Below are 288,358 nucleotides of genomic sequence, written 5' to 3' on the forward strand. Positions count from 1 at the left end.
GATGCGGGCTAGGGTGGGGGAGGTCTTTTTAGTGCAGAGAGATGTCAGGATTGTAGAATCTCTGTCATAAATTAGCTTGAGTTCCTCCATGTCAGTTATAATGTTTTATATTGCTTGGCGCCTGGTTGCTCCAGGTCCTGTATCCTTGCTAGCCATAAAAGTGAATAATCTATTTTTGTAACCTTATCACATGTTGTGGCCTCTCGGCTGAGCCTGGGTTTGTTGTCACCTCTTCAAGGCTATGAGAATGTATTTCTGTTTTTCTTACACATGTGTCTTTTCTCTGGCTCCCCTCCCTTGGGAACTGTCAAGTTTTGAGCGGGAGAATTGTATTGATAAGCTGAGGCAAATCTGTACTCTAGTCAGATTTGACTTCTCAGTCCCTAGCGTGTAGTACTTTCCAATAAAGCTTTCTTTAATTAAGAAGCCTGTTGTGAGTTCTCTTCACGTTTGACAATCATGTCTCTGAGTTTATTAAAGTTTGCCCTACGAAAATCCAACATCCGCGTCTGGCTACAAGCTTCCTTGGCTCCCCATCTCAAAAGGAATTCTATGAGGACATGGTCACTTCCCCCTAGGGTCCCCACCTCCTTCACCTGATCCACCAACTCTTGCCTGTTGGTCAGTATTAAGTCCAGTATGGCCGGTTCTGTTCAATATATGTCAAGCAAACACTTTTACACTTTCCCTTTCCCACCCAAAGTTGCACAGTTCCCAGGGAGTAGGAGCCCCCCTTCCACAGGTGACAGTCTTGGCGCCATTCCAACTGTTAGTGAAGCCGTCTTGGCCTTGAGTGTTAGACAGTTCCTCTTCTTCACAGCCTGACAGAAATATGTGCAGAGACTAAATCAAAGCAAAAGCAAAGCAGACATTTCAGGGTTATACAAAGGTTCCAAAAACAGCACACATTGGCAGATAGGAAAATGGCACCGTGCTAGCTCGTCCTGCAATGGGTTCCCAAACCAAGCAGAGGGCCAGGAGCAGAAGCACCTGGCAGACCTGAGCGAGGTACGCAAATCTCACTCGCTGGTCACCCCACGAGCTTGGAACGGCATCCTTTGGGTCCTACAGGTTTGTGGAGACCAAGTTCTCCGGATCATCGCTGTTTGTGTTCGGGGCTTTAATGGTGCCGCTATCGAAAACAACTTTCTAATCCTAAAACAACCAGCTGCATAAAATTCTGCATCTTTCTTTGGCTATCTCTTCCCAGCTTGAATAATTAACAAAAGGAGTGGCAGTCTGCGAATCATCAGCATAAAGACAGTGAGTTCTCTGTTTGCTTTCTTTTTCTGTAAATCCAGGCACTAGCCTCCCTTCCCTCCCCTAACCAATTAGCAAGGTAATGCTCTCTTCGGATGGGAGGCAAGCCAGATAAATACACTCATTAGAATAAACAAAAGAAAGAGCTTACATTTTTATGACAGAGAGCCCAGCGGGAGTTGTTGACAAAACACGGATATTGCTTAACTGATAACTACTGAACTCCTGAACTCTCGCGAGATGCCCTGTCCGTGATCTGTGACTACACAGTGGTGTATGTATGCAGGGGGGTTAATGAATACTGCAATGGAGGAAGGACCCATCTTAGACGTCTAACCTGCGCCTGCCTGATTGGATTCTAATTTGCTGATTTTGCCTTTTTTCTTTTCTCTGTTTCTTCTATGCCCCCACATCTTTTGACATATACCTCTCACTATCGTTTTTAGTATAATATTTCAGGATTTAATTTGTGGGGCATTAAACTTTTTGGGAGGATATTTTAATTATTTTTTTTACACAGTTCTATTTTTATCTCCACCGTTTTGTCTTATTTTTACTCCTTTTTTTTCTGATGAAGTTGCTTTTTGTTTGTGGCTGCTATTTCTATCATATTTTTTTTTAAAAAAAATTTAAATTAATATCTCCTGTCACGTTATTATATGCCTGGTGGATTAATCTATTTTTGGAGCTACAGTCTGTTTTGGAGGGACATATTTTTCTATCCCCCCCTTATCCCCTCCCCCATTCTCTCCTACGCTTTTTTGTTGTTTTGTTCTGTTACCTGCAGGTTCTAAAGAGGGAGCCGGTCCCACCAACCAGAAGTTTGATGAAATCAACGAACTAAGCTCATCTCATTGGTAGAAAAGTTTAGTAGGGTTCACAGATAATAGGTGAACAGAGTGTATGAATGTCTAGGCTGTTATTCTGTTAGAGTATTGATCTTATGATTATAGTAATGTGTTAAAGCAAGTCCTCAAATTTGAAGAAACGATAGCAACATACATTAATCTGTAACTCTGTATTTAAAACTCTGTTTACTGTCGATACTGTGAAAGTGGTTTTAAAGTCAAATTACACAGTGGGTCTTTGAGCAAAATAAAATCTTTGATGACAGACAGACTAAGACCTCGCCCAAAGCAAACCAGATCTCCTAATTCAGAAGCCACTATAACCAATTTTTGGAAGCAGAAAAAGGAGATGGCTGAAGCAAGGAAGGAGGCAAAAGCAGAAAAAAAGAAACAGATTGGGGGAACAGAAGTAGTAGTGAAGGAAGGTGATATCAAAAACCTAACCAATGCACAGATGTACCGCCTATTATGCAAGGGCAATTCAGAGATATTGGAAGCAGTCAAAAAGGTTGAAAAGGAGGTTCAAGACACCAAGAAAGAGCTCTCAGACAGAATCGATGGTTTGAAAAAAGTAGTTGATAAAAAGAGATTCCAACGTCTGGAAGTTAATCAGCAAGAGCGGGAGAGAGTGACAGAAGACAAATTTGAAGTCCTGGAAGTAGAATCCAAAGCTAGGAACGTAAAAATCAAAGGCGTTGCGGAAGAATTTGGGAAAACAGACCTGAGGAAGGAAATCACTGAAAGCTTGGAAGATTATTTAGAGGAGGAAGAGGTCCGGATTGACAAAGTATATAGAGTGTACTCAAAGGCGGCTGCACGCAAGAAACAACCAAGAGACATCTTTGTAAGCTTTGACAGCAAGGTTGTAAGAAAAATTTACTCAAAAAGCATTAGGAGACGCCGCTGAAATTGGCGGATCAAGAAGCACAAATCTTTAAATACTTACCAGCAGACACATTACGGAAAAGAGCATAATTCCATTTTTTGCGACAGATCCTAATTGCCGAAGAGATAAGATAATTTTGGAGAATTCCATTTGCCTTGGAAGTGATATTACCATCGGGAAGAAAAACTATTAGCCCTGGCTGGCATCAGATGTCATCCATCAGGGCGACTAGCGCTGTCTCCACCCCATGTCCAGGCCGAAAGCCCGACTGAAATGGGTCAAGGGCTGAAGTTTCCTCCAGGAATGCTGATATTTGGTCCACAGCAGCCCTTTCAACTAACTTCCCCAGAAACGCTAAGTGTGATAGTTGTCAGGGTCTTGCGCAGCCAGGGATGGTTTCTTGAGTAACGGGCGTACCACTGCCTCTTTTAGACCCTCCGGGAATTCTCCTGTAGAGAGGCAGAGGTTAATTATTTCCCGGAGGGGGGCTCCTATTCTTCTGTCTATTGCTTTTAGGAGCCATGATGGGCATGGGTCTAGTGGGCAAGTGGTTGGCCTCGTTGCTGCTAGCATCCTGTCCACTTCAGTTTGTGAGAGTCGTCTGAAGTGACTCATTGTTCTCTGCAAAGATGGCCAAGGGGGCTCTAGTTCACTTTCTGTGTCTAAAGTTGAAGGAAGGTCACAACGAAGCCTCGAGATTTTGTCTGCGAAATGACTCACAAATGCCTCACAGCTAATGTCCAATTGGCTATTATTTTGGTGCCCTTCATCGAGGGCGGTGAGAGATCGGACTATCCTAAATAATTGTGCCGGGCGTGAGTGCGCAGATGCGATGATAGTTGAGTAAAAGTTGCATTTCACTGACTTCACCGCCATCTCATAGGCTTTTAACTGCATTCTATAAGATGTTCTAGATTCTTCGTCATGAGTCTTCCTCCAAACTCGCTCTAGCCGTCTCAGTTCCCGTTTCTTCTGGCGGAGCTCCTCCGTATACCATGGAGCCCGCTTGAGACGGGGTTGGAGAGGGTGTTTGGGAGCTATCTCATCAATGGCTGTCAGCATTCTGTCATGCCAGTCGCTGACCAGTCCATCTAGAGAAGGCATTGGGTCCCGCAGAGCATTCAGGAATCCAATTGGATCCATAAGTCTCCGCGGGCGAGCTGAAATGTGCTCAGCGCCCAATTGAGGGGGAGATGGCTATCTAAGCCGAGTCTTCAGGGTATAGTGGTCCGACCATGGCACGGCAGTAGTCGTGACTGGATCCATACTCAACCCTGCTCCGAAAATCAAGTCCAGGGTGTGACCTGCTTGATGGGTAGGGCCAACAACAAATTGCGAGAGCCCTAACGTCACCATGGCTGAAACCAGGTCCAGCCCGTTGCGAGAAGACGGCAATTCCGCATGGACATTAAAGTCCCCCAGAATTAATAGTCTGGGGAACTGTAATGTCCAGGCGGTGGCCACCTCTAGCAGGGCAGGCATGGCATCTGGAGGTGTATTGGGCGCACGATACACCAGCTAGATGGCCATGCTCTCGGTTGTGCCCCACCCGAGGCCAACACTCTCAATTCCTGGGATTGTCGGTGCAGGGAGAGCCCTGAAGGAGATGTTATTGTGGATCAGGATTGCCACTCCTCCTCCCCACCCCACGGTCCACGACTGATGGAGGACAGAGAACCCAGCAGGGGCCAGCTCTTTGAGAGTGACTGTTTCACCATTTCTGGACCAAGTTTCCATCACGCATGCCAGGTCTACCCCCTGCTCTGCAAAGTAAGCTTGCAGAGTGGAGGCTTTGTTATTAATTGACCTGGCATTGCACAGCATCAGTGTCGGAGGTGGGCCTCCACCCAAGTGGCTCAAGAGATGGGGCGGTGGTTAGAAGGGGTTCGAGCTTGGTCATTTCTATTGTCCAGCCTCCCCCCACCACTGTCTCTGCCTCTTCCCCTTATTATTGGGATCCCTGCCCCCCTTGGGTCCCCCATTGGTGTTATTTTATCCTTGGTTGAGCTCGGTACTTGGGAGCTATCCATGACTGATGGTTCCTCCCTGAGTTGTCAACTGATTGATTTCTAGGGATTTTTTTTTTGCCCTGGTTCTGATTCTTATTTGGTTGCTTTGGTTCTGTTACCTTTGGCTTTTTCAAGCCAAAGGTGGATTGATTTGATTGTGTGTGTGGTAAAATTCAGGTGGGTTGGGGTTCCAGAGGGATTGCCCTGATCATCTTACTGCATCTCAGGGTTACCCAGTCTGGAGTTGGTTTGATCAGTTGATTGGATGTTAGTACATTTTATTTGCTCCCATTCAGTTTGGGTGGAGGGGGAGGGCACCTTTTTGGTTGGATTTCAATGAATTAAGTAAGTGGTACATGTGGTAATTGGGTGTTTGGGTTGTTAATTGTGATTGGATACCGTGCTTTCTTCTTGTCTCTTTTGTCTCTTTGTTAACTTGGCTTTCTTCCCACCCTCCCTTTTCTTCCCACTTTCCAGATATTTGGGCTTCAACCTGTTGGGGTGATTTTGCCAGCCCGAAAGAGACATTGTGGGAAATCATGGTGGAACTCTTTAATCAATCTAGGTGCCCACATTTCCCCCACTTCCACCCACTCACAGTCCGTCATGGGGAACGACTTCCAATCCACCAGGTATTGTAACTTTCCACGATGTCATGTAGAGTCCAGGATTTTATTTACTTCATAGTGTATATCTTTGTCCACATAAACAGGAATAGGGGCAGCAGAAGAAGGGTGCCAGTCATCAGGAGGCGGGGCCAGTTTCAGCAACTGGAATGAAAAACAGGATGGACATGTCTATAAGTTTTAGGCAGATCAAGTTCAATAGTCACAGGATTAATAAGTTTCTTGATAACAAAGGGGCCCACGGTTGTTGGCAATGGACATTTTTTGTAGACAAATATGCACGGTTGCCCACAGCCTACTCAGGTGCCGCCGACCTCTTCTTGTCAGCTTGTTTTTTGTAATCCTTTTTTGCCTTTTCCAACGTCTCCACTATTGGGGGCCAAGTGGCTGCAATTTGGCTGCCCATTTTTTCAAGTCCTTTGTACACTCCACAGCGGGAACCCACATAGGCACAACAGTAAGTTCCGTACCATAGACAACCTTAAAAGGAGAAACCTCAGTAGAAGAATGTACTCCATTGTTATATGCAAATTCTGCTAGGGGGAGCAGCGTGACCCAATCTGATTGTTGATGGTTTATGAAACATCGTAAGTACTGTTCCAAGGTTTGATTCACCCTCTCAGTCTGGCCATTAGTCTCTGGATGATAACCAGACGTCAGCGCTTGCTCTACCCCCGAGAGACCCAAAAGCTCCCGCCAAAACTTTGCAACATATTGAGAACTATGGTCGGATAATGTTCTCTCTGGGAGCCCATGTAGTCGATATACGTTTTGTACAAATAATGAGGCCTATTTGGGAGTGGATGGCAAGCCTGCACAAGGAATAAAATGGGCTTGCTTTGAAAAAGCGTCTACCACCACCCAATCACTGTTTTCCCATGACTGGGAGCCAAATCAGTTAAAAAGTCTATGGTGATCTTTTTCCATGGAGCAGAGGGGGTGGGCAGAGGCTGCAACAGTCCTTTCTTCCCCCCCCCCCATGGGTTTGCACACCTGACAACCCTGCACATATGATATGATATGATAACATTTATTGTGTATAGCCAAAGGCCATTACAAAACATAATTAAAAACAATATGGTACAAATACGAATAAAACAATATTTCTCCAATATTGCGTACATAAAATTTTAAACAAGGGCTACTGAGTTACAATTTAAAAGAAACACGGTGTATCAAGGTGGGGACACCTGTGAAAAAGCCTTGGCTCGGATCTTCCTGGCGGCCAGAGCAAAAAGTGCCACCCTATATGAAATATAGGGGTCGACATCTGATAACAGATAGGTGTCTTTATCAAAATCAGAAGTGTGGTGTGAGTTTGGTAGTAACTTGACAAGGAATTTGCCAAAACATAGTGGGGCAGGTCCTCCACAGATGAATTTCCACATATACACAGGCGTTGGGCTGTGGGTATTTGGAGATATCGTCCAAAGAGCATGATGGCATCATTTCAAATCCCAAAGATATTAGGGCCATTCTAAGATTACGTGTTGTTATGTTTACTAAATATGATGCTCTAGAGTGTTTTTTAAATTGTTTTATACCATGGGGCTGGTTGTGATAGCAGAACTGAAGAGTGATCAATCAATGAATCAGCTTTGAGCAGTAAGTCGTCTGGTATGGTATAACATGAAAGAATGGAGCTAAAAAAGTCAGAGCGAGTCCTGTCTTTGCTTTATAAGAGCTTAAAACTTTGATGGCTGAAAGAATCTGATTTGGTTGTTGTGTCTTTCTTCCAAGATTTCAGAATAGCTAAGTGGGCACGGGCTTTGAGTGAGGGGAAACCAAGCTCTGCCCTCATCAGGGTTGCAGGAGACCCTTTTGGAAGAGCCAGGATACATCTGAAAAAAAAGTTCTGAATGGGCTCCAAGCTGTTGTTTATTTGTTCTTTCCAGCCCCAGATGTTGATGCCATATAGTAGGTGAGGAATGACCTTGGCTGCAAAGAGCTTTAGAGCTGGGTCAACTAAAAACCCTCCCCTGGTGTAGTAAAATCTCAGAATGGCTCCAATGATTTTTAGACCAGAGGCCTTTATAGTTGCAAGGTGGGCATTCCAGTATAGGGTCTCACTGTAAGTGATTCCAAGATATTTAAATGCACTGCACTGTTCTATAGGAATATTGTGTATACTCCAAAGAAATTTTTTTGGTCTTTTCCTAAAAACCATAACTTTTGTTTTTGCATAGTTGATGGAGAAGGACTCCTTACAATAAGTACGGCTTTTGCTGCGGGTTACCTATGGGTAGGGATTTTCCATTGATGTCATTATTCTTTTCATTTTGCGGGGGTGTCTCGGAGCTGGAATTTGTAGCTTTTTCTTCCAGCTGTGAACCTTCAATAAGCGGGGATATTCCTTTGGAGCCATTTGGTTTTTCATGCCTCGAGGGTTTCTCAGGTGGAATGACTGTCTCTTGTCCTGGAACTCCAGTTATGTTACCATTTTCTGTAGGGGTGGCGTGTGACACTTCCATGCTGATTTCACCATCTGTGGCTTTGAGGAGTTTGTCTTTAAGAGAAGATAGGCGTGCTGTGATTGCATCCTGTTCTGGCCTGGGCAACTTCCCAAATGAGTGCAGAAGCTCTTCCTCTATTGTCCAAATTGATTATCCCCCTTCGCCAGTCTCTGTGAAGCTTTTCAGGTTAGACTGTTTGCTTAAGACCTGTTTAGCACGATTTTGTTCCCGTTTACAATAAGTACCCAAGTTGTTAAGTAGCTGTTTCAGACCAACTCTTGTAAGGGAAACCAGGACCATGTCACCTGGGTTGTTTCAGGGCCTGCAAGTTCTTATGATCAGTCCATACTTCAAACGGCACGGCGGACCCTTCTAACCAATGCTGCCAGGTAGCCAAAGCCAACTTCACAGCCGCCACTTCTTTTTCCCAGATGGCCCAGTTCTTTTCGGGCCCCGAAAACATTTTCGAAATATAAGCAAGCGGATGCAGGCAGCCATCACACCCCTTCTGCAAAATCACAGCCCCCATTACAACGTACGAAGAATCTACTTGGACCGTAGTTTTTTTCTTTGGATCTACATGGGCCAAAATGGGTTCAGTGGTAAACAGTTCCTTGAGAGCCTTAAATGGTTTCTGGCAAGCCTCAGTCCACTGCAGTGAAGCGCTAGATTTGGAAACCTTTGCCCCCTCACCTTTTGTCTTTAACAAGACCGTGAGGGGCAACGCCAACCTTGGCAAAGTTGAGGATAAATGTCCTGTAAAAATTGGTGAACCTCAAAAAACTTTGCAATTGTTTTCTAGTTTTGGGGGGTTCCCAGGCCAACAAATCCTTTACCTTGCCAGGGTCAGTTTTTATACCTTCCGGAGACACACGGTACCCTAGGAAGTCTACACAGGTCTTATGGAACTCACACTTACAAAGCTTCACATACAGGTGGTTCGCCCTCAGTCTTTGCAACACCTCCCGCACCAACTTGACATGGTCGGACAATGGTTTCAGAATATAAAAGTATATTATCCAGGTAAACCAGGGCCCCTTTATATAATAAATCATGCATGATTTAATTAATTAAGTTCATGAACACGCCGGGCACGCCAGCCAATCCTAACAGAATACCAGCATATTCAAACTATTCTAAGGGGGTGTTAAATGCTGTTAAATATTCATGCCCCTTCTTTATCTGCACTCGATAATAGGCATCTCTCAAATCCAATTTGGTGTAAATTTTACCTGTCCCCATATGGCTTAACAGGTCTTTTATTAGCGGGAGGGGTAGGCATTAGATGTTGACACTGCATTCAGACCCCTATAATCTGGGCACAGCCGCAAAGTGCCGTCTTTCTTTTTTCAAACAGGACTGGTGCTGCCAATGGCGAGGTGGTAGGGCGGATGAAGCCCCACGCCAAGTTTTTGTCCAGGAATGTGCGCAACTCCCCCACCTCCCTGGGACTCATGGAATACAGTTTGGCTTTTGGGAGTGCCTCCCCTGGTTTCAATTTAATTGCACAATCAATCTTTTGGTGGGGAGGCAACTGATCACATTCCTTTTCCTCAAAAACCTCCTTCAAATCCCAAGACTATTGGGGCACGCCTGGCACTTCCACCTGGCACAAAGCTGCACACTCTCCACGCCCTTCCATCATACAGTCCGGGGTGGCCTTTTTACAATGATGTTTACACCCAGGGTCATCGAACCGTAGGATCCCGGGATCACCAGTGCATGCTGGGGTCATGCTTATGCAACCAGTCTATTCCCAGCACCAATGGGAAAGCTGCACTGGGCGCCACCACCGGCTGGATCCGTTCCCAGTGCTCCGAAATTTTCAAGTCTAGGGGAAGTGTGTGGGACACAGCCTCCCCCACCCCCCTTTCATGCACTTCCCATCCATTTGGGCAAACCATAGGGGTTTGCGAAGTGGCTCTTCCCCCACCCCCAAGGCTCGCACCAGTGATGAGTTAATTATAGTCCAAGTACATCCACAGTCCAAAATGCCCTGCACCCCCACTCCCCTCCCTGTCCCAGGTACAGGCTTGGATGCATCGCTCTCCTCCTTGTTGCTGCTCCCCATGGACAAAGCAACAGAAGCATCAGAGGAATCCAGAGGCTCCAGCACGGGAGTCAGAAGCACCTTCACTGTTTCCTGCCCCGGCGTTTCTCCCTTCACGGATCCTGCAGCGGTCTTCCCCGTTGCTGCCTTTACCAGGGTCTTCTCATGCCCAAAAGAAGACTTGGACTTCTTGGAAGGACAATTCGCCAGGAAATGCCCCTGGCCCCCGCAGCCCAGGCAAAGCCCCTTCTCTCAGCGCCTAGCCCTTTCGTTGGAATCCGGGGTAGACGACTTTGAGGATGGGCTTTTCTTTGGGGCACTTACCTTCTTGGCACTCTTCAGCTTGTCTCCCTCCAGTTGGGCTGCCAGCATCTTCCTATTCTCCACTTCACCATCCAGGCGTACCCAGCGCATCAACGTCTCTGGGTCGTCCAGGTTCAGGCACTTCTTCACAAGGTCCCTCTGCAGCACCTTCCAGAAGGCTTGGACATGCTGCGCCTTCCCCCTAATTGGGAATCACAGCCACCAGCTTCTTGAACTCCTGGGTGTATTGGGGCACAGCCATGGAACCCTACTTGAGATTTTGCAGATTCTCGACAGCAGTCTCCACCTCGAAGGGGTCCTCGAAATGCTCTCTCATGCAGCATACGAAGCGGTCATAATTCTGGACTTTGGTAGGGTCCTATTCGTAGAGGGTGATGAACCACTTGGCCACTTCACCATCCATACAGTCCCCAGTGAAATGCACCCGGTCAGCGTCATCTCAAAAGTGTGGCCCTGCTCCACCATTTAGCCCTGGAGCTGGATCAGGAACCCATAGAACCCGTAGAACTCGTTCACCACTGAAACGGGTGCAGAAATGCCAGCGCTGTTGGCCATCTTGTCCCTGGGGGGCCCTGGGTGCCGCTAGAGCCACAGGTGGCTGGTTCAGGGCCACCAGTGGTTGATTCAGGGCCACAGGAGCCACCGGGGGCTAGTCCAGAGTCGCCTGCCCCTGGGCGGGAGCCGCAGCTGCTCCGGCCGCCACTGCAGCTCTAGCTGCCACCACTCTCTCTCCCACACCAACATGCATCGCTGCTTCATGGCGTGGCACGGGACAATCCAGCTCCTCCAGGAAGAATCGGGCCTCCATCTGGTCTTCGTCCACGTCTGCATCGTCGGCCACAAACTCCAGCCAGTCTCTCATACGGTCCAGGCAGTCCCGGAGTTCCAGATTCTCCAGGAGGATTGCAGTGTCATGGTCAGGGACCCCTTGTCGCAGTTCATGGCTCCAGCCATCGCTGCACAGGTAATCAATCATACTTGGAGGGTCTCCGCTGGTCGGTGATGTGCCTCTCTGATAGTAGTCTGTACTGGGACCAAAACTCAGGCCACCCCTGACTGGCCATTGGCCAGGTGGGCCTTTCGGGGATGGGCCCCTAGAGTGGTGCCCAACCCGGCTCTGCCATTTGCGGCCGCTCCCACTGTGGCTCCCATCCCGGTACCAGCCCGGGCCCCGGCTGCAACATCCGTCATTTGGGTATCAGGTCTAGTATCCCCCTCTTTGTCCGACATCTCGAATGAGGAGAACGGTTGGGAGAACCGACTAACTGTCAATGGCAGACACACTAACAACTTGCTTCTAGATTAATAGAAAGCTTTATTGATAGCAGTTCAGCACACCTCAATGATAATAGTCAGTTCTGTTCAATACATGTCAAGCAAACACTTTTACACTTTCCCTTTCCCACCCAAAGTTGCACAGTTCCTAGGGAGTAGGAGCCCCCCCTCCCACAGGTGCCAGTCTGGATGCCTTTCCAACCTATAGTGAGGCTGTCTTAGCCATGGGTGTTAGACAGATTCTCTTCTACAGATAACACACCCTGAGAGAAATATGTGCAGAGACTAAATCAAAACAAAAGCAAAGCAGGGTCCTGGGCTATACAAAGGTTCCAAAAACAGCACACATTATTCCAAGATGGAGTCACACAGGTCAAATACAAATCATGGCAGGGGTTAGAGTATCTAAACCTGACACAAACAAATAGAAGAAAACAATACAATATGGAGGACCAGAGATCTCTTCCAAAAATTGGAGATATAAACATTTAATGAAATATGGGTACGATAAAGGACCAAAATGGTAGGGATCTCACAGAAGCAGAAGAGATTTTAAAAAGGTAGCAAAATTATACAGAAGAATTTTTGGCGAGCTTAACATCCCTGATAACCACGAGGGGGTAGTCACTGACCTGGAGCTAGACATCCTGGAATGTGAAGTCAAAAGGGCCTTAGGAAGTCTGAGAAACAATAAAGCTAGTGGAGGTGACAGCATTCCAGTTGAAAATCTTAAAAGACGATGCAGTAAAAGTGCTACACTCAATATGCCAGCAAATTTGAAAAACTCAACAGTGGCCACAAGATTGGAAAAGGTCAGTTTACATTCCAATCCCAAAGAATGTCAACACCAAAGAATGTTCAAACTACCGCACCATTGCATGCATTTCTCGTGCTAGCAAAGTTATGCTCAAAATCCTACAAGCTAGGCTCCAGCAATATGTGGACTGAGAACCTCCAGAAGTACAGGCAGGATTTCGAAGAGGCAGGATTTCGAAGAGGCAGAGGAACTAATTGAGATCAAATTGCCAATAGAGATCAAATTGCCAGCATACACTGGATCATGGAGTTCCAGAAGAACATTTACTTCTGCTTCATTGACTATGCTAAAGCCTTTGATTGTGTGGAGCACAACAAATTGTGGCAATACCAGAGCATCTTATCTGTTTCTTGAGAAACCTATATGCAGGTCAAGAAGCAACAGAGAGAACCGGGCATGGAATTGGTTCAAAATCGAGAAAGGAGTTCGGCAAGGCTGCGGAGCACATCATGAGAAAGGCAGGGTTAGATGAGTCACAAATTGGGATCAAGATTGCAGAGAGAAATATCAACAACCTCAGATATGCAGATGATACCACTCTAATGGCAGAAAGCGAAGAGGAACTAAAGAGCCTTTTGATGCGGGTGAAGTAGCAGAGTGCAAAAGTTGGCTTGAAACTCAACATCACGAAAACGAAGATCATGGCATCCGGCCCTCTCAATTCCTGGCAAATAGATGGGGAAGAAATGGAGGTAGTGACAGATTTTATTTTCCTGGGCTCCAAGATCACTGCAGATGGGGATTGCAGCAAAGAAATTAAAAGACGCTTATTCCTGGGGAGGAAAGCTATTGCAAATTTAGACAGCATCCTAAAAAGCAGAGATATCACCCTGCCCACAAAAGTGCATCTACTCAAGGCTTCCCAGTTGCAATGTATGGCTGTGAAAGTTCCTTAAGGAAGGCCTTGAGGCTTTTGAACTCTGGTGCTGGAGAAGACTCTTGCGAGTCCCTTGGACTGCAAGGCGAACAAACCGGTCAGTCCTAGAGATCAGCCTGGACTGCTCCTTAGAAGGCCAGATCCTGAAGATGAAACTCAAATACTTTGGCCACCTCATGAGAAGGAAGGACTCCCTGGAGAAGAGCCTAATGCTGGGAGCGATCGAGGGCAAAGGAAGAAGGGGACGACAGAGAATGAGGTGGTTGGATGGAATCATTGAAACAGTCGGTGCAAACTTAAATGGAGGTAGGAATGGTAGAGGACAGGAAGGCCTGGAGGATCATTGTCCATGAGGTCGCGATGGGTCGGACATGACAACAACATATATCACCCAGATATTATCTCAATTTCTAGGGATATCTGAAATTGTATCTAGATTCCTTCAATGAATCTGCTCTTAATTTTTGGTCTTGGCTCAGCTGATTAGGATTCAGAATCTTCAATCCTTTTATGAACTGTTTTCATTACCAAAATATGCACTTAACTAAGGCGTAATATCTCAGAGGTATGGATGCTGAGTGACTACTTTAGCTGTGGATGCCCCAGAATATATGTTAAGAAAGAGGCCCTCTTATCTAAAAAGTACTACAATACAACTAAAAGCAAGGCAAAAAACTGGTCAAGGGAATATCAAATGATAACCATGAAGACAAGTCAAAGAAGCATTAAATCATGAGAACAATAAATCTGACAGTATGAAAAGGAGCTTAGAGGTAGAAATATTAAAGTAATGTATGTCCTTGATTTCTAGTTTGAGTTGCAAATTTCATCAGTCTTTGCCTGATGAGAGGCACAGTGTGGTGGGTGGGTGGGGCCAGCTGTGATACAAGGGCACCACTGTGCATTGTGGATGCTACATCAATGCTCAGAAACGCGTTGGCATTCAAGTTTTAAAAAAGATCCAACCTCATGCATCTTCTTCACACTCTGAGGTGCCCTGTCAATTCAAGGTGACCCTTGTCAGCTCAAGGTGGCTCAACTCAGCTCAACTCAGCAGTGAAGCAGCCGGATTTGAAACCAGGTCACTGGCACTGAGATGGTTTAGAAAGCACTTCTGGTGTTGTCTCCCATACTCCATTGCATTAAATAAAGTAGAAGACATAAATTAAAGGGGAACTTCAATAAAGAAGTGGTGACATACAATGGATATGTATACCATTTGGCAGAGTATTCCTTTTCAGCCAGGGGGCAGTAGAATATAGATTGTGCCATGTTTTGCCTATATAAGAAATCGGATGTTAGTTGACAGTGCATGTTAAAATGCTAATTTCTACATTGAAATAATTGAAGCAAAATGAACCTTAAATAACTTTAAAGAGATGTTTCCCTCCCTCCCTCCCTCCCTAAAATGACTTGATGTGCAATCACTAATGGCAGCATGAACCAGGAATGCATTGGACTCTCTGGAGACTTGTACCGTATTAATGCGCATCTCCACATGGTACATTCTGAGCCTGTGTTCCTGCAATTCTATCAGGGGCAATAGGATACAGGTGAAACCACAGAGTGCAAGGGAGACAGGACAGGAGCTGCCCTCCGCATGTTAGTACAAAACTCTTTGTAAAGCCCGGTTTAAGGATTCGCACAGCCTTTAGCATCAGAACCAGTTTAAGGATTTGAGACTGAGCACAACTGGTACTGTTATTCATGCTACACAAACAACAATGGCCTTCCCTCACAGAGATCGCTGCACCTTTTGAAGTAACCAACAGCTTGTCAGGGCTCTCTCCAGTGATTCACCCCAGATCCATAACCCATGTGGAGCAGCAGGGCTACGAGATGAAGAGAACCCCAAAGGTTCCCTGATTAGGGACACCCAAGGACCTGACACACCTTCACTTTGCTGAGAACATTTATCATACTTCAATATCTAAGTTTAATGTACTGATACTTACCTTTCAGGCCATCTGTGGTGTGGGTCCAGCTTACCTCTCTGCCTATGTCCCGTGTAGAGTGCTGTGCTCTGCAAATACCTACTGGGCCCTGGTCCCAAGAAAGAACATCTGGCCTCAACTTGACGTTATCAGTCCTGGCCCCTGCTTGTGGAATGAACTCTTGGGGCCGTTCCGCATTCGTCCAAAATAGCACAATGGTTACTAATTGAAATCGCTACAGTTTTGCCGTTATGCACAACGTCGTTGACAATCTGCAACACTCCTGAAACTGATCCGCAAAAAGCGCTTCGTTGTAGCACTTTCAGGGAAATCCCAAAAAGTGGATTCACCCTCCGGAAAGCGCTACACTCCTGCAACCAATCTGCAACACTAGCGGGAAAGTTCTCTGTGTTACCATTGTTGCGGTTTCTGCAAAGTCCCTCCCCCTGGCTCTCTCCTCTGATCTTCCGGTGAAGCGATCGCCATTTTTTTTTCTCCAAGCGAGCGGAGATCAACGCACCGGCAAGCCTTCGTTTACCCAGTGAGGCTTCCCCAGCTGCAGTCCCTCTGTTTAAAGTCACCAAGCACAAGCATCGCAGAGGCCCGTTTGCTGGTTTATTTTCACTTTATTTTTCACACTGTTTTCGGCCGAAAATCGTGCCCGTGAGGGGGGGGGATTTTTTTTCACTCGGGGGGGGGGAGCGTGGCAATGATGAAACTGCAGCTCAAACATCACCTGCTAGCTGGATGGGGCTGTTTGGGAGCATGATAACGGCTGCCCATTGGCTGCTTGACGTCCAGGGGCGGGACACAGCTCAGCAATAGCGCTTCCTTTCTAGCGATTTTTGCCAAGACCAGAACCCTATGGGAAACAATAGAAACGCAATTGGATTCCACTACAAAGGCAGGTATGCATAATGACGAATTCCACTATTTAAAATGGCGATTTTTCGTTCCACAAACAATTTACAACAAGGATCCCGGTGCGGAATGGCCCCTGCAGAAGCCCAGAGCCCTGAGGGAAGTGGTGCGGTACCAGAGGACTTGCAAGACAGAGCTATTCTGCCAAGCTTTTGGATGGAGTCAGTGATCCTAGGATCTCTAATGGGCCCCCCTTTAAAAAAACACCCCCCATGTCAACAATTTAATCTGGTGATAGACTTATTCAAAGGGACAGCACTAGAAATAATAGCTGTAATTGATGCTGTTAGTGATAGATACAGTTTAAAATGGTTTAAATATGTTATTATTGTAATGATACTATTTCTCTTGTAATGATACAAAAGAAGAAGGGGACGACAGAGAATGAGGTGGCTGGATGGAGTCACTGAAGCAGTAGGTGCAAACTTAAATGGACTCCGGGGAATGGTAGAAGACAGGAAGGCCTGGAGGATCATTGTCCAGGGGGTCGCGATGGGTCGGACACAACTTCGCACCTAACAACAACTATTTCTCTACTTGATGTTGTACACTGCCCTCATCTGGCCTATATAAATTGAATGAATGAATGAATGAATGAATGAATAGACAGAAGACAGACAGACAGACAGACAGACAGGGGGATAAGGCACTCCAATATCTAGGGAGACCTTCACACTTATGTGGCTTGTGGTCTGCATGCTTGCTCAATGAGTGATGCACATACTCAGTTACTAATAGAGCATAGAGAGGACAGGAACCTCAGGGGAATAATAAAGCCATGCAGTCCACCCTCAAAGGTTCTGTTTTCATCAGGGGAACTGATCTCTGGTAATCCACAATCAGATAGTGATATCAACATCCAAGTAAAAAAAAATAACTGGAAAAAACTAGGATTTCTTAACTCATCCTTTCAGGCCTGAAAACAACCAGCTCTTCCTCCTGATGGATGGCCATCCTGTTTCAGTGACGGGATGGCTCAAGTAGAGTTGTCTGAAGCAGAACCCTTCAGATATGGCTGGGTAGAACAAGCAAGGAAGTGCGTTTGCCCATCCTGAATGGGGTGCAACTATCAGCGACCCACTCTGCCAGGAACTTGGGTGTGATCCTGGACACCTTCCTCTCCATGAAGACATAGATCATGAGAGTAGTGCGGCTGGTGTTCTACCATCTGTTCCAAGCCAAACTACTAGTGCCATACTTGGCCCCAGAACACCTAGCTACAGTGATCCATGTGATGGTCACCTCCAGACTGGATTTCTGCCACTCGCTCTATGCTGGCCTGCCCTTATCCCTGACATGGAAACTACAGCTGGTCCAGAATGCAGAGTCCAGGGTCCTTACAAGAATACCATGGAGATCCCACATCGGGCCTGTGCTGAAACAGCTGCACTGGTTACCAGTTGAATCCTGGATCAGGCTTAAGGTCCTGGTACTCACTTTTAAGGACTTGTACAGGCTGGGCTCAGTGTACCTGAGGGACCACCTCTCAGTATATACCCCACAAAGAGCTCTACATTCTGCTACCTCCAACCAGCTGGTGATCCCTGGCCCCAAGGAAACATGTTTGACCTCAACCAGGGCCAAAGATTTCTCCATCCTGGCCCCCACCTGGTGGAGCGAGCTCCCAGAAGATGTCCAGGCCTTGTCAGAGGTACCACAGTTCCAGGGGGCCTGCAAGATGGAGCCCTGCCACCAGCTATTAGGTTGAGATGCAACAACATCCACTGGCCCCCCAGAACCCTTCCCCTCACACAGATGTGCCCTTGGAGCAAACAAAAGGGCAACCTTGGACTGGCCAACCTATGGCATTCAGTTAACTGTTAATGAAGAATTATTATCACCAAATGTTACTGTTACTACAGCTGTTCTTCTACTGTTATTATTAAGCCATGGGGGATCACTTGGGTGTGAAATTGGGGTCCTCTTGGGTAAACATGGAGTTGTGAATCCTTGCCTTGTGCAGGGGATTGCACTAGATGACCCTGGAGCTCCCTTCCAATTCTATGATTCTATGTTTTTACCTGTATTATGATTTCCAAGTTTTCTGTAAACTACTCTGAGCCACAAGGGTGGACAATATATCTTTAACATTTTGCTCTATTATATATTTGTGAAAGTTCCTCCTGGGCGGAGACTGTCCAGGTCCTTTTGCCCCCCTGCCCAGGTCCTGCACGCGTCCAGATTGGCCCGGCCCCACTGGCACCTGCCCGCAACAGCCCAACCAGCCCAATCAGGCTGCATCTCCCGCCCAATCAGGCTGCGTCTCCCACCCCAACTGTCACGTCCAACAACTTCCCTCACTTTGCCTCAGACCACTGAGAGAGCTGGCAGGTGGCTGATGAGTGTTCTCCCTCCCCCCTCCCCTCAGGCCTGCTGTGAAGGAGCCTCTAACAGCCCCTGACTGAGGGGAGGGAGGCGTTTCCGAGAGCAATGCAGGGGAATCTGTAGCCATGGGGATGCTTTATTTTGGAGGGGGGAAAGCTTTCCCCTTCTGCCTAACCATTGGCTAAGATGGAGGCCATAGAAAATCCCCTTATCAAAATACTGCTCTGGCCAGCCTCGCTGCTGGAGGGAAGAGGCAGCCAAGCAACTCTCTGTAGATTTGATGCTTACCACACAGGGTTGTTGTGAAAGTGAAACTGGATGCAGTTACGGAGGTTCTTTTTCATCTGCACAACAAACCTGTGCAGTAGGCCTCAGATCTGCAGAGAGTTGCAGAGAAGAAATATACATGGCTTGGCTGTTTCTTCCCTCCAGCAGTGAGGCTGTCCAGAGCAGTATTTTAAGTGAGAAGGGGCTAATAATAATAATAATAATAATAATAATAATAATAACAACAACAACAACAACAACAATAATAATAATAATAATAATAATTAGACTTTCAGCGCGCCACTCCCATAAGGCTTGTGGCGGGTTACATTCAATAAAAATCCTAATAAAATACAACAATATCCAGACAGAAACCAACATCCAAGACATATACTCCTGAGGTGGCATGGAAAATGATCTCAGCTGCCCATAGAATAGTCCAGAGGCAGGTCCAGATCTTCCTGGTGGGCTGGGCTCAACCATAAACCTGGTGGAAGAGCTACGTCTTGTCAGCCCCCCTTCAAAAGGAAAGCACAAGTGTCCCCACAGAATCTCCTGCGTTGCTCTCAGAAGGAAACGCCTCCCTCCCCTCAGCCAGGGGCTGTTAGAGGCTCCTGCACAGCAGGCCTGGAGGGAGGGGGGAGCATACTCACCAGCCACCTGCCAGCTCTGTCAGTGGTCTGAGGCAAAGTGAGGAAAGTTGTTGGATGTGATAGTTAGTCCTGTGCAGCCCTTTCTGCCTGGGGAGCTGATCTTTATGCTCTGCAGATGAGCTGTAATTCCAGGAGCTCTCCAGAACCTACCTGGAGGTTGGCTACCCCTGGAAATATTCCTGGAGGTTTGGAGGTGGGACTTCAAAACGGTACAATACTTCAGAATCCAGCCTTCAAAGGAGCAATTTTTGCCTGCAGAGCTGATCATTATAATTATAATCTAGATCAGTGGTCCCCAACCTGCGGCCCGCGGCCCGGTGCCTTGCCGCGAAGGCCATGGCGCCGGGCCGCGGCTCCCTCTCCCCGCCCCCCCTGCAGTAAAAAACTTCCCAGGCCGCAAGCTTGCGGCCCGGGAAGCTTCTTACTGCTGGAGGGCGGGGAGAGGGAATCAGGGCCGGGCCTTGCATTTGCGCAAGCACGGCCCACGGGCGCGGCCCGATGCGGGGCGTGGCCCGCGCGGGCATGGCCCATGCGCGGGCGTGGTCTGTGAGCGCAGGCGTGGTCTGTGAGTGTGGCCCTGTGCGCCCGGGCATGGTCCGCGCGGGCGCGGCCCGATGCCCTGCCGGTCCCCAGCCTCAGAAAGGTTGGGGACCACTGATCTAGATCAGTGATTCTCAACCTTCCTAATGCTGTGACCTTTTAATACCAGTTCCTCATGTTGAGGTGACCCCCAACCATAAAATTATTTTTATTACCATAGTCCTTTTGTCTGGTTTTGCATGGAGAATATGGCTGCTTTTTCAGATGCCAGTCTCGAGGTGGAGCCTGGAGATCCCCTGGAATTCCTGCTCCCCTCCAGGCAACAGAGAGCAGTTCCCCTGGGGGAAATGGCTGCTTTCTCAGGATGCCAGCCTCCGGGTGGGGCCGAGGGATCCCCTGGAATCACAGCTCCTCTGCAGACCACAGAGAGCAATCCTGCTGGAGAAAGCAGCTGCTTCGAAGGGAAGAGGGACTGCATCGCATCGCATCCCTCTGAACCCTCCGAGCCCCAAATCCCCAAGAGTTCCCCCACCTGGTTCTGCCTCCCCCCACCTGGCGCCCTGCCTCCCCCCAAGCCCTCTGCACAAGTTCAGAGGCACCTGCCCATCTGCAGCAGCTCCAGGACCTTGAAAACGCATTTGGCAGGCCTCCAGCTGGCCAGCAGCGCCTCCAGGCAGGCACCCAGCGTGGCGGCCTTGGTGGCCATGGATCCCTCTCGCCCATGTGCGTGGAGGGAAAGAGGAAGGGTGCCCGGCTCACTCCACCTTCCCTTCTCCACTGCGCTGCCTCCAGCCCTTGCATAAGTGGCCCGGAATTTCAAGTGGACTTGGCTTTAGAAGAAAGTAGACAGTGAGACTTTGGGGGGAACTTGGTGATCCACTTTTATTAGGCAATGACTTGGCCTTGCAGACAACAACAGGGACTGCAGTTGCCAGCAGTAAGTCTGAGGCTTCAGAAGGGCAGACATCACCAGCCAAGCAACCAAGTGGATTCCTTTTGAAGGGATGCATGTGAGGGGAGAGAGCTTTCCCTTCAGCCTAACTACCTAGATATGAGCTGTACTCCCAGGGGATTCTCAGGCCCCACCTGGAGGCTGGCATCCCTAAACCTCAGTGGGATACAATGCTACAGAGTCACCCCTCCAAAGCAGCCATTTTTGCCTGGAGAGCAAAAATGGCTGCTGATCTTTATAGTCCCGAGATGAGCAGCAATTCCAGGAGATAGAATCATAGAATCATAGAGTTGGAAGGGGCCATACAGGCCATCTAGTCCAACCCCCTGCTCAACGCAGGATTAGCCCTAAGCATCCTAAAGCATCCAAGAAAAGTGTGTATCCAACCTTTGCTTGAAGACTGCCAATGAGGGGTATCTCACCACCTCCTTAGGCAGCCTATTCCACTGCTGAACTACTCTGACTAGGAATTTTTTTTCCTGATATCTAGCCTATATCGTTGTACTTGAAGTTTAAACCCATTACTGCGTGTCCTCTCCTCTGCAGCCAGCAAAAACAGCATCCTGCCCTCCTCCAAGTGACAACCTTTCAAATACTTAAAGAGGGCTATCATGTCCCCTCTCAACCTCCTTTTCTCCAGGCTGAACATTCCCAAGTCCCTCAACCTATCTTCATAGGGCTTGGTCCCTTGGCCCCGGATCATCTTCGTCGCTCTCCTCTGTACCCTTTCAATTTTATCTACATCCTTCTTGAAGTGAGGCCTCCAGAACTGCACACAGTACTCCAGGTGTGGTCTGACCAGTGCCGTATACAATGGGACTATGACATCTTGTGATTTTGATGTGATGCCTCTGTTGATACAGCCCAAAATGGCATTTGCCTTTTTTACCGCTGCATCACACTGCCTGCTCATGTTTAGTTTACAATCCACAAGTACCCCAAGGTCTCGTTCACACACAGTGCTACCTAGAAGCGTATCCCCCATCCAGTAGGCATGCTTTTCATTTTTCTGACCCAGATGCAGAACTTTACACTTATCTTTATTAAATTGCATCTTGTTCTCATTTACCCATTTTTCCATTGTGTTCAGGTCTCATTGAACTCTGTCTCTATCTTCCGGAGTATTTGCCAGCCCTCCCAATTTGGTGTCATCTGCAAACTTGATGAGTAGTCCCTCCACCCCTTCATCTAGATCATTAATAAATATGTTAAAAAGTACCGGGCCAAGCACCGAGCCCTGTGGTACCCCGCTACTCACCTCTCTCCAGTCTGATGAAACACCATTGACAACAACTCTTTGAGTGCGGTTCTCTAACCAATTCCCTATCCACCTAACTATCTGAAAATCCAGATTGCAGTCCTTCAACTTATCCATCAGAACATCATGGGGAACCTTGTCAAAAGCTTTACTAAAATCCAAGTAAATGACATCAACCGAATTTCCCCGATCCAGCAAACCTGTTACTTGGTCAAAAAAAGAAACTAGGTTGGTCTGGCAGGACCTGTTGGAGACAAATCCATGCTGACTTCCTTGGATCACCAAATTGTCCTCCAGATGTTTGCAGATCGCTCCCTTTAATATCTGCTCCATTATCTTCCCCACAACAGAGGTCAGACTCACTGGTCTGTAGTTTCCTGGGTCATCCTTCCTCCCTTTTTTGAAGATCGGAATAACGTTTGCTCTTTTCCAGTCCTCCGGGACATCTCCAGTCCTTAAAGAGGTTCCGAAGATGATGGACAAGGGCTGTGCAAGTTCTCTGGAAAGTTCTTTGAGTACTCTCGGGTGCATTTCATCTGGACCAGGGGATTTGAACTCATCCAGTGCAGCTAAATGCCTCTCAACAACCTCTCTATCCATGTTAACCTGCTACCCAGACACTATCCTTTGGCTACAGCCATCTCTAGATGTGCCTAAACACTTTGACCTGTGGGAAAAAACTGATGTAAAATAGGCACTAAGCCTTTCTGCTTTCAGAAAGATCGCCAGGCCCCACCTGGAGGTTGGCTGTCCCTGGTCTGAACATATTCCTTGGCCTGGAAGTGGGGCCTCAAAAGTTTGTAATGCCCCCGCAGTCACCTAGCACCCCCTGACCTATTTCAGGTCAGGAAAACATTGCAGAGAGGAGGTAAGGTTGCCAGAGTGGTGTAGGTTCATATTCTGAAATTCCACACTTCCTAGGTGTGCATATTCCTGACTAGGGTCAAGACTGCTGTGCCCAGAGGGACCTCCTCTTAGGGTTGCCATCTTCCAAGTGAGGCACTAACCCTACATCAAACCATGAGCTAGTGCTCTCTACTCCCCAGTTCTTACAGAGTTCTCTCAGCTCCATCTCGCCCACTGGTTGTCTGTTATGGGGAGAGAAAGGGAAGGCAATTGGAAACTGCTTTGAGACACCAGAGGCCTGCTGGGTGACTGCGGCCCATTTCCTAGTTCTTTCTGACCTGCTTTGAGACTGCTTTGGTTAGTAAAGAGCTGGGTTCAAAAATTCACCTCTTCTTCTTCTAAAGGGCAACAGTGAAAAAAGCATTTGGGCACATGACATTATATCAACAGTAAAAAAACGGAGAGAGAAGGAGCGGGTGGACACCTGTGTACTGGGACCACCCTATGTGGATAAGGGCAGGGGACATTTCAGTGTCTGTGGCCTAATTCACACAAGAAGGGAAATGACGCAGAACTGGGGGGAATTGGTTGCCATGTAATCTTCCCCTAAGAAGAGTCTCCAGTCTGATTTCCCCTTCACATATCTGAAGACATGGCTCTGGAAAGCTCATCTGTAACCACTATGCCACAATTCCCAAAGGTCAGTCCTCTCCCACACTCAACAAACATTCCACACCACAGGTTCTTGACACCCATCTCTCCACACCCATGGCCTCATTTGCCACTATGCTTCCACAACCTCCCACACAACACACACATTCAACCCCATGCCCTTACAGACTGGACAACCCCTCCCCTTCCTCTTCCCACTGCAAAGCTCTCTCTATCTTAATCACTCTCTTCCTTTCTACCTCCCTCTTTCTTTGGTATTTTCCCCTCCCCATCACTAGTGCCCATTGTATCAGCTACAACGGGCTTTAATTCTAGTAAATATAATAAATAAATTTTTAGGTCAGACATCCATTCATTTTTATGCATTTACTAGCAGTAAAGGCTGTTGTGGGAGTAATACAACAGGCACTAGCTAATGGTAGTTGAGGGTGGTGTGTTGTGTGTTGTAATGTCTCTTCTGGCCCAAGAACCAACGTCCAGATTGTCTTGTTGAACACAGGTACGTTTATTTGCACAACGATTAAAAGAAAGCTGGAGCAGCAACAAAAAGGCGATAGCGAAAGGAGAACACCACACCAGAAAAACAAGGTTGCTTAAATACATCACAGGTGTGCTAAGAGAATGAACCTCTTAAAGAAACATACATCACATCTCCCTTCACAGATAACAAAGCTTCCATAGAACTGTACAACAAAAACACTTTTATAAAAACATCTTCCTTATAATTGTACAATTTTCATGGTGTATATCTTTCTGGTATGAAAACAGGTCTACCATAAGATGTTACATATCTGGGAGATCTTTCTTCAGTTCGCCTATTCTGTGTTTCACCCATTATACTACAATCATTTCCATCCGGTTTAACTTCCTCCATACTCCCATTCTCCGTGTTACAATGCTGGTTAGACTGCCCTTCAATAGCTATTTCTGGTTCTTGCTCCACATCATTACTTCCAGAACCACAATACCTCAACTTACGTCTATTTCTCCGGTACTTACGTCCATCAGGGGCCATTACCCAATACGTGCGTGGCTGATTACATTTTTCTGTTACCAGGGCGGGAAACCACCCCTTTTTAGCTTCCACCCATACATGATCCCCTTCTTGTAATGGTTTAAGGGATCTTGCTGTTCGATCATAAAAATATTTTTGTCTCTCCTGTATCCTTTGAAGATCAACTTTTACCTCACTCAGTGTTTTGGGGCGCAACAGCTCAGTGGTTACTGGCAGATTACTTCTAAGCATTCTACCCATCAACATCTGAGCTGGAGAATATGCCATTCCTGTGATAGGTGTATTTCGATATTCAAGCAATGCCAAATATGCATCAATTTGCCCCTCTTCTGTCTTTGTAATGAGTTGTTTTATGGAACGTATTGCTCTTTCCACCATCCCATTTGACTGTGGGTATCCTGGACTGCTAAAACACTGCTCAAAACCCCACTCCCGAGCAAATTGCCGAAACTCCAGACTAGCAAATGGCATGTTGTCACTTACAACTCTTTTGGGGATGCCATGCCGAGCGAATATTGCTTTGAGTTTGGCAATCACTGTTCCTGCCGTTTTATCTGGTAGTGAGACTACTTCTGGGTATTTTGAATAGTAGTCAATCACTAGAAGAAATGGAGAGAGGTCATATTCGAATATATCTACTCCTACTTTCTCCCATGGCAAATTAGGAATCTCATGTGGGATAAGTGGTTCTTTTTGATTCCTTGGTGCAAGCTGTGCACATACCGAACACTTTCCAATAAATGCCTCAATGTCATCATTCATGCAAGGCCAATACACTAAATCTCTTGCTCTAGCTTTGGTTCTCTGGATTCCTTGGTGTGACTCATGAAGCTGAGAAAGTATATTCTGCCTTTGAGACACAGGAATGACCACCCTTTCACCCACATAGAGAATACCCTCTTCATAACGGATTGAATCCTTTACTGGCCAAAAAGGTTTCACATATGGAGGAACACTTTTACGGTATTGTGGCCATCCCTGTTTTATAACAGTCACTAATGCTTGGAGCTGGCCATCTTGATTTATTGCTTCCTGCATAGCTGTTACACCTTCTGGACTCATTTCTAGACTATTTATTTCATGTACCACTCTTTCGCCTTCTACCTGCTCCTCATCACTTACGGGAGCACCCACAGTGGCTCTTGATAAGTTATCAGCTAGATACATCTGCTTCCCGGGAGTATACACCACATTAAGTTGGTATCTTTGAAGCTGTAAGAGCATACGTTGTAACCGAGCAGGAGCACTACCAATTGGTTTTTTAAAAATAGCTTCTAATGGCTTATGATCAGTCTGGACCAAAACAACCTTACCAAATACATATTGATGAAACTTCCTCATAGCATATAGCACAGCAAGTAACTCCTTCTCTATTTGAGCATAATTTTGTTCTGATGCTGTAAGAGCCCTAGATGCATAGGATACTGGCTTATCCTCTTGAAGTAAACAGGCTCCCAACCCATCTTTTGATGCATCTGCCTGAACAACCACAGGTCTTTTTAGATCAAAATATTGAAGCAGAGGTGCCTGGCACAATTGCTGCTTAACCATTTCAAAAGCCTCTTGATGTTCAGGCATCCACTGGAATAAGACATCCTTCTTTAACAGATTTCTTAGAGGGGCAGTAAGCTCTGCCTCTTTTGGGATATATTTTGACAAATATTGTACAGACCCCAAAAACCTGAGAACACCTTTTCTATCCTGTGGAGGTGGCATCTCTCTAATGGCCTTTACTTTCTCTTCATCTGGCTTAACACCCTGGGCTGTTACTATATGCCCCATGTACTTAACAGAATCCACTTTGAATTGAATCTTTTCCTTATTAAATTTTATGTTCTTAGCCCTTGCTGTTTCCATTACTTGAACCAAAATCTGATCATGCTCTTCAGAAGTTTTTGCTGCTATAATCATATCATCAGCTATCATGAATACTCCTTTTATATGGCCAAAAACTTCTTGATTTTTCTGTTGAAATACTTCACTAGAGGATTTGAGCCCAAATGGCAAGCGATTAAAACAATATCTTCCCCATGGCGTATTAAATGTACATAAGTGTGATGATGATTCATCCAGTTTCACTTGCCAATAACCATCTTTTTCATCTACAATTGTAAAAACTTTCATTCCAGCCAACTGACTCAGCACATCATCTATCGTAGGGATGGTGTAGTGCTGCCTACGAATTGCTTTATTCAGGTCACGGGGATCTAAACATATACGCAACTTCCCATTTTTTTTTTCTGTGATGACCAAACTATTTACCCACTCTGTAGGCCCATCAACTTTAGATATCACACCTACCCTTTCCATTTGTTCTAATGTCTCCTTAAGTCTGTCCAATATTGCAAAAGGTATCTTTCTACATGCTTGAATCATTGGTGGAACTGTTGGATCAACATGTATATGATGGGAACCTTCAAACTCCCCAAGACCTTCAAAAACATCAGAATACATTGTGAACAAGTGTTCACGTGACAATGATTCAATTGGGTTTACAACATCTATACGACGAACCAAGTCCAAAGTCTCACAAGCAACCCTACCTAACAATGGAAGAGTTGATTTGTCTGTTACGTAAAACAATAATTCAGCTTCCTGTTTTATGGTATGAACTGCAAGGACAATAGTGCCCAAAGGTTTTATCTTTGTTCCACCATAAGCCACTAGAGTTGTATCACTTTTAGTTAATGCTTTCCGAACTGGCAAGTCATTATATACTTTTAATGGGAGAACATTTGCTTCAGCCCCAGTATCTAACTTAAACTTTACTGTATGTCCTCTTATTATTACATCTGCATACCATCCAGGGGCTTGAAATGCATCCGGCTCACCAGCAATATGGGACAACACTCCTATAAATAAACTATGTAAATCCAAATTATGAACATGCTTTTTTTGCTGTCCTTTGCCATGTCCTATTGATGTTACAGTACATAGTCTTGCAAAATGATTTTTTCTTCCACACTTGTGACAAATTTTTCCATATGCTGGACACCTTTGAGTCTTGTGCACCATCCCACACTGGAAACATTCCTTATCCCTTCCATTGTCATGTCTCCACTCAGCACGTGGTCTTCTATTTCCAAGCGTTTGTACTGGAACCTCATCATGTTCCTCCTTTATCACTGTTGCCTCATGCAGTTGTTTAGAAACATTTGCCATAGTTTGCAGTTGACTTGCTGTTGCTTCAGCCACCTGGCATATCTCAATTGCTTTCTCAAGGTTAAGGTTAGGTTCCTTTAACAGCCTCTCTTTCAGTCTCTCGGTTGCACTGAAAACAATTTTATCTCTAACCATCTCATTAAAAGCAGACCCAAATTCACAATTATTAGCTTTTAATCTAAGCTCAGTTACAAAATGCTCCACAGTCTCTCCTTGTCTCCACGAATGATTCCAGAAAGAATAACGTTCAAATATCACATTCTTTCGTGGAGTGCAATATTTCTTAAACTCTTCAAGGACTTCTTCTACATCCTCTGGCTCTCCACCAGAAAAAACAAAAGTATTATAAATTAACAAAGCTTCATCGCCCACACAATTCAACAAAATAGCCACTTGCCGCTTGTTTGAAACATTATCAATTCCAGCTGCAGTCAAATATAGTCGAAAAGTTTGCTCCCAGCGTTTCCAGTTCTCAGCCAAATTACCTTGCAAAACAAGCGGACGTGGGGGTCGAAAAAAATCCATACTTCTGACACCATGTAATGTCTCTTCTGGCCCAAGAACCAACGTCCAGATTGTCTTGTTGAACACAGGTACGTTTATTTGCACAACGATTAAAAGAAAGCTGGAGCAGCAACAAAAAGGCGATAGCGAAAGGAGAACACCACACCAGAAAAACAAGGTTGCTTAAATACATCACAGGTGTGCTAAGAGAATGAACCTCTTAAAGAAACATACATCACATGTGTCGTATGTTGAACAGAAGTGTTAGCAGGATAGCAATCCTCCCAGGGCAAGACTCTGTGGACTCTCATTTGCATGTTGCCCCATTGGGGGGCAGGGGGTTAGCTACATTTGCTTGGTAGGTGTTTTGTTTTGTTTTTTTGCATTGGTGTCAGTTCTTGTTTGTGTTACATGGCCATTGTAGGGTTTTGGTGTGTTGCTTTGTATTAGGCAAGTTGGTTTGTGGAGAGTGGCTTGATTTCAGTTGTGCATTGAAGTTGTGTTTGGGGAGTACAGGTGTCATTGGTATCTCTTTGTATACGATGCTTTTTTTTGTCAGGGTCATTCTGTATTCTGGAGTAGCTGTCCTTGTTCTGATCTGTCTTGAATGTTCCCTCAAAGCATCTTACTCTTGACAATGTCACATACAGAATACTAGTGCTGGAAGGCAGAGTCCTGCTTTGTCTAGTCCTCACAAACACTGCCTGTGTTTTCAATGTGAATGGAAGGTCAGTTTGTTGGTGCCAGTTCTATTTTTGGTCTGAATATGATCTCTACAGATGCTAAGCCTGTTACAACCTCTGCAATTAGTAAATTTGGTTTTAGTTTGGTTTTAGTTATTTGATGATTCCATTGCAGAGTCCTCTTTTGGCGTTTAGGTTAGGTAGCCCTTCCAGGTTAATTCAAAAAGTGTCATTCCTGATGATGTTTGTGCATTTAGGAACAAGTATTCTTCTATGATTTCTTCATTGCTGGAGTCTATGTAGTAAGTTATCACTGTTCCATCCAGTGGTACACATCATCATCATCATCATCATCATCATCATCATCATCATCATCATCATCATCATCATCATCATCATCATCATCATCATCATCATCATTATTATTATTATTATTATTATTATTATTAAATTTATTTCCCACCTCCCCCCGGAGGCTCGAGGCGGGTCATATAAAACCAATCCCCTAAAACAATAAAAGCACAATAAAGCATAATACAATTAATTACAAAAGTTACGACAAGAATGGTGGAAAAATTCAATATAGCTAGCCCAATTCCACAACCCACTAAGAAGGGAAAGGGAGGGGGCAGATGACAGACGCAACCGTCACATTTGTGAGGGGGGCTAGATCTTCTTGCTGCCCGGCCTCAACCAAAAGCCTGGCAGAAGAGCTCCATCTTGCAGGCCCTGCGGAATGATGACAGTTCCTGCAGGGCCTGCAGCTCTTCTGGGAGCTTATTCCACCAGGTCGTGGCCAGGACCGAAAAGGCCCTGGCCCTGGTCGAGGCCAGGCAAGCCTCCTTGGGACGGGGAATGTCCAATAGGTTAGCCCCTGCAGAGCATAAGGCCCTGCGGGGGGTATAGGGTGATAGGCAGTCCCTCATATACACTGGGCCCAGACCACGGATGGCCTTGAAGGTCAAAACCAAAACCTTGAACCTGATCTGGAAGATAACCGGTAGCCAATGCCTCAGCACAGGCTGGATGTGGGCCCTCCAAGATGTAGCAGCTGCATTTTGGACAAGTTGCAGTTTCCGGGTCAAGCCCAGAGGCAGGCTTGTGTCAGGTTCTTGCTATCCCATGAGGCCCCAACAACCATCTGCTTTGTTTTTGTTTGTTTGTTTGTTTATTTACATTTCTATATCACCCATTTCTTTGCAGCTCTGGGCGGTTTTCACTGAACATTATATAACTTACATGGAACATTATACAGACTATAACATCAAAACAACTTTCAATAAAGCATCAAAAGATTTCAAAATCACATTTATAATATAAATAACAATTAACAGAAACATTGCGAGAGTCATGGGTGGGCGTCTGGGGGGACCAGCAGGTGTTCTGAGTCGGTCGGCCTCAAGCGAATGCCTGGTGGAGGAGCTCCCTCTTGCAGGCCCTGCAGAACTGTGGAAGTTCGGGCAGGGCTCTGATCTCCTCAGTGAGCTCGTTCCACCAGGTGGGGGCCAGGACCGAGAAGGCTCTGGCCCTTGTTGAAGTCCGACGCACTTCTCTGGGGCCAGGGATCCGCAGCCAGTTGGTGGTGGCGGAGTGTAGAGCTCTTCTGGGGGTATAGGCAGGAAGGCGGTCTCTCACATACACTGGCCCAAACCGCGTATGGCCTTAAAGGTGATAACCAGAACTTTAAGCTTAATCCAGAATTCAACTGGGAGCCAGCCAAGTTGTTGGAGTGCCGGCCGGATGTGGGATCTCCGTGATGTTTTAGTGAGAATCCTGGCTGCAGCATTCTGTACCAGTTGTAGTTTCCGGATCAAGGATGAGGGTAGGCCTGCATAGAGCGAGTTGCAGAAGTCCAGCCTAGAGGTGACCGTCGCATGGATCACGGTGGCTAGGTGCTCTGGTTCTAGGTAGGGCGCTAGTAGCTTGGCTTGGCGGACGTGGTAGAATGCCAGCTGCGCTACCTTTGTGACCTGGGCTTCCATTGTAAGGGAAGCATCCAGGATCACGCCCAGGTTCCTGGCAGAGTGCGTTGGTGAGAGCTGCACACCGTCCAGGGTGGGCAGACGCGCTTCTTCACATGGGCCCTTCCTACCCAACCACAGGACCTCCATCTTTGTAGGGTTGAGCTTCAGGTGACTCTGCTTGATTCATTTTGTCACTGCTTTCAGACATCTGGCTAAGGGTTCTGGGGGGGGGGGGAGTCAGGAGGAAGAGCTTGGTGTCATCCGCACATTGGTGGCAGCCCAGCCCAAACCTCCACACCAGCTGAGCCAGAGGGTGCATAAAGGTGTTAAAGAAGATAGGAGAGTTGTTGTTGTCAGTCATTCAGTTGTGTCTGACTCTTGGCGATCCCATGGCACAGCCGCTGACATGATCCCTGATCCCACACCGCCTCCATCAGCCGTGATATGTTCTGGCTGGTGTCTATTCCAATTGCATCCAACCCCTGTTGGCCCGGTTTCCTTTTTCCACTGACTCGTCCTAGCATAATTGCCTTCTCCACTGGGTTGGATCGCATGATATGGCCCAAGGAAATGAGCCGGAGTTTTGTGATTTTGCCTAACAGAATATATCAGAATTTATGTGCTATTTAAGATTATTTATTATGTTTCCTTTAAACAGTGGTGAAAGTTGATGCTGAAAGCTGAACAAGGTTCCAGTAAATCTTTGTTTTACAGATATTTCCTCAGCAGCAAAACTAAAAAAATGAGAACTAGGATAATAAACAATTTTTTTAAAGGGATAATGAAAGAGACTTGCCCTATAAAGCACAGAAAACAGTTCTAAGAAGGGCCCAAGGTCAATTAGGCTGTTTTAGCTTTTCTTGGTCTAATTTAAAAAGTGGAGGGAAATAGTATGAGTGGGAGATTAACAAAATAGCATAATTTTATATGTTGCCAATCAGTTTGAGGTACCGCATCCTGTTAGTACATCTGTACTCTGGATTGATTCAAGTGGCTAGCTGAGTTGGTCTGAAGTAGCATAACAAAATTTGAGTCCAACCTTTAAGACCAACAAAGACCAACAAAGATTTATTCAAAGTGTGAGCTTTCAGGTGCATGCACTCTTCCTCACACAATGGAACTGGGATCATGAAAGTATAGATATAAGAAAAAAGTAAATTAGTAGCAAATTAGTAAACTGCATCACAACAGCCAAGATATGCAGTGTGATAATTCCTTGCTAGAAAGCCAATCAGTCCTTTGGGTTCAATTGTTGTTCACAAAACTATTGGGGGAATAAAACTGTTAAGGTTAGTGATGAATGGCAGACATTTTCCCAGTTGTGGAAAGAAGTAATTAAAAGAGACTTGTTGCTAGCCCCTTCTGTCTCCTCCCAAGTATGGAAGCATATCCACAAGTGACAAGCCGTGCTGAGTTTGTTACCCTGTCCTGAGACCAGAGAGTTAGATTCTAAATTGCATTGCATACTTACATCACATTACAGTCACACTGTCCCAAATAAAATAAGAAGAGGGAAGGCCCCCTGGAAGCCTCTGGACAAGAAAACCCTGTTGGTCTGGCTTGTGTGGGTTTTTCCCCCCTCTCAGGAAAACCACCATTTTAGCCTTCTATTTTTCATATTGTTTTATGCGATGTCAGGGGGAAAGCCTGCCTTGGGTTCAATATGACTCATTAGTCCTCTAAAGCAGGGGTAGTCAACATGTGGTCCTCCAGATGTTCATGGACTACAATTCCCATGAGCCCCTGCCAGCAAATGTTGGCAGGGACTCATGGGAATTATAGTCCATGAACATCTAGAGGACCACAGCGTGACTACCCCTGCTCTAAGTAGTTAGTAGTATCTTAGTAGTTTCAGTAGTTAATATTGTTCTTACACTGGGTGTCCAAGGCAGGCTGCAGTTCCTATGGTTGCATTGAGAAAGTATCCAGGGCAGAGTCTGCACTTACTTTCTTTATTCCATTGTCAATCCTATTGAATTCAGATTGCTTTGAACTCGGGTCTTCCTCTCCCCCCCCATTGAAACAGGAAAGTCTTCTGCACGTGGTTAGGGTAGTTCAGAAGGGGGGAGGAAGCCAAGCCTCTTTCTTTCTTTTCTTGGAGGGGAGAGGGAGAGGATCGAAAAAGGCAGAGGGAGGAAAAATCCAGGACCGACAGAAATTGAGAGAAATTAGGGGCTTCTCCTTTAAGGCAAGCGTGTCACATGACCAGGTGTAGCCTATCAGAGGTTCTCTACCATGGAGCTTTCTTTCCGAAATGGATATTGAGGATTAAAAGCACTCTGAGATATCGCACTATAAGGGTAGGGTCACTCCGCATCAATCCTTCTTGCTGCAGAAGGAAAATTTAAATCGCCCCAAATCCAAACGGAAATCGCATTCTGTGTAGAGGGCAGGGACTGAATCGATCTGGGGCTGGAATAAAAGCTCCGTGCAGTTTACACCCAGGAGAGCTGTCAAAAGTGAAAGTGCTGCCTGGGATGAGGCCGACCTGCGAGAGAGTGGAGAATTCTGAAAACTCAGGCTGGTCATCGGGGAGGGGGAATTCATGATTTCTATTCATGATTCTTCTGTTAACGTTACTTGTCAGCTTAGTGCTAATTCTAAGCCACTCTAACAAATTATTTCCAGATTTCCATAGTATTATGGACTAGATTTTAAGCCCATTTTAGTTTTTAATAAAATGGGCGCTAGACTGACCTTGTGGGCGTCGTCCGTGGTTGTTTGTTAGCTCAGGTGCAGTGGGGCGACGATCCTAAAGCTGCAAGGGCGCTGCAGCGGCGGCGAGAAGGCGGGAGGGCCCTGGGCGGCAACGGCAGCCATTTCCAAGCGTCTCCCGGCCATTGCAGCGGGCGGGAGAAGGCGGCGCGGCCCCCCCCCCCCACGGCGATCCATGGAAAGGCTTCTTCCAGCGCGGCGGGGAGAAGGCGGGAGGGCGGTGGCCAGGCACGGCAGCGATCTTCAGCCGCCCCTCGGCCATTGCAGCGACCGGGAGAAGGCGGCGCCCCCCCCCCCACCGCGAGCCATGGAGAGGCTTCTTCCAGCGCGGCGGGGAGAAGGCGGGAGGGCGGCGGCCGCCCATGGCAGCGATCTTGAGGCGGCCCCCGGCCATTGGAAGGGCCGGGAGAAGGCGGCGCGCCCCCCCACCGCAAGCCATGGAGAGGCTTCTTGAGGCGAAAAGGGGGGACAGCGCAGCCTGGCGACAGCAGCAGTCTTCAGGTGGCTCCCGGCCGTCGGAGCAGGTGGGAGAAGGCGGCGCGGCCCCCCCCCACAGCGACCCAGCGGCCGGGAGAACGGACAGTTGGGCGGCTGTGCGGCTGGAAAGGAGCAGGGCCGCCGCGTCTGCGACGCGGCAGCCCTGCTCCTTCCCCCGCATTGACTTGGGCGGCTGTGCGGCTGGAAAGGAGCAGGGCCGCCGCGTCTGCGACGCGGCAGCCCTGCTCCTTCCCCCGCATCGGCTCGGGCGGCTGTGCGGCTGGAAAGGAGCAGGGCCGCCGCGTCTGCGACGCGGCAGCCCTGCTCCTTCCCCCGCATCGACTCGGAGACAATGGCGGCGAAGGAGGCAATGGGGAGGCGCGCTTCGCGCGCCTCCCCATTGCCTCCTTGGTCCAGGATTGACACTCGGAGGAGCGAATCAGGAGCCGCTTCGCGGCTCCTGATTCGCTCCTCCGAGTTTTTATCCCGGACCGAGCCCGCCCTAACTCCTCCCCACTACCCCTTACTCTTTTATTCAGTCCATGGCGCCCGTGGCGCCACGGGCTGTGTACAGATTGCAGCACAAATCCCCCAACCGCATTTATTTCTTACCTGTTGCCATAGCTCTACTGATGGCTGGGACTTTGCCAATTCGTCTCTGCATTACATTTTATCTTCCAAACATACCCGAGTAATGTCAGCACCACTGGGATTGTTCAGAAAGGTTATTCTTGATAGCTTATGGCCCTGACCTTTATTTAAGGCTGAAGTAAACAAGATAGGTCACAGCTATGGAGCCTCAGAGCCCATCCTCCATTCTCTTCTGTGCGGATGCACTGAGGTAACAACTCATGCCAAAGATATGTTCAGGAAGAATTAGCGCAAATTAATTGGATTTTGCCTCCACAGGAACATGTGGTGTGAGAGACTCTTGCCTCCTGCAAACTGGTTAGCCTGTGACATGGCCATCTGCAGGGGGCACGGCCTGATCAGAAACTGTCTGCTTTCCACGTGTGGGAAAGCCTCCATCATTAAAATGAGAACTGTTACCATCCTCCAAGTCTTTGATACTCTTAGGACACAGCCATTCTCCTGGAGGAGCAGGGGGCTTGGGGGAATTAATTGCCTTGATGAATACCAAATAAAAGTTGAGCCAACCAGAATAATAACTGTATTGTCTGGTTGATTTTTTTCCAGGGTTTAAGTGTAGCCCAGTTTTGCAATGTATTGTAGCTGTTTAGATCCAGATGAGTGGCCGTGTTAGCATGTCTGTAGCAGCAGAAAAGAGCAAGAGACCAGGATGCATGGAAAACTCTCAAAAAGACGGACAAAAAAGACATCTTTTTAAAATTCTTTCTTGACACCATTTTCACAGCACAAAACCCATTGAACTATTTTCAGTTTTGCATTGCATATGATCCCCACAGTGTTTTTTTTTTTTTTTTCCAGCTTCAAGAAAGGGAAAAAGGAGGATCCGGGTAATTATCAACCCGTCAGCTTGACATCTGTAGCTGGCAAAATTTTGGAACAAATAATCAAACACTCGGTAGATAGCCATCTGATGGAGAGGCTGATTCTGTGAAGGCAAAGGGGTGGCAAATTATAGTAGATGAATGATTGGGATGTGAGTGTCCTGCATAGTGCAGGGGGTTGGACTAGATGACCCATGAGGTCCCTTCCAACTCTATGATTCTGTGATTCTATGATTGGAGACAACATTTCTGAGGTGAGTGCATTTCTGGCAATGTTATTCATGTCATCGTTGATGCTGTGGGGAGATTAATCTCTTTGGGGAACATGACCATGAGATTATTGTCCTGTTGGACCAGCCTTCCATCTCCCACCTGACATTACACGTGCTGTTGTGCCACAACATAGATCCTGTGACTGGATTTGTGCTAAAGGTTTTTCTTTTTTTTTAAGATCATATGGGGATTTTCAAAATAAGACTTCCCACACTGCATTGGTGCCATCAATGACACTCATATTCCTGTCTGTGTGTCCCATGGGAGAGAAAACCAATATAACAGCAGTTATAATAACAATTTCATCCATCATACTTCAGGCCGTGGTGGACCACTCAGGGTGTTTCTTTAGCGCTGAGTGTGATTGGAGCGGTAGGAACCCTGACGCATCAATCTTTGCTAACTTGGATTTCTGCAGAGCAATGGACAACAGGTGGCTTGTCCCTGGGAACCCAACCCTGCATTTGGGGTCGTCGAGGGCTCCGCATTGATTCTTGGTGATGTGGTGTACCCCAAGAGGAGGTGGCTGATGAAGGCATCTGGGACAATGAATGATAACATTGAGAGAAATTTTGATGTCTCTTTCTAGAGCAATGAATGTGGTGGAGAGGGTATTTGGGAGGCTTAAGGGGTTATGGTGTATTCTTCTGGTGCACCAAGATGCAGATATCGAAAATGTGATCTCTATAGTCATTGAACAGGGAAGAGGAATGCGTCAGGAGAGGAAGATAATGGAGGTGAATCACTGGCTGCGTAGTTGGTGCCGGCAGGAGATATTTGGTTTCTGGGACCATGGGATAGGCTTTCTTGAGGAAGGCCTACTAACACCTGATGGACTGCACTTATCGAAACTGGGGAAGAATGTGTTTGGCAGGAACCTGGGGAGATTCATCAGGAGAGCTTTAAACTAAAGCCACAAGGGAAAGGAGACGATCAACATAGGGAGTGTATGGAAGGAAAATGATCGGGGTCAGCCCAACTGGCAAGGCCAGCTCATAGGGAACCAAAAGTAAAAGGATTCAGATGTCTTTATACTAACGCCCAAAGCATGGGCAATAACAAGGATGAGCTGGAACTTCTCATTCTGATGGAAAGGTATGATCTAATAGGCATCACAGAAACTTGGTGGAATGATTCTCATGATTGGAATGTAATGGTGGATGGATATGAACTGTTCAGAAAAAACAGAATAGATCGAAGAGGTGGAGGAGTGGCACTGTATGTGAGGAAAGGGCTTACCTGTCAGGAAATTCTAGTGAAGGAGAGCATATCTACAGTGGAAAGCATCTGGGTGAAAATAAGTGAGGGGAAAACAAACAGGGTAGTGGTTGGTGTCTGCTACCGACCGCCTGACCAACGAGAAGATGTGGATGCTGCACTTTGTGAGCAGCTTGAGAAAATATCCAAACGGCAGGACCTTGTCATCATGGGTGACTTCAAGTTCCCAGATGTGTGCTGGGAAACAAACTCTACAAAGCGTCCTCAGTCATGCAACTTTCTGACCTGCCTGGCTGACAATTTCATTTATCAAATGGTAGATGAACCCACAAGAGGTTCAGCCATACTGGACTTAATACTGACCAACAGGCAAGAGTTGGTGGATGAGGTGAAGGAGGTGGGGACCCTAGGGGGAAGTGACCATGTCCTCATAGAATTCCTTTTGAGATGGGGAGCCAAGGAAGCTTGTAGCCAGATGTGGATGTTGGATTTTCGTAGGGCAAACTTTAATAAACTCAGAGACATGATGTGTGTCATACCATGGACGGGAATGCTGGAAGGCAAGGGAGCATGTGAAGGGTGGGCGCTACTCAAACAAGAGCTATTGCATGCTCAATCAATGTCTATCCCAGAAAGAAGAAAACACTGCAGGAGCTCTAAGAAGCCTATTTGGATGAACAGAGAACTTCAAGAGGAACTAAGAAAGAAAAGGAAAATGTTCAGGAAATGGAGGGAAGGACAGAGCTCTAAAGAAGAGTACCTATAGGTTACTAGGCACTGTAGATCAATCATCAGAAAGGCCAAAGCTGAGAGTGAGCTAAGATTGGCCAGGGAAGCCCATTGTAACAAGAAAAGATTTTTCAGTTATGTGAGGAGCAAACGTAAAGTAAAGGAGGCAATAGGCCCACTGTTGGGTGCGGATGGACAAACTCTAATGGAGGATGCAGAGAAAGCAGAAAGGCTTAGTGCCTATTTTACATCTGTTTTTTCCCACAGGTCAAAGTGCTTAGGCACATCTAGAGATGGCCATAGCCAAAGGATAGTGTCTGGGTAGCAGGTTAACATGGATAGAGAGGTTGTCGAGAGGCATTTAGCTGCACTGGATGAGTTCAAATCCCCTGGTCCGGATGAAATGCACCCGAGAGTGCTCCAGAGAACTTGCACAGCCCTTGTCCATCATCTTTGGAACCTCTTTAAGGACTGGAGATGTCCCGGAGGACTGGAAGAGAGCAAACGTTATTCCGATCTTCAAATAAGGGAGGAAGGATGACCCGGGAAACTACAGACCAGTGAGTCTGACCTCTGTTATGGGGAAGATAATGGAGCATATATTAAAGGGAGCGATCTACAAACATCTGGAGGACAATTTGGTGATCCAAGGAAGTCAGCATGGATTTGTCTCCAACAGGTCCTGCCAGACCAACCTGGTTTCCTTTTTTGACCAAGTAACAGGTTTGCTGGACCGGGGGAATTCGGTTGATGTCATTTACTTGGATTTTAGTAAAGCTTTTGACAAGGTTCCCCATGATGTTCTGATGGATACGTTGAAGGACTGCAATCTGGGTTTTCAGATAAGTGGATAGGGAATTGGTTAGAGAACCGCACTCAAAGAGTTGTCAATGGTGTTTCATCAGACTGGAGAGAGGTGAGTAGCGGGGTACCTCAGGGCTCGGTGCTCGGCCCGGTACTTTTTAACATATTTATTAATGATCTAGATGAGGGGGTAGAGGGACTACTCATCAAGTTTGCAGATGACACCAAATTGGGAGGACTGGCAAATACTCCGGAAGATAGAGACAGAGTTCAACGAGATCTGAACACAATTGAAAAATGGGCAAATGAGAACAAGATGCAATTTAATAAAGATAAGTGCAAAGTTCTGCATCTGGGTCAGAAAAATAAAAAAAGCATGCCTACTGGATGGGGGATACGCTTCTAGGTAGCACTGTGTGTGAACGAGACCTTGGGGTACTTGTGGATTGTAAACTAAACATGAGCAGGCAGTGTGATGCAGCGGTAAAAAAGGCAAATGCCATTTTGGGCTGTATCAACAGGGGCATCACATCAAAATCACAAGATATAATAGTCCCATTTTATACGGCACTGGTCAGACCACACCTGGAGTACTGTGTGCAGTTCTGGAGGCCTCACTTCAAGAAGGATGTAGATAAAATTGAAAGGGTACAGAGGAGAGTGACGAGGATGATCTGGGGCCAAGGGACCAAGCCCTATGAAGATAGGTTGAGGGACTTGGGAATGTTCAGCCTGGAGAAAAGGAGGTTGAGAGGGGACATGATAGCCCTCTTTAAGTATTTGAAAGGTTGTCACTTGGAGGAGGGCAGGATGCTGTTTCTGTTGGCTGCAGAGGAGAGGACACGCAGTAATGCGTTTAAACTTCAAGTACAACGATATAGGCTAGATATCAGGAAAAAGTTTTTCACAGTCAGAGTAGTTCAGCAGTGGAATAGGCTGCCTAAGGAGGTGGTGAGCTCCCCCTCACTGGCAGTCTTCAAGCAAAGGTTGGATACACACTTTTCTTGGATGCTTTAGGATGCTTAGGGCTAATCCTGCGTTGAGCAGGGGGTTGGACTAGATGGCCTGTATGGCCCCTTCCAACTCTATGATTCTATGATTCTATGATTCTATGATTCTAGACCATCTACCTCTGTTCCTTGGATCTGGGCCTATTAAAAGAGCAATTTGATGTCTGTTCAGCTGGCGAACCTGTGGGCAAATTGGGCCTACAGAGAACTCTTTTGTTGCCTCCTCAACAGCTGTAGAGGGAGATTGTAGATTAGGTCTCAAGTTGTCCAGTTTTGTCTCTATCTCCTGTAAAAAACGGAGAATAGCCTGAAGACTGTCACCCATTAATATACTAAATTCCGCCAGGAGGCTCCAGTTAGTAGCAGGAACTGGGGAGGGTGATATCAGAGACTTCTCTTGACAAGGTGCAACGGGGTGAATGCCAATATCCAGATTCGGCTAATCTTCCTGGCAATAATGTAGAACTCTCCCCGAGTTCTAGAGCCCTCGAGCAAAGCATCAGGCATGGAATTTCTGTGGTCCACAGAAGGAGTGTCAGTTTCTTTCAAAAAGTTCTCAATGCGAGGATGTTTTGCCATAACAGCAGGAGGGCTCGATACTCTAGCTTGCTTCTTTCTCTTCCCCATTTAATTAATATAATTTGAAGACAGAGAAGGCTTACTTGTCAGATAAGCTTGAGAGGCTCCTTCTAATTGCTTACTCAGGTGGGAGTTGCCCGTCCGGGAACGTTAATAGGAGAGCAGGGGTGTAACTCTCTGAGAAAGAAATCTTCCACTTCTCTCTCAGATTTTTATAGATGTGAGGGGTTATATCAGGCAGATGAACACAGTCTTTAAAGAAACTCGCAGGATGCTGGCAGTCAAAACAAGAGAATTTAAAACAGAGCAACTCCACGTCGCCTGCTGCCCGTCGCCATCTTGAAGCCTTCCCTAGAGCTGTTATTGTTGTTGAGGGGGAGCTCACCACCTCCTTAGGCAGCCGCTATTCCACCACTGAATTACTCTGACTGTGAAAATGTTTTTCCTGATATCTAGCCTATATTGCTGTACTTGTAGTTTAAACCCATTACTGTGTGTCCTCTCCTCTGCAGCCAACAGTGTAAACAGGCATTCTTCCTTCCTTCCTTCCTTCCTTCCTTCCTTCCTTCCTTCCTTCCTTCCTTCCTTCCTTCCTTCCTTCCTTCCTTCCTTCCTTCCTTCCTTCCTTCCTTCCTTCCTTCCTTCCTCCCTCTCTTCCATCTGCCTCTTTCTGGCTACCTGTTTCTCTCCCTCTTCTTCTGTCTCTATCTTCCTCCCTTTCTTTCTGTCATTCTCTGTGTCTCTTTCTCCCTTTCCTCCTTCCTTCGCCCCATTCCTCCACCCACCCACCATGCTAGGGCCCGCTGTATTTTGGCCACAGTGGGCTTAATATCTAGTAACAGTATAACAATAACAACAACACACCAACTGGAACAATTAGAACAGCACTTCAACAATAACTTTGACACTCCCTCAGCAGGTTCGATCTCTCAGTCTGGGGGGGGGGGGCTGTAGATGTTATGGGTCAGTCGGCCCCACCAAATGCCTGGTGGAAGAGCTCCTTTTTGCAGGCCCTGAGGAATTGTGGGAGTTCCAGCAGGGCCCTGATCTCTTCGGGGAGCTCATTCCACTAGGTGGGGGCCAGGTCTGAAAAGGCCCTGGCACTTGTTGAGGTCCGACGTGCCTCTTTAGGGCCAGGGATCCGTAGCCAGTTGGAGGTGGCAGAGCGTAGCTCTCTTCCTAATGCCATGACCCTTTAATACAGTGCCTCCTGTAGTGGGACCCCCAACCATAAAATTAAGCAAGTGTTCTTTCACATAAATTAAACCAAAACTGACCAATGGTGTGAAGATCTATGGTTCATGATTGTATATAAACTGTTTTTTTTTTTGGGGGGGGGGCTCCCAGTTCAGTTCTGCCTCTTGTCCCACCATGCCAATCTCACTCTTTTCCGTTGCTCCAGACAGACAGACAGACGCTCTATCTCGATCTACCCCGGCCAAGCTGCTCGCCCTGCCACAACCCCTGCAAAAGGGTCGTTCAATCCCCAAAGGGGTCCTGACCCCCAGGTTGAAAACCACTGCTTTACATGATTCCTTCTGGCTGCTGCTTCAGCCACCCCGGGAATTCCTCCACTTTTTCTCTTATCCAGAATTTTTTCAACTGACATGGAAGTTGAGATTTTAAATCCTTTTTTTGACATGCATCCCTTGTATTGTAGAACCTAGCTTGTGGATAAATACATTTTTTCTATATCACCTGTACACTATGACCTCTGAGCAAAAATAACAGGCATAATTGATTGTTGTAGGCAGCAATGCATGTTCACATCTGTATTGCAGCTTCACACAACTTACATCTTCATTTCTGGAAATCCTCAAGTGGCTTGTCCTTCCAGAAATCCACTTTCAGAAAACAAAGGCCCATGTTAGGTTTGCTTCCTCAGTTCCATTAGCCATGACCATCAGTTTTAGAGGTGATGGTTAATGCCTTTTTACACTCCTGACATTTATCACTGCTACCGCCTCCCTACTCGCAGCTGAAATTTAAAGTCAACATAGCTATTAATGGTTTGCAGAGGTTGCTGCTAGTCATTGGACACAGTTTGAACCCATCGTTTGATAGCAATATAATTGATTTAAAACATGACATGCTTGGGTCAACTTTTTGGTGTTCAGCCTCTCCCTTATCTTTATCTGCCCTGTTTATGAGGTGCGTACTAATTTTTCAGTCACTTTTGGCATTCCAGGAAACTGTCTTAATTGGTTGGAAGGTTTTGCCGCATAGGTTTTGGGGTAACAGCTGTTGCTGTTGGCAACTAAAACTTATGGGAATGAAAATTGATTTTTTCATGAGGGTTAATGAGCATGATGAAAACTCCAATATATATCATTGTTCTACTTGATACTAGGACTATTCCTACCATATAATTTGATTGGGCAGATAATGACAAGGAAGGCTTTGACCTGTGGAACAATTGGGGTAGCAAGCAAGAAGGGTCACTGTGTACCATGACACAAATATGTCCTCACTACTTTCTTGTTAATCCCAATGACATCCTCTCTGGTTAGGTGTGTGATTGTCCTAATTTTTTGTGTTCTAATTACTAAGCGAAGAAGACTTTGGCAGGCAGTCAAAGTGATCTAGGCTGCCATGCAAAGAAAATTCACTGTTTTTCCTGCTGAAATGCAAGCATCGTTAGAACAAATTGAGATGTTTCTTTTGATGGTTAATAGGATGGCAATTTAGTGGGTGGGGAAGGCCAACAGAGGTGCTTCAACACCTCTCCTTTTTCAATTTTATGCATACAAATGTACGGGTGGATTTCACCCAACTGCCATGCAATGAGAAGCATATAAAAGGAAGCCACCATTTAAATCACAGTGGATAAAACATTGGCTGTGAGGTTCTTTGTTTACTCCAAAAAAAGTAACCAATGAAACCCAGCTTCCTTGGAGTCTCCGGTCAGCCAGGCCCCTTTTAATCCTGCCAGCCTTGAAATGACAACGCAGCATTGTTGAAAAAATAAATAATGTTAATAACTTACAACTTAAAATAACAAGAATTATAGAAACAATAAAAGCCATCAAAGAAGTAAAACTCTGATGACAGTTGTTGATAGGCTTGGTGTCCAGGGTCATAGTTTTGGTCATCATCTTTGCTAGGCAATCCCAGGTGCTCCTTCCCTTGGCAGATCACCCAGTCCATTCCATGCATGTTTGGCAATGCAATATGCCTCACTGGGGGGTTAACAGCATGAGAGTACGATGGAAACCACCAACACCAGAGCAATACTGGATCTTTCTGACCATGTTAAGCATCTTAGAGTTTTCTACCTTCTACTGTATTCAGAAAGAGGAATATGAACCCCTCCAACACCAGACTCCCAGATGCCTCATGGAAAACTCTCTGAGGAGTCTGAATTTACATACCAAAGCTGGCCCCTGTCCTGGCCTGGCATGGCCTGGCTGTCTGAACATCCAAATCCTGAGATCCCAAGGGCCAACAGTTGCCAGAGAAGGATGCAAAGGCATAAAAGTTTTCAAGTCAGTACCTTGGTGGGTCTCTGTTTTTTTGGTTGGTGGGTCTTTTGGGGAGAACTGACACATTCTTAAGAGCATAGTGATGTTGATTTCAAAGGGAGAGTGGGTACCCTAGATCAGCGGTCCGCAACCTTTCGGCTGCCACGGACTGCTGCTCCGGAGTGGGGTGAGAGGGCGGCCCAGTGGCCCGCGCACGCGCGGCAGCCCCAGTGCAAATGCGCATGCGCAGATTGCCGCGCAAACGCCCGTGCACAGCAGTCCGCGCATGCGCGTTTGCGCTGCCGCCATGCCGGCGGCCGCGGCTCCCCCTCCCGGCCCCTCCGGGCCGCCAGCAAATCGCCAACCCGCGAAGGCCTTGGCGCCAGGCCGCGGCTCCTTCTTCCCTCCCCCCCAAAGCAAGAAGCTCGCCAGGCCACAAGCAAATCGGCCGCCAAAGCGGCCGATTAGCTTGCGGCTCAGCAAACTTCTCTTCCCCGCTCGGCTCGGCAAACTTCTCTTCCCCCCCTCCCGAAACAAAAAGCTTGCCGGGCCGCAAGCTAATCGGCTGCTTTGGCGGCCGATTTGCTTGCGGCCTGGCGAGCTTCTCGCTTTGGGGGGGAGGGAAGAAGGAGCCGCGGCCCGGCGCCAAGGCCTTCGCGGGTTGGGGACCACTGCCCTAGATGCCACATTAAGGGTTGGGAGAGCTTGAGGCACTTGTAGGGTGAACCGTTCCACTGGCAGTTAGGGTCACGGGGTGACGGCAGTTGAGAACCGCTGGTATAGAGACACCATAATCCTACATACAAGTGCCCCAGGCTTTCAGTTTTTGAGCTTTCCTGTAAGTTAATATTTCCCTGCAATCTTAAGATTCTATCGAACTAACAATTTCTGAGAATCAGAAAACTGGTTAACATTCTTCCATCTGTTGTCCTCTTGTCCATCCTTTGGGTTCTCCTCTTTTTGGTGAGATGCCTTTCCCACCTCTCCTAACTGCCCTCCAAAAAGTGTGCCATTATTTCTTTCACCCTTCTTTTTAGGATAAAGTGTGGATAAAGTCTGGCTTCTGGACCTTCTCCTCCAGAAGCTGTACTAACTTACATATGTGAATGTGTATTTGAAGTTATATGTGTATTTGAAGTTACCCAGAGGTATAAATACAAACATGCCGCAGACCATGTACGTCACAGCCTCAGGTCCATCACCAGCTATGCTGCTTTGTTCCACTGCGGAAAGAACCAGACCCCTTCTGCAAACTCTGGAACACCCACAAGCCAAGAGCCCTTTAGCCTCAGGTGAGCAAGAGCCTTTTATAGCACAAAGGTCCACCCAACAGAGGGTGTGTTACGCCAAATGCATGTCTGTAAATTTAGTTGTGGGGAATCAGTTAGTAGAGCCAGCAAGAGGCAGCGTGGCATAACGTGGGACCTTGTAATGAACAGTTTACTGGGTAATTATGTCACTGAGATAGAACCAAGGCAGACAATGATCTAAACATGGAAGGACTTTATTAACACACACTAATTAGACAAAAGACAACACATGCACACTCTAGCAAAGAAATGTACATTCCTAGCCACTAGCACACAAGGAAAAGGCTTATAGGGGAGGAACCTATACTAAGGGCTGATTGGAAGTGATATCTACCTGTCTTCTGGGTGGAGCAGAGTTCCAGAGGTCCAGGGAAGCAATTTGGGGCGACGGACGAGGGACCAAGACGAACGTCGGACGGAGTTTCTGTAGCCTGGAAACTGACTGCACTTTGTGGCTGTGGGAGCCCAATATTTAAAGGAAATTTGTGGCCTGAGGTTACAGGGGTCTTATCTTACCTTGTCCAGGGCTTGGACAAAGAATTTGATGGCCAATAATGATCGTAACCGGGTCCCAACAAAGAAATGGGTTGTTGAGACAAAGAAACTAGCTGCTGGGAATATGGAGAAATATTTCCTATCTAGAAGGGCGGATGGCCCATTTCTGGCAAATCCTGGATGATTGCTTGTGCCTGGGGATAGTGGTAAGGGGAAAGACAAAGACCAAATCTTGGATTAGATTTGGTGTTGAAAGAGAGTGGCCAGTTCCCTTTACAAGACAATGTGCTTGGCTGGCTGGAGGGGAGTCTTGGGTGGGGTGCCTTTGTCTCTCTGTGCTTGCCAGGTGTGCTGACAAACTCCTCTTTTGTTTGCAAGCAAGTAGGATGGGGGAAACCTAGCTCCAAGTCCTGTTTGAGAGCAAGAAGTGGGTTTTAGTTGCTCTCCCATTATGCTTTGCAAGGCTTGACCTGGCTTTTCTCTCTCTGGTGCCAGGGTCTGCGCAGGAGTGTCAGGAAGGGTTAACACAGGTGTGCCAGCCTTTGATGGAGGGGTGACAGCCCACATAACAGGTGGAGCCAGCAGTCAGCCCCAGGGAAAACTGCCAACAATGCAAATCAGCTAATGCAAATAGCTGCAGTCCCCCACCACCCAGGCAAGGAAGAAACAAACAAACAAAAAGTAGGCCCTGACTGGTTTTAAAGACATGTCTCAGATCGTAGAAGATGCAGTGCACTGGAGGCACAAATGCTTTTATTTATCTAGTAAATTAATCCAATCTAAATGTATCATTTATCCAAGAAATTACAAGATAATTTCCTGACTTTTGGATATAATCTTTAAATAGGACAGGGTCCTATTAAATAAAAGAGTAAGGCGACCTGGGGAGGAGTTAGGGTGGGCCCTGTCCAGGATAAAAACTCAGAGGGCCCAATCAGGAGCTGCAAAGCGGCTCCTGATTGGGCCCTCCGAGTGTCCATCCAGGGCCAAGCAGCCAATGGGGAGGCGCGCAAAGTGCCTTCCTATTGGCCCCTCACCAGGACAGACCAAAATTCCATTCACCCAGCCCAGTCTGGCTGCCAGTCTGCTCCTGACCACCAAAGGGAGAGGAGGTCAGTAGGGCTGCCAAGGGGGATGAGAACAGAGGCTGTGCCAGCCCTTTTCGCCCCAAGGCTGTCCTAACTGTCATGTCCAACTGCAAATTGCCTCAGAACCCTGACAGAGCTGGCAGGAGGCTGCAGAGTGCTGCGAAGGAGCCTCTGACAGGCCCTGACTGAGGGAAGGAGGCCTTTCCAAGAGCAACGCAGGGGAGCCTGAGGGCCTTCTTTTTGACGGCGGGGGGGGGGGACTTTCCCCTTCGGCCAAACAGTTGCCTGACAGGGAGGCCACAGAAAAGCCCCTTCTCGCTTAAAATACTGCTCTGCCCGGAGGTTAGACACAGCCAAGCCATGTGTCTTTCTTCTTTGCAACTCTCTGCAGATTTGAGGCCACTGCACAGCGTTATTCTGCAGAGGAAGCTGGCTTTTTTATCTCCTGTTTCATCTGCACAACAACCCTGTGCAGTAGGCCTCAAGTCTTTCAATTCAACAACAACCTGTGTGGGAAGCCTTAAATGTTTCTTCTCTACCACAACCCTGTCCAAAGTAGCCCTTTCTGCCTGGGGAGCTGATCTTTATACTCTGTAAGTGAGCTGTAAATCCAGGAGCTCTCCAGGCCACACCTGGAGGTTGGCTACCCCTGGGTTAGAAATATTCCTGGAGGTTTGGAGGTGGGACTTCAAAATCATACAATGCCTCAGAGTCCAGCCTTCAAAGGAGCCATTTTTGCCTGCAGTTGGTAGGGAGTGGTGCAGGAGTGTCCCTCCTGGGCTATGGGTTATGGCCAGCCCTTATCAGCAACTGTTTGTATTCTGGGGCGCAGACAGGCAGACCAGCATCAGTCTGGCAAATAACCTTGGCTGGGCAAATAAAAAAACAGTATTAAAAACCTTACTAAGGTCAAGACTGCTGTGCACAGACAGTCTTCCTCTTAGGGTTGCCAGCTTCCCTGTGAGGCTCGCTACCCCACCTCCCTCATGGGGAGTCTGCTATGGGGAGAGAAGGGGAAGACGATTGGAAAATGCTTTGAGACACCTGAGGCCTGCTGGGTCACTGCGGCCCATTCCCAGTTCTCTCAGATCTCTCACAACCCTACATACCTCACAGGTTGACTATTGTGGAGAGACAAATGGAAAAGGTGTTTGTAAACCGCTTTGAGACTCCTTTGGGTAGTAAGCAATAGGGTACAAAAATCCGTAACCATGAAAGAAGCATGGGGGCACATAACATTTTACCAACAGTGAAAATATGGGAGACAGAAGGAACAGGGTGGACACCTGTGTACTGTGACTACCCCATGTGTATTAGGGCAGAGGGGCATTTCGGTGAATGTGGCCTAATTCACACAAGAAGGGAAATGACGCAGAACTGGGGGGAATTGGTTGCCATGTAATCTTCCCCTAAGAGGAGTCTCCAGTCTGATTTTCCCTTCACATATCTCAGGACATGGCTCTGGAAAGCTCATCTGTAACCACTATGCCACAATTCCCAAAGGTCAGTCCTCTCCCACAATCAACGAACATTCCACACCACAGGTTCTTGACACCCATATCTCCACACCCATGGCCTCATTTGCCACCATGCCACCACAACCTCCCACACAACACACATGACAACCCCATGCCCTTACACACTGGACAACTCCTCCCCTTCCTCTTCCCACTGCCAAGCTCTAGCGCCCGTTGTATTCTTGGAGACAACGGGCTTTGCCCCTAGTTCTATATAAATGCTTTCCCATACTTTTCCAGAAAGAAAACACAAACAATAGTTTGATAAGAGTTTGGAATTAACTGTGTTGGTTTGGTGTTCCTCCTTCATAACTCTTGTCTGAATCATCCCTGTTCTGTTTACAACAAAAAGGCTTACAAGGGCACGACTGGAGAATATGCACCTCTACATCAATCAAGACACAAGCAAACTGCCAGGTATCACAAATATCTTGTAGACTGCTTTGTAAGATTCGTACACTGCAGGTGATGAAAACTGCAAGTTGATGAAGGGTCCAGGTTGAGGATGTCATCTTCTGAAGCATGTTCAAAAGAAGAGCACTGACAGCTGAGGTATTTGGGAATGACAATCACACCCCTCCCTCCAGGCCAGTCTAAAATAAGACTGTAGGACAATACAAGCCTAGAGCAAAATTTCCTAAAATGCATCCAAGTAAGTGTGACTTAGGATTGTATGCTATTGTCTTCATATTAAATTCACTAAACTATTATTTGAAATAGGGAAATCAGGGTTAAATTACAATTTTGCTATTCATTACATCTCCCCAAAAAGTGCCCTATTTTGAGCTTTATAGAATCCTAGAATCACAGAATCAGAGAGTTGGAAGGGGCCATACAGGCCATCTAGTCCAACCCCTTGCTCAACGCAGGATCAGCCCAAAGCACCCTAAAGCATCCAAGAAAAGTGTGTATCCAACCTTTGCTTGGACTGCCAGTGTTTATGCCTGAAACAAAGGAAACTTGAGACTGCTTTCTTGTAGCAGCATGATAATATTCTAAACTAAGACATAAATGGAGGGTTTGAATATCGTTAGAAATTATGCTGCCAAAAAAGGGAAAGAATTTTCTACAAATAGTTAAAAATGAAACAGTCTATGAAATAATTCACCAGTAACCAGAAATAATTCATACCCCCTCTCCCCGTTAAGATGCTACAGAACAACATGGGACTCTTTTGCATCTTCACATCCCCTTAACATGACCCATTTGATCCATATATTCTCAGTGATTCTATATTGTTCTGAAAGATGAATGGACCATGTTATGATAGTTCATCTTGAAGTCCTGATTTCAGAAAGTGCTCTATGTTTTGTAGAACTTGACCCCCCTCCCTGAACTTTCCATACTAACCTCACTGATGCTGGCTGAAGCCACTGGTTGATTTATGTTATTACTTTGCAAGATCCAGGGAATGCTGTGGACATAGTTTACCTTGATTTCAGCAAGGCTCCAGGCTCCAGGGATTTGTCGGATGGAATGATGTACCCTTTTAGGGGTCCTTTGATCTTAGCAGATCCAGCCTCAACTGCTGGCAGAACAGCTCAATTTTACAGGCCTTGCAGAACTTTGACAGCTACATCAAGGCCTGCAGCTCTCCCAGGAGCTTATTTCACCAGGTCGGGGCCAGGACTGAAAAAGCTCTGGCCTGAGTCGGGGCTAGGCATGTCTCTCTGGGGCCAGGAAGCACTAAAAGATTAGTACCCTCAGTGTGAAGAGCCCTGTGGGGGGCATAAGCAGACAAGCGGTCCCTGAGATAGGCAGGGCCCAAGCCACAGATGGCCATGAAGGTCAAAACTAGAAACTTGAACCTGATCATAGAATCATAGAATCATAGAATCATAGAGTTGGAAGGGGCCATGCAGGCCATCTAGTCCAACCTCCTGCTCAACGCAGGATCAGCCCTAAGCATCCTAAAGCATCCAAGAAAAGTGTGTATCCAACCTTTGCTTGAAGACTTCCAGTGAGGGGGCGCTCACCACCTCCTTAGGCAGCCTATTCCACTGCTGAACTACTCTGACTGTAAAAAACTTTTTCCTGATATCTAGCCTATATCGTTGTACTTGAAGTTTAAACCCATTACTGCGTGTCCTCTCCTCTGCAGCCAGCAGAAACAGCATCCTGCCCTCCTCCAAGTGACAACCTTTCAAATACTTAAAGAGGGCTATCATGTCCCCTCTCAACCTCCTTTTCTCCAGACCGAACATTCCCAAGTCCCTCAACCTATCTTCATAGGGCTTGGTCCCTTGGCCCCAGATCATCTTCGTCGCTCTCCTCTGCACCCTTTCAATTTTGATCTGGGCCATGACTGGTAACCAATGCTCAGCACAGGCTGGATATGGGTCCTCCAAGATGAACCACTAAGAACCCTAACAGCTGCATTCTGCACCAGCTGGAGTTTCTGGGTCAGGGACAAGGGAAGGCCGGCATAAAAAATATAATCTTTGCATGTCCAGTAATATTACAATGTACTGACATTGTAAAAATAAAAATGAAGGGTTGCTTTGCAGTGTAGAAAGGTTTACATCCCTCACCCCATCAAAGGAACTGTGTTTTCATTAGGCTAAGCAGCTTTCTTTCTTTCTTTCTTTCTTTCTTTCTTTCTTTCTTTCTTTCTTTCTTTCTTTCTTTCTTTCTTTCTTTCTTTCTTTCTTTCTTTCTTTCTTGTAAACAGTCACACAACACAAATCACACAAGCAACTCATTAGCTAAGAATCACCAGTTTCCCCATCTTTCATCCTCCCCAAGAATCTCTAGCTGTGTTTGTTGGTGTGTGTTTGTCTCTGTGTTTGATTCATTAAAAAACACCCTTTGCTTTGTAATGGGGGAAAGCAGCCCACTGCTTGTGGAGAGGGTTCAGCAGAGGGGAAGGACTGGAAAGAGTCTCTGAAGTCTCTAGTTTCTCAGAGCTTTGAGTCTAAAGCTTAGATCTCTGAGAATGGGAAGCAGTGAAGGGGGAAAGAGGAGGAGGAGGAGGAGGAGAGCACCGCCAGGTAATGGAGCAGCGGTGCTGCTGCTACATAGAAATACAGTCAAGGATTTGCTAAAAAGACCAGGGCCTCTTCTGCATGATGGATAAACTGATGAAAACTCACTAAATACATCATTGTTTTTCTGATCTCTGCACAGAAGAGTCAATTTATTCCGCAAAACAGATTTTGCTCCGCATGGTGAACTGCCTCTTCAGTACTTAAAGCATCTTTTAAGCGTTGTTTCTGAAAGATGCTTTCACCAATTCATTTCTCTCCTGCCTGCCTGAGATGAGGCTATTAGCCATGCAGAGAAGCTCTTTAGTTATGCAGATTGGTGACTGCATTAGAGGACAAAGCAGAGTTGTCCAAACTACAGGGGACAGGGCTATGAATTGTTTCATGTAGAGAGCATTGCAACGTAGTTTTTCAACAGACTATATTCAATGCAAAACAATGATTGTAATATAATAAAGCGGTCTAAACTGGTTGTTTTTTAAACTGTTTTATTTGGCCCCATGCAGAATACCTCCAGGCAAATGTCTCTGGAGCACCTTCATTGGGGGTGGGAGGGTCAATAACTACAGACAAAATGGTGGTGCAGCAGGAAAGGCAATTTGAATTTGGGACTTCCTCACAGGAAAAATAGAGTCAAGATTTGAAGAGAAAACTTTTTGTAAGAGAGCATTTGGAAACCATAAGGAAAGCAGACTTGAGATTCTGATCTACTCATGTGAAGGCAGATTTTTATGTAGAACTTTTTGCATTCTGTGGATCCTTAAGAATGCCAGGTAGGGGTTTGCAGTATGGAAATCATGGCACTATAGAGTTGTAAGGCACCTTCAGGGTCATCTAGTCCAATCCCCTGCAAAAACTACCTGCCCACCCGCAGTGACCCAGTTTCATGCCCAGACCCAAACCAGAATCACTGGCCACTCTGGCCTGGAAGAAATTCACCTCCCAACTTCAAAGTAGCAATTGGCATTTCCCTAGATATGCAAGAAAGGGATACGAGCCAAGCACTGACACAACCCCTTCTCCCCACCCACTTACAATCTGTGTAAATTCACAGAATCAACATCCCTGTCAGATGAATTCTACCCTGTGCTTAAAAAGTTCCAAGGAAGGAAAACCCACCACCTCCTGTTCCCCTGAGGAACCCCTCTAACTGGCAGGAAATTCTTCCAGATGTTTAGCCAAAAATTGGTTCTGGAGTGACACTCCGAGGCAACAGAAATCAATTCTGTCCCATCCCTTCAAGTATTTAGAATCATAGAATCATCGAATCACAGAGTTGGAAGGGACCTCCTGGGTCATCTAGTCCAACCCACTGCACTATGCAGGACACTCACAACCCTCTCGCTCACCCACTGTCACCTGCCACCCCCTTGACCCTTCACAGAATCAGCCTGTCAGATGGCTCTCCAGCCTCTGTTTAAAAATTTCCGAAGATGGAGTACCCACTACTTCCCGAGGAAGCCTGTTCCACTGAGAAACCGCTCTGACTGTCAGGAACTTCTTCCGGATGTTTAGAAGGAATTTCTTTTGAATTAATTTCATCCCATCGTTGTGCCTCTGCAATAGTCTAGTCTCACCCCATTGGTTCTGGTCCATCCCTCTGGGGCAAGAGAGAACAATTCTGCTCCATCCTCCATATGGCACCTCGAGAGGTGGTAGGTTCTCCATCTTTGGCAATTTTTAAAAAGAGGCTAGATGGAGAGGCTGATTCTGTGAAGGCTCAAGGGGGTGGCAGGTTACAGTAGATGAGCAATTTGGATGTGAGTATCCTGCATAGTGCAGTGGGTTGGACTAGATGACCCATGAGGTCCCTTCTAACTCTATTATTGTATGATTCTATGTTTTATACCTGTGTTCCTCTCCTGCCCTCCCTCCCCTCCTTCTTTCAGCCATCAGCTACTTCCCCTCCTCTCCCCTCTGTAGCTGGCCTGCGTTTGTAGCCTTCCTGGCTGAAGACGTGGCTCCAATCATCTTGGTCAGTCACTGCTTGCAGGCCCCACCTTGGCTGTATCGGGGAGAGGGGGGGTGTAATTTGGGATTATGTAATACAGCTTGTAGGGTCAAGCTGTGCTTGAGGTCTTCAAATGCCTGATTCCGTTCTGGGGTCCGCTGGATCTTGTTGGGTTATTTCTTTTGTAAGGTATTGGTTAAGGGCACCTCTCGAGAAATGTGGGATGAAGCACTGATAATACCCTATGAACCCCAAGAATTTTGGCACCAAACATTTGGTCTGGGGTGGTTGGTGTACTTCTAAACATACAACCTTCTTGGGTACTGACAAAAGCTGAAACCCAGCTCTATTTCATCATGGACAGCTATCTGGACTTCACCCTATAGTCATTTGCCAGATGTTTGGAAGAAGTGGCTGGATGTTTGGAGAAGAGTCACCTGAAATGGAACCCCTCTAAGTAAGAGGTCCTGTGGCTGGGTGGGAAAAATGCAGATCAGGAAGTGTGTCTGCCCACCTTGGCTGGGGTGCAACTTAACATCGCACCCTCAGCAAGGAACTTGGGAGTGATTCTGGACCCCTCCTTGTCCCAGGTCACAGGGGTAGCTCACTCAGGATTTTTCCATGTCTGCCAGGCTACTGGTGTTCTACCTGTCCTCAGACCACTTGGCCACGATGATTCATACAACAGGCACCCCCAGACTGGATTTCTGTAACTCACTCTACGCAGGCCTACCCTTGTCCTTGACCCAGAAATTACAGCTGGTGAAGAATGCTGCTGCTTGGGTCTTTACTGGTACATCTTGGAAGGCCCACATTCAGCCTGTGCTGACACAGCTGCTTTGGTTGCCATTTTCATCCTGGATCAGTTTCAAGGTCTTGGTATTCACCTTCAAAGCCATCCACAGCCAGGGTCCCACTTATCTGAGGGACTATTTATTGCTTATGCTCCCCATAGAGCACTTAGCTCTGCGGGTACCAACTTACTGGAGATCCTTGGCACGAGGGAAGTTCACCTGGGTTCAACTTGGACCACAGCCTTTTCAGTTCTTGCCCCGACCTGGTGGAATGAGCTCCTGGGAGAGCTAAAGGCTCTGAAGGAGCTCTCAAAATTCCACATGGCCTGTAAAATGGAGATCTTCCGCCAGGTCTATGGCTGAGGCCAGGGCTTTTACAATCTGGGCTTCTCCCCTCTTTACCAAGTAGATCTGGCTACCCCCAATTAACCTCTTGAGACGTTTTTATATTATTTATGTTATCTGTGAGTGAGGTTGGAGTTGGGCCTTTAATCTGCTGCAAATCTTTCTGATTTTCTGGTTTTATTGTTACTGACTGTTGGGTTTTTGTTCTTTTACGGGGATTTTATTGTGGGGCTTAGTCACAAATAGAGATGGGCACAAACCTGGAAAAGGGATGTTCATTAGTTACCTCCCTCCCTCTTGCCAACCAGACTAGTTGACCAACTCTTCCTCTTTGTAGTTTTTTTTTCAAATATTATGGGGCTTGCCCATTTCCATACCTCTCATATCTGCCTTGAAAGACCTGCAGTTGAATCTTATTGAGGTTTAGTTAGTCCAGATCCAACACAGCATGTTGAACCATTACACTCTGAACTAACTGTCATGGAGAGAACTAGAGCGTAATGAATGGCACATGCCTTTAGAAGAGAGATTAGAATGGATATGCTTCTATCGGACTTCTGTATTGGGAAATAACTTACAAAACAGCTCTGGAAAGAGATCAACTCACGTTAAATCACTCAAACACTCTCAGACCAATTTAGGAATATACAGACACAAAGCCTGTACCAAGTCTCAATCAATACAGTCACTACCCAGCTATGTAAACAAGTCCAGCATTTACATTTCCACTGGAGCCTCCTTGCCAATACTTCACCTTAGAATAATCCTTTTCTAGAACAAAGGGACTGTACACACACACACAGGCATACAGAGAGCTCTTAAGAAATAATAAAGCCTGTAGCTAGGTTGGCAAACAACAGCAGCCCAGCATGGCATTCTAGGTCTTCCCTTGCAAAGTGCTAACATTGCAAGATGCCACTTGGAAGGGGAAGTGATCAATTCCACTAATTGAACACATTAATAAGGTTTGATTTAGAATAAAAATAAAAGCCAAGGCTTGATGACTAACAATATCAGACTGTAATAAATGTCAGCAGAAAAGGAACCAAATTATTGCATGCCGTAAATCAAAGCAACATAATTGTATATGAAATGTACAGGCGTCTTCTAGGGATTCATAAACTGCTTTGCTAAATAAAAATATTACCCTGGTGTACTGGGGGAAAATTCAATTCTGTCCATTAGAACTATTGAAGAAGTTTTGTTCCAAGACACAATTAAGGAAATTAAGCAAAAATAAAAGTCAGTTGTTCTCCAGGACATCTCAGTGCCACCAGTGTTATAATGGAAGAACATTATAGTCCTTTCCTCTGCAGCCAACGGGAACAGCATCCTGCCCTCCTCCAAGTGACAACCTTTCAAATACTTAAAGAGGGCTATTATGTCCCCTCTCAACCTCCTTTTCTCCAGGCTGAACATTCCGAAGTCCCTCAACCTATCTTCATAGGGCTCGGTCCCTTGGCCCCAGATCATCCTTGTCGCTCTCCTCTGTACCCTTTCAATTTTATCTACGTCCTTCTTGAAGTGAGGCCTCCAGAACTGCACACAGTACTCCAGGTGTGGTCTGACCAGTGCTGTATACAATGGGACTATGACATCTTGTGATTTTGATGTGATGCCCCTGTTGATACAGCACAAAATGGCATTTGCCTTTTTTTACCGCTGCATCACACTCATTTGCCCATTTTTCCATTGTGTTCAGATCTCGTTGAACTCTGTCTCTATCTTCCGGAGTATTTGCCAGTCCTCCCAATTTGGTGTCATCTGCAAACTTGATGAGTAGTCCCTCCACCACCTCATCTAGATCATTAATAAATATGTTTAAAAGTACCGGACCGAGCACCGTATCTTGAGGTACCCCGCTACTCATCTCCCTTCAGTCTGATGAAACACCATTGACAACAACTCATTGAGTGCGGTTCTCTAACCAATTCCCTATCCACCTAACTATCTGAAAATCCAGATTGCAGTCCTTCAATTTATCCATCAGAACATCATGGGGAATCTTATCAAAAGCTTAACTAAAATCTAAGTAAACAACATCAACCGAATTTCCACGATCCAGCAAACCTGTCACTTGGTCAAAAAAGGAAACCAGGGTGTAAACTGCACGGAGCTTTTATTCCAACCCCAGGTCGATTCAGTCCCTGCCTTCTACACAGAATGCGATTTCCGTTTGCATTTGGGGCGATTTAAATTTTCCTTCTGCAGCAAGAAGGATTGATCCGGAGTGACCCTACCTTTATTGTACAATATCTTCGAGTGCTTTTAATCCTGAATATATTATAAAATCGCATTGTTTTGAATCTGGGCTCTCCTCCGTGGTAGAGGACCCGTGATTGGCTACAGGTGGTCATGTGACAAGGAGAAGCCTTAAAGGAGAAGCCCCTAATTTCTCTCAACTGTCGGCCTTGGACTTTTTTTTTTTTGTGCCTTCTTCGTCCCCCCCCCACCTTCAAAAAAAGAAAGGATTTTTTCCCTCCCTCGTCTGACTTCTTGAATCCCCCCTTCAAGAAAACAAAGAAAAAGTCTCCGTTTGCCCCCCCCTCTTCTGAGCCTCCCTAACCACGTGCAGAAGACTTTCCTGTTTCAATGGGGAGGGGGGGAAGAGGAAGACTCAAGTTCAAAGCGATCTGAATTCAACAGGATTGACAATGGAATAAACAAAGTAAGTGCAGACTCTGCCCAGGTTGGTCTGACAGGACTTGTTGGAGACAAATCCATGCTGACTTCCTTGGATCACCAAATTGTCCTCCAGATATTTGCAGATCGCTCCCTTTGATATCTGCTCCATTATCTTCCCCACAACAGAGGTCAGACTCACTGGTCTGTAGTTTCCTGGGTCCTCCCTTTTTTGAAGATCGGAATAACGTTTGCAGTCCTCTGGGACATCTCCAGTCCTTAAAGAGGTCCCAAAGATGATAGACAAGGGTTGTACAAGTTCTCTGGAAAGTTCTTCGAGCACTTTCGGGTGCATTTCATCCGTCCCAGGAGATTTGAACTCATCAAGTGCAGCTAAATGCCTCTCGACAACCTCACTGTCCATGTCAACCTACCACCCGGACACTATCTCTTGGCTACTGCCATCTCTAGATGTGCCTAATCCCTTTGACCTGTGGGGAAAAACAGGTGTAAAATAGGCGCTGAGCCTTTCTGCTTTCTCTGCATCCTCTGTTAGAGCTTGTCCATCCGCACCCAACAGTGGGCCTATTGCCTCCTTTACTTTACGTTTGCTCCTCACATAACTGAAAAATCTTTTCTTGTTACAGTGGGCTTCCCTGGCCATTCTTACCTCACTCTCAGCTTTGGCCTTTCTGATGATTGATCTACAGTGCCTAGTAACCTGTAGGTACTCTTCTTTAGAGCTCTGTCCTTCCCTCCATTTCCTGAATATTTCCCTTTTCTTTCTTAGTTCCTCTTGAAGTTCTCTGTTCATCCAAATAGGCTTCTTAGAGCTCCTGCAGTGTTTTCGTCTTTCTGGGATAGTCATTGATTGAGCATGCAATAGCTCTTGTTTGAGTAGCGCCCACCCTTCACATGCTCCCTTCCCTTCCAGCATTCCCGTCCATGGTATGACACTCATCATGTCTCTGAGTTTATTAAATTTTGCCCTACGAAAATCCAACATCCACTTCTGGCTACAAGCTTCCTTGGCTCCCCATCTCAAAAGGAATTCTATGAGGACATGGTCACTTCCCCCTATGGTCCCCACCTCCTTCACCTCCTTCACCTCATCCACCAACTCTTGCCTATTGGTCAGTATTAAGTCCAGTATGGCTGAACCTCTTGTGGGTTCATCTACCATTTGATAAATGAAACTGTCAGCCAGGCAGGTCAGAAAGTTGCATGACTGAGGACGCTTTGCTGAGTTTGTTTCCCAGCACACATCTGGGAACTTGAAGTCACCCATGATGACAAGGTCCTGACGCTTGGATATTTTCTCAAGCTGTTCGCAAAGTGCAGCATCCACATCCTCTTGTTGGTCAGGTGGTTGGTAGCAGACACCAACCACAGCACTGTTTGTTTTCCCCTTGCTTATTTTCACCCAGATGCTTTCCACTGTAGATATACTTTCCTTCACTAGAATTTCCTGACAGATAAGCCTTTTCCTCACATACAGTGCCACTCCTCCACCTCTTCGTTCTATTCTGTTTTTTCTGAACAGTTCATATCCATCCACCATTACATTCCAGTCATGAGAATCATTCCACCAAGTTTCTGTGATGCCTACTAGATCATACCTTTCCATCAGAATGAGAAGTTCCAGCTCTTCCATCTTATTGCCCATGCTTCGGGCGTTAGTATAAAGGCATCTGAGTCTTTTTACTTTTGGTTCCCTATGTGCTGGCCTTCCTGGTTGGGCTGCCCCCAATTGGTCTCCTTCCTTACACTCCCTATGTTGATCGTCTCCTTCCCCTTGTGGCTTCAGTTTAAAGCTCTCCTGATGAATCTCCCCAGGTTCCTGCCAAACACATTCTTCCCCAGTTTCGATAAGTGCAGTCCATCAGGTGCTAGTAGGCCTTCCTCAAGAAAGCCTATCCCATGGTCCCAGAAACCAAATCTCTCCTGCCGGCACCAACTACGCAGCCACTGATTCACCTCCATTATCTTCCTCTCCCGACGCATTCCTCTTCCCTTGACAGGCAAGATTGAAGAGAATACCACTTGTGCCCCCATTTGCTTGAGCTTCCTCCCCAGATCTTGATAGTCTTTTTTAATAGGAGTGATGGTATTCACGGACATGTCATTCGTACCCACATGGACTATCACAAATAGGTAGCGTTCCGTAGATTTGGCTTCTAACACCCAAGTCCAAGATGGCCTGGCTATCATTTGGTTTCAACCCATTGGCTTTGCTCCGACCCTCTGAGGCAACAGAAAACAACTCTGAACCATTTTCTACAAGACAGCCCTTCAAGTATTTGAAGATGCTCATCATTTCACCTCTTAGATGTCTTCTCTCCCATTATAGCCAATATCACCTCCAGAAAATACTGAGGCCCATTCCGCACAAGGACCAATGTTGCCAATTGGTTCCTCAAAGCGGAAACGCTATTTTTAAAAGTGCTATTTGGTGTTATGCATACCTGCCTTTGTAGTGGAATCTAGTAGCGTTTCAATCATTTCCCACAGGTTTCCGGTCTCGCCAAAAATCGCTAGAAAGGAAGCGATTTTTTCTGTGCTTTGTCCCGCCCCTGGCTGTCAATCAAATGAACAGCCAATGGGTGGCCGTTATCATGCTCCCAAAAAGCCCCTTTACTTTAAGCACAGGTTTTTTTTAAAAAAGAAAACATGTTGCAACGAATATGCCTTGATTCCTTGATTCCTCCTAACGTAGAGACCCATCTAGCTGACCCATCCTATTACAAGGAAGGCCCATTTAATACTTACTTGCCCCCTCCATGTAAATCAAACTTCTTCAGATCTCCTCCTTGGTATTAAGCGTAGAAAAAGATATAACTGGGTTTGGCAAGACAGGGCAGAGGATACTCAGGGCCCCCATCACAATTTACACTTGGGTTGGTGAATGAGGTTGACATCCCGAAGCTCTAGCCCACAACACGAATCTTTCCCATTTAGAAGCATAAGACTTCCTGGTGGAAGGTTTCCTAGCAGCTTCCAATATCTCATTTAATTTAGAGTTCACCAAACCCCGACTTTCCATGCCGTGAGGTGGAGAAACTGGGGATTGGGGTGTAAAAAGTCCCCCCATGACAGGAGGTCGGGCTGATCTGGAAGGTGAATAAATCGACTTTGTGACAGATGGAAAAGGGATGGAAACCATGTATTTTGTGTCCAAAAGGGAGTCACACAATTGCACTGTTGTCCAGGATTAATTTCGATACCACACGACATATCAAACCGAAGGGTGGGAACACATAAAAAAGGGATCCCTTCCAACAGTCCCCTAGGGACCTGGGATCCATGCCTCCCCGAGAGTAGAAGCAGCGACATTTTGTGTTCTGTTCTGTGGCGAACAAGTCTATTGTTGGACATCCCCATTGGGAGAAAATTGGCTCCAGATAAAGGGGGTTGAGGGACCATTCGGTGACCTGATTGACGTCCCTGCTGAGGGCGTCTGCCCATGTATTTAATTCCCCTGCAATATGAATTGCTGACAATTTTGTGTGATTTTGAATGGCCCAATTCCAGAGCTTTATCGTTTCTTGGCACAGTACTGTGGACTTGGTGCCTCCTTGTTTTCTGATGTGATAAACTGCCGCTATATTGTCGGAAGCCACGAGTACATGCTTTCCTTTGCATAAATCTGAAAGGGAAACAAGAGCAAGTCTTACTGCCCGTAATTCTAATAGACTGATGTGTAGTTTTGCTTCCCTTATGCCCCAACGACCACTAACAGAATGGTGAAGGCAATGTGCACCCCAACCCTCAAGGGATGCATCTGTGTATAAAACTAAATCCTCCTGAGAAATACCCAAGGGAAGACCTTGCGATAAGTTCGCTGGGGAAGTCCACCACTGTAGGGAGCGAGCAACCCAATGTGGAATGGAATAACGCTTCCAGCTCCTGGCAATGTGAGGTTTGCATACCGACAAAAACCAGAGCTGCAGAGGCCTCATCCGGAGTCTCGCATAAGGCGTAACCGCTGAAGTAGAAGCCATGTGCCCCAATAGAACCTGAATTTGATGAACGGACCGGGACCTGAATGACTGTGTCCGTAAAGCTAAGGCTGACAATCTGGAAACGCGAGAAGGTGGCAAATAAGCCATTCCGTGTTCCCCATCTAAAAGTGCTCCAATAAATTCCAAGGAACGAGCAGGCACCAGATGGGATTTTTTGTAATTAATGTTAAATCCCAAAGAATTTAATAGTGCGACTGACAATGAAATTGAAGATGAAAGTTCTTGTGCAGAACGGCCCAGCAGGAGCCAGTCATCCAAATGCCCTGCCTCCTAAGATGAGACACCACCACGTTAGTAACTTTGGTGAAAATCCTGGGGGCAGATGCCAACCCAAAAGGGAGTGCAGTAAACTCATAGTGGACTCCCCCCGCACAAAAACGCAAAAACCTCATGAAATTGGTATTGATGGTAATATGAAAATAAGCGTCCTTAAAGTCCACCTTGGCGAACCATGAGCCCTTTGACAATAGAGGGATCAACTCTGTAAGGGAAAGCATACGAAAACGCTTAGTTTCAATGTACTCATTAAGAGAGCGCAAATCCAAAATAGGTCTCTTCCCCCCATCTTTCTTGTCAACCAGGAAATATCTGGAATAGAAACCAGGGGTAGAAGGTGAAGGTCCCAAGCATTTCACTGCACCTTTACATAACAATTCAGAAACTTCCAATAAAATATCAGGATCCCTCAAATCCCAACTCTCCATGGGAACATTAAACCGAGGAACTTCTTGGAATTCTAAAACATAACCGTTTTTTATTATTTATGTGACCCAAGTACTGTTAGTAACAGAGCACCAAACATTTAAATGGCCATACAATATGCCCCCGTCATTAGGATGGGCGGCCAGTCATTGCGACTGGGTCTGTCTGGATTGCAAGTCCCTGCCTGGGAAACTTTGCTGATTACAGCCACTTCCCCTTCTCCTATTCTGCTGCTGGAAGCGAGGAGTTGCTGCAATATCAGCTGATCTAGAATCAAATTGTTTAAATGGTCTAAAAGCCTGAGAGTGGAAAGTTGGGCGCCCCCAACGTTTGGGACGCGATTGAGTAGAGGAGGAAGAACCAATTCCCAGGGACTTAGCCTGCAATTTCTACTTCCTCATTTTTTCAAGGATGTCATCTGTTTGCGTACTAAACAGATCCCCTCCTTCAAAAGGTAAGTCTTCCAATGCAGCACGAATATCTGCAGTTGGTAGAAGACCGCAGCCAAGAATACCTCCTCATAACTACGGAAGTACCCATTATTCTGCCCAGACAATCAACAGAATGCCTGGCCGCTTTCACCTGCTGTTTAGCTAGGTCTTTGCCCTCTGAAAGTAGGGCTTGTACAAAGGCCTTCTGATCTTCGGGCACATTAACCAAAAAGGGCTCCAATTTGTCCCACAAGATGGCTTGGTAGCGACTCATAAGAGTCTGCAAATTGGCCACCCTAATGCCCATGGCGGAGGATGTATATAATTTACGACACATGCCATCCAGTCTTCTGCCCTCCTTGTCTAGTGGGGCAGAATGCTGATCCAACTTGCCTTTACCCGGCAGGATGGCAGAGAAAATGGATGTCACCTTCGGGTGATTAAAGAGGAAGGAGCAACCCTCCTCCTGCACTTTATAGAGGTGGTCTATTTTCTTGGCCGAAGGCGGTGCAGAAGCAGGGGTTGACCAAACCCTATCTAGAACCTCCATAACCCCCCTTATTAAGGGAAGGGTTACAGGGCCACCCTCAGGTGAATATAGGAATTCCATCAATGGGTCCTCTGACTTTTCAGAGCTGACCCTGTGCTGTAGACCCAGAGCATTAGCTATACGGACCATTTGTTGGGCATAAGGGCGATTTTCATCAGTTGGGTACCAATTGACAGAATCTTCAACTACTCCAGAAGGAGATGGAGCAACAAACTCATCCCTATCAGTCTCATACTCTGAATGAGAGTCCAGATTCAATGGTTGATCATGACAACGGTGTCGACGTCGATCATCTCGACGTTGATCGTCGTTGGACTCTTGGGACCTTGACGGCGAAACTGCCCTCGACGCCGAAGCATGACTGTGGTAAGGAGAGTCAGCAGCAGGGTCCCCGACCGCTTCAGAACAACGACGTTGACGACTGCCATCTCAATGGCGATCGTAGTCAGAGTCCTAGGACCTCGACGGTGAAGGAAGTCTCGACGTCGAAGGATGACAGCCAGCAGAAGACTTGATGACCGAGGAGTTTCGTGCTGGCGCTGGCAAATCCTTGCCCCATCGGCACCATGACGCCAGTACTAGCATCGGGACCCACAACTCAGATGACGAGTGAGAAGAGGATCGACACCGACACCTCTTAGAACTCAGTCGAATGCCCCGATCAGACGACGACGGAGATCGTTGACGATGGAGAGCCGGCGGCGATGTACGGCGACGACCCGGCAACAAATGCTGACGACGAGAGGCCGTAGGTGAAAGTGAAGCCTGGCGCCGACCAGCAGAAGGCAAAGCCAGAAGAGGTGGTTCCGTCTGAGCAGAACGCTCAGGAATCAACTCAGCGCCTTGATCCCCCACCGACGTCGACGTCATAGGGTCGCGCAGTGGTGAGGCGCTGGAAAGATGAGTCACCGTCGTCGGCAAAGCCTCGCGGCCTCGAGATCTTCCCCTCGACGCCGAGTGTGTCGGCGATGGAGAGGGGGAAAGGGGCCTAGATGGCCTTTTCGAGGTAGCCGAGATCGAAGAACGACCCCTCGACACAGCCACTGACCTCTTCTTCTTTTTCTTAGGAGGCTCAGAGGCAGCTCTCTTCTCCACAGCCATCCCTTCAGCTGGAAGAACCCCCGAGGTAGAGGGAACTGAAGTATCCACAGGGTGAAGGGATCTCTCCCACAAAGCCACTTTGAGGCGTCTAGCCCTGTCATCCCTTGTTTTAGGGGTAAGTTTTCTACAGGAAGGGCAATTAGTAGTGGAATGCCCTACCCCAAGACATAAAAGGAACTTAGTGTGGTTATCTGACTGGGCCATCTTAGCCCCACAGTCAGAACACTTTTTAAAGAGTGCCATAACAGCTAAATCTGTAAAGTTGAAATTATTTTTTCCTCACAGAAATCTCCTCAGAAGATGATCTCGCAGAGTCAACAAGCTAGTGTCCTTCTCCTGCAGTGGCAAAAAGAGGACTGAGGGGAGAGTGTTGGCTCCTCCCACATCACATGACTTTGGGCGGGAAAGTCACTCTGTGAGGGGAGGGGCCAGCACTCTTGGGAGCTTTTTTAGCTTTCAGCTAGCTAGTAATTTCTCCGTGGCAGGCCTGCAATTCCGCAGAACCCATGTGAGACTGCACAGAAACCACAAAGATAAACTCTTCCCCCACCGCAACCCTCTGGGTCCGGTCTTGGAGGAAGGAGCGTATCCAGCGCAAGGCTGTGACTTCTATCCCTGTGCCGGCAAGGCGGTGAACCAAGATCTCATGGTCCACGATGTCAAAGGCCGCTGACAGGTCCAATAGGACCAGCACGGCCAACACACCTCAATCCAGCTGGCGACGGAGGTCATCCAGCAGGGCGACGAGTACCATCTCCACCCCGTGGCCAGGACGGAAGCCAGACTGATATGGATCGAGTGCCAAAGTTTCTTCCAAGAAGGCCAGGAGCTGGTCCTCTGCGGCCCTTTCCACAACATTACCCAGGAATGCTAGGTGTGATACTGGGCCTTAGTTGGCAGGGTCCCGTGGGTCCAGCGTTGTTTTTTTCAGGAGAGGACAAACCACTGCCTCCTTTAGCCTCTCTGTCATGGCCCCGTCTCCAGAGGGTGCCACTGCACCACGGCCTGAGCTCATTCTGCCAGCTCCCTCGGAGGAAGAAGTGGAGGAGCTGGAGCAAAGCAGCAGGGTGCTGCTTAGAGAGGTAAGTCCCGATAGGGAGTCACAACCAGGTCCCAGCCGGACAAGCACCATGCCCTCTGCACCAGCATTGCCTCAGCCTGCAGCAACACCCCTGGACAGCCCAGACTCATCTCCAGAGCGCAGGAGGGGATGCAGGAGGACAACGTTGGCAACATGCAGGCAAAGTGTTCAGCTTAGACCAGTGGTCCCCAACCTGTGGGCCGCGGCCCGGTGCCGGGCCGCAAAGGCCATGGCGCCGGGCCGCGGCTCCCTCTCCCCGCCCCCCCCACCGCAGTAAAAAACTTCCCAGGCCGCAAGCTTGCAGCCCGGGAAGCTTCTTACTGCGGGGAGGGCGGGGAGAGGGAATCAGGGCCAGGCCGCGCCCGCGCGGCCTGATCCGTGGGCGTGGCCCGCGGGTGCGGCCCGATCCGCGGGTGTGGCTCGCGGGCGTGGCCCGATCCGCGGGCGTGGCTCGATGCGTGGGCGTGGCCCGCGCGGGCCCGTTCCCCGTGGGCGCGGCCCAATGCCCTGCCGGTCCCCAGTCTAATAAAGGTTGGGGACCACTGGCTTAGACTACAGCAACAGGCCAGGTTGGGCTCAGGTGGGGCTCATTCATTGGAGGAAGGCTGAGTGCCAGCTGCAGCCACTTGGTGTGACAGCTCAGCTTGTTCTTAAGCATAGCCGAAGTGCTTTCCAGTGTGGCTGCAACTTTGTGCACATGTCCACCTGTTGCCTTGACTGGTTTCCTGCTCCCCGACACTTCGGTGAAGCTCTGCTTGACTGACTCCCGGCTTGATCCTGCTTCACCCGACTAGACTACGCTTTGATTGAAGGCTCCACATATTCCTGGCTTGACCTTGGTAAAGATAAACGACAACTCTTTCGGTTCTCCACTAGCAATTCCTGATAAGACCCGGACTGGACTTTTGACTACTCTCTGGTATGCACTTTGAACTTGCTTGACTTTGTAACCGTGCTTGCCCTTGCACTAACCCTGTGTGTGCCAGGCTAGGGCAGCACACTGTCAGGGAACTCCCCGGAACTCAGGGAGCAGTTGATAATGTCCCTGAGTTGGCCTCCTATCCCCTGGCAACCACCTTTGAGGAGCCAAGAGGGACAGGGGTCCAGGGGGCAAGTGGTCGCCCTGACCAACCCCAGCAACTTGTCCACTTCGGAGGAAGCGAGTCGCCTGAAGCCATCAAACCTCACAACAGGCCTCCAGTTCCTTTACTGTATTAATTGTGGCCGGAAGGGCACGGCGGAGCGACAAGACCTTATCCGCAAAATAGCTCGGAAAGGCCTCACAGCCGAGATCCAATTGGCTAGTATTTTGGCGCCCCTCAAGGGCAGTAAGAGATCAAACTACCCTAAATACTTGGGCCGGGTGAGAGCTTGCGGACACAATTTCCGTGGCAAAAAACTCTCATTTCGCCACTTTCACCACCATCTCATACGCCCTCATAAGCGTGTGATGAGATGTTCTTGTAGCCTCATCACGGGTCTTCCGCCACACTCATTCTAGCCATCTCAATTCCCTCTTCTTCTTCTGGAGTGCCCCCCGTATGTTTGAGTCGAGGGCAGAGAAGACGTTTAGGGGCGATCTCATCTATGGCGGCCGTTAGACGAGACTGCCAGTCCTCCACTAGGGCCGCTAATGAATCGCCAGGAGGCATCGAGTCCCGCAGAGCATTCTGGAAAACAATTGGATCCATGAGTCTCCACAGGCGGGCAAAAATATGCCCGCCGCCCAACTGGGGAAGGGTTGGTACCCTGAGCCGGGCCCGCAGGGCATAGTGGTCTGACCACAGCACAGCCAAAGCTGTATCCAGATCTACCTCTACCCCAGCGCCGAAAATCAAGTCGAGTGTGTGGCCGGCATGATGGGTGGGCCCAGCAACAAATTGCGAAAGCCCCAGTGTGGCCATGGATGACACCAGGTCCCCAACCTAAACCTGAAGAGGGCACATCCGCGTGGACATTGAAGTCATCCAAGATTAAAAGCCTGGGAAACTGCAAAGCCCAGGCGGCCGTCGCCTCCAGGAGGCGGGGCAAGGCGTCTGGTGGCACGTTGGGCGGACGATATACCAACCAGACAGCCAAGCTCTCGACCTAGTCCCACTCAATACTGACACACTCCACTCCACCAATTTCCGGCACCGGGAGAGCCCTGTAGAAGAAAGTCTCCCGGACCAGAATTGCCATCCCCCTCCCCTTTTGTGGGTCCGGGATTGGTGGAGGATGGAATAACCTGCTGGGGCCAGTTCTCTCAAGGCCACCTCCTCTCCATCTCTCAGCCAGGTTTCCATCACGCAAGCAAGGTCAGCCCTCGACTCTGCAAAAAAATGCTGCAAAGTCGTGGCCTTGTTCTTAATCGACCTTGCATTGCACAAGACCAATGTTGGACCCTTTCCCTTAGCCTCCACCCTCACATCCCTGGGGATGGGATGAAGGTTAGAAGGGAATCGAGCACACCCAGGCCGCCGGCCATGTTTCCACGGCCGGGCCCTACACGGGACATCAGTGCTCCCAACCCTTCTCTTGTCAAACCTCCTCCCCCGGCCATAGTGCCCCGACCCAAGATCATTGAAATCCCGGTCCCTTTGTTTGCCTCCCCATCGGGTTGATCCCCCCCTCTCCATATCCCCCCCTGCCCCCCAAGAGAGGACGCCATTTCCTAACCCCTCCTAAGCTAGATCCTCTCCCTCTCCCAGCTGCGCTACCCCCCCTAACCCTCCCTATCCTGCTATCCTTGTCACCTCCCGACCCCCCCCCCGACCCTCACCCAACCTATCCTAGTAGCTGGTGAGGTGGGTCAGGCCACACGGTTGAGATCCCACCTGCTTCCATGAGTTCTCTCTACCATCTCTGGGTCGACTCCCCCACTTCAGCTGGACCTAGCCCTAAAACACCCTTCCTCTCTTGGTGATGGAACACTCCCAATACACCCCTTCAACACCGACCTCAGAAAAAGAAGAAAAAAGGTGATAATCCGACAGCTGCCACTAGATGAAGCCCAGGCTAACATCCAAGACAGAAATTAAACTCTGGCAGTTCTTCCGGTCACCACTGGGTGGCAGTCTCAGGACTTCGCTCTCCAACCTCTCCAGACTCCATTCTGATCTTAAAGGGGAAGCACAGCAAGCTTCCCTCTCCACCAGGCTCCTCTTCAACCGGGAGGGAGCTGCCCCAAGGGCCTCACAGGCGTGTCGTGAGTAGGGAGCCGGCCAAGGGTCTCTCTCTGCCGACCAGATGGAAAATGACAATGCCCCATGAGTCTGAGGCGCCGCTCAACACTCCCACGTCGGCTCCGAGTCTCGTCCGCAGCTCATTTCGCTGGTGCGCCGCTACGGCAGCCAGAACCAGCCCGGTCCACGGAGCCCGTGGGGGATAGCCTCCTCGCCATGCCACCGACTCCCAGCTGGTAAGGTCCGATCTTCTGTCTCTCCCCGGTACCGTCCAGTCGTGGGGGAGACACCCTGGGGAGCGCCAAGCCTCGGGTGGGAGCGCTATCAGCCCAGAAGTTGGTAAAGGTCTTCTGCAGTGTCCCCGTCCCCCGGGCCCTCTGTATGGCCTTTTCCAAGAGCGTCCTGCGGCTCACGCTGGTCCCCTTACCCCAGCTATAGAAGTTCTCCCTGGGGAGGCCTCCAACGCGAGCTCGCTGCTGGAATCAACGCCCCAGGCCTCTCTCTTGTACTGCACTGCACTGCTCTGCTCTTCTCCCGTTCTGCCACAGGTGCCCACCAGTCCACATATGTGGAACAGAGGGAGGAGCAAAACTAATCCCTGGCCCCCCAAAAAACTGTCTGGGGGGTGCGCCCTGGAGCCCAGGGGCACTCATTTTCACCTGGCCGGGCGGCGCTCTAAGCTCCGGCGTCCAGCATGGCTGCCATGTTTCCACTTCAAGCCATTTCCTGGTTAAACTAATATGGCTCTGACTTTAGCATCCTGTTAGCATCCTCTCTCTCTCTCTCTCTCTCTCTCTCTCTCTCTCTCTCTCTCTCTCTCTCTAGCCTTGAATGAAAGTGAACCCAGTATCAAAAGCAACTGATTGTATTCACAATGCTTCCTGAATTGCAATGCTTTCTTTTTCAGCAAGTGAGTACGAAAGCAGTGCCTCTGCTTGCATTGTAAGTACCAACTGGGGCAACAAGCAGAGGTGCAAATGAATTCAGGTGATCTTAGCTCTTCTGAACACAGAACATCACATATAACATAGTACCACTGATATAGCTCGTGGTTCCAAGCATCTTCTCTTATGCTTCAGTAGGATACTAGTAAATGGTTCAGCATCCTCTTGGAGAAGAGTGACAAGTGGAGTTCCTAAGGGATCTGTCCTGGTGTCTGTGTTGTTCAACATATTTATAAATGATTTGGATGAGGGATTACATTTGCAAACAATACTAAACTGGGAGAGGTAGCAAACACAACATAAGAACTGGGCTAAATAAAATGGCAGGTTACAGTGGATGAGTGATAGGTTTGTGGGTGTCCTGCATGGGTTGGACTAGATCACCCATGAGGTCCCGACTCTATGATTCTATGACAGACCAGTCTGAAGATGCTCAGAACTCTTAACACAGTTTCATCGATAGTTATGATCTATAGACGAGACCATCCTCCAGTGTCAGCAAATAGTCAAGTTGGGGAGAAAGGTATGATAACTGATCTCTTTAATTTTTATAGCAGTCAAAAAGTGCAAGAGTCCAGGAGCAACTTCAAGACTAACAACTTTTGTGGTGGAAGAGAATCTATTGTGAGTCATGGTTCACTTCTTCAGAAGAAGGAAGCCGTGACTCATGAACAGACATTCTGCGAAACTGAAGGCCACATGACAGAAGATAGTTAAATCCCAGAAATTTATAGAACAAGGATTATTATGTTCTCTATAATTTATGGCTGGGGGAAAGCAAAGCATGTAAAACGAAAATGCAACATCTAAACTGGGTCAGATTACCCAGAGGGGAGGCCTGACTGGTGGGGCTACAGTTGCTTAACTGAGCTAAAAATAAAAACACAGAGAGAGTCAAGAGAACTTCTACAGGGCAAATAGTGATGAAAACTGTTTATTGTTCAGTACTAAATCATCACAGAGTGCACAGCGGTGCGGAACAGAAATGAGTTAAGGAGCTAGAAGGAGGGAGCTGTGTGCACAAGGCGAATGCAGGAGGGACCAAGGGACTCGGCAACACTTCTATGCTCAAGTCATTGCCTAGCGTAATAATCATTCCAAAAGGGAGGCTGTTGTTGTTGTAGCAAATTGAAACAAGTAAAAGGACAATGTGCACTTGATTTCTGTTTTACTTTATTGCCTAATATAAATGCAAAGATTTTAATAATTCAAAATGATGTTTCTCCCAACAGCTAAACATTGTGTACAATGACTTCCCATGTCTGCTTGTGACTCCTTGGCAAAAGGGGGATCAGCTGATACCCACACTTGGCAAAGGATGCTTGTCACCAGCTGAAACCATCCACCAATATGGATCCACCAAACCCACAAAGAGATGCTGAATGATTTTACTATTCATTTTGTACTGTTTTAATTGTTACGAACCACCTTGAGCCTATAGGGATGGCTCAGTAAAAAATATAAGCAGAGGTGGCAGATTGGGTAATTGACCTCTATGACATGGATTTTCCAGAGTTTGTGAACTTTGATAATTTCATGCAGGGTTTGTGAGAACAGTTCAAGGACTTTCTTCCAGGGGACCAGGTCTAAACCACAGCTGTAACACTTGAAGGAGGGTGTAGATTAAGGTGACCAGTTTGTCCCACTTTTGGAGGGACATCTGGGGTACCTGGGAAATTGTACTTATGTTGAAATTAAAAGATATATATTACAATACTATTTTTGCGTTCTATGCATTCTATTAAACTTTTTGTTGCTCCATATAAACCAAATTTTTAATCAAGAACCCCCCAGTCAATGGTGTCCCGCTTTACCAATGTTAAAATCTGGTCACCTTAGTGTAGATACTAGTCCATGGTGCACTATATCAGAGAGTTCTGCTGCCTGGCCAGCAAGGCCCATGATTGGACTGAAGCTGCAGCACTTCCAGGGGGTCTAAACCCCAAGATCCTGCAATGGTCCCTGATGTAAGACAACTGTTCTTATTGACAAGTTGGTAAAATGCGGAAGGGATCCTATTACTCTTAGGTAGATCAAGAACTGGTTAACAGATCACAACCAAAGGGTGCTTGTAAATGGTTCATCTTCTTGGAGAAAAGTGACAAGGGGAGTTCCCCAAGGATCTGTCCTGGGCCTTGTGTTGTTCAACATATTCATAAATGATTTGGATGAATGAATAGAGTGGGTGCTTATTAAATATGCAAATGATACTAAACTGGGAGGGGAAACAAATACACCAAAAGAGAAAATCAGAATACAGAATGATCTTGACAGTCTAGAAAACTGGGCTAAAATGAATTTCAATGGTGATAAATGTAAAGTCATTTAGGTAGGAAAAACCACTATATGATGTGTGAGACTTGTCTTGGCTGTAGTACGTGTGAAAAGGATCTGGGGGTCTTACTAGACCAGATACTGAACATGGGACAGCAGTGTGACTTGGTGGCTAAAAAGGCAAAATGGATTTTGGGCTGTATTAAAAGAAGTATAGTGTCAAGATCATGTGATGTTAACACTTTTCTCTACTCTGGTAAAACCTCACTTAGAGTACTGTTTTCAGTTTTGGGCACCACCACTGAAGAAATATGTAGAGAAATTGTAGCATGTCTAGAGGAGGGCTACAAAGATGGTGAGAGGTTTGGAGAACAAGTAATAGGAGGGAAGAAGAAGAAGAAGAAGAAGAAGAAGAAGAAGAAGAAGAAGAAGAAGAAGAAGAAGAAGAAGAAGAAGAGTTGGTTCTTATATGCCACTTTTCTCTACCCGAAGGAGGCTCAAAGTGGCTTACAGTCGCCTTCCCCTTCCTCTGCCCACAACAGACACCCTGTGAGGGAGGTGAGGCTGAGAGAGCCCTGATATCACTGCTCAGTCAGAACAACTTTATTAGCCCCGTGGTGAGCCCAAGATCACCCAGCTGGCTGCATGTGGGGGAGCGCAGAATTGAACCCGGCATGCCAGATTAGATGTCTGCATTCCTAATCACTACACCAAACAAGGTTAGGGGAGCTTGGTCTATTTAGCCTGGAGAGTAGATGACTTGAAGGGTTGTCGTAGAGAAGACAGAACAGCTCCCCAGGCAAAAATGACTGCTTTGGATGGGTGACTCTATAGCATTATATCCCACTGAGTTTTAGGGATGCCAGCCTCCAGGTGGGGTCTGAGAATCCCGTGGAAGTAAAGCTCATCTCCAGGCAGTTAGGCTGAAGAGACATTTCTCCCCTCTCACATACACCCCTCTCATATACACCCCTTCAAAAGAAATGCACATGGCCCCAGACAACCCTTGGTGGTTTGGCTGGTGATGTCTGCCCTTCTGAAGCCTGAGGCCTATTGCTAGCAACTGCAGTCCCTGTTGTTGTCTGCAAGGCCAAGTCGTTGCCTAATAAAAGTGGATCATAGAATCATAGAATCATAGAGTTGGAAGGGGCCATACAGGCCATCTAGACCAACCCCCTGCTCAACGCAGGATCAGCCCAGAGCATCCTAAAGCATGACCTGGTTCTGCCCAAAGCCTCACTGTCTACTTTCCTGTAAAGCCAACTCCACTTGAAATTCTGGGCCACTTATGCCTTTGATTTCACAATTACTTCCTTCCTGGCAATTACTGATTTTTATTTACCTGACCAAGCTTGAGAAAAGTCATTTCAGTTTCTATGTCTCTCCAGCCATTAACTTGCTCACCATTTACAGTTTCAGGTTGTAAATATTCTTTATTTAGATCTTCTCTAGATCTCCTGCACTTCTCTAGATTTATTTAGAACTCCTGCACTTTCCAGACTCACAGGACCCATGCTGTTCTGTCTGTCTGCCTGTTTGTCTGCACCCCAAAATACAAAGAGTTGCTGGTAAGGGCTAGCCATAGCCCATGAGGTGCCCACCCACACCACTCCATGGCAACCACAGTCTGCAAGCCTCTACCATCATCTCTAGATCACTGCCCATCTCTAGATAATAGCTATGCAGGCAAACATGGCTATTGGAGGGCCGCAGTTTGACTACCCCTGGTCAAGACAAACCAAATAGTTCAAGTACATTAATAGAAACAGTTGTAAAATGTACAGCTTGCAGAATGTCTTCTGTATTCTTCTCAGGTTGAGCACTGCATTGTGCCTATAGCAGTGACTTGTTGTTGTTGTTAGGTGCGAAGTCATGTACGACCCATCGCGACCCCATGGACAATGATCCACCAGGCCTTCCTGTCCTCTACCATTCCCCTGAGTCCATTTAAACTCACACCGCTTCAGTGACTCCATCCAGCCACCGGTGTGTTCGCCTTGCAGTCCAAGGGACTCGCAAGATTCTTCTCCAGCACCAGAGTTCAAAAGCCTCAATTCTTTGACGCTCAGCCTTCCTTATGGTCCAACTTTCGCAGCCATACATTGCAACTGGGAATACAATAGCCTTGACTAAACGCACTTTTGTTGGCAGGGTGATGTCTCTGCTTTTTAGGATGCTGTCTAGATTTGCCATAGCTTTCCTTCCCAGGAGTAAGCATCTTTTAATTTCTTTGCTGCAGTCCCCATCTGCAGTGATCTTGGAGCCCAGGAAAATAAAATCTGTCAGTATCTCCATTTCTTCCCCATCTATTTGCCAGGAATGGAGAGGGCCAGATGCCATGATCTTTGTTTTCTTGATGTTGAGTTTCAAGCCAACTTTTGCACTCTCCTCCTTCACCTGCATCAACAGGCTCTTTAGTTCCTCTTCACTTTCTGCCAGTAGAGTAGTATCATCTGCATATCTGAGGTTGTTGATATTTCTCCCTGCAATCTTGATCCCAATTTGTGACTCCTCTAATTCCGCCTTTCTCATGATGTGCTCCGCATACAAGTTAAATAGGCAAGGCGACAGTATACAGCCTTGCCGAACTCCTTTCTCAATTTTGAACCAATCAGTGATTCCATGCCTGGTTTTCACTGTTGCTTCTTGACCTGCTGCTTGTTGACCTGCATATAAGTTTCTCAAGAGACAAATAAGATGCTCTGGTATTCCCATCTCTTTAAGAACTTGCCACAGTTTGTGGTGCTCCATGCAATCAAAGGCTTTAGCATAGTCAATGAAGCAGAAGTAGATGTTCTTCTGGAACTCCCTAGCTTTCTCCATGATCCAGCATATGTTGGCAATTTGATCTCTAGTTCCTCTGCCTCTTCGAAATTCTGCCTGTACTTCTGGAAGTTCTCAGTCCACATATTGCTGGAGCCTAGCTTGTAGGATTTTGAGCATAACTTTGCTAGCATGAGAAATGAGTGCAATTAGCAGTGACTACACTTAGGATAAGTGTAAACAAACAGAGCTTTTAGAAGGGAAGATTAAGGGTCTGGAGGAGAGGAATGAAACCATGCATAAAATCAAGGAGGGAGAGCATTTCATTGACAGGAGCTGTGCAAACCTGCATTGGGATGATGAGACCAGTTCAAAGGATAATGGGAGGACTGACTTCATAGAATCATAGAGTTGGAAGGGGACCTACAGGGTCATCCAGTCAAACCCCCAGCACAATGCAGGAACTCACAAATACCTGGCCACCCATAGTAACCCCAATTTCATGCCCAAGTGATCTCCCACCACCACAAATCTCCAGAATCCAGACTGATCTGGAAGAAATTCACCTACTATGCCACAGCGGAGATCAGCACTGGCACATCCCTTCCTGCCCAACCACCCACTCACAATCTGCCTAAACTCATAAAATCAGCATGTCAGATGACTATCTAGCCTCTGCTAAAAAAAACTTCCAAAGAAGGAAAACTCACCACCTCCCGAGGAAGCCTGTTCCACTGAGAAACTGCTCTTTCGGGAACTTCCTCTGGATGTTTACCCAAAAATTCTTTTGAATTAATTTCAACCCATTGGTTCTGGCCCAACCCTCTGGGACAACAGAAAACAGCTCTGCTCCATCTTCTATATGACAGCCCTTCATGTACTTGAAGATGGTTATCATAGCACTTCTTAGTTATATTCTCTCCAGGCTAAACAGACCAAGCTCCCCCAACCTTTCCTCATACGACTTGGTCTCCAAACCCCTCACCATCTTTGTAGCCCTCCTCTGGACACAATCCAGTTTCTCTACATCTTTCTTCAGTGGTGGTGCCCAAAACTGAACACAGGACTCCAAGTGAGGTCTTACCAGAACTGAGTAAAGCGGTAACATCACCTCTCATGATCTGGACACTATACCTCTTTTAATATGGTCCAAAATCCCATTTGGTTTTTTAGCTATTGAGTCACACTGCTGACTCATGAAATCAGAGTCCAGCAGGGGCACCTTTAAGACCAACAAAAATGTATTCAAGGCATGAGCTTTCAAGTACAAGCACCCTTCCTCAGACTATGAACTGACCATCATGATAGTGAGAATGTATAAACAAAAGTTAATCCTGTTACATTAGTAAACACTACATCCAAATACAGCCATATGTTATTTATTTATTTATTTGGATTTTTATACGGTCCATTCTTTACTGCTCTGGGCGGTTTACATGGAGCATTATGAAATTTTACATGGAACATTATAATAAATTATAATAAACATAACAACCAAGTAAAAATTTATAACACAACATATTGTGTTGTACCTTCAAGATGGCAGCTGGAGCAGTCATGAAATCAGACTGCTCCTGAAACTAAACGGGCCCAGCCCAAAAATAGCCGCCAAAAAGCACCCAAAATTGATCACTCTAAAAAAGAAACAAAAACAAAAAGAACCCCACCAATTTAACTACAGATGCCTGAAGAAACGCAAAAGAATCGAAATAACAAAACCACTACAAATAGAAACAAGAACAAATAAGAAGAATCAAGGAAGGAAAAAACAGAAACGGTAAGCAAACCAACCAAAATAAAACAAAAGAAAACAACAAGGGCTGTCTAACAACAAAGCCCTCCGGGATTGCCATCGAGGACTGTGCTAGGGCTGCCCACTGACCATCTACCGAGCCTGAACTGCCCCATGGCCGGAGGAACCTGGAGCTCGCTGGGAACAGCCAGGGAGAACCGACCAGCAGATCCACCGGAACGGCCTGTCAGCGTCGGTGCGGGAAGCAGCCCGCTGCAGAGGGACCCTTCTGCAGCCACCTGAGCGGAGCCGGACTTCAGCCACAGCTGACCGCTGCTACTGTGCCATGCCCACCATCAGCACCGTGGCCACCACGTGAGCGGGGCCGGACCCTCTGCTGCGGCTGTCCCACCGCTGATGGTCGTCAGGATGGCATTACCACGCCGCGCCTTCCACTCGCGCCCACAGCTGCCGCCCGATTAGAGCCAGGTCCCCGCGGGAACGGAGCCTGGACTTCTACTGATTCCACCTCACCATAGCTGCGCCACGTCCACCACCCGTGCCCAACCGCCGTCAAACAGAGCCTGACCCTCTGCTGCTGCTACCTGCCAATCGCCGACCCTGCACTACAGCCGAGCGACAAGGAAAAGAAGCAAACGGAAAAGAAAGAAGAAGGAAAGAAAAAGGAACACTCACCTACAGAACAATAAAGAAAGAGAAGTACCAAATCCTAGGGGGGGGGACGGGACTTGCCACAAATATCCTATCTGTAGGGGGGAGGGAAGAAGGCACAAACGGACATTTATTCTCAGAAGGGGGAAGGGAATTCTAACGGACTAATCAAGCTGAGTAAGATTGATACCTATTTCAAAGGGGAGGGAGGAGGGCATACCCAGAAAGAAAAAAGAACGCCAAACAAACCACTAGAAATTAAGCGGGGAAAATTTAGGCGGGAAGAAATCAAGCGGGAAAAAACTGTACACACAGAAAACGGAGGGGAGGGGGAGAGAGAGTGAGGTGAAGAGAGAGAGAATAAGAGGAAAACTTCAAACAAACTAAGAGAAGAATCAAGTGGAACATGGTGATGTGCACAGAGAAAGGGGAGGGGAAAAAGCGGAGGGGGTGGGGGGAATAGAAAAAGGAGAACAATTTAAATAGGGGGGGAAGAGGGAAAGAGACAACAATCTATGCACAAGAATTTTTTAAAAATGGAGAAGGATTAACCCCCAATCCTCAACCAAACGACAACCCATCTGACCATTGACTGACCCCAAATTAAATTTAACACCTTACCCATCTACCCATCCGAAACAATTATCATCAACTGATCTACCACAACCCCCACCATCAATTTAACTACCCCAAACCCACCCAAAACAATTAATTCCACCAATTAATCAACCAAATCCTAACAATTGAACTACCCAAACCCACCCCAAAACAATCAATTCTACCAAACAATCAATTCTATCAACTAATTGAACCACCCAACTATCGCCTGAACTTCCCAAACCCACCCCAAATCAATCAACTCCACCAACCAATTGAACTACCCAACTACCAACTGAACCACCCAAACCCACCCCAATCAACCAATTCTAACAACTAATTAATTCAGACTATAGCTAAGAACCCACCCTCCACTTGCCAAATAACGCTAACTGTCCATCCCAATTCCACCCAACCCGCAAACATCCAGTCCCAAACCACAACATGAAATAACACAGAGGCCACACATACACCACACTCACCACACACGCTGGACCTGGCAACCCTGAGGTACCACAATAGGCGATCGGGGCTACCCCTCCAGATACACACAACAATACACATCCTACACATAGCACATAACTGTCACAATTGGAACTGGGAAGTCCTGAGATGCTATAAATAACGATCGGGACCAACCTTCCACAGATACACAAAACCCCCCACACACATTAGAAACCAACAATAATCACAGAACCAGGGCTGGCAACAACCCTAGCTAAACCGCAAAACTAAGAACTAAAACCAACAGTGTCCATGGAGCCCATCATATTTGAAAGAACGGAGGAAGGAGAGAAAGTGGGGGCCCTGAAAGGGTCATGGATCCCAATAATAAGGGGCAGAGGCAGAGACAGCGGATGGCGGAAACCAAGGGGCCTGGAAATCAACCATACACAGGCCCCCTCCAGACTCCGCCCCATCCCTCACGACACTAGGGTGGAGGCAAAGGTAAATAACCCGCCTCTGACACTGGGGCTGTGCAACGCCAGGTCAATAAACAACAAAACCTCTACCCTGCAAAACTATTTTGCAGAGCAAAGAATGGACCTGGCGTTCGTGACAGAAACCTGGACCAGGAAAGGTGAAACAGTTGCCCTCAAAGTCCTAGCCCCTGCCAGGTTCTCTGTCCTCCACCAGTCTCAGACAGCGGGGTGGGGAGGAGGGGTGGCAATCCTGACCCGAGAGGCTTTCTCCTTCAGGGCCCTTCCTGCGCCATCAATACCAGGCATTGAATGTGTCGGCCTCGGATGGGGATCAACCGAGAGCGTGGCCATCTGGTTAGTGTACCGCACGCCCAATACACCACCAGATGCCCTGCCTGCCCTGCTGGAGGCAGTGGCGGCCTGGATGCTACAGTTTCCCAGTCTATTAGTCCTGGGGAACTTTAACGTCCATGCTGAGCTGCTGTCCTCTAGAACTGGGCAGGACCTAGTGTCAACCATGGTGACCCTAGGGCTCTCGCAGTTTGTTGTTGGCCCCACCCACCAAGCAGGATCTTATTTTCGGCGTAGGTCTGAATGTGGATCTGGTCACGGCAACTGACATGCCATGGTCAGACCACTATGCCCTGAAGGCTCGGCCATGGCTAACACTCCCACCTCAGTTGGGCGCCGAGCAAATTTTAGCGCGCCTGCGGAGACTTATGGATCCAATTGAATTCCTGAATGCTCTGCAGGAGCCAGTGCCTCCTGGCACTTCTCTCAATGGCCTGGTCAGCGACTGGCATGACAGACTGCTGACTGCCATTGATGAGATAGCTCCCCGATGCCCACTCTGGCCCCGTCTCAAGCGGGCCCCTTGGTACACCGAGGAGCTTCGCAACAAGAAATGGGAACTGAGATGGCTAGAGCGAGTCTGGAGGAAGACTCGTGACGAAGCCTCGAGAACATCTTATAGAATGCAGAAGGCCTATGAGATGGCGGTGAAGTCAGTAAAACACAATTTTTACTCGGCTACCATCGCATCTGCAGACTCACGCCCGGCTCAATTGTTTAAGGTAGTTCGGTCTCTTACTGCCCTGGCTGAAGGGCAATAAAACAGTAACAAATTGGATATCAGCTGTGAGGCATTCGCGAGTCATTTTGCAGATAAAATCTCGACACTCCGCCATGACCTCCCTCCAACCTTAGATACAGAAAGTGAACTAGAGGCTCCTTGGCCGTCTTTGGAGAAAACCCTGAGTAACTTCAGATGACTCACGCTGACCGAAGTGGACAGGATACTAGCAACAGCGAGGCCAACCACATGCCCACTAGACCCTTGCCCATCCTGGCTCCTAAGAACAGCGGACATAAGGATAAAGGGCCCCCACCGGGAGATAATCAATCTATCTCTCACAACAGGAGAATTCCCGGAGGGACTGAAAGAGGCTGTGGTACGCCCACTGCTGAAAAAAACATCATTAGACCCGCGAGAGCCCAACAATTATCGGCCCGTCTCGCATTTACCATTTCTGGGGAAGATGATAGAAAGGGCTTTCGCAAACCAACTAACAGAGTGCCTGGAAGAAGCTTCGGTCCTAGACCCATCCCAGTCAGGCTTCCGGCCTGGCCATGGGGTAGAGACAGTGCTAGTCGCCCTGACGGACGACCTCCGTCGCCAGTTGGACCGAGGCGGGTCGGCACTGCTGATATTACTAGACCTCTCAGCAGCGTTCGACACAGTCGATCATGAGCTTCTAGCTCGCCACCTCATCGATGCCGGAATACCAGGGACAGCCCTTCAATGGCTGATCTCCTTCCTCTGGGGTGGTGGACAGAGGGTTGCAATAGGAGACAAAACATCAGACGTCGTCAACTTACTTGTGGAGTCCTCTCTCCTATCCTATTCAACATCTTTATGCGCCCTCTTGCACAACTGGCACGGAGGTTTGGGCTAGGTTGTCATCAATATGCTGATGACACCCAGCTCTTCCTCCTGATGGATGGCCGCCCTGACTCTCCCCCAGAAGCATTAGCCAGCTGCCTGGAAGCAGTGACGAGATGGCTGAAGCAGAGTCGTCTGAAGCTCAATCCTTCAAAGACAGAGGTCCTGTGGCTGGGTAGGAAGGTCTCATGTGAGGAAGCACGCCTGCCTGCCCTGGATGGAGTACAGCTCTCTATGGCTGACTCTGCCAGGAACCTAGGCATGATTCTGGATGCTTCCCTTACAATGGAAGCCCAGATCACAAAGGTAGCGCGGCTGGCATTTTACCATCTCCGCCAAGCCAAACTACTAGCGCCCTACCTGGCCCCAGAACACCTAGCCACAGTGATCCATGCGACGGTCACCTCTAGACTGGACTTCTTTAACTCGCTGTACACAGGCCTGCCCTTAGCCTTGACCCGGAAACTACAGCTGGTCTAAAACGCAGCAACACCGTGGAGGTCCCATATCTGGCCCATTCTCCACCAACTGCAGTCGTTGCCAGTTGAATTCCGGATCAGACTAAAGGTCCTGGTAATTACCTTCAAGACCATTTGCGGTCAGGGCCCAGTGTACCTGAGGGACCGCCTCCCTGCTTATGCCCCCAAAAGAGCTCTGCGCTCCACCGCCACCAACCGGCTAATGGTCCCTGGCCCTAAAGAAGTCCGCCTGGTCTCGACCAGGGCCAGAGCATTCTCTGTCCTGGCCCCTACCTGGTGGAACGAGCTCCCGGAGGAGATCAGGGCCCTGACGGAGCTTAAACAGTTCCGCAGGGCCTGCAAAAAGGAGCTCTTCTGCCAGGCATTTGGTTGAGACCAGGCACAACCAACAGCAAATGAAGGGCCCCCGCTCCCCCCACTCCCTCCCTTCCTCCCAGAACTCCACCAGAGTGCTCTGGACCTGTTGTGGTATTGCAATGTTGCATCGTTATACTATTTATTATATTGTTATACTGTTATACTGTTATATTGTTATACTGTTATACTGTTATTAATTACTGTATGTTTTTAATGAAGACTGTTTCATGTATTGTTGATTAGTTTAATGTAAACCGCCCTGAGCCTTCGGGGAGGGCGGTATATAAATCAAATAAATAAATAAATAAATAAATAAATAAATAAATAAATAAATAAATAAATAAATAAATAAATAAATAAATAAATAAATAAATAAATAAATAAATAAATAAATATAACAACAACACTGGGGAGATCAAATTTGTTCAGTCATGGAAGGGCATCTGAGGGGGGCCCAGCAGATGTTCTCAGAATGATAATTCTTTGCTAAACCAGACAATCAGGCCCCTCAAACCCATTTGTAGTTCACAAATACATATGTGAAATAAAACTGTCAATGCCAGGGATCAACGGCTTCCACCCCACCATTTACTGCTGGCCCCATCTGTCTCCATACCAGTGTGAAACATTCCTACAAGTGGAAGCTGAGTTGGCAGCTATCTTGTCCTGGGAATAGAGAGTTGAATTCAAAATTACATTATATATTAGTAACAGTCACATAATCCCAATTAAAATAAATTGTGAGGAATCTGGATAGACAAGTTAAACAAGGTTAGCATGCATAGTGAGATAAAAAACCTTTGTCCTTGTTGAGTCCAGGGTATGTCATAGTATTGAGTGTTGTAATAACTTGCATTTCTGCGATCTCCCTTTCTAGCCTGTTCTTGAAGTTCCTTTGCCATAAAACAGCTACTTTGAGGTCCCTTATTGAATGTCCTGGAAGGTTGAAGTGTTCCCCTACAGGTTTTTCAATTTTGTGGTTCTTGATGTCAGACTTGTGCCCATTAATCCTTTGGCATAGGGTTTGACCTGTTTGCCCTAAGTAGAGAACAGAGGGGCATTGTTGGCACTTGATGGCATATACTGTTGGAAGATGAGTAGGTAGATATTAAAAATTAAATTTGTGATAGATCCAAAATGTTATTAAATATGTTACCAAATAATACTAAAATGTATAGCAAATGTTAAATTTATGTTAACAGCTGCTATGATTCTCTTCATCGATGGAGAAAAAAAGCATCAACACTGTAACAAATTACAGATTTGTTAAGTAAATGGATGGACTATGGAACAATGTCCAGATTTACATATTTGATATACTATAAATCAACTGGAAATCATAAGAAAATGGAGTCCAACAATAGAGTATATTGAACAGTAGAAAATAAACAAGCAGTCTCCAGTCTGTTCCTCTCCTGTCAGCTACCCTTGATGAAATTGCTCCTAAGTGCCCTCTCTGCCTTCACCTCAAACAGGCTCCCTGGTTCTCCCTGGACCTTTGGGAAAGGAAGTGTCAAACGTACAGGAAACTCACAACAAACTTCTTAATAATAAAGAGTTTTATTGATTAGTACTATACGCAAGAGACTGAGAAGTCAAATCTGACCCGAGGCCAGATTTGCCCCAGCTTATCAATACATTTCTCCCGCCCAAAACTTGACAGTTCCCAAGGGAGGGGGCAGAAGAGAAAAGACATATGTGTAACATAAACAGGATTTCGTTCACACAACCTTGAGGAGGTGACAACAACCCTGTGAGCCCACAACAAGATAAGGTTAGCATAACATCACTATTCATTTTTATAGCTAGAAAAACTACAAGGCCTGGGGCAAGCAGGCGCCAGGTCCAATAAAGCAATATAACTGACATGGAGGAACTCAGGCTAATTTATGACAGAGATTCTACAATCCTGACATCCCTCCGCACTAAAACAAACTTCCCTCCCCTTCCTAGCCTGCATCGACAGGGCGAGGACAGTCGGGGAAAGCTCGATGGAAAGCCCGGAGAAGGCGGGGCGCCTTCACGTTGACAGCTTCCACCCACTCTTTGTCTCCCGAGGGGAAATCCTTCCAATCAACCAAGTATTGGAGACGGCCCTTGTGCACACGAGAGTCCAGAATCTGGTTGACCTCATAGTGGGTGTCTTTATCGATGTAAATTGGCACCGGTGTAGCTGGAGGGGGGTGCCACCCATCCGGGGTAGGGGCTTTCCGCAGCAGGCTGGAATGAAAAACCGGATGCACATTCCTGTAAGTTTTTGGCAAGGCTAGTTCCACAGTTACAGCATTAATCAGTTTCACAACCTTGAAGGGCCCCACATATTTGGGACCAAGTTTCTTTGATTTTTGTTGGCAACGCAAGTTCTTTGTGGACAAATAGGCCAAGTCACCCACTTTCCATACGGGCGCAGGTGCCCGTTTCTTGTCTGCCTGGGTTTTATAAGCCTGTTTCGCATCTTCGAGGCTTGTAACTATTGCTGGCCACCCTGCACTAATAGTCTCTGCCCACTTATTGACTTCAGGAGCTTCGGAGGAATTCAGCTCCCAGGTGGGAGCAGCCACTAAATCAGTACCATACACTACCTTAAAGGGGGACACACCCGTGGAGGCATGGGCCCCATTATTGTAGGCAAACTCAGCCAGTGGCAACAGGGCAACCCAGTCATCTTGCTGGTGGTTGATAAAACAGCGCAAGTATTGTTCAAGGATTTGATTCACCCTTTCAGTCTGGCCATTTGACTCCGGGTGATAGCCCGAAGTGAGGGCTTGCTCCACACCCAACAGTCTCAAGAGCTCCCGCCAGAACTTGGCAACGAACTGGGGGCCCCGATCCGTCAGCAGACGTCCCGGGATCCCATGTAGACGTATTATGTGGGTCACGAACATCGAGGCCAATTTGGCCGCTGAAGGCAAGCCTGCGCAAGGGATGAAATGGGCTTGCTTGGAAAAAGCGTCTACTACCACCCAAATGACGGTTTTCCCCTGGCTGGGAGGCAGGTCTGTGATAAAGTCCATTGTGACATCAGTCCACGGACGGGAGGGGGTGGGCTGGGGCTGCAACAATCCCTTTTTCTTCCCACCAGCTGGTTTAGAGACGATGCAAGTGGGGCACCCCTGCACGTATTTTTCCACGTCCTTACGCAGAGTTGGCCACCAGTAATGTCTCCTGATCAGGTGCAGAGTTTTCACAAACCCAAAATGTCCAGCGGTTTTCGCATCGTGGCAGAGTTTCAAAACGTCCCCGCGCGCCGCTGCTGGGACAAAAAGCCGCTCGCCTTTGAAAAACAACCCCCCTTTCTCAGTTAGGTCTGGGCGGAGGGAGTGGAATTCGGAGTCCTGTGACACCTCCTTCTGAACCAAGCCCCCCGGGATGGACGCTCCAGGCTTTGTTTGGCTGCGCGTCACCGCGGCCATCCCCAGCTGGGCGGGGGTAAAAACTGTATCCACCAATGGGTCGCGCTTGCTGTTGTACTGGGGCAAGCGCGACAGGGCGTCCGCCAAAAAGTTCATTTTGCCCGGCAGATGCTTGAGAGAGAAGTTGAACCGAGCGAAAAACTCCGCCCACCTCATCTGCTTCGCTGAGAGCGAGCGGGGCTGCTTGAGCGCCTGGAGGTTTTTATGGTCCGTCCATACTACAAAGGGGGCTGCGGACCCTTCCAACCAATGCCTCCAGGTGGATAAAGCTAACTTTACTGCCGCCGCCTCTTTTTCCCAAATCGCCCAGTTTCTTTCAGCCCCGGAAAATTTCTTAGACAAATAGGCCAGCGGGTGTAACCTCCCATCCTCCCCCTCTTGTAGGATCACGGCCCCCATTGCCACATCCGAAGAATCTACTTGCACGGTGAATTGCTTAGTGAATTGCCGGCATGGGCCAGCACCGGTTCAGAGGTAAACAACAGTTTCAGCCTCTCAAAAGTGTCCTGACATTGGGAGGTCCACTGGAGCGGCGCACCAGGGCGGCTTGCCGCCTTCCCCCCCTGTTTTGTCTTTAACAAGTCAGTGAGAGGTAATGCCACCTTGGCGAAACTGGGGATGAACGTTCTGTAAAAGTTTGCAAATCCTAAGAAACTTTGCAATTGTCTCCTTGTGCGAGGAGGTTCCCAAGCCAACAAATCCCGCACTTTGCCTGGGTCCATCTCAATCCCAGCTTGGGAAACCCGGAAGCCCAGAAACTCCACCGCATCTCGGTGGAACTCACACTTTGAAAGTTTGGCAAACAATTGGTGCTTCCGCAGACGGCGGAGCACTTCGCGGACCAAATCAGCATGACTCTCAACATTCTCAGAATACACCAAAATATCATCAATGTACACCAACACCCCCTGATACAATAAATCGTGCATAATTTCATTGATCATATTCATGAACACGCCCGGAGCGCCGGCGAGGCCGAACGGCATTACAGTGTATTCAAATTGCCCCAGGGGGGTGTTAAAAGCAGTCAAATATTCATGTCCTTTTTTTATCCGGACCCGGTAGTAGGCCTCCCTCAAGTCAAGTTTCGTGAAAATCCGCGCCTTCCCCAAGTGACCAAGCAAGTCCTTTATCAAAGGCAGCGGGTAGGCATTACACGTAGAAACAGCATTCAGACCACGGTAGTCCGTACAGAGGCGTAACGACCCGTCTTTCTTTTTCACGAAAAGAACCGGGGCCGCCAGGGGTGATGTAGCGGGTCTGATGAAACCCCTGGCAAGGTTTTTATCCAAGAACTCCCTGAGTTCAGCCATCTCCCTCGGGCTCATTGAATAAAGCTTGGCTTTTGGGAGAGACTCCCCTTTCTTTAATTCGATGGCACAGTCAGTCTTACGGTGAGGGGGAAGCTGGTTGCACTCAGATTCCGCAAACACGTCTGCAAAGTCCCGGTACTCCGGAGGGAGAGTCCCATCCCCCACGGATCCCAACGCTGCCACTACCCCCTTGTCCAGGGGGAGCTGAGGCCGAGCGTGTTGCTTGCAACCAGGGGAGGTGAATTCCACGGTCCCCTCTTTCCACTTTACCGTGGGATCATGCTCCCTCAACCAATCCAGCCCCAAAACACATGGGAATGCAGAGTGGGGTGCTACCAGGGGTTGGATCTGCTCCCAATGTTTCTTAACGTCCAAGTCCATAGGGCGTGTCTTCACTGTGGCTTCCCCCCCGGGAGCACACTTCCCATCTAGTTCGGTGATCGGTAGGGGTTCCCCCAAAGGCACCTTGCCCACCCCCAGAGTCTCGGCCAGTGCTGGGCTTACTAAAGATTGGGTGCACCCTGAGTCCACAATGCACCGGACCCCCACCATCTTCCCGGATTTGGGATTGGAGAGGGTGGCAGGCAGTAGTATCAAGGGGGAATCACTCACCGCGCGTTTGCCCCTGTTGGCGGCCTGCTGGCGGGGCGCCTTTACAGCAGACCGTCTTCGTTTCCCGACTGCTCCTCTGCTTGATCCTCGCCATCTTGGCCGCTGCCCTCCTCCGAGTCTTCCACGGCAGTCGCTGCGCCCGCCGGCACCAGCAGAGACTTGGCACTTTTCTTCGGGACGGTTTTCTTGGCGGGTTGAGCTTTCGCCGGGGGGCTGCCAGTGGCTCTCGCCCCGGTCACCGTCTTTGAGGGGCATTGCGCGAGGAAGTGACCAGCTTGGCCACATCCCAAGCACAGCCCCTTCTCCATGCGCCAAGTGCGCTCAGTCGGCTCCAACTTTGCTTTCGGCTTGACTTTCACGGGTGTAGAGGTTTTCGCTCCTGCCTTCCCTGCAAGACCCTGGAACACTGCGGCCCTCTCCAGACGATTCTCCATCTCTCCGGCCAGCTGGATCCATCCGTCGACCGTGAGAGGGTCGTCTAAAAGGAGGCATTTGCTGGACAAGTCCCCTGAGAGACCCCCCACGAACGCGAGCACGCGTTGGGGCTCGGTCCAGTCCGGCACCGAGGAGGAAAGCTCTTTGAATTCTCTGGCGTACTCGACCACCGACAATTTTCCTTGCCTCAGAGCTTTGAGCTTTTTCTCCGCTGTCTCCCTCTCAAACGGTTCCACGTACATCTGGCGCATGGAGCGCAGAAAATGGTTATAATTGCGGATGGCTCGTGGGTTGTAACGGTACAAGTCCAGGAACCACTTTGCTGCCTTGCCCTCCAGGGCTTCCCCCACAAACCGCACGCGCTCGGCGTCATCATGAAAAGTGAACCCCATGTCCATCATGTAGGCTTGGAGATGCACCAGAAACGAGGGAAAGGTTGCGGGGTCCCCCAAAAACTTAGCCTTGAATTTGTAGGTGCTCCGCATTTCCACTCCCCGGAGGTGAGGAGGCAGGCGTCCCTGGCCCCAATCCGCCGGGGCCGGGATTCTCGCTCCACGGCCGATGCCTCGCCCCAATCCTGCCGCCGCTCTCGCCTCCACTGCAGCCCTTGCTGCTTCCGCAGCTCGCGCGGCCGCCGCCGCCGCCTCTCGTGCCGCCGCCGCCGCCGCTGCTTCGGCTCCCGCAACGTCCGCTGCCGCCGCCGCTGCTCCGTCCGCTGCTCCCGCGCCGTCAGCCGCCCCGGCTCCTTCCGCCGCTCCGCCGCCCCCGGCGCCCTCGCGATCCTCGCCTTCGCCCTCTCTCTGCGCCCTTGCCAGAGCCGCCGCCTCGGCCTCCGCAGCCGCTTGCATCGCTGCTGCCTCACGTTCCCGCAGGGTGGGCAGACCTCCCGATCTCCGTCCACTGGGTTCGCGCGCACCTCCACCATGCACCTCTCGCAGCAGGCGTTGTGTCTGGCGTTGCTCCTCCGGATCTAACCGACCCGAGAGGTCCTGCAGCCAATTGGTCACTCTGTTCAGCTTGTACTGCAGGTCCTGCGTCTCACCGGCGGGCTCCAGCCCGTAGCTAGGCATTCCAAGATGATCCGGCCACTGCTCGTCCCCTGTTGGTCGGTCATACTTCGATAAACGCCTGCGTTCGGTGACGTGCCTTTCCAAAAAGTCTTCAGGCCCAGGAGTTGCTCCCTCCACGGCCCTGAGCATGCCCGAGCTGTACGGCCCCACACCGGCACCGTCGCCCTGGGAGAGGTCCCAATCCAGGCCCTCTCCTTGTTCTGTGAAAGTATTTCCTTCGCCCTGCATGTTGGCAGGTGAAAGGAGTTGTGAGATTTGACTTAATGTCAAACGTACAGGAAACTCACAACAAACTTCTTAATAATAAAGAGTTTTATTGATTAGTACTATACGCAAGAGACTGAGAAGTCAAATCTGACCCGAGGCCAGATTTGCCCCAGCTTATCAATACATTTCTCCCGCCCAAAACTTGACAGTTCCCAAGGGAGGGGGCAGAAGAGAAAAGACATATGTGTAACATAAACAGGATTTCGTTCACACAACCTTGAGGAGGTGACAACAACCCCGTGAGCCCACAACAAGATAAGGTTAGCATAACATCACTATTCATTTTTATAGCTAGAAAAACTACAAGGCCTGGGGCAAGCAGGCGCCAGGTCCAATAAAGCAATATAACTGACATGGAGGAACTCAGGCTAATTTATGACAGAGATTCTACAATCCTGACAGGAAGAGGGAAGTGAGATGGCTAGAGTGGGTGTGGAGGAAGACTCGAGAAGACTCGAGACAGCTAGGACATCTCATCCCATGCTTATGAAGGTACATGAGAATGCGGTGAAAGAGGTGAAAAAGAATTCTATGCCACGAAAATTGTGTACGCAAGCTCTTGCCCAGCACAATTGTTTAGGGTAATTAGGTTTCTCACTGCCCTCAAGAAGCGACACTAAAAGCCAAGGGAATTGGATTTGAGCTGTGCGGCTTTATCAAGCTCCGCCAGGACCTTCCTGCCACGATTTATATAGTTAGTGAACTGGGAGCTCCATGGTTGTCATGGGGGTTAGTGTTTGATGGCTTCAGATGGCTCTCAATAACCGAAGTGGACAAGTTGCTGGGCTCAGTGAGGACAACCACTTGCCCTTCAGATCCTTGCCCGTCCTGACTGCTCAAGTTGTCTCCAGTTGGCCCCTTGAGGGAATCTGTAGACCTCTTCCTTACATCAGGAGTGTTCCCAGATGGGCTTAAAGGGGCAGTGGTTCACCCTTTACTGAAAAAGCCATTACTGGATCAATGGGACCCTGCCAGCTATCACCCAGTCTTGCATCTAGCGTTTCTGGGGAAGGTAGTGGAGCAGGTCATGCCATACCAGCTCCTGGCATTCTTGGAGGAAACTTTGGACCTAGACCCATACCAGTTGGGCATCCGTCCCGGCCATAGGGTGGAGACCATGCTGGTCAGCTTGATGCATGACATCCGGTGCCAGCTGGATCGGGGACGTTTGGCCATCTTCATACTTCTAGATCTGTTGGCCGCATTTGATGTGGTTGATCATGAGTTGTTGGGCCACCACCTCGCCGGAGCTGAGATTAGGGGGACTGTGCTGTAATGGCTGGTCTCCTTTCTCCAGAAACAGTCGCAGAGGGTCGCTGAGGGGATGAGTTATCGGGCCCTCTGGGGCTCCCTTGTGGAGTACCACAAGGAACGATTCTCTACCCTACATTGTTCAGCATCTGTTGGCCGCCTTTGGATGGGTTTTTGATGGCTTCAGACGGCTCTATATATCCGAATTGGGCAGGTTGCTAGGCCGGGTGCGGGCGACCACATCCCTGCCCTTCTTGGCTCCTCAATGAAGAGGGGCCTAGGGTAGGAGAGCAGCTCCGTGATATTGTTAACTACTCCCTCCAGTCGGGGGAGTTTCCGGACCGGCTTAAGGAGGCGGTAGTCTACCCACTCCTGAAAAAAACATTGCTGGATCCGGGGGACCCGGCCAACTACCGCCCGGTTGCACACTTAGCGTTCCTGGGAAAGGTGGTTGAAAGGGCCACAGCGGACCAGCTCCTGGCGTTCCTGGAAGAAACTTCAGCGCTCGATCCATACCAAACAAACACTCAGTCCTTGAGCAGCTGGAACTGAGAGCTGTGATTTCTAAGACTCAGTACAGGTTTCGCAAGAACAAGTCATGTCAGACCAACCTTATCTCTTTTTTTTTGACAATGTAACTAGCTTGCTGGATCAGGGGAATGCCATGGACATAGTTTATCTGGATTTCAGTAAAGCTTTTGATAAGGTTCCACATTATATTCTTGTTCACAAGTTGGTAAAATGCGGTATGGATCCTAATTCTGTCAGGTGGATCAATAACTCATTGACAAATCGTACCCAGAGGGTTCTTGTTAATGGTTCAGCATCTTCTTGGAAAAGAGTGACAAGATGATACTAAACTGGGAGGGCCCCCTTTGTCTAAACTGTTGTGCCCCCTTTGTCTTCGCCAGTTCCCAATCAGGAAGAAAGGCAACGTCTCAAAAGAAAAAACAGCATAGTTTATTGGGCCAAGAACTATGTGGACGGGTTCCGTCTTTGCCAAGGGCTCAGATGGAATGCCGTGAAGACCATTTACCATGAGTTGTATTTATACAGAAAGTCCACCCATTGTTAATTAATCATAAACCATAGCATACTTAAAACATGGCTAAACATAAACCATGACATATACCAGGCCTCTTACTACTTTTCCATTAATGGGTTTTCATTATCTATATTCCATTGACACCTGTATCTATCTTCTACTGAGACATGCAATTACCTCATCTTATATACCCTTTTAATATAACACATGGCATCATTAGCCTTCTTATAACAACACCTTTTCCTATTCCATACAGCAGTGGTCCCCAACCCCCAGTCCGGAGACCGGTAGCGGTCCGTAGATCAGTCGGTACCGGGCCGCAGCTCCTCCTCGTCCTCCTCCCTGGCAACTGCCTCGGGGGCTGCCCTGCCACTCTATTTCTGGCTCACCTTTGGGGCTCTCCGGCGGCCGCCATGGCTGGGCCCCCCCTCAGCATGGCACGGTGCAGCTGGTGCTGGCAGCGCCCCTCAGTGGGTGGCAGGAAGTCAGGGGTGCTGGCGAGTAAGCAAGTGGAGCAGGGGCTCAGGCGGTGGTGGCGACGTCCCTCGGCAAAAGACTACCCCCCTGGGCCTCAGTAAAATTGTCAAGCATTAACTGGTCCCCGGAGATAAAAAGGTTGGGGACCACTGCCATACAGTATCATCAATCTACCTGCATTCTATTCTGACATTCTGGGGGTCTTCTGTTTCTTGTAAGGCTGGCATCTCCTGCTTTTAGTAAAAAGGTATATTTGTCTCTAGTAAGCTTATCTGTCCATTAGCTTATCTGTGAAGTCTTGCAGGTCTGAGGTTCATGTTTACATTGAGCCACTCACTAAGATAGTGACCTTGTGTTCACCTGAAGCCTTCTGTCTTAGATAGAGAAGAGGCCCCCTGAGCTAAAAGCTGAATAATATTCTAACATAGCAAAAGCCTGCTAACAAAGCATCTATTCCTACTAACAAAGCATCTGTAACTGGTGTTTGCAAAGACTACTATTTTAATATGCATATAAGAGAATTACAGAATGATTTCTATTGGCAGTACATATCACAGTATTACAAAATGTCCCCTATCAGCATCACAAATATCTATTGTTTTCAAAAGCATTTGTTTGATTCAATTCTTTCATTTTTAGACCCTTCAGTAGCAAACACTAAGCAAGCACCTAGAGAACCCAGTGCTCTGTGTTGTGGTGGTGGCAGGGAGCGGAGTAGGGGGCATGCAGGCCTCACCGCACATTGGCAGGAAAGTGGCATGCTGCTCTCCCACCAGCGTTGGTTTGGGAGAATGCCCTGTCCAACTCTATGGCTCCGCAAGGCTGACAAGGGCACTTGGTGTCCCTTTAGGAACACTGTGGGGCCGGGGAGGAGGCTGGCCTGGCAGAGCTGCAAACAGAATGCGGGAGTTTCCGTGTTTGTATACCACAGGCCATCTGGGGCGGTGTGGTGGGCCAGGGTCCAGATGGTACAGCATCATGCATATCGGGGATTAGCCCTGCTGCCGCTGCCACCCCAGATTACCCGCCACATGCATCATTGGTCCTTGGGGTGCTGTTGTTCTTCTTACATTTTAAAGTTTTAATCTGTTCTTCTGAGAGTTGTTCTTATGGTGATGGGAGTAGCCCACTTTGGGGGCTGCTGTTTCCTGGGTGGGAGGCCCACTACTCTGCTCTAGTTTGCTGCTGTTGTTGCTTGCTGCTGTTGCGGCCTGGGGGGAACTGCTTGGTTCTTCTTGGGGTGCTCCATTAGGTCTCCCCCCCCTAAATAGGCTCCTAACAAGAGTCATTTCAGTAAATATCTTAGTCCTACTAATATTGTACGATAGACCTTCAGTTCCTTCCCTAGTTAGCCAGCTCAGGATTGGAATTATAAGAAAAAAGGCAAGTAGGACATCTACAGCAGCGGACCGCAAGCTTGCACCCGCTGCGGACCGCTGCTCTGGAGTCCGGGGAGAGGGCGGCCTGGGGGCCCGCGCACGCGCGGCAGCCCCAGCGCAAGCGCTCATGCGCGGACTGCCACAAATGTGCGTTTGCGCCCGGCAGGGGTGCAAACGTGCATGTGCAGCAGTCCGCGCATGCGCGTTTGTGCCGCCGCCATGCCGGCGGCTGCGGCTCCCCCTCCCGGCCCCTCCGGGCCGCAAGCAAATTGGCCGCTAAAGCTTCTCTTCCCTCCCCCCCCGAAGCGAGAAGCTTGCCGGGCCGCGAGCTAATCGGCTGCTTTGGCGGCCGATTTGCTCGCGGCCTGGCGAGGTTCTCGCTTCGGGGGGGGGAGAAGGAGCCGCGGCCCGGCGCCAAGGCCTTTGCGGCCCGCGGGTTGGGGACCACTGATCTACAGGACAGTTAAATAGGTAGAAACCACCTGCAGGGGCTGTGCCTTTTCTCCATTGAAGGCCAGCTTTTCAGCAAGAGAGGGGACTTCAAGGTAAGTCCACCAGTTTCTTGGGTTCTTCGTGGCAGAGGTGGCAGTCTGCTGCTGCACCTCTTTGTGGCCTTCCTCATAGACTTGTTAGTCTGCTGTCAGTTAGTTTTTTTAAATCTTACCCTAACTTTCTTTTAAAAGTTAGAAATTGATTGTTTCCTGCTCAAGTTCAGCTAGGGTCATTTAAAGCTAACCAGGTTTAGTATTAGGTTTAAAAACCCCAACAGAAGAAGAGAGGAGCAAAAATCTCCTTAGAAGTCTTGTCAGGTTAGGCTTTTCTACACAAGGAAAAAAGTAGCTGGGCTGAGGTGTCATAAGTTTTCAGGGTTCCTTTAGACACAGGTGTCAGTGGAGTTCAGGGCCTCAATTGTTGTGGTACATTAAGACCAAGGGTTAGCTATGAGTAGCAAGCAGGAAGGTCAGAGGGGCCCTGGAGGCAAGGCCATGAGGAAGACTAGAGGGGGGGAGGAGAGGGGGCTGGCTGTGTCTTCCCTCCACCCGCCTTTGCATCGCCTCCCACCACTCCGACCGCTGGCCAGAATAGTGCAATAAATAGCAAGCGAAAAAGTCTCTTCAGAGGTTTGGGCAGGTGCTGGCACTGCTGTGGAGCCTGCTGGTCAGACAGCACTTCCTGTGGCTCTCGTTGCTACAGAGGCATGTTGGCTGCAGGAAGAGCTGCCTGATCTGTCCCTTGGGCTGAGCTTCAAGGCCCTGAGCTGCCTGTCCCTGATCTTATATACCCTTTTAATATAACACATGGCATCATTAGCCATCTTATAACAACACCTTTTCCTATTCCATACAGGGACACTGAGAGCCCAGGAGGAGTGTAGGGATAGATCAGCCTCAACACCTGAAGGAAGAGCTACATTTTGCAGGCCCTGCAGAACCTAGATGGCTCCAACAGGGCCCTCAGCTCTTCTGGGAGCTAATTCCACCAGGTTGAGGCCAGGTCAGGCGAATGTCCTGGGGCCACAGGACAACCAGTAAATTCATACCTACAGAGTAAAGAGGCCTGCAGGGAGCATAAGCAGACAAGCGGTCCCTCAGATAGGTAGGACCCAGGCCGCATATACCCTTAAAGGTCAAAATCAATGTTGTGTATGTGAGACAGCCGAGGGCTGAACTTGAGGTCTGAGGCAGGTTCCAAGCAGTCCCGAGTAACAGCCAATGAGCTGCCGGGTTCCACCCACGGGAGCCACTTAGTTTAAACTAAGAAAGTACCCGATGCAGCGGGGAAACAGGCAGTGTTCCTGAGTTCGTGTGGGGCTGTCACCTACGACCTGGCCCAAGATCTCTTTGTGCCCGATGACATGGACACTGCAGACCTGGAGGAAATACTTCACTGCCTCCGGGAGCACTACAACCCACAACTGGGGGAGATAGCTTGTCGTCCTGCTTTCTACCAAAGAGGGCAGTGGGAAGGAGAATCGATTGCGGACTTCACGGCCATGCTCCGCCACCTCGCCCAAGACTGCCATTTCTCCAGTCTCAAGGAGGCACTCTGGGATTGTTTTGTATGCGGTCTCAGGGACGAGACCACGCAGTGCTGGCTTTTCGGGCAGATGGGACTGACCTCCAAGGATGCGCTGGAAGACACCACCAATGCCAAAGCCGCCAACCACAGCTCCAGGGACGTCCGGGGCCACGAGACATCAGGGCACCCATGAGTGGCGCAGCCCATGACTACCGTCTACCAGGAGGACCTGAGTGAGGACACCGGGGAAGATGAGGTCGAGGTAGACCACAACGAGGTTCAGCTATGCCGCCATCCAACGCCCCCAGATGAGGCCGTGCGCTGGTTGTGCAGGCCCAAACGCACACAGCGCATGCCATTTCCGCGATGCAATCTGCTGAGCCTGCGACAAGAAGGGGCACATCGCCCAGGTGTGCCGCTCCCAGCAGGCAAGCGAGAACACATACCACTAACTGTGGGCCCATCAAGGCGACAAGGGGCAGCGGAGGCAGCCAGCCGCAAACATCGCCTCGAGACAAACAGCACTTGCTGCATTTGTAAAAATTGGCACCCTGAGATAAAAAGTCAAACATTCCGCCACTTCATGCCACTTTGATTCATCTGAACTGCTCCACAAACAGTCCAAAACTTCACTGAAACTTTCGGCTTGATCCTCAGGCGAAAAGCCAACACCTAAGAGTGCTTTAGCTCTTACTCTTGGCTCCTTACACAGTATTATGGTTTAATCCAGACCTCAAGAGTCTTTTGGGTTTTGTTAGTATTGTGCACATCAAAGGCATGCGCCTCTGGCAAGCAAAAGTCTTTTATAGCACAAAGGCCCTCTCAGCAGAGGGAGGAGATAGCAGTCAGCTCCTGAGTCAGCTCCTGAGGTAATGTTCTGTTCTCCCAGGTCCTCCAAAGACTGATTATGCTGTACTTATCCCTATGTTCTATGTAAACCATCATGAGCTGCAAGGGAGGGTAGTATATAAATATAATAAATAAATAAATTTAGAAAAGAAAGGGGAGGCATGGTTATGGCCTGGGCTCTAGACGAAATGGAAGAATTATATTTAAAACGTTACTTTTCATTGCTAGAGCTGAATCCATCTCAGTGATTCATAGAATCATAGAATCATAGAATCATAGAGTTGGAAGGGGCCATACAGGCCATCTAGTCCAACCTCCTGCTCAACGCAGGATCAGCCCTAAGCATCCTAAAGCATCCAAGAAAAGTGTGTATCCAACCTTTGCTTGAAGACTTCCAGTGAGGGGGAGCTCACCACCTCCTTAGGCAGCCTATTCCACTGCTGAACTACTCTGACTGTGAAAAACTTTTTCCTGATATCTAGCCTATATCGTTGTACTTGAAGTTTAAACCCATTACTGCGTGTCCTCTCCTCTGCAGCCAGCAAAAACAGCATCCTGCCCTCCTCCAAGTGACAACCTTTCAAATACTTAAAGAGGGCTATCATGTCCCCTCTCAACCTCCTTTTCTCCAGGCTGAACATTCCCAAGTCCCTCAACCTATCTTCATAGGGCTTGGTCCCTTGGCCCCGGATCATCTTCGTCGCTCTTCTCTGTACCCTTTCAATTTTATCGACGTCCTTCTTGAAGTGAGGCCTCCAGAACTGCACACAGTACTCCAGGTGTGGTCTGACCAGTGCCGTATACAATGGGACTATGACATCTTGTGATTTTGATGTGATGCCTCTGTTGATACAGCCCAAAATGGCATTTGCCTTTTTTACCGCTGCATCACACTGCCTGCTCATGTTTAGTTTACAATCCACAAGTACCCCAAGGTCTCGTTCATACACAGTGCTACCTAGAAGCGTATCCCCCATCCAGTAGGCATGCTTTTCATTTTTCTGACCCAGATGCAGAACTTTACACTTATCTTTATTAAATTGCATCTTGTTCTCATTTGCCCATTTTTCCATTGTGTTCAGATCTCGTTGAACTCTGTCTCTATCTTCCGGAGTATTTGCCAGTCCTCCCAATTTGGTGTCATCTGCAAACTTGATGAGTAGTCCCTCCACCCCCTCATCTAGATCATTAATAAATATGTTAAAAACTACCGGGCCGAGCACCGAGCCCTGAGGTACCCCGCTACTCACCTCTCTCCAGTCTGATGAAACACCATTGACAACAACTCTTTGAGTGCGGTTCTCTAACCAATTCCCTATCCACCTAACTATCTGAAAATCCAGATTGCAGTCCTTCAACTTATCCATCAGAACATCATGGGAAACCTTGTCAAAAGCTTTACTAAAATCCAAGTAAATGACATCAACCGAATTTCCCCGATCCAGCAAACCTGTTACTTGGTCAAAAAAAGAAACTAGGTTGGTCTGGCAGGACCTGTTGGAGACAAATCCATGCTGACTTCCTTGGATCACCAAATTGTCCTCCAGATGTTTGCAGATTTCCCTTTAATATCTGCTCCATTATCTTCCCCACAACAGAGGTCAGACTCACTGGTCTGTAGTTTCCTGGGTCATCCTTCCTCCCTTTTTTGAAGATCGGAATAACGTTTGCTCTTTTCCAGTCCTCCGGGACATCTCCAGTCCTTAAAGAGGTTCCGAAGATGATGGACAAGGGCTGTGCAAGTTCTCTGGAAAGTTCTTTGAGTACTCTCGGGTGCATTTCATCTGGACCAGGGGATTTGAACTCATCCAGTGCAGCTAAATGCCTCTCGACAACCTCTCTATCCATGTTAACCTGCCACCCAGACACTATCCTTTGGCTACAGCCATCTCTAGATGTGCCTAAACACTTTGACCTGTGGGAAAAAACTGATGTAAAATAGGCACTAAGCCTTTCTGCTTTCTCTGCATCTTTCGTTAGAGTTTGTCCATCCGCACCCAACAGTGGGCCTATTGCCTCCTTGACTTTACGTTTGCTCCTCACGTAACTGAAAAATCTTTTCTTGTTACAATGGGCTTCCCTGGCCAATCTTAACTCACTCTCAGCTTTGGCCTTTTTGATGCTCACTCTCAGCTCACTCTTAGCTCACTCTCAGCTTTGGCCTTCCTGAGAACATAAAACAGATACCCTGGCAAGGAAGTAACAACATCTTAATAACTATGGGTGAGAAAACAATGGTAATAAGGTAGAGCAAAAGGATCTGGGAGAGGGTAAGGATGTAGGAACATTAGGGCATCTGGCATGCTTGGGAAACCAAGAAGGGAATTTGTTGTTGGGTGTTAACTGGGCCTGGATTTAGCAAGGTAATACATCTGAACAGGACTACAGACTACTAAATCATGGCAGAAATACATGTGATATTTTGACATTCTACTCCCCCAAGGGCTCTCCCACATCACCCCTCACCACCACTGAGGCAGACAATGTAGGCTTCTGTGGATGAGCTGTGTGAAACTCTTGCATCAATTTAGGGGCTCTACCGTGGTCAGCTGTCACCCACTCTTTGTCACTCATAAGGAATTCCTTCCAATCCACAAGGTACTGTAACTTTTCCCTGGTGCCATCTAGAGTCAAGGATTTGATGCACTTCATAGTGAGTGTATTCATCCAAAAACATGGGGATGGAAGCCTTCTGGGTGGGGTGCCACAAGTCAGGTTCAGGAGCTAATCACAACAAGCTGGAATGAAAAACAGGGTGCACATTTTTGTAAGTCTGGCCAAGTCTAGCTCTACAGCCACTACATTGACAAACCTGGAGGTGCAAAATGTCCCACAAACCATGGGCTTAATTTCCTAGAAGGTTGTTGACAACGAAGGAGTTTGGTGGAGAGATAAACCCCTATCTCCCACTTTCCATTCTGGAACATTACCTGCTTTCTAACATTTCAGGTTGATGTCAGGAAAACTTCCTAAGTTGACGATATCACCTAAGAAAAGCTCATTGCAGATTTGCCTTTTGGAGAGGAAGAAGGCAATGGCAATGGCCATGTTGATCAAGATTAAAAGGGATAATGACAAAGATGATAAGGACGAAGAGATTGAATTAGAAACTGAGGATTCTGAGGAAGATACCTTGGATATGATACAGATAGCCCACCTCTTAGAAAAGCAAAGTTAAAAGTTAAAGGTATTTACTGAAAGGCTGCATAAGCAGCAGGTTAAAGAAATCTTGAAGAAAATTCTAGACTGTAATAAAGAGCTTTTGGATAGGATTGATGGGTTGAAAGCTGTGGTAGAGAATAATATTAAACAACTGGGAGAACAAAAGAGTAAAATTGAACGGGTAGAGTTGGACTTGCTGGATTTGAACACTACAGCAGAAGAGAAGCTTGAAGTTTTGGAAACTGAGGCCAGAGCCAAAAACATGAGGACCAAAGGGATCTCGGAGAACTACGGAAAACAAGACCTATAGAAAGAACTTAGCACTTTACTTCAAGACTACCTTCCAGATGAGGATATCAGTATTGATAAAGACTACAAAGTTTATGGATACTAAACCTGCTAAAGCAGTGGTTCTTAACCGCCTTACACCAGCAACCCCAACTGCGGCGGTGGCGGCTTACACACACACGGGGGCAGCATGCACAGGTGCACAGAAGCAAAAGGGGCAGGCACACAGGCACCAAACAATTGAGGCAGCATGGAGGCGACCAGTGCCCTGGCTTCACCACTGCTGGCCGCCGCCAGCTGCCACCACCACCACCCAATGCCCCACTGCCGCCTGATGCCCGATATCGCTACCCACCACCCCACAGAATCACAGAATCATAGAGTTGGAAGGGGCCATACAGGCCATCTAGTCCAACCCCCTGCTCAACGCAGGACCAGCCCTAAGCATCCTAAAGCATCCAAGAAAAGTGTGTATCCAACCTTTGCTTGAAGGCTGCCAGTGAGGGGGTTCTTAGTGGAACAGGTGGGGGTCTGCTGTGCATCTCTGTTGCCTTCTTGTTGTTTGTCCTCACAGTTAGCTTTTACAAAAGTTACATTTTCTTAAAAGGTTCTTCCTCATTCTTTCTTGCTTTAGGTTAGCGAGGGTCATTTAAAGTTTGCCAGGCTGAGCATCAGGTGCCTGCAGTTGTTTAAAATCTCCAGGAGAAAACAGGAGCAGAAAACCTCCATAGAAGGCAGGTCAGCTTACCAAAAACGCACACATGTCCAAAACACGTGTATATCTATATAGTAAGGAATAGCTTGCGAGAGGTTGGTAATTTAGCAAATGGATTGTTTGCCAATGTTTACAAGGCAATTTTGAACTCAAGGAAGAAAACAAATAGTAATAGTTAAAAAATGAGTAATCTTTATGAGAAAATAATAACTAGAAATAGAAAAAAACATATATCAGGTAAACTAACAGTCAATCAGATAGGAATTCAAAGAGGGGGAAAATGCTGCAGTTGGTATATTTACTAGTCCTGGAGAGTGGAGAGGCAGAGGTATGACACAGCCAGCCAGCATCGTGAAGGGTGATCTGAATAGGTCCCAGATCAGAAGTACACTTTGGCTTGGCAAACCGAGAGTTTTTATATCTTTTTGAGAGGAGGGGTCATGCTTGGCACATGGTTGAGGCATGGTAGAGGCATTATGGAATTTTCCAAACATAAGGAAATAGCCTGGCTGGGTCTGGAGATGGGCGCTGATGGGTTTAAAGAAAGGAAACCATAATGTCTCAATAGGTTTAGCTTTGGGGAAGGGGAGTGATTTCCCCTGCCAGATTGGTTTAGGATGAGTCATATGTGAAAAGACAAAGGACATCGCCAAGAAGCCTCTTCCAGCCACTTGAACAGCAATACAATGATTGGGGGGGGGGGAGGAAGGCAGGACGTGTCTTAGGCAGCAGCTGTCATATTGGATCTGTGGCTTAGAACAAGATGAAGAGAAGATAGAGTCTGGTCCAAATGGGTCTTCATGGACTATGAACACAGAGTCTGGCTTTGCCATAAACCTAGACTGTTGAAGATTGCTACTGGTTCTTGGTATGCCAGTCTATTGAGCTGATTCCAGGCATATATAACATAACCACCCAGGCAAGGAACAAGCAAAAATAAAATAAAATAATACAGCACACACCCTTCCTGCAACCTAGATATCCTCACACACTGAAAGAAAGTAACACTCACCAGTAGCTCTGGAGCTGGCCCTTTCTCCTTCTCCCTGCTCAGTTGCTTGTGCTGCTCCATGAAAGATGAGAAGAATCTATGGGGGGGGGGAATTTCCAAAGGAGCTGTGTAAGGCTTAAAAATCAACTTGAGAAAGCGGCATTGCTTGCAAGAATTCAGAAGTTCCCTCTTTGGATAAATGCCTCTGATGGAGACATGGCTGCTGTGTCAGTCCCACAGGGTCACATAAAGTGGGCAAAGAGTGACCATAGGGCAAGCCTGGCTGAGAGTGTGCCACCTTACATGTTGGGGGGAGAGTGTTCTAAGTAGGGGAACTGTAAGTGCCTGTGGAAAACACAACAAGAAGAGAGATTTCTGAGGGAAATAAGAATATCAGAAGAATTGTTGGAATATGCATTTGTTCAGAAATTTAAAAATGTTATTGTTGTTTGTTTGCTTATGTAGAAACAAGGAAAAAAGCCCATTGTATAAAAAATACAATGGGCGCTAGAAGGCGGGGGTAGAGGGAGGGACAGGCGAGGGCAGCGCACCTGAAAGCGGAGGCATAGTTGAGGGTGGGCGGCGGCAGCAGCGGCGGGGCATCCTTGTTTCGGCGGCGGCCCGGGAAAGGAGTGGAGAAGGGAGGCCGTGGCTTCGGGCGGTGGCTCCCAGGCGGTCTGGCGGCGTGTGCAGCGGCGGCTCCTCGGCGGGTTCCTGTTGTCGGCGGCCATGTTGGATTGCGGCCGGGCCAGTGCGGGGCTCCGTTTGCGCTAGGCAAGGGAGTCCCCGGCAGCTGGGCGCAGCGTGGCTGGCGGGTGCTCCCTGCCTGTTGGCCTGACGCGGCTTTGCGCCTCTCGCCGCGTCAGGCCGCCGGGCAGGGAGCCCCCGCCAGCCGCGCTGCACCCGGCTGCCAGGGACTCCCTTGCTGGCGGCCTGACGTGGCGGGAGGCGCTTTGCGCCTCCCAATGCGTCAGGCCACTGGCAAAGGAGCAACTTCGAGCCACGCTGAGCGCAGCTCGCAGTTGCTCCGGCAGGGAATCAGAGGGACCAATCGGCAGGCGCGAAGCGGCGCCGCGGGCTGTGTTAAGATGTGTTAAACAAGAGCCCTGCTGGAACAAACCAGTGGTCCATCTAATCCAGCATCCCATTTTACACAATGGCCAACTAGTTTCCTTGAAAGGTCAACCACAGTGCATAGAAGCCAAGATTTTCCTCTGATGTTGCTTCCTGGAACTGGTATTTAGAAGATTAATGCCTCTGAATGTGGAGGTACACATCAAATTCCAGGAGATTTCAAAGCAGAAGCTGAAGGTTTATGCTGCCAAATGATTGGATGTTTGCTTTAGTTTTTAGTAGTCGATTATAAATTGTTTCATTGGGGTCTTTAATGCATGGGTTTTTTATTGTAAGCCGCCATGAGTCCTTGCGGGAGTGGCAGGATATAAATAGAATGAATGAATGAATGAATGAATGAATGAATGAATGAATGAAACTTCTTTAGATTGGTAAGTATATGTGTCCATAATGTTTTATAATTATATTGATATTTCCTGGTAATGTTTTTGCCAATTGCAATGCCTAGGTATTAACAATTCTTTGCACTAATGGAATTTTCAGGCTATGAGAAGCCCCTGGTTGGATTTTTGGACTAATATTATTACAGAGGAGGTTAGGCTTTGAAAAGTTAACCTCCAATCCTGAAACCAATCCGAATATTTCAAGCGGATCTTTTAATGGGTTTATAACATTTTGTCTGCATATATTGTTAATAGATTCCCACATTTTATCCCTCTAATCTCCGGATTCTTTCTTAGCTAGAGGTTCTGACATTAACATGAAGAACATTGAGGAGAATGGAAAGCCTTGTTTAGTGCCACAACTAATTATTACTTTACCTTCCACTGCTTTATTAATGGAAATATTTGCAGAGGCCATAGAATACCTTACATGGACTGCATTTTTAAATCTGTCTCCGAACTAGGGATGTGCAAAGCAGTCCTGATTCGGAGCACTTTGGCTTTGGCCGAGGCTGTCTCAGACCACCTCAGCTTCGGCTGAGGCTGCTTCGGACTGCTTCAGACTCAGGCTAAGCACTTTGGCGCCAATGAAAGTCAATGGCACCTTTGACTTTCCTTGGAATCTCTGCTTCCCTGCCTTTCCCGGGGGCTGGGGGCATACCTCTAGGGTAGCTCAGGGAGCGTCTTCGCTGACTCCCCTCCAGGTTTCAAGAAGACTGGACATCCCACCAATGCACAGGCAGCAACATGTATGCATCATGTCCATATGTCCAACATGAAGTGTACGGTCCCAGAAGCTCGGGACATCTCTGTCTCCACATGGCATTTGCTGTCCGATAAAGAGAGGGCAACACTGTCCTGCTAATCGTGGTATGACCAGGAGGCGTATACCAGGTGGATATGTGATGGCATATGCAGTGGAAGGGGGTACCTTCCAGTGCCATGAGTGCAGCCAGGTCATGGTTAGTGGCCCTGAAGCCTGCCTCAAAACCTCCTTTTGGCATGCCTCAAGGAAGCTCGCCTCGCCTCGACCAGGGCCAGGGCCTTTTTGGTCCTGGCCCGGACCTGGTGGAATGAGCTCCCGGAAGAGCTGCGGGCCCTGCGGGAACTTTCAATGTTCTGCAGGGCCTGCAAGACGGAGCTCTTCCACCAGGCTTTTGGTTGAAGCCGGGCAGCAAGGGAGATCCGCCCCCCCCCTCACAAATGTGGTGGTTGTGTGTGCCATCACCCCCCCTTTTTTCCTTTTTTTTAGTGGGGTTATGGAAATTGGGTTAGTTGCATGAACTTGGCTGCCATTCTTGTCTTGCCTGATTGTGATTAATGTACTATGTTTTATTGTTATTATTAGGAATTAAGCCCATTTTAATTGTAAATAAAATGGGCGCTAGCGAGCAGTCCATGGGGAAGGCTTCGCAGGGCGAAGGCTTCCCGGGGATCTGGGCCACGACCAGGGCTGTTCTCCTGGTTGCGTGCTGGGCTGGGGCGGCCGGGAGAAGTGGGGGAGGCGGCCCCGGATGCCGGGGCGTCTTCGGTCCTACCAGCGTTCGCTAGAGGGGGCTTGGGGCGTGGAGGAGAAGGCGGAGAGTGAACTGTTGATGGCTGGGCGCGGCTGCGGCTTCCCCCGGCCGCAGGAGTGGGCTCAGGGGATGGGCAGGACGGCAAGGCCGGGCCAGCGGCGGGGAGAAGGCAGGGACTCACCTCCGCAAGCTGGAGCATGGCTGCCTGAGTTAGCGGCGGGCGGCGGCTCGGCGGCGCCCTTGCAGTGGCGTCCAGCAGCAGGAGGAGGACGTGAGAAGGCAGTCCATGGGCCGTTGGGGCGGCTCGGCGCCAGCATCCTCCTGTCAGCGGCCATGTTGCAGCGCGGGCAGCGGCTGGTGTTGGTCCTCGTCGTGTCGGCAGCCATGTTTGGGTGAGGGCGGCGGCGGCGGCGGCAGCAGCAAGCATGTGTGAGAGGGCAAGGAGGTAAGCGGGCTTCGAAGGTTGGGCCATGGGCGCAGCGGCGGCGGGGAAGCTCAGGGACAGGCGGGGAGGAGGTAAAGCGGGCGTGGGAGGTCCGGGCGTGGGCGCGTCGGCGGCAGGGAACGTCAGGGACAGACAGGGAGGCGTTGAGGCGCAAGTTGGGTGGGGTGGGGTTGGGGGGACAGTTAGCGGGCGATGGCGGCGGTTTCAGGACGTCGTGGATCGGGGTGGCGAGCAGGGAGGGGCGGGCTGCGTGTGGGAAGGGTGCGTTCGTTGGCGAGCGGGCAGGCAGAGGAGGAGTAAGTGCCGTAGGTGTAGAAGGGCATTCTCTGGGCAGAGGGGAAGCGATTTCCCCTGAGGCCAGGGAAGTGGGGTGAGGCTCGTCCCTGGCGGCCATCCGTGCAGGATGGCGGCTCGGGCGGAGTAGAGTCTGTGGCACGGTGTCTGGGAAACACTTGGCCCTGGATTGGCACTCAAAGGAGCGAATCAGGAGCCACTTCGCGGCTCCTGATTCGCTCCTCCGAGTTTTTATCCCGGACACAGCCTGCCCTAACTCCTCCCCACCAGCCCTTACTCTTTTATTCAGTCCGTGGCGCCGGCGGGTTTAAAGATTGTTTTTAGGGGATTGATTTTATGTGACTCGCTTCGAGCCTCTGGGGGGAGGTGGGATATAATAATAATAATAATAATAATAATAATAATAATAATAATAATAATAATAATAATAATAATAATAATAATAATAATAATAATAATTCCAGACTTTGGAGCCTTTGGACAACGCAGGCTGGCTTGCAGCCTGGGAAGTCCCCTGAGCTGCCTCCTGTGAGGAGCTCGGGCCGGACACAACATGTCCTGAGATGGGGACAGAATCATAGAATCATAGAGTTGGATTTAAATCCATTACTGCACGTCCCTTCCTCTGCAGCCAACGGAAACAGCATCCTGGCCTCCTCCAAGTGACACCATTGCAAAAACTTAAAGAGGCTATCATGTCCCCTCTCAACCTCCTTTTCTCCAGGCTGAACATTCCCAAGTCCCTCAACCTATCTTCATAGGGCTTGGTCCCTTGGCCCCAGATCATCCTCGTCGCTCTCCTCTGTACCCTTTCAATTTTATCTACGTCCTTCTTGAAGTGAGGCCTCCAGAACTGCACACAGTACTCCAGGTGTGGTCTGACCAGTGCCGTATACAATGGGACTATGACGTGATTTTGATGTGATGCCTCTGTTGATACAGCCCAAAATGGCATTTGCCTTTTTTACCGCTGCATCACACTGCCTGCTCATGTTTAGTTTACAATCCACAAGTACCCCAAGGTCTCGTTCACACACAGTGCTACCTAGAAGCATATCCCCCATCCAGTAGGCATGCTTTTCATTTTTCTGACCCAGATGCAGAACTTTACACTTATCTTTATTAAATTGCATCTTGTTCTCATTTGCCCATTTTTCCATTGTGTTCAGATCTCATTGAACTCTTTCTCTATCTTCAAGAGTATTTGCCAGTCCTCCCAATTTGGTGTCATCTGCAAACTTGATGAGTAGTCCCTCCACCCCCTCATCTAGATCATTAATAAATATGTTTAAAATTACCGGGCCGAGCACCGAGCCCAGAAGGAGGTGAGAGAGGTGGATGGGGTCGAAATGGCAGGCCAGGGGGTGTCACCTCCATCTCTTCCTCTTGCACCATTTCCTCTTGCACCATCTCTCTGCTCCTCCTTCCCCCCCTCCCCAACTCAGACCTGCTGGATCCTGAAGGAGAAAGGGGAGTGGACTGGCGGCCCTCTCCCATCTCCTCCAGGACTCTCTGAACCCCCATGATGAGGCTCAGGGACATAAAGGACAAGCCACTCAGGTCCCCATAGCTCACCTTGAGGGAAAGATCAGGCAATCCCTCCCAATGGCACCTTGCCTTGCTAGCAATGGCAGCAACGGGAGGGGGTGCTGGATCAGCAGGCCCCGCAGCAATGCCAGCAATTCCCCCTACCTGCTGCACCTTTAAAGGGGGCGCCCCTACAGCCGCCTCCATAAAGAGACACTTTTGGACCTCTTTATTACGCCACTCTGGCCAGAGGTCGGAGTGGTGGAAGGACAACCCAGGACAGGCCTGTACACAGGTGGGGGGAAGGACGCTTCCATCCCCCTCTCACTCCCCTCCGCCCCTCTAGTCTTCTCGGTGGCCTTGCCTCCAGGGCCCCTATCTGAACCTTCCTTCCTGCCACTCATCTCTGCCACCCTTGGCCAAGCTCTATGTCTACCTTTAGAAACAGGGAAATTAACTGCCCTGACCCCTGTTTCTAAGGAAACCTGTGCAGGAAACCTGTCTGGAAACTTATTAACCCCCCCCCCCCCAGCTGTCAGGATTGCTGTTGTATCCTGCCATGAATTAGCTTAAGTCTCTCCATGAATATTTGTTTAACCTTTTTCTTTGCTTTGTACTTTAGGCCCCAGGCCCATATATTATGCTTGCATGCTTGCTTGAAACGGATACTATGTTGTGCGCCCTGTTATCTCAGAGAGCTGTGAATTATTTGTCTTTTGAACCTCTTGCCGGGTCTGCCTTTTGTAACCATAACATCTTATCTTGTCTCTGGAGAAGACCAAGGACGTGCGAATTGTAACACTGTGTTTTATGGCATCTGTTGACTCCTTCCCCCCTCCCTTGGGAACTTTCAAGTTTTCGGCGGGAGAACCGCCTTGATAAGGGAAGGCAAATCTGTCCTCAGGCAGATTTGACTTTTCCAGTTTAGGTGTATGAAGTAACTTCTCAATAAAAAGCTTTCTTTATTAAAGAAGCTTGTTGTGAGTTCTTGCAACGCTTGACACCAGCTCCCTTTTTGCTTTCTTAGACATACCCTGAGCTGACCTGCCTTCTATGGAGGTTTTCTGCTCCTTTTTTCTCCTGGGGATGTTAAACGACTGCAGGCACCTGTCTGATTCTAAGCTTGGCTAACTTTAAATGACCCTCGCTAACCTAAAGCAAGAAAGAATGAGGAAGAACATTTTTAGAAAATGTAAGTTTTGTGAAATCTAACTGTGAGGACAAGCAACAAGAAGGCAACAGAGATGCACAGCAGACCCCTACCTGTTCCACCAAGAACCCCTGAACCTGGTGGCCTTTAAATCAAGTCCTGTCTCTACCAGGAAAGCTGGCCTTCAGTGGAGAAGAGGCACAGCCCCTGCAGGTGGTTTTAAACTATTAAGCTATTATTAAGAGTTCCCACTTGCCTTTTCTCTTATGAATCCAATCCTGAGTTGGCTAATTACAAAAAGAACTGAAGGTCTATCCTAAAATATTAGTAGGACTTTAAAATATTTCCTGAAGCACACTCTTTTACTGCCTATGTAGAGGGGGAATCCTAATTGTGCACCCCAAGAAGAACCAAACAGTCCTCCCAGGACATAATCAGAAAATCACAAAGCCAGCCACCTAGGGAACTGGCCCCAAAGGTGGCAGCAAACAAAACCAAGAACAGCAAAGAACTCCTAAACCCTAGACTAGTAGCCAAAAAATCACTGCACCCCTAAACCACAAGACAGGCCTAGAATAATAAATATGGACTGCACTTTTAAGAACCCCAGAACCCCCCCCCCCCCCAATTACACAAACAAACTGCCCTGCCCCCACAAAAATCACAGAAATGCAAACTTACAAGGAAGGGAAAAACAGCAGAAACAATCTTCCTTTAACCAGCACCTCCCAAAAACTAGGCACTCATCACGCCCCTACACCCAAAAAACAGCAACAACAATAACAACAGCAATTCCACTCCAACAATTTCAATAGCCAACAATAAATTAGCCAGAACAATAAAAATAACAGTCCACATTAATCCCAGAAACAACCCCATAACTAGGCAAACACCCCCCAAAAAACAGCAAAAGCAACAAATGAACCCCAAAAGAAACTCCACTCCCAAACGCACCCCACCCCACCCACAGAAACCCAAAGACAAAAAAACTTTTTTTTTGGAAAACAAGAAGGCAGAAGAGGGAGAAGGAGAAAAACAGAGAAATATAGAGGTTAGAGAAGTCCCTCAGTCAAACTTTGAGATGGCTTCTCCAGTGATGATCCTCCAGAGTTCAGCGCAGGAAGGCAGACAAGCCAACCACCAATGACCAGCAGCCAGGAAGTCAAACCCAAAGAATCTGTCTCTACCAGAGTGCTGGACCAGGTCAGCTGAGCAGCAAGCTAGGAACAGAACAGAGCTGGTAAGAGACCCCCTAGCCTTAAGGAGTCTCATGGCCACAAAGAAAAGATTTTCAATAATGAAAAACCTTCTCTGAGTGGCCAAGAGATGCCCCCCCCCAAATAAATGGCCCCTTATTGGCTAACGTCCTACCCAAGCATCCCCCCCGCCCCATCTACCTTTCTGGGGTTTTTTTAGGAAGCAGCTGCAAGATTAACTATTGCAGATGCATTCGGTTTTGCAAATGCATTGTAATGATTGGTCCAGGGTGATTTCCTTCCCCTCCTCCCCTTTGCCCTGCACAGAGCCAGGCAAAGGGTGGGAAGAGCCAGATAAGGCTGGACGCAAGGTAAACTTCCCAACTGATGCCTCAGAAGAGCCAAAGCAGCCTCCAAAATGCCAAAGCGGCTTAAACAGGCCACTTCGGATCTGTTGCTTGCATTGGGAGGCTGATTCGGACCGCCCTGAAGTGATTCGGCCCTAACTGCACAACTAACTGCACAACTGCACAATTTGGCAATATTACATGTGAAAAGGATCTAGTCGTCCTAGTAGACCAGACACTAAACCTGAGTGAGCAGCATGACTTGCTATCTAGAAAGGCAAATGGGATTTTGGGATGTATTAAAAGTTGTAAATTGTCCAGTTGTATATTGTCCAGATCACAGAAGGTGATATTACCACTTTACTCCACTCTGGTTAGACCTCCACCACAACTGAAGAAAGTTAGAGAGAAACTGGAACATGTCCAGAGGATGTCTACTGCGATCATGAGAGTTTTGGAGACCAAGTCAAATAAGGAAATGTTGTGGGAGCTTGGTCTGTTTAATCTGGAGAATAGGCAACTAAGAGGGGACATAATTATTACCTTCAACTACTTGAGGGGCTGTTATATAGAAGATGGAGCAGATTTTTTTTCTGTTGTCCCATAGGGTTAGACAAGAACCAATGGATTTAAGTTAATTCAAAAGAATTTTGGCTAATCTTCTAGAAGTTCCTGACAGTTGGTGGTTCCTCCATGGATCAGGCTTCCACAGGAGGGGGTGGGTTTTCTCCTTCTTGGGAACTACTTAAGCAGAGGCTAGATAGTTATCTGACAGAATAGGCTGCCTAAGGAGGTGGTGAACTCCCCCTCACTGGCAGTCTTCAAGCAAAGGTTGGATACACACTTTTCTTGGATGCTTTAGGATGCTTAGGGCTAATCCTGCGTGGAGCAGGGGGTTGGACTAGATAGCCTGTATGGCCCCTTCCAACTCTATAATTCTATGATTCTATGACAGAAATGCTGATTTTATGAACTTGAACAGATTGTGAGTGGGTGGGCAGGAAGGATATGCCAGTGTTTGTCTCTTTGTCTCCTTGCATACCCAGGAAATTGGTAGATGATTCCTCCAGGCCAGGATGGATTTCTGGAGATCTTTGATAGGAGGGGATCACTTGGGAATGAAATTGGCATCACCGTGTGTAGGTAGGTAGTTCTGAATTCCTCCACTGTGCAGCGGTTTGGACTAGATGGCCCTGGAGGTCCCTTCCAGCTCTATGATTCTATGATTACGAGTGTTGATACCCTAAAAGTCCTCTTGTATTGGAACTGTGAACAGAGAGGGATTCTATTATTTTCTCTAGATAGACTTTCATTACTGTTTCTTTTTTCTTTTGGTTCCAAAGCCTGTCTGCCTAATCTAGCTTCTCCTCTATGATTGCCCGTATTGAGTGTCAATGCGTGTTGCTCGGGGTGGGGGTGTATTGATTTGTAGCATGCAGATCTTCCTTTTATTTTTCATCTTTATTGCCTGACTTAGTCTCTGGAGATGAGCTTACTGTTACCACGGCGATCTGGCTTATAAAGGACTCTTTTACAACAATTATGATGAAATGCTTAGCTTAGGAGAAATTGAAGCTGTCTTGACAGCTGGAAACATGAAAGATTCATTTATTTAAAAAAAACAGCTGCTATTTGCTACTAGTAGAAATGCCTGTATAAATGTACATCACATAGGAGATGGACAGGATTTTTTAAAATATATAATTCAGTTTATAGACCGCCACTCTGTCAAAAGCAGACAGTTTCACAACTAGGCTTCTGGATTAATAGAAAGCTTTATTGGAAGTAGATCTGAACACTCCGACGTCTGTAGTCAAATCTAATCGTTATATGTCAAGCAAGCAATTATCAATGCATCCTTCCCGTTCCCAGGGTTGAATTACCCCAGGGTTGAATTATCCCAGGTGCCATCCTGGGCTTCCTGCCAGGCCATCTCTGGCCTGGGCATCCTTGGGGAACTGGCACCCTCCTTCACAGATAGCAAAGAACAGAGCAACATTTGCAAGAAAGTGTCACAGCATGAAAAGGTACACAAGGCAGTGTGAAATAGCTCAGGGTTATAAAAAAGGTTACAAAAGGTTCTTCAAATAACACACATCAAACCAACATGGAGTTTCTCTGGTCAACCACAAATCATGGCAGAGATCAGAGGGGCTGATCCTGACATTCAGCCCTTCCATAAAGACCCCCTCCCTTCACCCCCCATCTACCGGTCTTGGACATTGAGGAACTTTACGATGAAATTCCCGCACCAACTTGGGGGCCCGTACATTCCCAGCCTCCACCCATTTGTGGTCCCCCATGGGGAACTCTTTCCAGTCCACAAGATATTGAACCTTCCCGTGATGCCAGAGAGAGTCCAAAAGCTGGTTCACTTCATTGCGTGTGTCTTTATCCAGAAAGACGGGAATGGGTGCTGTGGGGGCAGGGTGCTAAACATCTGAAGGTGGGGCCTTTTTCAGCAAACTGGAATGAAAAACGGGATGAACATGCCTGTAAGTCTTTGGCAGGTCTAATTCAACAGTCACAGAGTTTATAAGACGCTTGATCGCAAAAGGACCCACAAACCTGGGTCTGAGTTTGCGGGAGGGCTGTTGGCTGCGTAAATTCTTAGTGGACAAGTAAGCCAGGTCCCCAGCCGCCCATGATGGGGCTGCACTTCTCTTTTTGTCAGCCTGCTCCTTATAGTCCTGTTTTGCTTTCTCCAAACATTTCACGATCTGGGGCCAAGCAGAAGCAACCCCGGCAGCACAGTTTTGTACATCCATGGAACCGGTGGCCGCCGACTCCCAGGTGGGCACAGCCATCAGGTCCGTGCTGTAAACCACTTTGAAGGGAGAGACCCCTGTAGACGAGTGGACCCCATTGTTGCACGCGAACTCAGCTAATGGGAGCAGTGACACCCAGTCTGTTTGTTGATGATTAATAAAACAACGGAGGTGCTCTTCTAGAATTTGATTCACCCGTTCAGTTTGTCCATTAGTCTCTGGGTGGTACCCTGAGGTGAGAGCCTGCTCCACCCCCAGCAACCCCAAAAGCTCCCGCCAGAACTTGGCAAGGAACTGGGTCCCTCTATCTGTTAAAATTCGCCCCAGAATTCTGTGCAGTTTACATACATTTTCCACAAATAGAGAGGCTAATGTAGAAGCAGAGGGCAATTCTGCACACAGAGTAAAACGAGCTTGCTTAGAGAACGCATCCACCACCACCCAGATGACCGTTTTCCCGTGACTGGGCGGTAGGTTTGTTATAAAGTCCATGGTGATCTCCTTCCAAGAGGCTGAGGGGGTGGGCTGTGGCTGCAGCAGCCCCTTTTTCTTCCCTCCTGCTGGCTTTGCAGTGAGACACACAGGGCACCCCTGAACATACAACTCCACATCCTTGCGGAGAGTTGGCCACCAATAATGCCAACGCATTAGGTGCAAAGTTTTTACAAAGCCAAAATGTCCAGCGGCCTTGGGATCGTGGTACAATTTTAAAACGTCTCTTTGCGCTCCCTCGGGCACGTACAACCTGCTTCCCCGGCAAAACAACCCCTCCTTCTCCTGAAGCTCTGGCTGGAGGCGGGCAAAGGCTGGGTTGCTGGGAGGTCCTTCTGAACCCACCCCCCAGGGAGGGAGCCACAACCGCCCCCTGGCTCCTTGTCACCACAGCCAAGCCCAACTGGGCAGGTGTGAAACTTGTATCCACCAATGTCTCTCGTTTGCACTCATACTGGGGGAGGCACGACAGTGCGTTGGCCAGAAAGTTCATTTTGCTCAGCAGCTGTTTTAAAGTAAAGTTGAAATGGGAGAAAAACTCAGCCCACTGCATTTGCTTTGCCGACAACGAGTGGGTCTGTTTAAGCGCTTGCAGATTTTTATGGTCAGTCCAAACGACAAAGGGGAGGGCGGGCCCTTATAGCCAGTTCAGCCATGTAGCCAACGCAAGCTTCACGGCTGCTGCCTCTTTCCCCCAAATCGCCCAGTTCTTCTCCGGTCAGGCAAATGTTTTGGAGACGTAGGCAAGGGGGTGTAGACACCCATCCTCGCCCTCCTGTAGGATCACTGCCCCCATGGCCACATCCGAGGAATCTCCTCGTACTGTGAAAGCCTTGTTCGGATCGGCGTGGCCTAACACCGGCTCCATGGTAAAAAGCGTTTCCAAGGCAGTCTGACAGTTCTCTGACCAAGAAAGCAGGGCGCTGGCTTTGGAGGCTTTCCTTCCCCCCCCCCCCCCCGCTTTTTTGTTTTTAGCAAGTCTGTCAGTGGCAGTGCCACTCTGGCGAAATTGGGGATGAAGGAACAGTCGAAGTTGGCAAACCCCAGGGAACTTTGCAGCTGCTTGCCAGCAATTTAAATGCCTGCATGCAACACCCGGTAGCCCAGGAAGTCTACACAGTCCTTGTGGAACTCGCACTTGGACAGTTTTGCATACAAGTGGTTCTCACTCAATTGCCGCAAGACTTCTCGTATCAACTGCACATGCTCAGAGGGATTTTCTGAGTATAAAAGAGGCAATGTTTGATGGCTTCAGGCGGATCTCTCTATCTGAAGTGGATGGGTTGCTAGGGAGGATGAGGGCGACCACTTGCCCCCTCGATCCCTGTTCGCCTTGGCTCCTTAAGGGGAGTGATGGACGGATAGGTGATCAGCTCAGGGACATCATCAACTGCTGCCTCCAGTCGGGGGAGTTCCCTGAGGCGTTGAGGGAGGCGGTGGTGTGCCCTCTCCTCAAGAAACCATCTCTGGACCTGCATGACCCCGCAAGCTACTGCCCAGTAGCAAACAGTGTTTCTGGGTAAGGTGGTAGAAAGGGCTGTGGCAGACCAGCTCCTGGCGTTCCTGGAAGATACTTCGGTGCTCAATCCATACCAGTCTGACTTGTGTCCTGGTCATGGGGTTGAGACGGTGTTGGTCTCCTTGTTGGATGACCTCAGTCACCAGCTTGACTGAGGCGGCTCTGCTGTGCTAGTTCTTTTTGATCTGTCGGCCGTGTTTGACATGGTCGATCACGAGCTGCTAGCGAGCCGTCTCGCTGGTACGGCGATAAGGGGTACAGCCTTGGGCTGGATACGCTCCTTCCTCCAAAACCGGACACAAAGGGTAGCTGTGGGAGAGGAATTATTGGGTCCTTACCGGCTCCCTTGTGGAGTCCCACAGGGCTCGGTGCTCTCTCCCACATTATTCAAGATCTTTATGCGCCCTCTGGCTCAACTGCTGCGGAGTTATGGGCTGGGCTGCCATCAGTATGCTGATGACACTCAGCTCTTTCTCCTCATGGATGGCCGCCCGGACTCTCCCCTGGAACCATTCACCAGATGTTTGGAAGCAGTGGCTGGACGGCTCGAGCAGAGTTGCCTGAAACTCAACCCCTCCAAGACGGAGGTCCTGTGGTTGGGCCGTAGGGGAGCAGTGCTGGAAGCGCGCTTGCCCTCTCTGGCCAGGACGCAACTTAAGATCACGTCTCAGGCCAGAAACCTGGGGGTGACCATGGATGCCTCACTAACACTTGAGGCACAGGTCAAACAGGTAGCTGGCCAGGCATTTTTCCATCTCCGCCAGGCCCGGCTACTTGTGCCCTATCTGTCCTCTGAACACTTGGCCATAGTGATCCATGCAACGGTCACCTCCAGATTAGATTTCTGTAACTCGCTCTACACTGGCCAGCCTTTGGGCTTGATCTGGAAACTGCAACTGGTCCAGAATGCAGCTGCTAGGGTCCTCACGGCTACACCTTGGAGGGCACATATCCAGCCATTGCTGAGGCAGCTGCATTGGCTACTGGTTATTTTCCGGATCAGGTTCAAGGTTTTGGTTTTGACCTTCAACGCCATCCGTGGTTTGGGCCCAGTGTATATGAGGGACCACCTATCGCCCTACACCCCCTGCAGGGCCTTACGCTCCGTGGGGGCTAACCTATTGGTCATTCCTGGTCCCAAGGAAGCTCGCCTGGCCTCGACCAGGGCCAGGGCCAGTGCCTTTTCAGTCCTGGCCCTGACCTGGTGGAATGAGCTCCCAGAAGAGCTGCGTGCCCTGTGGAAATGTCATCATTCCGCAGGGCCTGCAAGACAGAGCTCTTCCACCAGGCTTTTGGTTGAGGCCGGGCAGCAAGAAGATCTAGCCCCCCTCATAAATGTGACGGTTGCATCTGTCATCTGCCCCTCCCGTTCCCTTCTTAGAGGGTGTGGAATTCGGTTAGTTATATTGAATTTTGCCGCCATTCTTGTCTTAACTTTTGTATTAATTGTATTATGTTTTATTGTGCTTTTATTGTTTTAGGGGATTGGTTTTTATGTGACCCGCCTCGAGCCTCCGGGGGCAGGCAGGATATAAATGTAATAATAATAATAATAATAATAATAATAATAATAATAATAATAATAATAATAATAATAATAATAATAATAATATCATCCAGTCAGAGGCTCCTTCCCAGCAGGCCTGAAGGGAGGGGAGAGGGAGGGAGTCCACTCACCAGCCTCCTGCCAGCTCTGTCAGTGGTCTGAGGCAGGCGAAGGGAGGGAAGTTACAGTTGGACGTGACAGTTAGGACAGCCTTGGGGCGAAAAGGGCTGGCGCAGCCTATCCTAACCTCTGTTCTCATCCCCCTTGGCAGCCCTACTGATCTCCTCTCCCTGCGGTGGTCAGGGGCAGACTGGCAGTGATGTCTCCAGATTGCCTCTGGGTGGGCTTTGTCCCAATGATTGGGCCTCCTAACTGGCTTTGCGCCTCCTGACTGGTTACTGGCCCTGCCCACTCTCCGCCGACTTAGTCCTTAACATCACCAGGAGAGGAATGAGGAGATAGGGTTGGTCCCAGCTGAGTTGGGGAGGGAACGGACTGGAGTGGCAGAGAGAACCCCTGTAATCTCGCCCTGCCGCCTGACCTCACCTCACCAGTTGCTAGAATAGATTGGGTGGGGGGAAGGGGGGCCAGGAGGTTATAGTAACTGAGGGGCTGGGAGGGTTAGGGTGGGTTAATACAGATGTGTGTGGGGGAGATATTAGTACAGGTGGGAGTTAGTGTCATCTCTTGGAAGGCAGTGTGATATGGAGGGAGAGGTTGGGCCAAGCGGGGAGGCACATAAAGGCGCCGGGATCACAACGATCATGGGTCAAGGGCGCATGGGAACAAGGCCGCGACCCTGTAGCATTTCTTTGCAGGGTCGAAGGCTGACCTTGCTTGTGTAATGGAGGCCTGGCTGAGAGATGGGGAGGAGGTGGACCCACAGGAAGGGAGAGGGGGTGGCAATCCTGGTCTGGGAGGCTTTCGCCTATAGCAGTGGTACCTAACCTTTTTCAGGCTAGGGACCGGCGGTAGAAGGGAGGGCAATTGCCCGGCTGCGTATTCCGCGCATGGTGCATGTGTACATGCGCGTGCCGGCCACGCATGCAAATTGCATGTGCGCGGCCCTGCTTCCCTCTCCCCCCCTCCCTCAGTAAAAAGCTTGCCGGGCCGCAAGCTTGCAGCCTGGGAAGTTTCTTACTGCGGGGGGGGGGGCGGGGAGGGGGAGCCGCGGCCTGGTGCCAGGGCCTTCACGGCCTGCCACCGGGATGCAGCCTGGTGGTTGGGGACAACCGGCCTATAGGGCTCTACTGGTGCTAGAAATCAGTGGAGTGGAGTGTGTTGGTATTGGGTGGGACTCGGTCGAGAGCTTGGCCGTCTGGCTGGTACCAGACGCCCTCCCCCACCTCCTGGAGGCGGCGACCCCCTGGGCGTTGCAGTTTCCCAGGCTTCTAATACTGGGTGACTTCAATGTCAATGCAGACACGGCCTCTTCGTGCTTAGTTGGGGACCTGGTGTCATCCATGGCGACACTGGGGCTTTCGCAATTTGTTGCTGGGCCCACCCATCATGCCGGCCACACACTCGACTTGATTTTTGGTGCTGGGGTAGAGGTGGATCTGGATGCAGCTCTGGCTGTGCTGTGGTCAGACCACTATGCCCTGCGGGCCCGGCTCAGGATACCACCCCTCCCCCAGTTGGGCGGCGGGTGTATTTATGCCCACCCGTGGAGACTTATGGATCCACTTGGTTTCCAGAATGCTCTGCGGGACCCAACTCTGTTGGAATGAGTTCCTGGGTGAGCTGTGGGCCATGCGGGATTTGTCAGCTTTCCACAGGGCCTGTAAAACGGAGCTCTTCCGCCAGGTTTATGGTTGATGGTGGGGTCTGCGAGGTAGAGCGTTGCCCCCCCCAGGAGGTCTGAAGTATACATCGCCTCCCCCATTCTCTATCGCCTTGGTAGGTGGGAGTAGATTGTGATTGGCTGCTGCCATGTTATGTTATAATTTTAATGTCTTTTAATGGGGTTTTAATTGGGGTTTTTAAGACAACTGTCACCCGCCACGAGCCTACTCAGGGAGTGGCAGGAAATAAATAAATTAGAAAAAAAAATACGTATACCGCTCCTTGAGCTGTCTATCTGAGGAACTGCTAGTCTGCTTCTGCCCCTTGCAGCTCCCTTCACTCTGCAGGCACTAATCTGTTGGTGGTCCCTGGCCCCAGAGGGGTACACTTGGCCTCGACCCGGGCCAGGGCCTTTTCAGTACTGGCTCCGACCTGGTGGAATGAGCTCCCAGGAGAGCTGGAGCCCCTGATGGACCTATCAAAGTTCTGCAGGGCCTGTAAGAGCCCTTCTGCTAGGTCTTTGATCAATGCGCTCCCAGGAAGCATTGGCCCAGGAAACGGATGGGGGAAGGACCTCTGAATGGGGGGAGGACCTGGCCCAGGGTTGGGTGAATGGGCAGAATAACTCACCATTTTGCGTAGGAGACTCAAAATGTCCAGACACAGGCAACTGGGCAGGGCAACTGGATGACACAACTTACAAGGCCAGAGAGCGCCAGAGAGGCTGCTGCCAAGACATTGCCTTTTCAGGATTTTTCATGGTAACCAAAAGGGCCAGTCTTCCCCTGCTAGAAATGTGGACACCATAGTGGTTTGGGTTATATGTGATCCATCCTTCAGCTTGATATTGTGGCTGCTAAAAATCTACATCCTGTTAGTTTGCATCTTATTTGGAGTTGGATTTCAGCAGGTTAGGTGTGCAGGATTACAGCTAGTTGTGTCTGTGGCTAGTTGTGTCTGGAGCACCACAAGCAGTAACAGTACCAAGAGAGCCAAGGCTGCCCAAGGTCAGACCAGCAGTAAGTTTGTCTCCGTATGATTTGGGGACCATCAAAATTCCAATTCTGCTCTTCACAAAAAGGCAAATACCTTGTTAAAGGCAATGGCAATTGAATACCCATGCACTCAGGCTTTCATAAATGATGATATATGTGAATGTAGTTTCTATTGAGTAATCCAGATTTTCTAATTCTGTTAAATCTGTAAGTATTTTATGGCTTCCAAATGGCCAGAACTGAAGGTTAAATTCTAAGTGAATGAAGTAACACATGAGGCAGAGCTGAGCAGGTGGGAGAAGGAAAGAAGCACATGGAGAGTTGCTGGCAAGTTGAGGGATTTTTCCTTTTTTTCTGTCCTCTGAGCTGTGTCTGTGTGGGTGTGTGAGAGAGGGAGGGCAGTATTTGTAGTTGAGTGGGTGTTTTGTTGCCTGCTAGAGTGTGTTTTCTGGTAGGTATTAGTGAGTGCTTTTGTTTGTGGCTGATTGGGGAAGTGTGTGCTTGGAGTGCTGTGCAAGGGAGGGATGACAAGCCCTGCCAGTGACAGCTGGGCTGGGACCTTGTGAGCTTAAAGACTCCTCCTCTTCGGCATATTCTGTTTTTTTGGAAAAACTTATATCGATCAACTACTGCATTCCAGTCATGGGAACTATTCCACCAAGTCTCTTCAATGCCTACGAAATCATCTTTCTCTCTCTGTGTGAGAAGGCTGAGCACTTCCTTTTTATTGCCCACTAGTAGTAGAGCCCGCTGAAACCAAAATTCAGCGGGCGCTAGGGGCCTGAGGAGCTTTTTTCTCCCCCCCCCGATCTTGCAAAAAGCTCCCCAGGCCCCGGGGAAGGCACTCCGCAGCTCTGTGAGCCGCGGATCGCCTTCCCTGGGGCCTGGGGAGCTTTTTTCTTTCCCCCCTGATCTGGGGAGCCGTTGCCGGTTAGAAGGCGGGGGCCAGAGAGCATACCTTCGCTCTCGGCGGCCAGCAGAGCAATGGCTGCTGGAGCGAAGGTAAGCTCTGGTGGGGGGTAGGGAGGGTTGGGAGGCGCTTCGTGCCTCCCAATTGGTTGTAGTCTGGGAAAACAGCCAATCAGCAGCCGCGCTTTGCACGGCTGCTGATTGGCAGTTTGGGGCTGGACTGACAAGCAGAGGGCCCAATCGGGAGGCGCTTCGTGCCTCCCGATTGGGCCCTCTGCTTGTCAGTCCAGGGGAAGGGGCCTATCGGCACCCTTCCTCATCCCGGACAGGGCCTGCCCTCGGGGCCCTTACTGTTTTATTTCTTCCGCTCCACCAGGAGCGGTTAAAGATGCTTCAGATGTTGGTATATAAGCACCTGAAGCCTCTTACTCCTAGTTACATTTGACCAATCTGACCTACAACCCTTCTGGGTTCATTTTTTGAGCTTGTGGTTGGGTGTTCTGAAACTCAACCCTTTGAAGATGGAGATCCTGTGGCTAGGGAGGAAAGGCCCAGAACAGGAAGTGCATCTCCCACACCTGGAAAGAGTGCAACTAACAAAAGCACACATAGCCAGGAATTTGGGGGGAAATTGCGATACCTCCTTGTTTATGTAAGGAGAGTAGCACTATATGTAAAGAATGTCTATACTTGTGAGGAAATACATGTGTCCAAGCATGAAAGTTCAGCTGAGAATCTTTGGGTAAAAATTAAATGATTAGGAAATAATAGTGATATTATGGTGGGGATCACCAGGCCAGACCAAGGACTTGGTTGAGATGTTCCTAAACCAGACTGCAAAATTCTCAGAGAGACGGGAATTAATAGTCATGGGAGAGTTCAATTACCCAGATATCTGTTGGAAGATCAGGTCTGCTAAAAATGAAAAGTCCAATAAATTCTTGACTAGTCTTGCTGACTGCATTTCCCAGAAAGGGCCCACATGTTTTCTTGGAGGGCTCATTAACCCTGAGATGTATGGTGGAGACATATATCAAATCCCGCTGCCCCAAATTAGAAGGCACTTCTTGTCAATCTGCTCCCTATAAGTGTTCTTTGCAGCGATCAGGGCGGCAATCCATTTTGGGCAGGACTGTTGGTTCTGTGTGGCTCAGGCTTTCAGGTCAGTGGGGCTGTCCACTGGTGCCTCCCAGGAGGGGAGGGGTGTGCTCCCACGCCATACACCACCTCAAAGTGACATTCCAGTCCTATCATAGGCAGCATTATTGTATGTAAAAAGTACCAAAATGGTCCAGTAATTCTGCTGGAAGGAAATGTAGCAGCACAAATACTGTTGAAGGATGTGGTTCACCTGTTTGGATTGATAGTTAGTTTTGGTGTGATAGTCAGAGGACAACCCTTGCTCCACCCCCAAAAGCTTCAGGAGCTCCCATTAGAAGTTAGCAATGAACTGAGGGCCCAGATTTGAAATGACCTTGGTGGGTAACCCAGGTAGCCTGAAGATATACTGCACAAACACCATGGCCAAGTGATGTGCTACTGGAAGGGAAGCACAAGGGACAAATTGTGCTTGCTTCGAAAACAAATCCACCATTACACCCAAAAAACATTTCCCTGTGGCTAAGTGGTAAGTCACAGAATCACAGAATCATAGGTTTGGAAGGAGCCATACAGGCCAATCTAGTCCAACCCCCTGCTCAACGCAGGATCAGCCCAAAGCATCCTAAAGGGGATTAGGGGATTAGGGGATTAGAAAACAGAATTATTACTCTGACCCAAAGTAAGAAAGGGGAGGAGTTCATAGACCAGAGCCCTGCAACTCGGAATAAAGAGAATACAGCCAGTCCTGAAGAGGATAAGGAGATTGACCACACTAGGGAGCCTCTGCAGACAGTTCGGAAAAAGACTCAACGGCGAAGAGCGAGACAGTTCTCGGGGCCTTTGGAGCTCCAGAATAGATTTCAGGCCCTTGCAGAGGAGGTGCAAGGGTCAACAAGGGAAGAGGTCCCAAAACAAAGTCCAAGACAAAGGGAAGAGGCCACGGGGACAGAAGGAAATGGAGTTGAGAAGAAAAAAAAAAGGAGAGTACTGGTAATTGGAGACTCCCTGCTAAGGGGAATGGATCGCCATGTGGCTGGGCCCGACCCCCTAACCCGAGAGATGGGTTGCTTGCCAGGGGCGAAAATTAAAGATGTTCCAGAACGGCTGCCCAAACTCCTCAAATCTATGGATCACTACCCATTTGTGATGGTCCATGTGGGAACGAATGACATGTCCCAGAATACCATCGCTCCTATTAAAAAAGACTATCAAGATCTGGGGAGGAAGCTCAAGCAAATGGGGGCACAAGTGGTATTCTCTTCAATCTTGCCTGTCAAGGGAAGAGGAATGCGTCGGGAGAGGAAGATAATGGAGGTGAATCACTGGCTGCGTAGTTGGTGCCAGCAGGAGAGATTTGGTTTCTGGGACCATGGGATAGGCTTTCTTGAGAAAGGCCTACTAGCACCTGATGGACTGCACTTATCGAAGCTGGGGAAGAATGTGTTTGGCAGGAACCTGGGGAGATTCATCAGGAGAGCTTTAAACTAAAGCCACAAGGGGAAGGAGACGATCAACATAGGGAGTGTAAGGAAGGAAAACTATCGGGGGGCAGCCCAACTGGCAAGGCCAGCTCATAGGGAACCAAAAGTAAAAGGATTCAGATGTCTTTATACTAACGGCTGAAGCATGAGCAATAAAAAGGAAGAGCTGGAACTTCTCATGCTGATGGAAAGGTATGATCTAGTAAGCATCACAGAAACTTGGTGGAATGATTCTCATGACTGGAATGTAATGGTGGATGGATATGAACTGTTCAGAAAAAACAGAATAGATCGAAGAGGTGGAGGAGTGGCACTGTATGTGAGGAAAGGGCTTACCTGTCAGGAAATTCTAGTGAAGGAGAGTATATCTACAGTGGAAAGCATCTGGGTGAAAATAAGCGAGGGGAAAACAAACAGTGTGGTGGTTGGTGTCTGCTACTGACCGCCTGACCAACGAGAGGATGTGGATGCTGCACTTTGTGAGCAGCTTGAGAAAATATCCAAGCGGCAGGACCTTGTCATCATGGGTGAATTCAATTTTCCAGATGTGTGCTGGGAAACAAACTCTGCGAAGTGTCCTCAGTCATGCAAGTTTCTGACCTGCCTGGCTGACAATTTCATTTATCAAATGGTAGATGAACCCACAAGAGGTTCAGCCATACTGGACTTAATACTGACCAACAGGCAAGAGTTGGTGGATGAGGTGAAGGAGGTGAAGGAGGTGGGGACCCTAGGTGGAAGTGACCATGTCCTCATAGAATTCCTTTTGAGATGGGAAGGCAATGAAGCTTGTAGCCAGACGCGGATGTTGGATTTTCGTAGAGCAAACTTTAATAAACTCAGAGACATGATGAGTGTCATACCATGGACGAGAATGCTGGAAGGGAAGGGAGCATGTGAAGGGTGGGAGCTACTCAAACAAGAGCTATTGCATGCTCAATCAATGACTATCCCAGAAAGACGAAAACACTGCAGGAGCTCTAAGAAGCCTATTTGGATGAACAGAGAACTTCAAGAGGAACTAAGAAAGAAAAGGGAAATGTTCAGGAAATGGAGGGAAGGACAGAGCTCTAAAGAAGAGTACCTACAGGTTACTAGGCACTGTAGATCAATCATCAGAATGGCCAAAGCTGAGAGTGAGCTAAGATTGGCCAGGGAAGCCCATTGTAACAAGAAAAGATTTTTCAGTTATGTGAAGAGCAAACGTAAAGTAAAGGAGGCAATAGGCCCACTGTTGGGTGCGGATGGACAAACTCTAACGGAAGATGCAGAGACAGCAGAAAGGCTTAGTGCCTATTTTACATCTGTTTTTTCCCACAGGTCAAAGTGTTTAGGCACATCTAGAGATGGCCATAGCCAAAGGATAGTGTCTGGGTGGCAGGTTAACATGGATAGAGAGGTTGTCGAGAGGCATTTAGCTGCACTGGATGAGTTCAAATCCCCTGGTCCAGATGAAATGCACCCGAGAGTACTCAAAGAACTTTCCAGAGAACTTACACAGCCCTTGTCCATTATCTTCGGAACCTCTTTAAGGACTGGAGATGTCCCGGAGGACTGGAAGAGAGCAAATGTTATTCCGATCTTCAAAAAAGGGAGGAAGGATGACCCGGGAAACTACAGACCAGTGAGTCTGACCTCTGTTGTGGGGAAGATAATGGAGCAGATATTAAAGGGAGTGATCTGCAAACATCTGGAGGACAATTTGGTGATCCAAAGAAGTCAGCATGGATTTGTCTCCAACAGGTCCTGCCAGACCAACCTGGTTTCCTTTTTTGACCAAGTAACAGGTTTGCTGGATCGGGGAAATTCGGTTGATGTCATTTAATTGGATTTTAGTAAAGCTTCTGACAAGGTTCCCCATGATGTTCTGATGGATAAGTTGATGGACTGCAATCTGGATTTTCAGATAGTTGGATAAACACTTTTCTTGGATGCTTTAGGATGCTTAGGGCTGATCTTGCATTGAGCAGGGGGTTGGACTAGATGGCCTGTATGGCCCCTTCCAACTCTATGATTCTATGATTCTATGATTCTATTAAAGCATCCAAGAAAAGTGTGTGTCTAACCTTTGCTTGAAGACTGCCAGTGAGGGGGAGCTCACCACCTCCTTAGGCAGCCTATTCCACTGCTGAACTACTCTGACTGTGAAAAACTTTTTCCTGATATCTAGCCTATATCGTTGTAGTTTAAACCCATTACTGCGTGTCCTTTCCTCTGCAGCCAATGGGAACAGCATCCTGCCCTCCTCCAAATGACAACCTTTCAAATACTTAAAGAGGGCTATCATGCCCCCTCTCAACCTCCTTTTCTCCTGGCTGAACCTCCTCAACCTATCTTCATAGAGCTTGGTCCCTTGGCCCCAGATCATCCTCGTCGCTCTCCTCTGTACCCAACGGGGGCTCACCACTACTTTCCTGCACCTGTTCCCAGTGTTGCCCCCCTCCCCCAAATCCAGGGGCTCTGTCCTGTAGGTAGCAGCCCTGCCACCCACTGGTCTGCCATCCATTTGGCTAGAATTTTCAAATTTCAATGTGTCCTCTCTGGTCTCATGCCATGCACACCCAAGCAGGGGCTGAGATGATGGATATTCTGAATTAATGGCACTTTTCACAACCAAGGATGAGAACTAGCTCTATGAAAATATAATTGTTGTCTCAGAACCCAGACAAATCTCCCACATCAGGAAACAAGCCCCCAGACTGCTTCTCCATTCCTCCAATCATGAGAAAGGAAGGGGGTGTGTGTGTGCCTTTGTGGGAAAGGCCTGCAAGAGGTGTGAGGAACTGCTAAGATCCTCCCAGCCTTTCTCTTCCATCTCCAGGCTAGACATAAATGTCACTGGTGTCCCTTAATGGCCTTGATATTCTCAGGCTCACGGAGACCTAACTGACAAAGGCACTTGTGGGAAGGCCAAGAGGTTCCAGTTTTGGTTTTTCAGTCTAATGTGCACATCCAAGGCATGTCCAGCACGGACTCAAATGCTTGAACAGCTTGAAAAATAGGGTTTCTGGAGTATGAGAATGTTTCTATGTCTATGCTCACTTGGCACTGTGAACACACAATCCCTCTGAGCACGCCTCTCACCTTCCAGCTTCAGTGAGAAGAGAAACTTACAATTGGATTGAAAAACTCTTGTGAGACGGCCAGAAAAACATACAACATAGATTGTGGAGGCTGTAGTGATGTAGAAGAGTGGCAAGTTCTAATCTGCTGAGCCGGGATTGATTCCCTGGTACTCCAAGTGCAACCAGTCACAGCTCAGATAGCCCAGTCCTGCCAGAGCTCTCTCAGCCTCCCCTCCCTCACAGGGGTCTGTTGTGGGGAGAGGAAGGGTTGCTTTGAGACTCCTTCAGTCAGTGACATGCAGGGTATAAAAACCATCTCTTCTTCTATTCAATTCATTTATTTACAGTCCTTTAAGATCAAGTGTATTATGCTAATGATAAGGGCTTTAACTACTGAGAAGTAGCAAGGTACTTGGGGAAACTGACCAAATTCTTAGCAAAATTCTTTATCTTTAAACCGCCCGTGGCGCCACGGGCACCACGGACTATATAAAGCGTTAAGGGGTCCTAAGGCGGGATGTGTCCGTGATGAGGAAGGGTCCGGATAGGACCCTTCCTCAGGACAGACAATCGGAGGGACCAATTGGCAGGCGCGCAGCGCCTGCCAATTGGTCCCTCCGATTCCCAGCCCCAGCAACTGCGAGCCGCGCACAGCGCGGCTCGCAGTTGCTCCGACACGTCCGGCTGGCCGCAAGGGAGTCCCCGGCAGCCGCGCTCCGCGCGGGTGCCAGGGGCTCCCTGCCTGGCGGCCTGACGCAGCCGGCAGTACCCCGTTGTTGCCGAGTATCCCGACGCAGCTGCCCGCGTGGCCCATGGCCTCCGTCCGCCTGCTTCCAAAATGGCCGCCGCGCCTGCGCCCTCGCCTTGACGCGGAGCCGCTCTGCCCTCTGCCTCTATGGCGCGTCAGCCCGCCAGGCGCATCAGGCCGCCAGGCGCGTCACGCCGCGTCACGCCACCAGGAAGGGAGCTCCCGGCAGTTGCGCCGAGCACGGCTGCCGGGGACTCCCTGCCCGCCAAATGACCGCCGCCCGGGAGAGGCCCCGCCGCCCGACGGGCCTCCTACGATCTGGTACGTGCCTAGAGCCCGCTGTATTACTCATACAGTGGGCTTGATTACTAGTATATCTATAAATGGGAAGTAATGAGGCTTTAAAATCCAGAGAGCAGATGCTCAAACCATCCAATTTCCATTCCTGTTCTTCTCTGTGTCTTCAAGCACAGTTTGTAACTAGAAAAGTAAAATCATATTTCTCTGTGGGTAGCCAAAAGGTGCCAGTTGAATGGAGAAATGTGCTCAGCAGGCAAGACAGCTCATAATGAAAGAGACAGGCCAGCCAGGCAGAAAGAGCCTCCGAAAGAGAAAAGCATGCGGCTCCAGGCCAAGGCTTGAGGACCATGTGCTCCTTCCTCCATGTGCTTGTTTAGCAGCTGTTTCAAGCAAAAAGGTATCAGCAAGTCTTGCCCTGCCAGATGCACAGTCCCTTCTGAATAGTAGTTGGCAGTCTTAAAGGTCAACAGATGGACAGGTGATGGTGAAACTGCTAAGCCGAGAGTCCTGAGGTTGCATCCTGAGATGACTGCAGAAGACGCTGCAGAGGAGCCAGGCTGAAGTTTACTTAATGCCCAGGACACACAGCTGACAGTGCTCATTAGTACATGTCCAACGGAACAGACTGTGAATTGTTATTAGCTGAACTCACTGACTGCAAGAGCTGCAGCTGTAGATAATTTAGCCAAGATTACTGTCTGAGGCTGTAGCTCCAACTACTCTCACCGAGGTCTTGCTGCACAGCAGTGATTGCACATGCCTGTCACCCACAGGATGTATTGATGTGAAAATATCTCATACAGCTCCCATAGGGAAAAATGCAATGGAAGTCAGGGGTGACTTCACCAGAGTGGCTGCCAAGCAGGGGACAGACATTCCTGCCTTTCGGGGGCAGTGATTGAGGCACATGGGCCATGTTGGACCCATTCACTGGGAGACACCCCCCCCCCCACACACACACACAAACACACACTGATCCACACCGATGCTGGGCACTCCCGCAGGCTGGTGGAGGCATCTGCCCAGTGTGGCTGGCCTGGAAATCAGCCTGCAGCAGGACGGCAAATGCTTGTGGGGAGAAGCAGCCTGGTTCTGCCTGGAACTGCAAGCCACTCTGCTCCAGCTCCACAAGCTCCACCCTTGACATGCGGCCCACATGACCCAACATCTGCTGCATAAGTGGTTTTCACGTACATCTTATGCAACAATATGATTCCCACAATTTTTTTAAACAGTCTCTAGCATTAAAAAAATGCATCAAGGCTATTTAGGGGTACAACCATCTTTAACCGCTCCGAGGGGAGCGGATTAAATAAAGCAGTAAGGGCCCTGAGGGCGGGCCCTCTCCTGGATGAGGAAGGGTGCCGATAGGCCCCTTCCCACAGACTAACAATCGAAGGGGCCAATCGGCAGGCGCAAAGCGCCTGTCGATTGGGTCCTTCGATTGTCAGTCCGGTGGCAAGGTACCAATTGCGTCCCTTGCCATCGCAATTGGTCCCTTGCCGCCGGACTGACGAATCGAGAGGCACAAAGCGCCTCCCGATCCGTCCCTTTCCACTCTCCGTGCATTTGCCCGCGCACCGCCATAACCTCTCTCGCTTTCTTGACGGTGGCGGCGGAGACAGAACCGGCGGAGACGGCACCAGTGGCGGGAGAGCCGGCAGAGATGGCGGGAGAGCCGCCAGAGACGGCAGAGAGAACCGACAGCCATGGTGCCGGAGCCGCCGGAGACGGCAGTGGCGGCGAAGGAGCTGGCAGTGAAGGCGGCAGAGGCGGCATAGCCGGTGGCCACGGAGCCGGCCACTCCATCTCACCTGCAGGAGCCAGCAGCGGCAGGCTTGGAGCAGGTGGCAACGGCTGCGGCCGCACTGCTGGCGGCGCCAGAGGCAGCGCAGCTTCTGGTAAAGCAGCCAGCGCAACTGGCACAGCCGGCGCCGCAAGTAGGGTCGGCAGAGCTGCCACCAGAAGAGCAGCAGCCACCGGTGACGGGAACGGGTAGGCCGCGCCGCGGGGGGGGGGCGGCAAACAGCTAGTGCCCGCTGTATCTAGAGTACAGTGGGCTTATTTTCTAGTAGAATCATAAAATCATAGAATCATAGAGTTGGAAGGGGCCATACAGGCCATCTAGTCCAACCCCCTGCTCAACGCAGGATCAGCCCTAAGCATCCTAAAGCATCCAGGAAAAGTGTGTATCCAACCTTTGCTTGAAGACTGCCAGTGAGGGAGAGCTCACCACCTCCTTAGGCAGCCTATTCCACTGCTGAACTACTCTGACGGTGAAAAACTTTTTCCTGATATCTAGCCTATATCGTTGTACTTGAAGTTTAAACCCATTACTGCGTGTCCTCTCCTCTGCAGCCAACAGAAACAGCATCCTGCCCTCCTCCAAGTGACAACCTTTCAAATACTTAAAGAGGGCTATCATGTCCCCTCTCAGCCTCCTTTTCTCCAGGCTGAACATTCCCAAGTCCCTCAACCTATCTTCATAGGGTTTGGTCCCTTGGCCCCAGATCATCCTCGTTGCTGTCCTCTGCACCCTTTCAATTTTATCTATGTCCTTCTTGAAGTGAGGCCTCCAGAACTGCACACAGTACTCCAGGTGTCATCTAATCAGTGCCATATACCCGTGGTCTCTAACCTTTTTATCACCAGGGACCACTCAACGCCTTTTACTGAGGCCCGGTGGGGGGGGGGGTAGTTTATTCCTCTACTCTCAACCCTAGTGCTCTCTGATAGTTATGGTAATGTTTATGGTAACGTTTAGACATCCCTTCAAAATAAGATACAGACATGCCACAACAATGAAGTGTGTTGTAAAGGGCTGGGGGGATGAAGTAAAGGGCCGGGGGGGGGGAGAAGGCGTCCTTCGGGGCCCACCTCCAATTAGTCGAAGGACCACATGTGGTCCACGGCCCACAGGTTGGGGATCGCTACCGTATACAATGGGACTATGACATCTTGTGATTTTGATGTGATGCCTCTGTTGATACAGCTCAAAATGGCATTTGCCTTTTTTACCGCTGCATCACACTGCCTGCTCATGTTTAGTTTACAATCCACAAGTCCCCCAAGGTCTCGTTCACACACAGTGCTACCTAGAAGTGTATCCTCCATCCAGTAGGCATGCTTTTCATTTTTCTGACCCAGATGCAGAACTTTACACTTATCTTTATTAAATTGCATCTTGTTCTCATTTGCCCATTTTTCCATTGTGTTCAGATCTCGTTGAACTCAGTCTCTATCTTCTGGAGTATTTGCCAGTCCTCCCAATTTGGTGTCATCTGCAAACTTGATGAGTAGTCCCTCCATCCCCTCATCTAGATCATTAATAAATATGTTAAAAAGTACTGGACCAAGCACCGAGCCCTGAGGTACCCCGCTACTTGCCTCCCTCCAGTCTGATGAAACACCATTGACAACAACTCTTTGAGTGCGGTTCTCTAACCAATTCCCTATCCACCTAACTATCTGAAAATCCAGATTGCAGTCCATCAACTTATCCATCAGAACATCATGGGGAACCTTATCAAAAGCTTTACTAAAATCCAAGTAAACGACAACAATCAAATTTCCACAATCCAGCAAACCTGTTACTTGGTCAAAAAAGGAAACCAGGTAGGTCTGACAAAACCTGTTGGGAGACAAATCCATGCTGACTTCCTTGGATCACCAAATTGTCCTCCAGATGTTTGCAGATTGCTCCCTTTAATATCTGCTGCATTATCTTCCCCACAACCGAGGTCACACTCACTGGTCTGTAGTTTCTCCGGTCATCCTTCCTCCCTTTTTTGAAGATCGGAATAACGTTTGCTGTCTTCCAGTCCTCCGGGACATCTCCAGTCCTTAAAGAAGTCCCGAAGATGATGGACAAGGGTTGTGCAAGGTCTCTGGAACGTTCTTTGAGCACTCTCGGGTACATTTCATCCAGCCCAGGGGATTTGAACTCATCCAGTGCAGCTAAATGCCTCTCAGCAACCTCTCTGTCCATGTCAACCGGCCTCCCAGACACTAACCCTTAGCTACTGTCATCTCTAGATGTGCCTAAACCCTTTGACCTGTGGGGGAAAAACAGATGTAAAATAGGCGCTGAGGCTTTCTGCTTTCTCTGCATCCTCCGTTAGAGTTTGTCCATCCGCACCCAACAGTGGGCCTATTGCCTCCTTTACTTTACATTTGCTCCTCACATATATGAAAAATCTTTTCTTGTTACAATGGGCATCCCTGGCCAATCCCTGGCCCCAATGGGCTTCCCTAGCTCACTCTCAGCTTTGGCCTTAGTTCCTCTTGAAGTTCTCTGTTCAACCAAATAGGCTTCTTTCGTCTTTCTGGGATAGTCATGGATTGAGCATAGAATCATAGAATCATAGAATTGGAAGGGGCCATACAGGCCATCTAGTCCAACCCCCTGCTCAACGCAGGATTAGCCCTAAGCATCCTAAAGCATCCAAGAAAAGTGTGTATCCAACCTTTGCTTGAAGACTGCCAGTGAGGGGGAGCTCACCACCTCCTTAGGCAGCGTATTCCACTGCTGAACTACTCTGACTGTGAAAATTTTTTTCCTGATATCTAGCCTATATCGTTGTACTTGAAGTTTAAACCCATTACTGTGTGTCCTCTCCTCTGCATCCAACAGAAACAGCATCCTGCCCTCCTCCAAGTGACAACCTTTCAAATACTTAAAGAGGGCTATCATGTCCCCTCTCAACCTCCTTTTCTCCAGGCTGAACATTCCCAAGTCCCTCAACCTATCTTCATTGGGCTTGGTCCCTTGGCCCCAGATCATCTTCGTCGCTCTCCTCTGTACCCTTTCAATTTTATCTACGTCCTTCTTGAAGTGAGGCCTTCAGAACTGCACACAGTACTCCAGGTGTGGTCTGACCAATGCCGTATACAATGGGACTATGACATCTTGTGATTTTGAATACTCGGATCATCCTTCCTCTCTTTTTTGAAGATCAGAATAATGTTTGCTCTTTTCCATCTGGGAATTTGAAGTCACCCATGATGACAAGGTCCTGCCGCTTGGATATTTTCTCAAGCTGCTCACAAAGTGCAGCATCCACATCCTCTCGTTGGTCAGGCGGTCGGTAGCAGACACCAACCACCACACTATTTGTTTTCCCCTCGTTTATTTTCACCCAGATGCTTTCCACTGTAGATATGCTCTCCTTCACTAGAATTTCCTGACAGGTAAGCCCTTACCTCACATACAGTGCCACTCCTCCACCTCTTCGATCTATTCTGTTTTTCTGAACAGTTCATATCCATCCACCATTACATTCCAGTCATGAGAATCATTCCACCAAGTTTCTGTGATGCCTACTAGATCATACCTTTCCAGCATGCAATAGCTCTTATTTGAGTAGCATCCACCCTTCACATGCTCCCTTCCCTAACCAGCATTCTCGTCCATGGCACGACACTCATCATGTCTCTGAGTTTATTAAAGTTTGCCCTACGAAAATCCAACATCCGCATCTGGCTACAAGCTCCCTTGCCACCCCATCTCAAAAGGAATTCTATGAGGACATGGTCACTTCCCCCTAGGGTCCCCCCCTCCTTCACCTCATCCACCAACTCTTGCCTGTTGGTCAGTATTAAGTCCAGTATGGCTGAACCTCTTGTGAGTTCATCTACCAAAACAGTTTAAAACATTCCTCCTCTGCCAGTGATATTTACGGGAATGCCTGTCATTCTGGGCCTGGCCAATGACTCGCTGAGGCTGTGGGTTAGCCAATCAGTCCAAGTCCCGTAAATGGTCAGTCAATTCTTAGGGTGAGATCATTCAAGGCACTGGCCCACTGGCCCTTCTTTTATGGCACCCAGAGCAATCCAGATGGATCTAGGAGCATGTGAGGTTGCCTTCTACGGAGTTGGTGTAGTGTAGAGTGTGGTGTAGTGGTTAGGAGTGCAGACTTCTAATCTGGCATGCTGGGTCTGATTCTGCACTCCCCCACATGCAGCCAGCTGGGTGACCTTGGGTTCGCCACAGCACTGAGAAAGCTGTTCTGACCAAGCAGTGATATCAGGGCTCTCTCAGCCTCACCCACCTCACAGGGTTTCTGTTGTGGGGAGAAAAAAGGGACGGCGACTGTAAGCCCCTTTGAGCCTCCTTCAGGAAGAGAAAAGCGGCATATAAGAACCAACTCTTCTTCTTCTTCTGCTTCTTCTTGTCTATCATGGACCATTCCCACTGAGCAAGGGATGACCTGTTCCAACTCTATGATTCAATCTGATTGGTGTCAGAACTTGTAAAGGTCTTAGACTCACAGAATCATAGGGTTGGAATCTTAATTTGATCCTTCCAGCTGAAGAGGCAGGGCTAGACCCAGTGATGTTTAGATGAAAAACAGATGCTCTCTACATGACCATGTTCCCTGTCCACTGCTGCGTACATATTTTTCCAGAGGCCGCCAGACTAGAGGTTTCTTCCCGCACCAGTCACATTCCCTTGGACAGCAGTGATGATGAGGCTCCTGCTGCCTGGTTCTCAGGCTGACAAGGCGGAGGGAGAGGGAGAGGGAGAGCAAATGCCATGGGCTGGTGAAAAGGGCAAAGAAAGAGGGAAGGGTCCGAGCAAGGCCACAATGACTTTTTGGAAAAACAGGTTTCTAAATTTGAAATATTCAAGTAAGTTATGGTTTTTAGGAAAAGACCTAAAAATTTTATCTGGAGTATAAACAATATTCCTATAGAACAGTGTAGCACATTTAAATATCTTGGAACCACTTACAGTGAGACCCTAAACTGGAATGCCCACCTTGCAACTATAAAGGCCTCCGGTCTAAAAATCATTGGAGCCATTCTGAGATTTTATTACACCAGGGGAGGGTTTCTAGTTGACCCAGCTCTAAAGCTCTTTGCAGCCAAGGTCATTCCTCACCTACTATATGGCATTGACATCTGGGGCTGGAAAGAACAAACAATCAATAGCTTGGAGCCCATTCAGAACTTTTTCTTCAGACGTATCTTGGCTCTCCCAAAAGGGTCGCCTGCAGCCCTGATGAGGGCAGAGCTTGGTTTCCCCTCACTCAAAGCCCGTGCCCACTTAGCTATTCTGAAATCTTGGAAGAAAGACATCACAACCAAATTAGATTCTTTAAGACATCAAAGTTTTAAGCTCTTATTGAGAAAAGACAGGACTCGGTCTGATTTTTTTAGCTCCATTCTTTCACGCTATACCATACCAGATGACTTACTGCATACATCAGCCAATACTTCTGATTTACGTGATTGGGTGTTCAAAGCTGACTCACTGATTGACCACTCTTCAATACAGCTATCACAAGCAGCCCCATGGTATAAAGCAATTAAAAAGACCATTCTAGAGCATCATATTTAGTAAATATAACAACACGTAATCTTAGAATGGCCCTAACATCTTTGCGGTTTGAAATGATGCCATCAGCCATGCTCTCTGGGCGATATCTCCGAATACCCACAGCCCAACCCCTGTGCATATGTGGACATCCATCTGTGGAGGACCTGCCCCACTATGTTTTGGCTTGTCCCCTGTACTCCGAACCCAGGGGCAAATTCCTTGCCAAGCTATTACCAAACTCTCACCTTATTTCTGATTTTAACAAAGTCACCTATCTGTTATCAGATGTCGACCCCTATATCTCTTATAGGGTGGCACTTTTTGCCCTGGCTGCCAGGAAGATTCGAGCTAATGCATTTTTACAGGAGCCTCCACCTTGATACACCATTTTATCCCTTTTATTGTAACTTAGTTGTCCATGTTTACATTTTTAGGTACACAATATTGGAGAAATATTGTTTTATTCGTATTTGTGCCGTATTGTTTTAATTGTGTTTTGTAATGGCCTTTGGCTACATACAATAAATGTTATCGTATCGTATCAAGTAAGGCCCTCTCAGATTTCTGCCTTGAGTTTTGAAACTCTAACACTGTGAAGTGTATTTTTAAAAGACAGGTGGTGTTTGCTGTGGGATTTTGCAGTGCAAAAGTATTCACACACGGTGCTTCCAAAAGAATGTTTATGGCTACTCTTGTTTAGATGTACTTTGTGTTTTGCTAATGTTTTTAAAAGAGTAACCAAGGAACTCTGCAAACCCATCACATAGAAGAGCTGCAAGGGAGACTGGACAATCCATCTCAAATGCCATTCTGAAAAGACATTTCATTTCCTTGTGTAAAGCATTGAGAATCAGCCCAGTGAATATCTGCTGGAAGCAATTGCTGCATTCAAGATGCCATGTAATGAAATCCTCTGCCCTGGGCGGCTGGAAATCAATGCTTTTCTTATTCAATGGCTTATATAACAAAACAGAGATTATACAGATCTCGATAGAAATAAATAGCTAAGCAGGTGCTATGAAGGATTTTTGACTTTGCATGCAGTAGACTCCTGACATTACCTGTTCACAGCTTGTGGCCGGATGATCTACATTAGGAAGGGAAACAGGAGATTTGCTCAGCATGGGTAGCAATGATTCACTTTTTGAACTTAGGAAAATATATATACATATTTATATTTTGAGTCATCAAGCCTACAAGGGGGTTTCTTTGGGAAGATATGTTAAGAGTATCCCAAGTTTAATGACTCTTTTACCATAACTGAATATTAACTGAACTTGTCCCACAGACTTTGTTAGGATGAGAGCCAGCTTGGTGTCATGATTAAGAGTGGTGGCTTCTAATCTGGTGAGCCAGGTTCATTTCCATGCGACTCCACATGCATCCAGCTGGGTGACCTGATAGTGCTGTTCTGACTGAGCAGCAATATCAGGGCTCTCTCAGCCTCCCCTCCCTCACAGGGTGTCTGTTGTAGGAAGAGGAAGCGAAGGCGATTGTAAGCCGCTTTGAGACTCCTTTGAGTAGAGAAAAGCGGCATATAAGAACCAACTCTTCTTCTTCTTCTTCTTCTTCAGTAATATCAGAGCTCTCTCAGCCTCACCTCCCTCACAGGGTGTCTGTTGTGGGGAGAGGAAGGGAAGGTGATTGAAAAACGCTTGGGGAAAGCGGGGTATAAAAACTAGCTCTTCTTCTTAATGGCTGGTTGAATGTGTCTGTCCTAGGATGTTCCTTACATCAGTGGTCCCCAACCCGCGGGCCGCAGCCCGGTGCCGGGCCGTGAAGGCCTTGGCGCCGGGCCGTGGCTCCCTCTCCCCGCCCCCTCCTGCAGTAAAAAACTTCCCGGGCCGCAAGCTTGCGGCCCGGGAAGCTCCTTACTGCGGGAGGGGGGAGAGGGAATCAGGGCCACACCCGCGCATTGCGCGGCATGCGCGGGCGGGCAGTTGCCCTGCTGGTCCCCAGCCTCAAAAAGGTTGGGGACCACTGCCTTACATTGCCATACACAGAGATTATCTGTGCCCTTTATAGCTGGTTCTAATTCCTCCACTTGAGTAATAGAACAAAAATAACCAAACAGGAAATAGCAGTTCAAAGGATCCTTTGGGACTGCCAGCACTGGCAGATCAGAGGTCTTCCATGTTTTGATCGAGCTCTGCCATGTAGAGAGCAGTTTTGATCTCTAGGCCTTGTACCCAGCAGTGGCGTAATGTTCACAGCTCTATCTCACAGTCTGTCAATGTCTGCTGAGGGCACCATTGCCTTCGCCTGGTGGGCCTCAGGCACTTGGCCTCCAGTCAGTAGATCCATGGTGGTCCTCTCTTCCTCCTTTGTGGCTGGGGTTACAGAAAGGGGTTAGGAAACCCTCAATGGCTGCCAGCAAAGAGTAGACGATGACATGGCATACCATGGCTCAGTCATAGTAGATAATTCCAGTTTGAGGATGCATAGAAGGGAAATTGTGAACTTTGTCAAAATGTCGGGTTCCCACTGCCCCTCATCAAAACGACTCATTAACATCTCTGCTACTCATAGCAATCTGAGGTTTACTGAAATGTAGAATAAAAAACAGGATTACTGATGACAGGCTGATGAAGATAATTGAACATAAACATACATGAGTTGATATAGGGCAGTGGTCCCCAACCTTTTTATCACCGGGGACCACTCAACGCTGGGGACCACTCACCGGGGACCACTCAATGCCTTTTACTGAGGCCCGGTGGGGGGGGTAGTTTACTCCTCTACTCTCAACCACTGCCCTAACGCTGTCTGATCGCTATGGTAATGTTTAAACATCCCTTCAAAATAAGATACAGACACGCCACAACAATGAATATAAGGATCATTTTATTTTCATGGAAATTTTAACTCATGACAATGACAAATCAGTGGGAACCCTGAGCTTGTTTCTCTGCAACGAGATAGTCCCATCTGGGAGTGATGGGAGACAATGACACCCGAAGTGTATTGTAAAGGGCCAGGGGGGGGGGAGAAGGCATCCTTCGGGGCCCACCTCCAATTAGTCGAAGGACTACATGTGGTCCGCGGCCCACACGTTGGGGATCGCTAATATAGGGGACAAACTCTGTCCATACATAATATCAATTGACAGTTACATACATCACAGATAGCTCACAGGTACCTCAATAAATGGTAATCTCCTTTCTCTGGGGTCGCAGACAGAGGGCAGCCATTGCACAGAGTATAGGAAACAAGCAGGAGGAATCGGACACAAAGGGTGCAGTGGGGGAAAAGCTATCAGGCCCTTGCCGGCTCCCTTGTGGGGTCCCACAGGGCTCGGTGCTCTCCCCCACATTATTTAAAATCTTTATGTGCCCTCTGGCTCAACTGGTGCAGAGTTATGGGCTGGGTTGCCATCAGTATGTTGATGACACCCAGCTCTTTCTCCTCATGGATGGCCACCCAGACTCTCCTCCGGAACCATTTGCCAGATATTTGGAAGCCGTGGCTGGAAGGCTTGAGCAGAGTCGCCTGAAACTCAACCCCTCTAAGACGGAGGTCCTATGGTTGGGCCATAGGGGAGCAGACCAGGAAGCGCATTTACCCTCTCTGGCTGGGACACAACTTCAGATTATGTCTCAGGCCAGAAATTTGGGGTCGACCATTCATAACTCATTAACACTTGAGGCACAGGTCAAGCAGGTAGCTGGCCAGGCATTTTTCTACCTTCGCCAGGCTCGGCTACTAACGCCCTATCTGTCCTCTGAACACCTGGCCACAGTGATCCATGCGACGGTCACCTCCAGAATAGATTTCTGTAACTCGCTCTACACTGGCCTGCCTTTGGGCTTGACCCGGAAACTGCAACTGGTCAAAAATAAGGCTGCTAGGGTCCTCACAGCTACACCTTGGAGGGCCCACGTCCAGCCAGTGCTGAGGCAGCTGCACTGGTTGCCGGTTATATTCTGGATCAGGTTCAAGGTTTTGGTACTGACCTTCAAGGCCATTCGTGGTCTGGGCCCATTGTATATGAGGGCCCGCATTTTGCCCTATACCCCCCGCAGGGCTCTACGCTCTGCAGGGGCTAATCTATTGGACATTCCCGGTCCCAAGGAAGCTCGCCTGGCTTCAACCAGGGCCAAGGCCTTTTCGGTCCTGGCTCTGACCTGGTAGAATGAGCTCCGGGAAGAGCTGCAGGCCCTACGGGAACTTCCAACATTCCGCATGGCCTGCAAGACGGCCTGCCAGGCTTTTGATTGAGGCCAGGCAGCAAGGAAGATCTGCCCCCCCCTCACAAATGCGGCGGTTGCGTGTGTCATCAGCTCCCCTCCACCTCCCCTTTTTTAGCGGGGTTGCAGACACTAGGTTAGTCTACAATGAACCTTGCCGCCATTCTTGTCTTGTCCTAATTAATTTGTTAAGGACTGGTTTCCGTGGGGTACCAGGTTTTTATTGTTTTTATTGTACTGGTTCTAGGGGATTGGTTTTATGTGACCCGCCTCAAGCCTACGGGGGGAGGCGGGATATAAATAAGATGATGATGATGATAACAAAAACAACAAAAAAAGATGATACTAAACTGGCAGGGGTAACAAACAACTGAAAACAGCAACAGAATACAGGATGATCTCGATAGGCTCGAGAAATGGGCTAAACTGCATGAAATGAAGTTCAATAGGGACAAATGTAAAGTTCTGCATTTAGGGAGGAAAAAACAAATACACCAGTATAAGATGGGGGAGACTTGTCTTGGCAGTAGCATGTGCAAAAAGGATCTAGGAGACCATACATTGAACATGAGTCAGCAGTGTGACTCAATGGCTAAAAAGGCAAATGGGATTTGGGGCTGTATCAAACGGAGTATCGTGTCCAGATCACGGTAGGTGATGGTACTGCTTTACTCTGGTTCAGCCTCAGATTCAGATTCAGAGTACCTTTATTGGCATGAAATTGCAAAGCATAAAATGAAAATTTCAAACAGTTTCAGATGTAAAATCTATCATAAAAGATTTTCATTTAAAATTGCCAGTAAAAACTTTGCTACTTTTATAATAGTCGCTGAGTCCCTCACATTTAGTATCATTTTAATCCAGTGTTTCTCATTAACACAGCTGAATTTCAATTTCTTCCGATAATTAGCTAATGGGCAACGAAATACTTCAAACTTAGGACACACCAGAAGTATATTGTACAACGTGTCAGGAACACTACATCCATGTAAACAGTATCTCTCCTGAGGAAGGATCTTCAAAAATCTACCTCGGGTGACATTTAAGGGAAAGATGTTTAAGCGAGCTACTAGGAATGCTCTTCTTAACTGGTGTGTCTCTAAAATTTGGAGATACATGGGAATGAATTTGTAAGATAAGGGAATATCCCAGAAGAGGTGAGAACATACACTGTTGTTAGAGGAGCCCAGAATCTGTGATATTAGCTTTAGTATCGTACTTTGCTCTGGTTCAGCCTCACTTGGAGTGTTCAGTTTTGGGCACCCTAGTTGAAGAGGGATGTTGACAAACTGGAACGTATCCAGAGGAGGGCAACAAAGATGGTGAGGGGTTTGGAGACCAAGACATATGAAGAAAGGCTGGGGGAGCTTGGTCTGTTCAGCCTAGAGAGGAGACTACTGAGAGGGGATCTGATAACCATCTTCAAATACACCAATATAAGATGGGGGAGATTTGTCTTGGCAGTAGCATGTGTGAAAAGGATCTAGGAGTCTTAGTAGACCATACATTGAATATGAGTCAGCAGTGTGACTCAGTGACTAAAAAGGCAAATGGGATTTTGGGCAGGAATCAAATGGAGTATCGTGTCCAGATTACAGGAGGTGATGGTACCGCTGTACTCTGCTCTGGTTCGGCCTCACTTGGAGTCCTGTGTTCAGTTTTGGGCACCCCAGTTGAAGAGGGATGATGACAAACTGGAACATTTCAAGAGGAGGGCAACAAAGATGGTGAGGGGTTTGGAGACCAAGACATATAAAGAAAGGTTGGAGGAGCTTGATCTGTTCAGCCTACTGAGAGGGGATCTGATAACCATTTTCAAGTATTTAAAAGGGTGCCATGTGGAAGATGGAGCAGAATTGTTCTCTCTTGCCCCGGAGGGACAGACCAGAACCAATGGGATGAAATTAATTCAAAAGAAATTCTATCTAAACATCCAGAAGAAGTTCCGGACAGAGCGGCTTCTCAGTGGAACAGGTTTCCTCGGGAGGTGGTGGGTTCTCCATCTTTGGACATTTTTAAACAGAGGCTAGATAGCCATCTGATGGAGAGGCTGATTCTGTGAAGGCAAAGGGGTGGCAGGTTACAGTAGAGGAGCAATAGGGATGTGAGTGTCCTGCATAGTACAGGGGGTTGGACTAGATGACCCATGAAGTCCCTTCCAACTCTATGATTCTATGATTCTATGATTCTAAGGGGACCATGATCTCATAAGTGTTACAGAAACCTGGTGAGATCTCTCTCACAACTGGAATAATAGGATTGAGGTATACAACTTATTTTAAAGGGATAGACAAAAAATAAAGGAGGAAGAGTAGCACCATATGTTACAAATATATATACTAGTGAGAAATATATGGATTTGAGCATGAGAATTCAGCTGAGAGTTTTTAGGTAAAAATAAAAGTTGTAGGAAATAGTAGTGGCATTATGGTGGGTGTCTGCCATAGATCGCTAGGCCAGGCAGAGGATATGGATGAGATTCGCCTAGACAGAGAGTTCTCAGAGAGAGAGGACCTATCTGCTACAAAAAGTCCAATACATTCTTGCCTAGTCTTGCTGACAACTTCATTTCCCAGAAAGTGGAAGGGTCAACCAGGGGGTCTGCTAATTTACACTTGATTCTTACCAATAGGGATGAACTGGTGGACGAAGTAAAAGTTGTCGACACACTTGGTAGTCATGACTATGTGATTTTGGACTTTATGATCTTGGGGAAGAGAAAAGCTGTACGTAGTTACAAATACAGGCTGGAACTATAGAGAGCAAATTTTAACAAACTTAAAGTTATGTTGAGTAGAATCCCTGGGTCAGAAAAAATTATGGAGGCAGTAGTCCAAAAAGGTTGGGAGTTTCTACCACTCCAGCACTCATTCCAAACCCTTTATAATGTTACTCCAGACCAAGCTCAACTCTCCCTCCCGGAAAACACTGTGTTCCTTAATAGAATTAGATGGTCACCTAAAGTTGGCAGTGAACTCACTCTATTCCTTAACTCTGCTCAGATGACTAACCTAAAACAGAATATTACTAGAACTGGCTCCCCCTCTGAGATTCTAAGAACATTTGACCAAATTGCTTTGGCCTGCAGAACTAAGGCCCTACCCCTAAGATCTATTACAACTCGACCCTCCTCTTGGTTTGATAATGATTGCCTTGGTGCAAAGGCTGCCCTGAGGAAGTCATTCCATGAAGCTCGTCTGTCCAAAGACCCCACTTTGTTAGAAAACTCTACACTCCAAAAAAGACAATATGAATCTCTAATAAACACTAAGAAGCGCTCTTACTATCAGGCAAAATGGGACCATCTTTTAGCAGCATTTAAATATAACAACAGCAGCGCTTTTTGGAAAATGATCGCAAACTACTTAGGTGAAAGCAACAGGCCATTTAAATCTTCTATCCCTTCCCAAACATGGCACAATTATTTTTCTACACTTTTTGCTCCCTTCCCAATCCAAAATAATCATCTCAGCTTACCCTCTGCTGATTCTCTTCCTAGCTGGCCACCTGTCATTCTGGATGAAATTGAAATCCTTATCCAAGAACTAAAACTAGGCAAATCTCCAGGGCCTGATGGTCTACCAGCTGAACTATTTAAACTAAACTCTAACTGGTGGAAACAACTCCTGGCTGTCCTTTTTACAGCTATCGACCAATCGGGAGTATTCCCTGAATCCTGGCTCAACTCAATCATTGTGCCTATCTATAAAAAAGGTGGTGCCAGCTCTCCAGAAATCTACCGTCCTATTAGCCTTCTATCCATCGCCAGCAAAATGTATGCCAAACATCTAGAACTTACTCCTAGATTGGGTAACTTCAAATGACCTAATAGGTCCTGAACAAATTGGCTTCACTAAAAACTGTTCCACTATAGACCACTGCTTAACCCTCTACTCTCTTGCAGACAAATATCTTCATACAGGTAGGAGGAAACTCTATGTAGCTTTTATTGACCTCAAGGGTACATTCGATTCTATCTCCAGGTGTTTACTATGGAGAAAATTGCAAGATCTTAATATTGATTCGCGCCTATTACTACTTCTAATGAACCTCCATTCCAACAATACCTGTCAGGTTAAATTTACTGAAAAGGGTCATTTAACAAATCAAATCCCCATCCTGAGAGGAGTTAAACAAGGCTGTGTCCCTGCTCCTCACTTATTCAACCTCTTTTTACATGATCTTCCAAAAACCCTAAGACTCACAAATGGTCATCCACCCAAACTAGATAAATTGCCAATCCCACTTCTTCTATATGCTGATGACACCGTCTTGCTTTCCCATTCCAGAATTGGTCTGATTAGATACCTGAATGCTTTCCATAAATATTGCCAACTCAATGACCTATCGATAAACTTCAAAAAAACCAAAGTGATGGTCTTTGCACAGAAGTGGTCTCCCTCAAACTGGCGCATTGGTGGTCATAAAATCGAGCAGGTCAAATGTTTCAAATACTTAGGAATCACCTTCCAACATAATTTGCATTGGACCAAACATAGAAATAGGATTACTTTGCAGGCTAACTGTTCCATTACACATCTAAACCAGTTTTTATTTCTTAAAGGCATTCAGTTTGTCCCAGCTGTCTGTCGTGTGTTTGACTCTAAAATTATCCCCCAAATTTTATATGGCATCCTTCTGTGGATCTCAGGTTTTAACAAAAACATGGAGAGGTTACAGTCTGCCTTTTCCGGCAGATTTTGAAAACTCCAAATTGCGTCCCTTACTCCTCTTTATGTCTTGAAACTGGACATAAACTTCTTGAAACTAAGGCCTGGATTTTCACCTTTAAATATTGGCTAAAACTGCATTTTAGGGTTCGATCTTCAAAAAAGGGAGGAAGGATGACCCAGGAAACTACAGACCAGTGAGTCTGACCTCTGTTGTGGGGAAGATAATGGAGCAGATATTAAAGGGAGCGATCTGCAAACATCTGGGGGACAATTTGGTGATCCAAGGAAGTCAGCATGGATTTGTCTCCAACAGGTCCTGCCAGACCAACCTAGTTTCCTTTTTTGACCAAGTAACAGGTTTGCTGGATCGGGGAAATTCGGTTGATGTCATTTACTTGGATTTTAGTAAAGCTTTTGACAAGGTTCCCCATGATGTTCTGATGGATAAGTTGAAGGACTGCAATCTGGATTTTCAGATAGTTAGGTGGATAGGGAATTGGTTAGAGAACCGCACTCAAAGAGTTGTTGTCAATGGTGTTTCATCAGACTGGAGAGAGGTGAGTAGCGGGGTACCTCAGGGCTCGGTGCTCGGCCCAGTACTTTTTAACATATTTATTAATGATCTAGATGAGGGGGTGGAGGGACTACTCATCAAGTTTGCAGATGACACCAAATTGGGAGGACTGGCAAATACTTCGGAAGATAGAGACAGAGTTCAACGAGATCTGAACACAATGGAAAAATGGGCCAATGAGAACAAGATGCAATTTAATAAAGATAAGTGTAAAATTCTGCATCTGGGTCAGAAAAATGAAACACACTTTTCTTGGATGCTTTAGGATGCTTAGGGCTAATCCTGCGTTGAGCAGGGGGTTGGACTAGATGGCCTGTATGGCCCCTTCCAACTCTATGATTCTATGATTCTATTCTATGATCAGATAGCCTATTGGCCTGTTTACTGAGAGACTCTTTTAAATTTAAATAGTTCTCTACCATCCTGACTACACTCCAACAAATTGGCATTGACTACGATTACATCCTATCTCTGAATGAACCTTCCGTTATGTGCCAAATCAAACAAAGGCTACTTGATCACGAATTCCAAAAAATCCATCCCACTGTACCAGCAATCTGCTCTCCCTGTGCGCTTGGTCTCCAAGTGAAGCACAGGATAATGCCGGCTTATTTCCATAACTTGACAAATCCCCTTCATCGCAGAGCGTTTTCGCTTGCTCGGCTTAACGCCTTTCCATCCAAAGTATTACAAGGGAGATTTGCCAAGATCCCCTTCGAAAATAGACTATGCACCTGTGAATCAAGTTCTCCTGACACCATCCAACATATCATACTGGATTGCCCCTTGTTCACTCAACAGAGAAGGCATATCATACCTCTTATACCAAAATGGAGAAACCATTCAAGAAACTTGGTTTGCCAATTTTTACTAAGGATGCCGACGTCACTTTTATTATGGCTAAATTTCTGTCCTCAGTTTTTAAACTTAAACTGTCCGATGTATCTTGACTATCTTTGTATAGCCTCCTAATCTGCTTTATGCCAATAAAGGTATTGTATTGTATTGTAAAAAGTGAAATAGTGAAGTCACATTTGCAAACAATTCCCTTGAAAAGGAAAACTGGGAGGAACTTAAAGCAACCACGATATGCACAACAAGCGCTTGTGTGCCCAGGTGGAAAAAGCTAACCAGCTTCAGACCATCCAAGAGCAAGAGACTCAGCTCAAGGCCACCAAGCTTAGAGCTGAGGCAGCTGAGGCCCACATTGTCAAGCTTGAGGTGAGCAAGTAAAGATCAGAGGAGTCGCACAGTTCTTAGTTGAGAACAAGATGGCTGAACACATGCAGGTCAGCCACAACACATGCCAGAAGAAAATCATGGCATTAGAACAAAGATTAGAGGTTCAAACTGCCCTAATCTCAGCTGTGCACCCTCATGGGATCCCCAAGATGCCAAATTTGATCAGCTTTGATCCAATACCCGCAAAGGCCATGAGCTGTCCACCAGCCAATCCTGACTGGGTCAATCCAGCCCCCATAAACCCAGTTCAGATGGAGTCAGTTCAGCAAACCACCCAGGGTGGTCATAAAGAGTGGTCAGCGGTCCAATGAACTCTGGCCTGGCAACCACATGAGGCCAAAGCCTTGGTTGATGGACTCAGACCCCTCAATAAGGACACAGGATTGCAGTGGCTCTCGGCAGTCTATCACCAGTATACCATCACAGCTGCGGAGGACTTGTGCCAACTAGCTCAGCTCTGTACCTCAGGAGCCGACCTAGATGCTCTGAATTCTGCCAGTGTGTCCAGAGGCTTGGATGTGGTAGAAAGGTTGGAGTGGATCCAGGAGATAGCCAAGGTCATCTGGCCAAGTCAGTCTCTCACTGGCTTACTCCACATGAACAAGCAAGGAAAAGATGAAAGCCTGGAGGTCTACATCTCTAGGAAACAGTTCCTAGCATTGCTAGCAAACTTTGTGCGAATAGTCAGCAATGGTGTGCCTCTATATAATACCATTCCCAGATGTGTGATGGGAAACAAACTCTGCAAAGCGTCCTCAGTCATGCAACTTTCTGACAGAGCTCTAAAGAAGAGTACCTACAGGTTACTAGGCACTGTAGATCAATCATCAGAAAGGCCAAAGCTGAGAGTGAGTTAAGATTGGCCAGGGAAGCCCATTGTAACAAGAAAAGATTTTTCAGTTATGTGAGGAGCAAACGTAAAATAAAGGAGGCAATAGGCCCACTGTTGGGTGCGGATAGACAAACTCTAACAGAAGATGCAGAGAAAGCAGAAAGGCTTAGTGCCTATTTTACATCTGTTTTTTCCCACAGGTCAAAGTGTTTAGGCACATCTAGAGATGGCCGTAGCCAAAGGATAGTGTCTGGGTGGCAGGTTAACATGGATAGAGAGGTTGTCGAGAGGCATTTAGCTGCACTGGATGAGTTCAAATCCCCTGGTCCAGATGAAATGCACCCGAGAGTAATAAATAAATCATAGAATCATAGAATTGGAAGGGGCCATACAGGCCATCTAGTCCAACCCCCTGCTCAACGCAGGATTAGCCCTAAGCATCCTAAAGCATCCAAGAAAAGTGTGTATCCAACCTTTGCTTGAAGACTGCCAGTGAGGGGGAGCTCACCACCTCCTTAGGCAGCCTATTCCACTGCTGGACTACTCTGACTGTGAAAAATGTTTTCCTGATATCTAGCCTATATCGTTGTACTTGAACTTTAAACCCATTACTGCCTGTCCTCTCCTCTGCAGCCAACAGAAACAGCAGCCTGCCCTCCTCCAAGTGACAACCTTTCAAATACTTAAAGAGGGCTATCATGTCCCCTCTCAACCTCCTTTTCTCCAGGCTGAACATTCCCAAGTCCCTCAACCTATCTTCATAGGGCTTGGTCCCTTGGCCCCAGATCATCCTCGTCGCTCTCCTCTGTACCCTTTCAATTTTATCTACGTCCTTCTTGAAGTGAGGCCTCCAGAACTGCACACAGTACTCCAGGTGTGGTCTGACCAGTGCCGTATACAATGGGACTATGACATCTTGTGATTTTGATGTGATGCCTCTGTTGATACAGCCCAAAATGGCATTTGCCTTTTTTACCGCTGCATCACACTGCCTGCTCATGTTTACTTTACAATCCACAAGTACCCCAAGGTCTCGTTCACACACAGTGTTACCTAGAAGCATATCCCCCATCCAGTAGGCATGCTTTTCATTTTTCTGACCCAGATGCAGAACTTTACACTTATCTTTATTAAATTGCATCTTGTTCTCATTTGCCCATTTTTCCATTGTGTTCAGATCTCGTTGAACTCTATCTTCCGGAGTTTTTGCCAGTCCTCCCAATTTGGTGTCATCTGCAAACTTGTTGAGTAGTCCCTCCACCCCCTCATTTAGATCATTAATAAATATGATAAAAAGTACCGGGCCAAGCACCGAGCCCTGAGGTACCCCGTTACTCACCTCTCTCCAGTCTGATGAAACACTATTGACAACAACTCTTTGAGTGCGGTTCTCTAACCAATTCCCTATCCACCTGACTATCTGAAAATCCAGATTGCAGTCCTTCAATTTATCCATCAGAACATCATGGGAAACCTTGTCAAAAGCTTTACTAAAATCCAAGTAAATGATATCAACCGAATTTCCCCGATCCAGCAAACCTGTTACTTGGTCAAAAAAGGAAACCAGGTTGGTCTGGCAGGACCTGTTGGAGACAAATCCATGCTGACTGGATATGCAGCATCCACATCCTCTCGTTGGTCAGGCGGTCGGTAGCAGACACCAACCACCACACTGTTTGTTTTCCCCTCGCTTATTTTCACCCAGATGCTTTCCACTGTAGATATGCTCTCCTTCACTAGAATTTCCTGACAGGTAAGCCCTTTCCTCACATACAGTGCCACTCCTCCACCTCTTCGATCTATTCTGTTTTTTCTGAACAGTTCATATCCATCCACCATTACATTCCAGTCATGAGAATCATTCCACCGAGTTTCTGTGATGCCTACTAGATCATACCTTTCTATCTGCATGAGAAGTTCCAGCTCTTCCTTTTATTGCCCATGCTTCAGGCGTTAGTATAAAGACATCTGAATCCTTTTACTTTTGGTTTCCTATGAGCTGGCCTTGCCGGTTGGGCTGCCTCCGATCGTTTTCCTTCCATACACTCCCTATGTTGATCGTCTCCTTCCCCTAGTGGCTTTAGTTTAAAGCTCTCCTGATGAATCTCCCCAGGTTCCTGCCAAACACATTCTTCCCCAGTTTCGATAAGTGCAGTCCATCAGGTCTTCCTCAAGAAAGGCCTTCCTCAAGAAAGCCTATCCCATGGGCCCAGAAACCAAATCTCTCCTGCCGGCACCAACTACGCAGCCAGTGATTCACCTCCATTATCTTCCTCTCCCGACACATTCCTCTTCCCTTGACAGGCAAGACTGAAGAGAATACCACTTGTGCCCCCATTTGCTTGAGCTTCCTCCCCAGATCTTGATAGTCTTTTTTAATAGGAGCGATGGTATTCAGGGACATGTCATTCGTTCCCACATGGAGCATCACAAATGGGTAGTGATCCGTAGATTTGAGGAGTTTGGGCAGCCATTCTGAAACATGTTTAATTTTCGCCCCTGGCAAGCAACACACCTCTCGGGTTAGGGGGTCGGGCCCAGCCACATGGCGATCCATTCCTGAAATCTATTCTGGAGCTCCAAAGGCCCCGAGAACTGTCTCGCTCTTCGCCGTTGAGTCTTTTTCTGAACTGTCTGCAGAGGCTCCCTATTGTGGTCAATCTCTTTATCCTCTTCAGGACTAGTTGTATTGTCTTTATTCCGAATTTCAGGGCTATGGTCTATGAACTCCTCCCCTTCCTTCTCAAAGAACTCAAAGAACTTTCCAGAGAACTTGCACAGCCCTTGTCCATCATCTTCGGAACCTCTTTAAGGACTGGAGAGTAGTCAGAGTAGTTCAGCAGTGGAATAGGCTGCCTAAGGAAGTGGTGAGCTCCCCCTCACTGGCAGTCTTCAAGCAAAGGTTGGATACATACTTTTCTTGGATGCTTTAGGATGCTTAGGGCTGATCCTGCGTTGAGCAGGGGGTTGGACTAGATGGCCTGTATGGCCCCTTCCAACTCTATGATTCTATGATTCTATGATTCTAAAGGACGCTGTCCTAGAGGGACTCAACATGTTTTGAATCATGTTAGGCCAACATGTCGAACTGGCCAACATGAAAGCGGACATATTTGCTAACAAGCTCAGACAGTGTCTAAGGTCTTAAGGAGAGTGGGCTTTATGCTCCCCACTGTAGGGAGGAAGAAACAGGGAGTGCAGAAGCCAGTGAAGGCGGTCACTTATGCCAACAATGGCCCCCGTTCCCAACCTAGAGGAAATGGAACCGGTGACCAACTGTGGGCTCAATATGAAAAGGGTCCCAAGGTAAATGGGAGAAGCAATAATTTCCATACAGGGAATAATCCCTCCATTCAAGGGACCAAGTCTTCCCATGGCACCCAAGCTGTTGCTCCTCCCCGCCTCCCGGGAACCTTCAACAGGCAGTGCCATCAACCCCAACCCAGCCACAGAACCCAGAGACTTCCTTGTGGAAGTACTTGTGGACCAGACTCAAAGAGGTTAGACTGGACATGAACCAGTTCAATAAGCAGCCTCTAGGCAAGCTGGACCTAGCCCACAGGAGGCTCGCTGTCAGCCAGGCTGAGCTCCCACAAAATCCCCCTTCTACCCAACCTTTAGTGCCCGTAGAAAACCAGTGTAAATTGGTGCTCTTTTCTGATCCAGAATGTGAGAGCTTGATCTAGGGGTGCCAGAGGTCCACACCTCTTCCTCATGAAATCGTGGCTAAGCTTAAGCCTGACTTCTGGGGGAGGCTGATAGTGAAGGTGGACATCGGGACTTCCTGGGCAAGCTCTTCTGCAGTCTTCCTGGTGGACACCGGAATGTTGTTTCACTTCCTCCACCCAAAATTAGTACCATACAGACTCCTAACTCTAGAAGCCAGAGTTCTTGCCGGCTTGGGAGGAAGGACTCATTGGGCTAACGTTTGGAAGGAGGGGCTGATCTTCAAAGACATGCTGGAGGAAGTTGCCAACGCTGAAGCCGCAGCCCACAACACTATGACAATCAGAAGCCACTTGCTGCCCTAGCATTCACAAGCAGCTCAACCTACCACGGCAGTCCACCACAAAGACATTGAGGACTCTGAGGAAGATAAGGCTAAAGTGGACCACACTGCTTTCTGTCCACATTGTCTTTCAGGGGCCATATCAAGGCCATGTGCCAGCTGTGGGGCCCAGCATGCATGGAGCATATGCAAGTTCGACAACACTACTTGCCGGGCCTGCAGCAAGAAAGGGTATATTGCCCAAGTGTGCCATTGGCAGCCTTCTTCTGCATCCTTGCCACAACTGACAGAGAACACACCCCACCAAGGGGGTCAACAATGACCACTCCATAGTAAAAAAAACTGAACAGTGTGAGCCTGCTTACCACCAATATTATTTAGAGACCAACAGAACCTGCATGGTCTTTGACCACTCCATGCTGAACAGCCCCATGAAGAAGATTCAGCTATCAGTGAGCATAGAAGGGGGTACCCTGCTGCATGAAATTGGACACTGGGTTGTCATTCTCAATTCTACAGACAGAGGTCCCCCCCACAAGTCTTTGGACTACATAGCTAAGGAATATTGGGAGGGCCTTGTCCTGATAAGGGACGTGGGTGAGTTTTTTGTTTGCTTTAAGAATTTTGGGGGCCATTTTCGAGGGTAAGCGCACAAGCTTCCTCGTCCTTGACTGGGTTGAGCCACTTGTGATCACCATCAGTGGGATCCATTGGCTCCAGGCCACTTCCTTGGAGGAGGTTTTGAGGTGAGTCTCCAGCCATTTTTGATCATTTGTTCAGCTCCTACACTGGTCTCCTGGTTTCCCTGGCTCTTGACCCCCCAGGTGATGCCCACCTGCCTCAAGGCCAGGAGGTTTCCCTTCGTGTTAAAACCCTGCATCAACTTGGAGTTTGACAAGCTTCTGGCACATGGCATCCTTGAGTCAGTGACAAACACATGTTGAGAGATCCCAATCGACTTTGACTTTACCACCCCCTTCTAAGGACACACATTCTTGGTCATTGTGGATTCTTTCTCCAAATGGCTGGAGGTTGTTCCCGTATTATCGATAATATGTGCTGCAGTCCTCAGAGTCCTGATAATGGGCTGCAGTTTACCTCAGCTGAATTCAGGGCATTCCAGGAGGAGTGCCTGATCTGCCAGGTCACCTTGGCACCACTCAGCCCTTCCATGAACAGACTTGGTCCAAATGACCAAGGATGCAGTGTGCACGCCGGTGCAGGAAGACTGGCAGCAGTGCATAAATAATTTCCTGGCCTGCCGGCACGTGACCCCATCTTCTGCAATGGGGAAGAGTCCGGCAGAACTGTTAATGAGACAGAGACTCCATGATGCAATGTGGTCAGAGCGACAAGAGGTTCAACTGGATCCCAGCTACCATCACGCAGACCACTGGAACCATAGTCTACAGCATCCAAGCCTCTGACAGCTGACACCTCTGCCGGAATGTGGACCAGGTCCACCACTGTGAATCTGGACCATCCACTCCAGAGGCATCACTGAGCCTGACAGCCAGAGTCGCTGCCAATGGACAGATCATTCTACCTGTCACCACACCAGATGGAACTACACCGAAGCCAGCTGAGCTGGGGCTCATCATTCCAGAGGCTCCAGTTACTCCGCAAGGCATTGCCCAGCTGGCTTCCGTTCCAGAGCTAGACCAGTCGACATGGGTTCACACGGCATCCTGGTATCTGCAGGACTTTGTCCACCACTTCTTAAGTAACTACCTAAGGGGGGAGGGGTGTTGTGTATGTGGATCTGCTGAGGGCTGAGCTTGAGGTCGGAGGCAGGCTCCAAACAGATGTGAAATCAGCCAATGGGCTGCAAGGCTTTTCGCTGCAGGAGCTAATCCATTTAAATCAATCAGGTGCAGCTGAGCCAATTGGGCTCACCACCGGAGATCCTTTTGTGTTCATATATTGTATATAATTTGGCACAAGTGTGCATGCGTGGCAGCTCCACAGACACAGAGCTGACACACCTGCGCATTTGCGTCCGCCAGCATGTTGGCAGCTGCACCTGCCTCCCCCCCCCCCCCCGCAGCAATAAACTAGCCGGGCCACGAGCGAAGTGGACGCTTTGGTGGCCGCTTCGCTCTCGGCCTGGTGAGCTTCTCACTGAGGAGGGGGGAAGAGGCAGGTGCAGCCGGCGGCGGCCCAGTACTGAGGCCTTCACGGTCTGGTACTGGGCCGCAGACTCCAGGAGGTCCCTCCAGCTCTATGATTCTATGATTCTAAGAAGAATATCCTATGGGGGAATCAGAGGAAATATCTAGTGTCATGTTTAGAATAGGAACTTTCTGACATTTTTCAAATAATCTCTTGCTGATTGGCTCAACTGGAGATGTTGTACTCCTTTGAGGGTACTTCCTGCCTTTTCCGCTTCAGAACATTAGTCAAGTGGACAGTTAGAACTATCTCTCACAAAGTTATTTCTCTTCTTAATAAAACAATTGTATTCTTTAAACAGCTGATGCCTTGTTTCTTTGCATATTTAAACCCTGCCAACACAAAAAGCAAAGAGTACAAAGAGTACACCCAACAAAATGAGTTGGTACCAACAATGACAAAGGTGTAGAAAGGCAAACCGGAACTGGGAGTCTTAAATCCCACCCTGGCCCACTACTATTAGACAAGCAAGAACTCATTGGTAACTCACTCTTTAAAGTCTTGAAGAAAAAGAACTCATCAAACTTGTCTGGGACTTGTCTGCAATTTGGCAGAAGCCAGGGCAGCAAGGTAAGGCAGAGCGGTGGAAACCTTTGACAAGGAGAGATGCCTGAGACTAATAAGTGTTCTCTGATGGACAGCATCTGCCTCTTTTGTACACAAACCTTTTGATCTTATGCACCCAATGCCAAAGCAATGAAAAATTAAGCCGTGTCCAGACTTCTTCCCATGGCTGGCGGAAAGGAGGGAGGGCTTTTTCTGCCTGGAACTTGGCAGAAAGATCAGGGAAACAAATTGCTGCAACATGACATACGGCACCCTCCTTGAGAGGACCAACACTGTCCTCCACTTCCCAGCATGCTGACCGGCATAATGTCACGCAAGGGGGTAGGGGAGGGGTGTCCCAATCTCACTGGGACTACAGTTGAGGCCAGGCAGCGAGGAAAATCGTGCCCCCCCCCTGGAGTGGCAATAGCAAATATCATCGGCACCCTCACTGGCCCTTCCCTGCTGGAATTCGTTGAGAGTTTTGGGTCTGGGAAGGGTTTTTATGCCGCTGCTTCTTGTTGTAGGGGCTTGATGTTTTATTGTGTGTTTTATATTGGTTTGACTAAGCGACTGGGCCAAAGCCGAAAGGACGCTCAGTTGTGGAAGTAACTGGTGGCAAAAAGACAGTCCGATGCTGTAAAGATTTTTATTCCATAGGAACCTGGAACGTCAGATCCATGAATCAAGGCAAGCTGGACGTGGTCAAACAAGAAATGACAAGACTGAACATCGACATTTTAGGAATCAGTGAACTAAAATGGACAGGAATGGGTGAATTTAATTCAGATGACCATCAGGTATACTACTGTGGACAAGAATCTCGCAGAAGAAATGGAGTAGCCTTCATAATCAATAAGAGAGTAGGAAAAGCAGTCTTGGGATACAATCCCCAAAATGACAGAATGATCTCAATTCGAATCCAAGGCAAACCATTCAACATCACAGTGATCCAGGTCTACGCCCCAACCACTGCTGCTGAAGAGGATGAAGTTGATCAGTTCTATGAAGCCCTACAACACCTTCTAGAAGCAACGCCAAAAAATGATGTGCTTATCATCATGGGGGATTGGAATGCTAAAGTAGGAAGCCAAAAGATAACCAGGATAACAGGCAAGTTTGGCCTTGGAGTACAAAATGAAGCAGGGCACAGGCTGGTAGAATTTTGTCAAGAGAATACAATGGTCATAGCAAACACTCTTTTCCAACAACCCAAGAGACGACTCTACACATGGACATCACCAGACGGTCAACACAGAAATCAGATTGACTATGTGCTCTGCAGCCAAAGATGGAAAAGTTCTATCCAGTCAATAAAAACAAGACCAGGAGCTGATTGTGGTTCAGATCATGAGCTTCTTGTTGCAAAATTTAGGCTTAAATTGAAGAAAGTAGGGAAAAGCACTAGGCCACTCAGGTATGAACTAAATCATATCCCCGACGAATACACAGTAGAGGTGACAAATAGATTTAAGGAATTAGATCTGATAGACAGAGTGCCTGAAGAACTATGGACGGAGGTTCGCAACATTGTACAAGAGGTAGCAACTAAAACCATCCCAAAGAAAAAGAAGTGCAAGAAATCAAAATGGCTGTCTGAGGAAGCTTTACAAATAGCTAAGGAGAGAAGGGAAGTGAAAAGCAAGGGAGAAAGAGAAAGATACACCCAATTGAATGCAGAATTCCAGAGAAAAGCTAGAAGAGATAAGAATGCCTTCTTAAATGAACAGTGCAAACAAATAGAAGAAAGCAATAAAATGGGGAGGACCAGAGATCTTTTCAAGAAAATTGGAGATATGAAGAGAACGTTTCATGCAAAGTTGGGTATGATAAGGGACCAAAATGGTAGAGACCTCACAGAAGCAGAAGAGATTAAACAAAGGTGGCAAAATTATACAGAACAACTATACAAGAGCGAGCTTAACATCCCTGATGACCACGGTGGGGTAGTTACTGACCTGGAGCCAGACATCCTGGAATGTGAAGTCAAATGGGCCTTAGGAAGTCTGAGCAACAATAAAGCTAGTGGTGGTGACAGCATTCCAGTTGAACTATTCAAAATCTTAAAGGACGATGCAGTAAAAGTGCTACACTCAATATGCCAGCAAATTTGGAAAACTCAACAATGGCCACAGGATTGGAAAAGGTCAGTTTACATTCCAATCCCAAAGAAGGGCAATGCCAAAGAATGTTCAAACTACCGCACCATTGCACTAATTTCTCATGCTAGCAAAGTTATGCTCAAAATCCTACAAGCTAGGCTCCAGCAATATGTGGACCGAGAACTTCCAGAAGTACAGGCAGGATTTCGAAGAGGCAGAGGAACTAGAGATCAAATTGCCAACATACGCTGGATCATGGAGAAAGCTAGGGAGTACCAGAAGAACGTCTACTTCTGCTTCATTGACTATGCTAAAGCCTTTGATTGTGTGGAGCACAACAAATTGTGGCAAGTTCTTAAAGAGATGGGAATACCAGAGCATCTTATTTGTCTCTTGTGAAATTTATATGCAGGCCAAGAAGCAACAGTGAGAACTGAACATGGAATCACTGACTGGTTCAAAATTGAGAAAGGAGTTCGGCAAGGCTGTATACTGTCGCCTTGCCTATTTAACTTATATGCAGAGCACATCATGAGAAATGCGGGATTAGAGGAGTCACAAATTGGGATCAAGATTGCAGGGAGAAATATCAACAACCTCAGATATGCAGATGATACCACTCTAATGGCAGAAAGTGAAGAGGAACTAAAGAGCCTGTTGATGCGGGTGAAGGAGGAGAGTGCAAAAGTTGGCTTGAAACTCAACATCAAGAAAACAAAGATCATGGCATTCGGCCCTCTCAATTCCTGGCAAATAGATGGGGAAGAAATGGAGATAGTGACAGATTTTATTTTCCTGGGCTCCAAGATCACTGCAGATGGAGACTGCAGCAAAGAAATTAAAAGACGCTTGCTCCTGGGGAGGAAAGCTATGGCAAATCTAGACAGCATCCTAAAAAGCAGAGACATCACCCTGCCAACAAAAGTGCGTTTAGTCAAGGCTATGGTATTCCCAGTTGCAATGTATGGCTGCGAAAGTTGGACCATAAGGAAGGCCGAGCGTCAAAGAACTGAGGCTTTTGAACTCTGGTGCTGGAGAAGACTCTTGCGAGTCCCTTGGACTGCAAGGCGAACAAACCGGTCAGTCCTAGAAGAGATCAACCCTGACTGCTCTTTAGAAGGCCAGATCCTGAAGATGAAACTCAAATACTTTGGCCACCTCATGAGAAGGAAGGACTCCTTGGAGAAGAGCCTAATGCTGGGATCGATCGAGGGCAAAAGAAGAAGGGGACGACAGAGAATGAGGTGGCTGGATGGAGTCACTGAAGCAGTAGGTGCAAACTTAAATGGACTCCGGGGAATGGTAGAGGACAGGAAGGCCTGGAGGATCATTGTCCATGGGGTCGCGATGGGTCAGACACGACTTCGCACATAACAACAACAACAATATTGGTTTAAATGTTGTTGGGGTTTTTATATATGCTGCAACTCGCCTCAAGCCTTCGGGCGGAGGTGGGTAAGAAATTTAATAATAATTATTATTATTATTTATTAAGAAGAAGAAGAAGAGTTGGTTCTTATATGCCGATTTTCCCTACCCAAAGGAGGCTCAAAGAGGCTTACATTTGCCTTCCCTTTCCTCCCCCCACAACAGACACCCTGTGGGGTGGGTGAGGCTGAGAGAGCCCTAATATCACTGCCCGGTCAGAACAGTTTTATCAGTGCCGTGGCGAGCCCAAGGTCACCAAGCTGGCTGCATGTGGGGGAGCGCAGAATCAAACCTGGCTTGCCAGATTAGAAGTCCGCTCTCCTAACCACTATGCCAAACTGGCTCTCCAGTTAACCCAAGCTTCCTCCCCCCAAGGGATCTCCACACTAAAAGGAAACAATGGGCTGGGAAAATAATTAAGTGATCTCTATTCTTCTTCAGATTCCATCGCTGTAATTACTTGCAGTGACTAATTGGTCAATCAACACTTTGATGACAATCTGCTGTAATTTATGCAGTTTGAGACAAGAACTGGAAGATGTTGGCCAGTAAATTGATTGCTCAATTCTGAAAACAGGCAGAGATCCTTACAACAATACTATTTATTGTTTTGTTGACTCCTGGGAATTGTTAGCAGGGCAGTAAGATGGCTTTTCCCGTGTCCTGGTGCTGAAAGGTGCATGGTTCTTCTGGCTGTTCTGATGATTCCTTTGGCAAGAAACAAATAGGAAGAAGAGAAACCCATTAAAGAAAAAGCAGCATGGAAAGACACTGAACAAGGCGACTCTATCAATCTGTAACCATTTCCATGAGGTAACCTGCTTCTCTAAGGATGTGTGGCTGGTTAATTCATGTCACTGTAGTCCCCATCATTATCATTATCATTATCATTATCATTATCATTATCATTATCATTATCATTATCATTATCATTATCATTATTTCTATTTATTTCCCGCCACTCCCAAATGGCTCGTGGCGGGTTACAGTGTCTTAAAACCCCATTAAAACTCCCATTAAAAGACTTTAAAATGTCACACCATGGCGGCACAATAATAAGATCCCCTTCCTACCCCCCTTCCTAAAAAAAGGGGGGTAGGAATTGTTGGCGTTGCTGTGAAGCGGAAGCCGTTGTAGTGGTTTGTCACTTTGATGTGACAGAAGAACACAAGCAACACAGGTTTGTAGGTTTCTTAACCTTTTTATGTACAGAATATTTACATGTTATCCAGCAGAGTGCTGCGCGCACAATGGCATTTCAGAGAGAGAAGAACAGCTTTCCCATCATTCCTTATATACACAACCTATGTACATGCAACCTTCTCTAATGTTGCATCAGCTTTCTATCCAGCCAATAGAAGCATTTGTGCTGTGTCATTCCTGTCCACCTGACACTTCTCACATGATCAGTACCTGTCAGTTAGATCAGTTTGATCACCTTCACGCTGTTAGCTGTCACTTGGTTCATTATACCAACACCCCTCCTCAGATAACAGAGTGAAGTCCTAACATGTTACTAAACAGTTCATGTTTGTTTATACATACAGGCTTTGTGAATACATCAGATACATTCTCATCAGTTCTGCAATTTTTGTGAAAAACCTCTTGCCACAAGCCTAGCTTTTGCCTGTGAAGAACCGTCTGCCTTTTGCTTCAGACGATAAACCCATTTACAAGATATAGGCTTTTTCCTTCAGGCAATTCTGCCTCTGTGAATACCTCGTTGTTTATCAGTGAGTCAAATTCCGCCTGCATGGCTCCTAGCCAGGCGCCCCTTTCTGGTTCTGCAAAACTCAGAATTTCCTTGAAACTCTCTGGCTCCTGTGTGCCAACAAAGTTTATCACTGGAGTTCCCAGACTCTCATACTGCAAGCGATTTGGTGGAACCCCTGCAGTCTTTCTAAGAGTTGTTCTGACACTTGGCTTAGTTTCTGAGCTTGCCTGCATCTGCTGAGATGGAACAGGCATTTGACCTTCCTGGTCATTGTGATTTGTTTCACCAGCATCTGGAGTGACTGGCAGCATAGCCATTTCAGGACTCTGTATGTGAGACCAGTTATTCTGCTCATTGAATGAAGCAGAACGGCTGAACCTCACTCCAGTTTGTCCCTCTTGAAAACGATATGCCTTCATTCCAGACTGATAGCCAATGAATTTCAGAAACTTTGACCGTGGCCCTGCCTTAGTTCTCTTTGCTTTGGGAATGGACACCCAAGCCCCAGACCCAAACACTCGCAAGTGATTCAACTTAGGCAGTTTTCCATACAATAGGAAGTATGGAATGTGATTAATAGAACTTGACCACACACGGTTACATACATAACAGGCCGCACTGACAGCCTCTGCCCACAGACACGTAGACGACCTTGTGTCTTTTAACATACACCACATGACTGTCTGCAGTCTGCCTATATGTCTTTCAGCCACTCCATTTTCACTGGGACACCCAGGATTTGCTATCCTATGGCTGATGCCATTTTTCTCCAGCCACTGCTCAAAATCATGAGAAATAAACTCACCCCCAAAATCTGTTTGTATGGAGGACAGTTGACACCTCAACTGCTTTTGTGTTTTAAGACACCAGGTTTTAAATAGCTTGAATGTGTCTGACTTGTGCTTCATAGTTAGTGTCCAGCAGAACCTGCTATAATCGTCCACTATACAAAGCATGTACTGCCGTCCTGAGACACTAGATGGCATCTTTCCCATAAGATCCATGTGTATTAGCTCAAGAGGTCTATGTGTTACTCTTGTGCTTCTTTTAGCCACTGGATACGCCTTGGCTTTTACTTCCTTACACACCTGGCAATCCAAATAATTTGTACACTCCGAGATGTCACCAACCCCAAGAATATCTAAGGTTTTTTTCAATGCTGAGTATCCTATATGCCCAGTCCTTCGGTGCAATAAATGTATACAATTATTGTGAATGGGAGTGTTATCAACAACCTGTGCACTTTCTGAAGTCTCCTTTAACAGATACACACCATCAGACAAACACCCCTGCACCAACTCCTTTCCTTCTTTCCAAATTGAACACCCCTTATTAGTGAATATGACATTAAACATTTCCCTTGTTAAGACAGACACACTTAGGAGATTGGAACGAAGTGAGGGAACACACATTACATTCTTAAAAGTACAATTAAGGTGTGGGAGATATAGTGAACCCATACAGACAACTTCTCTTGTTTGTCCATCAGCCAGCCGCACTTCCTTTAGCTGGGATGTCTGAATGTCTGTCAGCAGCCTCTGGTCATTGCAGAAGATTCCTGTAGCTCCGCTGTCGATTACCCAGTCCCCTCCTGAGGGTAATGCTGTGTTCACGAGCTTGATCGTAGCAGTACCCATTATCCTCTGGGCACTATTTGTAACATCCTTCACCGATTGGGAATTAGCTTTTGAACAGAAACGAGCAATGTGTCCCGTTGACTGACAAATCCAGCACTTTCTCACTCTCCCAGACACCTTCTCCTGCTTTTGGAAGTTGCTCGCATAGACAGCAGCCACCTGGGAGCCGGAATACTCTTTTCCTTTGGCCATATGCCCAGACACAGATAAGACACCCTTGGCAACTTGCCTGGACTCAAAATCTTGTAGTCGCCCAGTGACTTGGCTCCATTCCAAATCACGTGCTTCATAGCCTTCCAGGCTGGAAACGACTGGTTCAAACTCAGGTAACAGAGATGAAAGCAGAATGAAAATGCGATCCAATTTCGAGGTATCTTTTCCTCTAAGCTCCAAATTATGAAAGCACTCACCCAGAGCATCAATATGTGATCTCACAGACTGACCTGGCAGCATCTGAGTTCTGTACAACCTCCTTGACAGAGATATCAGCGTACCGGCCGAGTCCTGGAGATAAACATTGCTCAGAGCAGTCCATGCCTCGCTCGCAGAGTCAGCATTGTAGATATGCAGCAATTGTTGATCATCCACAGCTAACACAATTGTAGCAAGAGCCCTCTTATCAGCCACCTCTTCCTGTGAACTCGGTTTGGGAGGGGGATTCTCCACATACCTCCAGAGCCCTTCTCTGGTTAGATAATGCTTCATCCGCAGCGCCCACACATTGTAGTTTTCCGAGTTGAGCTTCTCCACGGGGATAGCAGCTGTGCTCATCATCGCAGCTGGAGAACTCATCAACACGTCTCTCTTCCCGCCTGCCTCCGTACCTTCAGTACCGGCAGACAACTGCTTCTCCGCAGCAGACATCCAAGCACTCAGGATAACACCACTGCCACAAACTCACCACTGCAACCACTGCAACCTCTGGAACCTCTGGAACCTCTGGGTCCATAGCCCTGTTGGCGTTGCTGTGAAGCGGAAGCCGTTGTAGTGGTTTGTCACTTTGATGTGACAGAAGAACACAAGCAACACAGGTTTGTAGGTTTCTTAACCTTTTTATGTACAGAATATTTACATGTTATCCAGCAGAGTGCTGCGCGCACAATGGCATTTCAGAGAGAGAAGAACAGCTTTCCCATCATTCCTTATATACACAACCTATGTACATGCAACCTTCTCTAATGTTGCATCAGCTTTCTATCCAGCCAATAGAAGCATTTGTGCTGTGTCATTCCTGTCCACCTGACACTTCTCACATGATCAGTACCTGTCAGTTAGATCAGTTTGATCACCTTCACGCTGTTAGCTGTCACTTGGTACATTATACCAACAGGAATTAATATGTATGGGTGTGAAAGCTAGACAAGTAACATGAGGAAAGGTTGAGGGAGTTTGTTCTGTTTAGCCTGGAGAGAAGGCGACTAAGAGGTGATATACTTGAGGGGATGTGATATAGAAGATGGAACAGAGTTGTTCTCTCTTGCCCCAGAGGGTCAGACCAGAACCAATGGCTTGAAACATCCAGAAGTTCCTGGCAGTGGAACAGGCTTCCATAGGAGGTGATGGGTTCTCTTTCTTTGGAAGTTTTTAAGCAGAGGCTAGATAGTCATCTAACCCAGTGGTCCCCAACCTTTCTGAGGCTGGGGACCGGCAGGGCATCGGGCCGCGCCCGCGCGGACCACGTCCACGCATTGGGCCACACCCGCTCAGACCACACCCGCACATCGGGCCGCGCCCACACGGACCGCGCATGCGCGATGCGCGGCCCGGCCCTGATTCCCTCTCCTCGCCCTCCCACAGTAAGAAGCTTCCCGGGCCACAAGCTTGCAGCCTGGGAAGTTTTTTACTGTGGGGGGGGCGTGGAGAGGGAGCCGCGGCCCGGCGCCATGGCCTTCGCGGCCTGGCACAGGGCCGCGGCCCGCAGGTTGGGGACCACTGATCTAACCGAAGGGCTGATTCTATGAACTTAGGGGCTGACGGTGAGTGGGGGGGGGGCAGGAAGGGATGTGCCAGTGTTTGTCTCTTGTGGCCCTTCCTTGCATCCCCAGGGAATTGCTAATTGCCACTGTGGGGTGGGAGATTAATTTCCTCCAGGACAGGCTGAATTCTGGAGATATTTGGTGGAGGGATCTCTTGGGCGTGAAACTGGGGTCACTGTCAGTGGGCAGGTAGTTGTCTGTTCCTGAATTGTGCATGGAATTGAACTAGATGGCCCTGGAGGTACCTTTAGACTCTGATTCTATGAAAAAAGCTGGTAGGAAGATAGTTGATACCTTTGAAATGTGATGCTGGAGGAGAGTTTTTCAGATACCGGGGATTGCCAAAAAGACAAATCGGTGGGTTCTGGAACAAATCAAGCCTGAATAAATCAAGACCTTGTCCACGTGTTCAGTGGTTACCTGTTCTTACGGTCCTGTCATGGGTTGTTCCCTTGACAAGTTTGTGTCCTGTGTTAATTGTGGTGCAGGGCTTTTTTTATAGCTTTAAAACTCGGGACCTCTTTCTCACAGATCTCCTAGGAGTATTATATTGCTTTGAGTTTGTTATACATGGTGCACACTGGACACCAGTTGATTATACCCTCAGCCAGGTAGCCAAAACCTAATTGAGAGACAAGCTCAGAGTCCAAATCCAGCCCAAATGGTCTAAAGCCAAGAGAGCCAGTTTGGTGTAGTGGTTAGGAGTGTGGACTTATAATCTGGCAAGCCGGGTTCGATTCTGCACTCCCCCACATGCAACCAGCTGGGTGACTTTGGGCTCGCCACGACACTGATAAAACTGTTCTGACCGAGCATTGATATCAGCGCTCTCTCAGCCTCACCCACCCCACAGGATGTCTGTTGTGGGGAGATGAATGGGAAGGGGACTGTAGGCCGCTTTGAGCCTCCTTTGGGTAGGGAAAAGCGGCATATAAGAACCAACTCTTCTTCTTCTACTTCTTGAGTCAGTTTACCACAGAAGGCATGGCAGGGAGCAGATTCAAAGCCAGGTGTGGGTCATTTGCTAGAGAGAGTTCCAGAGCCATACTGTGGTCAAGTAGCCAGGAAGGAGAGCCGAAAGCTGGACTGAAGTCAAGCCAAGGATGGAGTCAAGAGCTAAAGCTGCAGTCAAGAAACAGGAATCAACTGAGCAGTGCTTCGCTTTAGCGAACCACAATACCGAGTGTCTAGATTGACAGGCATGAAAAACACATGTTGGACCCTTGGAGAAGCTTGCCTCAAGCCTCTACGAAAGTACACCAAGGCTGGGTGGAGGAGCCTTCAGGCAGAGAATTTGCAGCTGGGTCTAGTCCTCATCTGAAGAAGGAGCTTCAGCTGTGCTGCATTGGAACTGACAGCTTGCTAATAGCTGATCTGATCTTCTGACAGTGGTCATTTTTGTACATCGTCATCATCAATGCCACTATGTTATATTCTATGTCACCATCACTGCCACTATGTTATATATCCAGCTCATAGGGAACCAAAAGTCAAAGGATTCAGATGCCTTTATACAAACGCCCGAAGCATGGGCAATAAGAAGGAAGAGCTGGAACTTCTCATGATCTAGTAGGCATCACAGAAACTTGGTGGAATGATTCCCATGACTGGAATGTAATGGTGGATGGGTATGAACTGTTCGGAAAAAACAGAATAGATTGAAGAGGTGGAGGATAGAATCATAGAATCATAGAGTTGGAAGGGGCCATACAGGCCATCTAGTCCAACCCCCTGCTCAACGCAGGATCAGCCCTAAGCATCCTAAAGGAGTGGCACTGTATGTCAGGAAAGGGCTTACCTGTCAGGATATTCTAGTGAAGGAGAGTATATCTACAATGGAAAGCACCTGGGTGAAAATAAGCGAGGGGAAAACAAACAGGGTGGTGGTTGGTGTCTGCTACCGACCGCCTGACCAACGAGAGGATGTGGATGCTGCACTTTGTGAGCAGCTTGAGAAAATATCCAAGCAGCAAGACCTTGTAATCATGGGTGACTTCAATTTTCCAGATTTGTGCTGGGAAACAAACTCTGCAAAGCGTCCTCAGTCATGCAAGTTTCTGACCTGCCCGGCTGACAATTTCATTCATCAAATGGTAGATGAACCCACAAGAGGTTCAGCCATACTGGACTTAATACTGACCAACAGGCAAGAGTTGGTGGATGAGGTGAAGGAGGTGGGGACCCTAGGGGGAAGTGACCATGTCCTCATAGAATTCCTTTTGAGATGGGGAGCCAAGGAAGCTTGTAGCCAGACACAGATATTGGATTTTCGTAGGGCAAACTTTAATAAACTCAGAGACATGATGAGTGTCATACCATGGACGAGAATGCTGGAAGGGAAGGGAGCATGTGAAGGGTGGGCGCTACTCAAACAAGAGCTATTGCATGCTCAATCAATGACTATCCCAGAAAGACAAAAACTTTTTTTGGATGCTTTAGGAAGCTTTGGGCTGATCTTGCGTTGAGCAGGGATTTGGACTAGATGGCCTGTATGGCCCCTTCCAACTCTATGATTCTAGGATTGATATTTATTTTGATTTATTTATTATTACATTTATATTCCACCATTCTCAGCACCGCTGGTGGATAACAACAATAATAAAACAACAATCTAAAAACTCCCTTCCACACTCTCCAATCCCCCCCAATCCCCCACCTCACACATTGTTCCACCATATAACCCCCCACTACTCCTCACCCCGCCAACCATATGCCTGGGGAGATGAAAAAATGGCATACCAGCCTCCTGGCCTCAACCCAAGGCCTGGCAGAGAAGCTCTGCATTGCAGGCCCAGCAGACTCTTGCCAACTCCTGCAGGCCCTCAGATGTTCCAGGAGCTGGTTCTACCAGGCTGGGGCCAAGGCCAAAAAGGCCCTGACCCTGGTTGAGGCCAGGCAGCCTTTGGGGCCCAGGGACCTCTAGTCTATTCACCGTTGCAGAATGTAACAACCTAGGTGGGGCATAGTTAGTTAGACGGTCCCTCAGGTAGACAAGGCCTTGACTGCATATGGCCTGAAAGGTACCTTGCGCCTGATCCAGTACTGAACTGGCAACCAATGCAGCTGCTTCAGCACAGGCTGGATATGCCCCCCCCCCTATGGTGAGGACGCCAGCAGCTGCATTTGAACCAATTACAATTTCTGGAGGAGGGACAAGGGGAGACTCGTGTAGAGTGAGTTACAGAAATCCAGCCTGGAGATGATTGTTGCATGGATCCCTGTGGCCGTGGTGATTCTGGGACAGATAGGGAACTAGGAGCCTCATGTGACATAGATGGTAAAATGCCAGCTGGGCTATTTTTATGACCTGGGCCACCACAGAAAGGGAGGACTCCAGAATCATGCCCAAATTCCTGGCAGCATGCGAGATCTTTAACTGCACAACATCCAGGCTGGACAAGCACTCTACCTGATCTGGCCATTTACTACCATACCACAGGACCTCTACCTTGTCAGACCATCACCTCTTCCAGACATCTGGTGAATGACTCTGGAGAGAGTCGGCACAGCTGTCCATCAAGAGATACAGCTGGGTTTCAGCGTGCTAATGATAATCCAGCCCAAAGGTACACCAGTTTGGTGTAGTGGTTAGGAGTGCAACCCACATGCAACCAGCTGGGTGACCTTGGGCTAGTCACAGCACTGATAAAACTGTTCTGACCGAGCAGTGATATCAGCGCTCTCTCAGCCTCACCCACCCCACAGGGTGTCTGTTGTGGGGAGAGGAATGGGAAGGCGACTGTAAGCCGCTTTGAGCCTCCTTCGGGTAGGGAAAAGCTGTCAGGATTGTAGAATCTCTGTCATAAATTAGCCTGAGTTCCTCCATGTCAGTTATACTGCTTAATTGAACCTGGCGCCTGCTAGCCCCGGCCTTGTAGTTTGTAGCAATAAAATAGAATAGTGATGTTATTCTAACCTTATCTTGTTATGGGCACACAGGGTTGTTGTCAATTCTCTCAAGGATGGGAGTTTGGAATCCTGTTGTTGTTTCACATATGTCTTTTCTCACTAACCCCCCTCCTTGGGAACTGTCAAGTTTTGGGCGGGAGAAATGTATTGATAAGCTGAGGCAAATCTGGCTTCGAGTCAGATTTGACTTTCAGTCCAATGCGTATAGTGCTAATCAATAAAACTATTTTCTTTTGAATAAGTTTTGTTGTGAGTTTCCTGTGCGTCTGACATCAAGTCAAATCTCACAACTCCTTTCACCTGCAAAATGCAGGGCGAGGGACATACTTTTTCTGAGCAGGGAGAGGGCCTGGATTGGGACCTCTCCCAGGGCGACGGCGCGAGTGCCGGCCCGCACAGCTCGGGCATGATGCGGGCAATCTCGGGGACAACCCCGGGGCCCGAGGAATTTTTGGAACGACACGTCACCCAGCGCAGGCGATTGTCAAAATACGACCGCCCTACTGGGGATGAGAGGTGGCCGGAGCACCTGGGACTGCCTAGCTACGCGCTGGAGCCTGTGGGTGAGACACAGGACTTGCAGTACAAGCTGGACAGGGTGACTAACTGGCTGCAGGATCTTTCGGGTCGGTTGGATCCGGAGGAGAAGCGCCGAACGCAACGCCTGCTGAAGGAAGTGCGTGGTGGTGGTGCGCACGATACCAGCCTGCGACGAGTGAGTGGTGGGCTTGCACTGCGGGAGCACGGCATGGCGGACACGCAAGCGGCAGCGGATGCTGAGGCGTTGGCCAGGGCCAGGGCGCAGCTGGAAATCGAGGCGGAGGCAGAGGCTCGAGCGAGAGAGCAACGCGAACAAGAAGGCGAGGGCGAGGAGCGAGAGGACGAAGGCGGCGCGGGCGGCGATGGAGCCGGAGGAGACGGCGCGGACGGAGGCGAGGACGCAGCGGCGGCGGCAGCAGCGGCGGCGGCGGCGGACGTTGCGGGAGCCGAGGCGGCGGCGGCGGCAGCGGCGCGCGAAGCGGCGCGAGCGGCAGCGCGAGCAGCGGAGGCAGCCCGGGTGGCGGAACGAGCAAGAGTGGCGGCGGGGAGAGGACGAGGCATCGGCCGCGGTGCAAGACCCCCAGCACCGGCCCCGGCACCGGCGGATTGGGGCCCGGGGCGCCTACCAGCCCACCTCCGGGGTGTGGAGATGCGGAGCACCTATAAATTCAAGGCTAAGTTTTCCGGAGACCCCTCCGATTTTCCTACGTTTCTGGTGCACCTCCAGGCCTACATGATGGAAATGGGGTTCACTTTCCAGGATGATGCTGAGAAAGTGCGTTTCGTGGGCCAAGCCCTAGAAGGCAAAGCAGCCAAGTGGTTTGTGGACTTGTACCGCTATCACCCCCAAGCCATTCGTGACTACAACCATTTCATGAGAGCCCTGCGCCAGATGTACGTGGAACCGTTCGAGCGAGAGACCGCGGAGAAGAAACTCAGGGCTCACCGACAAGGGAAGTTGTCAGTGGTCGAGTACGCCAGGGAGTTTAAAGAGCTGGCTTCCTCGGTGCCGGACTGGACGGAGCCCCAACGTGTGCTGTCGTTTGTGGGGGGCCTCAATCCTACTCTGGCAGACAAATGCCTCCTCCTGGAAGACCCGCTTACAGTCGAAGGTTGGGTCCAATTGGCTGGGGAGATGGAAAATCGATTGGAGCGAGCTTCGATGGTGCAAGTCCTGGCAGGCAAAACCGTGGCGAAAACTTCCACCCCGGCGAAAACCAAGCCCCGAGCCAAGTTGGAGCCGTCTGAGCGCACCCGGCGCATGGAAAAAGGGCTGTGCTTGGGTTGTGGCCAAGCGGGGCACTTTCTCGCAAACTGCCCCTCAAAAGCAACAGCGACCCCGAGGGCCGTGAGCAGCGCCCCACCGAAAGCCCAGCCTGCCAAGAAAACCACTCCCAAGAAAAGTGCCAAGTCTCTCCTGGTGCCAGTGGCTGCCGTGCCAGCAGTGGACGACTCGGAGGAGGGAAGCGGGCTGGAGGACGAGGATCAAGCCGAGGAGCAGTCGGGAAACGAGGACGGTCTGCTGTAAAGGCGCCCCGCCAGCAGGCCGCCAACAGGGGCAAACGCGTGGTGAGTGATTCCCCCTTACTACTCCTACCTGCCAAGCTCTCCAACCCCAAGTCGGGGAAAACAGTGGGAGTCCGGTGTATCGTGGACTCAGGGTGCACCCAATCCCTAGTGAGCCCGGCACTGGCCGAGACTTTGGGGGTGGGAAAGGTGCCGCTGAGGGAACCCTTGCCCATCACCCAATTGGATGGGAAATGTGCTCCCGGAGGGGAGGCCACGGCGAAAACGCGCCCAATGGACTTGGACATAAAAAAACATTGGGAGCAAATCCAGCCTTTGGTAGCCCCTCATTCTGCCTTCCCTTGTGTGTTAGGGTTGGATTGGCTGAAGGAACATGACCCCCTAGTGAAGTGGAAAGAAGGGACCGTGGACTTTACCTCTCCCGCCTGCGAGCAGCACGCTCGACCGCGGGATTCCCCACTGACGGGGGTTGTGGCCGCTTTGGGATCGGGGGGGACAGCGCTCCCTCCTGAGTATCGAGACTTTGCTGATGTGTTCGCGGAGGTAGAGTGCAACCAACTGCCCCCCCACCGTAAAACTGACTGTGCCATTGAATTAAAGAAAGGGGAACCACTCCCCAAAGCCAAACTTTATTCCATGAGCCCCCGGGAAATGGCGGAGCTTAGGGAATTTTTGGATAAGAACTTGGCGAGGGGTTTTATTAGACCGGCCACATCTTCATTGGCGGCCCCGGTCCTTTTTGTAAAAAAGAAGGACGGTTCGCTACGTTTGTGTACTGACTACCGTGGGTTGAATGCGGTCTCCACCTGCAATGCCTACCCGCTCCCCCTGATAAAAGACTTGTTGGGCCACTTGGGGAAGGCACGAATTTTTACGAAATTGGATTTGAGGGAAGCCTATTACCGAGTTCGGATCCAGAAGGGGCACGAATATCTAACGGCTTTTAACACCCCCCTGGGGCAATTTGAGTACACCGTAATGCCGTTCGGCCTCGCCGGCGCTCCGGGCGTGTTCATGAATATGATTAATGAAATTATGCATGATTTATTGTACCAAGGGGTGTTGGTTTACATTGATGATATTCTTGTGTATTCTGAGAATGTTGAGAGTCATGCTGATCTGGTACGCGAAGTGCTCAACCGCTTGCGAAAGCACCAATTGTTTGCTAAACTGTCTAAATGTGAGTTCCACCGCGATGCGGTGGAGTTTCTGGGGTTCCGTGTCTCCCAAGCGGGGATTGAGATGGACCCTGGCAAGGTGCGTGACTTGCTGGCTTGGGAACCTCCCCGCACCAGGAGGCAACTGCAAAGCTTCCTAGGGTTCGCTAATTTTTACAGGACTTTCATCCCCAATTTTGCCAAAGTGGCGCTGCCCCTCACTGACTTGTTGAAAACCAAACAAGGGGGAAAAACGGCGAGCCGCCCGGGGACGCCCCTTCTGTGGACTCCCCCCTGTCAAAACGCATTCGACAAACTAAAGTTGTTGTTTACGTCCGAACCCGTACTGGCCCATGCTGACCCTTCTAAGCAATTTACTGTACAAGTAGACTCCTCGGACGTAGCAATGGGGGCCGTGATCCTCCAAGAGGGGGAGGACGGAAAGTTGCACCCGCTGGCCTATCTGTCAAAGAAATTCTCGGGGGCAGAGCGAAATTGGGCAATTTGGGAAAAAGAGGCGGCTGCAGTGAAATTGGCCCTTTCCACCTGGAGGCATTGGCTAGAAGGATCCGCGATCCCATTTGTAGTCTGGACGGATCATAAAAACCTTCAGGCACTTAAGCAGCCCCGATCGCTTTCCGCCAAGCAAATGAGATGGGCAGAGTTTTTCGCCCGTTTCAACTTCTCCCTAAAGCATCTGCCGGGTAAAATGAACTTTTTGGCAGATGCATTATCACGCCTGCCCCAGTACAACAGCAAACGAGACCCATTGGTGGACACCGTTTTCACCCCCGCCCAACTAGGGATGGCCGCCGTGACGCGCAGCCACGTAAAGACTGATACGCCCATCCCAGGGGGCTGGGTCCAGAAGGAGATGTCACAAGATCCGGAGTTTTGCTCCCTCCGCCCTGATCTGTCTGAGAAGGGGGGGCTCTTTTTTAAGGGCGAGAGACTCTTTGTTCCTGTTGCGGCCAGGGGAAAAGTTTTGAAACTTTGCCACGACGCAAAAACTGCCGGACACTTTGGTTTTGTAAAAACTCTGCACCTAGTCAGGAGACAATATTGGTGGCCGTCCCTGCGCAAAGATGTGGAGAAATATGTGCAGGGATGCCCTATTTGTATTGCCTCAAAACCGGTTGGAGGCAAGAAAAAGGGGCTATTGCAACCACAGCCCACCCCCTCTCGTCCATGGACAGATGTCACTATGGACTTTATTACGGACCTCCCTCCCAGCCATGGGAACACCGTTATATGGGTGGTAGTGGATGCTTTTTCCAAACAGGCTCACTTCATTCCCTGCACGGGGGTGCCTTCAGCACCAAAATTGGCTTCTCTTTTCATTGAACACGTGGTACGTCTGCACGGGATCCCGACACGTGTCCTGACGGATCGGGGCCCCCAGTTCGTTTCTAAGTTTTGGAGGGAACTCCTGAGACTTTTGGGGGTGGAGCAAGCCCTCACTTCAGGCTATCACCCTGAATCAAATGGCCAGACCGAAAGGGTAAACCAAATCCTGGAACAGTACTTACGTTGTTTCATCAATCACCAGCAGGACAATTGGGTCTCTTTATTACCGATGGCTGAATTTGCCTACAACAATGGGGTTCACGCCTCAACTGGGGTATCACCTTTCAAAGTAGTGTATGGGACTGATTTAGCAACAGCCCCCACCTGGGAGCTCCACTCCACTGAGGCTCCTGACATAAATAAATGGGCAGCCACCATCAGTACAGGTTGGCCAGAAATTGTAGCTAGCCTCAAGGAGGCAAAACAAGCCTATAAAGCTCAAGCGGATAAGAAAAGAGTACCTGCACCTGACTGGAAAGTGGGAGACCTGGCCTATTTGTCTACTAAGAACCTGAGGTGCCAACAGAAGTCAAAGAAACTTGGCCCTAAATACGTGGGGCCATTTAAAGTGATAAAACTGATTAATACTGTGACTGTTGAGCTAGCTTTACCAAAGACTTATAGGAATGTGCATCCGGTTTTTCATTCCAGCCTGCTGCGGAGAGCTCCGGTCCCTGACGAGTGGCACCCTCCTCCAGACCAGCCTGTGCCAATTTTCATCGATAAAGACACCCACTATGAAGTCAACCAAATTTTAGACTCTCGTTTGCACAAGGGTCGCCTTCAATATCTGGTCGATTGGAAAGATTTCCCCTCGGGGGACAAAGAGTGGGTGGAGGCAAGGAATGTGAAGGCACCCCGCCTCCTCCGGGCTTTCCATCGAGCATTCCCGGATTGTCCTCGCCCGGTAGATGCCGGCTAGATGGAGGAGTGAAGTTAGTTTTAATGCGGAGGGATGTCAGGATTGTAGAATCTCTGTCATAAATTAGCCTGAGTTCCTCCATGTCAGTTATACTGCTTAATTGAACCTGGCGCCTGCTAGCCCCGGCCTTGTAGTTTGTAGCAATAAAATAGAATAGTGATGTTATTCTAACCTTATCTTGTTATGGGCACACAGGGTTGTTGTCAATTCTCTCAAGGATGGGAGTTTGGAATCCTGTTGTTGTTTCACATATGTCTTTTCTCACTAACCCCCCTCCTTGGGAACTGTCAAGTTTTGGGCGGGAGAAATGTATTGATAAGCTGAGGCAAATCTGGCTTCGAGTCAGATTTGACTTTCAGTCCAATGCGTATAGTGCTAATCAATAAAACTATTTTCTTTTGAATAAGTTTTGTTGTGAGTTTCCTGTGCGTCTGACAAAAGCGGCATATAAGAACCAACTCTTCTTCTTCTTCTTCTTCTTCTTCTTCTTCTACACCAGCTGGCCCAGAGGGTGGACAAAGATGTTGAACAAAGTGTGTGGGGGGGGGGACTGCACCCTGCAGAAACCCGCAGGTAAGTTGGTAGCAATGTGATCCTCCCCCACCTCCGCTGTCTGTGTTTGGTTTTGGAGAATGGAGCACAGCAACTGAAGTGCTGTCCCCCGAATCCTGGGCCCGGAGAGGCGATGGGCCGGCAGCTGATGGTTGACAACATCAAACACTGCCAACAAATCAAGCATCACAAGCTGAGCTGACCCGCCTTGGTCCAGCTGGCGATCCATCCGGGATAGTTGGGTAGTGTGATGTTACCCAAGGACATGCCAGACCTTTTAATGCATTTCTATTTTAGCTGCAGCAAAAAGAAAAAGTCTTTTCTAAGCCTCCAAAGCTCCTGTGCCAAAGATAGAGGGTTATGTAGGGTTTTTTACATCTACCGTCAAAACCTTGTGGTCTTTGCCATGTCTAATGTGATTTGATTTTGATTTGATTCCTCGCCTATGCAACGGGTACTACGTGGCTGTGTTTGTTGCATTGCTCCCTTTTCTTTAAAGTAAATGAGCAGTCCTTCCATCCTGGACATCTGGTACAAGAGGCACATGCAAACTAACTTAACACAAAATTGTCTAGATGCGAATTCCACCAGAAACAGACTTTCTTGGAAATCGCATCTCCCACATGGGTTGGAGATGCGACCCTGAAAAAGTATTTGATGTGTGGAGGTGGGTCCCCCTGTAAATGTCTGTGATGTGTTGGGGTGCCCCCCCCCAACTGCATCACCAGCTGCAAAGCTTCTTAGACTTTGCTAATTTCTATTGCGACTTCATAGCAAACTTTGCTCAGATCTTCCTACCCCTGACGGACTTACTGAAAACCAGGAATGGGTAGAAGGGGCAGGCAAACCGGGGGCAAAACTGGATTGGACTAAGGAATGCCAAAGGGCATCTGACAACCTGAAATGCCTGTTTACTTCTGAACCTGTGTTGGGGCACGCCAAGCCTGAAGAGTAATTTGTGGTACAAGTAGACTCAAACAATGTGGCAAAGGAGACTATGTTGTTGCAGTGGGGGAAAGATAGGAACCTCCATCCTGTGGCATACTTCTTCCACAAGTTTAATGCTGTAGAGTGCAACTGTGCGATTTGGGAGAAGGAAGCTGTGGCCATTAAGGTGGCCCTGTCAATCTAGCAACACTGGCTCATGGGAGGGCCTGTCTTGTTTGTGGGGTGGACTGGCCATTAAAACATACAAGCCCTAAAGCAGCTGCCCAAACTCAATGCCAAAGAGTTTACGTTAGGAGTTTTTCTCCCGGTTCTACTTTGAACTCAAACATCTGCCTGGAGAACAAAACTTTCTGGCAGATGCCTTGTCCCATCTTCCACCACACGAGAATTCAATAGATCTGGTGGTTGACAAGGTCCTTTCCCTGAAGCAGCTGGGACTGGCAGTGGTGATCCGCAGCCAGACTCATCAGCAGTGAGTGGGGGACCCAACAAGGTGGGGAACATGGGGACTGAGGACGAGGAGTGGGACTTGTTGAAGGATAGACTGGTGAATCACGAGGATAATCTTTTCATGGGGGAGCAGGAGTACATTTTTGCTCCAAGGAGGTGGCAGGTTCTACAGCTATGCCATGACAGCAGCGTAGTGGGCCATTTTGGATTCCTGAAAACCTTCCACCTCCTGAGAAGGTAGTACTGGTGTAGTGGTTAGGAGCACCAACTTCTAATCTGGCGAGTTGGGTTTGTCTCCCCACTCCTCTCCCATATGCAACCAGCTCCCCCACATGCCACAGCACTGATACATCTGTTCTGACTGAGCAGTAATATCATGGAATATCATGTCCGTGATGGGGTCCTGTACCAGGATGAGTGAATAGTCATGCCCATGGTGAACAAGTAGTCACAGCCGAGCTCTGGGACCATGCCCTTCGTGCCTCCCATGCTGATCCAGTGGCAGGGCACTCTGGGCAATTCAAGACCCTGGCCCTAGTGGCCCAGGGTGAAGGCCAATATTGCCTGCTATGCGGTGTCATGTTCAAGCTGCTGCAGGTTCAAGAATGTGCCTGGCAAACCTGCCAGTCTCCTGCAGCCTCTGCCAACTCCTGCTGGTCCATGGGAGGAGATCTTCCTGGACGAAGAAGAAGAAGAAGAAGAAGAAGAAGAAGAAGAAGAAGAAGAAGAAGAAGAAGAAGAAGAAGAAGAAGAAGAAGGAGTTGGTTCTTAAATGCCGCTTTTCCCTACCCGAAGGAGGCTCAAAGCGCCTTCCCATTCATCTCCCCACAACAGACACACTGTGAGGTGGGCGAGGCTGAGAGAGCCCTGAGAGAACTGCTCGATCAGAACAGTTTTATCAGTGTCGTGGCGAGCCCAAGGTCACCCAGCTGGTTGCATGTGGGGAAGTGTAGAATCGAACCTGGCATGCCAGATTAGAAGTCCGCACTCCTAACCACTACACCAAACTGGCTTATTTAACAAGTTGCCCCACATCCAGTGGTTTTGGTACAGCCTTGGGAACACAGCTTGACCTGTCCACTGCACATCATCCCCAAATGGATGGCCAGACAGAGCAGTTAACTCCATCATAGAAAAATACCTCAAGGTAGTTAGCAGCAGATGGGGCTGATGGGGGAACTATGTGATCCAGGAAGAACAGAGGGTAGAAGCGATAGTTTTAATGAAAAGGCGTGGTCTGGATAGAATCATAGAAACATAGAGTTGGAAGTGCCATAGAGGCCATCTAGTCCAACCCCCTGCTCAACGCAGGATCAGCCCTAAGCATCCTAAAGCATCCAAGAAAAGTGTGTATCCAACCTTTGCTTGAAGACTGCCAGTGAGGGGGAGCTCACCACCTCCTTAGGCAGCCTATTCCACTGCTGAACTACTCTGACTGTGAAAATGTTTTTCATGATATCTAGCCTATATTGTTGTACTTGTAGTTTAAACCCATTACTGTGTGTCCTTTTCTCTGCAGCCAATGGGAACAGGATCCTGCCCTCCTCCAAATGACAAACTTTCAAATACTTAAAGAGGGCTATCAAGTCCCCACTCAACCTCCTTTTCTCCAGGCTGAACATTCCCAAGTCTCTCAACCTATCTTCAAAGGGCTTAGTCCCTTGGCCCCAGATCATCCTCGTTGTTCTCCTCTGTACCCTTTCAATTGTATCTACGTCCTTCTTGAAGTGAAGCCTCCAGAACTGCACGCAGTACTCCAGGTGTGGTCTAACCAGTGCCGTATACAATGGGACTATGATTTTGTGATTTTGATGTGATGCCCCAGTTGATACAGCCCAAAATGGCATTCGCCTTTTTTACCGCTGCATCACACTGCCTGCTCATGTTTAGTTTACATTCCACAAGTACCCCAAGGTCTCGTTCACACACAGTGTTACCTAGAAGCATATCCCCCATCCAGTAGGCATGATTTTCATTTTTCTGACCCAGATGCAGAACTTTACACTTATCTTTATTAAATTGCATCTTGTTTTCATTTGCCCATTTTTCCATTGTGTTCAGATCTCGTTGAACTCTGTCTCTATCTTCCGGAGTATTTGCCAGTCCTCTCAATTTGGTGTCATCTGCAAACTTGATGAGTAGTCCCTCCACCCCCTGCACCCCCTCATTTAGATCATTAATAGCCCTGAGGTACCCCGCTACTCACCTCCCTCCAGTCTGATGAAACACCATTGATAACAATTCTTTGAGTGCGGTTCTCTAACCAATTCCCTATCCACCTAACTATTTGAAAATCCAGATTGCACTCCTTCAGCTAAATGCTTCTCGACAACTTCTCTGTCCATTTCAACCTGCCACCCAGACTATCTCTTGGCTACTGCCATCTCTAGATGTCCCTAAACCATTTGACCTGTTGGAAAAAAAAACATGTAAAATAGGCGCTAAGCCTTTCTGCTTTCTCTGCATCCTCCATTAGAGTTTGTCCATCTGCACCGAACAGTGGGCCTATTGCCTCCTTTACTTTACATTTGTTCCTCAAATAAGTGAAAAATCTTTTCTTGTTACAGTGGGCTTCCCTGGCCAATCTTAGCTTACTCTCAGCTTTGGCCTTTCTGATGATTGATCTACAGTGCCTAGAAACCTGTAGGTACTCTTCTTTAGAGCTCTGTCCTTCCCTCCATTTCCTGAACATTTCCCTTTTCTTTCTTAGCTCCTCTTGAAGTTCTCTGTTCATCCAAATAGGCTTCTTAGAGCTCCTGCAGTGTTTTCGTCTTTCTGGGATAGTCATTGATTGAGCATGCAATAGCTCTTGTTTGAGTAACGCCCACCCTTCACTTGCTCCCTTCCCTTCCAGCATTCTCGTCCATGGTATGACACTCATCATGTCTCTGAGTTTATTAAAGTTTGCCCTACGAAAATCCAATATCCGTGTCTGGCTACAAGCTTCCTTGGCTCCCCATCTAAAAAGGAATTCTATGAGGACATGGTCACTTCCCCCTAGGGTCCCCACCTCCTTCATCTCATCCACCAACTCTTGCCTGTTGGTCAGTATTAAGTCCAGTATGGCTGAACCTCTTGTGGGTTCATCTACCATTTGATGAATGAAATTGTCAGCCAGGCAGGTCACAAAGTTGCATGATTGAGGACGCTTCGCAGAGTTTGTTTCCCAGCACACATCTTGGAAATTGAAGTCACCCATGATTACAAGGTCTTGCTGCTTGGATATTTTCCCAAGCTGCTCACAAAGTACAGCATCCGCATCCTCTTTTTGGTCAGGCGGTCGGTAGCAGACACCAACCACCCCACTGTTTGTTTTCCCCTCACTTATTTTCACCCAGATGATTTCCACTGTAGATATTCTCTCCTTCACTAGAATTTCCTGACAGCCCTTATAGTGCCACTCCTCCACCTCTTCGATCTATTCTGTTTTTTCTGAACAGTTCATATCCATCCACCATTACATTCCAGTCATGAGAATCATTCCACCAAGTTTCTGTGATGCCCACTAGATCATACCTTTCCATCAGCATGAGAAGTTCCAGCTCTTCCTTCTTATTGCCCATGCTTCGGGCGTTAGTATAAAGGCATCTGAATCCTTTGACTTTTGGTTCCCTATGAGCTGGCCTTCCTGGTTGGGCTGCCCCCGATCGGTCTCCTCTAATGTGATTTATGCCATCATGTGTCAACAGTTCCTTTTCGCCCTCTATGATGGACAAACAAGCATGTCCCTCGAACAAGGAGTTAGTGGGCATAAGTCTGACATCAGAAACCACAACATTCAAACAACAGTGGGGGAACATTCTCCCATCTTGCAGGGCATTCAGTTGTTGACCTAACAATAGTAGTTATCTTACAAACAATATCAAAGGGAATCCACTGCATTGTGTGAGGGTTTGGACTAGATGACCTTGGAGGTCCCTTCCAACAGTATGATTCTAAAGAGAGACTGCTGAATTTGCAACTGAAAATGAAGCAAGACTATGGATGTCCACTAACAGGAAAATCCGGACCACTTCAGGTTCGGAAGAACCAGCCTCAGACCAGTATAAGGTTGGCTGCAGCAGCTTCTGTCGCCATAGTGTTTCAGCCATCTCCAAAGCACTTCACCCATTAAAGTCTGTCACCCCTTCCCACTCTGCCAGGCAGGCCGAAGCTGTGCTGTCATGGTGGATGAGGAACTTGCTTCGGGGGGCAGGAAAAGCAAGGGCCTCCCTCCCCCTCCTTCAAACCCGTCTTCACTGGCTCCAGGACAAGCAAGCTGGTGGAGCTGCCTTTCCAGGCTGGTGCAGCTCCTGCCTGTGCTCAACCTAAGTCCGACAGAAAGATGATGCACCTCATGCCCGGTAGGATTCTCCCCTTTGCGGAACACTTACTCTTCGGTGCTCAAGGAGTTGGCAGCCATGGAAAGTGCTGCTTGCGTCACCCCTCCAGTGGGCGGGTGGAGACCTGGGAACGCTTCCCTTCGGATAGGGGTCAAGGGACCAGCCGCAGGTGAGTGAGTGAGTTAGTGGGAGTGGTGGCCCGAGCAGGGAGCAGGCCAGGGTGGAGCTCTCTCTCTCCTCTCTTCAGGGAAGGCATCATAGAGGAACATCACTCCACATGGGTGGGCGGGAACCAAGGCAAGCTGAAGCCCACCAAAGTGTGCCCCTGCAGGATTTTACACTCCGGACTATATTCATTCGATTGTCTCCAAGGCAACCCTGCTTCACAGATTTTCAACCAAGGCAGTCCAAAGCGCACATCCCTACTCAAGACAATGCATCCTCCTGGACTGAATTGAGACTTAGGCTTCCTGTCTCATTACCAGTGCTGATTTCTCCACTCCTACTACCCCTATGGATATTGCATCTAGAATCATAGAATAATAGAGTTGGAAGGGACTTCATTGGTCATTTAGTCCAACCTCCTGCACTATGCAGGACACTCATATCCCCATTGCTCATCTTACTGTAACCTGCCACCCCTTTGCCTTCACAGAATCAGCCTCTCCGTCAGATAGCTATCTAGCCTCTGTTAAAAAATTTCCAAAGATGGAGAACCCACCACCTCCTGAGGAAGCCTGTTCCACTGAGAAACCGCTCCAACTGTCAGTAACTTCTTCTGGATGTTTAGATTTCTTTTGAATTAATTTCATCCCATTCGTTCTGGTCTGTCCCTCCGGGGCAAGAGAGAACAACTCTGCTCCATCCTCTATATGGCACCCTTTTAAATACTTGAAGATGGTTATCAGATCCCCTCTCAGTAGTCTCCTCTCTGGGCTGAACAGATCAAGCTCCTCCAACATTTCTTTATATGTCTTGGTCTCCAAACCCCTCACCATCTTTGTTGCCCTCCTCTTGAAATGTTCCAGTTTGTCATCATCCCTCTTCAACTGGGGTGCCCAAAACTGAACACAGGACTCCAAGTGAGGCCGAACCAGAGCAGAGTACAGCGGTACCATCACCTCCCGTGATCTGGACACGATACTCCATTTGATACAGCCCAAAATCCCATTTTCCTTTTTAGCCAGTGAGTCACACTGCTGACTCATGTTCAATGTATGGTCTACTAAGACTCCTAGATCCTTTTCGCACACGCTACTGCCAAGACAAATCTCCCCCATCTTATATTGGTGTATTTGGTTTTTCCTACCTAAATGCAGAACTTTACATTTGTCCCTAATGAACTTCATTTTATTCAGTGTAGCCCACTTCTCGAGCCGATCAAGATCATACTGTATTCTGTTGCTGTCTTCGGTTATGTTTGCTACCCCTCCCAGTTTAGTATCCTCTGCAAATTTATTAAGTATCTCCCCTCATCCAAATCATTTATAAATATAAAAAACTACCCAGGCCCCAGGACAGATCCTTGGGATACTCGACTTGTTACTCTTTTCCTAGAAGATGCTGAACCATTAACAAGTACCCTCTGGGTACAATTTGTCAACCAGTTATTGATCCACCTGACAGAATTAGGATCCATACCACATTTTACCAAATTGTGAACAAGAATATCATGTGGAGCCTTATCAAAAGCTTTACGGAAATCCAGATAAACTATGTCCATCGCATTCCCCTGATTCAGCGAGGTAGTCACTTTCGAGAAAAAAGAGATAAGGTTGGTCTGACATGACTTGGGGCCATTTCGCACGGCTTCAAAATAGCACAATGGTTGCTAATTGGAAACGCTACTAATTTTCCATAACCCACGACGTCGTAGACAATCTGCAACAATCCTGAAACCGACCCGCAAAAAGCGCTTCGTTGTAGCGCTTTCAGGGGAATCCAGAAAAGTGGATTCACCCTCCGGATAGCGATACACTCCTGCAACCAATCTGCAACAGTAGCGCTAAAACCCTGTGCGTTACCATTGTTGCTGGTTCTTCAAAGTCCCTCCCCCTGGCTCTCTCCTCCAAACTTCCGGCGAAGCGATCGCCATTTTTTTTCTCCGAGCGAGCGGTGATAAACGCACCAGCGAGCCTCTTTCTGTTTAGAGGCTTCCCTGGCTTCAGTCCTTCACCTTTAGTCACTAAGCACAAACCACATAAAAGCCCGTTTGCTGAAATAAAGTCCCTTTATTTTTTACACATAAATTCAGCCGAAAATCGGGCCCGTGAGAGGGGGGGGGATTTTTTTTTTATCACTCGAGGCAGCGTGCCAACGATCATACAATCAAACGACAGCTCACATTAGGCAGCTGGATGGGTCTCTCCGTAGCAACGAATCTACCTAGATTCGTTGCTATGGGTCGGTTTTTTTTTTTAAAAACCTTTCTTAAAGGGAAAGGGGCTGTTTGGGAGCATGCTAACGGCTGCCCATTGGCTGCTTGACGGCCAGGGGCGGGACGAGCTTGGCAATAGCGCTTCCTTTCTAGCGATTTCTGCCGAGACCGGAAGCCTGTGGGAAACGCTAAAAAACGCAACTGATTCCACTACAAAGGCAGGTATGCATAACGACGAATTCCACTATTTTAAATGGCGATTTTTCATTCCGCAAACAATTTGCAACAAAGATCCCCGTGCGAAAAGGCCCTTGTTCTTGTGAAACCCGTTTTGAGTCTTAGAAATCACAGCTCTCTGATCCAGCTTCTAAAGGACCGAGTGTTTGATTATTTGTTCCTAAATTTTTCCAGCTACAGATGTCAGTTGGTACAAGCAGAGACAACCCGTCAGCCGAAGCTGAATAAACAGAAAGAAATTTCCAAGCTGCCTGTCATGGCCCTGTTACCAGAGGGTACCTCTGCACCAATGCCAGAGCCTGTCCTGCCAGATCCCTCGGAGGAAGAAGATGAGGAGCTGGGGCAAAGCAGCAGGATGCCAGTTACAAAGGCAAGCCCCGATAGGGATACACAACCAGGTCCTAGGCGGGCAGTCTTCATGCCCTCTGCGCCAGCAGCACCACAGCCTGCAGCTACACCCCTTCGCAGTCCAGACTGCAGGAGGGAATGCAGACGAACAGCGTTGACAGCACCCACTATCTTGACCCGGTTCCGGTTTACCTACACCTCAACGAAGCTTTGCCTGACTGATTCCCGGCTTGACGACCCTTGGTGCGACGACTGACTACGAATAGGTATTGTGGACTTGATTTATGCTTGAATGATTCTCCAGCTTTCGACCTTGGTTTGCCAAATGACTCTCCCTTCGGTATTCCTTTGAACATTGGCTGTCAAGGCTTCGGATAAGACCCGGACTGGACTTTTGACTACTCTCTGGTATGCACTCTGAACTTGGGTGACTCTGAAAGCGTGCATTCCTTTGGACTAACTCTGTGTGTGCCTGGCTAGGACAGCACATTTTGCACCCACCAATTCCCATCCTTGCGGCTAGAACTCAGAGCCAGCAGCTCCAGCCAGGATGGACCGAGCCACAGTAACTAAGTTGGCTTCCCGCAACCAGCTGCTGAAACAGCAGATGGCTGGTTTGAATGTGCAGAACCAAGCTCTGGAAACCCGAGTGCAGCAGCTCACCACTGCCGCCCAAGGTGCTCTGCCCTCCTGCCCTCTCAAGGCTCCAGAAAAATATGAGGGATGCAGGGAGGACTTTACCACGTTCCTTGACCAGGTAAAAATGTATATCAGCGCACGGCCCCGGGAATTCCCCACAGAGCAGGCCAAGGTCAGCTTTACTATCAGCCTGCTTAAAGGGCCAGCTGCCTGGTGGGCTACGCCACTGTTGATTGCAGATGCCCCCGAGCTGACCAACTTCCAGGCTTTTGTTGCCAAAATGGATGAAACATTTGGGGATGCTAAGAAGATGATCCAGACCAGCCGGTGTCTGCAACAGCTACACTAAGGGACTCAATCCGTGAGGGACTATGCTGCAGAGTTCCAGATCGGGGCACAAGACCTGGACTGGAATGAGGCTGCTTTAGTGGATCAGTTTGTGGCAGGGCTATCAGATTAGGTCCTGGATGAGCTGGTTCATGTAGACCGGCCCCGTCGTATGAACGACGGGGTGCAGTTGTACTACCTCATTGACAAACGCCTAGAGGAGTGGCTCCTCGCCCGTTCCGGAACCCAGCTACGAAACCAGGGAGAGCCATCTCCACCCTGTTTCACTGATCCCAAGGCAGCGGTTCCCCTGGATTTAGGAGAACCAATGCAACTCGGCAGTGTGCAGCCTCGATTGGACCCCAGAGAAAAACAGCAGTGCCGCACACAGAACCTCTGTCTGTACTGCTGGGGTGCAGGTCACTACACGGGCCAGTGCCCCGAAAAAACCAAGCTGGCGGGAAACGCCCGCTCCCAGCCAACTCCGGCCCTGGTCACCTGGGAGGAACTGTTGGAGCAGCTCCAGGGTTAATGCACCTACTACTGCCTGTGTGCCTGCAACTACCCTGGGGGTAGGGGCAGTGGCTCCTGGTCCCTGCCCTGTTCGACTCCGGAGCCACCTGGTCATACATTGACATCTCCTTCCAGCACCAGAACGTGGTCCCCATCACCAAGAAGCAGGTTCCAGCGAAAGTGGAAGCCATAGACAGGCGACTAATCGAGGCCAGGTGGGTGAAATGGGAGACCCAGCCCGTGTTCCTCCAGGTGCAACAACACACCGAGACCATGGTATTCAACATCACACACATGCCTCGGTTCCCATTGGTGCTTGGAATGGACTGGATTGCCAAGCACAACCCGCGCATCGATTGGGTGAAACTGGATTTACGCTTTGCCTGGGACTGTCTACATGCCACTCATACCTCCACCCCGCCTGACCTCGACGGGCTTCCGCCTGAGTAACAGGACTATGCCGATGTGTTCGAGGAGAAAGGAGCGGATCGTCTTCCCCCCCATAGAGACTATGACTGTGGAATCGACCTCAAACCAGGGGCTGCTTTACCGGTCAAGAGGCTGTATGCCTTTTCGGAACCCGAATGGCAGGCGCTTCAGGAGTTCCTGGAAAAGAACCTCCAGCGAGGCTTCATCTGTCTGTCTACCGCCCAGACCTCAGCCCCAGTTCTGTTTGTCAAAAACAAATGTGGGGAGCTGAGGATGTGCCACGACTACCGGGACCTGAGCCAGATCATGATCAAGGATTGCTACTCCTTACCCCTCATCACTGAGCTTCTGGAACAGGTGCAGGGGCCCAACTGTTTACCAAGCTGGACCTGCGGGGGGCTTATAACTTGATTCGCATACATACGTCAGGGGGATGAGTGGAAAACAGCATTTGGTACCTGTTACGGCCAGTTTGAGTACATTGTCATGCCCTTTGGCCTCTGCAATACTCCCGTTGTGTTCCAGCGGTTCATTAACGATGTTTTCCGGGACCTGTTGGATCGGTTTGTTATCATTTAACTTTATGATATCTTGGTGTACTCCCGCTCTCGCCAGCACGCAGGCCATGTACGGCAAGTCCTCCAATGGCTCCGGGACCATGGGCTTTATGCTAAGCTGTCCAAGTGCTCTTTTTCCCAGTGTTCCATGGACTTCCTCGGGCACCGTCTTACCGCCCAGAGGGTGCAGATGCATCCAGCCAAAGTACAAGCTATACTCCAGTGGGAGGAGCCCCAGAACCGAAAAGAGCTGCAACGGTTTCTGGGGTTCGCCAACTACTATAGAACCTTCCTCCCTGACTATGCAGACTTGGCTCACCCTTTAACGCAAGTTCTGAGGACCAAGTGCCCCTTCCAGTGGGGACCAGCTGCAGCACAGGCCTTCCAGAAGCTCAAGGAGTGCTTTGTCTCTGAACCCTGTCAAGGGTACCCTGACCCAGAGAAGCCTTTCCTGGTAGAGGCAGATGCCTCGAGCTCTGCCCTGGGGGCCATTCTCCTACAACCCCATTCAGGAGTTGGTCCACCCAGGCCTTGCGCTTACTGCTCCTGGCAATTCACCCCCATGGAAGAAACCACACTATCTGGGAACGGGAGCTGCTGGCTTTTAGGCAGCTTTTGAGACCTGGCGCCACCATCTAGAAGGAGCTACACTGACCACCGGAACCTGGAGTACCTCCAGTCTGCCCACTGCCTGAACCAACACCAGATCCAGTGGGCCCTCTTCTTTGCCAGCTTCAATATTCGGATCGAGTACATTCCCAGAAGCTAGAATAAGAAAGCGGATGCTCTCTCCAGACAACCCCAGTATCATTTGGACACAGAGGCCACACCGGCTCCCCGCTACTACCTGCCTCGGTTTTTGCTGCCCTGCCAGACCAGCTCGAGCTGCAACAACAGGTCCGGGATCGACAGGCCGAAGATCCATGGATTCAGGAGTGGATCCAGTGGCTTCAGGAACAAACCCGGGGAACGGTCAGAGTATCACATCCAACAGGGTATCTTACACAATCGGGATTGTGTAATACTCCCGACTGCTGACCTCCGCAGCAGTCCTGAATTCAACCCACGATGACCCAGTGGCCGGACACTTTGGCCAGTACAGGACCCTGCAACTGGTCATCCAATATTTCTGGTGGCCCCAAGTATGGGCAGATGTGGAAAAATATGTGGCCTCCTGTCCAACGTAGACAGGCCAAATATGCACCCGGTAGACCCGCAGGACTATTACAACCACTGCCTCCACCCTCTGGCCCCTGGCAGGAACTCACCATGGACTTTGTGACCGACCTGCCTGCCTCAAAGGGATTCCCCACCATCCTGGTAGTGGTGGACCGCTTTTTGGAGATGGGGCACCTCATCCCTTGCCAGGGGTTGCCCAAGGCTCGGGAGACAGCTTGTCTGTTCATGGCTCACATTTTCAAGTTCCATGGCCTCCCTGATCACATAGTCACGGATCGTGGCGTACAGTTCTCCTCCCGCTTCTGGCGTGAGCTGCATGCTGCCCTTGGAATCAAGACCAGCCTCTCAAGTGCACATCACCCCCAGACAGACAGCCAAACGGAGAGAGTCAATGGGAACATTGAGCAGTACCTTCGGTGTTATGTATGCTACAAGCAGGATGACTGGTTGCGATGGCTCCCTTTGGCTGAATTCACGTATAACAACACTACCCATACGTCTACCCAGATGACCCCATTCCAAGCCATATATGGATATCATCCCCGGTTCCTGCTGGACACCATTTGGCCACCAACAGTTCCCCAGGCAGCCACCGATCTGGAAGAGTTGCAAGTGCAACACCAGGTGTTGAAAGACACGCTCCAGGAGGCACAAGACCGTTACAAGGCTCAAGCAGATGTCCACCGGACTACAGGGGCGCCTATTGTTGTCGGTGACAAGGTTTGGCTTTCAACCCGGCACATCAAGACCAGTCTAACATCCAAGAAGCTGGATGCCCGCTTCATCGGGCCCTTCGAAGTGATTGAACAGGTCAACCCCGTGGCGTTCCGGCTACGCCTGCTCTGCTCCTATTGCGTGCACCCCATGTTCCACCACTCACTACTGCAACTCGCCTCGCCAGATAGCTCCCAGCCAGCCGCGTCAAACCCTCCAGCTCCTATGTTGGTTGAGGGAGAAGTAAGAGGTCTGGCAAATCTTAGACTCCCGGCTACATCGTGGTGCCCTCTAGTGTCTGATGAACTGGGAGGGGTATGGACCTGGAGAACACACCTGGGAACCCGCCGACAGTGTTCACGCTCCAGAGACTTCCATCACCATTACCCTGCCAAGCCAGGACCGGGCCCTGGGGGGGGGGAATGGTGTCATGGTCCTGTTACCAGAGGGTGCCTGTCCTGCCAGATCCCTCGAAGGAGGAAGATGAGGAGCTGGGGCAAAGCAGCAGGATGCTGGTTACAGAGGCAAGCCCCAATAAGGACACACAACCAGGTCCCAGCCAGGCAGTCTTCATGCCCTCTGTGCCAGCAGCACCAAGCCTGCAGCAACACACCTTCACAGTCCAGACTCCTCTCCAGAGCGCAGGAAGGAATGCAGATGAACGGCTTTGACAACACACTGTCAAAGTGCTTGGCTGAGAGCAAGGGAGGAAGCTAGATGGGGCCCAGGTGGGGCTGATTCAACGGATGGAGACTGAATACAGGTGCAACCACTTAGCCTGTCAGCTCAGCCTGCATTTAAGCATGGCAAGAGTGCTTCTCAGTGTGGGTGCAACTTTTGCACAAGCCCACCCGCTACCTTGACCCGGTTCCGGTTTACCTATGCCTCAACGAAGCTTTGCCTGACTGATTCCTGGCTTGACGACCCTTGGTACGACGACTGACTACGAATAGGTATTGTGGACTTGATTTATGTTTGAATGACTCTCCAGCTTTTGACCTTGGTTTGCCAAATGACTCTCCCTTCGGTATTCCTTTGAACATTGGCTGTCAAGGCTTCGGATAAGACCCGGACTGGACTTTTGACTACTCTCTGGTATGCACTCTGAACTTGGGTGAAAGCGTGCATTCCTTTGGACTAACTCTGTGTATGCCCAGCTAGGGCAGCACACTGGCGATTGCAAAAAGCTCGTTTTCGTATTTTACTTTCTCAGTAAACTTATTTCTGAATTGGTTTTTTTTTCAGGGATACAAACAAAGTCTTCAACCCACTACCTAATTCTTATATTTTAAGTCATATAATTTGGGTCTATTAGTATCAAAGGTCCATAAAGGTAACTATCTTATAAATGACTTATAAATAGTTACCTTTATGGACCTTTGATACTAATAGACCCAAATTATATTATATGACTTAAAATATAAAATATAAGGTATATAAAATATAAGAATTAGGTAGTGGGTTGAAGACTTTGTTTGTATCCTGGAAAAAAAACCAATTCAGAAATAAGTTTACTGAGGAAGTAAAATATGAAAACAAGGTTTTATACCTAGGAACTCGTACTGAATAAAGCTTTTTTGCCATCGCCAGCTTGGAAATTTCTTTCAGTTTATATAGCTACAGATGTCAAGCTGATGGGTCAATAATTACCCGGATCCTCCTTTTTCCCTTTCTTGAAGATGGGGACAATATTTGCCCGCCTCCAATCATCTGGCACCCCACCTGTTCTCTAAGAAGTGTCAAAAATAATAGACAGAGGTTCAGAGATGTCATCTGCAAGTTCTTTTAGTACCCTTGGATGCAGTTCATCTGGCCCAGAAGACTTTGTTTCATTTAAAAAAAACTAGGTGTTTGTGGACTGCTCCAATAGTGATCCTAGGCCACCATTCCCATCCCCCATGTTGTGTTACGTTTTTGCCACATTGATCACTATTTCCCTCACAAGAGAAGAGTGAGGAGAAATAGGAGTTAAGCAGTTCAGCCCTCTCTTCATCATCTGTTATAATTTCACTTTCTTGTCCTCGCGGTGGTCCCTATTCTTTTTCTTACTTGAAATATAACTAAAGAAGACTTTTTTGTTGTTGTTGTTGTTGTTGTTATCATCTTCATCATGTGAATAAATAAATAACTAATAAATAATAAATAGAATATAAGACAGATGGACTCACATTCTAGCTGTATCTGAAGAAGTGAGCAGTGATTCACAAATGATCCTTCAATGCCACAAACAAATTTAGTTAGTCTTAAGGTGCTCCTGGACTCTTGCTCTTTTGGGCCAGTCTCTCTCTCGCTCTCAACCTAACCTCACAAGGTTGCTGTGAGAATAAAATGGAATAAGGGAGAATGGTTGGAACTCCATGGAGGAATGGCAGGTTAGAAATGTATGAAACAGACAAGCATACTAGCAAACTAGCAACAACAAAGAAAAAAGGGTTGGGGAAGAGAGATTTTGCTTTCTCCTTCTGAATGTTAAGCAGCAGGGTGGACTCTGGACACCCCTTAAAGGCAGGCCCTATTTGCTAGTGGGTGCTCAGGCCAGGGCAAGCGGATTTTCAGGCTGCTGCTGCACCTGCCTACCCTCACTCCCTCTCCCTACCCCCAAACATGTACCCTTAATCTGGAAGGGGGCTACTGACCTGGAGGTCTATAAAACTACCTCTTCAGATACCACACCTTCTTTCTCTTCCCCTGGCCTTTTTGGGAAACAAACCTTGAAAGAAAAAGATGGGGTGGAAGCCATGCTCAGTGTGCCCATACTGCAATGTGCACATGATTAGTGACATGTATGCACTTTGGCTGAATACTGCATGTCTCAGTAAGAGGTTCTTCAAGTCCCCTGGTCCCAAGCTATAAAAGACCTTCTAGGCTAAAACCATGACCTTGCACTGGGACCAGCTAGCAATCTTGCGGCTGCATTTTGGACTAACTGAAGTGTGCATAACTTTGTGGTTCTTGAAGGTGCTACGGGACTCAAAATTTGTTCTGAAGTGTCCAAACCATTTCCAAAGCAGTCCCACACAGGGAATATGAGAGTCATCTGGTGAGGCAGTTGCCAGAGCATGGACCACCCTAGATGGGTCCCCAGTCTTGTAGTAGGGCTGCCACTGGCTCATCAGCTAAGGTCATGGTGCACCAGAGAAATTCTGCACACCCAGTTACAGACCAGAATGACACAACATTCCCAAACTGCAAACTTGCTTGTTCAGGGGGAATAGCAGCCTATCTAAAGTAAGCTTTCTTCTATGTAGAAAGGAGTTATTGTCAACGATGTGGTCCAAAAGCAGAACCCAACATAGGAATCCAGTTCTGGTTGTTCAGATTTCCCACTTCTGTGGTCAGCTTTAGACTAAACCAGCAGTCTCATCTGGGACTACATAAGGAATAATAGAAAGCCACAGAGTTGGCACAGCACATAGAACTCGGAAGACTGTGCAACGGGTGATCCCCCTCCCATTCAAAGGTGAAATTCAATTGTGCTGCCATCAAGTGACATTTGGCTTCTAGTAAATTGGCCCTGTTGGCAACAGCTGCTCAAGAAAAATCAATGCCAAATTCAATTTTTATCTGCATTTATTGAAAATATTTGTGCAATTCAACAGCCAATATGTAACATCGTGTCTGCGGGTGGGAATATGGTTTCCCAAAGGGGAAACTTGCCAAACATTTTTCACAAATAATGAAAAACTGGAAAACATTTAATTTCAAATTGATCTGGAAACAAATAAATGGCTTCCATCTTTCAGATTTCTAATATATTATGCTATACTTTCATTTACAGACAAATCCAGATAGCTGAACTGACTGTCAGATATGTAGTAATATGGATAATTGGTTCTAAACCAATTATAATTGTAATATAATTGTAATATAATTGTAATTATAAAAGATAATTGCTTTAGGATGCTTAGGGCTAGTCCTGCGTTGAGCAGGGGGTTGGACTAGATGGCCTGTATGGCCCCTTCCAAATCTATGATTCTATGATTCTATGATTCTATTCTTACCTTTGCTAAAAAGTAAAAAAACCTGAAATGTAGAAATTAACTGCCTGTGATCATTAAATGTTTGGTTGGTAGGATTTAACTTTGAGACCACATGGCTGTGACCCAAAAAGACCTAAAAGATGGACACTGTGCACGGCGGCTCTCTCTCTCTCTCTCTCTCTCTGTATCAAAATGTATTGCCTCTTGGCTCTGAAGGAAGGAACGTCTGGAAAGAAGCGGGTTTTTCTAAGGGCTGCTCAGAAACCAGTGCTGGATGCTGCTGGTCAGAAAGGGGGCAGGAACTAAGCCTTTGATGCTCAGGCAGAAGCCAGAAATCTTTGGGCCATTTCGCACGGCTTCAAAGTAGCAGAATGGTTGCCAATTGGAAACGCTACTAATTTGCCATAACCCACGACGTCGTAGACAATCTGCAACAGTCCTGCAACCGACCCGCAAAAAGCGCTTCGTTGTAGCGCTTTCAGGGGAATCCAGAAAAGTGGATTCACCCTCCGGATAGCGATACACTCCTGCAACCAATCTGCGACAATAGCGCCAAAGACTTGTGCGTTACCATTGTTGCGGGTTCTTCAAAGTCCCTCCTCCCGAGCCTTTCCTCCAAACTTCCGGCGAACTGTCCGCCATTTTTTTTCTCCGAGTGAGCGGGGATCTACGAGGCAACGAGACAGCGACTGGCTTTCAAGCACGATCACTTTCGGAAATTCTGCCCGGACACCACAAGAGTATTTCAAAAGCACAGTGGCACACACCGTCACGTTCCAAACATTTGCCCAAAGCTTAAAACCCCGTCTACCTTCGGCCAGTACTAGCGGAGTCAACGTACAGGGAGCATTTTAAAAAACTTTCCGCTGAGCGTGCCAACGAACGTTCGCCGCTCGCAGTCTCCTGTTTAGCTTAGAGGGGTTCAATAGAAATGATTCGAGGTGATATCATGAGGGGCGGTTTATGTGTAGGGGGTCTTTGTGTAGTTCCGGGTGCGTGGTTGTGCTTGGGTGCGGACAACCCCTTCCATCGGCGGCTAGACCTCCGGCAAGCGGAGTCGCCGTCCACCGTTCATTTTAAAAAACTTTCTGCTGAGCGTGCCAACGAACGTTCGCCAGTAACATGTCATTGATTTATGCTTTGGTTGGTGAATATTATTGGGGAACTGTCGCGTACCGCTGCACTTGCTCTCGGTTTTACACCGGCATGCGTTTTTGTAATGGCGGACATTTCAGTAAAATGGCTCCCGCTGCATGTTCAAACTGCTCTTCTCGCGTGTGGACGAATCAGCGCATGCGAGAAGTCAAACAACAAGGGCGCTAATCTGGCCATTAGGAGCAGATCCTGTTCCCGCGCGAGGAGTTTTGAACGTGACATGTGACCTCATGTGGCCAATGTGCGTGTCCCCTACTGCCCTCCACCAATCAGGAGCCGGCTAGTCCCTTTGTCTTTGTGTGCGGGAAGGTATATGATCCGTTGCACCCTGCACCTCGCACCACCTCCATTTTGCTCAGCTACTTGCGAAGGCACCATGGAATCTTCTTCGCAAGCGTCGTCCGTCCCGGCAACCGGCCGTGGGCCAACATGGAGGGACGCGGAGATCAGGGACCTGATCGCGATTTTCTCAGAAGAGAAAATCCAGGACGCCTTCCAGTCCTCATACAGGAATCGGGAGGTCTTTGAACAAGTGGCCATCAAGATGCGTGCCCTGGGCCACAACAGGACCGGCCTTGAATGCCGGTCAAAAACTAAAACAATGCGGGCGGAGTACATGCGGGCCGTGAACCACAACAAGGGTTCCGGCAACGAGAAGGTGACCTGCCCGTACTTTGAGGAGCAGCACCTGCTGTACGGCGACGGGGAAGGAGCCGGCAGGCCGAAGCGCGTCGGGAGGAGCCTCAAGGTGGTTCGGAAGCCGGCTGCCCCTTGCTGTGTGGTTCAGGTTGTATGCTTGCTCCTTTTTCACTATTTTCTGCTCTTGTCCACAGAGACACAGATGCCTGGGACGGTGGTCCTCGAGTCCCCAGCAGCGGTGGCCGAGGACAGTGATTCCGGGGCGTCAACAAATGTTGGTGAGTATCAGTTGCAATAAGGGGGGGGGGTTTAACTGCTTTGTGCTTTTCTGTTTGTGCAGGGCAGCAGCACTGCTAAGAGACAGAAGAGAGTCCCTCTACGTTGCTGCTTTAGGGTTTGAAGCTTGCTTTGCCACACTTTGGTCCTAAATCATGTTTTTTTTTCCTTTTTGCAGATTTCATACCCGGGACCCAGGAGGAGGAGGAGCGTGGGGTGGCTGGACCTCCTGCCCAGCGCAGGCGGATACAGATCCAAGATGGTGAGCGTGCATGAACTGTTCCTTTCGAGCCATGGCTGCAGGACAATGTCGCAAGCCACTAACCATGTGCTCCCTTTTCATTGTTGTGAGTCTTGCTGTGAAAGTAGGCAAAGGAAAAAGGCCACCATGGGCAAACAAACAGTAACTATGTGCTCCCCTGGCATTGTTTTGAGGCTTGGTTTACCAATATGTAACCAAGAAAGGCCACCATGGGCAAACAAACAATAACTATGTGCTCCCCTGGCATTGTTTTGAGGCTTGGTTTACCAATATGTAACCAAGAAAGGCCACCATGGGCAAACAAACAATAACTATGTGCTCCCCTGGCATTGTTTTGAGGCTTGGTTTAACAATATGTAACCAAGAAAGGCCACCATGGGCAAACAAACAATAACTATGTGCTCCCCTGGCATTGTTTTGAGTCTTGGTTTAACAATATGTAACCAAAAAAGGCCACCATGTGCACCAGGGTGGGTTTTGACTGTCTCGATGGTACTAACAGTTCTGTTTCTCATTTTTTGCCAACAGAGGTCCTTTCAGAAGACGATGAGCCAGCCGGCTCACCACCTAGAGGTGCTCTCCAAGCAGAGGAGAGGCTGGCGAGGGAACGCGGCAGGCTGCGGCGCGTCTCCGTCCTAACAAGTGTTGGAGAAAGGATCCTCGAGCACTGCCAGGAGGAGTCCAGGCGTGCCGCTGCCGCAGACCAGGCGATGCTCTCCCTTGTGGCCCAGGAGGGAAAAAAATTGCGGGCAATCCTTAGGGAGTCGAACCAATCCCTACGCGAAAGCGTGGAGGAGGTGAGACTGATAAGGAGGCTGATGGAGAGGGCGGTCGCGGTTATGGAGACGGCCAACCCTCCTCAGATTACCGTGCACGTCCCCCCCCCCACACCTACACCACCACCTCCAGCACCCACCCCACCGACCCCGTCTCAGAATGCCTCGACCCAAACAAGAAGGAGGACTGTTCTCGGGAAGAGAATAGTTAAACCCGCTGACAAGTTCTCCCCCTCCTAGTTTGGGCCAGTTTGTCTATTTAACGTTATCTGTGTTTGCTGTTGTTTGTTAAATAAAGTTTATATTTTTGACTCTGTCTCTGTGTACCCTCTCTAGTGATTGTGTCTATTCTGGTACCGTTGTGTGGGTTGGAGGTTGGAGGGTGTTTTAAAGGTTAAAGGTGTTTTAGGAGTTTGGGGTGAAAGGTGTGCTAGTGTAAGGAGTCACACTGGAGTCTTTTTCAGGAAATTTGCAACAACATTTTATTTTAATAAACAGTTTAACAGGGATAGAAAAATGGGCAATGTAACTAGGAACCCCCCCAACACCCCCCACCCCAAAACACAAACAGAAAACAAAACTCAGGTCCCACTGCTCCCCTCCCCAGCCCCTTCCATCTCCCTCACTCTCCTGCACAACCGTCCCATGGTTCCCCCCAAAGTCCCATGGACTTTGCGGCGGAAGAGGTCTTCGTCCTCCTTCTTCTTAACTGTGTGGGGAGGGAGAAAAAGTACACATTAGTGCCAAACATATTTTCCAACCTGGAGTTTACATGGATACACTTTTTAGTGGCCTTAGCCACAGTGTGAGAAGAGTTGGGCAGTGGGGAACATAACCTACGTTCTTCCGCCTCCCTCTGCTGCCTTTGCCGCTCCATCTCCCCTTTTAGGTCTGCCACTTCAGCCTCTAGGGAAGTCACCCTGGCCTCCATGGCACGCAGCCTTGCCTCCATAGTTTCTGCTATAGAAATCAAATAAAGAATTCAATCACACTTCAAATGGAAGCATCACAGCAGGCTCCCATATGGCACCATGGGGGTACACACACATGGGTCTCCCTCAAAGACATAAAACTCTCACCTGCAGCCTGTCCTGAGGTGGAAGGTCCCTCTTCCTCCCCTTCCTCCCGCTCAGGTGCTTTTGCTAGCTTGGATGGTGATTGTGTAGCTGGGCAAAGAAAAAGAGAAATCATAAGTAAAAGCAAACAAACCAGAGATGAAACACAGCTGATGGCCACACCACAATCAGAGTCAAAGCGCATAACCAAAGTGGTTCTACAGTACTGGCGGGCTAAGTCAGAGGGGGTTGACAGCATCTTAATACTTTCTCGAATTTCATTGGGGACAGTAGGGGAAAGAGGCAGCTAGTCATTCCATGCATGTTTAAGGGTAAAACACAACGAGGGCAGCACTCACCCATATGCCTCCTCATTTCCAGGGGGGGCTTCCCAGCCTTCTCCCATATCTTTACCATCTGGTCGTGGAAGACCGTTCTCCCACTTGGCTGCGGGACCCCCCCCCCCCCCACTGTTCTAGACTGTTCAGGAAGTCCAGCTTCACCCTCTTAAATTTTGTCCGGACCTGCTCCCAGGTCCGGACGTAGCCCCTCTCCCTCAGCTTTGATGCCAACACCAGGTAAGCACCCTTGGTGTGGCAGTGGGTGCTGGCCATAAGGCGGCCAACACTTTTTGATTGGAGAACAAGCTCCAGAAGTGCCTCAGCCTCGGCGCGCTGCCAGAAGGAGCCCTTCCGTGGCTTCGGCATCTTCGGAATGACGGTTAGGGAACGAACATGCGTTGCTCCGATCGACCACCCCTATTTTAAATGTATCAAAGCTGCCCACCAATGAAATAATTCCTTGGAACATAAGTGGATTGATCCTCCAGTTTGACAGGGGTCGCCAATACTTCCTGGCTACCCGCCTCCCCAAACTTTCCCCGTTCAGCGCTTCCATATTGTGTTTGTCAATTTCAGCGGGGAGTTAGTATTTAGGGCTGTCAAAGTGCTTTTGGACCAGAGAATCCCCGTTTTTTTGCTGGCTAAGTAGACAAACCGCACAAGACAAGGTCAAACAAAGAACATAAAACTTTATTCAACACCAGAGTAGGAAAAACAATCAAACACGCCTCCTGTTTCTGTAGATGTGGGTGGCTATAGCGTCCCGAACCTTGCACCCCTCCGCATAGATCCTTTTTTCCCTTGCTTCAGGGATGTCTTGTGTGTCCTCGAGGACTACAGGATCAGGTTCATCCACAGGGAAGGGGATGTTATGTCCCTTGTCCTCGCAGATGTTGTGCAAAATGACACACGCGATGATCAGCGGAGTCACATTGTCTATATGCACATGGAGTCGTGACATCAAGCAACGGAACCGGGACTTCAAACGTCCAAAGGCACGCTCCACTACATTCCTTGCCCGGGAGTGACTGAGGTTGTAGTGGCTCTGCACGTCTGTCCTTGGCCGCTTATAGGGAGTCATGAGCCAGCGGCGTAATGGGTAGGCTCCGTCCCCGAGCACCAACGCCGGCACACGCACGCCCTCAATGGTGGCGGTGGGGTTTCCTGGAACAAAGACCCCTTCGTCCATGGCTTTCCTGAGGTTCGATTCCCTGAAAACAAGGGCATCATGCCTCCTGCCACTCCACCCCACCTCGGCATCGATAAACCGTCCGGAGAAGTCCACAGTTCCTTGCAGGAGAACAGAACAAAAGTCCTTCCTGTTCCCGTACTCCTTTATGCTTCCCCCGGGTGCACGGATAGGGATGTGGCTTCCATCGATGGCCGCAAAACAATGCGGGAATCCAAGCCTGGCAAACCCGTCCATACTCTGGAATAAGGGAAAGAAAAGAATATAAGCCATGGCATGTCAGCGTGGGGTGCATCGCGTCTTCGTTGCTGACCTGTCAAACAAGAAAAAAAATTTAAAGGGCAAAGGGGATAGAATGACACTCACCGCTCCAAGCCGGTCTCCGAGGCACACGACTTTGCTGAACAATTCCGCCTCCATGGCGAGGCAGAACTCCTTAAGGATATCGCCAACCGTTGTGACTCCGAGTCCGAATTGCTGGGCTACTGTCCAGAAGTACTGAGGGGTGGCCAAGTACCACAATGCGGCTGCCACCCTTTTTTCCACTGGCACGGGGCGCCGCATGCCTGTGACTTGCCTCTCCATGCGTCCACGTAGAGCCTCCACGAGTTCAAAAAATGTTCCCCTAGACATTCTAAAGTTGGCAATCCAGTGGTCATCATCCCAGCGAGCCCACACAAAATTTTCCCACCAGTCAGAGGATCTTTCGTCCACCCAGAACCGGGTGGGGAACCGGACCTCTGCCAGAGCTTGCCAGTGCTTCTTAGCCGCCATGGTTGCCCGTAGAGAACGTCTTGTACTGGTGGTCATCGCTCCGGCAATACGTTCTCGGTATTTCTCGATAGCATCCCTCCTACGCCGCACGGTGGTATGGATACGCTGGACCACCGCAAGCATCTGAGCCAACAATTGAAAAATAATCCTCTCCATTGCAACGTTAACCTGTGCTGCGGGCAGTAGGCTACGCAAACAAAGAGTGAGGCTGACCGCGTGTCTGCCCAGGTGCATATAAGCAGGTAACCTGTGGGCATGTACTGTGGGCGGGGATTAACCAATCAAACATATCAATGCATCAACCTCTGGATCATAGAAAACAATAGAAAACACGTTCCAAGGGCGCCAATGATTGGACGATAACGCGTTGCTACGGGGTTTCCTGGGTTTTTTTAAAAAAAAGGGAACCCCGACAAGTCCGGCTTTAGGGTCGAGGTCAAAGGTGTGCCTGCAGTTTGATTGACGGGCACGGGAGGCCAGAAGCGCTAAAAAGGGACCTCCTTTGTAGCGAAAAGACGGAGACCGGAAGCCTGTGGGTTACGAAAGTGACGAGAAGTGAAAGTGCTAAATTCCGCAAAAACCGCAGCTGTGCATTACGGGCACAGCTAGTTACATTTCGCTAGTTGAAGTAGCGATTTCGCTAACAGCAACCAAATAGCAACTTTGAGCTCTGTGCGAAATGGCCCTTTGTATGAGTACAGAACTGGGTGAGACACAAAAGCAGCTGGAAGCGAGCTAGCAAGAAATAGTGACCTTTCTGTCTTCTTCTACAGTCTTTCTGATAGAGATCAAAAGGGAACAAAAACAGAAGTGCAGAGACTTAAATGCTGACTCATATCTGTCTTGCCCTTCCTATGTTATTCATTTTTAAATGCCACCATAACATTAATGCATTTTTTCACTCTGTTAATCCCTTAGAAACTGTTGTGAGGCTCTTTCTGCCATCGTGCATAGAGAGCTTCTGCTGGGGACTTGCAGGGTCCTTGGCTCAGAGCTCAGTTCTACTCATCAGGCCCTAAAGACTGTCTAAGAAAAAGATGGCCCTGAGAGGGGCAACAAGGCTCTTGTCAAGGTAAGAGAAGGTGAAACGGCAATAGGCAGTCTCTAAACAAATCAGGAAAGCAAAATTCTAACTAGGGTATAACGGGTTGAAAATGCAGCTTAGTAAAAAGATCTTCAAGGCCAGAGACAGGACAGAGTTTACTCCTTTGCTGAAGTAGGAATAAAATATAAAAGCACAACATCATCATATCAGTCACCAAGGTCTCTGGTCTGCATATTGTTTTCCCTTCTAACACAGCCATAGAGAGATTAGCTAAAAGGGCACTAACTGGCACTTACACTGCCCACGGCGTTTTAATCCGTAAGAAAAAATGAAAGCGGTCGTTCGCTCCCGACGCAGCCAGCCCTGCGCCACGGTAGGTGGGGAGGCATGGATGTTGGTGTGCTGGCAGGCATCAGTGCACCCGCCGGCATGCCGATGGGCATCGGTGCATCCGCTGGCGTGCCGATGTTCATGCCTCCCCCCCCCCCCCCTGCGGCGCTGGCTGCGTCGGGAACGAACAGCCACTTTGGGCGACAAAGCGCCCAGCCAAGAAGTCTAATAGGAAGTGAGTAGGTGGAAACAAATGGTCCCCCTGTGCAAGACAAGACGGCGCTGTTTCTCTGGCCTCATCAGGGGAGATGTCTGTGTACAAGGCCCTAACAGCCAGAGTCACAAGAACCGATCCGGAAAGAACTTGTAACCACTCTATTCATTGGATAATATACCTGATGTCTGATATGAAAGATGGAATGGTGGAAATAAACATCTTAGCTAAGGGGCCAGAAGCTTCCTTGTAACCTTCCCTTGAATGCCTCAGAGAGAACAAGGGGAAGAAGGTTTTTCCTTGTCTAATAGATGGGCCTAGATAACATGAAGGCACTTGAAATAGCTCAAGAAGTAAACCAAGACTTTGGCTTGTCTTATATAAATAGTAAATGTCTTAGTCACTGAGGAAAGATTCTTGAAAGTAAAATAAAATACGGAGGTTGTTCTGGATGAAGTCCAAAGAAAAGAAAAGGCTTTGAGCTAAACTGGTAACACCTGTGTTTCTTCTTTTCTTGCTTACTGCTGACCTGTGCTGCTTCTTTGTACTTGGGAGCAGACCAGCTTTTAAAGAACCTGCTTTAACCATTTAAGTTGCTCTCAAGAACTAGATTTTAAAGAAACAGCTTGTCTGGGTATGGACGTGGCCAATTGACGCAACAGCCCATACAACACTCATGTCCCCAAACTTTGAGGCGATGACACAGGCGTGGTTCGAGGCCCTGGGCATCACACTTGAAAATATATATATATATATACTTGTGAGGAAATATATGTGTCTAAGGATGAGAGTTCAGCTGAGAGTATTGGGGTAAAAATAAAAGGAATAATATGGATATTATGGTGGGAGTCAGACAGAGGACTTGGATAACATGCTGCTAGACCAGATTACAAAGTTCTCAGAGAGAGAGGATCTAATGGTCACAGAAGATTTCAATTACCCAGATATATGTTGGAAGTTCACCTCTGCTAAAACTGAAAAGTACAATAAATACTTGGCATGTCTTGCTGAAACCTTCATTTCCCAGAAAAAGGAAGGGGGAACCATCTAGTCCAACCCCCTGCACTGTGCAGGACACTCACATCCCTATCACTCATCCACTGTAACCTGCCACCCCTTGAATCATCACAGAATCATCCTCTCCGTCAGATGACTATCAAGCCTCTGTTTAAAAATTTCCAAAGATGGAGCAGAGTTGTTCTTTCTTGCCCTGGAGTAATGGACCAAATCCAATGGGATGAAATTAATTCAAAAGAAATTCTGTCTAAACATCCGGAAGAAGTTCCTGACAGTTAGAGCGGTTTCTCATTGGAGCAGGCTTCCTCGGGAGGTGGTTGGTCCTCCATCTTTGGAAATTTTTAAACAGAGGCTCGATAGCCATCGGACAGAGAGGCTGATTCTGTGAAGGCTTAAGGGGGTGGCAGGTTACAGTGGATGAGTGATAGGGTTGGGAGTGTCCTGCATAGTGCAGGGGGTTGGACTAGATGACGGAGGAGGTCCCTTCCAACTCTATGATTCTATTTTTCTAAATATAAGAAAAAACACCTATATTTTTCTTAAATTGGCTAGCAGGACTGGTAGCTAAGCAAAGGGGGGCTTTCCACCCATCACCATTCTGGTGGATGATGTGAGCACTGTATGTGCCCTGAAGAGAGCTCCACCCCACATCCCTGCATCTCCAGGTGGTCCCTATCCCCACATTTTGCAAGCCCCCACCCAACATAGCACTAGGAGGAGGTAGGCACAGAGGAGGGGGATTCTGATGCATTGTCCATGTGCTTTGTGAGATTCAGGGTGTCAGGGTAACCCCTAATGGACTTTGCGCAGTTCAGGATGTGGCTGGTTGAAAATCTTTCTCAAGTATGGTGAGAGATTGTGGACAGACAGATGATGGCCCAGGAACAACTGGTGCAAGACCTCTGAAGGACATTCAAGGGAATGTAGCCAGGGCCAGGAGCGGCCATGGTAGGAGCTGCCCTGGGACTATTAGGTCAGTATCCTAGCCATCACTGGCCAAGTTAAGCTCCAAGGATGATGTCGAGGCATTCTTGGATGCATTTGAAAGGACTGCAATGGCCGTGAGATGGCCAAAGGATCAGTGGTCATTTATAATTGGTCCATTCCTCACAGGCGAGGCTCAAGCAGCCCTGAGAGAATTAGCCAAAGAGGTTTCAGTTGATTATGACACGTTGAAAAAAACAATATTAGACCAGTTCAAGATTTCACCTGATATCTACAGGCAGAAATTTCTGGCCCTGATCTTCCAAGCTGGGGGCTGCCGGAGGGTGGTAGTCAAGAAGCTCAAGGATGCTTATATTTATTAGTTGAGCCCCATCATGGAAGAAAACAAAATCAGAGTCTAGTAGCACCTTTAATACGAACAAAGATTTATTCAAGGCTTGAGACCAACACGACTACCCACTTGAATCCCATCATGGAAGGTGAGAGACAGTGGAGAAGGTTGTCTTTGAGCAGCTATTCTAAATCCTCCCAGGGTGCACATGTTCTCTCCTCCAAGCTTAAGATTTATTAGAAGCCTATTTGGCTGTCAACCATCGGGAAACAGAAAAGGAAGGAAAGAAATCTAAGCCTACCATACCAGTTGGAAGAGGAGGTAGGATCATTACACCTGGAATGGGATCAAATTGGCAAAGGTCAGAAAGAGCTCGGGTCCCAACGCATCCAACACCAAGACTACTGTTGCCCAGTCGGGGTCAAGGAGGGGAGAACGAACCACCAACTAATCCCAGTCCAGGGAATCCAGTGGGACCACAGCCGTAGGGCAAAATTCAAGATCCCTTGAAGCGAACCCCTTGCTTCACGAGAAGACAGTGAAGACATTTTAAAAGAGAGTGCCCTCTGATGGAGTTTGACATGGGATGGGATGTGGCACTACAAGGCACCCTATGGCCATATTCACATAAACCATGTTTGTTGCCTCTTCAGGTAGAGGGGTGGTAACTAGGGGCCTTGGTCGATAGTGGCAGCTCAATGTTCGTGATAAGGAAGGATCAACTAAGAGCCGACCGCCAGTCCCTATGATGGGTGACAATAACATGCTTCCGTGGACATACCTGGTGGTCGAGGTACAAGATCAATATTTCGGGAAAAGATGGGTGATAGAGATGGCCAGGTGAAAAACATTCCAGATGCTGTCTTTTTGGGGTACAATGCTCCCAGATTCAAGGAAGCCTTGAGGGCAGTTAGTGGATCTTGGAGAGCAGTGGGGAGTCCTGGCAAAGTCCAGAGAACCATAGAGTCCAAGGAGGCAAAGGATCCCAGTGATGAGCTGTGGGAAAACTTGCAGAATGACCCATACTTGTTGGTTTTGCAAGAAGTAGACTCATCCCTCATGGATATGCTTTAGAAGGTGGCCGTGAACAAAGGCATCATGGAGGATGTTGGCTAGACCAGAGGATGGCCACAGGTAATATGGGAAGGTGGCCTTTGGTTCCAGGTTCAAAAGTTAAAGGGGAAACTGGTAAGCCAGCTCTTGGTACCCAAGGGGTATAGATGTAAGGCATTGGAGATGGCACACAACAACAACAACAAAAACAACAAGCCATTAATAGCATATAAAAGTACAATATAAGAAGGGAAAGTGCAAAAGGATCCACTGCTAGTGAGAACAAAGGCAAAGATCATGCTTTAGACATAATACATTCACGATTTCTCATGGCAAGATATAAAAACTTTACAACTGGTTCAATTATATCAAGGTTCTGGGATGTCAAAAGAAACTGAGTATTTCATTCATCCAAATGCAGTTCTCTTTTACACAGCAGTGAGTTAAGAAATTTAGCTCGGATTGAGGAATAAAATGGGCAATGGAAGAAAACGTGTGTAATTGATTCTATACAGCATTGTCCACAGGGGCACAACCTAGCTGAATGCGGGATCTGTTGAAATCTCCCATATAGAACAGCAGAAGATAGAGCATTAGTTCTAGCTAACATGAATGCTCTACGCCAGTGGTCCCCAACCCCCGGTCCGGGGACTGGTACCGGTTCGTAGATCAGTCGGTACTGGGCCGCAGCTCCTCCTCGTCCTCCTTCCTGGCTGCTGCCTCCTTCCTGGCTTCCTTGGGGGCTGCCCTGCCACTCGGCCGCCAGCTCACCTTTGGTGCTCTCCAGCGGCTGCCATGGCTGGGGCTCCCCCTTGGTGTGGCACTGCACAGCTGCGGCTGGCAGCACCTCCCAGCAGGTGGCAGGAAGTCAGGGGCACCGGCGGGAAAGCAAGTGGAGCAGGGGCTCAGGTGGCAGCAAAAACGTCCCTCGGCAAAAGACTAACACCCCCCTGGGGCCTCAGTAAAATTGTCAAGCATTGACCGGTCCCCGGTGATAAAAAGGTTGGGGACCACTGCTCTACGCTGTTGTGGGATGATTAGATGGTAGAAGTACGCAGCTAGGGGCTGAGAGCTTGGTGAGATCCCCAAGCTCAATGGCGAGCAAACGTTTCTAGCTTTACTGCTAAGTTCCTGCAGTTCTATGTCTAACCGTCTGCGTTTAATTGAATCAAATGCAGACTTTTCAGATACCAGATATAAGGAGTCTACAGAGATTCCTGTAGATTTAATTTTTTCCTCAATGTGTCTTATCCAAGTAGATGACTCATGTTCAGATACCATGAGGGAAATTAGACTGTTGGGGTCAGATCTAAAATGAATGCGAAGCCAGAACTTGATTGTTAACAACCATGCTCTGGTTTCCAATAGTCTTTGGCTGGTTTCTAGACATAGGACTGCGTAAGAGACACAGTTCGGGGTCCCAAGGATTTTACGAAGGAAGACAGATTGGAGACTTTCGACTGCTTGGTTAAAAGTGTTGATCCAAATAGGGATGCCATAGAGCAGTTGGGCACTTAGTTTCCCATTGAATACTTTGAGGGCTGCTGGCACATACTGGTTTCCACTGGTGTAGAAGAAACGTTTAATTGCCAGGGTACTCGTTTTTGCAGATGTGATTGCATATTTCCTCTGTGTAGCCCAATTTGCATTATGGTGAAAAAATATTCCCAAGTATTTGAAGTTTTTAACTTGTTCAGTGTTGTTACCTCTTACATTCCATTTAAGAGGCTTCCAAGGCTTTCCAAAAACCACAATTTTTGACTTCTCAAAGTTCAGAGCAAGTTTGTTTACTTCACAGAAGTCCAGGAATTGAACCAGTAAATGTTTTAAGCCAATTTGTGAATGGGACAGCACTACCGCATCATCTGCGTATAAAAGCAGTGGGATGTGAAGAGAACCAATTTTTGGGCTATGGCCAGAATTGGGGGATAGGGATGGAGCAAGGTCATTTATAAAAAGGTTAAATAGGAGGGGAGCCAAAATGCATCCTTATTTTACCCCTTTGTTGATTGGTATTTTAGGAGTAAGACTCCCAAGGGGGGGTGAGTTTGACTTGGCAACAGGTAGAAGAATAGAGTTTTCTTATAAGATATAGGAGCCTTTTATCTATCTTCATCGCTTCTCGGCCTTTTGGCTAAGTTCAAGTATAGTAGAGATGGCACACAAACAGCAGTGGGCTGGACACCAAAGGGACAAGGCAACTCTGTGCCATATATTGAGATGGTTCTTCTGGCCCACCATGACCAAGGAGGTACAAGAACATTGCAGGTTGTGTGAAGTGTGTCAACGTATGGAGGGTAGAATTCCCCCTCATGTGCTCTTACAATTCCTACTGTTTATCGAAGGCCCTTTCAAGCATATAGCTATGGATTTAGTGTGACCATTACTATACAAGACGAAGGTCCTGTAGCTGGATGGAATGCAGCTTACAGCTGTACCTACTGCCAGGAACTTTAAGTGACAAGATGGCGTCCAGATAGAAACACCGGCTATCCCGCTCCGCAAGTTATATTTTATTCTGTTATTTTATTCGGCTAATTGAAGTTTCCTGAAGGTCAGTGACTGTGTGCTCTCTTGTGCTACTCTGAACTGAAGGCATCCCTCAATCTTATTTTGTTAATTATACCAACCAGGAAGAGCAGTTCTTATCAAGGAGTGCCTCCTTGGCAGAGGGCCATAAATCGCATAGGCAGCTTCAGTACAAAAGGGGAGAACTTTTCCCCCCCATTAACTACTGTTTTACAGAACTACAAAGCTACAAAAAAATTGTTTTCGGCTTGGAGCAATTTCCTGCTTGTCTGCTTGCCTGTTCCTTTAACTAATTGCTCAAGTATCTCTGCCGCCACTCATGGGAGTAAAATGCAGGTGTGAAGAGGATTTAAACTTGCCAGCTCAAAAACAGACGAGAATAGGGGATTACTTTGTGACCAGCAATGCCTCAACATTTAGCATCCCCACCAAGAATCGTTTTACTCCTCTGGCAGAAACTGAAGAAAACCTAAACCTAAATTCAAACCATTCACCCCTAGAAGCTGACAGTTAAGGAGGCACAGAAAACCTTGCAGGAGAACTCCTGGAGCTGACTGCAAGAACAGTGGAGAGTATTTTCTGCACATTGAAAAGGAATGGCCATTTACTCGAAAAACTTACCCAGACAGTTTCAAGGCTAGCCACCCTGAGGGAGCCCAAATCAACCTCTAATGGGCTTCTCCCTCAGCCACCTTATTCTCTTTCTGGTTCAACCACAAGGACCTGTGAGAATTCTTACACAAGGCAGTCAGAAGATCAAAGAAAACTCCAACACCTGATTTGACAACCATGCAAGGTTTGCCAGGTTATCTGACAGTACAAGGGGTGGATCTCCCCTTGGAATTCTAAGCACCTGGCTATCAAACCCTAATCACAGAGAGGCACTTCCCGATAGACCTAATTTCAACAGAATTCCTTAATTATGCAAATCAGGCACAGAGAATTATGCTCACCTTCAATAGCCCAAGGATACCTTCTCTACTCCTAAGACAGAAATCTATCCTGGGTCCTAAAGGAGTTTTCCCCATTTGAGTCTTCACTAATACTGCAACAACTGCTTTGCTTTCAAATCCTCCTCACCATAAAACCACTATACCAGCAGAAAAGCTTCCTGAGGAAACATCAAACAACACATTACAACAGGACCCTTCTAGACGGCCTGGCCAACCAGACTGCATACTCTCAAGTTCTGGAGATCTTCACCTTGAAAACTCCTTTGAAGAGGGCCTTATCAACTCCTTTTCGACCCTCCCAACATCAGAACGTCTAGCCATCACAAACAGACTAGAACGTCTCAGGTTGGAACTTTTGAAAATTCACGAAATCTCAGCAGTTCAAAACCTGTCCCCACCAACAAACTGCAACCAAACATCCATATCACCAAGCACTCCAGCTTTCAGTCTTTCAATCTTCCAGCCAATGGAGTGTGACCCTGTGAAAAACAGCCCATCTTCACGGAAACAGTCCTCCTCTACAAAAAATGGATGTCTTCTCAGATTCAAGGGGAGAATTAGATAAAATTTCAAACTCGGACTGACTGTTAAAGATACTATCTTGGAACTTGGGGGGATGGCAGAACAAATTCTATGATCCTGAATTCTCAAAATTTTTAAGTGGTTACGATATTCTTTTTTTACAGGAAACCTGGGTCCAAGATGCAACCTCTGTAGCTCTACAGGGTTTTCAGCCGTTTGCCACACCGGCAATCAAAATCCACTGTAAGGGCCGGGGCAGTGGCGGTCTGGCCATCCTTGTAGCTGTTGACTTAATAGCAGAGGTTCAGACCCTGGAAAGCAGCTGCCCAAATTACATCCAAGCATTACTGATTAAGGGACCACATTTCGGCAACCTCCTGTGCATCAATGTATATGTCCCTCCAAAACTCTCACTGTCACAGGATAAAGGGAGACTTTTGGACCAACTTTCCCACACACTGGAAACCCTTACGTCTCAGTTTCCTAACGCCCAAATAATTATGTGTGGTGATTTTAATGCCAGAATTGGCCCTGGTCACTCTGACTCTAGGGTAGATGTCAACTCTCAAATCGCGGAGCACACATGTCTTTTAGAATGAGTCTCACAAGACCCTATAATTAATAAGCCTGGTCTAAAATTATTGGAGTTGCTATCCTTGTTTAATCTTTATGTCTTACATGGCTCTAAGTTTGACAAGCTCTTACTTAAATATAATAGCAACATTCTTTTACCTCCAATTCCTGAACTCGCTGAAGGTACATTTCCTGGCTATAGGAGGCTGAAATGGTCAGAGCAGGTACAAAACAACATAGCTCAAGCTCTGACTAGTGATGACCTTAAATTCCTGCATTCAGCCCTTTTACAGCCTGGCCATGACACCATAGGACACTATGACAAAATTATTAGCTTGATCAAACCTCTGCTTATCAACAATAAACCTCTAAAGCTGTTATCCTGCCCCAATAATGGCTGGTTTGACCAAGAATGCAAAACCTTCAGGAAAAAGCTAGTCAAATGTATGAGGCTGAGCCGTCGCAGTAGAGAGGATAACAGAATGTTAGAGCTCATCAGATTAAGATCCCAATATAAGAGTCTCCTCAAAAGCAAGAAAGCTGACTATGCTAAACATATGTGGAACAAACTAAATCAGGCAGTAAAGGAGAAAAATGAGTCTCAATTCTGGAACCTTGTTTCTTTCGGGCTTGCAAAATCACCCCAACAGGTTGAAGCCCAAATATCTGGAAACACTTGGTTTACACACTTTTCGAAAACTTTTGGAGCCTGGCCACCTCCCCCACCATGTACAGAATCAAATACCCAGGCTATGTCCATTGACTCTCTAAATTTACCAGCTTGGCCCTCAGTCACAGAGGCTGAAGTCAGAGGCCTCATTACATCCTTAGCTTCCAATAAATCACCTGGAAAAGATCTGATTCCACCTGATTTATTTAAAGCGTTCCCTAACTGGTGGGCCCCAGTCTTAGCTAGGGTCTTCACCCAGATAAATGAATCTGTCATTTTCCCCAATGGCTGGAAGATGAGCATAGTGGTTCCTATCCACAAAAAAGGCAACAAGATCGACCCACAAAACTACCGCCCCATTAGTTTACTAAATATTGCATCTAAACTCTATGGAAAATTCCTCTTACATAAACTAGAGGACTGGGCTGCTGACAACCATATCTTACACCCACACCAAGCAGGATTTAGAAGAGGCCATTCTACTATTGACCACTGTCAAACCCTCCATTACTTAGCCTACTCCAGCATAGAAGGCCCTACGGGAGCCCTATATGCAGCTTTCATTGATTTAGCCACAGCTTTTGACTCCATTGATAGGGACAGACTCTGGTCAAAGCTGAGGGAAACTAACATCGATAAATGCCTACTGTTGCTGATGCATGAACTGCACTCAGGCACCCACACAAAAATTAGGGTAGGTGCTTCAGGCTCTCTAACTAATGAAATTGCAGTAAGGAAAGGGGTAAAGCAGGGGTGTGTACTAGCCCCTCTGCTTTTCAATATTTATATCAACAATATAGTTCAAAGACTATCGGGCCCAGAATTTGTACCCCCTTCTGTTGGTCAGCAAAAGGTCTCTATACTGCTTTATGCAGATGTCCTGGTTTCCCTTACAAGAGTTGGTCTGAAAAAGCTACTTAACAACTTGGGTACTTATTGTAAGGAAGAGTCCCTTTCCATCAACTACACAAAAACAAAAGTTATGGTTTTTAGGAAAAGACCTAAACAAATTATCTGGAGTATAAACAATATTCCTATAGAACAGTGTAGCACATTTAAATATCTTGGAACCACTTACAGTGAGACCCTAAACTGGAATGCCCACCTTGCAACTATAAAGGCCTCCGGTCTAAAAATCATTGGAGCCATTCTGAGATTTTATTACACCAGGGGAGGGTTTCTAGTTGACCCAGCTCTAAAGCTCTTTGCAGCCAAGGTCATTGCTCACCTACTATATGGCATTGACATCTGGGGCTGGAAAGAACAAACAATCAATAGCTTGGAGCCCATTCAGAACTTTTTCTTCAGACGTATCTTGGCTCTCCCAAAAGGGTCGCCTGCAGCCCTGATGAGGGCAGAGCTTGGTTTCCCCTCACTCAAAGCCCGTGCCCACTTAGCTATTCTGAAATCTTGGAAGAAAGACATCACAACCAAATTAGATTCTTTAAGACATCAAAGTTTTAAGCTCTTATTGAGAAAAGACAGGACTCGGTCTGATTTTTTTAGCTCCATTCTTTCACGCTATACCATACCAGATGACTTACTGCATACATCAGCCAATACTTCTGATTTACGTGATTGGGTGTTCAAAGCTGACTCACTGATTGACCACTCTTCAATACAGCTATCACAAGCAGCCCCATGGTATAAAGCAATTAAAAAAGACCATTCTAGAGCATCATATTTAGTAAATATAACAACACGTAATCTTAGAATGGCCCTAACATCTTTGCGGTTTGAAATGATGCCATCAGCCATGCTCTCTGGGCGATATAAAACCGGCCAAGACTTACCTCAGCCGAATGTTGACGCAGCAGAGGGCTTGCTGGGAGAGAGAGGCGATCACCCAGAGGCCCTCCAGTGTGCGTGCTGCTGGAAGGCAGCACGCACAGCGTCAGGGGCAGGGCGGGGCCGTGGTGACTATTTAAGTCACCACGTGCACGGATCTCCCTCTTTGCCTTGAACGCTGCAGGAGCTGCTTGCTCCCTGCAGCGTTCAGAAACTCCACGAGGTGAGCCGGGAGGGCCGTGGGACCAGGGCAGCTCTCTCAGCACCAGCCCAATTTCGGGCGTGTGCTGGAAGGAGGCTGGATCATTCCCGCGGTTCTGGGGCTCGCGGGTGCGTCCCCCCTGCCTGCGGGGCAGGGCTCGTCAGGCTCTGCGCGAAGGGGTCCACAGCCCGCCCGGCTAGCAGGCCCTGAAGGCAAAGCGCATCGTTGGCTGCTTGCCTCAAACCTTTCCAGTCCCTTCCCACTGCTCGTGCTGCGGGCGGGAGACTGAGAGGCTGCCTTATGTTGAGGTGAGCCGGGAGGGCCGTGGGTTCGGTGCAGCTCTCCCAGCGCCAGTCTGTTTCGGGGCAGGGACAGGAGAGCTGCTGAACGGGTTTTGCTGACCTGGAGCGCAAGCACACCGCCACTCTTCCAGCGGGGCCGAGCTCGTCGGGCTCGGAGCTTAGAAGTGAAAGCTCGCCGGGCTCGGAGCTTAGAAGTGAAAGCTCGCCCGTTAAGCCAGGCCCTCGGGGACAGAAGCGGCTTGCAAATGTGCAGCGGTCTAATCCCTTTGCCCTAGGCCGTGGGCTGGGACTGCTTGCATTTCATCGCCTGGGCAGCCGTCGAAGAGGATAGTACGGATCCACCCATCTTCCTTCCATAAGGCAGGTGGGAATTGGGCTGAACTCATGCCAGGCAGAGGGGGGAGAGTGGCCCCCCTGACTCCCCAAATCACATTTGCAGGGGGAGAGACTTTGGGTGGCAGCATCGCAGCCGCTATAGTAACTGCCCCCCATGCAGTTCTCCCACTTGGGATGGAACAGGGCAGTTGGCTCTTAGGAGGAGGGAATGCCTTGGCACATTGGGACCGCCCCCCTTCCTTTTGCAACATGATCCTGGAATAATGGTTAGAAGGGACCACCAGGATCAGCTGGTCCAACCCTCTGCACAATGCAGGAACTCACATTTACCTGTCTACCCATGGTGATCCGGATTCATCCCCTCATGATCCCTCCACCAATATTCTCAAGAATCCAGCCTGGCAGATGCTGAAAAGGGGCTTTGGCTCAGTGGCAGAGCCACTGCAATCAAGGGACAAATCCCACCCCCAGCATCTCCACCTTAAAGGGAACCGGCGGAGGGGGGGGGGGTGAGGCGTAAGATCTCTGCAGGAGAGTTGCCGCCAGCTCGGACTGTTGATTTTACCTGGGTCTGGATCAGAGTTAAGGTGGTTTTCTTAAGCAGTTAAGGTGGTTTTCTTATATTCTGACATCTGCAGGAGAGTTGCCGCCAGCTCGGACTGTTGATTTTACCTGCATCCGGATCAGAGTTAAGGTGGTTTTCTTAAGCAGTTAAGGCGGTTTTCTTATATTCACACTAGGTCTCCCAGGAGCCTAGATGGACCCTGAAGTCACGGCTTACAATCGCTCATTGTTCACGTGTGGGGCAATAAAAAAAAAAAATGACTAAGTGAATCAAGGCAGGGGTGGCCCATGGCAACTTGGGGCAATATCATCAGGCAGTCACCATTTAGAGTCCCTGCAAGCCCCCCCCCCCTCAGCATCTTCAACAGGGGCAGGGGATGTCAGGCTCCCCCACCGACTACAGGTGCCTGGGACAGGAGGTCATCCTGACACATCAGTATTCTGATACGAGTAGGCTTGGCCAGCTGCAGCCAGCTTGGGGCTGGGAACAAGCAGTAATGCCTAACCTGGTTTGCTTGGTTTGTATTCCCACTGTAATACATGCAGCCAGCTGGGGACTCTTATCATAGCAGTGCAAAGATGTTCTGACCAAGCAGTAATATCAGGCTCACCCAGCCTCATCTACCTCACGGGGTCCAGCTTGGTGCAGTAATTTGGAGGGCAGACTTCTAATCTGGTGAGTCGGGCTCGAGTCCCCCCTCCCCCACACGCAGCCGGCTGGGTGACCTCGTGTTATCTATGGCACTGAGGAAGCTGTTCTGACTGAGCAGTAATGTCAGGGCTCTGACATTACCTCCCTCACAGGGTGTCGGCCGTGGGGGGAGGAAACAGAAGGTGATCGTAAGCTGCTTTGAGACTCTTTGTGTGGAGAAAAGTGGCATATAAGACCCAACTCTTTTTCTTCCCAGAGTCCGTTGTGGTCAGAGAAGGGGAAGGGAAATGAATCCACTCTGACACGCTTACTTGGGGACAGTGTCATAAGGCTGCAGTGGGTGAGAGTGACACCTTCAGACCTGGGTTGGGGGACCTTTTCATCCTATGCTGCATGCTCATCCCAGGCAACAAACGGTCCTGGCATGGGGTCAAACATCCCCCTTTGACACCAAGTACAAGCTTTGGCTCTCAAGGAGGGAGTTTCCATGGAGGACTGGGGACAGGACTTGCTTCATGCCTGGGGGAGCCAGCTGGCTTCATGGGGCCACAGATTCCCCCCTCCCATCACACTGGGGCTACTGAGCGATAAGCTTGTAGTGGGGTAGTAGATCATGGCCCTCCTCTGTGGCATACACAGGGCACTTGGATTTGCTGATGCAGCACAAAAACAAAAGGAAACAAAACACGAACATAGGGCCTCTGCCTCAACCCCCGGAGGGCTGTGGCCAACTGGAGCCACCAGATCAGCATTCAGGGCTGAGGAATTCCTGCCTGGGCAACACATCAAGGGGCACCGTTGATGTGGAAGGCAATGCCATGGGGGGGTACCGAGGGGTCAAGGACGCCAACTGGGCCCCTGGCCTCTGCTCCTGGCACGCTGGTTCATAAGGATCTATGGCAGGTGCATTGTTTAACAGGATGCAGGGCAGCTGCCCTTTGTATACACAGGTAGTTTTCTACTGGAACATGGCGACCTTCAGAGCAAGGCCACTCAAGTTCAAGAAAAGCACAGTGCTCCGGAGAGGTGACCATCAATGGTAGGCTGTAAGTACTGGGAGGCACGTGGCGCCTCACCTTCAGGTAGGTCCTCTTGTGGAGATAAGAAGCGTGGCATGCCAGGGAGGGGGGACGGCTCAGCAGGCAGCGTTTGGCCTCATGCCCTGGCCGGTTGAGACGGGCATTATTGTTCATTGCAACTGAGCTGGCTGGTCCTTCATCCAGTGGTGGTTGGCTCAATTGGGGCCAGCAGGTTTTCCACACCCCCTCCCCATTTGGTCAATAGCTACAGCATTGCCAAGCACTCTGCAGCATGGCTGGCAGGAAGGACTCAGGGGAGATATCAAGCAGGAGGCCTCCATGCCCCAACCTTGCTTGCTTCCAGGGGAGGGTGAATCTTCCTGGGGTCGAGCCGAGACCTGGTAAGGGCCAGAACACTAGAGGCCTGGGTGTCGGTTCATACATCAGGGGGCATGGTGGTTTTGGGGCATCTCCTGCCCACCTGCCCATGTGTGGCCTGCAATGGGCGGGCTTAGTGCAGGTCAGAGACTGCTGGCCACCTTGGCGAACGGATAACAGCAATCAGCAGTAGATGTCAGCCTAACAGCAGGACAGTAACAGTTTGCCCAAGGCTCTGAGTGGGATGTGTAGCGGCTCAACCAGTCATGGCATGGTTGGGCATTCCACTTCTGGCCCACCGAGCTGTCATGAGGACATGGTTAGGCTGCACCCCGGCACACAGGTCTTTGGGTGGCACAGGACATCGTGTCTACCCACAAGCTGGAGGTACAGTCACGAACCACATGCCATTATTCACAAGCACGTGCTTATGTCAAGGGTCTTTTCACTTTGACATTTTGGGGGATATTTAAGATTCAGCAGCTTCCTGCACCTGGGCAGATGGAATGCTGCTTGATTTCGTTCCTTTCTCCCCAACCTCATTAGCAGATGGCATCCACAAGACTGAGTCATATGATTGTTGGGTCGTCCCCCCCACATCCCCCAGCAGGCCAAGTGGCATTCACTTGTTATAAAGTATGCATGGGTCTAATCCCGGGATCTACCTTCTGAACTGTTTCAGGTTGGATATCCATGATGTCAGTGCCAGACATGGGGGCAGGGTGTCGTCTGCTGGATGAGCTGGATATGTTGCAAGCTCAGGCTGTATGCCCCCCTTGGGGTCTTGGTCGCCTTCACATCACCTGGTCAGACATCATGGCAAGACATGGCTCGCATCCCAGGACACCATTAGGTGGGAGGCTTCCCATAACAGTGCCCTGTCGATGGTTGAATGGACTTGGCTGCAGATGCTCTCTTGATGGTCCTGATGGCACATGGCAGGGCCTCTTGGGACACAGACAGTGGGCCAAGCTGTTGGACATTATTCATGGTGCAGTGCATGTCATGCAGGACAATGCTGCATGCGGCCAGTGCTGAGCATGCCGCAGGATAGAAAGAGGTCATGTACCTGGGTAGATGAACCCACAAGAGGTTCAGCCATACTGGACTTAATACTGACCAACAGGCAAGAGTTGGTGGATGAGGTGAAGGAGGTGGGGACCCTAGGGGGAAGTGACCATGTCCTCATAGAATTCCTTTTGAGATGGGGAGCCAAGGAAGCTTGTAGCCAGACGCGGATGTTGGATTTTCGTAGGGCAAACTTTAATAAACTCAGAGACATGATGAGTGTCATACCATGGACGAGAATGCTGGAAGGGAAGGGAGCATGTGAAGGGTCGGTGCTACTCAAACAAGAGCTATTGCATGCTCAATCAATGACTATTCCAGAAATACGAAAACACTGCAGGAGCTCTAAGAAGCCTATTTGGATGAACAGAGAACTTCAAGAGGAACTAAGAAAGAAAAGGAAAATGTTCAGGAAATGGAGGGAAGGACAGAGCTCTAAAGAAGAGTACCTACAGGTTACTAGGCACTGTAGATCAATCATCAGAAAGGCCAAATCTGAGAGTGAGCTAAGATTGGCCAGGGAAGCCCACTGTAACAAGAAAAGATTTTTCAGTTACGTGAGGAGCAAACGTAAAGTAAAGGAGGCAATAGGCCCGCTGTTGGGTGCGGATGGACAAACTCTAACGAAAGATGCAGAGAAAGCAGAAAGGCTTAGTGCCTATTTTACATCTGTTTTTTCCCACAGGTCAAAGTGTTTAGGCACATCTAGAGATGGCTGTAGCCAAAGGATAGTGTCTGGGTGGCAGGTTAACATGGATAGAGAGGTTGTCGAGAGGCATTTAGCTGCACTGGATGAGTTCAAATCCCCTGGTCCAGATGAAATGCACCCGAGAGTACTCAAAGAACTTTCCAGAGAACTTGCACAGCCCTTGTCCATCATCTTCGGAACCTCTTTAAGGACTGGAGATGTCCCGGAGGACTGGAAAAGAGCAAACGTTATTCCGATCTTCAAAAAAGGGAGGAAGGATGACCCGGGAAACTACAGACCAGTGAGTCTGACCTCCGTTGTGGGGAAGATAATGGAACAGATATTAAAGGGAGTGATCTGCAAACATCTGGTGGATAATTTGGTGGTCCAAGGAAGTCAGCATGGATTTGTCTCCAACAGGTCCTGCCAGACCAACCTAGTTTCCTTTTTTGACCAAGTAACAGGTTTGCTGGATCGAGGAAATTCGGTTGATGTCATTTACTTGGATTTTAGTAAAGCTTTTGACAAGGTTCCCCATGATGTTCTTATGGATAAATTGAAGGACTGCAATCTGGATTTTCAGATAGTCAGGTGGATAGGGAATTGGTTAGAGAACCGCACTCAAAGAGTTGTTGTCAATGGTGTTTCATCAGACTGGAGAGAGGTGAGTAGCGGGGTACCTCAGGGCTCGGTGCTCGGCCCGGTACTTTTTAACATATTTATTAATGATCTAGATGAGGGGGTGGAGGGACTACTCATCAGGTTTGCAGATGACACCAAATTGGGAGGACTGGCAAATACTCCGGAAGATAGAGACAGAGTTCAACGAGATCTGAACACAATGGAAAAATGGGCAAATGAGAACAAGATGCAATTTAATAAAGATAAGTGTAAAGTTCTGCATCTGGGTCAGAAAAATGAAAAGCATGCCTACTGGATGGGGGATACGCTTCTAGGTAGCACTGTGTGTGAACGAGACCTTGGGGTACTTGTGGATTGTAAACTAAACATGAGCAGGCAGTGTGATGCAGCGGTAAAAAAGGCAAATGCCATTTTGGGCTGTATCAACAGAGGCATCACATCAAAATCACAAGATGTCATAGTCCCATTGTATACGGCACTGGTCAGACCACACCTGGAGTACTGTGTGCAGTTCTGGAGGCCTCACTTCAAGAAGGACATCGATAAAATTGAAAGGGTACAGAGGAGAGCGACGAAGATGATCTGGGGCCAAGGGACCAAGCCCTATGAAGATCAGGCTGTATGCCCCCCTTGGGGTCTTGGTCGCCTTCACATCACCTGGTCAGACATCATGGCAAGACATGGCTCGCATCCCAGGACACCATTAGGTGGGAGGCTTCCCATAACAGTGCCCTGTCGATGGTTGAATGGACTTGGCTGCAGATGCTCTCTTGATGGTCCTGATGGCACATGGCAGGGCCTCTTGGGACACAGACAGTGGGCCAAGCTGTTGGACATTATTCATGGTGCAGTGCATGTCATGCAGGACAATGCTGCATGCGGCCAGTGCTGAGCATGCCGCAGGATAGAAAGAGGTCATGTACCTGGGTAGATGAACCCACAAGAGGTTCAGCCATACTGGACTTAATACTGACCAACAGGCAAGAGTTGGTGGATGAGGTGAAGGAGGTGGGGACCCTAGGGGGAAGTGACCATGTCCTCATAGAATTCCTTTTGAGATGGGGAGCCAAGGAAGCTTGTAGCCAGACGCGGATGTTGGATTTTCGTAGGGCAAACTTTAATAAACTCAGAGACATGATGAGTGTCATACCATGGACGAGAATGCTGGAAGGGAAGGGAGCATGTGAAGGGTGGGTGCTACTCAAACAAGAGCTATTGCATGCTCAATCAATGACTATTCCAGAAATACGAAAACACTGCAGGAGCTCTAAGAAGCCTATTTGGATGAACAGAGAACTTCAAGAGGAACTAAGAAAGAAAAGGAAAATGTTCAGGAAATGGAGGGAAGGACAGAGCTCTAAAGAAGAGTACCTACAGGTTACTAGGCACTGTAGATCAATCATCAGAAAGGCCAAATCTGAGAGTGAGCTAAGATTGGCCAGGGAAGCCCACTGTAACAAGAAAAGATTTTTCAGTTACGTGAGGAGCAAACGTAAAGTAAAGGAGGCAATAGGCCCGCTGTTGGGTGCGGATGGACAAACTCTAACGAAAGATGCAGAGAAAGCAGAAAGGCTTAGTGCCTATTTTACATCTGTTTTTTCCCACAGGTCAAAGTGTTTAGGCACATCTAGAGATGGCTGTAGCCAAAGGATAGTGTCTGGGTGGCAGGTTAACATGGATAGAGAGGTTGTCGAGAGGCATTTAGCTGCACTGGATGAGTTCAAATCCCCTGGTCCAGATGAAATGCACCCGAGAGTACTCAAAGAACTTTCCAGAGAACTTGCACAGCCCTTGTCCATCATCTTCGGAACCTCTTTAAGGACTGGAGATGTCCCGGAGGACTGGAAAAGAGCAAACGTTATTCCGATCTTCAAAAAAGGGAGGAAGGATGACCCGGGAAACTACAGACCAGTGAGTCTGACCTCCGTTGTGGGGAAGATAATGGAACAGATATTAAAGGGAGTGATCTGCAAACATCTGGTGGATAATTTGGTGGTCCAAGGAAGTCAGCATGGATTTGTCTCCAACAGGTCCTGCCAGACCAACCTAGTTTCCTTTTTTGACCAAGTAACAGGTTTGCTGGATCGAGGAAATTCGGTTGATGTCATTTACTTGGATTTTAGTAAAGCTTTTGACAAGGTTCCCCATGATGTTCTTATGGATAAATTGAAGGACTGCAATCTGGATTTTCAGATAGTCAGGTGGATAGGGAATTGGTTAGAGAACCGCACTCAAAGAGTTGTTGTCAATGGTGTTTCATCAGACTGGAGAGAGGTGAGTAGCGGGGTACCTCAGGGCTCGGTGCTCGGCCCGGTACTTTTTAACATATTTATTAATGATCTAGATGAGGGGGTGGAGGGACTACTCATCAGGTTTGCAGATGACACCAAATTGGGAGGACTGGCAAATACTCCGGAAGATAGAGACAGAGTTCAACGAGATCTGAACACAATGGAAAAATGGGCAAATGAGAACAAGATGCAATTTAATAAAGATAAGTGTAAAGTTCTGCATCTGGGTCAGAAAAATGAAAAGCATGCCTACTGGATGGGGGATACGCTTCTAGGTAGCACTGTGTGTGAACGAGACCTTGGGGTACTTGTGGATTGTAAACTAAACATGAGCAGGCAGTGTGATGCAGCGGTAAAAAAGGCAAATGCCATTTTGGGCTGTATCAACAGAGGCATCACATCAAAATCACAAGATGTCATAGTCCCATTGTATACGGCACTGGTCAGACCACACCTGGAGTACTGTGTGCAGTTCTGGAGGCCTCACTTCAAGAAGGACATCGATAAAATTGAAAGGGTACAGAGGAGAGCGACGAAGATGATCTGGGGCCAAGGGACCAAGCCCTATGAAGATAGGTTGAGGGACTTGGGAATGTTCAGCCTGGAGAAAAGGAGGTTGAGAGGGGACATGATAGCCCTCTTTAAGTATTTGAAAGGTTGTCACTTGGAGGAGGGCAGGATGCTGTTTCTGCTGGCTGCAGAGGAAAGGACACGCAGTAATGGGTTTAAACTTCAAGTACAACGATATAGGCTAGATATCAGGAAAAAGTTTTTCACAGTCAGAGTAGTTCAGCAGTGGAATAGGCTGCCTAAGGAGGTGGTGAGCTCCCCCTCACTGGCAGTCTTCAAGCAAAGGTTGGATACACACTTTTCTTGGATGCTTTAGGATCCTTAGGGCTAATCCTGCGTTGAGCAGGGGGTTGGACTAGATGGCCTGTATGGCCCCTTCCAACTCTATGATTCTATGGGTCTTAGAACTGGTATCCAGAAACTTGGCCAAGATACCATGGCATGAGGTGGCCAAGACTATGGCACGTTGGAGGCCCAACACCCAGGCACCGTGGATTATCTCAGGTCATCTGGGGCTAAGTCTCCCTGGAGCATTGGGATCATCAGATTGGGCTTTGTATCTTGACTGCCCTGTGGGCTTGGGGTTCTCCCCAGGCAATGGGGTCCAATGGTGGACCTGGGAGCATCCAGTAATGTAAGGAAGTTTTATGCCCTACTGGAATGGAAGTGGTTCTAGGAGGGTTGGCGGGAACGGGGCCTGTTTGGCCTCGTTCTGTGGCGGGTTTGCATGGGATGGAGCCTGTTGGCAGGGAGTCCAGTGTGCGATCGGACTCCCTGGGGTTTGGGGCCTCTCCTGAGGCGGCGCGTATACGAGCGCGGCTTACCCAGCTGGGAGGGCAGGGGCTCGTTTGCCAGGTGGCCTGGGGGCAGTCAAAGCTGGTTGACGCCAGGTGGCTCCCCCGCATAGGTCGCTTCCCTTAGTGGCGGACTTCAGTAGGCAAGGGGATCTGCTCTCCCGGCTGGGAACGGTGCGGGTCCCCAGGGCGCCTCTGGACTCCGTGGGTTGTTGGTGCAGTCTGCTGACTGCTAGGTCAGGCTCCCTCTCCCATGCTATGCCAACCCTCCCATGGGGAGATAATAAAGCTGTGGCCTTGTTTATCCCAACATTGGTGTCGCATCTTATTCCAGCATATAATGCCCTCCTGCAAGTCAACTCCGAATACCCACAGCCCAATGCCTGTGCATATGTGGAAATCCATCTGTGGAGGACCTGCCCCACTATGTTTTGGCTTGTCCCCTGTACTCCGAACCCAGGGGCAAATTCCTTTCCAAGTTATTACTAAACTCACACCCTATTTCTGATTTTAACAAAGTCACCTATCTGTTATCAGATGTCGACCCCTATATTTCCTATAGGGTGGCACTTTTTGCCCTGGCTGCCAGGAAGATTCAAGCTAATGCATTTTTACAGGAGCCTCCACCTTGATACACCATTTTATCCCTTTTATTGTAACTTAGTTGTCCATGTTTACATTTTTAGGTACACAATATTGGAGAAATATTGTTTTATTTATTTATATTTGTGTCATATTGTTTTAATTGTGTTTTGTAATGGCCTTTGGCTACATACAATAAATGTTATCGTATCGTATCGTATCATTACCATATACCCCTTGGGGGTCAAGGTAATTATTAGTTGTCATCACTTACACAGCCCAATATGCTGAAGCTATACCTATGAGGTCCGTGAAAAATGAATGGGTTGCAAGGGCACTCATGAGGTTCTTTGCTCAATTGGGCCTTCAGAAAGAGATATTAACTGACCAAGGGTCACCATTACAAGTCTGTTGTCCCTGGGCATGTGACCGATATTCACAAGGGTGTACCATCCCCAAACTGATTGGTTGGCAGAGAGAGTAAATCAAACCTTAAATGTAAGTTGCATTGCCTGGACTATGGGTTACTGGGCAAGTGGGACCTTTACATCGACACCATATTATTCGCGATCTGAGAGACACCCCAAGCTTCTATAGGGTACTCTCTATTTGAGCTGCTGTATGGGAAACAGCCAAGATGGGTCATGAATTAATGGAGGAGTGGTGGGTACACCCCCCCCCCCAAAAAAAACTGGGCAAACCACCAATGGAGCATGTCTGGGAGTTACAAGAACATCTGGCTGAGGTATGTGCAGCTGGCTGAACCAATGCAGTCACAGCCCAACAGTACCAAAAGGAGAGATATGATAAGGGAATCCAAGAGTGGGCCTTTTCTGTAAGAAACATGGTGCTTGTCCAGCAAATGGCATTCAGGCAAGTGAGCGGAGACCCCTGGAGGAGACTGCTCCATATCCAACAGGTGTAGGGCCCTGTGACATATAAAATAAAGGTGACCATCAGGAAAGAGGGGCCTTGGCTTCTGCATGACAACTGTCTCAAAGCATGGCACGCCCAAGAGACTACAGAGTACACCCTAAAGATCAATTACTTCATAAAACATAGGCATTCAATCCTTTCACTATGTTATCAACCTCTAGCAAGCCATTCCCCACTTCACATGTGTCTTTGACATATCATTCTGGTAAGAATCTCCATTCCTCTCCATAATGCAACCTTGAGCACTGCCTGTTTGGTTATTGTGACTGAAGTCTTCTCACTAGGGGTAGGGATGGGATGAGGAGTTATATGCTTTGCCTCTTTGCCTCAGTTTCGAGAAAGTACTGTTGAGTATGTTTGCTTGCTCCGAATAAAGGTTTGCTTTTCTGAGCAATTGAAGATCCTCACAACATGGCTGTCTGCAGAGCAAACTTATTGAGATGGATGGAGGTTGGGATCAAAAGATGAACCAAATGGCAGTGGGTCTGCAGGAAAGGAATGAGGGCAATAAGCACAAGAAGGCAACCATCAAAGCATGCAACTAGAGATTCCATTACATAAAACATGGCAGAAAAAGGCACTTCTGAAAGCATTTCAAATCATATTATGGCAACCCAAGCCACTATAAAACGGATTGACATTCAAACATGAAAGACACAGAAAGGGTCTTGAATGTCTATCTTGGCATCTTGTAACAAAGCAAGCTCTAAATTAGCTCTTATTTGAACTAAGGCAAGTGTTAAGCTTACATTGTGGGTTTCAAATGTCTCTTATTGCCGTTTTATATTATTTGTGTAAGATAATAAAGTTAAATCTTGAATGAAATAAAACTATGTTTTGACAGGGGCAGTTTTGACTTCAATTTATCTTCCTTCATGGTAATGCCTTCGTACTTCTGATCAAGTTATTAGAAAGAGCATGATGGTCCCTTGTGAGGACTCTCTGGTTTCCTGGGGGGGGGGGGTTGTCCATCCTCAGTGGCCTTTGGAACTATTCTTAAGAATACTGGCATGTCAGAACTGTTATTCAAGCTCTTCCCATTTTGAAAACAGTTCATGATTGGTATTCTGAGGAGAAAACTGATTAGAAATAGTATGCCTGAGTTCATGGACCTGGTTTTATGGTTTTTGGAGCTTAACAACAGAGTCTGATGTGTTCATTAAAAAATCTACTTCACAAGGTACTTTGGGAGAAAGGTTCTTGTTAAATTAAATGCTAATATATCTTGTTTTGGAAGAATGATCACACTGTGCTCAAAAATTGCCATATTTTGACAATTTTGTAGTTAATTGCACTTGCTGCTGGCAAACGGTGACCTTTTGCTGACATATTGATACTCTCAGTAATCAGTTAAAGGTCGCTTCTTGCCCAATGGTCCTCCCTTACCACATATTCAGAATACCAGGAAACTATCTACTGTGCTAATTAAATGTGTTAATGTGGCAGCCGAAGATCACCAACTCTTCACTGGAAAAGCCAGTTCAGTGGTTTAATTCTGGCAGTAGGACTAATTAGGAAATTGAAAATCCAATCCTTGAACAGCCTGCCTCAATTCAGTAATTGGGAATGTTGGCTGATGTAAATTACTACCCAACTGGTCTAGGTTTTAATAGGATTTCCCAAATGTCAAGACAGCATCTCTGGAAATATTTCCTCATAAATGGGGTGTCAAATAATTAATACCTTTTCAGAAGATTACTCATTGGTTTAGAACAATTAATGAAGGTACACTTTGATACGTTTGAATATTAAGTTAGGGCGAGACAGCTCAGCTCTATTTAGGAAAGTGGAAAATGTTTCTAGTTAACAAAAGCTACTAATTTCTAAGGATATTTGAAAAAACTCAGTTTTACATTGGAACTAAACTCACCTTAAATAAAACATACCCCATTGACTTACAAGTCTACCGAATGTAACTAGACATCACTAGTTAATCAATTAAAACTTAATCTAATTATATTGGAGAAAAAACTGCCTGAAGATTGCAACCTTAACAAATTGTCCAGACTAAGTGAACAATCCTGTCTTGAAAGTGTTCATGCACACATTGAAGGTTTTGTTAATGATGTACCTGATTCTTAACAAAAATTGGGGTGGGGGAGATATGATAGTGGGAGAAGATATTACAAATGAAAGGGTGTCAGATACATAAATGCTTGCTCTCTTTCAATTCTTCATCCCATCTGACAATATGAAGGTCAGGGGGCTAGGAAAACATTTGCGGACATTGGTGCTGTGCAGTCCATAAATAATAAGTCACACACTCTGCAGAACTTCCTCTGTATTTCCCTGGGTATGCAAGAAATGACTACAAGAGCCAAGCAATGACACAATGACTTCTGCCCACCCACTTACAATCTGCCTAAGTTCACAGAATCAGCATTTCTGTCAGATGGCTATCTAGGCTCTACTTAAAAACTTCCCAAGAAGAAGCACCCACCACTTCCTGAGGAAGCCTGTTACACTGAGGAACCACTCTGTCAGGAACTTCTTCCAGATGGGTCAATTGACCGAATAAACATGCTACTACTACTTCCAGATGTTCAGCCAAAAATTCTTTTGAAATAATTTCAACCCATTGGACCTGAACTGACTCTCTGGGACAACAGAAAACAACTCTGCTCCATCCTCTGACACAGCCCTTCAAGTACTTGAAGACAGTTATCATATCACTTATTAGTCATCTTATCTCCAGGCTAAACAGACCAAGCTCTCTCAACCTTTCCTCATAGGTCTTGGACTCCAAACCTCTCACAATTTCAATTGGCCTCCTCTGGACAAGCTCCAGTTTCTCTACATCCTTCTTCAATTGTGGAGCCCAAACCTAAACACAGTAGTCTAAGTGAGATCTAACCAGAGCAGATTAAACCAGTACCATGATCTTGAGTGATCTGGATATTATAGTTACTTTGATACAGTCCAAAATCCTACTTCCCTTTTAGGCCACCAAGTTACACGGCTTACTCATGTTCAGCATATGATTTGCCAAGACAGGTCTCTCCATCCTATAATGATGCATTTGGTTTTTCCTTTCTTAATGCAGAACTTTACATTTACCACTAATGAACTTCATTTTATTCATTTTAGCATAGTTGTCCAGCCTGTCAAGATCATCCCGTATCCTCATTCTGTTTTCTGGTGTGTTTGCTACCTCTTCCAGTTCAGTGTCATCTGCAAATTTAATAAACACACCCTCTATTCCTTCATTCAAATTATTTATAAATATGCTGAATAACACAGGGCCCAGGACAGATGCCTGAGGCACTCCACTCATCTCCAATAGAATGACAAACCATTTACAAACATCCTTTGAGTGTGTCAGGTTCAGTCCCTGTTCTCTGCCATGATTACTGTTCAGTGAAACTGTCTGACTCCATCTTGATTGTTGCATATGGGCTTTGTCCTTGTAACCCATGTATTCACAAAGTTCCCATGTAACCAAAATCCCTTGTAGTTGTCCCCTTTGATTTCCCTGCTTTGATCCCTGCATTTTCACACTGCATACTCTCCCCCTTACTGTGATACATTGTTACGATGATCCTGCGGTTCCTGTAAACAGCTTATCAGCTAGCCTGTGGCGCCGGCTTGACTAAGGCGGCGCTAACTTCAACACCTCTGGCAGGAAGCCTAGGATGGCACCTGGGAGAGGGGCTTCCCCCCTCCCATGGGAACGCTCAAGCTTTGGGCGGGAGAAAAGTATTGATAAGTGCCTGCTGTTCTTGTATCGAACAGATTTGACTTCTAACGTTATAGTGACTAGAACTACTTCCAATTAAAGCTTTCTTATTACAGAAGTTTTGTTGTGAGTTTTGTCAGCACTTGACAGTAAGTCAAATCTCACAATGCCTTTCCTTCTACGCAATGGCCGTGTATGGAGGAGGCACCTTTCTGAGTGAAATCCTGGATGAGGGAGATGAAACGGCCAGCGACACTGAGGAGGACATTGGAGCGCTCAGCTCCCTTGACTTAGGAGACTCCTCAGCCCAGGGAGGTTCGACTTTGACACCGTTAGGCGCCAGGACCCGAACCACCACTCACATGCTTGTGCAATCCGGGATAACCCGAGCACTGGGAGGCTTTAGCCCAGCGCCCCAGTTCTTCCTGGAACGTCATGTCACCGAGTGGCGCAGGATGTCCAGGTTCGATGACCCCACGGGTCAGGAGCAATGGCCCCTGGAACTACCGAGAGGGGTCCTGGACAGCGAGATGGCGACCGCGTTCGAGGTGATGGATCTCTGTGACCAAATGGGCCGCACGAGTGCCTGGCTCACAACCGTGACCGGCGAGCTGGGAGAGGAATCCCAGAGGTACGTCGCTTCCTGACAGAGCTCCGGAGGGCTTCCGCGCGTCCGGCAGGTAGAGCAGCAATTACCTTGCCTTCTCCCCCCCCCACGTGGAGAGCAGGGTGCCATGGCAGGTGCCGCCACAGCGGAGCCCAGGGATCCCCTGGGCACAGGAGGTGAAGAGCCGCACGAGCCAGAACCGCCAGCAGGCGGTGAAGGAGAATCGCAAGGCCCCCGCCCTGGAGAGGGGGAAGGGGACCAACCCCCAAGAGGGCCAGACAAAGGAGCCAGGGGTCGGGAGCCAGACCCGCGCTGCCTGGGGCGCCCCTGTGGTGGCCGGGCACATCCGCGAGTCCTGGCTCGAGATTGGATGGAAGCGCCGGCCGGCAGACTGCCCCCGCAGCTGAGAGGGGCAGTGTCAGGGTTCGAGGGGTCCGCTCCTCTTCTTTGCTCCGCCACGGTGTTGGCAGATGGGAAGGCAGGTCGGAATATCACTTGAGGCAGATAGTCGATGTCTCAGAATGGAGTCCACCGGGAAACCTGGGCTGAAACTCCCGGGTTCGTGATAGTTTCTTGCACTATCCCGAACCCCACCTCCTCACTGACGCCGACCTCTCCCATTAAGTAGCTTTCCTCCCTCACATCCCCCACCCACCGAACCCTCAAAGGAGAAGCTCTGGCGTCTTGCATCCGTTGTTTCAATCTTGGGCGGCTCCTTGCCCGGGCAAGACCGCTCCTCACTCCTTTCCGGTCCTCCAAGCGCAAACACTGCTCCTCATTGGGGACTCCTCCCGCCGAGGACTCCCCCAGACCCGACTCTGCAGGGTTGGATAAAGGTCCAGGTGATACGCCTCTCATTGGTGAGTCCCCGGGTAGGAGCGGCGAAGTCGGAGAAACCCCGACAGGCAGAGATACATCATCTCTACCGCTTCAAGACTCGCTTTACCGGTGAGCCTGAATCTTTCCCCAACTTTCTAGTGCACCTACAAGCCTACATGATGGGGTAGGATTTACCTTCCAGGATGATGCAGAGCGCATTCGTTTTGTTGGCAATTGCATGGACGGGGAAGCGGCCAAGTGGTTCATCGACCTGTACCGGTATGCCCCTACGGAGGTGCGAAAATTGTCTACCTACTGCATCCTTCAGCTCCTCTGGGAAAGTTCCTCAGGTCGGGGGCAAGGTGATAATGTCCCAGAGAGAAACCTGAACCCTCTGATCACTGACAAAACAGCTGTCAAGAGTTCTATCCACATCATAGAATCATAGAGTTGGAAGGGACCTCCTGTGTCATCTAGTACAACTCCCTGCACTATGCAGGACACTCACAATCCTATTGCTCATCCACTGTAACCTGCCACCTTCTTGAGCCTTCACAGAATCAACCTCCCCATCAGATGGCTATCTAGCATCCGTTTAAAAAACACATATGATTAATAGGCATGATGACAATGCCCCAGAGACCTGATATGTTCATGGAACAATCCCATTAACCGTGGCCTGAGTAGCAGCCCTGTTCATAGCATCATAAAATCATAGAATCATACAGTTGGCAGGACCTCCTGGGTCATCCAGTCCACCCACCTGCACTATGCAGGACACTCACAACTCTCTCACTCATCCACTGTAACCTGCCACCCCCTTGAACCTTCACAGAATCAGCCTCTCTGTCAGATGGCTATCAGCCCCTGTTTAAAAATTTCCAAAGATGGAGAACCTATCACCTCCCGAGGAAGCCTGTCCACTGAGAAACTGCTCTGTCAAGAACTTCTTCCGGATGTTTAGATGGAATTTCTTTTTAATTAATTTCATCCCATTGGTTCTGGTCCGTCCCTTTGGAGCAAGAGAGAACAACTCTGCTCCATCCTCCATATGGCACCCTTTTAAATACTTGAAGATGGTTATCAGATCCCCTCAGTCATCTCCTCTCTAGGCTAAACAGACCAAGCTTCCCCAACCTTTCTTCATACGTTTTGGTCTCCAAACCCCTCACCATGTTTGTTGCCCTCCTCTGGACACATTCCAGTTTGTCAACATCCCTCTTCAATTGGGGTGCCCAAAACTGAACACAGTACTCCAAGTGAGGTCGAACCACAGCAGAGTATAGCGTGATCTGGAACCGATAGTCCGTTTGATACAGCCTAAAATCCCATTTGCCTTTTTAGCCACTGAGTCACACTGCTGAGTCATGTTCAGTGTATGGTCTACTAAGACTCCTAGATCTTATTCACTCATACAGTTAGGCAGCAGACCTCTCGAGACAACAAGTCAGGTCTACACACTTTGATTTCTACACCTCTTAGCAAGGAATCCCCAATTACCAGTACCCGTTTCTTCTTACCCTTGGGAGCAGAACTATTTCTTGTGGGGGACTGTGAAGTATTTCCTGAGCTTTGTGGGGTTGATGGGGGTGAAGACCTAGAACTCTCACCTGTGGGGGCCTGTGACTTTTTTCCTGGTCTACATTGGGGCTTGTTCTTCATAGGGGATTGCACATGCTCCTGTGTTCCGGAATCAACCCCCTCAGGCAGATCTTGGAACTGATTGCTGAGCATCCATGGGTCAGACCTTCTCCTTATTCTTCTACTCCTATGTGTAACATTCTTCCAATTATTACTCTCCTGTATTAGGTGCTCCTGATTTTCTTTTGATAGATTTCTCTCCTCCTGCAGTGTAATCAATCATTTCTCTAATCGCCGGACCTTCTCCTCCAGCAGAGCCACTAATTTGCACTTTCTGCATTTGTACCATCTGCAGATGGTACAAGTGACTACGCAACCTTCTTCAGTCTTCATGCCACTTTGATTCATCTGAACTGCTCCACAAACAGTCCAACACTTAACTGGAACAGTTGGCTTGATCCTCAGGCGAAAAGCCAACAGCCAAGTGTCCTTTAGCTCTTGGTCTTGGCTCCTTACAGAGTATTCTGGTTTAATGCAAACCCCAAGAGTTCTTTGTATTGTGCGCAAGAGTCTTTTAAGGCACAAAGTCCTACTAAGCAGAGGGCGGAGCTAGCAGTCAGCTCCTGAATCAGCTCCTGAGATAATATTTTCCTTCTCCCAGCTCCTCCAAAGACTGCTTCCTCTGGCAAGCAAGAGCCTTTTATAGCACAAAGGCTGACTCAGCAGAGGGCGGAGCTAGCAGTCAGCTCCTGAGATAATGTTCTCCTTCTCCCAGCTCTTCCAAAGACATCATCATGACATCACTCATAAAAGGGGCAATCTAATAAAATACATGAAATAGAATCAGGACAGCCAAAGCCACATTGGGCAACACCTTGCATGGTCAGGAATGTATTCAATACTCAATACTATACAATACCTTTATTGGCATAAAGCAGATTATCAGGATAAGCAAAGTTAGTCAAGAAACGTTAGTTTAAATTTAAAAACTGAGGACAGAAATTCAGCCATAATAAAAGTGACGTCGGCATCCTTATCACTCAGTAAAAATTGGCAAATCAGGTCTCTTGAGTGGTTTCTCCGTTTTGGTATGAGAGGTATAATATGCCTCCTCTGTTCAGTGACCAAGGGACAATCCAGTAGGATATGTTGGATGGTGTCAGGAGAACTTGATTCACAGGTGCATAGTCTGTTTTCGAAGGGGATCTTGGCAAATCTCCCTTGTAATACTTTGGATGGAAAGGCATTAAGCCGAGCAAGCGAAAACGCTCTGCGATAGAGGGGATTTGCCAAGTTATAGAAATAAGCCGGCATTATCCCGTGCTTCACTTGGAGACCAAGCACACAGGGAGAGCAAATTGCTGGCACAGTGGGATGGATTTTTTGAAATTCCTGATCAAGTAGCCTTTGTTTGATTTGGTACATAATGGAAGATTCATTCAGAGATAAGATGTAATTGTAGTCAATGCCAATTTATTGGAGTGTAGTCAGGATGGTAGAGAACCATTTAAATTTAAAAGTGTCTCTCAGTAAACAGGCCAATAGACTATCTGATCGAACCCTAAAATGCAGTTTTAGCCAATATTTAAAGGTGAAAATCCAGGCCTTAGTTTCAAGAAGATTGTGTCCAGTTTCAAGACATAAAGAGGAGTAAGGGACGCAATTTGGAGTTCTCAAAATCTGCCGGAAAAAGGCAGACTGTAACCTCTCTATGTTTTTGTTACAACCTGAGATCCACAGAGGGATACCATATAAAATTTGGGGAAGAATTTTAGAGTCAAACACACGACAGACAGCTGGGACAAACTGATTGCCTTTAAGGAAGAAAAACCGGTTTAGATGGGTAATGGAACAGTTAGCCTGCAAAGTAATCCTATTTCTGTGTTTGGTCCAGTGCAAGTTATGTTGGAAGGTGATTCCTAAGTATTTGAAACATTTGACCTGCTCGATTTTATGACCACCAATGCGCCAATTTGAGGGAGACCACTTCTGTGCAAAGACCATCACTTTGGTTTTTTTGAAGTATATCGATAGGTCATTGAGTTGGCAATATTCGTGGAAAGAATTCAGATATCTATTCAGACCAATTCTGGAATGGGAAAGCAAAACGGTGTCATCAACATACAGAAGAAGTGGGATTGGCCGTTTATCTAGTTTGGGTGGATGACCATTTATGAGTCTTAGGGTTTTTGGAAGATCATGTAAAAAGAGGTTGAATAAGTGAGGGGCAAGGACGCAGCCTTGTTTGACTCCTCTCAGGATGGGGATTTGATTAGTTAAATGACCCTTTTCAGTAAATTTAACCTGACAGGTATTGTTGGAGTGGAGGTTCATTAGAAGTAGTAATAGGCGCGAATCAATATTAAGATCTTTCAATTTTCTCCATAGTAAACACCTGGAGATAGAATTGAATGCACCCTTGAGGTCAACAAAAGCTACATAGAGTTTCCTCCTACCTGTATGAAGATATTTGTCTGCAAGAGAGTAGAGGGTTAGGCAGTGGTCTAAGGTGGAACAGTTTTTAGTGAAGCCAGTTTGTATGGAATGTAATTAAACCATCCATCTAGGACATTTGAAGGGAAAGCATTCATCTGTGCAAGGTAAACAGCTCTTCTTTGGGCATGAGTTCTTGATGCTCCTGATCTAGTATTCTCAGAAGATACATTTTTTCTCCAGAGGTAATAGAGAATCAAAGTCGATGCCAATATGAACTAATTCTTATTCCATAGCCTGGAACCACTGAAATGTAAAAAGGTCACTTTTATCAGTACCTACCCTAAAATGACATCTGGCTCCAAATTTAAAAGTAGACATCCAGACCCTTGTCTCCACCTTAATTAGGCCAAATTATACACAAATTCTGTCATTTGTTGTATATCCTTCTCTGTAAGAGGCGCTGATGCAGAGTGGAGAAGGAGGGACAAGCACCTGACTTCTGAGGCAGGAACAGGTCAGAGAACAACTTGCATAGCCACCTATAAGGGGAGGACGATGACTGATGAGTGGGCCCCCTCTTATCAGCCACTGCTCAAGTTAGAGTGGATGTAGACCAGACTGGACTGCAGGTTTGTGAGTGACTCTTCTGTTAGCAGCAATCTCCTTTCTGTGATATGAAGACAAACTAGAGGCAAAGCCCGTTGTATCCAGGAATACAACGGACGTTAGAGTTTGGCAATGGGAAGAAGTAATGGTGTAATGGTGGATGGATATGAACTGTTCAGAAAAAACAGAATAGATCGAAGAGGTGGAGGAGTGGCACTGTATGTGAGGAAAGGGCTTACCTGTCAGGAAATTCTAGTGAAGGAGAGCATATCTGCAGTGGAAAGCATCTGGGTGAAAATAAGCGAGGGGAAAACAAACAGTGTGGTGGTTGGTGTCTGCTACCGACCGCCTGACCAACGAGAGGATGTGGATGCTGCACTTTGTGAGCAGCTTGAGAAAATATCCAAACGGCAGGACCTTGTCATCATGGGTGACTTCAATTTCCCAGATGTGTGCTGGGAAACTAATTCTGCGAAGCGTCCTCAGTCATGCAAGTTTCTGACCTGCCTGGCTGACAATTTCATTTATCAACTGGTAGATGAACCCACAAGAGGTTCAGCCATACTGGACTTAATACTGACCAACAGGCAAGAGTTGGTGTATGAGGTGAAGGAGGTGGGGACCCTAGGGGGAAGTGACCATGTCCTCATAGAATTCCTTTTGAGATGGGGAGCCAAGGAAGCTTGTAGCCAGACGCGGATGTTGGATTTTCGTAGGGCAAACTTTAATAAACTCAGAGACATGATGAGTGTCATACCATGGACAAGAATGCTGGAAGGGAAGGGAGCATGTGAAGGGTGGGCGCTACTCAAACAAGAGCTATTGCATGCTCAACCAATGACTATTCCAGGAATACGAAAACACTGCAGGAGCTCTAAGAAGCCTATTTGGCTGAACAGAGAACTTCAAGAGGAACTAAGAAAGAAAAGGAAAATGTTCAGGAAATGGAGGGAAGGACAGAGCTCTAAAGAAGAGTGCCTACAGGTTACTAGACACTGTAGATCAATCATCAGAAAGGCCAAAGCTGAGAGTGAGCTAAGATTGGCCAGGGAAGCCCATTGTAACAAGAAAAGATTTTTCAGTTATGTGAGGAGCAAAGGTAAAGTCAAGGAGGCAATAGGCCCACTGTTGGGTGCAGATGGACAAACTCTAACGAAAGATGCAGAGAAAGCAGAAAGGCTTAGTGCCTATTTTACATCAGTTTTTTCCCACAGGTCAAAGTGTTTAGGCACATCTAGAGATGGCTGTAGCCAAAGGATAGTGTCTGGGTGGCAGGTTAACATGGATAGAGAGGTTGTTGAGAGGCATTTAGCTGCACTGGATGAGTTCAAATCCCCTGGTCCAGATGAAATGCACCCGAGAGTACTCAAAGAACTTTCCAGAGAACTTGCACAGCCCTTGTCCATCATCTTCGGAACCTCTTTAAGGACTGGAGATGTCCCGGAGGACTGGAAAAGAGCAAACGTTATTCCGATCTTCAAAAAAGGGAGGAAGGATGACCCAGGAAACTACAGACCAGTGAGTGTGACCTCTGTTGTGGGGAAGATAATGGAGCAGATATTAAAGGGAGCGATCTGCAAACATCTGGAGGACAATTTGGTGATCCAAGGAAGTCAGCATGGATTTGTCTCCAACAGGTCCTGCCAGACCAACCTAGTTTCCTTTTTTGACCAAGTAACAGGTTTGCTGGATCGGGGAAATTCGGTTGATGTCATTTACTTGGATTTTAGTAAAGCTTTTGACAAGGTTCCCCATGATGTTCTGATGGATAAGTTGAAGGACTGCAATCTGGATTTTCAGATAGTTAGGTGGATAGGGAATTGGTTAGAGAACCGCACTCAAAGAGTTGTTGTCAATGGTGTTTCATCAGACTGGAGAGAGGTGAGTAGCGGGGTACCTCAGGGCTCGGTGCTCGGCCCGGTACTTTTTAACATATTTATTAATGATCTAGATGAGGGGGTGGAGGGACTACTCATCAAGTTTGCAGATGACACCAAATTGGGAGGACTGGCAAATACTCCGGAAGATAGAGACAGAGTTCAACGAGATCTGAACACAATGGAAAAATGGGCAAATGAGAACAAGATGCAATTTAATAAAGTGTAAAGTTCTGCATCTGGGTCAGAAAAATGAAAAGCATGCCTACTGGATGGGGGATACGCTTCTAGGTAGCACTGTGTGTGAACGAGACCTTGGGGTACTTGTGGATTGTAAACTAAACATGAGCAGGCAGTGTGATACAGCGGTAAAAAAGGCAAATGCCATTTTGGGCTGTATCAACAGAGGCATCACATCAAAATCACAAGATGTCAAAGTCCCATTGTATACGGCACTGGTCAGACCACACCTGGAGTACTGTGTGCAGTTCTGGAGGCCTCACTTCAAGAAGGACGTTTGATAAGATCCCTGGCCATCTGGCCACCTGAGAACTGACTAGTTTTCGCCACCTTTCTGCTCTCCCGCCGAAAAGTCTTCTGCGCCCCGCCCCTACCTGGTGCACCCTATAACTACCCCTCTTGTTCCCCCTGTACTTTGTTATTATCAAGATCTTTGCTTAGGAAGATCTTGGCCTGCTTAAGCGTACTGTGGACTTTGCCTAATAAAACTACTTTTGGAATTTGCAAACGGCTGTTGGATTTCGAATGCGCTTTCAACAGAGGCTGCACAGGCTGGGCTCAGCCTGATTCCTGACAGTAACACTGTGTGTGAATGAGACCTTGGGGTAAACTGGAGTACTGTGTGCAGTTCTGGAGGCCTCACTTCAAGAAGGACGTGGATGAAATTGAAAGGGTACAGAGGAGAGAGACGAGGAATATCTGGGGACAGGGGACCAAGCCCTATGAAGATAGGTTGAGGGACTTGGGGATGTTCAGCCTGGAGCAAAGGAGATTGAGAGGGGACATTATTATTATTTATTATTATTTATTTGATTTGTATGACCGCCGCTCTCGGAAACCGGCTCGCGGCGGTTCACAACATTTTAATACAAATACAATATATTAACCATTAAAATTCCCCATTAAAACCCCATTAAAACCCCATTAAAACAATGACTAAGTCACAATGATGGCGATTAAAACTATTCCCGTACAGGCCCACTGGATGAGCAGAAGGGAACGGAGGATAATTGGGCATAGGATGGGACACTCTGGGGAACCAGGTCAGTTTAGTACTGGCCTCCCCCCTCTGGGGAGAGGGGTCCGATCTTAGCCTCGGGCCATCACCCGGCCTTAGACAAACGCCTGGCGGAAGAGCTCCGTTTTGCAGGCTCTGCGGAACTCAGAGAGCTCCGACAGGGCCCGCAGCTCTTCAGGGAGCTCATTCCACCAGGTAGGGGCCAGGACCGAAAAGGCCCTGGCCCTTGTCGAGGCCAGGCGTGCCTCCCGGGGTCCTGGGATCATCAGCAGATTCTTACCCGCAGAGCGAAGTGCCCTGCGGGGGGCATAAGGAGATGGGCGGTCCCTGAAGTATGCAGGACCCAAGCCGCGTATAGTCTTAAAGGTTAGTACCAAAACCTTGAACCTGATCCGGAAACAAACTGGCAACCAGTGCAGCTGCTTCAGCAGAGGCTGAACATGGGACCTCCAAGATGATTTAGTGAGGACCCGTGCAGCTGCATTCTGTACCAGCTGTAACTTCTGGGTTAGAGACAAGGGTAGGCCCGCGTAGAGCGAGTTACAGAAGTCTAATCTAGAAGTAACCGTTGCATGGATCACAGTGGCCAGGTGTTCCGGGGCAGGTAGGGCGCTAGTAGCCGAGCTTGGCGTAGATGGAGAAACGCCGTCCGGGCTACCTTAGTGACCTGGGCCTCCATGGAAAGTGATAGACATGATAGCTCTTTAAGTACTTGAAAGGTTGTCACTTGGAGGAGGGCAGGATGCTGTTTCTGTTGGCTGCAGAGGAAAGGACGCGTAGTAACGGGTTTAAACTAGAATCATAGAATCATAGAATCATAGAGTTGGAAGGGGCCATACAGGCCATCTAGTCCAGTGCCGTATACAATGGGACTATGACATCTTGTGATTTTGATGTGATGCCTCTGTTGATACAGCCCAAAATGGCATTTGCCTTTTTTACCGCTGCATCTAATAAAGGTAGATCACCTAGTTTTCCCCAAAGTTAATTTTCCTGTAAAGCTAAATACACTCTGTCAGGGTTCTGAGACAATTTGCAGTTTGACACAACAGTTACGACAGCCTTGGGGTGAAAAGGGCTGGCGCAGCCTGTCCAAGCCTCTGTTCTCATCCCCCTTGGCAGCCCTAGTTTTAGCTAACATGCTCCTATAATATGTTGTTGTCCATCTTGTATTTTACATTCTATAGCTTGTTTTATCGTTCTAAGATTTGTTCTGATTCATGTAATCCCATCAAAGGTTTACCTTAGTAGCATCATTTTAGTTGTATTTGTATATGATTTATGACAATAAAAGGCTGCTGACTGAGTGACTGGTAACAAATGGTGAAACTGCAGCACACAGTGAATAGTATGTAACTAGGATGTTCTGTTCTAGAAAAGATATTGTGAAATCTGCCTTCCCTCCTCTGCATCAAATGTTCTCTTTCCTTTCTGCCTGGTCTGCCCTTTGCATCTCAACCATCATCCTCTGGCACAGCTGGCCAAGGAGGAGTAATTACTTCCTTTGTCAGTTGCATTAAATGCGAAGGGTAATGGCAGAGTGGCAAGGTAAATCATAACGTTTTAATGTGTTCATGATTGAAAACTTGATAAGTCAAAATTGGCAAATGTACCCCAATGATCTATGACATGGGAGCTGCCTCCAGGTTTCCTTCCACTACATCTTTATTTTTTTTCAATTATAAAATGTGGCAATTGATTACAGTGTTATCTAATGACTCCTTATCATCACCTCTGGAATTTGAAAGGAATGAAAAAATGCTTTGTCTATTGTTCTTTAGAGGCAAAGATAAAAGATGTTTTATTTCCTTTATAGAAGCTCATAAAAAAGCGAGGAGATAATAATACCAAATGGTTATGTAAATCTCAAGAGAAAAAACTAAATCAGCTCTTGTGAAGAATTTAAATAAGTTTTTGAATTCACAGGAAGATGTTAGATTTTTCATTTCACTGTTTATCAGCATGGCTTTTTAAAGTTTTCCAACTGGCCTAATGAAATATTAATTTGCCTTCCATTAGAATATGAACAATTTATATATTCAAATAGAAATCAAACAAGGAACGTGCCCTGTATCGATGCAAAAAGAAAATGAAGCAGCATAGATAAAAACAGTAATTGTGATTTTAAACCCTGATTTCTATGAGTAACAACTAAATGAAAGCACTTTTAAAATAGAAACTACTATTTTTTTAGCTGCCTTTGTTAGTTTCTTCTCCATTACTCCCAAATAAATGGCAATTTTAGAATGGCAATTCTTAAATGTAAAGCCATTTAATAAACTCAGAGACATGATGAGTGTCATACCATGGACGAGAATGCTGGAAGGGAAGGGAGCATGTGAAGGGTGGGCGCTACTCAAACAAGAGCTATTGCATGCTCAATCCATGACTATCCCAAAAAGATGAAAACACTGCAGGAGCTCTAAGAAGCCTATTTGGATGAACAGAGAACTTCAAGAGGAACTAAGAAAGAAAAGGAAAATGTCCAGGAAATGGAGGGAAGGACAGAGCTCTAAAGAAGAGTGCCTACAGGTTACTAGGCACTGTAGATCAATCATCATTAAGGCCAAAGCTGAGAGTGAGCTAAGATTGGCCAGGGAAGCCCATTGTAACAAGAAAAGATTTTTCAGTTATGTGAGGAGCAAACGTAAAGGAGGCAATAGGCCCACTGTTGGGTGCGGATGGACAAACTCTAACGGAAGATGCAAAGAAAGCAGAAAGGCTCAGTGCCTATTTTACATCTGTTTTTTCCCACAGGTCAAAGGGTTTAGGCACATCTAGAAATGGCCGTAGCCAAAGGATAGTGTCTGGATGGCAGGTTAACATGGATAGAGAGGTTGTCGAGAGGGATTTAGCTGCACTGGATGAGTTCAAATCCTCTGGTCCGGATGAAATGCACCCGAGAGTACTCAAAGAACTTTCCAGAGAACTTGCACAGCCCTTGTCCATCATCTTCGGAACCACTTTAAGGACTGGAGATGTCCCAGAGGACTGGAAGAGAGCAAACGTTATTCCGATCTTCAAAAAAGGGAGGAAGGATGACCCGGGAAACTACAGACCAGTGAGTCTGACCTCTGTTGTGGGGAAGATAATGGAGCAGATATTAAAGGGAGCGTTCTTCAAACATCTGGAGGACAATTTGGTGATCCAAGGAAGTCAGCATGGATTTGTCTCCAACAGGTCCTGCCAGACCAAACTGGTTTCCTTTTTTGACCAAGTAACAGGTTTGCTGGATCGGGGAAATTCGGTTGATGTCATTTATTTGGATTTTAGCTTTTGACAAGGTTCCCCATGATGTTCTGATGGATAAGTTGAAGGACTGCAATCTGGATTTTCAGATACTTAGGTGGATAAGGAATTGGTTAGAGAACCGCACTCAAAGAGTTGTCGTCAATGCTGTTTCATCAGACTGGAGAGAGGTGAGTAGCGGGGTACCTCAGCGCACGGTGCTTGGCCCGGTACTTTTTAACGTATTTATTAATGATCTAGATGAGGGGGTGGAGGGACTACTCATCAAGTTTGCAGATGACACCAAATTGGGAGGACTGGCAAATACTCCGGAAGATAGAGACAGAGTTCAACGAGATCTGAACACAATGGAAAAATGGGCAAATGAGAACAAGATGCAATTTAATAAAGATAAGTGTAACGTTCTGCATCTGGGTCAGAAAAATGAAAAGCATGCCTACTGGATGGGGGATATGCTTCTAGGTAACACTGTGTGTGAATGAGACCTTGGGGTACTTGTGGATTGAGCAGGCAGTGTGAGGCAGCGGTAAAAAAGGCAAATGCCATTTTGGGCTGTATCAACAGAGGCATCACATCAAAATCACAAGATGTCATAGTGGGAAAAAACAGATGTAAAATAGGCACTAAGCCTTTCTGCTTTCTCTGCATCTTTCGTTAGAGTTTGTCCATCCACACCCAACAGTGGGCCTATTGCCTCCTTTACTTTACGTTTGCTACTCACATAACTGAAAAATCTTTTCTTGTTACAATGGGCTTCCCTGGCCAATCTTAGCTCACTCTCAGCTTTGGCCTTTCTGATGACTGATCTACATTGCCTAGTAATCTGTAGGTACTCTTCTTTAGAGCTCTGTCCTTCCCTCCATTTCCTGAACATTTTCCTTTTCTTTCTTAGTTCCTCTTGAAGATCTCTGGTCATCCAAATAGGCTTCTTGGAGCTCCTGCAGTCGTTTATGCCTTGCTATTCTATCACAGAGACCATTTATTAAATGATTTATCATTGGCATCGTACTCCTGTTAGGTTTGAAAAATGGAATTAAAAAGTATGTGAATAATGGAGCTCAGACAACTGAGAGCACATGGAGAGAGCTACTGGGGGAGTGTTTCTGCTGACCAGGTGAGGCTATCGTGCTGACTGGGTGAGGTGATTGCTAGGTGATTGCTGGGAGGATTAAAAAGGGCTGCTCCTCGCCAGAGGCAGAGCTCAGACAACTGAGAGCACATGGAGAGAGCTACTGGGGAGTGTTTCTGCTGACCAGGTGAGGCTATTGTGCTGACTGGGTGAGGTGATTGCTAGGTGATTGCTGGGAGGATTAAAAAGGGCTGCTCCTCGCCAAAGGGCGAGAGACAAAGGCCTCTTGGCCTGTGGCTCTTGGCCGAGTAATTAGAATCAGTAGATTATATTTCCCTAGTACTTGCACTGCCTAGAACGTACAATGGCCCTCCAGGACACTCATCCCATCACCTGCAGTGAGTGTGACATGATTGCATTCCTCCCAGAAGACAAGATGGACTACATCTGCCCCAAGTATAAGCTGGTAAGACTTTTGGAGGAAAGGATTAGGGGATTAGAAGACAGTATTTTTACTCTGACCCAAAGTAAGAAAGGGGAGGAGTTCATAGACCACAGCCATGCAACACGGAATAAAGAGGATACAACCAGTCCTGAAGAGGATAAGTAGATTGACCTCACTACGGAGCCTCTGCAGACAGTTTGGAAAAAGACTCCACGGCGTAGAGCGAGATGGTCCTCGGGGCCTTTGGAGCTCCAGAATAGATTTCAGGCCCTTGCAGAGGAGGTGCAAGGGTCAACAGGGGAAGAGGTCCCAAAACAAAGTCTAAGACAAAGTGAAGAGGCCACGGGGATAGAAGGAAATGGTGGATAGGGCATTGGTTAGAGAACCACACTCAAAGAGTTGTTGTCAATGGTGTTTCATCAGACTGGAGAGAGGTGAGTAGCGGGGTACCTCAGGGCTCGGTGCTCGGCCCGGTACTTTTTAACGTATTCATTAATGATCTAGATGAGGGGGTGGAGGGACTACTCATCAAGTTTGCAGATGACACTAAAATTGGGAAGAGTGGCAAATTTGTCTGAGAGCTCAGACAACTGAGAGCACGTGGAGAGAGAGCTACTGGGGAGAGTTGCTGCTGACCAGGTGAGTCTATTGTTCTGCCTGGGTGAGGTGATTGCTGGGTAATTGTTGGGAGGATTAAAAAGGGCTGCTCCTCACCAGAGGCAGAGCTCAGACAACTGAGAGCACGTGGAGAGAGCTACTGGGGAGAGTTGCTGCTGACCAGGTGAGGCTATTGTGCTGCCTGGGTGAGGTGATTGCTGGGTAATTGTTGGGAGGATTAAAAAGGGCTACTCCTCACCAGAGGCAGAGCTCAGACAACTGAGAGCACGTGGAGAGAGAGCTACTGGGGAGAGTTGCTGCTGACCAGGTGAGGCTATTGTTCTGCCTGGGTGAGGTGATTGCTGGGTAATTGTTGGGAGGATTAAAAAGGGCTACTCCTCACCAGAGGCGCGAGCCTTTGGCAAGAGACAAAGGGCTCTTGGCCTGTGGCTCTTAGCCTGGGGTTCTTGGCCGAGCAATTAGAATCAGTAGATTATATCAGTAGATAATATTTCCCTAGTACTTGCACTGCCTAGACATTACAATGGACCTCCAGGACACTCATCCCATCATCTGCAGTGAGTGTGACATGATTGCCTTCCTCCCAGAAGACAAGATGGACTACAGCTGCCCCAAGTGTAAGCTGGTAAAACTTTTGGAGGAAAAGATTAGGGGATTAGAAAACAAAATTATTACTCTGACCCAAAGTAAGAAAGGGGAGGAGTTCGTAGTCCAGAGCTCTGCAACATGGAATAAAGAGAATAAAGAGAATACAACCAGTCCTGAAGAGGACAAGGAGATTGACCACAATAGGGAGCCTCTGCAGGCAGTTCGGAAAAAGACTGAACGGCGAAGGGCGAGACAGTTCTCGGGGTCTTTGGAGCTCCAGAATAGATTTCAGGCCCTTGCAGAGGAGGTGCAAGGGTCAACAAGGGAAGAAGTCCCAAAACAAACTCTAAGACAAAGGGAAGAGGCCACGGGGACAGAAGGAAATGGAGTTGAGAAGAAAAAAAAAAGGAGAGTACTGGTAATTGGAGACTCCCTGCTAAGAGGAATGGATCGCCACGTGGCTGAGCCCGACCCCCTAACCCGAGAGGTGTGTTGCTTGCCAGGGGCGAAAATTAAAGATGTTTCAGAAAGGCTGCCCAAACTCCTCAAATCTACGGATCGCTACCCATTTGTGATGGTCCATGTGGGAACGAATGACATGTCCCTGAATACCATCGCTCCTATTAAAAAAGACTATCAAGATCTGGGGAGGAAGCTCAAGCAAATGGGGGCACAAGTGGTATTCTCTTCAATCTTGCCTGTCAAGGGAAGAGGAATGCGTCGGGAGAGGAAGATAATGGAGGTGAATCACTGGCTGCGTAGTTGGAGCCGGCAGGAGAGATTTGGTTTCTGGGACCATGGGATAGGCTTTCTTGAGGAAGGCCTACTAGCACCTGATGGACTGCACTTATCGAAACTGGGGAAGAATGTGTTTGGCAGGAACCTGGGGAGATTCATCAGGAGAGCTTTAAACTAAAGCCACTAGGGGAAGGAGACGATCAACATAGGGAGTGTATGGAAGGAAAACTATCGGAGGCAGCCCAACCGGCAAGGCCAGCTCATAGGGAACCAAAAGTAAAAGGATTCAGATGTCTTTATACTAACGCCCGAAGCATGGGCAATAAAAAGGAAGAGCTGGAACTTCTCATGCTGATGGAAAGGTATGATCTAGTAGGCATCACAGAAACTTGGTGGAATGATTCTCATGACTGGAATGTAATGGTGGATGGATATGAACTGGTCAGAAAAAACAGAATAGATCGAAGAGGTGGAGGAGTGGCACTGTATGTGAGGAAAGGGCTTACCTGTCAGGAAATTCTAGTGAAGGAGAGCATATCTACAGTGGAAAGCATCTGGGTGAAAATAAGCGAGGGGAAAACAAACAGTGTGGTGGTTGGTGTCTGCTACCGACCGCCTGACCAACGAGAGGATGTGGATGCTGCACTTTGTAAGCAGCTTGAGAAAATATCCAAACGGCAGGACCTTGTCATCATGGGTGACTTCAATTTCCCAGATGTGTGCTGGGAAACAAACTCTGCGAAGCGTCCTCAGTCATGCAAGTTTCTGACCTGCCTGGCTGACAATTTCATTTATCAAATGGTAGATGAACCCACAAGAGGTTCAGCCATACTGGACTTAATACTGACCAACAGGCAAGACTTGGTGGATGAGGTGAAGGAGGTGGGGACGCTAGGGGGAAGTGACCATGTCCTCATAGAATTCCTTTTGAGATGGGGAGCCAAGGAAGCTTGTAGCCAGACGCGGATGTTGGATTTTCGTAGGGCAAACTTTAATAAACTGAGAGACATGATGAGTGTCATACCATGGACGAGAATGCTGGAAGGGAAGGTTGCATGTGAAGGGTGGGAGCTACTCAAACAAGAGCTATTGCATGCTCAATCAATGACTATCCCAGAAATACGAAAACACTGCAGGAGCTCTAAGAAGCCTATTTGGATGAACAGAGAACTTCAAGAGGAACTAAGAAAGAAAAGGAAAATGTTCAGGAAATGGAGGGAAGGACAGAGCTCTAAAGAAGAGTACCTACAGGTTACTAGGCACTGTAGATCAATCATCAGAAAGGCCAAAGCTGAGAGTGAGCTAAGATTGGCCAGGGAAGCCCATTGTAACAAGAAAAGATTTTTCATTTACGTGAGAAGCAAACGTAAAGTAAAGGAGGCAATAGGCCCGCTGTTGGGTGCGGATGGACAAACTCTAACGAAAGATGCAGAGAAAGCAGAAAGGCTTAGTGCCTATTTTACATCTGTTTTTTCCCACAGGTCTAAGTGTTTAGGCACATCTAGAGGATAGTGTCTGGGTGGCAGGTTAACATGGATAGAGAGGTGGTCGAGAGGCATTTAGCTGCACTGGATGAGTTCAAATCCCCTGGTCCAGATGAAATGCACCCGAGAGTACTCAAAGAACTTTCCAGAGAACTTGCACAGCCCTTGTCCATCATCTTCGGAACCTCTTTAAGGACTGGAGATGTCCCGGAGGACTGGAAAAGAGCAAACGTTATTCCGATCTTCAAAAAAGGGAGGAAGGATGATCCGGGAAACTACAGACCAGTGAGTCTGACCTCTGTTGTGGGGAAGATAATGGAGCAGATATTAAAGGGAGCGATCTGCAAACATCTGGAGGACAATTTGGTGATCCAAGGAAGTCAGCATGGATTTGTCTCCAACAGGTCCTGCCAGACCAACCTAGTTTCCTTTTTTGACCAAGTAACAGGTTTGCTGGATCGGGGAAATTTGGTTGATGTCATTTACTTGGATTTTAGTAAAGCTTTTGACAAGGTTCCCCATGATGTTCTGATGGATAAGTTGAAGGACTGCAATCTGGATTTTCAGATCGTTAGGTGGATAGGGAATTGGTTAGAGAACCGCAGCTCTTGTGAAGAATTTAAATAAGTTTTTGAATTCACAGGAAGATGTTAGATTTTTCATTTCACTGTTTATCAGCATGGCTTTTTAAAGTTTTCCAACTGGCCTAATGAAATATTAATTTGCCTTCCATTAGAATATGAACAATTTATATATTCAAATAGAAATCAAACAAGGAACGTGCCCTGTATCGATGCAAAAAGAAAATGAAGCAGCATAGATAAAAACAGTAATTGTGATTTTAAACCCTGATTTCTATGAGTAACAACTAAATGAAAGCACTTTTAAAATAGAAACTACTATTTTTTTAGCTGCCTTTGTTAGTTTCTTCTCCATTACTCCCAAATAAATGGCAATTTTAGAATGGCAATTCTTAAATGTAAAGCCATTTAATAAACTCAGAGACATGATGAGTGTCATACCATGGACGAGAATGCTGGAAGGGAAGGGAGCATGTGAAGGGTGGGCGCTACTCAAACAAGAGCTATTGCATGCTCAATCCATGACTATCCCAAAAAGATGAAAACACTGCAGGAGCTCTAAGAAGCCTATTTGGATGAACAGAGAACTTCAAGAGGAACTAAGAAAGAAAAGGAAAATGTCCAGGAAATGGAGGGAAGGACAGAGCTCTAAAGAAGAGTGCCTACAGGTTACTAGGCACTGTAGATCAATCATCATTAAGGCCAAAGCTGAGAGTGAGCTAAGATTGGCCAGGGAAGCCCATTGTAACAAGAAAAGATTTTTCAGTTATGTGAGGAGCAAACGTAAAGGAGGCAATAGGCCCACTGTTGGGTGCGGATGGACAAACTCTAACGGAAGATGCAAAGAAAGCAGAAAGGCTCAGTGCCTATTTTACATCTGTTTTTTCCCACAGGTCAAAGGGTTTAGGCACATCTAGAAATGGCCGTAGCCAAAGGATAGTGTCTGGATGGCAGGTTAACATGGATAGAGAGGTTGTCGAGAGGGATTTAGCTGCACTGGATGAGTTCAAATCCTCTGGTCCGGATGAAATGCACCCGAGAGTACTCAAAGAACTTTCCAGAGAACTTGCACAGCCCTTGTCCATCATCTTCGGAACCACTTTAAGGACTGGAGATGTCCCAGAGGACTGGAAGAGAGCAAACGTTATTCCGATCTTCAAAAAAGGGAGGAAGGATGACCCGGGAAACTACAGACCAGTGAGTCTGACCTCTGTTGTGGGGAAGATAATGGAGCAGATATTAAAGGGAGCGTTCTTCAAACATCTGGAGGACAATTTGGTGATCCAAGGAAGTCAGCATGGATTTGTCTCCAACAGGTCCTGCCAGACCAAACTGGTTTCCTTTTTTGACCAAGTAACAGGTTTGCTGGATCGGGGAAATTCGGTTGATGTCATTTATTTGGATTTTAGCTTTTGACAAGGTTCCCCATGATGTTCTGATGGATAAGTTGAAGGACTGCAATCTGGATTTTCAGATACTTAGGTGGATAAGGAATTGGTTAGAGAACCGCACTCAAAGAGTTGTCGTCAATGCTGTTTCATCAGACTGGAGAGAGGTGAGTAGCGGGGTACCTCAGCGCACGGTGCTTGGCCCGGTACTTTTTAACGTATTTATTAATGATCTAGATGAGGGGGTGGAGGGACTACTCATCAAGTTTGCAGATGACACCAAATTGGGAGGACTGGCAAATACTCCGGAAGATAGAGACAGAGTTCAACGAGATCTGAACACAATGGAAAAATGGGCAAATGAGAACAAGATGCAATTTAATAAAGATAAGTGTAACGTTCTGCATCTGGGTCAGAAAAATGAAAAGCATGCCTACTGGATGGGGGATATGCTTCTAGGTAACACTGTGTGTGAATGAGACCTTGGGGTACTTGTGGATTGAGCAGGCAGTGTGAGGCAGCGGTAAAAAAGGCAAATGCCATTTTGGGCTGTATCAACAGAGGCATCACATCAAAATCACAAGATGTCATAGTGGGAAAAAACAGATGTAAAATAGGCACTAAGCCTTTCTGCTTTCTCTGCATCTTTCGTTAGAGTTTGTCCATCCACACCCAACAGTGGGCCTATTGCCTCCTTTACTTTACGTTTGCTACTCACATAACTGAAAAATCTTTTCTTGTTACAATGGGCTTCCCTGGCCAATCTTAGCTCACTCTCAGCTTTGGCCTTTCTGATGACTGATCTACATTGCCTAGTAATCTGTAGGTACTCTTCTTTAGAGCTCTGTCCTTCCCTCCATTTCCTGAACATTTTCCTTTTCTTTCTTAGTTCCTCTTGAAGATCTCTGGTCATCCAAATAGGCTTCTTGGAGCTCCTGCAGTCGTTTATGCCTTGCTATTCTATCACAGAGACCATTTATTAAATGATTTATCATTGGCATCGTACTCCTGTTAGGTTTGAAAAATGGAATTAAAAAGTATGTGAATAATGGAGCTCAGACAACTGAGAGCACATGGAGAGAGCTACTGGGGGAGTGTTTCTGCTGACCAGGTGAGGCTATCGTGCTGACTGGGTGAGGTGATTGCTAGGTGATTGCTGGGAGGATTAAAAAGGGCTGCTCCTCGCCAGAGGCAGAGCTCAGACAACTGAGAGCACATGGAGAGAGCTACTGGGGAGTGTTTCTGCTGACCAGGTGAGGCTATTGTGCTGACTGGGTGAGGTGATTGCTAGGTGATTGCTGGGAGGATTAAAAAGGGCTGCTCCTCGCCAAAGGGCGAGAGACAAAGGCCTCTTGGCCTGTGGCTCTTGGCCGAGTAATTAGAATCAGTAGATTATATTTCCCTAGTACTTGCACTGCCTAGAACGTACAATGGCCCTCCAGGACACTCATCCCATCACCTGCAGTGAGTGTGACATGATTGCATTCCTCCCAGAAGACAAGATGGACTACATCTGCCCCAAGTATAAGCTGGTAAGACTTTTGGAGGAAAGGATTAGGGGATTAGAAGACAGTATTTTTACTCTGACCCAAAGTAAGAAAGGGGAGGAGTTCATAGACCACAGCCATGCAACACGGAATAAAGAGGATACAACCAGTCCTGAAGAGGATAAGTAGATTGACCTCACTACGGAGCCTCTGCAGACAGTTTGGAAAAAGACTCCACGGCGTAGAGCGAGATGGTCCTCGGGGCCTTTGGAGCTCCAGAATAGATTTCAGGCCCTTGCAGAGGAGGTGCAAGGGTCAACAGGGGAAGAGGTCCCAAAACAAAGTCTAAGACAAAGTGAAGAGGCCACGGGGATAGAAGGAAATGGTGGATAGGGCATTGGTTAGAGAACCACACTCAAAGAGTTGTTGTCAATGGTGTTTCATCAGACTGGAGAGAGGTGAGTAGCGGGGTACCTCAGGGCTCGGTGCTCGGCCCGGTACTTTTTAACGTATTCATTAATGATCTAGATGAGGGGGTGGAGGGACTACTCATCAAGTTTGCAGATGACACTAAAATTGGGAAGAGTGGCAAATTTGTCTGAGAGCTCAGACAACTGAGAGCACGTGGAGAGAGAGCTACTGGGGAGAGTTGCTGCTGACCAGGTGAGTCTATTGTTCTGCCTGGGTGAGGTGATTGCTGGGTAATTGTTGGGAGGATTAAAAAGGGCTGCTCCTCACCAGAGGCAGAGCTCAGACAACTGAGAGCACGTGGAGAGAGCTACTGGGGAGAGTTGCTGCTGACCAGGTGAGGCTATTGTGCTGCCTGGGTGAGGTGATTGCTGGGTAATTGTTGGGAGGATTAAAAAGGGCTACTCCTCACCAGAGGCAGAGCTCAGACAACTGAGAGCACGTGGAGAGAGAGCTACTGGGGAGAGTTGCTGCTGACCAGGTGAGGCTATTGTTCTGCCTGGGTGAGGTGATTGCTGGGTAATTGTTGGGAGGATTAAAAAGGGCTACTCCTCACCAGAGGCGCGAGCCTTTGGCAAGAGACAAAGGGCTCTTGGCCTGTGGCTCTTAGCCTGGGGTTCTTGGCCGAGCAATTAGAATCAGTAGATTATATCAGTAGATAATATTTCCCTAGTACTTGCACTGCCTAGACATTACAATGGACCTCCAGGACACTCATCCCATCATCTGCAGTGAGTGTGACATGATTGCCTTCCTCCCAGAAGACAAGATGGACTACAGCTGCCCCAAGTGTAAGCTGGTAAAACTTTTGGAGGAAAAGATTAGGGGATTAGAAAACAAAATTATTACTCTGACCCAAAGTAAGAAAGGGGAGGAGTTCGTAGTCCAGAGCTCTGCAACATGGAATAAAGAGAATAAAGAGAATACAACCAGTCCTGAAGAGGACAAGGAGATTGACCACAATAGGGAGCCTCTGCAGGCAGTTCGGAAAAAGACTGAACGGCGAAGGGCGAGACAGTTCTCGGGGTCTTTGGAGCTCCAGAATAGATTTCAGGCCCTTGCAGAGGAGGTGCAAGGGTCAACAAGGGAAGAAGTCCCAAAACAAACTCTAAGACAAAGGGAAGAGGCCACGGGGACAGAAGGAAATGGAGTTGAGAAGAAAAAAAAAAGGAGAGTACTGGTAATTGGAGACTCCCTGCTAAGAGGAATGGATCGCCACGTGGCTGAGCCCGACCCCCTAACCCGAGAGGTGTGTTGCTTGCCAGGGGCGAAAATTAAAGATGTTTCAGAAAGGCTGCCCAAACTCCTCAAATCTACGGATCGCTACCCATTTGTGATGGTCCATGTGGGAACGAATGACATGTCCCTGAATACCATCGCTCCTATTAAAAAAGACTATCAAGATCTGGGGAGGAAGCTCAAGCAAATGGGGGCACAAGTGGTATTCTCTTCAATCTTGCCTGTCAAGGGAAGAGGAATGCGTCGGGAGAGGAAGATAATGGAGGTGAATCACTGGCTGCGTAGTTGGAGCCGGCAGGAGAGATTTGGTTTCTGGGACCATGGGATAGGCTTTCTTGAGGAAGGCCTACTAGCACCTGATGGACTGCACTTATCGAAACTGGGGAAGAATGTGTTTGGCAGGAACCTGGGGAGATTCATCAGGAGAGCTTTAAACTAAAGCCACTAGGGGAAGGAGACGATCAACATAGGGAGTGTATGGAAGGAAAACTATCGGAGGCAGCCCAACCGGCAAGGCCAGCTCATAGGGAACCAAAAGTAAAAGGATTCAGATGTCTTTATACTAACGCCCGAAGCATGGGCAATAAAAAGGAAGAGCTGGAACTTCTCATGCTGATGGAAAGGTATGATCTAGTAGGCATCACAGAAACTTGGTGGAATGATTCTCATGACTGGAATGTAATGGTGGATGGATATGAACTGGTCAGAAAAAACAGAATAGATCGAAGAGGTGGAGGAGTGGCACTGTATGTGAGGAAAGGGCTTACCTGTCAGGAAATTCTAGTGAAGGAGAGCATATCTACAGTGGAAAGCATCTGGGTGAAAATAAGCGAGGGGAAAACAAACAGTGTGGTGGTTGGTGTCTGCTACCGACCGCCTGACCAACGAGAGGATGTGGATGCTGCACTTTGTGAGCAGCTTGAGAAAATATCCAAACGGCAGGACCTTGTCATCATGGGTGACTTCAATTTCCCAGATGTGTGCTGGGAAACAAACTCTGCGAAGCGTCCTCAGTCATGCAAGTTTCTGACCTGCCTGGCTGACAATTTCATTTATCAAATGGTAGATGAACCCACAAGAGGTTCAGCCATACTGGACTTAATACTGACCAACAGGCAAGACTTGGTGGATGAGGTGAAGGAGGTGGGGACGCTAGGGGGAAGTGACCATGTCCTCATAGAATTCCTTTTGAGATGGGGAGCCAAGGAAGCTTGTAGCCAGACGCGGATGTTGGATTTTCGTAGGGCAAACTTTAATAAACTGAGAGACATGATGAGTGTCATACCATGGACGAGAATGCTGGAAGGGAAGGTTGCATGTGAAGGGTGGGAGCTACTCAAACAAGAGCTATTGCATGCTCAATCAATGACTATCCCAGAAATACGAAAACACTGCAGGAGCTCTAAGAAGCCTATTTGGATGAACAGAGAACTTCAAGAGGAACTAAGAAAGAAAAGGAAAATGTTCAGGAAATGGAGGGAAGGACAGAGCTCTAAAGAAGAGTACCTACAGGTTACTAGGCACTGTAGATCAATCATCAGAAAGGCCAAAGCTGAGAGTGAGCTAAGATTGGCCAGGGAAGCCCATTGTAACAAGAAAAGATTTTTCATTTACGTGAGAAGCAAACGTAAAGTAAAGGAGGCAATAGGCCCGCTGTTGGGTGCGGATGGACAAACTCTAACGAAAGATGCAGAGAAAGCAGAAAGGCTTAGTGCCTATTTTACATCTGTTTTTTCCCACAGGTCTAAGTGTTTAGGCACATCTAGAGGATAGTGTCTGGGTGGCAGGTTAACATGGATAGAGAGGTGGTCGAGAGGCATTTAGCTGCACTGGATGAGTTCAAATCCCCTGGTCCAGATGAAATGCACCCGAGAGTACTCAAAGAACTTTCCAGAGAACTTGCACAGCCCTTGTCCATCATCTTCGGAACCTCTTTAAGGACTGGAGATGTCCCGGAGGACTGGAAAAGAGCAAACGTTATTCCGATCTTCAAAAAAGGGAGGAAGGATGATCCGGGAAACTACAGACCAGTGAGTCTGACCTCTGTTGTGGGGAAGATAATGGAGCAGATATTAAAGGGAGCGATCTGCAAACATCTGGAGGACAATTTGGTGATCCAAGGAAGTCAGCATGGATTTGTCTCCAACAGGTCCTGCCAGACCAACCTAGTTTCCTTTTTTGACCAAGTAACAGGTTTGCTGGATCGGGGAAATTTGGTTGATGTCATTTACTTGGATTTTAGTAAAGCTTTTGACAAGGTTCCCCATGATGTTCTGATGGATAAGTTGAAGGACTGCAATCTGGATTTTCAGATCGTTAGGTGGATAGGGAATTGGTTAGAGAACCGCACTCAAAGAGTTGTTGTCAATGGTGTTTCATCAGACTGGAGAGAGGTGAGTAGCGGGGTACCTCAGGGTTCGGTGCTCGGCCCGGTACTTTTTAACATATTTATTAATGATCTAGATGAGGGGGTGGAGGGACTACTCATCAAGTTTGCAGATGACACCAAATTGGGAGGACTGGCAAATACTCTGGAAGATAGAGACAGAGTTGAACGAGATCTGAACACAATGGAAAAATGGGCAAATGAGAACAAGATGCAATTTAATAAAGATAAGTGTAAAGTTCTGCATCTGGGTCAGAAAAATGAAAAGCATGCCTACTGGATGGGGGATACGCTTCTAGGTAGCACTGTGTGTGAACGAGACCTTGGGGTACTTGTGGATTGTAAACTAAACATGAGCAGGCAGTGTGATGCAGCGGTAAAAAAGGCAAATGCCATTTTGGGCTGTATCAACAGAGGCATCACATCAAAATCACAAAATGTCATAGTCCCATTGTATACGGCACTGGTCAGACCACACCTGGAGTACTGTGTGCAGTTCTGGAGGCCTCACTTCAAGAAGGACATCGATAAAATTGAAAGGGTACAGAGGAGAGCGACGAAGATGATCTGGGGCCAAGGGACCAAGCCCTATGAAGATAGGTTGAGGGACTTGGGAATGTTCAGCCTGGAGAAAAGGAGGTTGAGAGGGGACATGATAGCCCTCTTTAAGTATTTGAAAGGTTGTCACTTGGAGGAGGGCAGGATGCTGTTTCTGCTGGCTGCAGAGGAAAGGACACGCAGTAATGGGTTTAAACTTCAAGTACAACGATATAGGCTAGATATCAGGAAAAAGTTTTTCTCAGTCAGAGTCGTTCAGCAGTGGAATAGGCTGCCTAAGGAGGTGGTGAGTGCCCCCTCACTGGAAGTCTTCAAGCAAAGGTTGGATACACACTTTTCTTGGATGCTTTAGGATGCTTAGGGCTAATCCTGCGTTGAGCAGGGAGTTGGACTAGATGGCCTGTATGGCCCCTTCCAACTCTATGATTCTATGATTCTATGATTCTATGATTCTAATACAGATAAGTGTAAAGTTCTGCATCTGGGTCAGAAAAATGAAAAGCATGCCTAGTGGATGGGATAACACTGTGTGTGAACACTGCTTCTAGGTAACACTGTGTGTGAACGAGACCTTGGAGTACTTGTGGATTGTAAACTAAACATGAACAGGCAGTGTGATGCAGCGGTAAAAAAGGTGAATGCCATTTTGGGCTTTATCAACAGAGGCATCACATCAAAATCACAAGATGTCATAGTCCCATTGTATACGGCACTGGTCAGACCACACCTGGAGTACTGTGTGCAGTTCTGGAGGCCTCATGCCCCTTCCAACTCTATGATTCTATGTTGGAAATGTAAACAGGAGAGGGGTGACTTCTTCCACATGTGGTGGGAATGTAAGAAGGGAAGACAATATTGGGATAATATACTTGAGGAATTTTTAAAAATGTTAACATTTAATTTTGAAAAAAACCCAGAGCTATTTCTGTTGAAGTTTTTAGAGGGCAGGGTCCATAAAGATCTTAGAGTTTGATTTACGTATGCGATGCCTGCAGCTAGAATTATTTTTGCACGGAGTGGAAGTTCCGCATTCGGGGTGGAATGGCGGTGGCTAAACTTACCTATTATGCACATTGCAGAGTCAATGTATGATGTCAAAAAAGCTGCATTAGTGAGATGTGGAAGAAAGTGGAGCTTCCCAGGACCAGGGCGCAATCAGAAGCGATTACATCGTAGCTGCGTGCATAATCGGATACTCTGGGTTTTGCCGCCATTGCGTTCCGTCCCGTGCGTAAGCGGTTTGCTTCGCTTCTTCCTTCTCTGCGTTCTCCATGCCACTGTTTCAGTGGCCGTGCATAATAGGCCTAAATGGAGGAGCCCTGATATTCCCTCGACCGAACAGTGGTTAAGGAAATTATTGGACTATGCTGAAGTTACCAAATTATCTGCTTTTTCCAAAGACCCGGATATCGGAAAATACGTTAAGCAATGGGCATTATTTTGGAACTGTATGAAAAAAAACTTTGTGATCTGTAAAATTTAATATAGTAGCAGCAGGTTTTAAGTATAATGTCATGTCAAAAATCTAGGTTTTACTATTTTGTTTGTTAGGGTTAGGAGAGAAGTCTTGAAAATATATTTGTCTTTATTTGTGTTTGAGTTTTTGGTTTGTGAATTGACGTATTAGTAATGGGTATGGATATATATATATATATATATATATATATATATATATATATATATATATATATATATATATTTGATACTCCTTGCAATATTTGAATTGCAAAAAGAAAGAAAGAAAGAAAGAAAGAAAGAAAGAAAGAAAGAAAGAAAGAAAGAAAGAAAGAAAGAAAGAAAGAAAGAAAGAAAGAAAGAAAGAAAGAAAGAAAGAAAGAAAGAAAGAAAGAAAGAAAGAAAAGCAATGACCTGGTGGAAAGATCAGAGATCCAGAAGACTCTGGTCTGGGAACCCCACAAGGCCAAAGCCTTTGCAGACAGCTTTGGACCCCTCAGTCAAGACACAGCCTTGATTGGCTCTCTCTGGTTTATTACCAGCATTTTACCACCAACATGGAGGACTTGTGCCAGTTAAAGGTAAAGGTATCCCCTGTGCAAGCACCGAGTCATGTCTGACCCTTGGGGTGACGCCCTCTAGCGTTTTCATGGCAGACTCAATACGGGGTGGTTTGCCAGTGCCTTCCCCAGTCATTACCGTTTACCCCCCAGCAAGCTGGGTACTCATTTTACCGACCTCGGAAGGATGGAAGGCTGAGTCAACCTTGAGCCGGCTGCTGGGATTGAACTCCCAACCTCATGGGCAAAGCTTTCAGGCGGCTGCCTTACCACTCTGCGCCACAAGAGGCTCTTTGTGCCAGTTAGCTGGGCTTTAAAACATCGGAGCCGACCTAGTGGCAGTAGAATCAGCTGTAATGACTAGAAGACATGCTGGGATGCCTAGAAAGGGTGTAAACAGTAGCATGCATCCTGTAGCCCAATCAGTCCTCTACAGGCTTGTTCCACATGAACAAGCAGGGACAGGACGAGAGTGCAGAAGCTCATGCATGCGGGAAGAAGTTGCTTGCATTCTGACAATGTTAAGGAAGCTGTCTTAGAAGTACTTAATGTTAGGACCAGTATCATGTTAGGAACAGTAGAGCTGGCCAATGTGAACTGGGATGACTTTGCCCATTATCTCTGGCAAATGGTGGATGTCCTAAGGACATCTAGTACTTTGCAACCCCTGTCAGAGAAAAGATCTCGAAAACAGGCAATGCACAAGCCGGTTCAGGCAGTTACCTATACCAATCGTGCCCCTATTCCAAACCTAGAGGGAATGGAAACGGAGACCAGCCTCAAATCAACTCAGGGAAAGATCCCAAAAGGAATGGGAAAAACGACAGCTTCTAAGCTGGGAAGAACCCCTCTAATCAGAGCGCCAAATCTTCCCCTAGCACCCAAGCTAATGCTTCTAGCACCCACCTGGGAACCCTCCACAGGCATCACTGCCTGCCCCAACCCCGACTCCAAACCTCAAACCTACTTTTAGAAACTGTGGTTCCGGCTTAGAGAAGCTGGACTAGACATGACACAGTTTGACAGACAGACACTAGAAAAGCTAGTGAAAGCCTATGGGAAACTCCTTCTCCAGCGAGAAAAACTCCCACCACCTCCCCCTGCCCAACCCACAGCTCTTTTAGAAGACGAGCACAATTCCCTGGGGATGCAAGGAAGGACCACAAGAGACAACCACTGGCACATCCCTTCCTGCCCCCCCCACTCACCGGCTGCCCCTAAGTTCACAGAATCAGCATTTCTGTCAGATGACTGTCTAGTCTCTGCTTAAAAACATCCCAAGAAGGAGAATCCTCCACTTCCTGAGGAAGCCTGTTCCACTGAGGTACCATTCTAACTGTAAGGAACCTCTTCTGAATGTTTAGGCAAAAATTGGTTTTGTTTCACGATTTAAAATATATGGACTAGGCATGGGCACTCCCAAATTTTGGGGGATAATTTTGGGTTCAGAAGATCCCAACTCAGACTGTTAAAAGGCCATCCAAATAATCTGATTCACATTCACCTTCAGACAAATCGCTTCAGACGTCTCTGAAAAAATTTGGCCATTAAAGTCAACGGCACTTTTGACTTGAATGGGAATTTTCAGGTTCTGCTCTCTTGGTGGCCTGGGGGTGGGGGTGGGGGTGGAGTTAGAGGCTCCAAACTTTCAGATTATCTTCCAGAGCTTCTTCTCTGACTTTCCATCAAGTTTCAAACATATTGTACTAGGAGCTTCAATTCTAGTGGCTCCCAAAGAGGGTGCCCCATCCCACCTCCATTATATCCTATGATATAAAAATAGACACTCTATTCTTATCTTGAATTCTCACCATAGGGCATAATGGGCCTTTACTCCCAATGTTGAGAATTTATGATCAGAATAGAGAGTCTCATCATAGATATAATGGAGGTAGAATGGGGAGCCCCTAGAATTGGACCACCTGGTCCAAACTTCTTGAAACCTTGGGGGGGGGGGTCGACCCCTACCTCCCAGACTACTTAGAAGACAGAAACCTGAAAATTGCCAAAGCAGGGAGGGAAGATATTCTCTCACTTACATAGGTCTAGGATGCAGATGCCATTCTCCAGGCAGGAAATGATGGGAATAAACAGGAATTGCAGCTCATCTTCACACAGAGAAAGTTCCGATCCCCACCCTTGGAGGAAAGGGATGCTGCATGCCAGACCCACTGAAATCACAACACAGTCCACAAAGAGCTCACCTGTGTTTCCCTGGAGAGGAGGGGATGCATGACAAGGCAAGTCTGGGTGGGAATCTTGCTGCACCACTCTGAATCAAGGGATGCCAGCATCCAGGTGGGACCTGGAAGCCCACCAAAAACCACAACAGAGAGAAAGAGGAGGGGATGCCAACTACTGGCAAGGTGGGGGGGGCAATGGCAGGCAGAACAAATCCATTATGATTCTTGGCATGCAAAAACATCCATTTGCCCCAGGCAAGCCTCAGAAAGCCAGGGGAGGGGATGGTGTCACTTAGATACCTTCCTCCTCCTCAGCAGTATCAGCACGTGGTGAACCCTCATGGCCCCTGTGGAAAAAAAGAACAGGTAAGAGGAATTCTAGCTGGTTTTTATACCCACCTTTTCACTACCCAAAGGAGTCTCAAAGTGACTTACAATCGCCTTCAGAGATAACTGCTCTGACAGAACTGCTGTGTGAGAACAGCTGTGACAGGAGTTAGACAAGGTTGGTCTATGGCCATGAATAAAATTGATAATGATATTAGGCAAGGTCACCAGCTGGCTGCACATCAAACGCGGGTAGGCTACTAGTGCCCTACCTGTTTCCTGAGCACCTGACCACAGTGATCCAAGGGTCATGTAAGGGCAGTCATGTAAGGGCAGTCTTCAAGTAAAGGTTGGACACACACTTTTCTTGGATCCTTTAGGAGGCTTTGGGCTGATCCTGCATTGAGCGGGTGGTTGGACTAAATGACCTGTATGGCCCCTTCCAACTCTATGATTCTATGATTCTATGTCCAGTACTGACTTCTGTAACTTCTGTGATTTCTATGTGGGCCTGGTCTTGTCCCTGATCTGGAAATTGTAGCTGGTGCAGAATGCGGCTGTGTAGGTCCTCACTGGAACATTTTGGAGGGGGAGAGGTTAGTTAGAAACTTAAAACTTTGAGTGTAGCTTAAAGACTCTCTTTTCTAAAGACCCCTCTGAGTTTCAAGAGGATTGGACCAGGGGGGTCCAATTCTAAGAGCATCCAAAGTGGTTGCCCCATATGGCCTTCTTTGTATCCAATGGAGTGAGATTAGACTAGAGAGTTTCAATTCCCACCATGGGATACAGTGGAGCTAAATAGGGCCCCCTACTTTGAGTGCCCCTAGAATTGGACCCCCTGAAGGGTCTTTAGAGAAGAGAGTATTTAAGCTACACCACATGTTTGGAGTCTCTAACTCAAACCATCCACCCATCCCAGGCCTCGGAGAAGACAGAAATGGGAATATTCCCATTTACTTTAATGGTACCATTGACTTTAATGGCCAAACCGCTTCAGAGACATCATAATCAGGAGAGATTTGGTTTCTGGGACCATGGGATAGGCTTTCTTGAGGAAGGCCTACTAGCACCTGATGGACTGCACTTATCGAAACTGGGGAAGAATGTGTTTGGCAGGAACCTGGGGAGATTCATCAGGAGAGCTTTAAACGAAAGCCACTAGGGGAAGGAAACAATCAACATAGGGAGTGTATGGAAGGAAAACTATCGGAGGCAGCCCAACCAGCAAGGCCAGCTCATAGGGAACCAAAAGTAAAAGGATTCAGATGTCTTTATACTAACGCCCGAAGCATGGGCAATAAAAAGGAAGAGCTGGAACTTCTCATGCTGATGGAAAGGTATGATCTAGTAGGCATCACAGAAACTTGGTGGAATGATTCTCATGACTGGAATGTAATGGTGGATGGATATGAACTGTTCAGAAAAAACAGAATAGATCGAAGAGGTGGAGGAGTGGCACTGTATGTGAGGAAAGGGCTTACCTGTCAGGAAATTCTAGTGAAGGAGAGCATATCTACAGTGGAAAGCATCTGGGTGAAAATAAGCGAGGGGAAAACAAACAGTGTGGTGGTTGGTGTCTGCTACCGACCGCCTGACCAACGAGAGGATGTGGATGCTGCACTTTGTGAGCAGCTTGAGAAAATATCCAAACGGCAGGACCTTGTCATCATGGGTGACTTCAATTTCCCAGATGTGTGCTGGGAAACAAACTCTGCGAAGCGTCCTCAGTCATGCAAGTTTCTGACCTGCCTGGCTGACAATTTCATTTATCAAATGGTAGATGAACCTACAAGAGGTTCAGCCATACTGGACTGGGGTGGAGGGACTACTCATCAAGTTTGCAGATGACACTAAATTGGGAGGACTGGCAAATATTCCGGAAGATAGAGACAGAGTTCAACAAGATCTGAACACAATGGAAAAATGGGCAAATGAGAACAAGATGCAATTTAATAAAGATAAGTGTAAAGTTCTGCATCTGGGTCAGAAAAATGAAAAGCATGCCTACTGGATGGGGGATACGCTTCTAGGTAACACTGTGTGTGAACGAGACCTTGGGGTACTTGTGGATCGTAAACTAAACATGAGCAGGCAGTGTGATGCAGCGGTAAAAAAGGCAAATGCCATTTTGGGATGTATCAACAGAGGCATCACATCAAAATCACAAGATGTCATAGTCCCATTGTATACGGCACTGGTCAGACCACACCTGGAGTACTGTGTGCAGTTCTGGAGGCCTCACTTCAAGAAGGACGTAGATAAAATTGAAAGGGTACAGAGGAGAGCGACGAAGATGATCTGGGGCCAAGGGACCAAGCCCTATGAAGATAGGTTGAGGGACTTGGGAATGTTCAGCCTGGAGAAAAGGAGGTTGAGAGGGGACATGATAGCCCTCTTTAAGTATTTGAAAGGTTGTCACTTGGAGGAGGGCAGGATGCTGTTTCTGCTGGCTGCAGAGGAAAGTACACGCAGTAATGGGTTTAAACTTCAAGTACAACGATATAGGCTAGATATCAGGAAAAAGTTTTTCTCAGTCAGAGTCGTTCAGCAGTGGAATAGGCTGCCTAAGGAGGTGGTGAGCGCCCCCTCACTGGAAGTCTTCAAGCAAAGGTTGGATACACACTTTTCTTGGATGCTTTAGGATGCTTAGGGCTAATCCTGCGTTGAGCAGGGGGTTGGACTAGATGGCCTGTATGGCCCCTTCCAACTCTATGATTCTATGATTCTATGATTCTATGACTTAATACTGACCAACAGGCAAGAGTTGGTGGATGAGGTGAAGGAGGTGGGGACCCTAGGGGGAAGTGACCATGTCCTCATAGAATTCCTTTTGAGATGGGGAGCCAAGGAAGCTTGTAGCCAGACACGGATGTTGGATTTTCGTAGGGCAAACTTTAATAAACTCAGAGACATGATGAGTGTCATACCATGGACGAGAATGCTGGAAGGGAAGGGAGCATGTGAAGGGTGGGCGCTACTCAAACAAGAGCTATTGCATGCTCAATCAATGACTATTCCAGAAATACGAAAATACTCCAGGAGCTCTAAGAAGCCTATTTGGATGAACAGGGAACTTCAAGAGGAACTAAGAAAGAAAAGGAAAATGTTCAGGAAATGGAGGGAAGGACAGAGCTCTAAAGAAGAGTACCTACAGGTTACTAGGCACTGTAGATCAATCATCAGAGAGGCCAAAGCTGAGAGTGAGCTAAGATTGGCCAGGGAAGCCCATTGTAACAAGAAAAGATTTTTCAGTTACGTGAGGAGCAAACGTAAAGTAAAGGAGGCAATAGGCCCGCTGTTGGGTGCGGATGGACAAACTCTAACGAAAGATGCAGAGAAAGCAGAAAGGCTTAGTGCCTATTTTACATCTGTTTTTTCCCACAGGTCAAAGTTTTTAGGCACATCTAGAGATGGCTGTAGCCAAAGTATAGTGTGTGGGTGGCAGGTTAACATGGATAGAGAGGTTGTCGAGAGGCATTTAGCTGCACTGGATGAGTTCAAATCCCCTGGTCCGGATGAAATGCACCCGAGAGTACTCAAAGAACTTTCCAGAGAAATTGCACAGCCCTTGTCCATCATCTTCGGAACCTCTTTAAGGACTGGAGATGTCCCGGAGGACTGGAAAAGAGCAAACGTTATTCCGATCTTCAAAAAAGGGAGGAAGGATGACCCGGGAAACTACAGACCAGTGAGTCTGACCTCTGTTGTGGGGAAGATAATGGAGCAGATATTAAAGGGAGCGATCTGCAAACATCTGGAGGACAATTTGGTGATCCAAGGAAGTCAGCATGGATTTGTCTCCAACAGTTCCTGCCAGACCAACCTAGTTTCATTTTTTGACCAAGTAACAGGTTTGCTGGATCAGGGAAATTCGGTTGATGTCATTTACTTGGATTTTAGTAAAGCTTTTGACAAGGTTCCCCATGATGTTCTGATGGATAAGTTGAAGGACTGCAATCTGGATTTTCAGATCGTTAGGTGGATAGGGAATTGGTTAGAGAACCGCACTCAAAGAGTTGTCGTCAATGGTGTTTCATCAGACTGGAGAGAGGTGAGTAGCGGGGTACCTCAGGGTTCGGTGCTCGGCCCGGTACTTTTTAACATATTTATTAATGATCTAGATGAGGGGGTGGAGGGACTACTCATCAAGTTTGCAGATGACACCAAATTGGTAGGACTGGCAAATACTCCGGAAGATAGAGACAGAGTTCAACGAGATCTGAACACAATGGAAAAATGGGCAAATGAGAACAAGACGTAATTTAATACAGATAAGTGTAAAGTTCTGCATCTGGGTCAGAAAAATGAAAAGCATGCCTACTGGATGGGGGATACGCTTCTAGGTAACACTGTGCGTGAACGAGACCTTGGGGTACTTGTGGATTGTAAACTAAACATGAGCAGGCAGTGTGATGCAGCGGTAAAAAAGGCAAATGCCATTTTGGGCTGTATCAACAGAGGCATCACATCAAAATCACAAGATGTCATAGTCCCATTATATACGGCACTGGTCAGACCACACCTGGAGTACTGTGTGCAGTTCTGGAGGCCTCACTTCAAGAAGGACGTAGATAAAATTGAAAGGGTACAGAGGAGAGCGACGAAGATGATCTGGGGCCAAGGGACCAAGCCCTATGAAGATAGGTTGAGGGACTTGGGAATGTTCAGCCTGGAGAAAAGGAGGTTGAGAGGGGACATGATAGCCCTCTTTAAGTATTTGAAAGGTTGTCACTTGGAGGAGGGCAGGATGCTGTTTCTGCTGGCTGCAGAGGAGAAGACACGCAGTAATGGGTTTAAACTTCAAGTACAACGATATAGGCTAGATATCAGGAAAAAGTTTTTCACAGTCAGAGTAGTTCAGCAGTGGAATAGGCTGCCTAAGGAGGTGGTGAGCTCCCCCTCACTGGAAGTCTTCAAGCAAAGGTTGGATACACACTTTTCTTGGATGCTTTAGGATGCTTAGGGCTAATCCTGCGTTGAGCAGGGGGTTGGACTAGATGGCCTGTATGGCCCCATCCAACTCTATGGTTCTATGATTCTATGATTCTATGATTCTATAATCATGATTCTGATGATTTAGACAGCTGTGATTCGTCCATACAAATTTATGGCATTGGCCACTTTGGACTGTATTCGGCCAATATGTGTCCAAACGCTTCCTGATTCTGACATTTTTTGACTGAAATGGTCCAAAGCGTACATGCCTAATATGGACATAATGTGCATATGTGTATGGCGGTCCACAGCTGCTTCAGTTTCTTATGCATGACTATACATGGCCAATATGTGTGGCTAAAGTTAAGTACGAAGTGTAGTTATTCAATTTAAAGTTGCTTAATCATCATCTATTTCAAGTTTATTACTGCACAGGATTGCCTTTTACCATTATCTCAATAAGAATTTATAGTAAACTTTACAGGCTCTTAAACCTCTGATTTATTTTAATGTGTGAGCCACTTTCCAAAATTCCCAAAGACTGCAGAGTTGCATTATTAAATACCTGATTCTTGCAAATGGAATTAATGCAAACAATTTTCTGAGATCTCATTCTTCAGGCCAATAACAGAATTGTCTTAATTGTGGTAACAAAGGTCATATCTGACCTCTGTTGTGGGAAGATAATGGAGCAGATATTAAAGGGAGCGATCTGCAAACATCTGGAGGACAATTTGGTGATCCAAGGAAGTCAGCATGGATTTGTCTCCAACAGGTACTGCCAGACCAACCTTGTTTCCAACTCTATGATTCTATGATTCTAAAGGACAACAAATCTGGCTCCCTCAAAAGTTCCTGCCTTTTAAAGTTTAGAAATAGAATTCTGAATACAATACAAGGCTTTCTGGATTGTCCCTCATTTGCATAAAAGGATCCCTAATAATGTTTATATACAGAACTATTTAATTTGTCAAAATGACAAATTCCAAAATCTATTAGAAGAAAGCCTAGAAATGTACAACTTATATGTATTTTGCATTCCAATGCAGCTAGCTGTTTATCTTTTCTATTTGTCTGCCATCCTTCCCCCGTTGTGTTCTGGGCTATAGACACATTTTTATAGCAACAAATCAAGGAGATTTAGCACCACCCAGTTTCTTGGTCCTCCATCATGTCCGGGTCTGAGACCAGGGTCCAGGAACCTGGACAAGAAGAGTAAGCATGACAACGGAGGCCAGACCAAGTGGGCAGGAGGCGGAGTCAAGAACGAAGCTCTGGGGAAAAGAAGGGCTTCTGTGCCAGGAACGACCAGCCCGCCGGGAGAGAAAGAAGGGACGGGGCTTAATAACAGCCAACGAGGGATGAACGACGAGGACGCCAGCCACCGAGAGTCATGAACAGACCGCCCCAAAAAGACATCCCTGCGAGGGGAGGGGGGAGAGAAAGGGAGAAGTGAATGACGTGGAGCGGAGCCCTGCACACTTATCTGCAGCAGTGACTGAAGGAGGAGGGCAGTGTTAGTCTAGGAGGTAGTTCTCGACAAGTCCAAATAACCGGAGGGAGGGGAGGAACCTCAAAGGGTAACACCAACCCCTTGGATCCCTACAGGGCTCTCCCAGCCCTCTTGATTCCAGGAGTAGAATGTGTCAGTCTAGGATGGGACTTGGTTGAAAACCTGGCCATATGGTTGGTGTACCGTCCGACCTATTCACCACCAGCTGCACAGTCAAGGCTACTGGAGGAGGAGGCTGTCTGGACACTGCAGGTCACCGGGCTTTTGATCGTGGGTGAATTTAATGTCCATGCAGAATCATCATCTCTAGGACCTGACCTTGACCCAGACACAGGGATTCTCACAATTTGTCACCAGTCCCACCCATCACGCTGGTCATACCCTCAACTTTATCCTTGGGGCTGGGATAGAAGTGGATCTAATGGTGACTAACATCATCCCATGGTCAGACCACTACATGAGAGCCAGTATGGTGTAGTGGTTAGGAGTGCGGAGTTCTAATCTGACATGCCGGGTTCCATTCTGCACTCCCCCACATGCAACCATCTGGGGGACCTTGGGCTCGCCACGGCACTGAGAAAACTGTTCTGACCGGGTAGTGATATCAGGGCTCTCTCAGCCTCACCCACCCCACAGGGTGTCTGTTGTGGGGAGAGGAAGGGAAGGCGACTATAAGCTGCTTTGAGCCACCAGGTAGAGAAAAGCGGCATATAAGAACCAACTCTTCTTCTTCGAGATCTTATTTATTTATTTATTAAACTTTTATACCACCATTCCCTTAGGCTCACAGCGGTTTGCAGAGTAAAAATGTTACAATAAAACCTATAGTTAAAACCCATTAAAACTGATCAATCAACAATATCAACATTGCTAAGCAACAGGCAAAACACTGGCAAAACACTAACTAAACCCACTAGCCCCCCCCCATGTTAGCCGAGGGACACCGTTCCTGATCTTCTAGTATCATTGTAATATATATTATTGTAATATGGGAGTGAGACAGTCAGATCATTCAGATGGACCCAGGGAGCCAAGATCGAATATCGGGACCACCTGCCCTGGCCTCAACCAAATGCCCGGAGGAAGAGCTCCGTCTTGCAGGCCCTGCGGAAAGCTGTTAACTCTGTCAGGGCCCTTAGCTCTTCCGGAAGCTCATTCCACCAGGTTGGGGCCAGGGCCAAAAAAGCCCTGGCATGGCTTGAGGCCAGGCAAACATCCCGAGGGCTTGGAACCACCAGTAGGTTTGCACCCACAGAGCAAAAAGCAACCAAGTGGTGTTCAGAATTGTCTGCAATTGAATATCCTGTAGGATCACCACACTGATTTACTTGTAATTTAATCTGATCAAGAGAACAGCATTCAGCCGGTGGCATTACCACTTTTGTTGCACTGGGCATCACTGAAAGCCAGTGGGCTTGTCAGAGGGACCAGTACGTTTCAAGGCATTCATCACTTGACTGCAATTCATTGTGGAAATGCCACAGGAGAGTGTTTTGGAAGCGGATGGGACTTTTCACGTGCTCTGATGGTCATTTGAAATGGGTGGTTCAGCCCTAGCCTGGCCCTGGCCCTTGGGTCTTTCCAATCCAGCGTACGTCTCATTTGGAAACTCCTCCCGTCTTTAAGAGTCCCTTGTGGCGCAGGGTGGTAAGGCAGCAGACATGCAGTCTGAAAGTTCTGACCATGAGACTGGGAGTTCAATCCCAGCAGCCGGCTCAGGGTTGACTCAGCCGTCCAGCCTTCCGAGGTCAGTAAAATGAGTACCCAGCTTGCACTCTGGGGACAGCTCTTCCCTGAATTCAGACAGGCAGTTTTAATAGAATATCTTGTTCATCACTGAGGATGAAGTTCAAAAATTACATTTTGTTGTGGAATGGCAGAGCTGACAGTACCTCCTAAATTCTATCAGGTCAGACTCAGTATGCACCAGCAGATTGATGCTTTATCCTCAAACTCATCATTCTGACAAGTAACTACTGGGTGTCTGAAAAACCCATGAATATAGATCAGGAAGAGTGTGTGAAGGAGCAGGGTCTGCCTTCTCCAGACAACAGCAGGCTCCCCCCCCCCTTCATTATCAGTCTTACACAGCCAGGGGGAGGGGGGAGCCCTGCACCAATGTCTTTTCATATAACTTCTTCCTCTTTCTCTCCCTGCACTCTTGTCAACACTACATACTGCTGACTGACGAGGGAAGAAAGTGATGAAAAAACAAACTGGCGGTAGAGAGTGTCACCCCCCCCTCCTGTAGTTGAGGATGCAGAGACTAAATGAGTAAGATTAAGCCATCATTGTTGCCACTATTGTAAATTTATTGGATCTCATTGTTATTTTATGGTTTTTAGGGGACGGGGTTATGTAAGCTGCCTCAAGCCTTTGGGGGGAGGTGGGGTATAAGTACAATAACAACAACAACAACAGTAATAATAATAATAATAATAATAATAATAATAATAATAATAATAATAATAATAATAATAATAATAATAATAATAATAATAATAATAATGAAGTCGGGTTAGATTCCCTCCCCTCCATGCTCTGCATGCCCAGGGAACAATCCTGCTTTAAGAACTCTCTGGTAGCAGAGAGATAATTGGAGGATGACAAGAACAGACGATCAGACTCTTCTAGGACAATTCGCACACAAACTTCACATATTATCATAGAGACACTCAAGACATGACAAAAGAAATCTGTACATAACTGGGCAATAATTAGGTAGTGACTCATCTTTGGAATTTATTTACTGACAACCTATAAAGGCAGGGAAGGTAAAAGGAGGACCTTTTGGCCGAGGAATGGGCAGACCCTGCAGAGAAAGTTAGTTTGGAGACTTTTCTTTGTCACGCCAGATCTAGTTTTGCATGCCCTGCTGGTCAGAAGGACTGAAGAATCCTAAAATGATGTTTTAATTATTATGCTGTCAAGAAATGCCTCAACACGACTTCAGTAATGGTTGTTTGTTGTTGTTATTATTTATAAGAGCCAGCTTGGTGTAGTGGTTAGGAGTGCGAACTTTTAATCTGGCGAGCCGGGTTTGAATCTGCGCTCCCCCACATGCATCCAGCTGGGTGACCTTGGGCTCGCCACGGCACTGAGAAAGCCATTCTGACTGAGCAGTGATATCAGGGCTCTCTCAGCCTCACCCACCTCACCGGGAGAGGAAAGGGAAGGCAACTGTAAGCCACTTTGAGCCTCCTTCAGGTAGAGAAAAGCGGCATATAAGAACCAACTCTTCTTCTTCTTCAGTAATCTCAGGGCTCTCTCAGCCTCACCTCCCTCACAGGGTGTCTGTTGTGGGGAGAGGAAAGGGAAGGTGACTGTAAGCCACTTTCAGACTCCTTCAGGTAGAGAAAAGCGGCATATAAGAACCAACTCTTCTTCTTCTTCAGTAATCTCAGGGTTCTCTCAGCCTCCCCTCCCTCACAGGGTGTCTGTTGTGGGGAGAGGAACGGGAAGGCGATTGGAAGCCACTTTCAGACTCCTTCAGGTAGAGAAAAGCGGCATCTAAGAATCAACTCTTCTTCTTCATTATTATTAATTCTTTTTGCCACATGCTTTTTCACTACAGACTCAAGACAGGGATAAAAATAACACCAGAGGAAATATTGGATTTGGCAGGGTTTTATTCTCAATTTGCAGGGCCTGCAAAACGGAGCTCTTCCACCAGGTCCATGGCTGAGGCCAGCGTGGTAAGGAAGAGCTGATGCCCCCCCCCGCCCCCAGGGTTAAGAGCGTAAGCACCCGCAAATAGATCTGCTCGCACTCTTGTATTCATTTTCTTTGAGGGGTTAATGGGGCGCAGTACGCCATAGTCTTTTAAATATTTTTAGGAGCCTATTATATTTGGAGATATGTCCGATGGTTTTAATAGGGGTTTAATACGGACAAACTATAACCCTCCATGAGCCAGTCATGACAGTGGCAGGCAATAAGTCCAAATAATGAATGAATGAATGAATGAATGTGTTTTTTTAAGTAAGCTTGCATATGGGTAATATACCCAAAGTGGTCATATGCTGACTAATGAAAATACAGATGTTCATTAGTCAGCATATGACCACTTTGGGTATATTAAAGTCCTCATTCATCTGCATTGCCTTTTGGCTCATTAGCCTTGGCCAAGGAATACACCTGGTCCAATGTTATTGCCCTCTTTGTGTTCATTTTCTTTATGCTTATACATGTGTACATCTTTAGACAAGGGAAGGGAGCCTCATCCTTCAATGGGAAGATCCAGGAGCACATCCCAAAATCTCCACCGGGGGCCCCTGCTGTGGGTCTGCATGAATCACTGTTCCAGCTTTGCATTCTCCACATTCAGCCTCGAGTTAAGGCAGGTAGCTGCGCTCTGTCTCTGCATCAGGTCTGGCGGAGCTATTCAGTCATGCCTCATGAAATAAACAAATGATGCAGAAATGCCTGTTTTGAGAGGAGGCTGCCTACAGAGTCTTGGCATGAATCAGTGCTCTGTGCTGGCCGTTTTCCAGTTAAGCAAGCCGCACATTCAAAACACTGACTGATGCAGAAACACAAGGGATGAATTACTGCAGGCTTATATACCGTACGGACTCATGCTTTTTATACAGGTTCAGGGATGGGCAAACTGTGGCCCTCGAGATGTCGCCCTTGAGCATTTGCTGGCAGGGGCTCATGGGAATTGTAGTCCATGGACAACTCTAGGGCTACAGCTTGCCCACCATGATTCGCGGTTCACATTTTAATCCGGGAGCTTTGATAAGCAGAAAGGCTTAGTGCCTATTTTACATCTGTTTTTTCCCACAGGTCAAAGTATTTAGGCACATCTAGAGATGGCCATAGCCAAAGGACAGTGTCTGGGTGGCAGGTTAACATGGATAGAGAGGTTGTCGAGAGGCATTTAGCTGCACTGGATGAGTTCAAATCCCCTGGTCCGGATGAAATGCACCCGAGAGTACTCAAAGAACTTTCCAGAGAACTTGCACAGCCCTTGTCCATCATCTTCGGAACCTCTTTAAGGACTGGAGATGTCCCGGAGGACTGGAAGAGAGCAAATGTTATTCCGATCTTCAAAAAAGGGAGGAAGGATGACCCGGGAAACTACAGACCAGTGAGTCTGACCTCTGTTGTGGGAAAGATAATGGAGCAGATATTAAAGGGAGCGATCTGCAAACATCTGGAGGACAATTTGGTAATCCAAGGAAGTCAGCATGGATTTGTCTCCAACAGGTCCTGCCAGACCAACCTTGTTTCCTTTTTTGACCAAGTAACAGGTTTGCTGGATCAGGGAAATTCGGTTGATGTCATTTACTTGGATTTTAGTAAAGCTTTTGACAAGGTTCCCCATGATGTTCTGATGGATAAGTTGAAGGACTGCAATCTGGATTTTCAGATAGTTAGGTGGATAGGGAATTGGTTAGAGAACCGCACTCAAAGAGTTGTTGTCAATGGTGTTTCATCAGACTGGAGAGAGGTGAGTAGCAGGGTACCTCAGGGCTCGGTGCTCGGCCCGGTACTTTTTAACATATTTATTAATGATCTAGATGAGGGGGTGGAGGGACTACTCATCAAGTTTGCAGATGACACCAAATTGGGAGGACTGGCAAATACTCCGGAAGATAGAGACAGAGTTCAACGAGATCTGAACACAATGGAAAAATGGGCAAATGAGAACAAGATGCAATTTAATAAAGATAAGTGTAAAGTTCTGCATCTGGGTCAGAAAAATGAAAAGCATGCCTACTGGATGGGGGATACGCTTCTAGGTAGCACTGTGTGTGAACGAGACCTTGGGGTACTTGTGGACTGTAAACTAAACATGAGCAGGCAGTGTGATGCAGCGGTAAAAAAGGCAAATGCCATTTTGGGCTGTATCAACAGGGGCATCACATCAAAATCACAAGGTGTCATAGTCCCATTGTATACGGCACTGGTCAGACCACACTTGGAGTACTGTGTGCAGTTCTGGAGGCCTCACTTCAAGAAGGACGTCGATAAAATTGAAAGGGTACAGAGGAGACCGATGAAGATGATCTGGGGCCAAGGGACCAAGCCCTATGAAGATAGGTTGAGGGACTTGGGAATGTTCAGCCTGGAGAAAAGGAGGTTGAGAGGGGACATGATATCCCTCTAAGTATTTGAAAGGTTGTCACTTGGAGGAGGGCAGGATGCTGTTTCTGCTGGCTGCAGAGGAGAAGACACGCAGTAATGGGTTTAAACTTCAAGTACAACGATATAGGCTAGATATCAGGAAAAAGTTTTTCACAGTCAGAGTAGTTCAGCAGTGGAATAGGCTGCCTAAGGAGGTGGTGAGCTCCCCCTCACTGGCAGTCTTCAAGCAAAGGTTGGATACACACTTTTCTTGGATGCTTTAGGATGCTTAGGGCTAGTCCTGCGTTGAGCAGGGGGTTGGACTAGATGGCCTGTATGGCCCCTTCCAACTCTATGATTCTATGATTCTATGATTCTATGATTCTATGATTCTATGATTCTATGATTCTATGATTCTATGATTCTATGATTCTATAATCTGGTTGTTATTAATTCAAGAATCTCTATGCTGCTTCTCTGGAGACTCTGCCTGTAATAACTTGTGAGCAGAATAGTTAAACATTTGATGATTTGGTAGTGTGTGATCAAATGACAAAAAAGCACAGGCATCAACTCAAAACTGCTATCCTGCAGTCTCCCTCCCTCTCCCTACCTTGTCTGCAGGCCACCATATTCTTCAAATATACAAATCTTTATATTTCATAGTTAATGACTTACAATTGCGAGGTTACTCCCTCTTTCCTATGTAACGAAAACAATGCAGATCAGGAACAATTTGAGCATGGGGCATTCTCCTAATGCTTTGTTGTTGTTAGGTGCGAAGTCGTGTCTGACCCATCGCGACACCATGGACAATGATCCTCCAGGCCTTCCTGTCCTCTACCATTCCCCGGAGTCCATTTAAGCTTGCACCGACTGCTTCAGTGACTGCCTCCAGCCACCTCATTCTCTGTCGTCCCCTTCTTCTTTTGCCCTCAATCACTCCCAGCATTAGGCTCTTCTCCAGGGAGTCCTTCCTTCTCATGATGTGGCCAAAGTATTTGAGTTTCATCTTCAGGATCTGGCCTTCTAAGGAGCAGGCAGGGCTGATCTCCTCTAGGACTGACCGGTTTGTTTGCCTTCAAATCCAAGGGACTCGCAAGAGTCTTCTCCAGCACCAGAGTTCAATAGCCTCAATTCTTTGACGCTCGGCCTTCCTTATGGTCCAACTTTCGCAGCCATACATTGCAACTGGGAAGACCATTGTTGTTGTTATGTGCGAAGTCGTGTCCGACCCATCGCGACCCCATGGACAATGATCCTCCAGGCCTTCCTGTCCTCTACCATTCCCCGGAGTCCATTTAAGTTTGCACCTACTGCTTCAGTGACTCCATCCATCCACCTCATTCTCTGTCGTCCCCTTCCTCTTTTGCCCTCGATCTCTCCCAGCATTAGGCTCTTCTCCAGGGAGTCCTTCCTTCTCATGAGGTGGCCAAAATATTTGAGTTTCATCTTCAGGATCTGGCCTTCTAAAGAGCAGTCAGGGCTGATCTCCTCTAGGACTGACTGGTTTGTTCGCCTTGCAGTCCAAGGGACTCGCAAGAGTCTTCTCCAGCACCAGAGTTCAAAAGCCTCAATTCTTTCACGCTCGGCCTTCCTTATGGTCCAACTTTCGCAGCCATACATTGCAACTGGGAAGACCATAGCCTTGACTAAACGCACTTTTGTTGGCAGGGTGATGTCTCTGCTTTTTAGGATGCTGTCTAGATTTGCCATAGCTTTCCTCCCCAGGAGCAAGCGTCTTTTAATTTCTTTGCTGCAGTCCCCATCTGCAGTGATCTTGGAGCCCAGGAAAATAAAATCTGTCACTATCTCCATTTCTTCCCCTTCTATTTGCCAGGAATTGAGAGGGCCGGATGCCATGATCTTTGTTTTCTTGATGTTGAGTTTCAAGCCAACTTTTGCACTCTCCTTCTTCACCCGCATCAACAGGCTCTTTAGTTCCTCTTCACTTTCTGCCATTAGAGTGGTATCATCTGCATATCTGAGGTTGTTGATATTTCTCCCTGCAATCTTGATCCCAATTTGTGACTCCTCTAATCCCGCATTTCTCATGATGTGCTCTGCATACAAGTTAAATAGGCAAGGCGACAGTATACAGCCTTGCCGAACTCCTTTCTCAATTTTGAACCAGTCAGTGATTCCATGTTCAGTTCTCACTGTTGCTTCTTGACCTGCATATAAATTTCTCAAGAGACAAATAAGATGCTCTGGTATTCCCATCTCTTTAAGAACTTGCCACAATTTGTTGTGCTCCACACAATCAAAGGCTTTAGCATAGTCAATGAAGCAGAAGTAGACGTTCTTCTGGTACTCCCTAGCTTTCTCCATGATCCAGCGTATGTTGGCAATTTGATCTCTAGTTCCTCTGCCTCTTCGAAATCCTGCCTGTACTTCTGGAAGTTCTCGGTCCACATATTGCTGGAGCCTAGCTTGTAGGATTTTGAGCATAACTTTGCTAGCATGAGAAATTAGTGCGATGGTGCGGTAGTTTGAACATTCTTTGGCATTGCCCTTCTTTGGGATTGGAATGTAAACTGACCTTTTCCAATCCTGTGGCCATTGTTGAGTTTTCCAAATTTGCTGGCATATTGAGTGTAGCACTTTTACTGCATCGTCCTTTAAGATTTTGAATAGTTCAACTGGAATGCTGTCACTACCACTAGCTTTATTGTTGCTCAGACTTCCTAAGGCCCATTTGACTTCACATTCCAGGATGTCTGGCTCCAGGTCAGTAACTACCCCATTGTGGTCATCAGGGATGTTAAGCTCGCTCTTGTATAGTTCTTCTGTATAATTTTGCCACCTTTGTTTGATCTCTTCTGCTTCTGTGAGGTCCCTACCATTTTGGTCCCTTATCATACCCATCTTTGCATGAAACGTTCTCTTCATATCTCCAATTTTCTTGAAAAGATCTCTGGTCCTCCCCATTCTATTGTTTTCTTCTATTTGTTTGCACTGTTCATTTAAGAAGGCATTCTTATCTCTTCTAGCTTTTCTCTGGAATTCTGCATTCAATTGGGTGTATCTTTCTCTTTCTCCCTTGCCTTTCACTTCCCTTCTCTCCTTAGCTATTTGTAAAGCTTCCTCAGACAGCCATTTTGATTTCTTGCATTTCTTTTTCTTTGGGATGGTTTTAGTTGCTACCTCTTGTACAATGTTGCGAACCTCCGTCCATAGTTCTTCAGGCACTCTGTCTATCAGATCTAATTCCTTAAATCTATTTGTCACCTCCACTGTGTATTCGTCAGGGATATGATTTAGTTCATACCTGAGTGGCCTAGTGCTTTTCCCTACTTTCTTCAATTTAAGCCTAAATTTTGCAACAAGAAGCTCATGATCTGAACCACAATCAGCTCCTGGTCTTGTTTTTATTGACTGGATAGAACTTTTCCATCTTTGGCTGCAGAGCACATAGTCAATCTGATTTCTGTGTTGACCGTCTGGTGATGTCCATGTGTAGAGTCGTCTCTTGGGTTGCTGGAAAAGAGTGTTTGCTATGACCATTGTATTCTCTTGACAAAATTCTACCAGCCTGTGCCCTGCTTCATTTTGTACTCCAAGGCCAAACTTGCCTGTTATCCCGGTTATCTTTTGGCTTCCTACTTTAGCATTCCAATCCCCCATGATGATAAGCACATCATTTTTGGGCGTTGCTTCTAGAAGGTGTTGTAGGGCTTCATAGAACTGATCAACTTCATCCTCTTCAGCAGCAGTGGTTGGGACGTAGACCTGGATCACTGTGATGTTGAATGGTTTGCCTTGGATTCGAACTGAGATCATTCTGTCATTTTGGGGATTGTATCCCAAGACTGCTTTTCCTACTCTCTTATTGATTATGAAGGCTACTCCATTTCTTCTGCGAGATTCTTGTCCACAGTAGTATACCTGATGGTCATCTGAATTAAATTCACCCATTCCTGTCCATTTTAGTTCACTGATTCCTAAAATGTCGATGTTCAGTCTTCTCATTTCTTTTTTAACCACGTCCAGCTTGCCTTGATTCATGGATCTGATGTTCCAGGTTCCTATGGAATAAAAATCTTTACAGCATCGGACTGTCTTTTCGCCACCAGTTACTTCCACAACTGAGCGTCCTTTCGGCTTTGGCCCAGCCGCTTCATTCATTCTGGCGCTACTTGTACTAGCCGTCTGCTCATCCCCAGTAGCATATTGGACACCTTCCGACCTGAGGGGCTCATCTTCCAGCATCATATCGTTATGCCTATTGGAACTGTCCATAGAGTTTTCATGGCAAAGATACTGGAGTGGTTTGCCATTGCCTTCTCCAGTGGATCACCTTTTGTCAGAGCTCTCAGCTATGACCTGTCCGTCTTGGGTGGCCCTGCACGGCATAGCTCATAGCTTCACTGAACTACGCAAGCCCCCTTGCCACAACAAGGCAGCGATCCTTGAAGGGGGAAGATGTCATAGTCCCATTGTATACGGCACTGGTCAGACCACACCTGGAGTACTGTGTGCAGTTCTGGAGGCCTCACTTCAAGAAGGACCTCGATAAAATTGAAAGGGTACAGAGGAGAGCGACGAAGATGATCTGGGGCCAAGGGACCAAGCCCTATGAAGATAGGTTGAGGGACTTGGGAATGTTCAGCCTGGAGAAAAGGAGGCTGAGAGGGGACATGATAGCCCTCTTTAAGTATGTGAAAGGTTGTCACTTGGAGGAGGGCAGGATGCTGTTTCTGCTGGCTGCAGAGGAAAGGACACGCAGTAATGGGTTTAAACTTCAAGTACAACGATATAGGCTAGATATCAGGAAAAAGTTTTTCACAGTCAGAGTAGTTCAGCAGTGGAATAGGCTGCCTAAGGAGGTGGTGAGCGCCCCCTCACTGGAAATCTTCAAGCAAAGGTTGGATACACACTTTTCTTGGATGCTTTAGGATGCTTAGGGCTAATCCTGCGTTGAGCAGGGGGTTGGACTAGATGGCCTATATGGCCCCTTCCAACTCTATGATTCTATGATTCTATGATTCTATGGGCGTGGCTAACACATTAGTTATAAACAACCTCAAAGGGGGGCATCCCCATGCTGTCATGGATCCCATTGTTACAGGTGAACTCAGCGAGCAGGATTAGGTCAACTCAATCATCCTGCTGGTAGTTGACAAAGCACAGAAGGTATTCTTCTAAACCTGGTTAACCTGCTTGATTTGTCTAGTAGTCTCTGGGTGGTAGCCTGAACTCAGAGTTTGCTCAACCCCCAGCAATATCAAGAGCTCCCACCAGAACTTGGTAACTAACTGCTGACCTCAGTCTAAGATAACCCTTGGGGCAAACCATGCCATCCATACACATGCTGGACTAGCAGAGAAGCCAGTTTCTGAGCTGTGGGGAGAGAGGAACAGGGCATGAAATGGGCATGCTTGGAAAACAAATCCATAACAACCCAGAGAATGGTCATGCCAAGATTGGGAGGAAGATATGTAATCCAAGTCCAGGTTGATCAAGAAAAAGGCATTACTCTACGAGCTTATTTTGCAGAGCAGAGGGTGTGGGGGCCTGGCATTTGTGATGGATTGCAAAACAGGGATTGCGAAACAGTTGCCCTTAAAGAACTAGCCCCTGCCGTGTTCTCCATCCATCATCATTTGCAGACTCTGGGGTGGGGAGGGGGAGTGGCAATCATGATCTGTGTTAAGATTTTCTCTCCCTGCACAATCAATTTTGGGAATTGAATGTGTTGGCCTCAGGTGGGACACAACCGAGAGTGTGGTAATCTGGCTGGTGTACTGTGTGCCCAATGCACCTATAGATTCCCTGCCCACCTTGCTAGAGGTGCTGGCTGTCTGGAAGTTACAGTTCCCTAGAATATTAATTCTGGGGACTTTAACGTCCATGCAGAGCTGCCATCCTCTAGCAATGGGCCAGATCTAGGGTCTGCCATGGCAACACTAGGGCTCTCGCAATTTGTTGTTGGCCCTACCCACCCTGCAGGTCATACTGTGGACCTCCTTTTCAGCACAGGGTTGAACATGGATCTGGTCACAACTACTGCCATTCCATGGTAGGACTATGCTTCAAAACCCAGCTAAGGTTGCCACCTCCCCTCAATTGGAAGCTAAGCATATTTCAGTTGCCCATGGAGACTTATGGATCCAATTGTATTAGTGAACAATTTGCAAGACCCAGTGCCTCCTGACACTTCTCTAGATGGACTGGTCAGCAACTGGCATGACAGAATACCATTGATGAGATAGCTCCCAGATGCCCTCTCTGCCCCTGTCTCAAGTGGGCCCCCTGGTATACCGAGGAGTTTCGCAGGAAGAAATAGGAACTGAGGCACCTAGAGTGAGTTTAGTGGAAGACTCGCAATGATGAATCGAGAACATCTTATAGGATGCAGGTGAAAGCCTTTGAGATGGTGGTGAAGTCAGTGAAATGCAACTTTTACTCAACTAGCATTACATCTGCACACTCATACCCAGCACAATTATCTAGTATAATCCGATCCCTTATTATCCCTTACTAATTAGACATTAGCTATGAGGCATTAGCGAGTTATTTCACAGACAAAATCTCAACTTCCCACCATGACCTCCCTTCAACTTTGGACACAGAAAGTGAAATAGAGGCCCCTTGGCCATCTTTGGAGAGTACAACGAGTTATTTCCAACAACTCTCAGTAGCTGAAGTGGACAGGATGCTAACATCAACGAGGCCAACCACTTGCCTACTAGACACATACCCATCGTGGCTCCTAAAAGGGCTGCTGCGGACCAAATATCAGCATTACTAGAGGAAACTTCAGCCCTTGACACATTTTAGCCAGGTTTCTAGCCTGACTATGGGTTAGAGACAGCGCTAGTCGACCTAATGGATTACCTCTGCCGCCAGCTGGATTGAGGTGGGTCAGCGCTGCTGGTACAATTCGATCTGTCAGTAGCATTTTATAGAGTCAATCATGAGCTCTTAGCTCACCGCCTCTCTGTTGCTGGGATACGGGGGACAGCCCTCAAATGGCTGATCTCCTTCCTCTGAGGTTGCAGACAGGGTAGTAATAGAAGAAGTAACAGGGAGAAGTCCTCTCTTCTTCAAGCATCCGCTTGCTCAGCTGGTGCAGAGGTTTGGGCTTGGTTGCCACCAATATGCGGATGATACCCACCTCTTTCTCCTGATGGATGATCGCCCTGATTCTCCACCAGAAACCTTTGCCAGGTCCCTGGGAGCAGTGATGAGGTGGCTCAAGCAGAGTCATCTCAGGCTTCAAAGAAGGAGGCCCTGTGGCTGGGTAGGAAGGTACCAAGTGAGGAAGCATGCTTGCCCAGCCAATACAGAGTGCGATTAGTAGTAGCCTGCTCCACCAGAAATTTGGGTGTGATCCTCAATGCCTCCCTCTCCATGGAAGTGTAAGTCACAAGTGTAGCATGGCTGGCTTTCTACCACCAATGCCAAGCCAAGGTACTAGCGTCCGACTTAGTCCCAGAACACCTAGCCACAGTGATCCATGTAATAATCACCTCCAGGCATGATTTCTGTAACTTGCTCTACATGGATCTTCTCTTATTGTTGACCCAGAAATTGCAGCTGGTTCAGAATGCAGCCAGTAGTACATCTTGGAGGGCCCACATCTAGTCTGTGCAAAGGCAGCTGCACTAGTTGCCAGTTGCATCCTGGATCAGGTTTAAGTTTCTGGTTTTGACATTTAAGGCCATCCACAGCTTGGGCTGCACACATCTGGGGGACTTCCTATCGCCTTATGCCCCACGTAGGGCCCTTCACTTTGCAAGTGCAAATCTTTTGGTGTTTTCCAGACCAAGAAAGGTGAGTCTGGCCTCAACCAAAGCCCAGGCTTTTTTGGTCAATGGGAAATGAGCTGAGGAAATGCTGAGGGCCCTGCAGGAGCTTTCACTCTTCTGCCAGGTAATTATTTTTATTTTTTTGTTTTTATTGGCTCCATAATGGTTTCTCAGATGCCAGAGTGTGAGGGCTCCAGCTGTCTCGTGTTTTGGGGCAAGATAAACACCTGTTGGATTCAGCTCAATACCATCTAGGGTCACACCCTGACTCTATCTAAGGCTGTTAGGAAAGGAAGGGAACAATAACTCCTCCTTCCCAGGCTGGAAGACAGTGACTGGAGGAGTACAGGAGATGGAGTTCAGGAAGATCCAGTTGCTCCAGTGGGACAACGGACTCACGTAGCAGATGCCCCCAGCTCAACAACATGAGAGCCAGGAGAGCATGTGTGTGGCAGCGGCAACGGCTGTAGTGGAGGCAAGCCACCCAGGACTGGGGAAGGAATGTCCCGACCGGGTGGAATGAGCTCCCAGCTGAGCTGTGGGCCCTGCGGAAACTCTCGGCATTCTGCAGGGCCTGCAAAATAGAGCTCTTCCACCAGGTCTGTGGTTGAGGCTGGGGTTGGTGAGGAAGATTGAAGGTGCCCCCCCCTCCAACGTTAAGCAACATCTCAAGTTAATTCTCCTTCCTCCCCCCTCTAGAGGCAGGGTTGGGCAATATTCTGCAATGTTTCTCACTTTCATTGTGATGTATGTTTTTGTGTCCTTTTAATGGGGGGTTTAATGGGTTTTTATGGGACATCTATAATCCGCAATGAGCTGGTTCCAGGAGTGGCGGGGAATAATAATAATAATAATAATAATAATAATAATAATAATAATAATAATAATAATAATAATAATTTATTTTATTTATTTATTCATATTTTTATACCGCCCTCCCTGAAGGCTCAGAGCGGTTTACATATAACTGAAACTATACATGAAACCATACATAGAATGACATTCATATTATTAATTGATAAACCCCCTTCCTCCCCCCTGTGCACTGGATCATATGGGGACACACCAAATGATTTAGCCCCAGAATTACATTAGCTTGGGGCAAACAAAGGAGACAATCCAACAGGGATCAAGGAAGCGACCCTGCCCTCCTGCTGTGGATCTGTGGAGTCCGCAGGAACCACCAGGCTTTCCCATTCAGTTCTTGGTTTCTGGCCTGACTTTGGGAGCGCTCGGACTCACTGTGCCACTTTGGTTGGGGGGCCAGGGAGACCCTTGAGACGGTGCTTGCTGAGAAGGCAAGTACTAGCAAATATAGACAAGTGGGACAGTTTGTAGCGAATACAATACAAGAGAAAAAAACCTATCCCAAGGCTACTATAGACGTAGATGTCGCTCTGCCTATTTAACTTGTATGCGGAGCTCTTCAATATGGGGATGCTAGTAATACCAACTGCTCCCAACCACACCCTATCACCCTATACTTTCATTAAGGACACCTGTCTGCATGTGTTACATCCTATTAAAGTTACAAAGAATAGTAAGCATTTACAGTTCCTTATAAGGTAACTCTCCAGTAAATAGTTACAGTGAATAATATGCCTGTGGAATTTCTCATAAGGTTACAATCCAACAGGTGTCGTTCAGATTTCAGTTTATAAAAAACAAGAAAAGTCTAATGTTGAGTTCAAACCTGTAGGGCTCATAGAATCAAATGAATGAATATAGAAACATTCTCTTTATCTAAGCAATGTGTTAAAGTCCATTCTTTGATGAAGCTGCTGTTGTAACTGTTCAATACCAAAAAATTGAAGTTGATCTGGTGTGTGTCCTGCTTCAATGAGCTTCATGGACATGATGTTTAAGGTGGGACTTGTGCTCCTGGATTCTGGTCGTAATTGGCGACAGCTAATCTTTAAACCGCTCCTGCAGAGCGGATTAAATAAAAGGGTAAGGGCTGTTGGGGAGGAGTTAGGGCGGCGCCTGCCCAGGATAAAAACTCGGAGGAGCGAATCAGGAGCCACAAAGCGGCACTCCGAGTGGCACTCCCAAACCGAGTGACACTCCCAAAGCGCTCCGAGTGACACCCCCAAAGCGCGCCTCCCTATTGGCCAGTTGGCCTGTCTCCCGAACGCCGCACCGACAACTCTCCAGTCCTCCCGAGCCACCATCCTAGCCAGATGATTGCCAGGGAGGAGGCTTGCCCCACGCCGCTGGACTCGGGGAAAATTACTTTCCCTCCACCCAGTGACTGCCCTTCCCCACCAACGGACCACTTCCCCCCTTGCCGGCCTCTCCCCGACCTTCGGCGCCGTCGCCGCGCCCAGCCACCAAGCAGCAAGATGGCCGCCGACACAACGAGCCCGCTGCCAAGACGCTCCCCAGCAAGTCACGCCCAAAATCCTCCCCAGCCAGCCTCTAAATGCGCCGCGCCGAGGCCTCGCCGGCCGCACCGGACAACATGGCCGCCCGATGCACACCTCACCTCCTTCACCCCGCCGGTGCCCTGCCGAAGACATCCAACGTAAGTACGACCCCACTAAACTGCCCCAGGCCCGCAGCACCACCAGCCCATCTTCCACCCATTTTTATTAATGTGCTTTACGTCTAGTTCCAATATAAAGCTTATCGCATGCACAGTAAATTACATTTTTACTTTGACAATTTATGTAACTGTTAATCTTTACATGAAACACAGTGTTGGGTGCTGTAAATTCTTTAACAGGTAATAAATGTTTAGAAACAGTGCAAGAACCACACGTATAATTCCCCTTTGGAAGGCTGCTTAAAGGAGCCTCAGTAAGAGGTCTCTTTTTTGAAATCAGCTCCCCCAGATTTTTGTTCATTCTCCACGCTAATAATAGTCCTTGTTTGCAACCTGGTAGGACTTTAAGAATGTACCAGTGTTTTAAAAGTATTTTTCTAATTTCCTGGCCATGACCATCATATTCAAATAAACAAATGATTTTAGAGATTGGTTCCCGTACCCGATACTGCAACAAGTTCTCCCTTGTGATCCTCTCTGCTCTATTTTTCGCTCCGGAGATAACTGATTTAGGATAACCACACTGTAAAAGTGCTTCACCTATCGTATCACTGGCTGTTTGGTATGTTGATTCTTTGGCATTGATATGCCTATGCCTTAAAAATTGGCCATAAGGTAAATTATGCCGCAAATGAGGTGGATGAAAACTCTCACAGCGCAGGAAAGTATTCCTGTCTGTTGGCTTGTGAAAAGATGAAGTAATTAATTTACCTTCCTCACTCAACGAAACCATTGTATCCAAAAAAGACAAGTATGGGCAGGGGCAGTGAGACGAGGTGGGAAGGGGACATCAGAGGGTCCCCCTCCGTGCGCCAGGACCCATCTGATGGCACAAAACCCTTCTCAATGGATGGTAAAGGTAAAACAGGTAAAACAGGCCAAGCAAACATGGAGAAACCCAGGCCAACCCAATAATTCATGGCAGCGAGCAGGCACTGATCCTGACAGCCTGCTGGAAGGAGACCGTGTCTCCCACCTGAAGATTAAAAGAGGCAGTGGTATGCCCATTGCTCAAAAAACCATCCTTGGCTCCGCAAAAGCCTTGACAACTACTGCCCCATCTCGCATCTGGCATTTGGTAGATGGATATGAACTGTTCAGAAAAAACAGAATAGATCGAAGAGGTGGAGGAGTGGCACTGTATGTGCTGGGAAACAAACTCTGCGAAGCGTCCTCAGTCATTCAAGTTTCTGACCTGCCTGGCTGACAATTTCATTTATCAAATGGTAGATGAACCCACAAGAGGTTCAGCCATACTGGACTTAATACTGACCAAGAGGCAAGAGTTGGTGGATGAGGTGAAGGAGGTGGGGACCCTAGGGGGAAGTGACCATGTCCTCATAGAATTCCTTTTGAGATGGGGAGCCAAGGAAGCTTGTAGCCAGACGCGGATGTTGGATTTTCGTAGGGCAAACTTTAATAAACTCAGAGACATGATGAGTGTCATACCATGGACGAGAATGCTGGAAGGGAAGGGAGCATGTGAAGGGTGGGCGCTACTCAAACAAGAGCTATTGCATGCTCAATCAATGACTATTCCAGAAATACAAAAACACTGCAGGAGCTCTAAGAAGCCTATTTGGATGAACAGAGAACTTCAAGAGGAACTAAGAAAGAAAAGGGAAATGTTCAGGAAATGGAGGGAAGGACAGAGCTCTAAAGAAGAGTACCTACAGGTTACTAGGCACTGTAGATCAATCATCAGAAAGGCCAAAGCTGAGAGTGAGCTAAGACTGGCCAGGGAAGCCCATTGTAACAAGAAAAGATTTTTCAGTTATGTGAGGAGCAAACGTAAAGTAAAGGAGGCAATAGGCCCGCTGTTGGGTGCAGATGGACAAACTCTAACGAAAGATACAGAGAAAGCAGAAAGGCTTAGTGCCTATTTTACATCTGTTTTTTCCCACAGGTCAAAGTTTTTAGGCACATCTAGAGATGGCTGTAGCCAAAGTATAGTGTCTGGGTGGCAGGTTAACATGGATAGAGAGGTTGTCGAGAGGCATTTAGCTGCACTGGATGAGTTCAAATCCCCTGGTCCGGATGAAATGCACCCGAGAGTACTCAAAGAACTTTCCAGAGAACTTGCACAGCCCTTGTCCATCATCTTCGGAACCTCTTTAAGGACTGGAGATGTCCCGGAGGACTGGAAAAGAGCAAACGTTATTCCGATCTTCAAAAAAGGGAGACAGGATGACCCGGGAAACTACAGACCAGTGAGTCTGACCTCTGTTGTGGGGAAGATAATGGAGCAGATATTAAAGGGAGCGATCTGCAAACATCTGGAGGACAATTTGGTGATCCAAGGAAGTCAGCATGGATTTGTCTCCAACAGGTCCTGCCAGACCAACCTAGTTTCCTTTTTTGACCAAGTAACAGGTTTGCTGGATCGGGGAAATTCGGTTGATGTCATTTACTTGGATTTTAGTAAAGCTCTTGACAAGGTTCCCCATGATGTTCTGATGGATAAGTTGAAGGACTGCAATCTGGATTTTCAGTTCATTAGGTGGATAGGGAATTGGTTAGAGAACCGCACTCAAAGAGTTGTTGTCAATGGTGTTTCATCAGACTGGAGAGAGGTGAATAGCGGGGTACCTCAGGGTTCGGTGCTCGGCCCGGTACTTTTTAACATATTTATTAATGATCTAGATGAGGGGGTGGAGGGACTACTCATCACGTTTGCAGATGACACCAAATTGGGAGGACTGGCAAATACTCCGGAAGATAGAGACAGAGTTCAACGAGATCTGAACACAATGGAAAAATGGGCAAATGAGAACAAGATGCAATTTAATAAAGATAAGTGTAAAGTTCTGCATCTGGGTCAGAAAAATGAAAAGCATGCCTACTGGATGGGGGATACGCTTCTAGGTAGCACTGTGTGTGAACGAGACCTTGGGGTACTTGTGGATTGTAAACTAAACAAGAGCAGGTAGTGTGATGCAGCGGTAAAAAAGGCAAATGCCATTTTGGGCTGTATCAACAGAGGCATCACATCAAAATCACAAGGTGTCATAGTCCCATTGTATACGGCACTGGTCAGACCACACCTGGAGTACTGTGTGCAGTTCTGGAGGCCTCACTTCAAGAAGGACGTCGATAAAATTGAAAGGGTACAGAGGAGAGTGACGAAGATGATCTGGGGCCAAGGGACCAAGCCCTATGAAGAGAGGTTGAGGGACTTGGGAATGTTCAGCCTGGAGAAAAGGAGGCTGAGAGGGGACATTATAGCCCTCTTTAAGTATTTGAAAGGTTGTCACTTGGAGGAGGGCAGGATGCTGTTTCTGCTGGCTGCAGAGGAGAGGACACGCAGTAATGGGTTTAAACTTGTACTTGAGTACAACGATATAGGCTAGATATCAGGAAAAAGTTTTTCACAGTCAGAGTAGTTCAGCAGTGGAATAGGCTGCCTAAGGAGGTGGTGAGCGCCCCCTCACTGGAAGTCTTCAAGCAAAGGTTGGATACACACTTTTCTTGGATGCTTTAGGATGCTTAGGGCTGATCCTGCATTGAGCAGGGGGTTGGACTAGATGGCCTGTATGGCCCCATCCAACTCTATGATTCTATGATTCTATGATTTCTGGGGAAGCTGGTTGAAATGGCTGCTGCGGACCAAATATCAGCATTCCTGGAAGAAACTTCAGCCCTTGACCCATTTCAGTTTGGGCTTCCGGCCTGGCCATGGGGTGGAGACAGCGCTAGTCGCCCTGATGGATGACCGCCGCCGCCAACTGGACCGAGGTTGGTCAGCGCTGCTGATACTATTAGACCTGGCAGCGTTTGACACAGTCGATCATGAGCTCCTAGTTCACTGCCTTGCCAACGCTGAGATACGGGGGACAGCCCTCAAATGGCTGATCTCCTTCCTCCAGGGTCGCGGATAGAGGGTAGCAATAGGAGAGAGAGTATCTAGCCGTCACCAGCTCACATGTGGAGTCCCACAAGGAGCAGTGCTCTCTACTATCCTATTTAATATCTTCATGTGCCCTCTTGCTCAGCTGCTGCGGAGGTTTGGGCTGGGTTGCCACCAATACGCAGATGACACCCAGCTCTTCCTCCTGATGGATGACTGCCCTGACTCCCCCCCAGAATCTTTAGCCAGATGCCTGGAAGCAGTGACAAAATGGATCAAGCAGAGTCGTCTGAAGCTCAACCCTGCAAAGACGGAGGTCCTGTGTTTGGGTAGGAAGGGACCATGGGAGGAAGTGCGCCTGCCCACCCTGGACAGTGTGCAGCTCCTAGCGACTCACTCCCCCAGGAACCTGGGCGTGATCCTGGATGCTTACCTTACAATGGAAGCCCAGGTCACGAAGGTAGCACGGCTGGCATTTTACCACCTCCGCCAAGCCAAACTACTAGCGCCCTACCTGGAACCAGAGCACCTAGCCACAGTTATCCATGCTATGGTCACCTCCAGACTGGACTTCTGCAACTCTCTCTACACAGGCCTACCCTTATCCTTGATCTGGAAACTACAACTGATGTACAATGCTGCAGCCAGGATTCTCACTAAGACATCATGGAGATCTCATATCTGGCCGGTACTCCAAGAACTCGGTTGGCTCCCAGTTGAATTCCGGATTAAGTTTCAGGTTTTGGTAATCACCTTTAAGGCCATACGTGGTCTGGGCCCAGTGTATCTGAGAGACCGCCTCCCTGCCTATACCCCCAGAAGAGCTCTACGCTCCACCACCTCCAACTGGCTACGGATCCCTGGCCCTAAACAGGCACGCCGGGCCTCTATAAGGGCCAGGGCCTTTTCTTTCCTACCTTCCACCTGGTGGAATGAGCTCCCCGAAGAGATCAGGGCCCTGCCGCAACTTCCACAATTCCGCAGGGCCTGCAAAAAGGAGCTCTTCCACCAGGCATTTGGTGGGGCCGACTGAGCCATAACACCTACAGGTGCCCCCCAGACTGAGGGAACGAACCGGCTGAGGGATTGTCAAGTTATTGTTGAAGTGCCGTTCTAATTGTTCCAGTTGATCACAGAATCACAGAATAATAAAGTTGGAAGGGACCTCATGGGTCATCTAGTCCAACCCCCTGCACTATGCAGGACACTCACAACCTTATCACTCATCCTCTGTACCCTGCCACCACCTTGAATCTTCACAGAATCAGCCTTCACAGAAAGAGAAGACAGTAAAATCAGCCCCCTCCCAATCTCTGTATTAACATCGTAAAATTTATAACAAGCAGGTCTAGCAGGCCTACCGCAAAAGTGAAAAACATTCATGCACAGACATGCATACCTCTCCACACACAGAGACTGCCAGTTAGAACAGCTTGTGAAAAGTAGGAAGGGGAATGCGGCCTGTTATAGATTACTTTCTCCTGCTGCTCTGGGCTCTAGAGAGACATCCTGGCTAATCATCGTCTCTTGAGAAATACCAGTGGTTGAGGCCCTGCTCTGAGGCCTTGCTCTGGATGACCCCAGGCTGGCTATGAGGGCTATGGAATCACCTGCCTGAAGAATAAGGTTTTTAAAGAAATCCCCCTGCCCACTCACTGTTTTTTGAGACACCGAGTGAAAATGATCTTATTTGCTAAAGACTTTGGTGGGCTTCTGTTGATGGACAGGTTTTTTGGTTGTCAGTGTTTCTGAATTCTGCTGTGAGTCCTGAATGTTAACTGGCTCTCTCCCATACCCGCTTCTTCACTTTTCCTCAAAGGAGCCCTGAGCCGCATACAGCGCTCTTCTTTCCTCCCTCCTCCTCTGACAACCACCCCCTGGGGAATCAGTTATGGCGTTTCTCATGAGGGAAAAAGTTCTATTTTGTTTCTGAAAATCGCATCAATGCATCATATTATGGGCTTAACAGCCAGAGCCAACAAGTATACCCATATTCCTTTCCCCATGCATGGGCCCTGCTTAATAGTGGCTTCCATGTTTGAATGCTATCCTGATCCAGTGGTGGGCAGTCATGAATTCCTCCTCCTCCTCTTCTGCTCCCCCTCTCTCCTCAAGGGAAACAGGCACTGTTCCTCCTCAGCCCAATCCGCCCACTTGAATTCACCACACGCAAGACTGTATCATTAGCATCTCACCCCCAGGGACCTCCTCCATAAAGATCTTGAGGAAGCCACCTTGGCTGACGGAGCCCAGATACCGGACAATGTTCTTGTGCTTCAGACGCTTATGGAGAGCAATCTCTTCATGCAGGGGCTGTGAGTACCTGCTGTCCCGTGTTGTTGTTATTGTTATACTGTTATATTGATTTTGATAGTTCTATGTGAATGTTCAAAAATGTTTTATGTAAACGGCCCAGAGCCGTAGGGAAGGGCGGTATAAATAAATAAATAAATAAATAAATAAATAAATACATACATACATACATACATACATACATACATACATACATACATACATACATAATAAAAACCAGCCCAGAAACAGTCATCTGCTGGGGAGCTATACTTGGGGACCTTGAGCAACACCTGGTGGTAACTGGAGAGATTAATCCTAAGAACATAATTTATGCTGCCACCTCATAGAATCACAGAATAATAGAATTGGAAGGGACCTCATGGGTCATCTAGTCCAACCCCTGCACTATGTAGGACACTCACAACCCTATCGCTCATCCACTCGGGGGTAAGCCTATAATAGAGTACTGGGGATGGAGGGGACCAAGAGGGCCCTAGCTTGTCAGGCAGGATCCTGGCCCTAAACCCCATCAGGGGTTAGCCAGTTGCTAGGATTAGGTTGGGGAGGATGGGATTTGCTGGGAGGGTATGGGTTGGGTGGGATAGGGAGGGTGTTTATTGTAACTGGTATGTTAATGAATTAGTTAGGCTCTTTTCTTCTACAGTGGCCCAGAACAGGGATGTTGTCTAAGATCAACAACCTTTGAAGGAATAATCTGGTACAATAGTTTAAAGGTAAGCAGCAGCACTTTGCATAGAGCACAAATAGTCTGACTGACTCCTGATAACAGTCAACATTGTGCAAGGGTTGCAGTGCCAGCCTCAGCTCTGGGAGACCCGGGTTCAAATTCCAACTCCTGGAAGATGGCCAGGTGACCTTGGGCCAGTCACACAGCCTAAGTTAATTCACAGAGTTGTGAGGGTAAAAATGGGAAAGCCAGAGTCTAAATGCTGTCAGTACATAAAATGAAGGATTCATTTGTGCTAGGACACAATGAGGGAAATTTAATAATTATAAGAAGAATATTTTATATTAACTTGCCCTTCCCTGAAAGCTCAGGGCAGGTAACAAAATATCTAAAACAATAAATAACATCCTTGCAAAATAGCATTCTGTGTTTTGTGAATAAACTGTCCAAACATGCACTGTGATTGTGAAGTGCAAATATCTATGGAAATATTTATTTATTTATTTATTTATTTATTTATTTATTTATTTATTTATTTATTTATTTATTTATTTATCATGCTTATATACCGCCCTCCCCGGAGGCTCAGGGCGGTTTACATCATAACAGAGAACAATACATAAAACAGTCTGTAAAACATGTATAACTGATAACTAATAATTGTAACCAAATAACAGCACAATATAACAGTATAACAATATAGTGGTACAAACAGGTCCAGGGCTTATTGATGGAATTCTGAGGGGGTGGCTTATATGAAGGATGGCTTACACATATATGGATCTTGAGAAAGAACTGCCTAATCACCCTACATTGTTTACCTTGTTTTTAGTAACGTTTTTGATGAGGTTCTACACGATATTCTTATTGGCAAGTTGGTAAAATGTGGATTCTATTACTGTTAGGTGGATCGAGAACCGATTGACAGATCACACCCAAAAGGTGTTTGTAAATGGTTTGTCATCTTGGAGAGGAGTGACCGGCAGTCTTCAAGCAAAGGTTGGATACACACTTTTCTTCGATGCTTTAGGATGCTTTGGGCTGATCCTGCGTTGAGCAGGGGGTTGGACTACATGGCCTGTATGGCCCCTTCCAACTCTATGATTCTATGATTCTATGACGAGTGGAGGGCCTCAGGCATCTATAATGGGCCCTGTGTTGTTCAATATATTTATAAATGATTTGGATTAATAGAGAGGATGCTTATTAATTTTGCAGATTATGTCCATGCAGATGTACCGTCCCTGGGACTTGGGCCAGATCTGGTGTCAGCAATGGCAACACTGCGGTTGTCGCAGTTTATTTATTTGTTTGTTTGTTTGTTTGTTTGTTTGTTTGTTTGTTACTGGTCCAACTCGTCAGGCTAGCCATACCCTTGACTTGATCCTTGGCATGGGTGTAGAGGTGGATTTGGTGGTGAACAACATTGTCCCATAGTCAGACCACCACACCCTGAAGGCCTGACTGAGGACACCACCCCATCCCGGTTGGGTGACAGACATATTTTGGTCTGCCTATGGAAACTTATGGAATTCGAGAGATTCCTGAATGCTCTGCGGGAGCCCATGCCCTCTGGTGTCTCCTTGGCAGCCATGGTAGAGGACTGGCAGTCCCACTTCTCTGCTGCCATTGATGAGATTACCCTCCTGTGTTCGGTGCTCCAGTGTTAGACCTCACTGGTGTACTGTGTTTAGTTATGGGCACCACAACCAAAGAAAGATGTAGGAAACTGGAGTGTGTTCAGAAGAGGGCTATGAAAAAGGTGAGAGGTTTGGAGACCAAATCGTATGAGGAAAGGTTTAGGGAGCTTGGTCTCTTTAGCCTGGAGAGAATATGACTAAGAGGTGATGTGAGAACCATCTTTACATACTTGAGGGGCTGTCATAGAGAAGATAGAGCAGAGTTGTTTTTTGTTCCCCAGAGAGTTGGACCAGAACCAATGAGTTGAAATTAATTCAAAAGAATTTTTGACTAAACATCTGAAGAAGTTCCTGACAGAGTGGTTCCTCAGTCAAACTGGCTTCCTTGGGAGGTGGTGATTTGTTCTAAAATTTTGCCAGCTAAAGAACGATTTCATAATAGTTCAGCAGTGGGCTGCCCAAGAACATGGTGAGCTCCCCTTTAATGCAGTCTTCAAGTAGCAGCTGGACACTTATCCTGGATGTTTTAGGCTGATCCTACATTGAGCAGGGGGTGGGAATAGATGGCCTTTATGGATCCTTCCCACTTTATGATTCCAGGAGTCTAACTAAAACAGTTCTATTCTTATCCCCAAGAATCAGGGCATTTTCTTTGAAGTTGCAAAAAGTTGACATATGTTGTTCTCCTCTTGGAATCTGATCCTGCTATTTTTCGGGGTTTCTAAGGTGAAAAAAGTGAGCCGGACATACTATAAAGTGCTAATAAGAAACAACTGCTTATGTGGCACCTGTGACAAATATTTGGGAAGCATGGTGCATATGTACATAAGTGGCAACACGTCACAAGAACCTTGTGGTAGCTCCAATGAAGGGCTTTCAAGGCCAGCAACAAGCCCTGGTCTTATGCTGTTGCCTTCCTTTCCAGAGCCTTCTGAGGTGGTCTCCCATCCAAATACTGACTCATTTAGCTGTTGAGATCTTGTAACTATCCTTTAATTTTTTATGAGAACAATGAAATGTGATCTCAGTTGTTCTCTAAACTTAGAACATTAGTAGCAGAATGAGCAGCTCATAAAGACTTTGGAATGAATTGATTTCTTCCATCTTGAAGGATTATCAGTTTCCAGACTCTGCCAGGAAACTAGCCTCCTTGCTGCACACCAAGGATAATTAGAAAGGGATCTACAGCTAATTATGTACACCTGACAAGCATTTTCAAGTAGCCATTAAGTCCAGAAGATGAGCATTATTGCACTCTTGTGAATCCCACCTCCCAATAACATATCAGCTGTCTGAGATCCCCACAGAAAATCCAAATAGCTTATGGGAAACATAAGCAGTTCTCTCATTTATAGTTTAAAAGGAAATTCTGGTTCCATTCAAAATGGAAATCCCCCCCCCCCATAAGCCATTGCACCCTCCTTAAAAAGGCTAATTGACTAGTCTTCTTCCAAGAGGACCATCCTCTTGAGACATACATGGTTTTCAATCATCAGAAAGGCCAAAGCTGAGAGTGAGCTAAGATTGGCCAGGGAAGCCCATTGTAACAAGAAAAGATTTTTCAGTTACGTGAGGAGCAAATGTAAAGTAAAGGAGGCAATAGGCCCGCTGTTGGGTGCGGATGGACAAACTCTAACGAAAGATGCAGAGAAAGCAGAAAGGCTTAGTGCCTATTTTACATCTGTTTTTTTACACAGGTCAAAGTGTTTAGGCACATCTAGAGATGGCTGTAGCCAAAGTATAGTGTCTGGGTGGCAGGTTAACATGGATAGAGAGGTTGTCGAGAGGCATTTAGCTGCACTGGATGAGTTCAAATCCCCTGGTCCGGATGAAATGCACCCGAGAGTACTCAAAGAACTTTCCAGAGAACTTGCACAGCCCTTGTCCATCATCTTCGGAACCTCTTTAAGGACTGGAGATGTCCCGGAGGACTGGAAAAGAGCAAACGTTATTCCGATCTTCAAAAAAGGGAGACAGGATGACCCGGGAAACTACAGACCAGTGAGTCTGAACTCTGTTGTGGGGAAGATAATGGAGCAGATATTAAAGGGAGCGATCTGCAAACATCTGGAGGACAATTTGGTGATCCAAGGAAGTCAGCATGGATTTGTCTCCAACAGGTCCTGCCAGACCAACCTAGTTTCCTTTTTTGACCAAGTAACAGGTTTGCTGGATCGGGGAAATTTGGTTGATGTCATTTACTTGGATTTTAGTAAAGCTTTTGACAAGGTTCCCCATGATGTTCTGATGGATAAGTTGAAGGACTGCAATCTGGATTTTCAGATCGTTAGGTGGATAGGGAATTGGTTAGAGAACCGCACTCAAAGAGTTGTTATCAATGGTGTTTCATCAGACTGGAGAGAGGTGAGTAGCGGGGTACCTCAGGGTTCGGTGCTCAGCCCGGTACTTTTTAACATATTTATTAATGATCTAGATGAGGGGGTGGAGGGACTACTCATCAAGTTTGCAGATGACACCAAATTGGGAGGACTGGCAAATACTCCGGAAGATAGAGACAGAGTTCAACGAGATCTGAACACAATGGAAAAATGGGCAAATGAGAACAAGATGCAATTTAATAAAGATAAGTGTAAAGTTCTGCATCTGGGTCAGAAAAATGAAAAGCATGCCTACTGGATGGGGGATACGCTTCTAGGTAGCACTGTGTGTGAACGAGACCTTGGGGTACTTGTGGATTGTAAACTAAACATGAGCAGGCAGTGTGATGCAGCGGTAAAAAAGGCAAATGCCATTTTGGGCTGTATCAACAGAGGTATCACATCAAAATCACAAGGTGTCATAGTCCCATTGTATATGGCGCTGGTCAGACCACACCTGGAGTACTGTGTGCAGTTCTGGAGGCCTCACTTCAAGAAGGACATCGATAAAATTGAAAGGGTACAGAGGAGAGCGACGAAGATGATCTGGGGCCAAGGGACCAAGCCCTATGAAGATAGGTTGAGGGACTTGGGAATGTTCAGCCTGGAGAAAAGGAGGTTGAGAGGGGACATGATAGCCCTCTTTAAGTATTTGAAAGGTTGTCACTTGGAGGAGGGCAGGATGCTGTTTCTGCTGGCTGCAGAGGAGAAGACACGCAGTAATGGGTTTAAACTTCAAGTACAACGATATAGGCTAGATATCAGGAAAAAGTTTTTCACAGTCAGAGTAGTTCAGCAGTGGAATAGGCTGCCTAAGGAGGTGGTGAGCGCCCCCTCACTGGAAGTCTTCAAGCAAAGGTTGGATACACACTATTCTTGGATGCTTTAGGATGCTTAGGGCTAATCCTGCGTTGAGCAGGGGGTTGGACTAGATGGCCTGTATGGCCCCTTCCAACTCTATGATTCTATGATTCTATGATTCTATGGTTTTATCTGAATGTTCAAAGTACCTAAATGAGACCATTTCACCAATCCTTGCAGCCACCTTTAAGGTGGGATAAGCAGTAAAAACTGGGAGGGGGGCGTTTGGTGTTTGCTAGCTTCAGATATGACCCTTCTGGATAGGAAAGATCTAGCCACTGTGGTTCATCTGCTGGTATATTTAGGTTAGATTACTGCAACATGCTTCAGGTAGGGCTGCCCTTGAATTTTGGTTGGGAGCTACAGTTGATATTGACTGCTTCAGTCAGAATGTTGACCTGAGCTCATCTCTCCAGTCTTGTTACATCTACACTGGCTATCAGTTTGCTTTTGGCCTCAGTTTAAGTTCCTGTTTGATTTGGGATCACTGTAGTGGAAACATCACCTACTCCCATATGAACCTACCCAGCCATGCCTGCTTTGGATGCTAACTAAAGCTGGAGAGCCAGCATGGTCTTATGGTTAAGAGCAGCGACCTCTAATCTGGAGAACTGGGTTGGATTTCTCACTCCACCACATGCAGCCAGGTGCGTAACCTTGGGCTAGTCACAGTTTTTGGAGCTCTCTCAGCCACACACCCCTCACTGGGTGTCTGTTGTCGAGAGAGGAGGGGTAGGTGATTGTAAATGGCTTTGAGACTCCTTTGGGTAGTGAAAAGTGTGGTATAAAAACCAACTCTTTGTCTAGATAGTTTGTAACACAAGAACAGGCCTTTTAAGCTGTGGGACCAGAACTAGAACACACACCCCGTCCATGGGAGCTACATCTCACCCACTGGCATAGATGGCTTATATGGCTCCTTCCCAACTCTATGATTCTTTGATTTTATGTTGTCGACCACCAGTAAGTTAAGACTTTTTGTTCAGTTTGGTGGATCACATTGTATGTGTATTGTATGTATATATGTGACCAGGGTCTTTTTGGTCCTGGCCACTACCTGGTAGAATGAGCTCCTGGAAGAGCTGCGGGCCCTGGGGGAGCTTCTGGCGTTTTGCAGGGCCTGTTAGACGGAGCTCTTCCGCCAGGTCTATGGTTGACGCCGGCGTGCTAAGGTAGATCTGACCTCCCTCCCCTTTTTGGACCACTCTGTTGGCGGCTTACAATTGTTTCCCCTTGTCCATCCCCTAGAGGGGGATAATAGGGGTTTTAATTATTTTTTTGTCGCAATATGTCTTGAATTGTGGTTAATAGGGTTTTAGTCCTTATTTTTAAGGGTGATTTTATTGGGGGAAGTGACCCATGACCCATTTTTATGTATTGTACTGTGTAATGTATGCTGTATTAGTGACTGCCACGAGCCTTCGGGGAGTGGCGGGATATAAATTGAATAAATAAATAAAGGTTTTATACACCTTATTTTAAATGCTTTTAAAATGTTTTACATGTTTTAATGTTTGCCACATAGGGACCCTGTTTGGGTGGAAAGGCAACATAAAAATGTTCTAAATTAATAAATATGTGACAAAACCATGAAGCAGTGGATGATAATTTCCATGTGCACAAGGGGGATAGTTCCCACTGACTTCCCCATGGCGGACCTCAAAATTCCTCTTCATGTTCTTCCAGGGGGATCCCCAGTCCCCTAGGAGCAGCATTTGGAGCTGAAAGCAAGAGCAGGGGAAGAAGTCATACTCCACTGTGTGCGCATGACATGAGCTGTTGCATTAGAGGCTTCCTGGATGATGGTCTGATATTTTGCAGATCAATACTTGACGTTCTGCTGTCACCTTCCTCCAATTGTTGATACAAAAAGGGAACTAGAAGCCCCCTGGCGGCCTTTGGAAGGGGTATTTGATGGCTTCAGATGGTTCACTGTGACCCAAGTGGATAGGTTGCTAGCCTCAGTGAGACTGACCACTTGCCCAATGGATCCCTGCCCCTAATGGCTCCTTAAAGTGAGTGATGAGATTATAGGAGGACATCTCTGAGAGATTATCAACCTCTTCCTTTCAACGGGAGAATTCCCAGAAGGGTTGAAAGAGGCAGTAGTCTTGCTGCTGCTGGGAAAACGTCCTTGAATCTTTGGGACCCAGGCAACCACTGCATCATCTCACATGTAGCACTTCTGGGGAAGGTGGTTGAGAAGGCTGATGCAGACCGACTGCTAACCTGGGTGTAAACTGTCGGTCCCAGATTTTTCCTCCCTCCTCTGCCTTTTTCGATCCCCCCCCCCAAGAAAAGAAAGAGGCTCCCTGCCTGGCTCCTCTCCCCCCCCCTTCAAGAAAAGAAAGAAAGAGGCTTGGCTCACCCCCCCCCTTCTGAACTACCCTAACCACATGCAGAAGACTTTCCTGATTCAATGGGGGGGGGGAGGAAGACCCGAGTTCAAAGCGATCAACAGGATTGACAGTGGAATAAACAAAGTAAGTGCAGACTCTGCCCTACTTAGCGGAAGCTTCAGTCTTGGACCCATCCCTATCTGACTTCTCGCCTGGCCATGGGGTGGAAATGGTGCTCGTCACCCTGATGGATGATCTCTGGAGACAGCTGGACTGGAGTGGGTCAGTGCTGCTCATGATGTTAGATCTCATGACAACGTTGGACACAATCATGAAATTTTAGCTCGCCACCTCACTGACGCCGGAATATGAGGGACAGGCTGATCTCCTTTCTCCAAGGTCATGAACAATTGCACTGATGGCATCTCCACTGTGGGGTGCCACAAGTTGTGATTCTCTCCCCAGCTTTGTTTAACATCATTATGTGTCCGAGGGCTTGGGCGTCATCAATATGCAGCTCCACCTCCTGACGGATGGCCACCTGGAGATGCCCCCAAACCACTTTGCCAAATGCCTGGAAGCAGTGATGTCTGAATCTCAACCCTTCAAAAAGTACCTGCAGACAAGCCACAGATTAGGGCACCGCTTTGTGGAGCCCTTCGCCATCGAGAGAGAGAGAGACAGAGAGAGAATAGCCATTGAATTGCAGCTTTCAAAAAAATGCTGAAATGTGCATCTTGTGTTCATGGTATCTTGCTGAAATGCACCCCACTCCCAAATATTTGGAACCCCAGCCTCTGAAACTTCTGTGCCCAAAACGGTGCCTGAACGTGTGCACTATGGAGTGGATGGGATCTTGGATTGCAGACTTCAGAATGGCTGTTTGCAGTACTTTGTGGACTGGAATGACTTTCCTGTGGTAGAGTGGAAATGGATGGATTGCCCCAAGTAAAGGCCCCTCATTTGGTTAAAGCCTTCCACCAATAATATCTTGACAAACCAGGACCTGTGGGGGGGGGGGGGCGTGAACAGGGAACCAGTGGGTTTGCACTTTAGTTAGTTCTTACCGGCTTCCCCCGGAGCTTCCTCCGTCTTTCCTGCCCAGAGCTGTTTGGACCCCTTTTCGTTTCCAGGCGTGCCTCAGGACTTTCTCCATGAAGTTCACATTCCCTCTTTGGGTGAGGGCATTCTGTTCCTCTTACAGCCTCTTACATCAGCTGACTCATTTCCAGGACTGCAATTTTAAGCATGCTTACCTGAAAGTAAATCCTGCTGAACATAAGAACAAATTTAGATTCCCGTGGCAGCTTTAAGATAAACAAAGTTTTATTCAAGTTGTGACAAAATGCCCCATTGCTATTCCAAAACGACAGGTTTTTCCGCTGGACTGGGGGAGGGGCAAGCCCCTGTTCCGCTTACTTGGCCAGGCAGCAGGTACCTGGAATGTGTCATGCCGGCACCAGCGCCCCCCCCACGCCGTGGCACTGGTTGCTTCGGGCTGGAACGGCCCCTTTGGTGGCCTAAGCACACAACCCCAGCATCCACACAGGGCAATGTGCCAGGACAAAGAGGCGGTCCTTTTGAGAGCCATTGCCAAAGCTCATGATGGATTTATTCTGATGCTGCTGGGCTGGCTGGACAGTGGGCGTCTGCACTGTGCTTCTGCAGATGTTGGCACACCGATAGGCCTTGCTAGGGTGATGATGTGTCTGTCCGGATTCTTCTCTGTTGTAGTCCTGGCCCTGTGGTGTGATTTCAGTGGGGAAACAGGTATCCCCTCCTCTCCAGAGGAACTCAGGTGAGCTCGGCTGGGGTGTGGTTTCAGTGGGCCTCCTGCATTGCAGGAATGTGAAGCCACAGCTCTCCCCTGCTCTGGCATGCAGCACCCCTTTTTACCAGGGGAGGTGATGCAAACTGCTCTGTGTGAAGATGAGCTGTAATTCCTGTTTATTCCTACCACCTCCTGCCTGGAGGATGGCATCTGCATGCTAGACCTGTCTGCGTGTCTCACTGAGAGAACTCTCCCTCTTCCCTGCTTTGTTAAAGTTCCCATTTCCATCTTGTCTGTGGCCTGGGGGTGGGTTAGAGGCTCCAAACGTTCAGTGTAGCTTGAAGAACCTCTTCTCAAAAGACCCCCCAAGTTTCAAGAAGATTGGTCCAGGGGGCACCCAAAGAGATAGCCCCTATTTGGCCTTCATTGTTTCCAATGGAGCAAGAATAGACCAGAGAATCTTGTTTCCCATCACAGGAAACCATGGAGGCCAGATGGGGGC

General features: G+C 47.7%; 2 long non-coding RNA genes across 3 annotated transcripts; both read right to left on the reverse strand.

Annotated features, from left to right (window-relative positions):
- Nucleotides 1-528: 528 nt before the first annotated feature.
- LOC143845188 (uncharacterized) lies at nucleotides 529-183,080 on the reverse strand. The gene is made up of 4 exons (XR_013234307.1): nucleotides 182,974-183,080; nucleotides 16,096-16,221; nucleotides 5,602-5,773; nucleotides 529-843 (listed from the first exon to the last, which is right to left on the reverse strand). It is a non-coding gene; the product is annotated as an uncharacterized LOC143845188 (long non-coding RNA).
- Nucleotides 183,081-189,797: 6,717 nt separating this feature from the next.
- Nucleotides 189,798-205,894, reverse strand: LOC143845187 (uncharacterized). Of its 2 annotated transcripts, none has more exons than XR_013234305.1 (4): nucleotides 205,682-205,894; nucleotides 190,262-190,348; nucleotides 190,023-190,142; nucleotides 189,798-189,891 (listed from the first exon to the last, which is right to left on the reverse strand). It is a non-coding gene; the product is annotated as an uncharacterized LOC143845187 (long non-coding RNA). The 2 variants fall into 2 exon arrangements; XR_013234306.1 differs by lacking the exon at nucleotides 205,682-205,894 and adding an exon at nucleotides 204,517-205,045.
- Between the last annotated feature and the right edge of the window lie 82,464 nt (nucleotides 205,895-288,358).

The sequence above is a fragment of the Paroedura picta genome, chromosome 9 (assembly GCF_049243985.1).
Source record: "Paroedura picta isolate Pp20150507F chromosome 9, Ppicta_v3.0, whole genome shotgun sequence".
Classification (NCBI taxonomy): Eukaryota; Metazoa; Chordata; class Lepidosauria; order Squamata; family Gekkonidae; genus Paroedura; species Paroedura picta.